Source organism: Macrotis lagotis, chromosome 8 (assembly GCF_037893015.1).
Source record: "Macrotis lagotis isolate mMagLag1 chromosome 8, bilby.v1.9.chrom.fasta, whole genome shotgun sequence".
In the NCBI taxonomy this organism is placed as follows: Eukaryota; Metazoa; Chordata; class Mammalia; order Peramelemorphia; family Peramelidae; genus Macrotis; species Macrotis lagotis.
Genome location: NC_133665.1, coordinates 177,176,809 through 177,403,209, shown reverse-complemented (window position 1 = coordinate 177,403,209; position 226,401 = coordinate 177,176,809). Strand labels below are relative to the sequence as shown.

Here is a 226,401-nt window from a genome sequence, read left to right as displayed (position 1 = left end):
TCTACTCCCATGTCCAAAGCCATCCTAAAATTGGCAATTTCAGTGATACAAGCAATAAAATCAGGTTTGACCCGAGTTATCAGTTAGTCACTCTGAAGGTCCAAGATTTATTGGGCAGCTGCTTTATTTGGACTCTAATGCTGACCTTTAGGTGAACTGGGGAACATGAAAGGATAAGTTTAAGATAAACAAAATATCTAAATATGCAATCAAAAATACTCATTGGTCAAAAAATATATTAGCAAGTCCAATATTATGAGTTTATATATCTGATAATATTAATGATTAAGCATATTGCTGTTTGGAAACAATGTAAAGACTGCCTTCTGTGGGGGTAGGGGGGAGGGAAGCGAGATTAGAGGGGAAGACTGTAAAATTCAAGAGAAATAAATTAAATAAAAAATATATTGCTGTTTCTAAACAGCCTCTTTCATGATTGTGAAAGAATGTGAAGACTCTGTAAGCCAGCTTGGAGTCATACTTGCAAATTTGCCTTATCACCATCTTGCCCTGGGTCCTTACCGTTTTACAGCACGTTCTTTGGTATCTAGCATCAGTCGTGAGAACAAACCACAGAAGTTTTACAGATCTAGAAAGCAAGCAAGATTCCCTCTGGAGTCTTTGTTTATCTGTGTATGTGTATTTGTATGGGTGCATCATTATATGTGTATATATAATTATTATTCATTATGATACAGAAAACATGATCCAGAGTCCATGCCGGGGACAAGGACATCTACCTCAATGACCTCTCCTAGACTGGGAGGTAGTCTCCAATAGGACAGTGTGAAATTTATATGGGCAGCTAAGTCCATCTAGGTTGGGTTACAAGCTTTGGGTGGGATCTCCTGTAGCTATTGTTCATCCTTGTTTTCAAAGGAAGCTAAAGACCTGACCAGGTGCTGTCTCCACCTACATGTAAATTGGATCTAAGTGGGGCAAAAGTTGCACAGTCATCACTGTCTCTCCCTGAGACATCAAAATCCAATGGCAAGACAAAAGTCAAGATAGAGATGGTCTGGGATACAGTGGATGCTTGATGTCACTGAAGTGCTCCAAGTTTGTTGGCTGTTGGAATAAATTGTTCTCATCCCATTTCACCAGGGGAAGTCTTCATGCCCTTGGAGTGGACATCCCTCTAACTAACCATTGGGTCTGAGAACCATCCATTACCCTCAGCCCAACTTAGCCCTTCTGCCAGGATGGTTGTACCAGGGTGTGGCCCCTGCACATGTGACAGCTTCCTGAAGGTGGACCCTAAAGTGGATGAGCAGCCCTGAAAAGGGCTCAGCAAACTTTCACCCCATAGTTGCTAGTCCCTCCTGGAGACCCCCACGTCCTCTTGTGGCCATCCTGGCCTCCTTGGAACATCTCTGTAGTCTATCTGACCTCTAAAGCAAACTTTTGAATTAGACAATTTTTTAGCCACATAAAGCTAGATTCAACAATATTAATAAAGGATAAATGATGCTCCTCCAGAATTTCTTCTTTTGAAGTTTAAAGCCCAGCATTCTTATAACTAAAGCATAATTCCAACAGCAGAAAGTTTATTAAATAACCTGATTCAATGAACTAGAGTTTGATAGAATTCCTTTAAGAAATAGGAGCCATAGGGTGGCTAGGTGTCACAGTGGATAGAGCACCAGCCCTGGAGTCAGGAGGACCTGAGTTCAAATCCAGTCTCAGACACTTAATAATTACCTAGCTGTGTGGCCTTAGGCAAGCCACTTTACCCCATTGCCTTACAAAAACCTAAAAAAAAAAAAATAGAAGCCAGATAGAAGACAAACTCTTCTCAATGTCTCCTAATCAGAGGGATCAACCTGAGTAGATTTCAGGGGCTATATGCTTTCACTAAGAGGCAGGGACAGGATGGCCACAGGATCACAGAAATCCTAATTCCATGCTTCCTTCAATCATAAAAGTTGAAAGAACTTAGGTAAGCAGAACCATAATTTCATTCATCCAATTGTGAGACAAATTGTGATAAACAGACACTACAGGTAAACCAAGTCAGGTTATAGATAAAACTATGGACTGACAGAGAGGAGATTTACCTATCACTAATGTAATCAAGAAAACTATGGTCAGGGAAATCTTAGCTAAATAATTTTGGGGAGCTCAGATTTCTCTTTGGCTTCTACCTGAGGGATGCTAACATTGTTATTGCCTAATTCCTTGCTAACATTATTATCTAAGTCAAGTTTTGCTTAGAAGACTTTTAGTTGACCAAAGAATTGGAGGAGGAATGATCCTGACACCATTAAAACATTAAACATTAAAACCAAAGGCAATACAATAATGATCATCAATATTAGATAATATCAAGACTCCTTGCCCCTGGTCACCTACTCTCCATGGCCATTTAATTAGCATATCTCATCTCTATATACATCTCTTCCCTTGGAATTTCCAAAACAGTCCTTTTTCTGAAGGCAGCTCTGGAAAGGGCTTACTCCTAGCAGTTTTGCTTCTTTGGTTGTTCTGCTAAAACCTGCTAATCATAAGACTCAATACAATTTAGCACAACTTCCCAAATTTGCTTTTCCAGTAACTGGTTAGTTTATGTAGTTAAAGCCAACTCAAGTCTTATGGAGCTAATTCTAAGAAAAAGTTATTAATGGGGCAGCCAAAAAGTTATTAATGGTACAGTGGATAGAGCACTGGCCCTGGAGTCAGGAGGACCTGAGTGCAAATCTGACCTCAGACACTGAATAATGACCTAGCTGTGTGGCCTTGGGGAAGCCACTGTAATAACCCCATTGCCTTGCAAAAAAAAAAAACTAAAAAATTTTTACATATCACTCTCTTTATTTGAACCTGTACTTGATATGGATAGTGCATCAACAGGCTGAAATAAGAAGTTTAAAAGAATAAATGAGGGGGGCAGCTAGGTGGCACAGTGGATAAAGCACCAGCCCTGGAGTCAGGAGGACCTGAGTTCAAATGTAACCTCAGACACTTAATAATTACCGAGCTGTGTGGCCTTGGGCAAGCCACTTAACCACATTTGCCTTGCAAAAAAAAAAAAGAATCAATGAAGGTTTGACATGGAAAATGAGCCCCTCTGACTCTTAATAGTATCAAAGATTCAAAATAGAAAGAGAAAATATAATTTAAAATTTTTTCTTTACAATTATTAACACAATTTTACATGTAAAATCTGACTACAATTTTGAAAACTTATTACTAAGATGTATTCAAAGTCTCTATATCCCATTAGAAATATTTGGAAGTTAGAGTTAGATAGCTACTTGTACTCAGAGAAAATACATATTTTTATCCTATCCCCCCCTTTTGAGTAGATATTTTATTCCCTTATAATTCTGAAAGACTGAAATACTTTAATTAACCTTTAACAAGGAAATGATAAGCCTAGGAATTCATTTTATTGTTGTTCAGTCGTTTTAGTCCTATCTGACTCTTTATGATCCCATTTGGGGTTTTCTTGCAAAAGATACTGGAGTGGTTGATCATTTCTTTCTCCAGTTCATTTTACAGATGAGGAAACTAAGGCAAATAGGGTTAAATGACTTCCCCAGAGTCATACCAGCTAGTAAGTATCTGAAGCCATATTTGAACTCACATCTTCCTAACTGCAGACCAGTGCTCAGTGCACTGTGCCACCTATCTAGTCGCTTAGCATATGGAGTTGATTACAAATTCTGATTAAAAGCAGTAAGCTCTTTCATACTTATATCCTATAAAAGTAACACAGAGGTGTTTTGGTATTAATCTCTTAATTGATTTAGTATTGCAGTGATAAAACTTTTATAATTCACCAACTGATCATGAAATTTTGCTTTGAAAGGCAAAAAGGAAGTACATAATTATAACAGTATCAAGACAAACTGGCCTGACATAAGCATAACAAGGGAAAAACTTCCTTAGCTCTGTTTGATTCCAAGGAAGAATCATAATTAACTTTTATTTTGAACAATCAGACCATAAAGTTCCACATTATTTACAGGGTATCATAACCAGGCTCAGAATTAAACAAGAAAATCTCTGGTTCACAATAGAAATAGCATGATGGGGAAACTGAGTCAAGAGGGGCCAACCTTCAACTACTCAACTTTTCTAGGCGCAAGCACCTGTAGCAGTTCTCAGATGGGCCTCTTCCTTGTATGGTGGACTATTTACTTAATGACAGTTCAGACAATCATTACCTAAAAGCAAAATGCACAACTCAAATCCCAAGAAATTTCACCTCAAATAGCAAAATTTCACTAATTACAGATTAAGGCTCCATTATCATTGCAAGCCGTAGCAATAACAGTTAACAGTAAGCCTTACCTTATTTATTCTTCCCAGTTTAAATCCATCCTGGCCCAGGAACCAATCCTCTAGAATTTAGGAATCACCCACACTCTGGAGTTTCACATAGCAAGTGAACACAAAAACTCAAGAGAAACTTTGGCAACTTTTAAGTCTCTGGACTAACCGCTATCTCTACTGGCCATTAACCCATAAGACAAAAATAAAATCTTTAAAACTAAAGGCTGTTGATACTAAGCTGGCTCAAGTTTATAAGTGTATGGTTATAAGTTTATGATTTTCATAAATGATTTTTATGGCATTGTTGATACCTCCCAACAATCAGTATTTATTTGGTTCATTGTGATTTGATGAGTGATTGTATTGGTTAATGAAGCAGAATAGTTTTAAGTTTCAATCACACATGTTAATACTGTTCTAAGAATCTACAGTATGATAATGATGATATTAATGCTATATTTATATCAGCTAGATTCATATTGTTGGTTAGAAATGCAAAAATGAATGTAATTGCTGCATTACTCTCCCACCCACTCGGTGATATTCATTTGTGTCCTCACACCTAGGAATCACAGATGATGAAGCCCTGATAACCACCAACTCCAACTCACTTCCTTGGAACCTAAGATACTGTTTGTCAAATACTAGGACCTTATGGATTGTGGAAGGCCGAGATGATGCTGAAAGGCTCTTCCAGCCTTTGCAAAGTCCCCGCTGGGTTGGCCTAGAGTAGATATCCTGAGGAAGCTCTCATTTCCATTAATGAACTGTTAAGACTTCCCTACTTCTGGAACTGACTAATGACTGAATTGTGACACTTACCATTTTTATTCTCCCCAAAGTATAGAAGTGGCCGGAGTCCCTGAAGCATGGACCCAATTAATCGCACCCCCCAGACTTGACTAATCATGCTTGGACTGGGATTTTCTGACCCACGTGATGCAAGCAGTCTACCACATTCAACTTACTCTTTACACAAACTTTTCAGTTGTCCACTTTGGCTGGAAGAGGTTCATTACTTCAGAACTTCCCAACACGATAAGATCTTGTGACCCTGGCAAAGCTAAAGATCCCAAGGAGCCTCACAGACAAGGCTGATTTCCAATCTGGGTTACATTCTTTCCAACAGTTAGCTATTCATTGTGAAACAAAATATATCCAATTAAATACTTCATAGTTTTCAAATTTTATGCCCACATTCTGTAACAGTTTGATTCATAATCTAACAGCATCTGGATTGAAAAGAGAAGTTAATTTTCTAATGATAACAAACCTGTCACCCTCTGGGTACCATTTTCCAAGTTAATAGCATTTCTAGTACAAAGGTTTCACAAAATTCACAATACAAGAAAAATTACAAGTCTAACAATAACATAAGCAACTTTGTATATTCTAAAAAGGTTTTTTTGCCGAATAATATTAATTCAGTAGAATGCACTTCCAAATCATCTTATATAGAAAATCACCTCATCTACCTATGTTTGGCATTCTACATTAATAATCCTAAACCAGTATAAAGTACGTTCAATCCAAATAATACTAGCTAACCTAGCACTAGCCATGTGCCAAACACTGTGTCAAGCATTTTACAATTTTTGTGTCATTTAATCTATATAACAATCCTGGGAGAAAGGTGTTATCTTATTTTATAATTGAGAAAACTGAGGCAAGCAGAAGTAACTTGTTCAGAGTTGCACAAAATAGTAAGTTTCTGAGAATGGATTTCTTGATCCATCTAGTTTTCAAGTAAACTGCCTTAATGACAAATAATAAACAAACGTATGTTGCATTAAGTTCTCATTGGCCGGGGGCGGCTAGGTGGCACAGTGGATAAAGCACTGGTCTTGGAGTCAGGAGTACCTGGGTTCAAATCAAGATTCAGACACTTAATAAGGCCGTGTGGCCTTGGGCAAGCCACTTAACCCCATTTGCCTTGCAAAATCCTAAAAAAAAAATAAGTTCTCATTGGCCACAATTAACTTTAATTACATAACTTAGTTTCAGGACAAATTTCAATCAAATCAGATCTCTAATTATAATCACAAATGGTAACAAAAAAAATCTCAATTTTCTTTTTGTTTTTTTAGGTTTTTTTGCAAGGCAAATGGTAGGTTAAGTGGCTTCCCCAAGGCCACACAGCTAGGTAATTATTAAGTGTCTGAGGCCGGATTTGAACTAAGGTTCTTCTGACTCCAGGGCTGGTGATTTAATCCACTGTGCCACCTAGTTGCCCCTGAAAATCTCAATTTTCCCAAGAACCACTAGCTGCCAGCATCTCAAATTTATAGACCCATTGCTTTCTATTAGTTCACTTTCAAAGATTCATCTCCCTCTATCAGAGTCCATGAGGTTCGTTGAAATACTTCCATCCTTGAAATTTATTTCTATGGTTTCCATTTGCAAATGTTAAAATTTGTTTGAATACCCTCTGTCTGAAATTGCTAAGTTACTTCTTCAAAAAGTTTCTCATATCTGTCTTATATCAGAGATTAAAGTCTTAAACCTTTCCCAAAAGCCAAACCCTTCATTCATATAGTCAGTGCAAAAGGTCTCCAACTTTCTTTAAGTTTCTATTGGCTTAAACCTTCTTTCTATCCCAATTATCTGCCCCACTTTTTTTTTTTTTGGCTTTTGTGAGGCAATGGGGTTAAGTGACTTTGTCTGAGGACTCAGGTCCATCTGACTCATGGGCCGGTACTCCGTTATGCCACCAAGCTGTCCCCTGCCCCACCCTTAACTTTGATCAGTCTACCAACTTCAAAATTACCCTTTTTATACTGATTCCACCTCATTTTATTTTAGCTAATTTTCTTAAAGAGGGTCATCTTATTTCCCAATCATAGGATCTACCCCCCCCACTGAATCTCTCCTGTACAGAACTCCTTATATAATACCAATTAATTATTAAACTTTTACTTCTTACTGATAGTCTATTTCAATTTAGGTGATTTATCCACTAAATTACCTAAACAATCTCATTCTGATGAATCATTTCAAACCAACTTCAGTTCTGTTGATTCTCTATTTGGTAAAAATCTCACAACATCTCCCCACAAAAAAGCAAATTATCACTCTCAGTAAGAGGAGAGATAGAAACATATGCTGTTTGCCTTAAAATCTTAATCCTAATCCTAACTGCAAATCTCCAAAAATCCACTAATATTTTTAACCGTTATAAAAACTTTTCAACCATCTTTTGGAAATTTACAGTAAAGCTAATGCATTTCAGTGGTAAATTTAGTGTCTAGTTTATAATGCCATAAATATATATAAACCAAGAGAAATATTCCATTTCTGCTTCTCTGAAATCTTCAATCTGACCAGGGTGGCAAAAGACGAGAAAAAGATTCATTTCAAATCTATGATCCTATCATTGTTTACAACAAAGTACTGTATGTGAAGTAAATTGAACTTTTAGATGCAGAGAAAGCCTGTGTCAGAAAGATGAGGGCTACATTTCTTTAAAGTTAATGAGAGTAGGAACAGAAGGGCATAGGAGACTCCTTGATGAGGAAACGTCCTTTTCTTAATCATCTTCTAGTCTTCAGACACTGACTTGTACAGGGTCACACAGACTGTATCTTGTGCCCCTTGGAAGTCAGCTATATCACAATATCCACACTGACTCTCATCAAATATAGGCTATGAATGCTTTGCTTTTTTACTAGGGAAAATAAGAAGAGTCATTGACTCTGATTGATCAGTTCATCCCAGAACTTTGATTTTAAGGGAGTATCCAGTCCAGTCATGCTCACTGCTTCCTCCCTCTCCAGGTCCCATTCTTGGTTCTCCCAATTTCTCTGCCATGCCCTCCTACCCCATGAATACCTTCTCAGTTCCCTCCCAATTCACTTTTCAGTTTTTTTAAAATAAGTTGTCTTCTTCCATTAGAATGTAAGCTCTTTGAAGACAGGAACTAGCTTTCTTTCTCATTCCTATTTATATTCCCAGAACTTAGCATGATGTCTGGCACATGGTTAGTACTTGAGGTCTGTTGACTTGACTTGAGCAGAATAAAACATGAGAAGCTCAACACATTCCAAATAAACATGAAGAACCAGGAGTGAAGAATGTTATCAAGGAAATGGAAAACAGAAAAAAAGATGGGCGAGATATATGGGGAGGAGAGCAACAGAGGACTAACAGCCCACGATAAGAAGGGAAAGTGAGGGAGTCTTCTGCATTTTGAGAGAACTTTGAATGAATAGGGGATAAGAGGTGTACCCATAGCAATCAGCCATTGCAGGAAAGACCCACGTGAGATCCCAGATCTGCTGTAAGATTGAATAATCAATTGAAAAGGCATCCCCAAGTCTAGAACAATGGTAAGGGAGGAATAATTCTTTGGGCATTTCATTCTCTTTCACCAGATTCCCCAGATTCTCTCATATACATTCACACACCATATACAAAGAAATCAGCTACGCAAAAGGATGAATATAATACTTTAAAAAAAACAATAACATTTCATCTCACAATCATAAAGGTGTGATAAGTTAGCAAGTTGATCTTGCTAATCATGAGTTAGTCCAGTTTTAACGCAGTGGTTTCTAGGAGGAAAAGTTCCTATAAATAGTTTTTTTAAGTGTCCACAAAGGGCACTGAGACATTGGTTCTTGGAAGCCGGCTGAGATTCTTCAGTAATCCTGAAGATGTGTTCTGTAGGATGATCTAGTCATCCAGCTGACAGAGCAAAGCTACCCCTCGTTTGATCCAGTGCTGAACAGGAAGGTCTGTTTCTAACATCATGGCAATGACAAAGTTGGTAGAGTGGCCAGTTGTGGACAGGGTTCCTTTCCGCTCACTTGTCTTGTAGAGAGGACACACGTAGGCATTGCTCTTTTGGATATTGGACTTCTCAACTAGAAAAATAAAAGAGGCCGGTAAATATTCAGCAGAAAACAATAGCCAGGGGACTATGTGTAAAAACTAGTTATTCTTTGATAATCAGAAGCGCTACCCTTCTAAAAAATGAACCTGCCTCGGCTCCAACAGCTGGGTAGTGTTTGATACCACTGACCTCCAGTCTACTCATTCACCTCTCTAAATATCTTTTTTTTTTTGGTTTTTGCAAGGCAGTGGGGTTAAATGGCTTGCCCAAGATCAACACAGCTAGGTAATTAAGTGTCTGAGGCCACATTTGAACTCAGGTCCTCCTGACTGTCACCAGGGCAGGTGCTCTATCCACTGTGCCACCTAGCTGCCCCTTCTCTCTAAATATCTTGATTGGACTTGGGACATCATTATTCTGGGTGAAAGGGAGAGAGGAAGGAAGGGCAAAACTTTGTCTCTTCTTTCCTCCATGAAAGCAGATCTTGCCACAGTCCTACAGCTTAGGAGTTTGAGGATGATACTTAGAGGTTAAATGATTTGTCCAGAGTCACTGTTAATTTGTGTCAGAAACATATGCCCACACGTCAAAATTAATCAATCAATAAACAACAATCATTATTAAATTCTATATGTGACCTTGGGCAAGTCATTTAACCCTGACTGACTCACATCCAGGGCTATCTCCAGTCATCCTAACATATATATATATATATATATATATATATATATATATATATATATATATATGCATATATAGAGAGACAATAGAGAATAAATATAGAAACCAAATAACAAAATACAAAGGAGTTTGAAAGCAAGCCTATGTGGCTATCAAGAATGGCTTCATGAAGAATATGGTGCTGGAGCTGAGTCATGAAGGATGAAAGGGACCTAGTGAGGGAGAGATGAGGAGAAAGTATATTCCAGGGATGAAGGGTGGACAGTGCAGGGGTATATAGATAGGTGGAGTGCTGTGTGTGAGGAGGAGAAAAAAGTAGTTTGACTGAATTGTAGAAATCAATAAAGAGAAACAATGACCAATGAGACTGAATCTAGGTTGAGAACATGGGTTGCTTGGTTAGTTGTTGACATTCATGCTATGTCAAAGTAGTGTGTCCTGTGATGAGCTGAATATGAACTCAGAAGGCTCTACTACAGGTCAGGCACAAACAGTCCATATGAATATATGGAAAACAGATTTGCCCATCTTGCATTTTTTGAGCCACTGCAATTGTTCTTTGTTCATAGAGAACAATACCTTCTTTGATATAGGCATGCCATTCTGGGCAGTTCTTTCCAGCATCTCCCATGTCTTATAAGTGATTCACAAGGGAGTATCCTCGTATCAATTCTTCTGCACTTCATGTGTTTCCCTTGTGTGAATTGTCTGTAAAATAGTCTTTTTGGCAAGTATACATTTGATGATCCAACAATGTGGCCAGCCTATCAGAGCTTCGCTCTCTACAGTACAGTTTGAATGCTTGATAGTTGAGTTCCAGAAAGGACCTCAGTGTCTGGTATCTTATCAGAAATTTCCCAAGACAATCCAAATCGAAACCATTCATTTCCTGGCATGGCGATGGTTTCACAGGCACCTAACCATGAGGTCAGCACATGGCTCTTCTCTCCCACAGAGCCTCCCAAATACTGAGCTAGCTCTGACAGTTGCATGTGTCAACCTCATTATCAATGTAGATATTCCTGGAAAGTATGTTGTTAAGCTAACTAAATTTATCCAAATGATTCAAAGCTTCCTCATTTGCTGTAACAAATGGCTCCACATATGGATGGTGTGAGTGCTGACTGATGTCTTTCTTGGTGTTGATTGTTAGGTGAAAATTGATACAATTAGCAGAGAATCCATCCATACTTTGTGGCTTCTCAATTTCAGAGGCTACATTGAGTACACTATCTTAGCTTGTAGCCTTTTCAAGTTGAATTTATCATTAGTGCACTACCTCATATTGATGCTGTGTTTGTCTTCATTGACAGCTTGACTGAAAACATTATCCATGGGAGCAAGCATTTAGCCTTATTTCATTCCATCGGTGACTGATAGAGCACAAGAGCATCATTCATTGCCCCTTACCCATAGATGGGTAGCAATTGGCCATGGCAGGAAAGACCCACATGAGATCCCAGATCCACTACAGGATTGAATAATCAATTGAAAAGGCATCCCCAAGTCTAGAACAATGGTAAGGGAGGAATAATTCTTTGGGCATTTCATTCTCTTTCATCAGATTCCCCAGATTCTCTCATATACATTCACACACTATATATAAAGAAATCAGCTACACAAAAGGACGAATATAATACTTTAAAAAATAACTATAAAATTTCTGGGCAAGCACATCAACATGAAATTTATGTACATACTGTTGAACTTCTCTGGGCAACCAAATTTTGACATAAGCCCTCATGACTGATGGTTATCTACAAATGTATACAGTCTTCTTTTCTGCTCCTGGCATTTTTCCTAGGGTTGTCAGGTAGCATACACCATATTGACTGTTCTTCAATCCCCTTCTGAAGCCTCACTGATTCTCAGGGAGATGACCAGTCTATTGAGGACTTTGGCAAGAATCATGCCAGCAATGTCACAGGACAATCTATTCCCTTTATCTTTATAGAGATGGACAATGAGGGCATTCTTAAACTCCTAGGAGATAATCTCCTGATGCCATGAAACCCAGAAAATTTCAGTCAGCTTTTTTCTTTTTTCTTTTTGCAAGGCAAATGGGGTTAAGTGGCTTGCCCAAGGCCACGTAGCTAGGTAATTATTAAGTGTCTGAGACTGGATTTGAACCCAGGTACTCCTGACTCCAGGGCCGGTGCTTTATCCACTACGCCACCTAGCCGCCCCTCAGTCAGCTTTTGGATGAACGTTGAACTCAACGCATGTAGATCTCAGTTGGAATCCAGCACCAGATGCTTTGCCACCAGAAAATAGTCTAATGGCATTCAAAACCACTTCTTCAGTTGGAGCATCAGATAGAAAGGAATTGACTTCAACCTAAGATAAACAGTCAGTGGCTTCTGCATTGATTGATGAGTGTCTAATGAGAGCAATATGGAAGTGTTGAGCCCATCTCTCTAAAATCATGTCTCTAACACTAATCAATGTGGTTCTATCAGCATTGAGTAGGTGAGATGCACCATATGTCTGGTCTATAAATAGCCTTCAGGACATCATAAAAGCACTTCAGATTGTTACTGTCCACATAAAACTGAATTTCATCTCTGCATCACTTACACTTTTCTTTCATGGAATTCTGAGAAGTGGATAAACAGGGAGAGCTAGGTGGCACAGCAACCAGCCCTGGTATCAGGACGACTTGAGTTCAAAACCAGCCTTAGACATGTATTACTTCCTTAGTTGTGTGACCTTGAGAAAGTTACTTAACCCCACTTCTTTTGCAAAAACCCAAAAAGAAGTGGATAAAGTATCCTATAATTAAAAAAAAACCCTGTGGAGTTCTGTATTTCCCCCCTCATTTTCATCAAACCAGTCTTAATGTTTGTAAGTATTCTGACCCAGATCAGCAAGTGCAATACTATATTCTGAAAGCTGCCCACTTTTTTTCCTACTCCACTGCTCTCAACTGTCTCTTGGCTCAACTTTCCCTCCAAGTTAGCAATAAACTGTTACTGCTCAGCGAAGCACTCTCTTGACATTAATTCTTCTGGTAGTCACTTTGCCTTGGGGCTGTCACTTCAGATAAATGTGAATATTTAGCTTGGAGAGGATGAGTCTGTGATCAGTTCAGCACTCTGTACCTTATATTGCCTTGGTCACTCTTCATTCACATTCTGTCTCTCTCTTCTCCTTATGACAGTCTATTGGATGCCAATGTGCATCTACAAAGTTTTGCTGTATTAGGTAATTGGGAAACAATATTATTGATAAGAAGGTCATGTGATGCCCACATCTTTAGGAATTAAATGATCATTGCTAGTTGTCTGGTTGTCGTGAATCTTCTCTAGCATTAAAGTCACTCAGAATTATAAGCTTGTCCTCTTTTGGTACATTAATGATAACAGTCTGAAGGCTTCAAAAAATTTTTCTTTGACTTCATCAGGGTTCATCATGGTAGGAGCATAGGCACTAATGGTGTTTTGGCATTTTCCTGCAAGTGGCAATTTCACTTTCATGAGTCTGTTGTTCATTCCTTTTAGCAGGCATTAAAGATTGTTTACTAGATTAGGTTTTTGTTTTGTTTTGTTTTGTTTTGTTTTAGGTTTTTGCAAGGCAAACAGGGTTAAGTGGCTTGCCCAAGGCCACATGGCTAGGTAACTATTAAGTGTCTGAGACTGGATTTGAACCCAGGTACTCCTGACTCCAGGGCTGGTGCTTTATCCACTATGCCACCTAGCCTCCCCTAGATTAGTTTTGGTTGCAAAACCTACCCCGCTTAACTGTGCACACCCCAGAAAAACCTATACCCAGTTCTGATTTCAGTAAGTTGACTTTCTTTGCATTGTACTCATGGCTGATATCTGTATATATCTGCTGAGTTTTCTCACAACAAGAGCTGCTTATCTTTCAGTGGGTCTGTCCACAAGTGTATGCATAGTCCATGTACCAATGATGATTAGAATAATCTTCATCAATGTTCTTGTACTTTTTTTTGTGCTTTGCCTGCAGGCTGGGCTCCCTGCTGAGATAAGCAAGCCAGGATAGTATGAAGCAGGCAATTTTTAGGGCACCCTTTCGAGCCCCTTTGTCATACCAGGAGGTGATCAGTAATGTCCTTTAAAAAGACTGCTCTGGACACTATTACACTGTTGGTGGAGCTGTGAACTCATCCAACCTTTCTGGAGAGCAATTTGGAACTATGCCCAAAGGGCAACAAAAATGAGCATACCTTTTGATCCAGCAATACCACTACTGGGTCTATACCCTGAAGAGATGATGAAAAAGGGTAAAAAACATCACTTATACAAAAATATTCTAGCAGCCCTGTTTGTGGTGGCAAAGAAGTGGAAATCAAGTAAATGTCCTTCAATTGGGAAATGGCTTAGCAAACTGTGGTATATGTGTCATGGAACACTATTGTTCTATTAGAAACAAGGAGGGATCGGAATTCAGGGAAGCTTGGAGGGATTTGCATGAACTGATGCTGCGTGAGATGAGGAGAACCAGAAAAACACTGTACACCCTAACAGCAACATGGGGTGATGATCAACCCTGATGGACTTGCTTGTTCCATCAGTGCAACAACCAGGGACAATTTCGGGCTGTTTGCAATGGAGAAAGCCATCTGTATCCAGGTAAAGAGCCATAGAGTTTGAACAAATTTCAAGGACTACTCCCTTTAATTTAGGAAAAAAACAGATGTCTTACTGTCTGATCTTGTTATCTCTTATACTTTTTGTTTCTTCCTTAAGGATGTAATTTCTCTCTTATCACACTCAATTTGGATCAATGTACAACATGGAAACAAAATAAATACTGATAGATTGCTTTCTGTGGGGGGGAGGGAAGTAAGATTGGGAGAAAAATTGTAAAACTCAAAACTCAAATAAAATCTTTAAAAATAAAAAAACAAAACATAAAAAGGCTGCCCTGGAACAGCTAGGTGGTGCAATGGTTAGAGCCCTGGACCTGGAGTCAAGAGCACCTAAGTTCAGATTCAGCCTCAGACATTTAATAATTACCTAGCTGTGTGACCTTAGGCAAATAACTTAACCCCATTGCCTTGCAAAAAAAAAAAAGACTTAACAGACATTATACATGTTAATAGCAACATTGTATGATGATCAACTATGATGGACTTAATTCCTCTCAGCAGTTCAGTGATCAAGATTAATTCTAAAAGACTTGTGATGGAAAATGCCATCCACATCCAGAGAAAAAACTATGGAATCTAATTGCAGACTAAAGCAGACTATTTTTTCTTTTTAAAACTTGTTTTATTTTTCTTCCCTTTAGTTCTGATTCTTTCACCACATGACTGATATAGAAATATGTTAAACATGATTGTATATGCATAATCTATATCAGATTACTCACTGTCATGGGGAAGGAAGTGAGAAGTGAGGGAGGGAGAAAAATATGAAACTCAAAAGATTACAAAAAGATGAATGTTGAAAACTATCTTTGAATGGTTTGGAAAATTTGGAAAAAATAAAATATTAAAAAAGGCTGTTTCAGATACCCAGGAGCTATCATCCCATCTGTTGCTTCAAGTTCAGTGAGAAGATGACCTTATGGCCCAGGCCACCCATGTACAGAGGTGTGACTCTAGCTCCCAGTGTATTTGCATCTGCTGCTTTATCATTTGCCCACTGCCACAGAACTTTGAGGTAGATAAAAATGGCAAAATGGCATGGGTAATGTCTGTTGACCTACACATAAATTGGATTTCAGTGAGACAGAGCTACAGGAAGTCATCAGTACCAGGTCTCTCTTCCAGAAATCACTTAAGTCCAATGGCAAGACAGAAGAATTGGCTGACAATGGTCCAGGATACAGTAGATGACCTTGGCATCTTCAATATCTAACAAAGATCCAAACATTCCACACTATTTGCTTTTGACACCTTCATGACTGTTGGAAAAAACTATTCACAGTCACCTATTCAGCCAAAAATTTTTCACATGCTTGGGGTACATATCCCCTTAACAACTCACCAAAAGGTTACATCACATGCAATGTGGTTTAGCTCTTCTGCCAAAATGGTTTACCAGGGTGTGGGCACTGTGCATTCTGCAGCTCCTTGGGAGCCATAGATGAGAGTTGGGTGGATCAGGTAGACACCAAAGGTGAAAAGCAGTCATCACAACAAAGGTGCCACACCTCCTTGCACATTCATATAACCCAGTTTTAAATGTGTTTAAAAACCAAACAGAAGCCTTTATGTCTTGTCCTAGAGACAATAAGGAAACCACTGGAATTGAGAAGGGGAACCACATTGCCAGCTCTGTTTTTATGGAGAATCATTTTGGTAATAATGCATAGGATGGGCTGGAGATTTGAGGCAGAAAGATAAATTGGAAAGTTATTGCAATATTCTAGGCAAGTGGTTATGCAGGCCTGAATTAGGGTGGGAGCTGTATGAGAAGAGAGAAGTGATCACATCTGAGAGAAGCTGTGGAAACAGGAAGGTTTGGCAACTGATTGATATGTGGGGTGGAGTGTGGGTGAGTGTAAAGCCCAGGAAAATGCCAACAGTACAAACTTGGAAGGATGATTGTATCTTTGAGAGGAGAAAGGAAATCTGGAAGAGTAGATAGTTTAAAGGGTAAAGATAACAAATTCAGTTTTAGACATGTTGAGTTTGAAAAGTCTCTGTTACATGCAACCTGAAATGTCTAATAAGCAATTGGTGATGCAGAACTGAAATTCAAAGGAGAAACTAGGGCTGAATATAGAAATCTATGAGTTCATCTCCATAGAAACCATGTTTACACCTACTATTTTTAGCTACTTTACCTATTTTGTCATTTTTCAGTCATTATCGAACTCTTCATGACAACATTGGGGTTTTCTTGGCAACAATACTGGAGTGGTTTGCCATTTCCTTCTCCAACTCACTTTACAGATGAGGAAACTAAGGCAAACAAGGTAAAGTGACTTAACCAAGATCACAAAGCTATTAAGTATCTGAGGTTGGATTTGGACTTAGGAAGGTAAGTCTTCCTGTCTCCAGACCCAGTGTTCTACCTACTGTGTCACCTAATGGCCCCTATGGTTCCCAAAAGAGAAAACAGGAAAAAAAAACAGTGCCTAGGATAGTACTCTAGGGAGTACAATTCTCCAGGTGAGGAGAGGTAGAATGAAAACAACAGAGAGGTAAATGAAAAACCAGGAGGGAACAGTTTCACAAACACCCAGAGAGAATCAAGTATCTGGAAGAAGGAGGGAGTAACCCATGGTGCCAAATCTTAGGGATGAAGTTTGTTTTGTTTTGTTTTTTAAATGATTGGTAATAAGATAAGGAGAAAGGAATTCAAGGGCAGAGGACAATGCACAGTTAAAATAGCTCACTTTAGCAAACTAAAAGTGTTAAGGTGACAGCTAGAGAAAGTCTCAGCAGCAGAAGCATTGTAGAGCTTGATGAGGACAAGAACAGGTTCAGGAGTGGCAAGACATAAGGTGAAATGGAATGTTAGTAGATTATAGAGAGGAGAATATCAGACTTTCTAATAAGGGAAATGGAACTTGTGGAAAATGGTGAAGTCCATTGTGTCACCATCCTCTGTGCTCCTGAGGTGGAGTGAAGAAATAAGTCAAAGACTGAGGATTTGGAAGTTCAGTAATTGGAGGTTAGATCCATATGCATCCTGAAGTCCCCTGGTAATATACTAGTTCTTCTATATAACATAGCAATATTCCATTGCATTCATTTATTGAATAATTTATTCAACTATTCCCCAATGGGTTGGTCACCTATTCTTTCTTTTAAAAAAATAATAAAAATACATTTTTAAAAGTAAAAATAGTATGACTTGATCTGCATTCAGTTTTTATAGTCCTTTCTCTGGATGTGGATGGCATTTTCCATCACAAATCCTTTAGAATTATCCTTCATCACTGAACTGCTGAGGGAACTAAGTGCATTATAGTTGATCATCACATAATGTTGCTGCTAATGTAACAATGGTCTCCTGGTTCTGCTCACTTCACTCAGCATCAGTTTATGTAAATCTTTCCAGGTTTTTCTGAAATTTGCCTGCTCATGATTTTTTTTTATTTAATTCACTTTCACATAGCTATAATTGCCTGCCAATAATAAACCAGAAGATAAAATTCTGGGGCCCAATTGCTAAAGCTCACATCCTTTGTTTCTATTTTTTTTTTTTTTGCAATAGAGTTAAGTGATTTGCCCAAGGTCACCCAGCTAAGTAAGTAGCAAGTGTCTGAGTTCAAATTTGAACTCAGGTCCTCCTGACTCCAGGGTTGGTGCTCTATCTGCTGCACCACCTAAGTGCCCCTACCCCTTGTTTCTTAAAAGGAAAAAAATGCAGAATGTCATAACAGTTCAGGTCCAAAATTGAATTCATTATCTTTTCCTTCTAAACTCTTCTTTTCAAACTTACCTATTAAAGCATCACCATTCTCACATAGTCTCTTAGAATCAAAATTAGCCCTCTTTCTCATCTCCTCTCTGTCTCTCACACCCTCTAAATCCAATCTGTTGCCAATGTCTATAGTAATTGCACCTCTGCCACATCTCTGGTCCAGATCACCACTTCAGCATTTCTCCAATTTGCCACCTTCTTTCTTCCAAAACTGCCCCGTTACCTCAAAGTTAAATTATTGCAATAGCCACTGGCAGCTCTGCCTACCTCAATTCTCTCCCCACACCAGTCCCCCTTCCATTTGATTACTAGCATGATTTTCCTAAAGCATACCGTTTAATTTTATCACTTTCCTTCCCAATAAACTCCAGCATCACTCAGATCAAATACAAAATCCTCTGTTTGGCATTCAAAGCCCTTTATGACCTAGTCCCCTTCCCAATTTTTCCAGTCTTCTTACACATGGGCACTAAAACCTGTTCACAGCACTTCACTTGGGGCTAACTGTCAAAAACCAGAAAATAGATCTATTGAAAAGCAAAGTAACTATGACTTTTGTTTACATCAAGACCCTCAAAATGATCCTCAGAGGAAGAATGAAGGCACAAATCATCAAATTATAGAAAGTTGAGCAAATCTTAACAAGCCCTAGAAGATATTTAATCCATCTGCCACCATTTTACAATCAGAAAGACAAGGTCAGGAGAGTTGTTTGACCAAATAAGTTCACCTAAATCATGAAGAGCAAATCAGAATATCGCAACCAGATCTTCTGTCTCCCATTTATATCACACACACACACACACACACACACACACACACACACACGTGGGAAAAAACTATTTAGACCCAAATTCCTCATAAATTAGAAGGAAAAAAGTCCAGATTAAAAATAGTGGCTTTAAGGGAGAACAGTTATTATAGAGACCTACATGTGACTATAGGGTCACATGAAAAAGAGACTACTAAGCAAACTGTTTTGAACAATAATTATTGACATTTATAAAATACTTAACATTATATCATTTGATCCTTACAGCAATCTTGTGAGTTATGATTTATCCTTTGATTTTTATTATTTTTCTATCTTCTTTTGTATCTATTGATTTTTATAGTAGAATTTAATTACTATATAGAATCACTTGCTTAAGTAGATTTTCATCTTTCAAACGCTGATTTGAGGATGGAAACAAAATCTGGGAGGGTAACTTAAATATTTATACAATAGAAAGTGGGTTGTCCAGGGTAATGCAGCTAGTAGGAGTCACAGATGGGATGTGAACCCGGGTCTTTGCTGGCTCATTATCTAGCACTTTACCTACTAGATCCTGCCCTTATGAGCAGAAAATTAATTAGAATAAAAAGGAATGATAACTTGGGGACCTAAATAAAGATGTCTTATTAGCCAGAAATAGAAAACAAGGCACTATGGGGAAATTCTTCCCAAACTGATTCTATATTTAAATTTGTGAATAAGCATGATTAGGAGGCCAGGAAAAAAATAATGGTGGGAAAAGGTCATTAGGAAGGAGAATATAACGATTTCAGGAACTAGAGGATGGGTTCTAACTCTCACTATCCCTCCTTTAGGCCACAAGGGTTGCATTTCAGGGTCCTGGTCATTCTTCTGGGTGGGCACAAATAATCTTTACTTGGTGGCTCTGAGATACCCACAGGTAACTGTCAAATACAGATCCTAGAGGTAAGCCCATAGCAAAGTCTTTATGATTACAACACACAGAAAACCATGGGGAAAGGAGAAAAAGGATTCCCCACCATCCCTGACTTTAGAACACATTCTTTAGGATGCAGAGGAGAAAGTAGAACAAAAGAATAATTTCAAACGATTTTCCTCCACAGGAAAAATTTGTGCTGAAGAACCTCAAAACTTTGTTCCCCTCCTCAAACCCATTCTTCTGAAAAAAAAGACAAACAAGTAAATATGTTCATATAGCCATCAACCAAGTTCTAATGTAAAGGAGCAGTCATTCTTCATAGCTAAAATAGTGAATGAGAAATTCTGGGGTAGGGGGAGGTTGATTGTTTGGAAGGCCAGTCACCATTTACCCTCCTCTATATTCTTAGAAACTTTGTTAGATATATTTACCTGGTTTTATCCATATGATGGGCATCAAATCAAAGAGAATTTTAGGATGCTGTTCAGCGAGTAGTCCCCTGTTGAAAGAAATAAAGAGAAAACCTATGAGAAAAAAATGGAGAATGCAACAAAAATTAGGATTTTTTATAAGGAAAAACAGAGAACTTAGAAGTATATTGGGTTTTGCTATGGATTTGTTTTTTGCTTTGTTCTGTTTTTTTAAAGAGAAAGGGATGGGGGAAAATCAATGTAACAACAAATGGTTATTGACTATAGCTAGAGGGAGGGAGGGAGGGAGGGAGGGAGAGGGAGAGAGGGAGAGAGGGAGAGTGAGAGAGAGAGAGAGAGAGAGAGAGAGAGAGAGAGAGAGAGAGAGAGAGAGAGAGAGAGAGAGAGAATTCCTACCAGGGAAGAAAATTTGTTCCTATTTAAGTACATCCATCATAAATCTATGCAATATACCATATATAAATGTACTTTCTACTTTCCTAGTTGCCTCCCCTTTCAGATAAACTTCCATCTAGTCTCTCTTATCTCATATGTACCTTGGTATTTACACACTGTCTCATCCATTAGATTGTAAGCATTTTTTTGCCTAACTTTGTATCTTGGATACTCGGCATAAGTAGGAACTTAATAAATATTTATTGACTTGGTCCAACCCATAACAGAAAGGAATCTCTAGACTCACAGGACCAACAAGAGGTCATTTCCAGCCTTCACAGGAATCCCTTTGGTAAGATAGGATCTCACTCTGAGTCTCCCTCAAGGACAGAGACCTCTTTCTGATATTACTCTCTTGCTGAGTTTAATGCTAAATATTAAATGAGTGGTTGGAATGATTTCACTATTTTATAATAAATCTAGAGTGGAAACTAACTTCTTTCTATGCCAACGTGCTCCATCTAGGAACAAGCCATGGATGTAAACACCATCATCAGGGGGTGCCTCAGCTGTGTCTTCAGGGATCACCTGAAAGGGCAAGAACAGTTAGTATGGTTGTCACACCTGTTACCTCTTTGTAAATCCAAAGATTTTCATGTCCAGGGTTTTAAAATCTTATGACAAAATGAAGCATGTGGTTTTCCTGTACTTTGGGTGCTTGTGCTCTGATCAATTATCCTTGATTTCAGTCTTTCCAAGATTTTTCTTCTATGGTTATCTTAGTGGTATTCCAACTTAAACTAGGCACATAATGAATGATGATAAGAGGAATGAAGTGAGGGAGGGATAGACGGACAAACGGACGGACGGACGGATGGATGGATGGATGAATGGATGATGGATGGATAGATGGTTAGTTGGATGGATGGATGGATCCTGGCCTCATTGAAGACTCACCATTGCACAAGAGATAATTCAATGATAAAGAGGTGATAGAGATGATAGGTAAGTCTTTATTTAAAGATCCAAACTAGGGGCAGCTAGGTGGCACAGTGGATAGAGCACCAGTCCTGGAGTCAGGAGTACCTGAGTTCAAATCCGGCCTCAGACACTTAATAATTACCTAGCTGTGTGGCCTTGGGCAAGTCACTTAACCCCATTGCCTTAAATAAAAAATAAAAATTTTAAAAAATAAAAGAAAGTTTGAGGGAGCACAAGGAAAAATCAAATGTTGAACGCTAGCTCCAAAGGCCACCCAAGACAAATTCCTAACGTCATAAATGTAATATACCAATGAGGTCAGAGAGTTACTATACCTTAAATTCATATCCCAGTAAGTCAATTGGAATCGTATATTTTCGAGCATAATTCTGCATGGCTCCAGTTAAAAAGGCCTGAGTGAAAAAGAAACCTGACAGCCAAAACACATTGGGTTTTCCATGTTCATACCAGACCTATGAAGAAAAAGGAACAAAATTACTTCCTTTTTACAATTTATATGAGCTTCCTCTGATACCATCTTCATTACTAATACACAGTTTTGTTGGGGGTTTTTTTTTTACCAAGACTGATGATTTCACTGATATTGGGAACACCCAGAGAGGCCCCTTCTACCAATGTAGATCTGCACCTTAATAGTCTTACCAAGTTCACCCCAAAGGCTAGATCTACTCCAGACCTGCCTGTGCTGCTAATACCTCACTGCCCACTCTTGTCTAATCATATTTCTTGTTTCTCTAACGGGATCTTTGGGGGGCACCATTCATTTAGGATGGCTTCCCAAGATAGGTGTCCAGGGTAGTTGAACTTGTAGTTGACTGAAAGGAAGTAGCATCAGGATTGTGCTTGGGGGGTGGGAGTGGGGAAAGATTGACAAACAGACATTTATAATTTACATCACAGAGAGCCTTAGTATAGAGGTCACCAATGGACAGACCTCCAGCAATTTTAAGGAAGTAAAGGAAGTTCCCCCAATACTGATGAACACCCTCAGTTAATACATTTCTAGGAAAACAAATGTCACTCTGTTTGGGAAGACATGGTTGAGTTGTAACCTTCATCCTGAAGGAAGTGACCATATCCTGCACTTAGTACACAGCAAGCATTTAATAAATGCCTATTGAATGACTGATGGTCATCAGTGAGATCTAACAAAACCTCAAAGAAGACTTAATTAGGAAAACAAATTAGCTGGAAAAAAGCATAATGCATAAAGCATAAAGCATAAAGACAGACATTAATAAATATTATGCTATTTATACCATGATCTCCTTCAATGGTGTAAATAAATGAGGACTAAGTATGGTAAAATGCATTTCAATCTGTCTCCACTCATTCTCAAGAGCCATGTTCTGACTCCCCCTAAAAAAGACCCCCCAGATTTTTAACAGTTTATGTAAGCACTGACGACATGTAATCATATCATATATTTATATGTGATGTTATTATAATTAAACATTATTATCTAATATAGAACTATACCATTACATATTGATATATTCTCTATAGTTGTGCAATATATAATTAATACAATTATTAATTATATTATAGAATTAATTATGTTAAAGAAAATATTTGTATATGCTGAGTCACTATTGATTATATATAATTGCTTGATGTTTCTTTCCTATATCTCTTCTTTCCAAATGGATAATTAACTACAGACAGTATAATTATAAGCTACTAACCAAAAACTGAGGAAGTGAAAGAGAGAAGGTTAAATCAAAGCGAAGGTTGTATCATTGACTAAATTGAAGAGAAAGTTTAAGACACCAAGAGCGCTAATAAGAAAAAAGTCAAGGTCCAAAAAAGTCAAGGACCAGGGAAAGAAAAGAAAATGGGTGAGGTAGGAAGTTGGAGAAGACGATAGCACAAAGGCCACCCCATTATACCCCAAAATAGCAAAAATAAAAACCCAAAGCAAAGGAAGACTTGCAGTATGTTGGGTCCCCTAAGAAGGTATTACAGGAAGACAAGAATCCACACCGGACAAGAAGTTAGGGAAGGATTCTGCCAGTAGCTGACAGATAGAATACCCATAGGATAACAGGGATCCACTGGAGTTTCTAAGTGTATCATGGAAATTCATGGGCTTAAAGATGATGACTTCCTCAATGAAATATGGAGGACAGAGACATCACATGGAAGGTCCTCCTTCAGGATTAACTCTGGGTTAAAGTTCTGGAACAAAAGAGGCAACATTTATCCAAGAGAGGGATGTAAAGATAAATAATACAGAAATACTGAGTCTCTGAATGTGCCATAGGAAAAATTTATCAAGGCAACCTTCATGTAACTGTTCTACAGTTACAGTGATATCCAAGGATCATTTAAAAAAAATTTATTCATTTAAGGCAATGGGGTTAAGTGACCTTGGGCAAGTTCACAGGCAATTATTAAGTGTCTAATGCCAGATATGAACTCAAGTCCTCCTGACTCCGGGGGAGGGGGTGTTCTATCTACTGTGCCACCAGCTGCCCCCAAGGATCATTTTAAAAGAAATGATGAAAGAGGAAGAACAAGTCTTTACCAAAGAGAATTTAATTTGTCTCCCATATTCACTGTTAACGTAGCACATACTGTATTGTATACAATCCACTCTATTAAGAGCTGGGATGAATCTCAAAGCTCTCGAGTTGGGCAGAATCTATGTCACATGATTGGAAGAACTAAGTACCAGAGAAAGGATGCCACAGACCATAGGGAATGTCCTCACAACAAACCGTTGCTTAGAGTCTTCAAGCAGATGAGACATCATACCCCCCAAGAGAATGATAAAAAAGAGTAAGAGGCAAATGAAGGAGAAAAGAGAATTAATAGGAGGGGGGAGTAGAAATTCAAGAATATTGAATGTTTGGTTGGATTTTTTTAGTCATAAAACTCCAAAAATTTCCAAAACTGTCCAAAAATGTGAACAAATGAAATTAAGTTGATCTGGAGCTCTAGAGAAACATCCTAGCCTTCAAATTTTGGGGTTAGGTATGGAATAGAATCCCAGACTGCACAAGCAGAGATGGGAGAGAGTCTGCAATCACAAGTTTAAATTCCAGAATCAAATATTCCCTCTAAAGTTTGAAACAAAAGACAAAATTTATAAAATCCTAGAATCTGTGCTTCTAGAAAGTTTCTCTTCTCTCTGTCTCTCTGTCTTTCCTTTTTCCATTTCCTTCTCCTCCAAGTCCTTGCCCAGGATGGAGCACACTGGGCCTGGGAGAAGAAAGAGAAGGGAGAAATCCACTGCTCACTGCAAGTATATCTCCAAGGCCATGGTAATCCATAATACAAGACTTGAACCCTGGTCACTCCTGGTGGGCAGCTAAATGTGGCCACAGAGGGGAGGCCAATGGTACACTCCAAATCTTTCTTAGCCTACTGCACATATTGAAAAATTCCATAAATTCTAGAAACTATATACTACTTATCCCAGGCAGTGCAGATTTTTAAATCAGTGTAGCTGATTTTTCAGTGTCCAAGGATTTAGATTCCACCTCCCTGAAGATATTCAGCACCTCTTGCCAGGTTCTGAATGGCAGATTTTTAGGATGTGGGTTGGTTTCTTGTTTCTACCTTGACTCTTCTCCCACCCAGAAGAATAGACCAATAGTTGGGGATCAGACTTTTTTACCTGTAAACAGAACAGCCTGTTGAGAAAGTCAGCAACATAGCTTCCCAGGGGCTTGAGGCTCGGATAGGACCGCTTGGCCCATGTTTCTGGCACCTTCCCCACCATCAGGCTGCTGGACAAAGCCTCAAGCTCAGAATCCATAACCACCAGTCCCCTGATGGCTTTCTCAAGGTTGTGCAATGTGTTCCGGATTGTTCTGTTTAGGCTGAAAGTTTAAAAGACCAGTTATCAATCTATGCCTATGAGATGGGAATGACAAGAAAATGGCTGACTCTCAGTTACATCAAGGGTCACTTGCCATTACTCTTCAAATAAAGGATATTCCATGGCATAATGGATTGAGCATCAGCCCTGGAGTCAGGAGAACCCAAGTTCAAATCTGCCCTCTCATGCTTACTAGCTGTGTGACCTTGGGCAAGTCACTTAACTCTGACTTTTTCCCGAATAAACAAACTCCTTATTTCTACTGGTGAGGAAACTGAGGCCACAAGAGGGTTATACACTCAAGTTATGGAGAGAGTAAGTGTTCAAGCAGGGACGCCGTCCATCATATAGATTATCAATCTTTCCATCTATCCCTCTGTCAACATCTTTATCGTCGTTTAGGAACAGAGCTGCTCATTAGATATAGTCCTTGTGCCTCCAACTCTAAAGCACCAGAAATCACCACTTAAATGATGTATGTGAGCCCTGAAGCATTACAGAGCAGTTATGAATGTTATTTTCATTACTATGATCTCACACTCATCTTTTCCTGTAGGTTCTGATAGAAATCATTTGAGGACAAGTCACTATATTGCTATTATCTTTTTATATTTCATGTTACACACAGATGAAATACTTTATCATGGAATAAAAATACTGAGATGTATGTTCACATTCTCTAGACTCACTGAAGGTATCCTTGATACAATTCCAATAGCAGAAAGGATAACAGGGATCACATACTTCCTCCTCTAGGCTGCATCATACGGTATTCTCCCATTATATTTTGAAAGTCTTACACTGATCAAAAATGTCATTCTTAATTCTTTGTGAATCAATAATATGACCAGGAAAATGCAGGCAGCTGTTCTGTGGCCATGATCCTCCAAGTTCAATACAAATTACTGGTTGAATTCTTAAGAGTGTTGGGGTAGGGCTTGAGGGTTTGGGGCATGGGGAGAACAGGCATTTATAATTATATTATATATATATTATATAATTATCATTATAGTTATAAAGGAGAGTGAGCTCAATTTTTGAATGAGGTGTCATAGTTTGAGAGATGTATTATATAATAAGCATTGGTAAGCCTCACCTCCTTAAGGTGCTTTTAAAGTTCACAACAATTTGTCTGAACTGGTATAGGCAGACTATAACCAACCCAGTGAAATAACAACTCAATTTGTGTGTGTGTGTGTGTGTGTGTGTGTGTGTGTGTGTGTGTGTGTGTGTGGTTTTTAGTCAAGTGTAATCAATAACAATACAACTGTTGCTTACTTGTTAAATCTTTCCATTTCTTGCACCAAGACTGTATTCATACTTTCTTCATATCTTACAGGATACTTCCATAAGGCTGCTTCAATGTCAAAGTCTAAGGGAATCTAGGATGATGAATTTCCAAATAATAAGTTACTTTCTGAGTAACTTAAAAGTTGCTTATAAGTTATAAGTGTTTCTTATGAAGCCGGAAGGGGCCTACATCAGCTGTCATCCTGTCCAACCCCTCCTTTCACAAAGGAGAAAACAAAGGTCCATAGGTTCAATGTTTGGGCTAGATTCAAAGGCAGCAGCAGAATTTTCATCTGGTGCCTCAACTTTAAGCATATGCACTTAAAAGGACCTGGAGAGTTCCAATTGGGAGCAAACCACACAAAGAAAAGGATCCTCCTTTTCCAGTGGATCCTTTTTTCAGTTTTGGAAATCTCTGTTTTTATAATAATGATAACACCAGCAAGCCAAATGCATAGTGTTATAATTTGTAGAGTTCTTTACAAATAACTCATTTTACCCTCCCCCACAACCTAGAAGGTAGGTATTTTTTATTATTCCCATTAATCAAATGAGGAAACTGAGGGCAAACAGAGGTTATTTACTTGGGGTCACACAGATAATTTGTATTAATAATTCAATTTGACAACATTTCTTAAATATCCCCTATGTGCAAGACCCTGGGGCTACAAAGACAAAAAGGAAAAAGAGAGAAATGGATAATACAAGTTTAGCTGGAAAGTCCAGAAAGGTCTATCATTCAGAAAGAAAAACTAGAGCACTAGAAAAAGGGAACTTCAGAAACACAACATCCATTTTTTGTAAATGAACATCATAGAAAAATTTAAAGAGAGTTTCAACTTGGATTTAAGAGGATGAGACCCACCACGCTCCAGATAGTGGGAGGGAGAATTTACAATTTTTGATAGCCAATTCAATCTATAGAAATCTATTTCCTTGAGAGAAATATATTAAAAGGAATGTGGCCTTTTTCCTGAATGATGAAAAGATCACAGCACCCAGCCAAAATATCTCAGTTCAGTTTCTCTTTCTGTCTGGGTAACCCCCAGAAAATAATTGAACTTCTCTGAATTAATTTCCCCATTTGAAAAAAATGGGTCTAATAATTCTTAGACATATTTGCCCACAGGGTGATTATGAAGATAATGTTTTGTAAATTTTAACATGTCTTAGAGAGAGACTATCTGTGCTAGCTTCCTTAGAGGGATCTTTTTAAATTGTGAAACAAACTAAAACAAACTACTTAAATTCCTTGGGTCATCTGTAATCAATTCAAACATAATGAAAATAATAATAATGTGATTGATGATGATAATGATGATGATGATGAAGGTCACAATCATGATAATATCTGGCAACTCTAGATTACTATACAAACAGTATCACATTTGAGTCCTCCATGAATCCTATTAGGTTGAGATTTCAGTGTTATTATTCCCATTTTATAAGTTAGGATATTAAGGCTCAGAAAGGTCCAATGGAATGCTGCAAAGTCAGAGGATCTGGACTCCAATCCAACCTCCGTCACCAACTGACTATGCAAGACATTTCTCTCTGGACCTCAGTCTCCTTGTAAATAAAATGAGGTCTTTGGATTGAATGACCTCTCGCTCAGGGATCTTGGTCCTTGCCCACCACTGGTCAGCAATAGAGATGAGGTTGGTCTCCTCACCTCCCAGGCCCATCCTGCCCTGCCTCTTAAGTCCAGGGGCAGACACCCAAGTCTTCTCCATCGATGGGTAAAACAAAACCCACCCAAGAAGAACAAAATCATATGTTCTAAAGGAAGCATTAGGCTACTCTCTTACCTTTCCAAGAATATCGTGGGTGATCTCAAGAAGAGTACTGTCGGCACTTCCTGATGACCCTGACTGGGTGGAACCCCCTTGGGTTAAGAGTAAAGAGTCAAAAAGGGTTTTGGTTTGTTGGAGATCTTTGGAGATATCAACATTTTCATGTAGCCCAAATACCTCAGGGTTTTGAGAGAATGGAAGTTTCTGCAGGAAAACAGGTTCAGAACACAAGATCATTCCCATGACAGGCAGACAGCAACAAAGGCCCTAAAGAGCAGCAATCTCAACCAATCCTTGAGGAAAGTTTTTTCTAACTGTTCCTAACTGGAACAAAAGGAAGGAATAATAATGCTAGCAATCAGACAGAACTTTACAACTCTGGAAGGTAGGAGCTGTTATTGCACCCATTTTACAGGTGAAGAAACTGAGGCAAACAGAGACAAAGTGACTTGCCCAGGGTCACACAGCTACTAAGTGTCTGAGACTGAATTTGATCTCAAGACTCCATTTATTCTATGTCTTAGGTATTGTGCAAAATGTTTGGGATCCATAGGATGACAGCTGGCACCTAAACCCCCCAATTAGCCTGAAGAGTTACCTTAATAAATTCAATATAATCGTCGTAGGTACCCCGAAAAGGGGCGAAGTAGTTTCCGCTGGGAGAAAACAAATAATGTGAGTTCTCAATGATTTCTGGGGTGTAATAATCGGCCAGCATGGTGAGCAAGAGCCGCCTGTCCCAATCATCAGTCACTCGTCCTCCATAATTACATTCACCAGTGAGGTAAGTGATGGCTTCAAATGGAACTGTCTCATACTCATTTATAAATAACTGAAAATAAGAAAAATGAATCAAGTGTTAAAACGTCTCTACCTCATCTGAACTTGAACACTCTTTTCAGTTTTGCCTGCCCAGACTCATTTATTCCAAGGGAGGGTTCCTATTTTGAAGGAAAGGGAGAATTGATGAGTAGTAAAGGAGATGAAAGAAGACATTAATAAAATTTTTAAAAATTCAAAAGGAGACAAAGCTAAGTCAAACAGTTTTGTTACTACTGTGTTATCTTTAAAATTTTCAGGTGCATCTGACCCATGACCATATTTGGGATCTTCTTGATAAAGATACCAGAGTGGGTTGGTCATTTCCTTCTCCAGCTCATTATACAGATGAGGAAACTGAGGCAAACAGGGTTAAGTGACTTCAGGGTCACACAGCTAGTATCCGAGGGAAGATTTGAACTTACAAAGAGACTTCTCCCTGACTCCAGGTAGCTGCCCCAGATTTAATATAGCTGTGTCTTTAAAGATGAAGAATAAAAAAAAAAAGTCCGTCCTGTGCGCCAACATGACAGCCCTATCTGCTCAGCCACTAGAGTGCTGAAGGACCCAGAAAAGAAAATTCTTACTATCCAGGTCCTTGACACTGTAGAATGACTCAGCATCAGAAACCGGACGTGATGTTATTCATCAGGCCACAACCAGTAACAATATTAGCTAACGCACTTCAGTCTTTAGTAAGCATTTCACTATTATCATCTCAATGCTGGGGAGGTGGGTGCTATTATTATTCTTATTTTATGGCTAAGTACACTGAGACCACAGAGGAGAAGTGATTTGTCCAGGGTCCTCATAGGTATAAAATGACTGAGGGTAGATGACATCTTTCTGGGTACTGAATTATCATTAAAAAAAGAAATATGGGCATCTGCTTTGCTGCCGCACTCTAGGGACCATGGAACCATTCATCGGAGCTGCCTCCTTCTGATTGGAGTTCCTGGAGAGCATCTTGGTGTTCCAAGAGCTCAGCCAAGTGGAAGCTTATTTCTTTCATTCATCCTGTTCTGTAATGTCCAGTCTACAAAGAGCTGCCCGGGGCCCCTTCCCCTGGAGCCCTCTTGTTCCTCTAACCCTCACTGAACAAGCTCTGGCCCCTCAGCTCAAGGCAGGCTCACATTCCAGAGATACAAACCTAATGTTGGAAACTTCCTGGGACCAGATGGCCAGGCCCCCCAAGAGTGTCTTGGTGGCCTCTTTGATTGACAAATGGGAACAACACGTCTCGGAGAGAGATGGGGTAAGGGGCTCAGATGACACAGTGAGCATGGCCAAGAGTCATCAATGGGGCATCACTTCTGTCATTTCTACCCCATTTCAGGGGTAGATTCTCAAATTCTCAGGGGTAAATTTCTCAAATTTAGGAAGGAGATCTTCCAGGCTTTTTCTATTTGATAAAGGGTCAATGCTGCTATCCCCCAGTCTTTACTTACTATGGGCATCTACTCTATCCTTGGCTTAGGAATTGGGAGATTCTGAGGTGTTTCAATGACCCTAAACTGCTCCCTGAAGCATAGGACAATCTTTTCAACCCCAAGAGTCTTCCCTGATCCTGTAGAGTTGGGAGTGACATTACTGCACCCCTGGAAGAAGTAAGGAGAGGGCTATGTCTAGGTCAGTGGAGAAGCCCAAAGTAAAGATGAACCTGCTTATACCTATCACTATTCAAGGATAAAGGATGATCAGATCTACCCCTGGTACCTGACACCTGGATGTTCCTGGACAAGTGACTTCCTTCTCTTGGTCCTCCTAATCTGTAAAGTGGGGGAAGGGGGACTCAATATATCTAAGGTCCCAAAGATCATGGTTCAATGATCTCATGAGGAAGAGTCCTCATGCCATCACCAGGGAAGAGCATAAGCAGGAAAGGAGAGGTGTCAGATGTGAGGAGAATGAGGGATAACAATCAGACTACCCTGTGCTCCCCAGGTCAAGGGACCTACAAGAAGGCCCAGGTATGGCAAGTGAGCATTCCTGTAGAGAAAGCCAACCTAGGTGAGAGTTGAAGATACCTCAGAAGTCATCTAGCCCAACTCTTTCATTTTTACAGAGAAGGAAATTGAGGCACACATGGAAGAAGTAGCTGTTCTCAGGCTTTGGGGTCTCTCTGCACCACTGGAGGGGGCATCCACATTACTGAGTTGACCCATCCATCAAGGTATCAGAGTGAGCCTGATCATTGAAAACCTTTCACTGCCAACCCTGTTGCAGGTCCCCTTGGGTTGGAAGAGAGTTTCTGAAAAATCTAAAGGAGTGGGGTGTTTCCATCCAGGCCCCAAGTCCAAGTCTTCCAGCTCAGGGTCCTGAACCCATGTGGTAGTCATGCCCACCTCCCTAATGGAGGAACAAGCCAGCCTGGGCTTGACTCAGTTTGTTTCTTGAGGGCTGCAAACCACCTTACCTGCAACTGCCGGATACTGATGCGCAAATCAGACTCATTAAAGCCATAAGGGATGTTCCACCCAAGAGGTCCAAATTTCTTCCTCTCTTGGACAAGAGCATGAAAGAAGCAAACCCCAAAAAGCAGTTTCTCCCACACCTGGAAGAATAAAACAAAGCAGACCTGAGACACTGGAGGTCACCACCTTGCCCTGATCCCTTCCAGCATCACCAGCTTCTAATTCTGTGACCAATCTGCCCCACAGGGTCTTCTCCTCTAATATGGAACTCTCCCAAACTGGAGCTCATCTTTTTTAGAATTCGGGACAAGCCCCTTGATCAACCTTAATGTAATGAAAAACATGATATTGTGGAGAGAGATGATGATGTGGAGTCAGGAAGCATATATAGTCATATATGTCTAGACACAAAAATACACACATAAACACAAAAAGAAAGCTCCTTGTAGGTATGACTCTCTGCTGCCTCTTTTTGTATTCCCAGTGATTAGTATAGAGCCTGGCTGTTAATAGGAACTTTATAAATGCATTCAACTCCAAGTCTAATGTCCCACAATTCTAATTAGATGACTGAGGAGTCAAGACCTGAGTTCAGATTTGACCCTTCCAAGCTATGTGACCCTGGGCAAGTCACAGCCTTTCTTGACCTCAGTTTCTTCATCTACAAAATAAGGGAAATAACAATATGTACCTTGTAGGTTTGTTGCTAGTATAAGATAATACTTGTAAAATATTTTACAAACCTTTGAAGGGCTACAGAAATGTCAATTATTATTTAGAAAGCAGAACATGCCTGGACTATGATGTACTCTTCAACCCAATGCCACCAGTCTCCTGACTTTTCCACAAAGAAGACCCTCTATCTCCAGACATTCTCTCTGGCTGTCCATCCCCTATGCCTGCAATGCTCTCCCTTCTTATCTCTGCCTCCTGGCTTCCCTGGCTGCTTTTAAGATTCCGTCTCCTATAGGAAGCCTTCCCCAACCCTTCTTCATTCCAGCCCCATTCCTCTGTTTGTGTCCTATTTATCCTGCAGGTAGCTTAACATGGAATTATATGTTTGCATGTTGAATCCTCCATTAGACTATAAGCTCCTGGGAGGCAGGGGCTCTCTGTTGCCTCTTCTGTATTGCTAGTGATTGGTATAGAGCTGGCACTAAGTAGGTACTTAATAAACACATCATGATTAATAACAGTAATAATAGCTACAAAATAATACCGAGTTGTGACCATAAACGGATAAAAGCAATATTACCCTCATCTGTCTCAATCATTTTCATTGGAGAACAGAAGAAAATGAGTTAAGAATAACTATCAACAAAAAAAATAACCCTAACTGACATTATCTCTCATCTCCCCCAGGCAATCCACATGACAGAACTGAGATCCAAAAAAATGATCTCAATGGGCTGGGCCAGAGGCCTGCTGCTTGAGTTCATAAAGTCAGTTTACAGTTACAGGTGGTGGCACAGCATCAGATCATGTATTGGAAAAACCCTATCTGTGCAAATGGGCTATATTCTCCACAGGAGTTAGAAGTGTGATGCAGTAAACAAGAAAGTCCTTGTGGGAGGCAGCATGGGGCAGGAGAAAGAGAGCAGGATTTGGGTCAAAAAAATCTGGGTCTGATTCCTGACCCTGTGAGCTGTGTAATCTCTGGGTCTGAATTTTCTCACAAAAAGAAGCTCTGAGTCAATTATCTTGTCCGAGCATGGTGGAAGTCCTGCCTGGTCAGAAACTGTTTCCCTCCTCCTTTCCTAGCACATATTTGAAATGGATCCCTGTGGTCATGTACTGACTTAGAGAACCACATTTTAGTATTATCTATGTTCTATTGTATAATATCTCACAATTACATTTTAATCTAGTCAAGAGTCTTGGGAGTTTTTTGGGACACATGACTGATAACTCTGCCCTGAAGCAAACACTCAAAAACTACACGCTGAAGTTTGAGAGTTAGTGGAAAACCTGTTTGGATAGGTAGGAGTAAGATTAGTAAAACTGGTTGGATTAGTTTTGATATGATAGAAAACAAGGAGTTCATTATATAGCTATGGGATTTTATGAAGATCAGTTTGGTGAAACAGATTAAAAAGACTCAAGAGGTAGCAGGTTCCCCCATGTTAGAGGACTTCAGGAAGCGGTTAGATGCTCACTTGCTATGTTATGATAGGGATTCCTTTCCTGAACAGACCACAAGATCATCTCCTAACCCTCAGTTCCTATGATTCTGTAAAAGCTGGCTCATAGAAGAGCCCTAATTCAGTCATGAGAGAATATGTATTCCACTGACAAAAAGGGAAAGTCATGAGGATGAAATGACTTGGAAGCCTGGAGAAGACAACATATATAGAAGGTTTCAGCTGCAATTCGGATGGAAAGGTGAGTTGAGACTAGATATTTGGGTGATGATCACCAAAGACCTGAAGAGATGAAGCCAGAAGAATGAGCTTTTCAAATAGACAATGAAGAGAAGGAAAGAGTAACACTTGAGTCTTGGAAAGTACCTAGAATGAAGATGGAGGAGGGGGAAGGAAAGCCCTTAAAGAAAACAGAAAAATGAGAAGAGGAGAAGAAAGAAGAGCAAGACACACACACACACACACACACACACACACACACAACTCATAATAAAACATGCCTTCAAGTTCACAAGATATGCTATTTTTCAAGTGAGAAAATGTTTAGAATTTAAAATATGTTTTCAGTAAAAATCAAAAGCTGAACTCAGGAAAATGTAGCCCATGGCTCCTGCAGCCCCAGTACAGTCCTACAGATTAAAGGATGGGGGAAAATATATTTCCATTATCCAGACATAGCAAAGAATGAACAAACTAAAAAAACAAAACTATAAACATTTCCCTCAAGAAATAAATATTTACCATTTCCTTCCCAGGACATCCTTTGAAAAACTGGATATCAGAAATAGGATCTGAGAGATAAGACTGAAGGAGATTCAGTCGGAGACCTGTTGGGGGTTCATTTGTCATTTTAACTCCATTCTGTAGAATCGTTACTGGAAACTAAAGGAAAAAAAAAAGATGGAGAATGACAGAAAACCAATTTCAAAGTCTCATAAACATGGACACCAATTGCTAGAAAATAGAAAACATGTATAATGACCACAGGACTTAAAGAAGAAAAGAGGAAAAGAAAAGATCAATCACTGCAAGTCCACTTTAAATGTTCAGTGTAAAAAGTCCTTACAGAAATGAGCCAATGTCTGACCAACATCAATGTACCTTTTCAGATGGATAGCTTGTAAGCCAAAGCCGAAAGGCTGGCTGGCAGGTCTCAATGCTGAATTCTTCACATATTTTTTCAAGCATTGGCATCCATGACACAGCCAGATGGCAGTTCTGTAAACAAACCCACGTTCCTGCCTCCATGCTTTCTGAGATCATTTTTGCTGCAATTGGTCCTTGTCCCTGTCCTAGTGAGATGGCTTGAAATTTATTTGCAGACATATTTTTATCATTTGCAAATTTCAGAAGGCCTAAGAGGAGCACAGAAAAAAATTTCCTAGCTTATTATAAAATACTTTTTTTTTTAGGTTTTTGCAGGGCAAATGGGGTTAAGTGACTTTCTCAGGGCCACGCATCTAGGTAATTATTAAATGCCTGAGGTCACATTTGAACTCAGGTACTCCTGACTCCAGGGCAGGTGCTCTATCCACTGCGCCACCTAGTCGCCCCCCAAATACTTTTAAAAATTAGATACACCTGGATCAAAGTCCATGTCTGACTCTTATTACCTGTAAGTTCTAAACAGCTAGGATCTACCAGGGAAAGAAGTCCCACATGGTCAATATTCCAGGTCTTTGATGAATTGGCATATTCTATAGTTTATAAAATTTCAAAAAAGACACTAAATTCAAAATTACTTTGGGGGATATTTGGACATTCAAAATCACAATCACCATTTTTCTATAAATATTCAAATGACTGGATAAAGTCCCATAATTACTAACATTTATATAGTACTCTTTTCTTGTATCAAAAGCCAGACTTGAACACAGATCTACTGGGTTTACCAGGATTAGTTCTTTCCCCACCAGACTATTTGCCTCTTCTTATAGAACTTTAATCAATCACTCAATCAATTCACAAATATTTATTACTATATATAGAGGGGACATCATGCAAAATACTAATGAAACAAAGACAACTGTTAGTCACTGTCCTTAGGGAGCTTACATTCTGATGGGGTAGATCAAATATGTGTGTGTGTGTGTGTGTGTGTGTGTGTGTGATGAAAAATAGTTCAGACAGAGATTGCTTTGTGAGCGAGACAGCTGTTAGATCTGGTTGGCCACACCAAAGGGTGAATGGAAGGTTCACTTTACATGACTTCATTTAATCTTCATAACAACTCTGTGAGCTCCAGGGAAATTGTTATCCCTGTCTTACAGATGGAGAAACTGAGACTTAGAAGGGAAATGGTAAGCTCATAGTCACTTAACTAAGGAGTTTCAGACGAGGAATCTAAATCCAGGTTTTTCCTGACATAAGAACCCTTTCTACCTTTCTTACACTGGGGGGGCAAAACCCTGTTAAAATATAAACTCTTTGAAGGCAGGAACCGTTTATATATACAGTTAATCTTTTTTCAGAGCAGCTAGGTGGCACAGTGGATAGAGCACCAGCCCTGGAGTCAGGAGTACCTGAGTTCAAATCCAGTCTCAGACACTTAATAATTACCTAGCTGTGTGGCCTTGGGCGAGCCCCTTAACCCATTGCCTTACCAAAAAAATTCTTTTTTTCCCATTCATTCTACCTGTTCCATTCCAATGCAAATTTACCAAAGGGGCAGCTGACCATTTTTAAGCTTCTTATGTGTCCCCACACTCCATACACTTACTGGCCATGGGATCTGCTCCTGGAGACAGCACAAAGATGAGGGGGATGGTACTATTTGAATCTAAATAACTTTTTGCCAAATCAAATGGTGGAGGCTCTACAAACTTCTTTCCCAGTTTATCAGTTACATAATTAGTTATAGCTGGGCTAATCTGTGTAAAAGAGAAAATAAAAAGTTAAGGGTTAGGCAGGTTTTGACTTGGCACAGGCTTCTGTATAGTTCTGAACAAAGCATTTTGTTTAACATTTAGAGTAAAAGTTTAATGTAAAGCAAAGTATCCCAGCTCATCTATGGAGATAGAAAGGGGGAGGCGGAAGTGTCAAACCATAGTAAAAGCTTAATAGCCTGCACCATGAAAAGAAAGGAAAAAGGCCTCACATGGAAAAGTCTGAATGCTTTAGTCTGATAAAGAATGTGGCTGTGGCTTCAGGAATAAACTGATTTCACACTTTGTGCCCAAGCTCCTATCTACTTCAGATTTCCAAAGGGATATAATTGGCAAAATAACAGACCCAAAGCCTACGAGAACATGGAATGACTTCAGGAAAGAAAGGATTTCTGAGCAAAGGAAGAATCCAACATATCTAAAAGAGAAGCAAACATTCTCTCATCTCCTGCCTGGAATGAAAAACAACCTCAAAAGTGAGAAAGAGAAGGTCTTTTTCTTTTTTGCAAGGCAATGGAGTTAAGTGACTTGGCCAAGTTACTGAGCTGGTAATTATTAAGTGTAGGAAGGAAAGGAGAAAGGAAAGGAAGAGAAAGGAAGGGAAAGGAGAAGGAGGAGAGAGGAATGGAGGAGAAGGAGGAGGAGGAGGAGGAGGAGGAGGAGGAGGAGGAGGAGGAGGAGAAGGAGGAGGAGAAGGAGGAGGAGAAGGAAGAGAAGAAGGAGAAGGAGAAGGAGAAGAAGGAGGAGGGAAGGGGAGAGGAGAGGAGAGGGGAGGAGAGAAAGGGAAAATATGCTTTGTGAGGGGCAGCTAGGTGGCATAGTGGATAAAGCACCAGCCCTGGAGTCAGGAGTACCTGGGTTCAAATCCAGTCTCAGACACTTAATAATTACCTAGCTGTGTGGCCTTGGGCAAGCCACTTAACCCTGTTTGCCTTGCAAAAAAAACCTAAAAAAAATGCTTTGTGAGCCTAACAGACTTGATGGAATAGGAAATGAAATGCCATTTCTGAGTAGTGCCAGTGATAATAGAGCTAATATTTCTGAAGGACTTTAAAACTTGCAAAGCACGTTACAAATATTATTTCATTTGCTCCTCACAACTCTTGAGGGGTAGGTGCTATAATAAACCCTCTTTTACAAATGAGGAAACAGCAGACATTAGCCATGGTCAAAAAGCTAATAAGGGTCCGAGGCCAGGTTTGAACACAGATCTTCCTGATCCCAGGTCTAGCAGTCTCTTCAGTGCATTATCTAACAGTCCCCAATCAATGACTTGGTGAAAGGAGTAATCTTTTTGAAAGCCAAGAAAGACTCCATTCATAGAAAGAGATTCCTTCATTCAACAAAGAACCCTAGTGTGTTACTGCTATGTGAAGTATTAACCCTACTGTGTGCTAGATGCTAGAAGAGATACTGAGCTTCAAGAAGAGGTTGGATGATGATCCAATAGGTGCATGAGGCATAAACGGATAATTATATAATAAAATATAAAAAGAGTAGAGTATTTTAAAACAAAATGATAGATGAGGATCATTGTGATTATCTGAACCATCTCTCCTATCTAGAAGGAAGAAACTGAGAACCAGAGACAGTTTTGATTGCAATGAAATCTCTTGCCTACCTATTGGGTTTACTTCTTAATAAAATCTGATTTCTCCATACCATGGCCAGCAGGCTTGCAAGTGTGGTAGTTGGTGCAAGCCTGCCAACTATTTGAACTGGGAGATTTCCCAGGTTTCATGGCAGCTCTCCAAAACATGACATCTTTCCTAGTTAATCCCAGAACCTCCTAACAATCATGTGAGGGTGGCACACTGAGGAAGTGTCTGTTACCTTATCAGGTCTTAAGCAACGAAGCACAATTAATTTTTGCAGCTCGTTCAGGCAAGTGTCAAATGGTTTGGGGAAAGGAACAGTATGTGGCTCTTTATTGTCATAGATTTCACGCCAGTCTCTAATATTTTTCTGGAAATGTTCCCTAAAAGAAAAACATTTCATAGTTATTATTTTCCTTTTATTTGACAAAAATAAATTCAATACAAACCAAATTTAAGAATTATCTACTCTGTGCATGGTACTGTGTTGGGTGCTGGCCATGCAAAGACAAAAAGGAAATTCCCTGCCTTCAGAGAGCTTACACTCTACTAAATAAAAGTGAAGCAAGATTTTGTCTTGGGGTGGGGGTGGGGGAAAGAAACATGGGCTCCTACAGGATTATTCCAGAACAGTCACTAACCACTAACTTCATTCATCACTTGCCCCTGTGCTCTGTGATATCTTAGGAATTCAGTTACCTGAGGCCTCTAAAGGCTGGGAATTCACTTGCTCGGCATAGTTCTTCCCAACTCTTTTCTTGTAACCAAGAAGGATCCGGGTTTGCCTCAGCGCTCCTTAAGCCAATTCCACCAGTCAAAAGAAACATAAATTCTCCATATTCGATCTCTTTCTTGGCCCTGTATGTCAAAAGCAAACACCAACAGAGGGAGGGGTTGGAAAAGTACTGAGAACAACATAAGAATATTTTAACGATTTGTGGGGTCAGTAAAATATTGATTGAAGAGGAGGGCATACTACAGGCTTCCCAAGGGAGAAAATGCAGAAGGCTTTGGTGAAGAAGTCCTTGAGATTCGATTCTATTTTTCATATTCAGCTTTTGTTAATTAAGCTAAGGTGGGAGGTGAGGGGCTTGGGGCCTGGGGAGAATGCCACTTACAAGAGTAGGTTAGCACACAGCAAAAAGGAAAAGAGCAACTTGTCCTTCTCAAACAGAGACCGACATACGTTACAATATAAGTTATACGTGAAGTGGTCATTTAAGTAACGAAGGCGCTTTTCCAAAATCTTCGATCGGTTACTAAAATGATGAAATTAGAGCAAAACAAGAAAAAATCTTGGTTAAAAAGACTTTAATAATTGAATTTTCAGTGTCACAACATACAATAGGATCATGCCATTGAAAAATGAACTATGATTTCCATTATCTCAACCACTTTGCAAAAATGCCTTATTTAATTCTTCTACCCAATACAAGACTGAAATAAATGAACAAATATGTATTGGTTAAAGGGACCAAGAGGAAATGCACAGACAGTCTGTGGGAGTGGGGAGATGTGGGAGTGATGGGGAGATGAGACAGGTGAAATGATAACCCACAGCAAGGCAACCTCCACACCAACAGAAGATAAGGGAGAAAACAGGAGAAGGAGAGAGGGAAGGCAAGGCAAGAGACAGAAAAAGACAGAGACAGATACCACTTTCAGCTGGAATAAAATTTAGGGAAACCTCTGAGGTGGGGAAATATGAGTTGTATCTCAAAGGATGGGAGGATTTGGATCCATGGAGAGAAAGGGGAAAATATTACAAAATAAGGACAGGGTGTAAGCAAAGGGATTGAGGTGGGAAAATAAGAGGATGAATTTTAGAAACATTTTGAAGAATAAAACAAACAAGGTTTATTGATTGATTCCAAGATAATGCCCTTATGGGGTGGCTAGGTGGTGCAGTGGATAGAGCACCGGCCCTGGAGTCAGGAGGACCTGAGTTCAAATACGGCCTCAGACACTTAATAATGACCTAGCTGTGTGGTCTTGGGCAAGCCACTTAATCCCATTTGTCTTGCAAAAACTAAAAAACTAAAAAAAAAAAGATCATGCCCTTTGCACCTCCTCTTCTCTCCTATCCAAATGCTCAGCCTTTGAGTCCAGTTCACAATCCAGCTTGCAATCCAGCTCCACTATATGGCTCATTCAAGTTAACCAGCTCTCTGAACTTTTCTAGCAAAAGTCATCTGTATAATTCAATAAACGTTTAATCCTCTACAGCTTTATGATTTTAGGAGGCAAAAGTTGGCAATAAAATTCCAAAGTTAACCAATGGGATGGAAGCAACAGGCAAGTGAATTTCAGGAAGGCCATATGATCCAACTGCTTGGCCTTCTCTTATTGGAGGCAGGTTTAGCTTTGAAGACCCTCTTCTGTGCTCAATAACAGACTTTCTTTAGGACAGATGAAAGAAATGTTTCTGAAGACACCTCCTGTTCTGGACAAAGGGACAGATGAGCCCATTAAGAGGTGAGGTGGAATACAAGTAGGATCTTCTCCATATGAAGGATGGTAGGTGCCTGTGGCTCTTGTTCCTCCATCGGGATAGGGTCTGGGGTCCTAGGCTCTAACAAGATACCAACTAGCAATAGTGCCTGGGGCTTAGGAAGCAGTTTCTAGTTTTTCAGCTGCTGGCCAAGGTGTTGATATACGTAGTTCCCATTTAAATAGGAGGGCGAAGAGGGGGAGCAACACAACCTGAGGTTTGTTGCTGAGGGTTGCTGAGGATAGAAAAGCAGCAGTCCATGGTTTTGTCCACAAGAACCAGTCAGCGAGTTCTATGCCTTGCTGGTCATCTACAGCTTCTAACCTCTCCATGGTCCCATCTACTGAGAATTCCTTCAGTATGAACCATTTTAAGAGAGCTCATTAAAAACACACCATTGCAAGACCCAGTCTACTATGGAATCCAGGATCATGGTATGGCTGCCCTTTCTCAATGGCAAGTATCCTTTCCTGGCCAGGGCAGATGCTGATTTAAAAAAAGATCTGAAGGTCTGACTGGATTGCAAGCTCACCATGAGTAATATAGGCAGTGAATGTGGTCTTTGATTTCATTAAGAGTCAAATATCCAAGAATAAAGAGGTTATAAGTCCTCCTGTACCCTGCCCTAGTCATGTCTCATTAGGAATATGATCTTCAATTCTGGGCATCGAATTTAATGAAAAGACAATACCAGCATGGAGAGTATTGAAAGGAGGATAGCCAGAATTTTGAGAAACCAAAGAATCACAGATTCAGAGGCCATCAAAAACCAGGGTCCTCATTTCATATATGAGGAAACTGAGGAAACTGAGGAAAACAGAGATTAAGTGACTTGCCCAGAATCATACAGTGAGTATGTGAAGCAGGACTAGAACTCAGGTTTTCCTGATTCTAGGACCAGTTGCTTCTAGGACTGGCATTCACATCATATGAAGGTCAATAGGAAATACCAATGGAAAAGGGATGCCTTCAAGGAATGGGGCAGCTATATTCAAATATTTGAAAAGCTATCCCATAGAAAATGGATGAAAAATGATTATTTCTGACCCCAAAGGCAGAATGGGAAGTGATGGGAGAAGATTCAGAGTCAAACTGAAGCACAATGTCATGAAATTTGTTTCTAAGAGCTGTCCCTGGATGGAAAGGGCCATCTTGGGATCCCCGTGTGATCCTGGACAGATCTCTAATCTCTCTGAGCTCAGTTTCCTCCTCTATAAAATGAGGTTAGGCTTATGATCTTTTCCAGTGCTAAATCAATAGTATGAGTTCCTGTGCTTCCTCTTACACTATGGCCTTGGAAGAATCACTTAATTCCCCCTGAGCTTCATCCCTGCCATTGGAAGTCTATGAGCAAAGGCTGGATGAGGCCTTGTAGACATGTTGTGAAGAGAATTCTCTTGTGGGTGTCAGTTGGATTTGATATATTCTCTATCTTTCTTATCATGAATCTCTAACAAATTTAGCATTTAGTCCATTATGAATGGAGGCAAGAGACTTTATTCTGAGAAGGGCTCCATGACCAACCTAAGAACTCCTGCATCAGGAGGCTCCCTCCAATTGTAATGCTAGGATTTGGTGGGTCTAGTAGAGCAGATTTACACAGTTAGGCCTCACTGGTCTACACAGATGGCGAAAGCCTGGTGGTAGCCTGGGTATAAGGATTAGGTCAAGAGGCTGACTCCCAAGGCAATCCGTCTGAATCAGCACCCCTAGCAGTAAAGAAGAAAACCAGCCACCATGTCAAGAACAGATGAGACCAATAAGAGATAAAGTATAGAAAGAAGGAAGATCAGGAAGGAGATGTGAAAGGAAAGGGATGCCTATAAAGGAATAGTCAGAGCAAAGGAGAAACTTAACAGTCTATACCATTACCATCAAAACAAAAAGTGGAAAATTTAACTATAAAGAATAAATGGCCTTTCTGCCAGCTCCGCCATATTCCAGTGAGTTGCCAAAATGATAAACACAAAAGGAAAAAGGAGAGGGACTCGATGCATGTTTTCTAGGCCCTTTCAAAAACATGGTGTCATCCCTCTGGCTACATATATGCGCATATACAAGAAAGGTGATATTGTATGGGCACAGGGTATGGGCACAGTTCAGCAAGGAATGCCCCACAAATGTTACCATGGCAAGACTAGACGAGTCTATAATGTTACACAGCATGCTGTAGGCATTGTTGTAAACAAACAGGTTGAGGGCAAGATTCTAGCCAAGAGAATTAATGTGCATATTGAGCATATTAAGCATTCTAAGAGCAGAGATAGCTTCCTGAAGCGAGTAAAGGAAAATGATCAGAAGAAGAAAGAAGCCAAAGAAAAAGGCACTTGGGTTCAACTAAAACGTCAGCCTGCTGCACCCAGAGAAGCACACTTTATGAGAACCAATGGCAAGGAACCTGAGCTGTTGGAACCAATCCCCTATGAATTCATGGCATAAATGACTTAAAAAATAACCAATAAAAGATTTCTTGAGTTTTGAAAAAAAAAAGAATGGAGGGGAAAATGAAGCTTACCTATCATGAATCAAGAGCCCCTTTGGGAGATCAGAAGAGAGAGAGGGATGACAGTCAAGGAATAGTCAGAGCAAAGGAGAAACTTAACAGTCCATATCAATACCTCCATATATGAAAAATGGGAAATTCTACCTTGAGAGGATAAATGTAGGGGGGAAATGAAGCTTACCTATCATGAATTGAGTTGATGTAAAGGTTAACAAACCAAGCGAGTGAATACTGGTACATGGGATCGATGTTAGCCAGGTCTGCAATGCTGAAGAATAACACTGAGGAATGCTTAGCAATGGGGCGATAGCCTTCTCTGGACTCTGCTATTTTAATTTCTGTTTTTTCTGCAATCTTCAAAAGTGAGGGAAATTGAGAATGGAAGAGGGTTTATATTCAGCTTCTGGAACGATCTTTTCACTTTTCAAGTAATGTAATTTATTTTTTTAAAAGCCATATCCCAACACAATAACAACAATACCAGAATCAATATAGATTTTATAAGTATATTTAAAAAATATATATGTATATTACATATTAATATATAATATAACAGGTTATGAATAGAGTGCTGAACTCAGAATCAAGAAGACCTGGGTTCAAATCCTGCTGTGGACACTCATTCCCCATGTGATCCTGGACAGATCTCTAATCTCTCTGAGCTCAGTTTCTTCCTCTATAAAATGAGGTGAGGCTTATGATCTTTTCCAGTGCTAAATCAATAGTATGAGTTCCTGTGCTTCCTCTCACACTATGGCCTTGGAAGAACCACTTAATTCCTCCTGGGCTTCAGCCTCTCCAAATGAAAGGGACAGACAAAATACCATAAGAATCGCAGGGTATCTGGAGATCATACATTTAGTTAGAGCTAGTGCGGACTTCAGAAGTCATCAATCCCAACCCCCTCATTTCCCAGATAAGGAAACAGTGGTATAATATGATCAACTGACTTCCCCAGGATCATATAACTGGTATGTGGGGCAGGATTTGAACTGAAGGGTCCCTGACTCTAAATTCAAGACTTTTTACACTGTCTAACTGATACATGGGAAAAAAATCCCTCCTAAAGCACAATTTTCAAAAACTTTTCTTTCCACTGAAATGAAATTTACAAAATAATAATAATGATGATGATGATGATGAAAATAGCTGATGTTTATATGGCGCTTACTATATGTAAAGTATTGTGCCAGAAACAAATATTATCCCATTTCATATAAAACAAATATTTACAAATATTTTCTTGTTTCATCCTCATGATGACCCTGGGAGGTACGGGTTATTATTAGTTTACATTTTATAGATAAGAAAACTGAGACAGACAAAGGTTAAGTGATTTGCTCAGGGTCACCCAGAAAATATGTGTCAAAGGCAGGATTTGAACCCCAACTTTCCTAATTCCAAGGCCTGCTCTCTGTTGGTGACACCGCACTGACTTCTAATGGAAGCTTCCATTTCACAGATCTTATTTAATTTCTTGCTTGTTTCTGGTTTTACCTGTTGTTTCTTTGAGATCTCATTGGACATAAGTTTTGCTGAATCTAAGACTTTGATTGCACTTTCATCCTCCAAAATGTTCCCTTCTGAGGATGACAGGGTTTCTAGAATCTTGCTCTCGATATCATGCAGCTGTTTCTTGTTGGCAGCAGACTGGAGAATGAGAGCATTTCTTTCTTCTTCTAATTCTGGTCTAACAAAAGAAAAGCATTTTCTTTATGAAGGTGGTTCAACAGCCATCAAATATGCAGTTTGTCACAACTTTCATAAATTTATAGGATTAAGGAAACTTAATAAAGGGATAAACCAATCTGGAGAAGATGGTGGACTGAAGAAAACCCAACTGAACTCTCTTGACATTCCCCTCCAAACAACTTTTAAAAAATTCCTCAAATCAAATTTTTGAGCAGGTGAGACAACAAGAGTGTCTTTTGAGCAGAGTGAGACATTTTCCAGTCTAAGAAAACTTGGAAGGTTGACTAGACTGGAGCCCACATGCAGCAGTAACAATGGGAGCTCTCAGAAATAGCTTTCAGGGAATTGTGCATACCCTTTAATCCAGCAGTAACACTACTAGGACTGTATCCCAAAGAGATCATAAAAAAGGGGTAAAGAACCACATGTACAAAAATATATATATAGCAGTTCTTTTTGTGGCAGCAAAGAATTAGAAACTGAGCAGATGCTCAACCCCATTGGGGAATATTTGAACAAATTATAGTATATGAATATGAAGGAGTACTATTTTCTCCTTTTTTCTGATTCTTCTTAATCAACAGGACTAATATGGAAATATATTAAACAAGAACATATATGTACAACCAAGCCAGATTGCTCGATGACATAGAAAGGGAGAAGAAAAGAGAAGATGGTAGAGAAATGTGGAACTCAAAAGCTTACAAAAAGATGAATGTTGAAAAACATCTTTGCATGTAAATGGAAAAAATAAAATAACATTTCAAAAATAGATTACAGGAGATCCTTGACTGGCACTGGGTATTGCTGGTACTGACTGGCAACTCTTTTGCTCATATACAATTATTGATTGCAGTTCCAGAGTGGAGAAGAATTCTGATAGTCACAAGGGAGTAGGGACCCTGGTTCCAAGGTAAAGAGAGCACTGGTGCTTGTGGCTTTTGGGGACCAGAAGCCATTCCTTGGTAAAGACCAGAGGACAGACCAGGAAATCAGTGCCCATGCCTTTACCAATATCACATCACCGTGAAAGTACCAAAAACTTGCAGACTCTCAGAACTAGCTAGTTCTGAAAAGAGAAGTACAAAAAAGACTGAAGTTTGAAAAAGACAGTTGCTTCAGATTGGAAAAATGAGCAAACAATAAAAAAAAAGAATTTGACCATAAATATTGACTTCAGTGGCAGGGAAGACCAAGTCATAAACTCAGAAAAAGACAGCTACAAAGCCTCAAAGAGATCCCAAAATGAAAATTCTCAGGAACATTGGGGTTTTTTTGTTTTTTTAATTTATTTTTATTAAAGATATTATTTGAGTTTTACAATTTTCCCCCCAATCTTGCTCCCCCCGCCATGGAAAGCACTCTGTCAGTCTTTACTTTGTTTCCATGTTGTACCTTGATCCAAATTGGGTGTGATGAGAGAGAAACCATATCCTTAAAGAAGAGAAGTCTAAGAGATAACAAGATCAGACAATAAGATATCTGTTTTTTTCTAAATTAAAGGGAATAGTCCTTGAACTTTGTTCAAACTCCACAGCTCCTTATCTGCATACAGATGGCACTCTCCTTTGCAGACAGCCCAAAATTGCTCCCGATTGTTGCACTGATGGAATGAGTGAGTCCTTCAAGCTTGAACATCACTCCCATGTTGCTGTTAGGGTGGACAGTGTTTTTCTGGTTCTGCTCATCTCACTCAGCATCAGTTCATGCAAATCCCTCCAGGCTTCCCTGAAATCCGTCCCTCCTGGTTTCTAATAGAACAATAGTGTTCCATGACATACATATACCACAGTTTGCTAAGCCATTCCCCAATTGAAGGACATTTACTTGATTTCCATTTCTTTGCCACCACAAACAGGGCTGCTATAAATATTTTTGTACATGTAATGTTTTTACCCTTTTTCATCCTCTCTTCAGGGTATAGACCCAGTAGTGGTATTGCTGGGTCAAAGGGTCTGCACATTTTTGTTGCCCTTTGGGCATAGTTCCAAATAGCTCTCCAGAAGGGTTGGATGAGTTCACAGCTCCACCATCTCAGGAACATTGTAACCAAATTCCAGAACTCCCAGGTCAAAGACAAAAGACTTCAGGAAGTCAGAAAGAAGTTTTGGATTAGGGGAGTGGAGCCAAGATGGCAGCCAGAGAACAGCCTTTCCTAGGAGCTCTCTCCAAAATATTTCAAAAATCAAATATTCCAAAATCCAAAAATATTTCAAAAAATTATGACTCTAACAAAATTTTTGATAGACAGAACCCACAGAAAGATCCAGTAAGGCAATTCTCCAGTCCAAGGCAACCTGGAAAATCACAAGGTTGGAGGGGATGGCAGCACAGTCAGGATTATTGGAGCAAAGGAGCTCTAGCCCCCCGGAAGCAGCCCACAGGGTGCCTGGGTCCCTGGGAGCCCTGGCTCCAGGCAGCAAAAAGCACAACTTGGAAGATCAGTGGGGAGACCTCTGCCAGGGCAAAGCCCAGGCCAGCATGGCCCATCTCCAGTGTGACCATGACCCTCAATACAGCCCAGATCCCAGGAAATGGAAGCCGGCCCACAGAGCCACCCAGCAGGAACCACCTGGCAGCTGCTTCCAGAGCATGCAGCCCGCGAAAGGTAAGGGGAGTGGGGGGGGGAGAGCTTGTGATCATTCACAGACCAGCAAGAGAGCAGCCAGAGCCTCCCCTAAGACCTTGAAGGAAGGGGGTGTCCCAACAATACTCAAAAGCTCAGCAAGTATCCCAAAACCAGGGCACAGGCTGGGGAAATGAGTAAACAAACAAACAAAAAAAAGAACTTGACTATAATTAATTTGGTCCCACAGAGAATCAAAATACACACTCAGAAGAAGTCAAAGCTTCTGCATCTAAAGACTCCAAGAAATATAGAAGTTGGGTTCCTGCTATGGCAGAGCTCAAAAAAGATTTTGGAAATCAAGTAAGGGAGATAGAAGAAAAATTGGGAAGAGAAATGCAGGAAAAACATGAAAACCAAATCAGAAGCTTGGTGAAGGAGATCCAAAAAAGTGCTGAAGAAAACATGTTAAAAACCAGTTTAGGTCAAATGGATAAAACAATCCAAAAAGTTAATTGAGAAGAATATCTTAAAAAGAATTGGTGGGGGCGCGGCTAGGTGGCGCAGTGGATAGAGCACCAGCCCTGGAGTCAGGAGTACCTGGGTTCAAATCCGGCCTCAGACACTTAATAATTACCTAGCTGTGTGGCCTTGGGCAAGCCACTTAACCCATTGCCTTGCAAACCCCACCCCCCAAAAAAAGCAGAACTGGCCAGATGGAAAAGGATCACACACTAGCTTCCATGTTAAAGAAGCAGAAGAGCCTGGAATGTAATATTCTAGAAGGCAAAGAAGCAAGAATTACAATCAAGAACAACCTAACCAACATACTGAGTATAATCCTTCAGGGGGGAAAATCAACGTTTAATGAAGTAGATAACTTTAAAAGTTTCCTATTAAAAGACCAAAACTGAACAGAAAATTTGACATTCAAACTATAAGACTCAAGAGAAGCATAAAAAGGTCAACATGAAAGAGTAATCATTGAAGTCTTGAGAAAGTTAAATTGCTTATATTTTTATTTGGGAAGAAGAATTTCATCATGAGGGCAGTTAAAAGGAGTTTACATAGAGGTCATGAATGTGAGTTGATTTTGTTGGAATGATCTCCAAAAATGAAAGGGTGAAAAGAGGGATGCACTGGGAGAAGGGGGTAAGGAGAGAAAGAATGGGAAATTTTCCTACATAAAAACAGTACACAAGGAAGAGCTTTTTCAATGGAGGGAGAAATGGAAGGAGGGTGTTGGGCAGTGTTTGAATTTCACTCTCACCAGAATCAACTCAAAAAGGGAAGAATATATATGCAAATTAGGATGGGAATAGAACTCTATCTTATCCAAAAGGGAATTAGGAGGGGAGGGTGATAAGAGAAAATGGGGGGAATGACAAAAGGGAGGACAGATTAAGGAAGGCATTGATTAGAAGTAAAATAGTTTTAAGGAGGGACAGGAATAAGAGAGAAGTAATAAAAGGAAATGGGATGGAAGGAAAGACGCAGATAATATATCATAACTGTGAATGTGAAAGGTTTGAGCTTACCCATAGAACAGAAGTAGATAGCCTAATTAATTAGAAAACAGAACTTACAAAAAAGAAAGATATACACAGTTAAAAACAAACGGCTAAATCAGAATCTATTTTCCTTCAGTAGAACTAAAAAAAAAGAAGGGGTAGCAATCACGATCTCAGATATAGAAAAATTAAAAAAGGATAATCAGGGAAACTACATTTGCTAAAAAAGATGCTATAAACAATGAAGTAATAAAAAAAATTGTACAGCAAGCTTCTCTGATAAAACTCTCATTTCTCAAATATACCCTAAATATTATAACTGAGTCAAATTTATAAAAATAAGAGCTCTTGACCAATGATAACTCAAAGGACATAAATATGTAATTTTCACGAGAAATCAAAGCTAGATTTATGAAAAAAATCGCTCTAAATATTGATTAGACAAAGGTAAAATTAAAACAACTCTGAGGTACCATCTCACACCTTTCAGAAATGACAATTGTTGGAAAAAATGAAAGAAAAATAGTTACACTAATAAACTGTTTGGTGGAATATTGAACTGATCCAACCATTCTGGAAAACAATTTGGACCTTTCATATTTGTAGCAGCTCTTTTTTTAATGTCAAAGAATTGGAAATCCAGGAGGGTGCCCATCAATTGAGGAATGGCTGAAAAGTTGTACTATATATGATTATGGTTGAGTACTATTTGGGGGGGGGTGTTGGAAAGCAGTGGGGTTAAATGACTTGCCCAAGATCACACAGCTAGGTAATTATTAAGTGTCTGAGGCCACATTTGAACTCAGGTCCTCCTGACTCCAGGGCTGGTGCTCTATCCACTGCGCTACCTAGTTATCCCCTCAATGGAGTACTATTGTACTGTGGTAAATTACAAGGGGGTAGGGATGGGGGGGTAGTTTCAGAAAAAACCATGAAAGACCAAAATAAACTGATGCAAAATGTTATAATAATGATCAACTACAAAAGACTTGTCTACCTGATCAAGGCAGTGATCCAGGACAGTTCCAAAGGACCCACAATGAAAAAATACTGATGAATTCTGAGTATAAATGGAAGCAGACTTTTTTCACTTCATTTTCCTTGCTTATTTTGCCAACATGGCACATGGGAAAATATGTTTTGAATAATTTCTCTGGTAAAATTAATTATGGGGTGGGGAAGGAACTGAAGAGACAGAGAGAACTAGGAACTCAAAACCTTTGTTTTTTAAAAATGAATGTTAAAAATAAGTAATGACTTTGTTTTTAAAAAGTAAAATAAATGTCACAGGTGATGACAAGTTCCAATCTATCCTATCCTAGGGTACTTACTCATACTTATACATTGCTTAACAAATTAATCACTCTTCCATTTTAATTTCCTTAGCTCTCCTTATATTATCAGAGGAAACAATTATAGTCAGACTTTTTAATGTATTTTGCTCAAGACTTAGATGACACACATTAAATCATGTCAAGGGCCAACTATGCTTCATAGAACCACAAGCTGAAAGTAAAACTTAATATTTTTAACATCTTTATTAGCTATTAACAAATAACTTAAAGGATAAGGAAACTGTGCAAATTATGTAGAAATACAAAATATGATATAAGTATGCAAAATGTACAAAGGTAGTTTAATGGCCTTCAATGACCTTTCTAGAATTTACAAATTCTCTGGCTACATCTAAGAAAGCACCTACCTTTCCTTTGCAACCACAATACCGAGCAATTGGTCTTCAAGTCCTTCTGGTGTTATCATGAAGTTAAGCAGAGAAACCTTAGTGGCCAACTCAGGCATATAGTGTGGATTTCTTAGTTTTGTGGTAATGTAGAATTTGAAATCAAAGGAATATTCAATGATGACTTCCCCAAGTCTGATGCAATCAATGCCTCCTGATATTTCAGAAAACAAGAAAAAAGCAGATCCAACTGGTTGGCATGACTCACCTTCCTTGAAAATCCTATTGGTGTTTCTCTAACAACACAAATTCTCAGCAGCTAACAAAGATGGAGACTGAGTTCAATAATCAGAGAAAATAAGATTGGATCAGTCAACCTGCCAGTATTTATTAAGGAACTAGTATCTACCAAGGACTGAGAGACAGAGCAAGGATCAAGTTGAGCAGTATGGTTCTTTCTGAAGGTGGACATCTTTTTCATATCCCCTTCACAACTGGTCTATTGCAATAGCCAACAGCTGTCAATTGGTCTCCCTACACCAAGTCTTTCCTTCACACTTATCAAAGTGATCTTCCTGAACATGTCACTCCCCTACTCAATAAATTATAGTGCATCCCCAGCACCTTCAAGATTAAAAATAAAATTATTTGCTTCCTCCTCTGTTCTGTCTATGGACTTCTGTCTATGGAACTTTTAGTCGCAACTAAAATTCCATTTTCTACAGGAAATCTTCCCCAAATCTCTTAACCCCAGTGCCTTCCCTCTTATATATTTCCTATTTATCCTGTTTCTAGCTCATTTGCAAATTGTGTCTACCATTAAATTATTAGCTCCTTGAGGGCAGGGAACATCTTTAACCTCTTTTTTGTATCACTAGCACTTAGCATAGTATCTGATTCACTATATAGTACTACGCATTTAATAAATATTTATTAAATTGAATTGTAGGCATTAGAGAAACAAAGACAAAATTAAACCTCCCCTGCTCTCAAGGAGATTACAGTCAATCAGGGCAGAAAACATGTCCATCTATAAGGACCTGGTGAAACTGGACAATCATAGCAGTCATGACTGACTTTATGCAACCCCATGGACCTCTGTTTATAGGGTTTTCTTGGCAAAGCAAAGTTTGCCATTTCCTTCGCCTGTTCACTTTACAGATAAGGAAACTTAATGGCAGTTTGTCATTTAGCTATTGCCATGGGGCTGCCTCTATATGTAAGTATATAGATAATATATGCAAGGTCTTAGAGAAGGGATTGGAGGATGAAGTTAAGAAAGGACTTTGTCCTGAGCAGAGTCATGAAGGAAAGGAGAAATTCCATGAAGTTGAGAACTATCCAGGAAGGGGAGTGGAAAGCATCTTGGAGTGTCCCAGGTAGGGAAGGGCAGTTTTTCTGGACACTTGAGTATCTGAAGGGGACACACCTACACTAGGATTCAGAGAATGATTTCCTTTCATTCTGCAGAGATAATTTGACATATTATTAGTTTTTTCTAAATCAAAAGCTTTCAAATGGCTGGATGAGAATATGTACATAACCTTAAGAATATAGAAATAAGTTTTTATTATTGTTGCTGTTGTTTTTATTCTCATTACTACCACTATGATTTTCCTTTTTTACCTTGTTTAAATGTTTGTTTAAGCAGTAAAGGCTCCATAGAGGGGTCCAACTCTTCCCCAACATTTTCTAAAAGGAGGGGGGTACCAAATTGAATGCAATTTTCCAACGTCCTCATGTAGTCTGAATCTGAGAGCTTAATCACACTTAGTTGGTTGTCCTTCTCAGAATTCTTAATCCATTTGTTGGCTTGGCCTTGTGGGTCAATCATTAGAGGCCTGAAACAGAGAAGAAAGTAACATATGAAGGCCTGAAATTTAAATCACTTGTAATTTGGGGGTTGCTGAGATAAAGTACTCTCAGACATAGACAAATTACTGTATCAACTAGAGAGCAAAAAGATAGAGGAAAAGGTTTAGAAAACATCATAACTAAGAATATGAATCGAAAGGTAGCATGAGAGGGGATGGAGGGGCAACAACAAAAAGAAGCTTCTCTTGTTTGTATCTTCCTCAGGTAAATCACAAATTCAATGAAAATTTACTTGGGTTTTAATTGAGAAGATCTTCAATTAAAATGTATTTAGGAATTTAAAACAAGTCTTTAAAATAAAAGGAAGACAGAATGAATAAACCACTGCTGAAGTCTCAGGCAAAAAGATTTTTTACTTGAGAGACACATGGGATGTTTTCATTTCTGCTACTAATTGGGGAATAGAGTTTTCAGAAAGAAAGACAGATCTGAGAAATAAACATCTAGTTGTAAAGTGAATATATCATTAGATTTATGTTCCATGACCCTGAAACATAGGCTCCTGGTTAGCAATGGGGTATACTTAACAAGGTCTGATAAGAATACACTTGCCCAAAGTCTTAATAATTTAATTAAAAGAATATTCAACTGAGGAAGAAATGAATTTACCAAACCAGATACCAAATATACCATAGTTGTAGTGTAGAATGAAGAAAAGTCAGTGGAGACACCCAAACATTTATTGGGGACAAAAAAGTGAGAAGGGGAGGAGGGAAACACCATGGCCTCACACACTTAGATACAGAACAAAATACTGATAAAAAAGATTAGCTAGAGATTATTAAAAGTTTTAAACATCCTGTATAATGATCATTTTTGCTGTAAACATCCCTCACTTATTCATACCATCTGAATGAAAGGACTACTTTTTTTAGAAAAACATTTTCCTAAATGTGTCCCAGGGTCACAAATCCCAAAGGGACACCACACATCATTTAAAGGTGGTCTTCAGGTTCTATCAGACTGATTCTATTAGGAGAGGAAGAATGGAAGAGCCAGAAAGAGACTCCAGAGGCCTCTGACCCATAATGGTGCTATGATCCTGGAGAAGTCACTAATCTAGTCCTCCAGGCAACTCTTTCAGACTACAATTGCAGATGGAGAGGTCCATGGGGTGAAATCACAAACCAACACCAAAAATCCAATCATATCTGACATTGACATTATTAGGAAAAGGGTCCAAAAAAATTCTAAAAATAAGAAAAAATAAAGAATTCTTTAGGGTTTGGGATTAAATTTATAAGAATAATCATTTCACTGGTCTTTACCAACGCCTGGAATTGCTAACAATCACTCCATTGTCGATAGAGAATGAATCTGTTGGTAATCCAGCAATATTCCAGGCTCTAATCTTGATGGGATCACCCAGAGTCTTACTCAGAGAGAACTCTTCAGAACAAGGAATTTCTTTTTCCTGTAATAAATACAAAACAATAACAAATAAAACAATGCAATCAAGATTAAAAGGAAGTCAATGAGGTGGGAAACAATTTTTACAGTTAATGTTCCTGACAAAGGACTCATTTCTGAAATACATAGAAAACTGAGTCAAATTTGTAAGAATACAAGTCATTCCCCGATTGATATATGATCAAAGGATATAAAAAGACAATTCTCAGATGAAGAAATAAAAGCTATCTTTAGTGAAATGAAAAAAAAATGCTCTAAATCATGACTTATTAGAGAAAGGCAAATAAAAACAACTCTGAGTACCACCTTTTACCCAAAAAAAATGGTCAATATGACTAAAAAGGAAAATGATCAGTGTTGGAGGGAATGTAGAAAAAGTGGGATAGTAGGTCTTCTTGGTGGATTTGTGAACTGATCCAACGTTCCTAGCGATCAATTTGGAATTATGCCCAAAGGGCAATAAAACTGGACATACCCTTTGATCCAGTATTACCATGATAAAGTCATGATTAAAAGAGTACAAATAAGAGAGAAAGATCTACATGTTCAAAAACATTTATAGCAGTATAATGGCAAGAAATGGAAATTGAGGGGATGCCCATCAATTGATGAATGGCTGAAACTGTGGTATATGTAGGTAATCGAACACTATTGTTCTGTCAGAAAACATGAGGGATGGGACTTCAGAGAAGCCTGGAAAGACTTGCATGAACTGATACTGAGTGAAGTAAATAGAACCAGAAGAACATTGCACAAACTAACAGCAACATCAGATGATGATGAACCATGATGTACAAGTTTATGTCAGTATTACAATAATCAAAGACAATTCTAAAAGATTTGTGATGGAGAAGGAACTGTGGAGTTTAAATGCAGACCAAAGCTTTCTATCTTCAATTTTTAAAATTTGTCTTATAAAGTCTTTTATGTGATTTGATTCTCCTTCCACAAAAAGATCAATTTGAATCTATGTTTAGTATGATTATACATATATAGCCTATCAGAGGGAAGGGAGGGAGGGAGAAAATTCAAAACCTTGCAAAAAATGATTATTGAGAACTACCTTTGCATGTAGGTGGAAAAATAAAATATTTATATCTATATATAAAAGGAAATAGAAAACAACAGACAATTCTGATCTCTTTCACATTGCATTTGGAAAGTTTAATTAAAGTATCAACTTGGTCTTCCATGTTTGCAGCCCTTATCTCAGCACAATGTGTCCTGGATATAATGCTGGTATCTAGAAATTTATAACCAGAAAAAAATCATCTCTGGCAGGTTCTACCAAGCTGGAAAGACATGGGGTATGGATCTTAGGACAACTGTCAATGGAGGACCAGCTTCAATGACTAGAGAGGTTTAACACTCAAAGGCTGGTAATGACAATGACTAATTTTCACCATCATCAAAACTCATGAATTTCTACCTTATAGGGTGTGGGGGAGTTGTGAGCTACAAAGAACCTCAGAGACTATCTCATTCAACCTTATTATATTAGAGAGGAAACTGAGGCCAGTGAAGGAAATGAAACTGGTTGAAGGTCATGCAGCTAGAAAATGGTGGAGCCCAGGATTTAAATCCAAATCCTCTGACTCCAAAAACCAGTGCTTTTCCCTCTACTCTAAGGTGCCTACACTGATGAAATTATGGTTCTCTTAAAATACTAATAGATTATTTTCATTTCCTTTAGCAAGTATTATCATTCAGTAATAATCAAAGATAATTACATGTGCAAACATTTCATTGGGTCCATGATCCCAATGATATGAGCATTCTCTTCAGTGATACAAATGGCAACCCATCTTTTCTTGCCCATCCCTACTGTAGCCCATGACTTTTTTTTTAATTTATTTTAGGCAATGGGGTTAAAGTGACTTGCCCAAGGTCACATAGCTAGGCAATTATTAAGTGTCTGAGGTTGGATTTGAACTCAGGTCCTCCTGACTCCAGGGCCAGTGCTCTATCCACTGTGCCACCTAGCTGCCCCCAGCCCATTACTTGTTAAGGGTTCAACAGCTAGTAACCTTCATCATGCTCAATATACATTCTTCATGATCTAATGGAAAGAACCATTGGCTTCGAGGTCCAACTCTAATCTTACTAGTTCTGTGACCTTGAACAAGTCCCAAAATATCCCTAGAACTCAGTAGCAGGTGAAGGTCAAATGAGACAAGATCCATTCCAGATTTAAATGGATGATTCTTGCTACCTAGCCAGCCTTCTTTTCTCCTTTCATATATCTTCCTGATAATATCTTGTAATCTTGTTCCATCACCAGTTCTAAATAAATAAATGAATGAATGGTTGGATGAATGGATGGATGGAAAGATGAATAGATGAACAAATGAATTAATTAGTGGATTAATGATCAAAAACAAGAAAAGAAAAACAGAAGATGGTTATTTTTAGTAACATCAGTATTTCTATCATCCAAATACCATTCTTCCCCTCCCCACAAAATGCCTAGGAAAAACTAGACAAAAATGCTCCAATTCTACCAAAATATTAGAAATATTCTCAGAATATTTTGTGAGAGCAAATACAAAACTAGAAACCAAGGAGGTGTCCATTCATTGGCACTTGTGGAGCAATGATTATTGTTCAGTAGTTTTGCAATCTCATCTAATTCTTTGTAACCTCATTGGGGATTTTCATTAAGTGGTTTGCCATTTCCTTCTCCAGAGAAATATGGGAAGATTTGTATTAATTAATACAGAGCAAAAATAAAATAAGACCCAGGAGACAAAGGTATGCCATAACCACAAAAACAAAAATGAAAATACCAAAAGACAGCTAAACTCCAAATAAACACACTGAGCAACCTTATTCCTGGAAAACACAGCAGGGAGTGGAGAAGTGAGGGAAGATCAAGGAGTTTATGGGGCATGAACTGTCTGTCATTTTGCTGAGCTTTTACAATTTGTTCCAAAGGAAGATTTAGCATACAGGGAAGCTTGCGGGTGGCGGGGGAGAGGGAATTGGGCTGAAAAGAATATCCTTAAAACTTTAAATAAAAAAAAAGCACAATGTGCTTGGTGACAATAAGAGCATCTGAATCTACTGAAATGAATTCTATGAAGGACTGTTCCATTACCTTACACAGCATGCTCCACTCCATCGAACACTCCTGGCGGAAGGCTGCAGTAAAAGCACCCAGGTAGGCTATGACTCCTGCTGATACCAACACATCTCCTGTCAAGTTGTCATAGGTGCCTTGAAGGTCGTCTGCAGCTTGAGCCCATCTGTGAGCAATCAAAGACAAAATAAAGACTGGAAACAGCAAACATGAGCCAGGCATAGGCTTGACAAAGGCCTAAGGGTACCCCTGGGAAGACCCCAGGACTGAGGGGTTGTAAGGAGATATGGTTCTAGTCTCATCTATGCCCCTGATGAGCTTTGTCATCCTGAGTTAATCACTTAGAATCTCTGGATCTCAGATTTATTTCCAAAAATCAATGGAGGAAGGATCCCTAAAATATCTTCTCACTCAAAACTTAGGACATGTAGAATACAGTTCCTTCCTTTTGATTATGTGAAAACTATGTACTTAATTCCTTCAAAACAACAACAATGTTTTGCATGGTAGCATTCCTCAGATTCTCCAGGCATATGAACCCCCTTCTCCTCCACACAATGTTAAAATAACTATAAAACCATCTAAGTTATATTATGCCTTACTGTCAAAGAGCTAGATAAATCAGGTGACATTATGTGAACTAGAAACCAGCTAAATGTTCTGCAAGATGAAACAAGTTACATAAATTTCAGGACATTAAAGAATCAACTGATCATTTAGCAAGCATGTACTTTAAACATACTACCAAGAAGCCTCTGGGAATTCAAAGGCAAAAGGGAGCAAATACAAAATCAATAGAAAGTGATATGGAGAAAGACATTGGCATCTACAGGAATAGGGATAGAGACTCTGAACAATGCAGTCAGGAAGGAATCTGCCAGGCCTGGGAGAACTGCCATTGCAAAGACAAGAGATGGAGTGGTCCAGAAAGGTCAGTGCAGATGGACATCAGCATTCTTGGAGAGGAATGAAATGGAATATGATGAGAAAGATAGGTGGTCAGGCCTAGACTGTGAAGGGTTTGAAATGCCAAACAGAGAATTGTGTTTGATCCTAAAGATACTTGAGAGCTACTGGAGTGAGTTAGTTGGAGAGAGATATGGTTGGATTTGTACCCTAGGAAAATCAGTTTGGCAAATATGTGAAGTACAGATGCAAGAGGGGAGGGAAGTAAACACATCACTTAGAATTCCATTTTTAAAATAGAAGCAAGAGATAAGGAAGGTATGAACATGGTGATGAATGTCTCAATCATAGGGTTAAAGACAAAGTCATCAATGGAACAAATGTGCCAACAGTAGAAATGACAGTGTGGTACATGAAGTTGGGGAATGCCCTCAATAGAAATGACTTGAAACCCAAAGAGGGGTGTGTTTGAAGTTTAGAGTAGAGGAAAAGGGGAGAGACAATTTTTGTCCAATTTTGAACATGTTGAGAACAGGATACCAACACCCAGTTCCAAATGTCAAGGAGGTTGTTGAAAATATGGGCCTGGAATTGAGTAGAGAGAGTGTATAAAGAGATGAGAAGAGGACCAAGGACAGTGCTTTGGGGGACATGCTCAAATGGAGACATATGGTAGATGATGGATGCTTCAGCAAAGGAGACGAAGAAAGAATAATCACATGGTAGGAGAACCAAGAGAGTGATTTTATGAAAACTCAGAGAGGAGGAGAATAGAGAAGAGGGGGTTCTACTAGATGCTGAAGAGAAATCAAATCAGATAAGGCCTGAGAAGAGGCCTTCGAATTAGGCAATTAGATATTCTCTGACCCTACTACCTCCCCTCCAGAGTATGTTTGTTGGCTTAATAACAGATTTGAGGGGATAGGGAGGTACAAGGAACACTTAAGATTTATGTTTAGTAACATTTTCTCCATCACTTTCCTAAAATCAATGACCAGTAAGTCAAGATTTGATTTGGAAAACAGCCAGGTGGCACAGTGGATAGAGCACCAGTCCTGGAGTCAGGAAGACTTGAGTTCAAATGTGACATCAAGACACTTAATAACTGCTTAGCTGTGTGACCTTGGACAAGTCACTTAATCCCATTGACTTAAATAAAAAAATTTTTTAAAAAGACTTGATTTGGGGCAGCTAGGTGGCAAAATAGATAGAGCACTGGCCCTGGAGTCAGGAGTACCTGAGTTCAAATCCAGCCTCAGACACTTAATAATTACCTAGCTGTGTGGTCTTGGGTAAGCCACTTAACCCCATTGCCTTGCAGAAACTAAAAAAAAAAAAAAAAAAAAAAAAAGACTTGATTTGGGGTATTTGCCAATTTTCAAGGTGAAATACACTGAAAAATTAAGAGACATTAGTTAACAAATTAACAATTAACACACCTTCCTGTAAACTGGCTTGAACTGGTTCCATTACACCCTGTTCCCATTACCCTTGTTTGTGTGTGCTTGTGTCCTCTAATAGTGAGTGGGCAGGACTATGGGTTCTGTTTTTTACCTTTGTATTCCCTCAAACAATTACATTCTTTATATTTAGCACAATGCCTAACATACAGCAAACACTTAATAAATGCGCTGCTGACTGATAAAGTTTAGAAAGTCAGTTCAGTCTGGAACTATGCTCAAAGAGCAATAAAACTGATCATATCCTTCAATCCAGCAATACCAATGCTAGGCCAATATCCAGAAGAAATCATAAAAATGGGGTAAGTTCCACATGTCAAATATATTAATGGCAGCTTTTTATGTTGTGGCAAAGAAATGTAAATTGAGGAATGGCTGAACAAGAGATGGTATATGAATGTTATAGAGTGCTATTGTTCTATAAGAAAATCAGTTCGGCTAAGTGATAAAGGCAGATTGTACAGGCTTTAGGAGAGAGAGAGAGAGAGAGAGAGAGAGAGAGAGAGAGAGAGAGAAAATAAAACAGAAGTAGATTTTTTCAAGGACTTTGGCTAAGAAAGAGGAGAGAGGGGCAGCTAGATGGTACAGTGGATAAAGCACAAGCCCTGGACTCAGGAGTACCTGGGTTCAAATCTGGTCTCAGACACTTAATAATTACCTAGCTGGGTGGCCTTGGGCAAGTCACTTAACCCCATTGCTTTGCAAAAACCTAAAAATAAATAAATAGATAGATAGATAGATAGATAGATAGATAGATAAAAACATAAATAAAAAAATGAATGAATGAATGAATGAATAAGTAAGTAAGTAAGTAAATAAATAAATAAATAAGAGGAGAAAGCAGACCGTAGCTTCAGGAGATAGAAGGATTCAGTGAAGTTGTTTAGAGGATGAAGGAGACTTGAGTGTGCCTGTAGACAACAACAAAAACAGCAGATAAGGAGAGACGAGGTTGATCACTGTGGCAAAGTCTTGGAGAAGACAAGGGAAAGAATTGATGATACATGTGAGAGGTAAGTCTTGAATAGGAAATGATCACTTCTTTTTGTTTTAATTTTTATTTATTTAAGGCAATGGGGTTAAGTGACTCGCCCAAGGTCACACTAGGCAATTATTAAGTGTCTGAGGTTGGATTTGAACTCAGGTCCTGCTGACTCCAGTCCCACTGTGCCCCCAGCTGCCCCAAGGGTCATCTCTTTATCAGAGAATGCAGAAAAGGAAAAGAGACTGTTGGATGAGCTCAAATGGGTTTTGAGAAAAAGCAACTGGTGAAAGAGGATGCTCCCAACAGCCTCTTATTTTTAGCATGTTTCTGATATTGGGACTTCAGTCTCCTATTCTAGAAAAATAAGACTTCCTTTGTGAGGAATACTTCTCCTTCAGGAAGATGATGGATCTGATCCACAATCAAGAGGACATATATTCTGAAAGAGAGTTATAATGGTAAGAATAAAACCAAGATCAGTCTCGGTGGGCAGTAGATAGCATGTTAGAATTTGACTCCTCTCTATTATAAGACTAGTAACTGAGATTCATATAGTGCTCACCATGAGCCAGAACTGTAGCAAATGCTTTACAAATATTATCTTTTCTGATCCTCACAACAACCCTGGAAGGTAGGTATTGTTATTATCCCCACTGAACAGATGAGGAAGCTGAGGCAGACAGAGAATAAGTAATTTGCCTAAGGTCTAGAAAGATCAGATTTGAACTGGAATCTTCCTGACTCCTGTCTTGGAGCTCTACCCAAACCCCCACCCAAGCACTCCTCAGACATCTATGAGCTGTGTGACCCTGAAGGAGGCAGTCTCAGTTTTATCTCCAGAAGAGCAAGAGCAGAACCCACCTCATAGGACTTTTGTTAGGGATCAACTTAAGCCTTTACCAAACATTAAAATTTTCCATAAATATTGGCTATTCTAAATACATGGAACAAAGGATCTCTATTTTGGACAGATGGGTTTTCTTTAAAAAACCAGTTTCTTTCATGTAGACAATTGTCAAGTTCACCTAATATGCAGAAAGCCCCTGTTCAAACCCGGAAAGAAACAAGCAGAAAAAACTGTGGGTCATCTGGGTGGTATAGTGGAGAGGTGTCAGGAAGACCTGGCGTGTGTGTGTGTGTGTGTGTGTGTGTGTGTGTGTGTGTGTGTGTGTGTGTAAACACCAATAGCATATGTTTGTAACATCCTAAAGGAAACAGAAGCCAAGTGTCCATTATGCAGATGGTAGCAATGGATAGAATTCACTTATGATCGACTTGAGGACCAAAGCCAGGCCTTGGTTAGCCTCATCAGCAGCAGGCCCTAACCCACAGGGACCAAGCCACTGCACCCCATCACCCCAATCCCAGAAGAGCTTTCAATCTGGCGGAAAAGTTGAAATTCTTAGCAATTCTGTCCCAGACCTTGTTTTTTCTCCACCCAGGCCACCAATCAGTTTGGATGCTCTCTCCAATTTCTTCGCACAAAGCTCCACCTGGTCTTCCAGTCGGGCTTTTTCCTCAGTTTTCTCCCGAAAGATCTGTTGTAAGTTGGCCAGGCTATCCTCCACAGCCTTTAGTTCTGCTCTTTTCTTATTCAGAAGATCCATTGTCTCGGCCAAGGACTTTTGAGCTTCAGCTAATCGGGCTTTCTTGGGAGCAACCACCTGGGTGGAAAGAATTCTGGTTAGTTGAGAGACATGTGCACAATGCCCAAGAGACTCACCTTTCCCAGATGGGTAACTTAACTCTCCGGGCAAATCAATGACATACAATTGTTTTATGCTACTAGAGAGGGGAGGCTTTTGTTAAGTGATATTTTAGGGCAACCAAAAGGATTTGAAGGAAAAGCTTTCGAAAATATGGCAAGAAGAATAAAAAACACAATTTGTTTTGATGCTGCACATTTGTTATAAAGTTTTGTTTTGCTTGTTTTAAATTGAAGTGATGGGGGCAAGGGCAGGGGGGCAGCTGGGTGGCATCGTGAATAGAGTACTGGCCTTGGAGTCAGGAGGACCTGAGTTCAAATCCGGCCTCAGACCCTTAATAATTGCCTAGCTATGTGACCTCGGCAAGTCACTAAACCCCATTGCCTTAAATAAATAAAACTAAAAAAAAAATAATAATAAATAAAAAAATAAACTAGAATGATGGGAAGGGATGAGAAAGAGAGAAAGAAAAGTAGGGAGGGAGGCAGGGAAGGAAGAAGGAAAAAATCCAACAAACAGAAAGAAACAAACAAAGAAAGAGAACGACAAAAAGAAACAGAATCGTTTTTTATATCAGTAAGAAGACCAGAAAGAATCAAAGGTATTTTTTAAAGTTTTTGTTCAGTCATTTCCAACAAGTCTAACTCTTCATGTCCCCATTTAGTGTTTTCCTGACAGAGATACTGGAATGGTTTTCCATTTCCTTCTCCAGCCCATTTTACAGATGAGAAAACAGAGACAAACACGGTGAAGTGACTTGCCCAGGACCTCATGGCTAGAATTCATCTGACACCAAATTTGAACCCAGGCCTTACTGACACCAGACCCACTCTATCCACTGTGCCACCCAGGTGACTCACAAATATTTTTGTCTGCTTGCTTCTGTCTGGTTTTGAACCAGGGTCTTTCTGCATGTTAGGCAAACTAGTTGATCATTATACTAAAGAAATTCTTTTTTTTTATTTTTTTAAGTTTTTACAAGGCAGGGGGGTTACATGACTTGCCCAAGGTCACACATTTAGGCAATTAATTACTGCATGTCTGAGACCAAACTTAAACTCAGGTCCCCTGACTCCAGAGCCAGCGTTCCATCCACTGTGCCACCTAGCTCCCCTGAAACTGTCTTTGAAAAGACAGTGCTCCATAATAGAGATTCCCTGTTCTACATACAATCTGCTTTTTCTAGTCTACTGCTTGTATAGAAATGCTCATTTTATTTGATATTGTATAATTTTGTAGTTAAAGTATTTTAAGGGAGTAAGGTTTTAAGGTTCCTTCTGTGCAATCTACTACCTTTAATGGGAAATCAATCAGGAGCAGGCCGAGGCTCTGGCTATCAAGTGGAAGACTCAGTTATAGATTTGCCAGTGATACATGATGCAATGGACCTGAAACAAATTATGGAAATATGGAACGGGGAGAGAAGAAGAGGCAGAAAGAGAAGTTCTAGAGATGGTTCAGACTGGAAAGAGATATAGAAATGCTTGAGGAGTTGGCATCCAAAGACTGAAGTGAATAACCCATGAAGAAAAAAATATCTAACATGCATTTTATTACTGAAATATCATACATATGCTAGCTATTGTTCTTAATTATTCATTTGGTTTCAAGGATGAAAAAGTGATTTAGGATGGGGAGAAATCCCTTGGAGAGGGTTGTAGCAAAAAAGCATTTTGGAAGCAACCAGGATATTTGGTGATTATGAAGAAATGACAAGTACAAGCATTTATAACACAATCAAAGGTTTTGAGATACACCCACAAAAAAAGAGGTTCTTTTGTTGCAAATGACTAGATATTTGAAAGGGAAATGGGTAGAGATGGAGACTTACTGCTACTGCTGAACGGAGTGATAGTTTTTTCCCTTTGGTCTACAACTGCTGGTTCAACAGTGTGTACCAGAACCTCAACTAGTCCAAGAGAAGTGCTAAACAATGGAGAGAAGTCACTGGTCTAAGGTCATAGGTCCCTCTGATTCCAAGGCCTGTTCTTCTCAACCATGCTGGTTGTTGTTCAATCATTTTTGTGTCATGTTCATTTCTCTATGATCTCTTTTGGAGATTATCTTGGCAAAGATACCAGCACTGTGGGGGCAACTAGGTGGTGCAGTGGATAAAGCACTGGCCCTGGGAGTCAGGAGTACCTGGGTTCAAATCCAGTCTCAGACATTTAATAATGACCTAGCTGTGTGGCCTTGGGCAAGCCACTTAATCCCGTTTGCATTGCAAAAATCTAAAAAAAAAAAAAAAAAAAGATACCAGCACTGTACTATGCAGTCCCTCACCAATTCTCCTAGCCAATTTTAAGTTGATGGATTCTATGATGTTTATGGTAAGGCAAACACACAGAGGTGAGGGCCAAATGTATTTGGGGTCTTGCCCACTATAATATAGGCTCTTTAAGAGTTGGAATTAGTTCATTCTATGTATTGGTACTCTGGGACACAAACTAAATTCAAGAATTCTGGGAATGCATTTGAGAATTTGCCCAGTAAGTTCAACGATCCCAAACTTTTTATTTTCTAAAACAAAATTCCAAGCACATAACCCTTTCCTGTCACAATCTACTAATACTTTTCTTTGGACATTGGATAATAGAAGAAAATTATAAACAAATGGTTGCTCTATATTGGTAAGAGGGTATATCCATGTTGGGAATTCAGCTTTGAAATCATGGGTCTGGTCAAACATGCATTTGAATACATATGTGTGTGTGTGTGTGTGTGTGTGTGTGTGTGTGTAAAATATAGATAAACATTTCTATATTTTACACACACAGAAGAATCTGCTGATTTTAACTTCTAGGAATATTTTAGCATGTTTTAGCATATTTCCAAGAGCACCTTCATGAGTCTGCATATTACCTTGGCAACTCTGTCATAGACCTCCATAGCCATAATCCATTTGCATAGACCCTCAGCTGCAGAAGATGCCTTGGCCACTTTGGGGGGGTCAAACTCAGGATTTGTTAGATATTCATTCCGAATCTTTTGCATAACAGACGCCTAGAGGACAAGCAGGAAGTTTTCAAAGTTATTGAAAAGAAAATTCAGAAATGGAAAAAAATGTGCAATCTTTTTGGAGAACAAAGCAGGCAGTAATATACAGTAAAAATTTCAAAAATAATCCTACATTTGGAGCCAAAAAATGACATTGTTCAGAAGACCCTACACTATTATTTGTACCTGAAAAAAAAAACTGGAAGGAATCTAAATATCCAATAACAGAGGAACAGCTAGGTAAATTCTGACACTGATGTCTGTTAATTGCTCTGTAATGAATAAATTGCAGTATATTTAGACTGACATGTATGAGAACTACAAGAGGAAACATGAATTAAGAATGGACAAAGAATCCAGACGGAGACTAGGAGGGAGGACTAAAAGATTACATCACAACATAGCAGAGTACCAATGGGGAAGCCATGAAAGTCTGGATTCAAGTCCCTCCACTAACACACACTAGATAAGGGACCTTTGGGCAAGTCTTGAGTTCTAGAGTCTTCTAAGATCACAGGCTGCAGAAAAGCTGCTGACCTGCATAGAGAGAAGGGATTTCTTCATCTAAGGGTTCCCGGTACCAACAAAATAAAAAGCCTAGTCCCAATACTGGGCCTGTTCAAATTCATTTATTGAAATATAAATAATTCAAATATAAAAAGCCCAAATTCATTTATTGAAATGTAAATAATTGCAGAACAAGTTCCCTTATATTAATATTTAATATTGTTATTCACTCATTTCAGTCAGACCAACTCTTCATAACTCCACTTGGGGTTTTCTTGGTAGAGATACTACTGGAGTGACTTGCCATTTCCTTCTCCAGCACATTTGGAAACTGAGGCAAACAGGATGAAGTTATTTGCCCAAAACCACCCAATTAGGAAGCATCCGAAGCTAGATTTGAGTTCAGGAAGATGGGTCTTCCTGCTTCTAGGCCTGGTGCCCTATCCCTATCAAGTTGCAATAAATTATTTTTTAAAATCTCTTCATATATAACAAAAAGGTTTTTGTACAAGTTATGTGACATTTGCTGCAAATGAGAACCATTAATTAATTACTACCTATTTCTTAAGCACCTATGAAGAGTGAAGGGTTAAGTTGAGGTCTTCCCTATTAGCCAAGGTCATGGTGTCCAAGGAGACAAACTTCCCAGGCAAGCTAAACTGAAACATGCTCTGGGGCAGGGAGTGCAGCAGAATATTCCTAGTAAATATATTTTGTCCCTGGGTGTTTACTTACAAAACACCTGGAGAAAGTGAGTTCAGTCTTGTAAACCCTTGGACCTGGGCCACTTTTGTGTGAATACTATAAAGGTCTTGCTTGGGAAAGTGGGCTTTGGAAGGATGCTCTGCCAAAAGGACTTTCCCAATCGATATCCTGAAGGTTGTGTCATGACAACCTTCAGATTTTAAAGTTTGTTGGAGCCTCAATGATTGGGTAATTCTTTTCTATTCTTTCTCTCTTTTCCTTTCCTTTATCTATCCCTTATCTGATGTTATTCCTCCATATATGCATATATGGAATTACATATCTTTTGTGTCATAAGTATAATTAAATTCCCATTTAAAGACTTAAGAGAGTACATGTCATTGTGGGACAGATTCAAACTGACCAAATCAAAAGTCTGTGCAGCACATAACCCTTTCTGTCACAAAATACTAAGTATGAGGTAGGCACTATGCAAAATACTAGGTTAGACAGGGTGCTGGCTCTGAGCTCAGAAGTCCTCAGATTATATATCCCACACCTCTGATGTTCACTGCTTATGTGACCAGGAATGAATCATGCCATCTCTCCAAGACTCAGTTTCCTCACATGTAATTTGGGAGGGGTTTGGCCTAGATAACCTTCAAGGTTAGTACCTTGTTAGTACCTCTGTAAGTCTATCTTAGTTCAGAAAGCCAGCAATCAACATTTTAAGAGATAATTTTCAATTTAATACCCACATAAACCAAGTCCAAATGCAATCTGTGATCCAAACAACAATTCTTACATTATTATAGTTCTATATATATACAGACAGAAAGCAAGTCTTTCCAAACGGAAACAAAAGAAATGTTAAGTTAGCAGAATCAAATGACTGAAAACAAACACAAATGCAAAGCTAACAGGGTGGAATCTGAGTTCAGTAGTCTGGTACTGATTCAAAGGTCCATCATCAACACCACTCACACTTCTGGAGCACTCCAAGGTCTGCAAAGCCCCAATACTGGAGCAGGCCCTTACCACCTCCCCCTGGACCATGGCATCAGCTGCTGGTGGCTCCTCCATCCTCAGGCCTTTGTCCACTCCAGCTCAAACCCACTCCCCCTCAAAGTCCAGAACTAACCATGAAGTCCTCCAAATCTATAAATCCCAGGGGCTCCCTCTAGGCTCTAGGATCAAATGCCAAAGCCTTCTTTTGTCCCTTCACAATCTGGTCTCTTCTTCCCTCTCCAGTCTTCCACTTAATTCCCCAGATGGACTCTCAGATCCAGAGATCTTGAGATCTGGGAACCTCAAACACAACTCCGTTATTTTCTGGTTCCTCTTTCCCTCTACTTTCTGGCTGCCTTCAAGACTCCGCTCATCCCCTCCCATTGTGGGTGCCTTCCCTCCCAGATGATTTCCCAGTTATCCTGCATCTGTCTTTGAGGGGCAGAATTGTCTGTTTTCTCCACCATTAGACTGAGAGTTCCTGTCTTTTATCCTTTTTTTTTAACTTTTTTTTTTAATCCCAGAGTCTTGTGTAGTGCCTGACCCATTCACAAATGCTTGCTGATTTGATTTGATTTGTATTATTATATCCATTTTACAAATAAAGAAACTGAAAAATCCATGAGATTAAGTGATTCACTCAAAGTCATACAAACAGTAAATATCTCAATCATAAACTATTTAACTGCAAATACCCTCCGTATGATTTGGGACTAATCACATAACCTCCTGGGCCTCAGTTTCCTCATCTGTCCCTTTCAGCTCTAGACATGCTCCTATGATATTTCAGTCCATGTGTTTTCTAGACCACCACACACTCAGACCAATGGCACACAATGACAATATCGGTAACGACTTCTAGCTGGTCTGAGAGGTGAGGTGTTTATATAGTATAAAAGCCCAGATTGGGTGTGGGGCTTGCTGTGACACTGAGATGGGAGGGTTGATGGCAGGGACTGCAGCGGGCGGCAGAGGCACAGGGGCCTGGGGCCCCCATGGTGGGACCGGGGGGCTCCGACAGGGTTGTTGCCCTTGTCGCTTCCCCCCAGACCGGGCTGCAGCCGCTTAGGGCCATCGTCCCCTTCCAGTTGCAGCCACCACCACTGCACCAGTGCCAGGAAGGGGGCGGCCACACAGCCAGTGCTCCCTGTTCAGTGGTCCCAGAAAAGTCGGTACGTAGGCACCGACCGCCCTGAGTTCGACGCACATTCTCCCTGGACACAATCCTTGGCTCCTACCTATTGGGTCAGCAGCCAAAAGATGCTGATGGCGCCTTTACCTGCTGCACCAATGACAAGGTCACTCAGACACCCCTGTCCTGGCATGAGCTAGAAGGTGAGCAAACCAGATCCTGCAACCACAAGTGCTCTGCCTCCTGGGGTAGCATAGACCACCAAAGAGAGATCACCAAGCTGAAGCAGCAGTCACAGAGGACAAAACTTAGCCGGAATGGGAAAGAGAAGGAGCGGGGCTCCCCAATCCAAGGAGACCATGCTGTTCAGAGAGCACTGAGGGCTTCCCCACCCAGTTTCCCCTCAGGTTCCCTGGTCCTGCGACTCAGTCCCTGCCCGCACTGAAGCCTGGAAGGACTCAACCAAGAACTGGAGAAAGTATTTGTGAAGGAACAGGGAGAAGAGGAACCGTTGAGAATCTTGGATGTCCCTGATGGTCACTGCGCCCCTGCCCCTGCTCAGGGTGCCAACAGAGATTCTTCCCTCCTTCCCCTGGTGCCAAGCAACTTTTCTCTCTCCCCTTCTTTGCCTCTGGCATCTCCCCAACTCATTGGCCAAGCCAGCTGTTTGGAACCCCGAGGTGCAACTGAGGAACTGACACCTAACCTCAAGGAAAAGGCACCCTCTTCACCCCATGCTATCTCGCTTGAGGGTGACAGTCCATCTCCAGTGCTGGCCTTTGCTTCATCCCCTTGGCCCAACCATAGCTATGTGTTTAAGCGGGAACCCCCTGAGGACTGTGAGAAAGTCCTGGCTTTTGAAGAAGCTCGTCCCTTAGTCCCAATCTGACCTTTTTGCCTTCATACCCTGACAAGAATAAAGTCCACTTCAACCCGACTGGCTCTGCCTTCTGTCCTGTCAGTTTGGTGAAGCCCCTCTTCCCCAGTATGGGCTTTCTCTTCAGAATTTGTCCCACCACTCCAGGGTCCCCCTGTCCATCAACAGTTCCAAGTCCTTTTCTTGACCTCTCCCTGAAAGGACCCTGATGCTCCCAAAGCACCCCCATTCCCCTTTGAACCCTGGCAGCACACTCCACCCTCTGAGGAGACTGTGCTTTTCCAGTTCCCTGGTAGTTTGAGGGTCTTTCCTCTACCCTTTCCCACCCTACCATGCAGACCAGTGCCTTTGTGACTGGCTCCCCCCTCCCCTGAATGGGAGGCCAAGGATCCCATCCTCTCTTGGCCTTTGAGCATCTTCTTTTTATCACACTGAAATGCCCTGGTTCCTGTTTTTGTTGGGTACAGCTCCTGGGGTGGGGAGGAAACCTGCCTTCTCCCTGGGGCTGGGCAGCTCAGTGTTCTCATTCTTGATTCCCCTTGAAAGAAATGACCTTCGAGGCCTTGGCCCCACCATCCCAAGCATGTGAGCGCAGACAACTCCTAGGAGACACCTGTCCCTATCAGTCATCAAGGAAGCTGATCCTGGTTCAGGGGAAGGGGGGGGGGGGGGGGAATTTGAAAGGATACCTTCCCTTTCCCCTGCAGAGAAGAAAAGCCCAGGAGAGAAAAGGCCACTGCCTCCCCTCATTGTACTCATCCCTCATATGTATTCCCTTATCCGTGCCCTTCTCCTTGGAGAAGTTGATCCAAGCAATCCCAAAGCCAGGACCAGTCCAGCTATGGGCAGAGAGGGGAATGCAGAGTGTTCCTGGTGACATCTTTCATCTCACCTTCATCTTGACTGAAGATTGTCAGGAGCTGTGGTCCAACCTGTCTATCCCCGGAGGCTGGTGGAGGGGTGGGGGGAGGGAGAGCTGGTGTCTCCCCTTTGGGACGAGACAATGACTGAATGTACACTGCTGCCTTACCCTCTTGCCTCTCCCAGGTTCAGGTTGGATTTGAAAAATGCCTATTTCTCTTGTATTGATGTAGAAACTCTATTTTCTCCCAAAGACACAATTTTTTCAGCTGTTTGAAGTTTGTATATTTTCTGTACCACAGAGCTTACACAGAGAAATTGAAGAGGAATGTTAATGTTAGGATTTCTTTGTCCTATGTTTAAAAGGTGTTTTTTTGTTTTTGTTTTTTCAGATTTTGGTGTTAATAGTCCAAATAAATGAATATTACCAACGACAAAAAAAAAACAACCTAGATCAATGCCATCATTGTGACTTTTTACTACTGCTAGACAAAGCTATCCAGGGGAAAATGCTCTCTTTTCACATTTTATATCTGATTGCATTAATCCCCAATATTTCAAACACTTCTCGGAAAATGAACACATGGAAAGAAAAACCTATCTTGGGATACTTACTGGAATGTTGTCCTTGTCATATTCTTTCAGGTCTCTTAGGAAATTCATATCTCCCAGTAATTTTTTGCTAGGACCCCAATAATCATAGATCTGTCATGAAAATTGAGAGACAGACATCATTTTAATGTTCAAATAGTCATTTACCCATCCAAGTCTCCTTAAACTCCCAACACAGCAAACCCACACTGACATGACTCCTGCCCTTCACATGTATTGACACTTTGCATTCCCTTTGGACACATCAATTTATCTTCAAAAGAATTTTCTTGGAACTTCAGCATAAGGACTTAATTCTTTAAGTTAAAACCTCAGAGTCTGTCATGTTGGAAAGCTTGCCCTTCTTGCACATCAACTAAGCTTATCTTGAACCCTTAGATCCAGTCCATCTCCCCTGGTTACCTTGCCTCCGGTGCCTGCAGGGTCGGTGATTCTCTCTGGCTTTATGTCTTTCATAACACAAATAGCTGCCATCACAAGTTTGACTCCCGATGGAGGATTTTTCATGGACTTCACAATAGTGACATCAGCGGGCTAAATTGAAAGAAGACCAGGACATTTTCAAACATTGCTTACTCCTACAAGAGTTATTTGGGGGGCAGCAAGGTGGCACAGTAGATAGAGCACCAATCCTGGAGTCAGGAGGACCCGAGTTCAAATCCAGCCTCAGACACTTAATGATTGCCTAGCTGTGTAACCTTGGGCAAGTCACTTAACCCCATTGCCTTCAATTTTTAAAAAAGAAGAGTCATGTGGGACTTTCAGACAAATAAATGAAAAGAATCATGTTTAATATAATTATAATTATAATTGCATAGTTTACTAACCTTCTTAGGGAAGAATTCTGGAATTACAGAAAGAATGACCCAATGTACCAAGCCCTGGACCTATAATCAAGAAGGCCTGGGACCTCTGATGAGTTGAGTGACCCAGGACAAGTCACTTAACCCTTGTGTATCAGGCTACTCTGGGACCTAATCAACTCAGTCACAAAGGGGCTGCAATCTGAACTGGTGTTCAATGCCTTACATCGACAAAATCACAATTCCTTCAGGGAAGGGAGACTTAACAAAGGAGAATTTTGCAGGGAAATTGCTTAGGCCGACATTGATTGAGCCTCTGGATTTCTGAGGCAAAGAGGTATTCTGGGTATTTCTTCCTGGTAAAGAAAATGAGAGTCAAGACTCTACCAGGATATCATTGTCCAAAAAAGATTACTGCATATCCCCACCCTGACCCCTACACACAAGTCACTGTAGGAAGGCAGGATGGTAAAGTCAGAAGGGGGCTTGCCTTTTGAGTCAGGGAATCACTGTTTGTGGAACCGTAGAAAAGTCACTTCCCTGCTCTGTAAATTAAAGGGATTGAACCAGATGGCTCTTGAGGCTCTCTAAGAAGCTAGGGTCCAAGGACATAACCCAAAGTATCTGTTACCGGTTTTTAACCAGTTTCTTCACCTGTAAATGGGGTTGACCCTCACTGGGCTATTGGGAGGATCAGAGTAGAAAGTCTAATGTTCTTCACAAACACCAGCTGCCATTAGGATGGTTGTCATTGAGGTTCCCATCAGCCTGCCATGGTGCCTCTTACCTTTAGTGTGTCCAATGCAGAGAGGGCAGCTTCCAAGGCAGGGATGGCCTCTGCAAGGTCACTTTCACACTCATTTTTGAGGGCCTGGGCTTCTTCAGCCTTAGCAGTAGCAAGCTCCTCATCTATTTTCACAATCCTGCTTTTTGCTTCCACTTGGGCAGACTCTACCTCAATCACCTGAAAGCAACCAGGAAAAATCAGCTATGGACAAACAATGAAAGAAACCTCAAAAATGTTCATTTTTAACTAGAAAACCTAGAAACTTAAGCTCCTAAAGGGGCAGCTGGTGGTGCAATGGATATAGTGTCAGCTCTGGAGTCAGGAGAACCTGAGTTCAAATCCAACTTCAGACACTTAATAATTGCCTAGCTGTGTGACCTCGGGCAAGTCACTTAACCCCATTGCCATAAATAAAAAATTTTTTTAAAGATCCTGTAAAATGAAAAAAGGCAAGACTGTGTTGAATAAACTCTTTTCTTAGTAGTTCTGTCATTTTGTTGTTGTTTTTTTTCAAACTTTTATATGAGGCTTTAAGGTTTGCAGCCCATTTCACAACTTTGAAATTCAGTTCCAAAATGCTGGGCAATATGGATACTGACTTTTCCTTTGACTGGACCTGGGATTGCTGCAGTGAACTTCTGGTGAGGAAATTCTCCTAAGGCAGGTTGGCCCCTTCCTAGAGACTTCAGGTCTTCAAAAGTTTCCTGGTCACTGCCAGGGGAAGTGACCTGACCAGGATCACACAGTCACTAAGTGTCAGAGGCAGGACATGGACCCAGGTCTTTGTAAGTCTGAGGCCAGGCTAGCTCTCTCTCCTCTGTACCATACTTCCTCCAATAATATGACCTTATAAAAACACAAACACAAAACCATACGAAGTTTCTGAATTATTAGTCACAGCCCTTCTTTTATAGTTTTTTACTTTAATTGATTGAGAAGGCTGTCATCAAGAATGATGAACCTGACTGTAGGCTAGAGGGATCATATGATTCACTGGCATGAAATTTATCTATTTCTAGAAAGAAAAAAATTCCAAAGGGAAGGTGTGAGAGGTTAGCTATAAAATAGGAAGAAAAGAGTGGGGAGGTACCTTGTCTCTGGGAAGATGAGAATGTCAACTCTACTTTGATACAAAGACCCATTCCCCCTTCTCAGTAGTGGTGTGCCAGTACCCTCAAGGCTCCCTGCATGATTGCTTAAACAAACTCTTACTTCGTACTACTAAGTACTGGGGCAGCCAGGTGGTAAAGTGGATAGAGTGCTGAGTCCAAAATAAAGAAGACTCATCTTCCTGAGTTCAAATCCAGTCTCATTTATTAGCTATGTGACCCTAAGCAAGTCATTTTACCCTGTTTGCCTCATCTGAAAAATGAATTGGAGAAGAAAATGATAAACCATTATCCAGTATCATAGCCAAGAAAACCCTAAATGTGGGGCAGCTAGTGGATAGAGCACCGGCCTTGAAGTCAGGAGTACCTGGGTTCAAATCTGGCCTCAGACACTTAATAATTACCTAGCTGTGTGGCCTTGGGCAAGCCACTTAACCCCATTTGCCTTGCAAAAATCTAAAAAAAAAAATAAAACAAAACAAAAAAACCCTAAATGTGGTTACCAAGAGTCAGACACAAGCAAAGGGTCTCCTGTTCTTGCCATGCTCCCATAGGACCTCTAGGCTTTTCCATCAATCCTGCCACTAAACCCTCCTATATGTGATGTCTCCCCCAATTAGAGTATGAGTTCCTAGAGTGCAGATGCTATCTTTTTCTATTTTTCTATCACCAACACTTAGCAGAGTGTTGGTATATGGTAAGCACTTTATGGTTTGACTTTATTTTTAATTCTTTCCTTCAGGGATGATAGCAAAAACTTGGAATTATGTTCAAATCCGATAGAGATGAAATTGTTAATTTGCAATTCAGGTCATACAAACTAGTGATATCAGTGAAGCCTGCAACACCTGAAAATTCAAGAGAACCATACCTTCATCATGTTGGCATTTTCCACTTTGGCCTCTTCCAGTTTGGGTTGTAACTCAACTAGTTCTAGCTTCATCTCACCAACCTAAACAAACATGATGTGGTAACATTATATCTTGACTGCGTTGGAAGCAGGCCTCAAATAGAGTACATAGCAACTGAAACTTTTTTCCCATTGATTTTCTTTATATATATATGTATATATATATATATATATATATATATATATATTATGCATATATATAATATATATAGTATATTTTATTTTTCCCCAATTAAAAATTAAAATCATTTTCTGGGAGTTTCAAATTCTGCCCCTCCCTACATTCCTCCCTGAGTAAGCAATTAGAGGTTAAACATCCATGTGCAGTCATGTTACATTTCCATGTTAGTCATTTTGTATGGAAGGAAGGAAGGAAGGAAGAAGGGAGGGAGGGAGGAAGATAGATGCTTCAGTCTGCTCAATGTCAGTTCTTTTTCTGGAGATGAATAGCATAGCAAGTGAAACATGAATAGATAAGGAGGAGGTTCCTTTGAGTCCCCTCCAGATCTCAGGTTGTACTATTCATCTATTCATTTAAGTTGACTGTAAGGTCTCTGAGTGCAGGGGTTATTTAGGGTACGTGCTTACCAAATATTAAATAGGACAGCTGTGTGGCAAGCCTGTGTTTATATAGGGTTTTAGGCTCTTATCTTTTTAAAAATCTTTCCAATATAAAGTATTCTATGTAGTCTTATGCATGTTTGCTGTCTCTGCTTATGGAATAGAAGCTCCCTGAGGTCAGGGACTGTCTCACTTTGGGACATTGTAAGAACTTAATAATGGGAAATTGACTAATTGCTTGAAAGTGTTTGTTGTCTTAAAAACATTCAAACAGAAAAAACGAAACAGAAGAGGTCAAATGAAAAGGAATGCATCAAGTTCAAAAGACTAAAATATTCAAAAAGCAAAGTCTCTTTTTTTCTTTTTGTCACATGGATAATATGAAAATATGTTTTGTCTGACTTTCCATGTATAATTATTAGCATACTGCTTGCCTTCTCATTGAGTGAGGTGAGGAGGGAAAAAATTTGGAAGTCAAAACAATATTTAATGAATGTGGAAAATAAATAAAATCACATGCTATATAAGAAATTTTTTAGGAAATCAATTTCTTAGATATTCGGAAGAAGAAAAGAAACCTATCACAAGGTCGTCCTTTATTAAGCAGATATAGATATAGCCTGAAACATATCATGTCCTCTGAAATGGAACCACAAAGCCAGATGAAATTTTATTAGACCTTTGACACTTATCAACAATGACCCCAAGACCCCAAATATTGCAGCTTTTGACCATCCCTACAATGCTTTACCTTCTCACCTACATCTCTCAAAATCCCTAGTTTTCTTCAGCTCAAGTACCATGTCCTAAACAATTCTCCGAAGCTATTAGTAATCCCTCCCTAAAAATTACCCCAAATTGATTTGCATCTATATGGGATTTAACTATTCATGTATTTATTATTCACCACCCTTCCCCAGTGTTTTTTTTTAATCTTTATATTCCCAGGGCCTGGGACATAATGGGAATTTAATAAATGAATTGATTGATTTTTAATGATTTCATAAATCCATCTGTGCAGCTACATATGGTAAGCTATAAAAAATACTACTAAACATCCAAACTCCAATGAAAAGATTTCTGACATAACTAAAGGAAGTTCCTCCTGCTACTATTTTTCATACATAAGTCATTCTACTTCTTCCCATGTCTGGGACAGTTTTCCTAAGGGATGGTCTTGTGGATACTGGAAGTACATGCAGTTTCTGACTGATTGAGAGACCTTGCAGCTGTGGCTCCTCAGACACCTACCAGTTAGATGGGGCATTGGGAGAATGGAGGACTTCAAGAGACCTCTCTAAAACTACAAATATGGGAGCAGCCAGCTACCCTTAAAACCCTGACAATAGCTAAGAGTAGACTCTGCTGGGGTAGATCTCTCTCTCTCTCTCTCTCTCTCTCTCTCTCTCTCTCTCTCTCTCTCTCTCTCTCTCTCTCTCTCTCTCTCTCTCATCCTGGTTGAGTGGTGGTCTTATCTGATTCCCAGCCAAAGAGCCTCTTTATTCTTGTGTGTTCTTTTGTTTATGCTACTCTGTAGAGTTTCCCCCAATTTCTGTTTACTTTTTACTTTGGTGATGAAGTATACTAGCTTTGGAGATGGCCTTCTGAGTATCTAGAGGTTGGTGAGACAGAACTATACTGGCAGTTTACACTAAGTATAGACCCATCCTTGAAAACAATTAGGCAGGGAATAATTTATTCTGGCCTCCAAAATATTATACTCCTAGACTATCATTATTTAAAGGACATTATTTTACCCTAATAGCCCTTTTGGAGATGGGAGCTAAGGAGAGATGGCCCAATCATACTCTTCCAGATCCTGCCTACTCCATCCCCAACGTCTTCTGACAGTGATACAAGCCCTCCCAGTCCTCTCCACAAAGGTAAAAATGACAGTCTTCCTTGGAGAAAAGATGATCCAGTATCTAGCTTAATTATTTATGCCATATGCAAACCAGATATATCTTTATGTTAGATGATCATCCACATGGTAATAAAATACTATCAGAAAGTAGTAATGATTGTCCTATCCTGAGGTTCCCTCCTTCCCACCCTTTGCTGCCATTCTTAAGAAGTCAATGATTTTACCTGAGATTCAGCAAAAGCTAATTTATCAAGCCCATTGGTGTATCTGAATTTGGCTTTCATGACAGCTTGGCGCTTCTGAGTCAAAAGAAGCCGGAATGCTGCAATCAATTCCAGGTACGATGTAGGAGTCACATAGTTATGTCGTCCCAAGTCTTGCAAGAACCTAAAATGGAAGTAGATAACATGCCCAACTGGTCTTGCTAGGTTTCACAAAGCAAGAGAGAGTCAATCAAGTATTTATCAAGAACCTTCTGTAGGGGTGGCTAGGTGGTACAGTGGATAAAGCACTGGCCCTGGAGTCAGGAGTACCTGGGTTCAAATCCGGTCTCAGACACTTAATAATTACCTAGCTGTGTGGCCTTGGGCAAGCCACTTAACCCTGTTTGCCTTGCAAAAACCTAAAAAAAAAAAAAGAACCTTCTGTAGGCCAACATTTGCTATGTGTTGGAGATTCAAAAACAAATATTAAACATGTGAACTTAAATGTGTTTTAAATTATGATGCCTATTCAGAAAATGTAAAAGGGTAGAATCAAAAAGGATGTAGGTCATGAGTTTACAATGGAACATACTCTATATGCCTTTGTGGTTTTCCTCTAGGTCTAGACAATTTTGCAAGTGCCTGTATCAACCAACTCGAGGGGCAATGTAAGGTGAGATATGAGAATGACAAGGGGACAGACAGACAGGGAAACAAACCCACCTCACTACTCTAGCTGAGTCTAGCTGGAAACCACCTAATCACAAACCTTAATGTGCTCTCCGCCATGATCAGAATCAACTTTAATAGTCAATAATCAGTAAATAAATATCTGTTTAGTACCTAGCATGTGCCAGAAACTTGCAAAGGATCTTTTTAAATAAGGAACCAACCCAACACCATCTATTCACTTCATCTACCATCACATCTTCACCATCATTAGTCACTTTAGATTTGCTCTACGTTCAGTATCTCATTGAGTCTCTAGTCCAATGAAGTAGAATCCTCAGGAATTATGACTCCCCCTTTATAGATGAGGAAACTGAGGCTCAAGGGAGATAAATAGGAAGTAGCCTTATATGGTGGAAAAAGCATTGGTTCTGAAATCAAAGAAATCCTTACTCTTCTACTTACTATGGGTGATCTTAGGCAAGACACTCAAGTTTCTCCATTTGGAGAACACAAGAGTTCGACTACTGACATGTAACCTCCCTCTCCTAGGTCTAGATTGTAGAGCCTATGAGGCTGATTCTGGAAGAAATAACAAGGGACATGACTCTAATGAAATGTGACATATAACATGACAGGGAAATGATTTCTCAAGGCAAAAATAGGGGCTAAAAATGCATGGTTCAACCTTCTAGTCTCTACCCCATATATTAGGCTGAGTATGGGACATCCACTTAGGAAAGTGGTTGAACTTCATGCATGGTGTTCTGTTTTGTTTTTTTCATCTCCCAAAGGAGATCAATACAAGAGGATCAAAATTTTAAAAATAACAAGCAAGATCCTAAAAAGATCTGAACAAAGTAAAACGCAGACATATACATAAAAAAGAATTTCTAAATCTTTCAAAGGGTTATGAACATTATAAATATATAAAGAATTACTATCATTTTTTGAAAAATGTTACTGAACCTTGCTGAGAGATCCATAATGGACGTGTGGAAGTGTTTGCAGATTGGAACCACTTCTCGCCTCTCAATATCTGTGAGATCCAAAGTTTCCAAGAATTTAATGGCCACACGTTCCAAGGCATCTTCAGGCCATGGCTGAGAAAGTCATCAGATGAAATGTAAGAATTTCTATTCTTTTACTATTAAAAAGCAGCAATCTCTAAGGCTGTTCATTTTAGCAAGCCATTCATTGAGCATCTACTTTGCAGCAGATACTGCTCAAGGTCCTGGACCACAAGTCAAAGAACAGAAATAAGACAGTCTTTGATCTCCTCAATCAAGTCACAGGAGGTATAGAGACAAAAATGACAGTCTCTCCTTTCAAGGAACCTGCATTCTTCTGGGGAGATATAAGTACAGAAATAAGTTCATAAGAGCTAATTTACTCCTCCAGGAGATACTTGGACAAAAAAGAATAAAAAATAATTGCTCTCAAAACATTTTTCTACATAAACATTCTATCCACATCTTTGAGAGTAGAGACTGTTTAGGTTTTGTCTTTGGATTAAAGCACTTCTCACAATCTCTGACACATAGTAGGTGCTCAATAAATGGTCACCAAATGAATGAATTGCTATTAACCAGCTCTTCTAGTACAAATCACAATGTAAACTAATGGAAGAAGACTTAGTTCAATTCAAAGTATTTGGGAGCTAAGTTCGAGAACATGGAAATGCTGGAAAGTCACTAACTTTTTCGTCAATGACAAAATTCTAAGTTTGTTGCCAAAATGAAATAAAATCAATCTATTGACAAACCTGGAACCAATCAATGGTACAGCAATTGATTAGGGATGGGAACTGCCTCAAGCGATTTCGAAAAGCATCACCAATAGGACTGAAGGCAACGACAACATGGAGATTGTTTCGGCACTGATTCACAAAGAAGGCAAACAGAGACAAGGGACTGAGTTCGCCATGTTTGATGCCAGCTTGGGCTGCTGGTCGAACACCCTATGGAGCAGAAGAAGAGGAAAAATTCACTAAAAATGAAAAGCATTATTAAAGGTTGAAAATTATCTTCAATAAATGTGTTCATCTGATGCTAAGCTAGACGAGTAGTACCAGAAGTGTACACCCTAACAGAAACATGGGGGTGGATGGTCAACCTTAATGAACTTGCTCATTCCATCAGTGCAACAATCAGGCACAATTTGGGTGTATCTGCAATGGAGAATACCACCTGTATCCACAGAAAGAACTGGGGAGTTTGAACAAAGACCAAATACTATTACCTTTAATTTTTAAAAAAATTGTTATCTTATTATATAATTTTGCTCTCTCTTATACTTTATTTTTCTTCCTTAAGGATATGATTTCTCTCTCATCACATTCAACTTAGATCAATGTATACTATGGAAACAATGTAAAGAGTAACAGACTGCCTTCTGTGGGGGGGGGGGAAGCAAGACAGGGGAAATTGTAAAACTCAAAATAAACAAAATCTTTCTAAAATAAAAAAAAGAAATGTGTTCATCATTCTTTTTCTTTCCAAACATCCTCTGAAACTGGACATTGTCTATGTTTACTTCAGACAAAAGGATGTTTATGGTCTTATCTCTCAATGTAATTTCCAGTCCCGTGATTCTATGCATCAGTCAGGCTATGCCAGGTATTTTGCTGAGCAATTGAATAGAGAAACAAAAGCAACTCTACCTTTGGTTTCCAATGATGACCAAAACACCAACAATGGTCAATAAAGAAAACTACAGAAGATAAAAACAAGAGGAAGAAGAGGAGGGAGGGGAGGAGGAGGAGAAAAGGAAGAGGAGAAGTAGAAGAAGGGTGAGAAGTTGATTTGTGCAACCAATTTCCAAACAGTCCCTGACCCTTCCTGAAGAGTAAGTATAATGGAAAAGAGCCCTGGATTTAAGTCAGAGGACGTGAGCCTAATTTAGCTCACTACCTGGGTATAATCATTAAACCTGTTGGGCCTCAGTTTTCTCACCTGTAAAATGGAGGGGTTGGACCAAATGGCATCTGAGGTGCCTCTCACTGGAGATCCATCATCCTAAATACCTGCTGTCTGAACCAGGACTTCCCCTTCCTACGGTCATAGAGCAGCCATTACAGAAAGGGGCCTTTGTCTCTATTGCCATCTTCATCATGGAGTGGGCTTCTCCAGGTATTCTGGGAGGATGGATACTGGGGTCTGGAGGTTAGTGGAGCACATTGGGTCCACCGGCCTTGAGTGACTAAAAAGTGACTCTGGATTCAAGGCACAGTGATAGTCCCACTAAAGTCTGCTCCTTCCTCAATCTCCCCTGATAGTTTTCAGAGGTAATCTCCAACATACACAAGTTGAATTATTCTTTTACTTTAATTCATCCACAATAAATTCACACAAGGACAATTTAAATCCATTTGCCTAAAGCTCCATTAAGAGGACAGGGAGGATCTTACTTAGCACAGAGTAGGCTAGGGAATTTCCTGAGATTTCAGTGCCATTAGGAGCTTGGGGATGAAAATCTCCCCCACCCACCAAGGTCAGTGCCTTCTCATGTTGAACAATCAGAGCACCACCAAGAAGGCAAGATGTGAATTCTGGTCTTGTCAATCCTGGGTTGCCTTCCATAGTAACTACTTAAAAGGTCTTGAATTTAAGTCAGTTACCAGTTCATCTATTAGATTTGCACTTATGCATCTTTTCATGCTAGAGATTGCTCCCCTTTCACTTTTGGCCTTGGTCTACATGCAGAATACCAAGATACTTTCAGGAAGCAAGCTTCACGTTCACTATATCTGAAGTGTACCTCAATTTATAACCAAATCAGGTTTCTCTACATGGGCACATCCTGCACAGATGGAACACCAGGGCATTAAAATTGTATCTTGTTCTGAACCCCCACTCCTAGTCAGTATGGTAAGTGGCCATGATAAAGGGACAAAAGCAGAAAGTAAGATTGCAAGGAGGAACCTAGAGAATCCATAAAACTATCACAAAGATCAAAGGAGCATAATTTACAAATTACATCCTATATTAATCAAAAACCACATCCTGCTAAATCAAGAGAATCATACAGGTGCTACTATGAGGAACTTCTGATATGTTAAATCTCAGACAGAAGACCAGCAGATTGCCAAAAAGTCTGATAATTTTGAGAGTGTGTATGGACATGTTCATTTTAAAGCTTAAATGATAACTTTAAAATGATTTAGCTATGTTATTAAGTTAACCCCAAGGTTTAACAAAAAATTCTATAAAAAGGAGACCCTGAACTCCTTCCCCCAAAACTGTTTCCATCTCCCCTAAGGGTTCATACTGCAGTGTTCCCAACTCTAATGTGTGGTTCTGTGAGTAACTCTTTGTGACTCTGCCCCTCCTCATTCTCCTCCCTATCACTGCCTTCCTTTTTGTAACATATGATTCACAGTCCCACACCATCTACCTTTGTAAACTTTCCAATGTTTGGCTCTATATCTTCTGTGACCCTACATTGTCTATGCCTATTTGAAGTGAGATTGCAGCATCACTTCCCTTTACTATTGGGGTCTCCCAGAAAGTATACAAAGAACTAGACACACCACCTCCATTTCATTATTTCATAAATTAATTATTCATCCAACCAGCAACCGTAAGTATTATAGGAACAGAAAGGAGACAAATTTCAGATGATATTTATGTGGTCCCCACAGGCACCATCTAGAACCCCCACACACACACAAACATACACACTCTTTCTTCATGACCGCAAGGGTAGACAGAATCTTACTGTGATATCTACTAGTCAGGCCTCCATGGGATTGCTGCTCCCCATGATCACTTGCTACTTCCTCAATCTCAACATCTGGGAAATAATCAAGGGGGCTACCAAAGAAGAAAATGCTGGGTCATTCACATAGGGCTGTAATACAGTCCCTGCCTACCAGAGATCTTTTCTAATCCAGCAGCAGCTAGAATCTCCTTGTTTTATCCTTCTCTATATTTGGTGTTTATTTACATATTTTTATACAGAATTTTCAAGAATAGAAAAGATGATCCTTCTGTATCCTGCCCTGAGACCTCATTGCATTGTGGGCACCATGGTTTAAGAAGGGCTTAGATCAGCTGGAGAATCTGCAGAGGAATGCAGATAGCATAGTGAAAGGACCGAAGACCACGTTCTATGAAGATTTCCTGAAGTAGCTGGGCCAATTTTTCTTGAAGAGAAAGCTCAGGGAGGACATAGCAGCTGATTCCAAGTAGTTGAAGGACTGCCATATTGAAAAAGAATTCAAGCTTGTTCTATATGACAGGCAGAACCAAGTGCAACTGGAATATTTGCATTTTAAACTAGAAAAAATTTCCTAACAATCCTAGTTGTCCAAATGTGGAATTGGCTGCCTTGAGATGTGGCAAGTCCACCCTTTTTGAAAGTCTTTAAGAAGAGGCTGGAAGACCACTTGTCAAATGTGGCATGTGGGTATTTCTTTCAGTAAGTGTTGGATGCAAGGATGGCTGCCAAGGTCTTTCTAACTCCCAAATTCTGTACTATGTGAGCTTCACTTTCTATAAAAGAACATCAGCTCCCTGAAGACAGGAGGCTTTCATTTTTTTCTTGCTATCCCCACAGCCTAACAGCATCTAGCACATAGTAGGTACCTAATCAATCCCTGTTCACAGATGACATCATCTCATTCAGAACAGATTAGGAGCTAAGTGGAAGACAGAATTCCACATGAGTGATTGTGGCCGCTTTGAATGATGGCATTCATTTCATCATTTCATTGGTACAGTACTTGCAGATCTCCAGGATTAGTTTATGGTGATATCATATGATCAAAGGGCGTTGGTACTGTCAAACTCTAATAAATGGGGCTAATCTGTACCAAAAAAAGGATTCCTGCAGGCTGCATATGATTTAGTTTTAAAATGTAGTATTATTCATGCTTTATTGTATTTTTCATTTATTTTGTTAAATATTCACTTATTATATCTATATCTGGTTTGGACCATAAGAGAAAACTGTGAGCCAGAAGTAGTCCACAGGTCCCGTTCTAACACCCCTGTCCTAAATTGATCTAGATTTCAGCACTTACATTTTCTCCTATCTATATAACAATAAACAAATAAAAACTATAAAATAATTAAAATAGATCTTTTTTTATTCATAAAACATAGTAAACAAGGTTAAACATGTGAGATGAGTTTTCTATTATCACAAACAAAATTTCACATTTAATATCATGTCTCAGAGAAGTGTTTCTTAATCTGGTTTCCATTAATTAGCTTTTTAAAAATTAATTTGATAGTTATTTCAATATAATTAGTCTGCTTAGCAGTTCTATATTTTTTAATTTACCAATTTCATCAAAGGAGTTCATGATTTTGAGGTTAAGAAATCCTGTCTTAGGACAACATCTAAATTAAGTTAAGACCTACAATGAATTCACTTCTTGGGGCAGTTAGGTGGTGCAGTGAATAGAGCACCAACCCTGGAGTCAGGAGTACCTGGGTTCAAATCCGGTCTCAGACACTTAATAATTACCTAGCCATGTGGCCTTAGGAAAGCCACTTAACCCCATTTGCCTTACAAAAAAAAATTTAAATTTTAAAAAATTTAAAAAAATAAATTCATTTCTCCATCTTTCAATTCAACAAACTCTCTAGAGACTGTATTGTCAGAATATGAAAACTTGCCATACCTCCATCACTTCCTGTTTTTCATCTGCTGCAAAGATGTTTGGGACTTCTCCAGTATTGAGAACACTGTCAATATCCTCTAAGAATGCTTCCTCCTTGATCTGTGTGTCTGTGATGAGAAACACTGTCTTCAAGCCCTTCATTCCAGCACTCCTCAAGAGGTTCTAAAAAAACAAAAAGTAGTTTAGAAGGCAATCCAGAAAGAATATGATGCGATCGATACATGAGTTTTTCACTCTACCATCACTTTCTAACATCAATCCAAGGAACATAGATTTAGAACTGGAAGGATCCTCAAAGGAAACTAAGACCCAGGGAGGTTAAATGACCAATATCATCATCATTATCATCATCATCATCACCACTTTTAGACCCCAATAGACATTTCTCAAGGTAAAACAGTCACTCAGAAATCACGATAGCTACATTCCCAGTTAGAGAATGGTGACAAGGAAATCAGCTATTATTACTTTGAATTCATTTTTTGATTTTTTTATAGGATTAAAGCCAAACTAATATAGTCTTTTAAATCTATAGGTTTAGTGAATAGATGGATTGAAATGACTTTGCCATTTAGTAGCAGATTATTTAGAAGAAAAAAATCATGAGATTATAAGATTTTTCAAAAGACTGAATTCCCCTTTCCAATAGAAAAGTGGGGACTGAGTAGAAAGCAACCTTTCTTGGGGCAGCTAGGTGGCACAGTGAATAGAGCATCAGCCCTGGAGTCAGGAGTACCTGGGTTCAAATCCGACCTCAGACACTTAATAATTACCTAGCTGTGTGGCCTTGGGCAAGCCACTTAACCCCATTGCCTTGCAAAAAATCCTTAAAAAAAAAAAAAAGTAACCTTTCTGACAGTTATAGAAAGGTTAGTCAAAGATTCCTCTTTCCAGTCTTAGTGGATAAGCAAACTTTTTTTTCCCTGAGCTGAAGTCTAAGTTGATTAATGGACTCTTCTAAGGCTGAAGCCTGGGGTGGGGCAGGGAGAGAACCACTCACTACAAGTTCCTCTTTCCCATACACTTTCTGGTTATAAAGGCAACACCTTCAGGAGAGGACTTCTGGGAAAGCATTAAGAAAGTCTGGGAGAAGATAATTCATCAGGTGACCTGCCTTCTTCAACTGAATTACGTTCAAAACAAGTTTCTATCAGTTTTTATTCCTCTTTTTTTTGCTAGAAAAATCAGCTCCATAAGTCACTTTATCACTTAATAAACAGATCACATAAATCACTTAGTAACTTTGATCTCAATTTTCTTTTTATTTCAGATAATTTGGGGGCAGCTGGGTCAAGCAGTGGATAGAGCACTGGCCCTGGAGTCAAGAGGATCTGAATTCAAATCTGGTCTTAAGACACTTAATAATTATCTAGCTATGTGACCTTGGGCAAGACATTTAATCCCACTGCCTTGAAAAAAAAAAAAAGGATTATTTCAGATTTTTTTTAATAGTTGACACCCCAGATGGAACTTGAGGAAATGACTTCCATAAATGGTCCTCTCCAGGGAATTTCCCTGAGAACTTTCTAGTCATTGAGAGACGTCTAAGAGGAACATCTTGAAGGCCAGGAATCTCCTCAGTACAGAACCTAAGGAAACCACCAGACCACCAAATTTTTAACTCTGCAGAAATTGTTTACAGCAAATTAAAAAAAAAAATTTCACATTTACTTTGCAGAACAAAAGGGTTAGATTTTTTTTTTTAAGAGGACAGTGTTGGGGTGGCTAGGTGGCGCAGTGGATAAAGCATCGGCCCTGGAGTCAGGAGTACCTGGGTTCAAATCCAGTCTCAGACACTTACTAATTACCTAGCTGTGTGGCCTTGGGCCCCGTTTGCCTTGCAAAAAAAAAAAAGAGGACAGTGTTTCTGTTTTACAAATGTAGAATTTACAAAAAAGATAAATGCTGAAAATTATCTTTGCATGTAATTGAAAAATAAAAGAAAATGACCAAAAAAAGGAAAGAAAAAAGTTCCTTACTAGAAGATTTTCCCCTGGGGAAGAAAAAGTTAGAATCTTACCTGGCTCCTGTTGATAAATATACAACTCCCCCAGCCACAGGACTGCCATAAGTTGTATATTAAATATTAAATAAGATCCTAATTTCAAACTCTCTTAGAGAAAACCTGGGAGAAATTTGAACTGATTTAGTAGACTATTATATGTTCTATGTGTGTCTGTTTTGTGAATGATAGAACTAAGTTTAGGAATGGTGGGTTTCTTGCTTCAGGGAGAAAGGGATCTTTTATAATTAGGATAATCTGTAAGAGAATAGGAAAACTCTGCTATCTTCTTTGTGTTTCGTGCTAATCCATGTAGTCTAATAAGCCTGAGGAAAAAGAGTGGAAAAAAAAAGTCTTCAAGAAAGTCTTGCTTTTCTCACTCTTTCCAATACTAATCAATTGGAAGTTGCAGATATGAAAGACAAATAATAATAATAATAATAAGAGAATAAATTTGCTATTCTCTACTGGAAAATTCTACACAAAAATTAACAGATCAGTTATTCCATATTAAAAGAACTTCAAAATGACTGGAAATTGATAATGAAGCTCTTTGAATTTTTTGAATGCATTTTGAATTTTAAGGATTGTTTTATTAATCATAGAATATATTCAGGAGAGATTTGGGGAAAAATAAATTCAGTTAAATTAAAGGGTTAAAATACAAAAAACTTAGAAATTAGCACAGGAGAAATTAGAATAAAACTCCATGATTTTAAATAATTTCCCAATTCAGAATTTTAAAAGGAACTAATTTTCTAAGCCCCAGGCAGTTTCAGTTAGTCACCTCTGAGTCAAGTTTTGAGACTCACTTATGAACTGGTTTAAACTTTAGTGCAAATTAAAGGTACACTTTAAAATGGTACTTAATTCTGAGTCTGGTTTTCAACTCAAGTCTTCCAACTCCAGACCCAATGCTCTATCTACAATGCCACTTGGCTATTTCTTTGATTTATTTTTTATTTTATAAAATAACCTTGTTTCATAGATGATTTTAGTTAGGTACCTCCCTTTTAGGCATAAGATTAAAATATGTCTATGTTTTAAAAAAAACTGTACTTAAAGTTGGGACAAATTTATTGCAGGAAGGAAAGGTGAATTTTTATTATCAGAAGGCAGAAAAGGAAAATTTTAGGCCAATTTTTATTCCAAAAGAATAAGAGAGCTGGAATTTATTTGCCCTTCTGTTGCTTACTGCTTTTAAGCAATCAAAGGAATTTGTTTTGAAATCATGGAGCAAGTAAAAGTGGTTGAAATAATAAGCTGTAATAAATTGTTTAGATAAATTGGAAACAGTTTTTCACTCGTGACTTATAACTCTTCCAGCTGGCTTTCCAATCCATATGTTTTCTTATTGATAGAAGACTTTAAAATTATTTTACCTTGAGGTCATCTCTCCATTCATTCATCCCATAGCTTTTAGAAATTTCTGGTTGAAATAACTGCATTTTTGCCATAGATGTGGCAAGACGGGTCATAGATTGGCGGCCACTTCCTCCCAGACCAACCAGCAAAGCATTTCCACCAGACTGCTTCAGGATACGGCAAATTCGAGACAGGTGTTCCAACACATACCTGCCACGGAAATATCAACAATGAAGTATGAGAATGTCAAGTAGAATGAAATAGTTTTATCACATAGCTATAGTTTACATATCTTAGAAGACTATTATCTATCCAATAAGAAGGTGACTGCTGATGATAAAAAAAAAAAAATACGAGTGTTAAAAAATGGTTTCAGTTGGATAATTTAGAGGCAAAGGAAAAAACAAATTAAAAGTTAGCTGTATGAGGGCAGCTAGGTAGTGCAGTAGAAGGAGCACCAGCCCTGGAGTCAGGAGTACCTGGGTTCAAATCTGGCCTCAGACACTTAATAATTACCTAGCCTGTGGCCTTGGGCAAGCCACTTAATCCCATTTGCCTTGAAAAAACCTTAAAAACAAAAGTTCACTGTAGAACAAGGATTCTAAACTCGGGTCTATGGACAGAATTCAGTAGGTTCATGAATTTGGATGTGGTAAAAAAAAAATTTACATCTCAATTCTGACTAATCTTTAACAGAAAAATCACTACAGAAAACTAGATCTTCCTTCAATTATTTAAAACTATATTCTGAGAAGGGGACCACATACTTTTTCAGACTGCCAAAGGACTTTATACTGTAACAACAAAGGTTAAAAAAAAAACTCTTGCTTTACAGAATACTTAGTAGGTGGCATTTATCCATTTTAAGAATTCTTTAGTCCATTAGTATTCTGTGATCTCATAGTTGTGAATGTTTCCTCCATAAGTACAAATTGCAACCTACCCATTTAGTATGCTTCTGGTCAGTTTTCTCATAGGATCAAAGCTATAGAATAACAATAATGATAATTTTTGTTCCATTGTTTTTAGTCATGTGTGACTCTCTGTGACCTCATTTGGGTTTTTCTTGGCAAAGATACTGGAATGGTTTGCAATTTTTTTCTCCAGTTCATTTTACAGATGAAGAAACTGTGGCAAATGAGGTTAAGTGATTTGCCCAAGGTCACACAGTTAAGGAAGTACCTGAGTCTAAATTTGAACTCAGGGTGAAGAGTCTTTCTGACTCCAAGTCTGGTGGTCTATCCTTTGTACCATTTTAGTTTCCCTGATACTATATTTATAGAATACTTTAAGGTTTATGAAATACTATCTAACTTGACTATCCCCAGGAGGGAGGCACAATTATAATCACCATTTTACAGATGAGGAAACAAAAGCAGGCAGAAGTCAAGTGACTTGCCCAGGGTCACACAACAGACGTCTAAGACTGATTGAAACTCGGGTCTTCCTGAGGTCCAGTGTTCTAACCTCTGGTCCATCTCACTGTTTCTAAGAACTGGAAGGAAAACTTTGAGGCTACTTGAGTCCAAGGCCTGAATTTTATAGACTAAAGAAACAAATTTAGATAAGCTAAGTTGGAGGGACAGAGAAAAAATGTGAAACTCAAAACCTTACAAAAAATGAATGTTGAAAACTATCTTCACGTTTAGTTGGAAAGATAAATAAATTTATTTTTAAAAAGAAAAGTAACTTGCCTTGTGTCCTATAGCTAGGAAGAGTGTAAAATGGCATTTGAATCCAAGTCTTACTGATTCCAAATTCAAAGCCCTATGCCCTAGTCCACTCCACCTTTCCTTCCACAGACAATACATTCAGTCTTTGGGAAGTCCTCCTCTATCTATTACTATGCATTTAATTGGCACCCATGCCAGGATCTAGGTCCTGGAGATGCAATGGACATCTAGGCCCTCAAGGAACTAAGGTGCTTATCCAGAGAAACTATAAGAAAAGAGATATGTAAATGCCAAAGAGATCCCCCAAAAAACTTTTCAGTTCATGGGCTGCCCTTCTGTTAGCTCTGGCTCTTGATGAGGACACATGTCACAAGAGCCCACTCTTTGCAATGATCACATTTGCATTTCCTTCAATTATGGCAAGACTAAACAAGAACAGGATTTACTGTTTGTTCATCAAACCCTCATTTATATTCTACTTTCTATTTAAAAATGGAGAATTCCTTTCCCCTACCAAAAGGATGATTGGAATAGCAATGGATAAATGAATCTAAAAAGGGTCTGGCAGCACCCAGGAGACCCTTAACCCTTGATAAGAGATTTAAGCCCTTGCCCCAATGACTGCACCTGAAAATGACAAGGTTCATTCTTGTCTTGTGAGTCTGGTTATACTCTTCCAAGCACACGTCCACTACGTCGCTGAATAGTTTGACATCAGGAATTTCTATGTAAATTCTTTCATCTCCTTCAAGATCTGGATTCATGTAATCACCAAATAGGAGACTTCTTAAATCTTCCTCTTTTACCTAGAATATCCAAGGGAGGAAATTTTAAAACTTTGAAATTTCAGAGAACAGCTAACATTTACCTATCCCTTGGTGGGTTGCAAGGCACCTGGACATACTTTAGCTCATTTTATCCTTGCCACAGCCCCAGAAGGTTGTTGTTGTTATCGTTATTATTATTATTATTTTTATTCCCATTTTAGAGAGGAGATTGAGACTAAAGGAAGTGAAGTGACTTGGCCATGGTCACAACAGCTAGTAGGTATCTGAGGCTGCATTTGAACTCAGGTCTTTCTAACTCCAAGGCCTGTACTCTGTGTGTTACAGCACCCTCTAGTAGCCTTTTACATACTTTTCATCCAACCAATGCATTCTTTTTTTTTTTTTTAAGGTTTTTGCAAGGCAAATAGGGTTAAGTGGCTTGCCCAAGGCCACATAGCTAGGTAATTATTAAGTGTCATAGACTGGATTTGAACCCAGGTACTCCTGACTCCAGGGCTAGTGCTTTATCTACTGCGCCACTTAGCTGCCCCTAACCAATGTATTCCTAAAGGAGTTCTCTTATCTTGACTAACTGTACTTTGGTATAATTGATTTTCTTTGAATCTGCTCTTATTTATTGTGTAAATTGTCCCTGGGCATCACTGGGCTGCTAGAGGGGACCAAGATGTAAAAAAGGATGTGAATTATATTTTTTTTCTTTCTCTTAATTTGGCACATAAATGAATCCTACTTGTGGAAGACCCAATCAGGCCAAATTGCTGCTTGGTGGTATCTCTGTAGCCAGACAACCCCTTACCCGGGCATTCCCCTGCCTCAGGTGCGTGAAGACAGTGTCGAAGTTCTCTTTGAACTGGTCCTTGATGACATTCCTGATCAATTGAAACAACCACTCTCTATCAGAGTCATCCACCAGTCGGTCATAGAACACCCGCAGGACCTCGTGGACAAAGAGCCGCACCATGGTGTGCTTGTTCTCCACCATGTCCCTCTCGATGAGCAGACAGCCCAGAATGACCCGGGAGAAATCCCGCAAGTTAAACGTGTAGTGAGACTTAGCTGGGGTGGGCAACAAATATTCCATGGACTGTTTATAGATCTTGAGATTCATAGAGGGGAAAAAAACATGAAGCAGAAATAGAATATTTGTTTATAACAAAGTGAGACTGACACTTAGCATATTGAGACACATTAACAAATTAATGATAATTAAAACAGCATATTGAGATTCATTAACAATTTGTATAATTGACATTTAGCGTATTGAGACATGAACAAAAATGCAATAAAAATAACTGATGTTTGTCAATATTTGTAATTCCTTTGATAAACATTTTCTGACTCTCACAACCATGTGAGGAAGAATCATCCTCATTTTATAGATGCAAAAACTGAGGTTGAGGGATATTTTAAGTGATTTATGAATGAATGAATGAATGAATGAATGAATGAATGAATGGAAATGTATTAAGTCTTACCATGAGACAGGCACCACACAAAAACAAACAAAAATAAAAATATGCTGGGCAAAGAGCTGCCATTCTAAGGTGGGAGAAGAGAACATGGTATGACACAGATAATGACTTGGTTTGGAAATAACTGAGAAGTTGAGGGAAGGTCTGATTCCAAACAAGTTAAGGTAAAAGGTCACACCTAGGAAGTATCTGAGACTGAACTGAATTCAGATCTTCCTGACCCCAGACCCAGAAATCTGAACTGAGAAACCTTGCTGGCTAATTTTACATATGAGGAAACTGAGACTCATTTGGATGTTGTTGTTTTACATTTAAGTGCTGGGCAGGCTAATCTTTCCCAGTGAGCTTATGGCCCTCCCCATGGCAATAAAGAAAGGGCCAAAATTCAAATTGTTTTTAAAAATTCAAGGCAGCAAATCAAAACAAGACCATATGGTGCAGTTTGACTTGTTTGGGGGCAGCTATTTACCACTAATGCAGGAATGGGAGGATTTCCTTAGCTCTTAATGACCACTGCTAACCCAATAAACCTAGAAGATTTTCTTTTCCTAGAATCGCGGTTCCAAAGTTCTCCTTCTCCTATGACCTAGCACTCAGTCCCTAAAGGATTTTTTTGGGCAGCCAATACTTATGCCATCATGGAATCATAGACTTGAAAGCTTGCAGAGACCCTTGGGCGTCACCATGTCCTACTGGTTAATTGACTTACCCAGGGTCACACAGCCAAAAAAGTATTTGAGGAAGGATTTGAACCTAAACCTTCTTGACTAGTACACATCCAGGCCCCTAACCACAATGGAGCACAGCCTCCTAAGAACTCTTCCTTGTACTTAAAAACAAAAAAGGGCAAGGTCTCTTCTAGAGTTAGAATTTTTTCAATACGGCCATAAGCATTAAGAGGATGGTTTAATGCCAGAGGCTAGAGTACTGTTTAATGAAGGGGAACAGTCAGATGAGAGATGAGGGCCAACAGGTCAAGGCATGCCAGGGGAGTAGGCAGTACCTGCCTTAGAGAGGAAGTGGAGGGGAAACTCTGACCCATGAAAGGGGCTCCACTGCCATGAGACTATGAGCATGGTGGTCCCAGTTTGGAAGAGAGGAAGACTGTATTATACCAAGGCATGGGCTGCCACGAGATATGGAAGGCAAGGAACAGGGATGGCTGCTACCATTTCCCAGGAGGAAATCAATGGCCAGAGACAAAGCCCAGTTAACTCCACACTAATTATGGTCCTTCTGACTAGTCTAATCAAGCCTACAGACAAGTCCCTGCTGCTAGTGGCAACCATCATCATCAATCATCTTTTATTAAGCACCTACTATGGGCCAGCTTTGTGCTAAGCACAAAGGACTTGCCTGCTGAAAAGGACAAAATGGCATCCCTCCTCCGGCCTGGCAGGGAGAAAGAACTATAGGAATCCAATCATCTATTCCAAGGGTTTTCTCATGTCCCACGAGTCACTCACCTCCATGGTTCCATGGACAATTTGGTTTCCAACAGCAAAGTACTCTGGTGTGAACTCACGAGTCCTTAGGTAGAAAGCTACGATGGTAGAGAAGATCCTAACCATGGTTTCATCACTGAAGGTGTTGATGGTGCAGACGTTAAAATGGCGGATGAATCGAGGAGTGACGGGATTCCTCCCCCCACCTGGTGGGCCCATGGCAGCAAGCAGCTGTATGTCGACCAGTACAATTTTAGTCGTGTCCTTCAAGTCATACCTTCAAAGCACACAAAAATGTCAAAATCCATCCTAAGTCTAACCAGACGTTGCCCCTTACCAAACAAAACACTGGATTCATTTCTCAACCACTCCCAAAATAAGGACATGTGAGCTGACTATTAAGTGGCTAGATTTATACGGCATTTAAAAGTTTACAAAGCACTCCACAGATCTTAACTCATTTGAACTTCCCAACAATCCCGAGAAAGAGGTGTTACTGTTGTTCTCATTTTACAGATGAAGTTAAGGGATTCAGCCAGGGTTACATAGCTAGTGTCTGAGGCAGAATCTGAATCTAGATCTTTCTGACTCAAATCTAGTCCCCTATGCTCCATGCTACACTGTCTCCTCAAAATGGAGCCAAGAATTACCCAATGATCAGAGTATGTAAACTGAGGTGGTGAAGATAGCAGAGGACCTGGATTTTCTCAGCTGTAAAATGAGTTACAGAAGAAAATGGCAAACCATTCCAACATTTTTACCAAGAAAACCTCAAAGGGGCTCATAGAGTTAGACATCACAGAAATATGATCGAAAGACCCACAACCTAGTAGCAAGGAAGGGAGACCTGCCCCAGACTGGAGCAGCCTATCCAGCCTTTGTCTAGAAGTTACCTAAATAATATATGACAATCATAGCCCTTGAACTGGAATGGTCCTCAGAAGCCATCTCGCATGGTCCTCAGAGACCATCTTGCCTACCCTACTAAAGAAATTAAGGACCAATAAAGTAACGACTTGCCCAAAATCACACAAAGATTGAGTGTCAGAGCTAAGTTGTGAATTTGGGTCTCATGATTCCACACTTCGGTGCTCTTTGCTCTCTCCAAAAAATAATCAGGAGGGATAAAAAATTGGGGGGGTGGGAACTGGTCCATCCTGTACTGGAGAGAAAAACTGCAGGAACAGGTAGTAAAGAGTAAACTGCTGAAGTAGGAAAAATGATATAGGAAAAATAACTCATTCCAGTGAATCACCAGGATGAGGCAAGACTATTGAGACAAGTTCTTCAGGCTGGGTTAGAGGTGGGGTCAGGTAAGTCAGGCTCTTGAAGTAAGAAGAGACTTTAGAAGTTAGCTAGTTTGACCAGTGCCTGGACAGATTGGAATGCAGGTCTTCCTGACTCTAAGTCCAGCACTCTTTATCTACTGCACCATCCAGCTCCCCCTGACCAATCATAGCCTCCCTTAAATAGTTACCAATTTCCATAGTCAAAAAACTGGCGTAATAATTCAATAGGTGGCTGAGCTCCATATTTTTCCAATGCTGGCATATTCATATCATCTATAAATATCACACATCTCTTTCCCATTGGAGGGCCAAACACTCCTTTGCGCCTTTTGTCCAACCTCGCCATGATAATATTCTAAAATGCAGAAGAAAAAGACTAACTGAATATGGATTCATTATTATTATTATGTTGTTATTATTATTATTATGTTCAAAAGCAGTCAGCGGTTAGGGGATTCATGTATTAGAATTACTGATAACCATGACAACAATGGACTTCCATTGTGTTTCTTGATTTTTACAACATAAAATGTTAGACAAGTCAGAATAACATAACAAGGATTGTCTCAGTTATTTTTAATAGTGTCAAACAACTTACTATTATGATTTTGTTTTTAATTGGGGAATTTTAAGTTTGAAAAGTCAGATTCACTTAGGAATGTGACATGTCACAGAATCACAAAATTTCAGAAATAACTCTGGGGATAAAAAAACAAACAAACAAAAAAAAAAACCTTCCCACCTACCACTGAGGAGCATCCACTCTATCAGAGAAGTCAAGAAATACATAGAAAATAGATAACAAGATAGGAGTTGAGAGACCTTCTGGTCTAACCTGTTTCTGATCAGAAATTTTGCCCTAGGCCTAGAGAGATTTGCATGAACTGATGCTGTGTGAGATAAGCAGAACCAGAAAAACATTATACACCCTAGCAGCAACATGGGAGTGATGATCAACCCTGATGGACTTGCTTATTCCATCAGTGCAACAACCCGGGACAATTTTGGGCCATCTGTGATGGAGAATACCATCTGTATCCAGAGAAGGAGTTGTGGAGTTTGAAGAAAGACCAAAGACTATTACCTTCAATTTAGAAAAAAACCGTTATTGTGTAGTTTTGCCATCTCTTATATTTTTCGTCACATTCAACTGAGATTAATGTACCATGGAAACAAAGTAAAGATTAACAGAATGCCTTCTGTGGGGGGCAGGGGGGAGGGAAGCAAGAATAGGGGAAAATTTGTAAAACTCAAAATAAATAAAATCTTTCTAAAAAAAAAAAGAAAGAAAACTTTCCCTGAATGTATGTGATAAACGGCCCTTGGGCTTCTCTCTTCTTTGGCTTGGGGCTCATCTGCCATGAGGAGCTGCCCTGCACTCTCTGCCAACCCACCTTGGAGCATCAGTTTCAGTTATGAGGTCCCATGACAATGACTCCTAATGACAAGTATCAAATACAATCTCCTCCCTTCGGCACATCAATCCTTGAAGAAACAACTACAAGAATCACCAGAATGACTTAGAAGATCAATCAAAGAATTAAAGGGAACAATCACAAAGGTCATCCAAAGAATTCAAAATGAGAATCACAATAAAAATTTAGTTCAAATTATATAAATTCTTTCTAAAGCAATGGACTCTCTGGAAAAAGAGATTTAAAGATTCAGAACCAAATATAGAGAGGGAAAAAAGGCCATTAGGCAATTATATTGGACTATCTGAGATCTCTAAGAACAAAAATGAAGACCAAAAGTGGTGAGACAATCTAAGAATTACTGGTCTCCTGAAAAGTCCAACGAAACAACGAGTCAAATACCATATTTTAGGAAACCATGCAAGAAAAGCTCAGGAGTATAGTTAACAGGGAAATATATAGATCAGTGAAATCCACCTGCTAACAACAGAGAGAAACACCAGATTCAAATCACAACAAAATACTGTGGCCATGCTTCAGCATTTCAACCTAAAATAATAAATCTCACAAGCAGTAAGGAAGAAGCCTTTCACACATCAAAGATAAATGGTCTAAATCACCTAAGCCTTTGTGTGATTCCATGACAAATTCTATGACAAATTAAGAAAAGGATTAGATGGATTCTTTTTTTTTAAAGACAAATGAAATTACTTTGTAACTTAAGGTAAGAGATAATTCAAATTTAGCTTAACTGCCAATAAAAAAGATAGATTTCAACAAAAAGGAGGAATTTTATTCATTCATAATAAGAAAGTAAAGGCATTTAATATGCAATTTCATTAAAAGACATTGAAGAAAGGTTCAACATGCATGAAAAGATTTAGTAATCAATGTTTAGAACCTTTTAGAAATCTCATCTAGTTTAAGGAGAGAACTAAAACAAATCTTTTATGGGTATAGCTCATGGGCTAGAAGACCCAACAACAGTATCCAACAGAGGAAGAATCAAATTTCTATTTCCTGAAATGTGGAGTCTCAGATGAAGGTCCATTAGATGGATGGGAAGATGAGGAAGAATAAGAGAGATATACACATATAGGCTGAAAAAAGGAGGAGACTAGGCAACTCTCTTTTAGATGCCTTATTTAGACTGATTATCATTAAGAGAAGATAAAGATGTTTATAGTCAAAGTCCATAAAAGAAGGGAAAGGGAATTATCCTATATGTTAGATGACATATGAGGGAAGAGTTGAAAGATCAAATGACTAAATATAAACTTTAAAGTGCCTTATAAATGCTAGTTATTATTAGCTATTGATGTTATAAATTATTAACTATAAACATTAATAATATGTATTATAGAATTAATTATATAATTGATGGTTATAATATACTAGACATAATATAGTAAATATATAATTAATAATTTTAATAATAATTAATATTGATAAGCAATAATTATCAAAAGGATCATGACCTGATGTTCTTCAACCATCAATCAAGCTCGTGTCATCGGACAGTCATGACACTAGATGTCATCATCCCCAAGAAATGGCTCAAAACAAGTAAACTCTTTGTGAACCCATACCTGAATAAGCAACTTCTCTAAAATATTCCCAAGCAAGAGACCTTACCTCCACTTAAATAGCTCCAATGAGTCAAATCCTACTCTGGACAAATCCACTAGGAAATTTTTACTTTAAGTGGAACCAAGACTGGTCACCCTGTAACTCTCTTCCATGGCCCCTCACTTTGCCTTCTGGGGGCCAAGCAGAATATAGTCAATCCTGCTCACATAGAATAGTCTTCAAATCCCTCCCCCAATCTCCAAGCCTTCTCTTTTCAAATCTAAAAATTTCTTATACCAAGAAATTCTTGAATGATTGATTTTCTAGTCCTTTTACCATCTAATATCTCTCATTAAGAATACACAAAATAGGGGCAGCTAGGTGGCACAGTGGATAGAGCACCGGCCCTGGAGTCAGGAGTCCATGAGTTCAAATCCGGCCTCAGATACTTAATAATTACCTAGCTGTGTGGCCTTGGGCAAGCCACTTAACCTCATTGCCTTGCAAAAACTTAAAAAAAAAAAAGAATACACAAAATACATGGATTAGAACCAGGAGGGATGGGAATTCAGGGAAGCCTGGAAGGATTAGCATGAACTGATGCTAAGCGAAATGAGCAGAACCAGAAGAACATTGTACACCCTAAAAGCAACATGACTGTGATGGTCAACCTTAACGGACTTGCTCATTCCATCAGTGCAACAATTAGGCACAATTTTGGGCTATCTGCGATGGAGAATGCCATCTGTATCCAAAGAAAGAATTGTGGAGTTTGAACAAAGAACAAAGACTATTACCTTTAATTTTTAAAGAAAAAGTTATCTTATGTAATTTTGCTATCTCATACATTATTTTTCTTCCTTAAGAATATGATTTCTCTCTCATCACATTCAATTTAGATCAATGTATATCATGGAAACAATGTAAAGACTAACAGACAGTCTTCTGCGGGGGGTGGGGGGGGAGGGAAGCAAGATTGGGGGGGAAAGTTGTAAAACTCAAAAATAAATAAAATCTTTCTTTTATTTAAAAAAAAGAAACCTAGGGGCGGCTAGGTGGCGCAGTGGATGAAGCACCAGCCCTGGAGTCAGGAGTACCTGAGTTCAAATCCGGCCTCGGACACTTAATAATTATCTAACTGTGTGGCCTTGGGCAAGCCACTTAACCCCATTGCCTTGCAAAAACCTAAAAAAAAAAAGAAACCTACTTAGTTCACAAAATCAAGCTACTTTCCAAAAAAAATACACAAAATATGTTCAGGGAATAATAAATTAGTTCAGATGAGGAACAATTTTAACATTAAAAAATAATAGAAATACCAAGATAAAGTTGAATAGACTGAGTATTAAAATAAGAGTTTTAGAAGGCTTTGAATCAAGCCAGGCTATGGAGCTGAGACATGAAGTACTAGATAATGGACAGTTAACCTTGCTTCTTGAGGTGATATTTAAATAAAGAGAGAACAGTAAAATATATTTAATTAGTTTTAATCTGACCTGAACCTGATTGGCACTGGTCCTTGCAGAGAAATTAACAAAGAATGGAAAATATTCATCCCTGTTCAAATGGTTCATGAGCTTATCCTTCACATAGACCGATTTCCCAGTACCTGTTGGACCCACAAAAAGCAGTGGCCTTTAAAAGGAAAAAAAAAATAAAACATGAATAGGTCATCCTAAAGGGAAAATACAGGAGAAAGAGACTTCTATGTTGTCAACTAACTGTATCTTTTCAGTGGATTATTATGTATAGACAATGAAAGGTCAATGGATTTAGAGATTGAAAAACTGGACTGAAATCCCTTATCTGCTACTAGCAATCTGTTTGACCTTGGGCCAGTCAATTCATAACTGGGTTTAATTTCCTCACTCCCAAAATAAGGTATTTGCAGAAAAAGATGATCTTTTAGGTCTCCTCTCTATATGAGCTATTATTTAGTAAAGAAAATGCTAACCCTTCAGAATAATGAAATCTTCATTAGGCCTAGGGAAAATCCTTTGCATCCTGTCTCTATAGTTTACCATCTCAATTAATTTTCTCACCTGAAAAGGAGGGACTTGGCCTAAAGCTGGGATTTCCTGAGGATTACAAAATTTTAATTCTAATTTTTAATTCTAATTCAATATGACTGATCTATTTTGTAATCCTATAGATTTTGCTTTACTTATTTAACAACATGCTTACAGGAAGGGAAGCCCAAGGCTCATGAAACCAAAAAAAGGTGAAGAATCCCTGGGCAAAAGGACTTCCAAGTTCCTTCTAGCAATAGAATTCTCAGTAAATTAAATGATTAGATTTAGAATGTCAGAGTTTAAGAGAATTACTTACTTCTCAAAGGAAAGGCATAAGTCCATTAAAAAAGTATATCTAATTGTGTCCATCGTAGGAACTATAATTTCTTGAATCTTGGTACTCTTTTCTCCTAAAGAGGAACTTTTAATTAATTCATTCCAGTGAACCCACCGGCCTCGGTTCTTCAACTACAAAAAAAAAAAAATATATATATATATATATATATATATGGTTAAATCTGTGGATTTAATATAATTGAAAGATTTTCTTCATTTATTTTTTAAATTATCATGTTTGCTTTGGAAGATTTGATATATATTTTCTTTATTTTTATGACTAAACAAATACCACATAACTTTTAAAAGAGTCCAATGATCAAATTTACCCATTTTTTCATTTCCTACTCTAGCTCCTCTTGACCCACCATTTCCCGTTTCTTCAAAATTCCCTTCTATAAGTACAAATATTGGGGAAAGTAGTTTAACAAGATCCCAAGCAAAGGAGAATAAGGGATTTTCCAATTTTTATTAAACTCAAAAATAAACTAATTAGACAATTATACATATTTATTAAGTATCTTCTTTGTACTAGACACAATGTAAAATGCTAGATATACACATTTAAAAAAGAAACAGTCCCTTCCCTCCTCAAGGAGCTTACAATGGAATGGAATCATTGAGCTAATAAAAATAAATTCATATAAATAGATCAAATGTAACACAGTTACTCTGAATCTTTGTGTAGATGTGCCACACATTATACAATCAGAAAACAGTGGTTTCAATCAAATTTGCAAATTTCAACCTATTTCCAATACACCTATTTAAAGAAATCCTGTTGAGTATCTTTCAATAAAGTAAAAGATGATGTATGGTTTATATCATATCTAAATTAGGATGTTCATGTCTAGACTGGGTTGCTTAAAATAAGATATATTTGGATAATCCTCTTTAAGAGTAGAGAAACTGGGGGCAGCTAGGTGGCGTATTGGATAAAGCACCAGTCTTGGAGTCAGGAGTACCTGGGTTCAAATCTGGTCTCAGACACTTAATAATTACCTAGCTGTGTGGCCTTGGGCAAGTCACTTAATCCCATTTGCCTTGCAAAAAAAAAACTAAAAAGAAAAAAGAGTAGAGAAACTGAAATTATGTGAATTGAGTGGTCAACCCATGCCCATTAAAAAGAAGTTCAACTGGGCGGCTAGGTGGCATAGTGGATAAAGCACCTGCCCTGGAGTCAGGAGTACCTGGGTTCAAATCCAGTCTCAGACACACTTAATAATTACCTAGCTGTGTGGCCTTGGGCAAGCCACTTAATCCCATTTGCCTTGCAAAAAAAACTAAAAAAAAAAAAAAAAAAAAGAAGTTCAAACTCTTTGCATTGCCTTTTCATACATAGGAAGACCTGCTGCAACAATACCAAGCAAAAAACCACTGAGGGCTCTGCCCAGGTGAGTGCGAAAACACTGACTGGCCTCCATTTCTCCAGTTGCTACCCACAGCATAAATCATCACCACAGCTTCCTCTTCCCAATGCCGACTTGGTCCAGATGAAAATTCAATGACCAGTTATACTGGAGTATCCTATATCTGGTTGTTCCTCCTAGCAAGAGTCTTTCCTCTCATTAAAGTTGGCTCAATTAACTGTCTCTCAGATATCTCCATGCCTCCTTGTAGTGTACTCTGGGACCTTAACCCCTATTCAATTTATATTACCATTGGACAAAATTCTAGACTCAGGGGCCAAAGGAGCTTTCCCCCTTGGGCCAATTTCAGCATCCACTCACCCATGCAGGTGATCTCATACCTCATATGTATAGTCATAGACCAGGCCTTTTTCTTCAAAGTTGCATTCCCATTTGCCCAACCCTGGTGGTAATGGGTGTTCTTCATTCCTTCCTGCTATAATTTCTCTGACAAAGCTATCAAAGACAAGACGTCCATCTGTGTCACAGCTTCCTCCAATGGACCAAATCAAAGAGAATATAAAGCAGGCCTGTTGGGACAAAAATAGGATTTACTGTTTTTAAAATAAGTTTTTACTGCTATTTTCTATTTATCACCATCAAGTATTCCTTCCCTCTCCCTCCCTGAGAGTCATCTCCTATGATGAATTAAAAAAAATCAGTACAACTGATTGACACACTGAAAAAGTCCAAAAACATGTGACATGTGTTACCATCTTCATGAAGGGTTAGTTTGTGAAAATCATGCTGGATCTTTCTGATTTTTGTTAATTTTCTTTTAATTTTTAGGGTGTTTAATTATTTTACCTACATAGTAATTTTAAATTTTTTTCTTGGTTCTGCTCATTTCATTCTCCATCAGTTCATAGAGATCTTTCCAGGCTTCTCTGTATTGATCATATGCACGCATCATTTCCTACAGCACAGTTATATTCCATTACTTTCATTTACCAGAATTTGTTTAGCCACTCCACAACTGATAAGCATCTACTCTGTTTCTAGCTGTTAGCAATCAAAAAAGTGCTGCTATAAATATTTTGGAGTATATGGGAACTTTTTTGGAATCCATGGTTTCCTTGAGATATATGTGTATGGTTCAAAGATTTGGTTCAAATATTTTAGTCACTTTATTTGCACAATTACAAATCTCTTTCCAAAATGATTACACCACTTCACAGCTCCACCAACAATGTATGTGTCTCTTATCATTTCATAACCCTTACGCAGGTTTGTCCAACCCATGGCCCTCAAAGCCCTTTCAGGTGGCCCACATTCTGCTTTTGGAAAATGCTGCAACATCACAGACAAGCTTAACCCTTAACACCACCCTTGACAAATTTTTGTTGGGCAATGCAGCCAGAAGAACTAAAAGCTTGGACACCCAAAGCCTACACCATTTACTGTTGCCATTTGATAAAATTAAGATTGATTCTGAAGAGAACACGAAATATTCTATCTGTCAGATCTAGGGAGAGCAGAGAAGTTTACAACCAAAAAACAGACAGAAAACATTATAAATTGCAAAATGGATGATCTCAACTATATTAAAAAAGGTTTTGCAATATCTGGAACTATGTCCAAAGAACAATAAAACTGATCATATCCTTAGCAATACCAATACTAGACCTATAGCCAAAAGAAACCATAAAAAATGGTTGAAGCCTCATGTTCAAAAATATTTACAGCAGCTCCTATTGTAGTGGCAAAGAATCACCCATCAATTGGGGAATGGCTGAACAAGTTATGATATATAAATGTTATTGAGTTCTATTGTTCTTTAAGAAACCAACGGATGGACTTTAGAGAAACATGGAATGATTATAGGAACTGATGTAGAGCAAAGGGAGCAGAACTAAGTGAACATTACTACACACATTAGCAACAACATTGTGAGTTGATCAGCTATGATGGATGCAGCTTCTCTCCACAGTTCAGAGATCAAGGACAATCCTGGGATCTTATTATAGACAACACCACCCACATCCCAAGAAGGAAAAAAAAAACCCATGGAATCTGAGTGTAGGACTATGGTCACTTTTTTAAAATTCCTCTTACATTTTTCCTTTCAATTTCATGGTTTTCTATTCCCGCCCCCCCAAGTTCTAATTCCTCTTTCACAAAATCACTAATATGAAAAAATGCTAAATATGAATGTACATATACAACTTTTATCAGACTATTCATCACCAAGGGAAGAGGGGAGGTAGGAAGGGAGGGGTAGAAAAATATGTAACTTATAAAGGTGCAAGTGAATGAATGTTGAAAAACTACCATAGCATGTAACTGAAAACATAAAGTATCAATAAAAAACAAATAAATAAAACCAATACAGTTTAGATTAGAAGGAATGTAGAAAACTGGTCAACAATTTTTACATAAGTCATTCTCCAACTGATAAATGGTCAAAGGATATGAACAGGTAGTTTTCAAATGAAGAAATTAAAGCTATTTATAGTTATATGAAAAAAAATGCTCCTAATCATTATTGATTAGAGAAATGCAATTTTTTTGGGGGGGGCTAGGCAGTGGAGTTAAGTAACTTGCTCAAAGTCACACAGCTAGGTAATTACGAAGTGATTGCAGTTGGATTTGAACTCAGGTCCTCCTGACTCCAGGGCCAGTGCTCTATCCACTGTACCACCTAACTGCCCTAGAGAAATGAAAATTAAAATGACTTTGAGAAGCCACCTCACACCTATCTGATGGGCTAAGATGACAAAAAAAGGGAAATGATCCATCTTGGAGAGGATGTGGGAAAACTGGGATACTAATGCATTGCTGGTAGAGTTGTAAATTGATCCAACCATTCTCAAGAGCAATGTCAACTATGCCCAAAGGATTATAAAACTGCATACCCTTTGATCCACCAATACTTCGACTAGGTTATCATTCCAAAGAGATTATAAAATATGGGAAAAGTTCCATATGTACAAAAATAATTACAGCAAAGAATTGAAAATTGAGAGGATGTCCATCAATTGGGGAATGGCTGAACAAATAGTGGTATAAGAATGCTATGGAATATTATTATTTATACTATTATAAGAAATCATGAATGGCCAGACTCTAAAAAAGCCTGGAAAGACTTGCATGAACTGATACTGAGGGAAGGGAACAGAACACAGTAAACATTATACACATTAACAAAAACATTGTGAGATGTTCAACTATGATGGCCACAACTCCTCTCAGCATTTCAGGGATCAAAGATGAAATATCATCCAAATAGAAAAAATTATAGAGTTTGAATGCAGAGCAAAACATACTATGATTGCTTTTTTAGTATTTCTTTTTTTTTTTTCCATTTTTTGCAAGGCAATGGAGTTAGGTGACTTGTCCAAGGTCACACAGTCCTGATTCCAGGGCCTCTATCAACTGCATCACCTAGGTGCCCCTATGATCACTTTTTAAAACTTCTTTTATGTTTTTTCTTTATTACTTATGGTATGTTTTCTCTTAGGTCTAATTCCTCTTTCACAACACATCTAATATGGAAATATGTTAAACACTTTACATGCACAACTTTTACCAAACTGTTTGCCACTGTGGGGAAGGGGGCAGGGAAGGGAGGGTGGTAGAAAAATGTGGAACTCATAAATGTGCAAATGGATGAATGCTGAAAACTATCTTTGCATGTAACTGGAAAATTTTTTAAATTAAAAAAAAGACTGATTCTTTATCATTTTCTTATTGGTCAAATTTACAATTAATTGAATTTTTCCTATTACTGCTTAAGTCACCATTTTTTTTATCTGAATTTAGTTCAAAATTCAGCAGGCCTGTAATGGATTAAGTTTAAAAATCTAGTTTTCAAGGCAGCTAGGTGGTGGTACAGTGGATAAAGACCCACCCTGGAGTCAAGAGGACCTGACTTCAAATTTGACCTGAGACACTTAATAATTGCCTAACTCTGTAACCTGTCACTTAACCCCATTGCCTTAAATAAATAAAATTTTAATCCAGTTTTCATGCCTCAAAGAATTTTTGCTAACTTTGAGTACTGTATGTGAATAGAAAGGAAGTTTGGGCCTGATATCTACTATCCTTCAAGATTGTCTGGATTGCTGTCCAAAACTGTGAGCTATTATTTCATACCTACATTCAGTGAATATGTTTTAATTTCAAGAGAGAAACTGGGGTTAGAGAGGTCCCTTACCAAGCTTCCAACTTATCATCTTGTTCCCTTGCCTCAGTTTGATAAATAATCATATTGCCTTTAATCCCATGATGTCATCTACTCTGTTCCTCAAAACCCATAAAGGAGGAGCAGTTCTTTTGCTTGGGGTACTTGACAGTCAAAACATTGACCATTTATTGACAGGTAGAATGTCCCTCCTTATAAATTTTATTTTTCATGATCTATCACAGTTTACCCTTTTAAAAATTCTAATTACAACACATTTTGGTCATTTTCACCAATTTGCAAGATATGAGGAGAAATCTTAAAAGTTGTTTTGGGGGCGGCTAGGTGGCACAGTAGATAGAGCACGGGCCCTGGAGTCAGGAGGACCTGAGTTCAAATCCAGCCTCAGACACTTAATAATTACCCAGCTGTGTGACCTTGGCAAGTCACTTAACCCCATTGCCTTGCAAAAAACTAAAAAACAAAACAAAACAAAAAGTTGTTTTCATTTCATTTCTCTTATTAATAATGATTTTGAACATTCTTTCATATAGTTGTAAATATTTTACAATTCTTTTGTAAACATTTTCATGTTTTCCCTTTGATCCTTTGCTCATTTATCTACTAAGGAATAACCACTAACCATATTTATTTATATGTTTGTTTAACTATTGTTTGTTTCTTGAATTGCCTTTTCAGATCCTAATCAGAGAAATCTGATACAAATATTTCCCCCTTGCAACCACTTCCTTTCTTCTTCTAGATGTATTGTTTCCTATTCAGAAGCTTTTCAATTTTAGTTAATCCAAATTATCTATTTTATCTTTTAAATTTCATTTATCTGTTTTGATTAGGAATTTATTTCTTACTCATACCTATGAGGGGAATGTGATGTTTCTCTTCTTAGTATGATTTTTACTATAAACTCATGCTTTCAATTAGAATGTATAGAGTTGGTGTAAGACTAATTTCTGCCAGACTTTTCCAGTTTTCCCAGCAGCTTTTAACCAAATAGGAGACTTTCCCCTAGGTAATTTACATTTTCCTCTTTGTCAAAACACTGGTTTATTGCTTCTTTTGTTTCAGAACCTTCCCTGTCTAGTATATGCCATAATCTAACTATCTCTCTCTCTTTCCCTCCCTCCCTCCCACCCTCCCTCTCTAGTCCTCCTTCCCTCTCTCTCCTTTAATACATACCGGTTGGTTTAGACGACTGCTCCTTTATAATATAGTTCAAGATCTAGAGGTACTGTCCCCCTTTATCCTTCTTTTCATCATTACCCTTTTGTTTTTCTAAATGAATTTTACTCTCATCCTATTAAGTTAAATATCCTTTTGAATTTTGATAGGTATAACAATAAAAGTCTAAATTCATTTTGATAGTATTGTCATTTGTATTTCATTGGCATGATCTAGCCATGAACACTGTTTAGATTATTCTTTATTTCTTTAAAGAAGGCTTGAGGGGCGGCTAGGTGGCGTTGGGGTGGCTAGGTGGCGTAGTGGATAAAGCACCTGCCTTGGAGTCAGGAGTACCTGGGTTCAAATCCGGTCTCACACACTTAATAATTACCTAGCTGTGTGGCCTTGGGCAAGCCACTTAACCCCATTTGCCTTGCAAAAATCTAAAAAAAAAAAAAAAAAAAAAAAAAAAAGGATTGAAAATTGAATCTTTATAGGGCTTTTGAGTGCTTTGGGAGGTTGATCTCCAGATATTTTATGAATTTTTCAGTTATTTAAAATGAGAGCTCCCTTTCTATTATTGCTTCCTATGTCTTGTCCTGCTATAGAAATGCAGTTGATTTTTGAGGATTTATTTTGTAACCTGCAACTTTGCTGAATCACTATCTTTGAAGGGGGGAAAAGACTTAAAGAAAAGTCTTTAAGTTGTTCAACTGGGGACTGAAAATCATATTTTCACAACCAAGTATAATGGAGAGGAGTTTTCTAGATTAAAAAATAAATCACTGCTGAATTCTACAAAAAGTGTGATTTCTTGGGCTGCCTCTGAAGGGTTGAGTTCCCCCTCATTGGAGATATTCAAGATGATGGACAACCACTTCATTCAATCAAAAAGCATCTTGTAGTCACTTATTATGTGCCAGTCCCTGTCCTACAGAACCAGGGTGTTTTGGGAGACACTTAATGAAAGTTTATTGATTGACTGAGAGTCTAATGGGGGGATATCACTTTTCAGGTATGCTGTGGCAGGGACCCTGGGTCGGATATGGGTTAGTCTCTTGTGGTCCCTTCCAGCTCCAAAGTGCTATAGTTCTCTGATCTTTATTAGGTACTTATATTGCATCAAAACATCTCTGACTTTTACAGGTTAGGTTAGGTGAGCAGGTTAATTTGGGTAGCTCCAGTGGTGCAGTGGATAGAGTACTGGCCTTGGAATTCAGACACTTGAGTCTCACTAGCTGTGTGACCTTGGACAAGTCACTTAATGTTGACAGGCTCTCATCCAGGGCCATCTCTAGTCATCCTGATTCACATCTGTCCATTGGACCCAGATTACTCAGGGAGAGAAAGTGATGCTGGGAACTTAGCATAGCATCCCCTCTCTAAAATACAGTTCTTATGCTTGTCATGGCATTGCCTCCCCTGATATCATGGTCTTCTTCGAAAATGGAGGACAATCATCATCACAGTATACAGCCCCCATAGGATTCACTCAAATACAACAACTGTCTTCATTTCAAAGAGATTCACTGCTCCACAGCCTGGCCAGAATCAGCACTTTCCATCAACACTCTAGCTTAGCTAATAAGAGCCAGCACAGATAGTCACTTTTAAGTCTTGCAAAGTGTTTTATCTGTATTATCTAATCTGGTCCTTCCATAATCCCATGAGATAGCTTCATAAAAACACACTTGCCTTCTCTTTTAAAAATCAGGGCCACTGCCCTCTTAAGTCAGTTTTTATCCTTTTCTTCCCTTTCTCTTTTAGGGGGCTAGATAAACTGAATACCCACAAAATTAAGTATTATAATGACCATTTTGTTATATAATCTAAAGGAATAACAAGTTGTGCACAGTAGATATGCAGTTTCATATTCAATCTTCTTTTTTATTGAACTATGTTGTGGAAATGCTTGTTTTAATTCATTAATTTCAAATAACATTAATTAAAAATAGCATCTAAAAAATTAATATGGGGGCGGCTAGGTGGCGTAGTGGATAAAGCACCGGCCTTGGAGTCAGGAGTACCTGGGTTCAAATCCAGTCTCAGACACTTAATAATTACCTAGCTGTGTGGCCTTGGGCAAGCCACTTAACCCCATTTGCCTTGCCAAAAACCTAAAAAAAATAAAATAAAATAAAAAATTAATATGCTCAATTTTCTGACTTGATGAAAATTTAACAATCAGTTCTACTGCAAGAGTTCAAGGTAACTCCATGGTACAAATTCCACCTCTGAGGCTACTACTGGGTAGCCTTGGCCAAGTCACCTCATGGACTTCTACAAAGTGAAGGGGCTACTAAGCAATCTCCGATATCTCTTTCCATTCCTGATCTAGCACACTATGATCCTACTTGCTAAGGTCACCTTGACCAGACCTTCTTACACTGCCACACTTGGCTTCTTACACTGCCAAAGCCTGGTGTCTGCCAAAGCCGGCCAGGCTAACTGAACTTCCAATCCTGACCCACTCAGGTTGGCTTCATCAAACTTCTCTCCATCCTCCTGCAGGCCAAGGGACCAATTCTCTGATCTCTTCAACCACTTCCTTCGTGGTTCATCGAAAAAGACTGCCTCTGAATCCAAAGGCCTCCTCTCTTACTCATCAGATTTCCAAACATCTGTGAGAAAGAAAAAACTCTAGGTTGCCAAAAAGAGACCAATAATTTAAAAAGTACCAAACAGCGTCTGATCACATTCCTCCACAAAAAAGATGAGAGAAGTTGGGGCTCAGTATAGATAACTTTGAAAACCATGGCCTGGGAACCTAAGACTATGTTTTACAGAAAACATTCTTTCTAGGCATTCTTTCTAAGTGGAAAGGATTTTTGTTTGTTTTTTAATCAAAAGACCTTAATCTAAGTTTGTAATCTTTGGCAAAAAGCCCATACCTAAAAACTCCTTAATCACTTTACTGTTATTTCTTTCCAGAAGTTCCATTTTAGGGGTCTCTATGCCTAATCCTAGAGCCTTTTTCCCATTGGCAGTTCTTCTGCAACCTCAATTTGGGAAAGGGATCTCAGAGCACTTATCCCTCAGTTGTACAGCTTTCATCACCATGGGGGACCCCTAATCACACTTGCTTCCCAAATCCCCTTTTATATTCTGTTTTGTCTATTAGAATGCAAGCTCCTTGAGGGAAGGGTATTTCTCTTTGTTTGCATTTGTGTCTCCAGTGTCTGATATACAGTAAAGAGCATAAAAGATGCTTGTTGGTTGATTAGAGAACTGCCCTCAGAGTCTAGAGGACCTCTGTTTATGACCCATTTCTGATACATCCTAGCTGTGAGTACATGGATAAATTTCTTAACCTTTGTCGACCCCAGACAACTTGTTAAGATTATAAGTGACCAAGAAGGTATTCATTGATATCAAAAAAGGGAATTCCATAGGTAAAATTAAAAAAAATTCTTTAAACTGAACTGAGGTAAATATAACAAAAAAATTATATAGCTTATATTTATGAAGCTTTCAATTTTAATGTAAAAGGAGCAAGCCTAGTCTGTTAAATGTGGCAGTTAGGGTTGAGGAAGAAAATGGAAATCATCAGAAAGAGCCAGGGCTCACAGTCTACAGTATATTTGAGCTTAACCTGAAAAAAGGTCAATGAAGAGCAGTCTGAACTTATATCACTAAGGAAGAGCTCAAAGAGCAGTGTCCAGTCCAACAAGTCCATCCAATACCCTCTAGGAAGTCAAGTTATTGGAGGATCTCACGGAATTCAGATTCCCAAACCCTGTAAGTTGCTTTCATCAATCAACCAGTAAATATGTATTAGCATTAGCATTAGCATTATTATTGTTGTTGTTGTTGTAAATGGAAGGCATAAGATGCGAGGGACCAGGAAAAAGGGAAAATGGGAAGAAAAACCAACCATGATCCAAACACGGATGTGTTTACTGTTCGGGTCGGCGGCAGCCACTTTAGCAAGCAAGACTTCAAAGAGGCGAGTGAGAGAGACGACAGCATTGCTGTTACTGGTAGGAATCAGCTCCTGTAGAAGCAAAAGGACAATTGAGGCTTGTCTATGAAGGGAGGTCACACAGAATTCATAATTCAATAGAAAACTTGTCTAAGGACCAATGAAAGTGAGTAGCTATTGACTTTCACTCATTCATTCGTTCAAAATGATTCAATGAGCCCTGGTTACCATCCAGCTATAATCTATGAACTTATGGAGTTTAAGAAGTAAGGATTGAAAGAGACAGAACTGAGGAAGGAAAGGATTCATTCCTGGCTGGCCTGAATATCTGGGTTCACATGATCTGAGATCCATCCAAGGGATACCTTTTGTCTTTCACCTTCCTTCTGGGACACTTTGTCAAAATAGGAAGCATTCAAAAAGCTAGACTGACCCTGTCATGGGGAAGACTCTGCCTGGTTGGGGAGAGGAGCCACTGGGAAGTGGTAGCAATATAAAAGAAAAAGAAACAAGGACACCAACTTGGTTTGTAACTCAACCCACCTTGCATTTTTTCTGACGAAGTCGAAGAGCCGGGGTTATCAACCAATCAAAGAGTAGGTGCAAAAGATCCTGATATTCCTTTCTGTCTAGAGGTTCCTCTAAGGAATCCAACCAAGAAGTGACCAGTGGTTCCCAGCCCAGCTGGAGGGGCTCCATGTAGATCATACCACAGCGACTGACAGTGGCTGGCTTAAGAAAACAAGGCAAAGATGTCTACTTTACAGTGAAGATGACAAAAATGAAAAGGACGATGGCTAAGGGGGCACACTAATGCACTGTTGGTGAAACTGTGAATTTGTCCAACCTTTCTGAAAGCAATACGGACCCATCTTCAGCAAGTTACCAACTTGTGTGCACCCTTTGACCAAGTGATGATGTTGTCCTTCATTTTCAAAGACCATGACATCAAGGAAGTGAATTGAATAACATATATGTGAACTGGATTTGAGTGAGGGGGTGCTGGGCTAAATCACCAGCCTCATATTCTCCTCTGGAGCCATCTGGGTTCAGTGGTCAGATATGAATCAGGATGACTGGAGATGGTCCTAGATGTGAGGCATTCAGGTCACACAGCTAATCAGTATCTAAGACAGAATTTGAACTCAGGTCCTCCTGACTTCAGGACCAACATACTATTCAGAGCACCATCTAGCTACAAGATCCAAATCCCCAACAGATCAAAGACAAAGGAAAAGGACCCAGAAGCACAAAATTATATATAGCGGCTCTCTCTGCTGTCACAAAAAACAGGATACTTAGGGAGCACACATCAGAATAACGGAAAGTTATTGAACTACAAAGAATTGACTAAATAATTTCAGAGAAGCCTGAAAAAACTTGCATGAACAGATGGAAAAAAAGTAAGCAGAATCAGGAGAACAATTTAGATAATTACAATAGTAAAAAGAGAATGACTTTGAAGGATATGAGAACTCTGAGCAAAGAAATGGATAACAATCGTTCTGAGGACCAGTGAAAATGTCCACCCTCTAACAGAGGGGACAGAATCAAATGTAGTCATGGTCTATGGGGGGGTGGGGCTTGTTTTACTTCTCTATGCACATTTGTTACAAGGAGGTTGTTTTTCTTTTTTCAAATGAGGGTTAATGAGAAAGGAAGGAGGGAACAAGGAAAAGGGCAATAAAGAAAAACCAAAAAGATTATTAAGGGTTTTTTAATTAAGAGGTCGGATTTATTTTATGCTTTTATAATATAACATTATATATTAATCATATCATATCCAGTGGAAAGCTACAGTTCTGTGATCGAACTTCCCTTTTTTTCATACTTCTGTGTATTTAGAAATGCCCACTTAGTATGTGGCTTGCTATTTTTTTTTAATCTACCTACCAATAAAATGTTCCTCAGCTGCCCCAGGTTCAGCTGCCAACTTACCGAGGCCTGGGAAAGGTCCATAGTTTCAAAGATGAGGCTCATCTGAGCAGACATCTGGATGATCTCCCCACTCATCAGGCAAAGCTGAAGGCAAGAATTTCAAGAGAGACAATTAGGAAAATCCAGTCCCCACCTTTCAAAGGCATTACCTAAGAATTCACTTGAGGTAGGAAAAAATGATTTGTTTTCATTTCCTAAAGGTATCCAGAATCAGAGACCAGCCAAGGCTCAGGGTGGCAGAAAGGGCTAGGATTTGGAGGCTGAGGACCAGTGTCTGAACCAAACATCAACATGACCTGTGGACCTCAGTTTCGTCTTCTGTCACATCAGGGGTTAAAGCAGATGACCTTTGAGATACCTTCTGAACTTGAAATCTATAATCTCTTCTTCTAATACCACAAATTAACTATTGAGCCCCTTCCCATACCAGTCTTAGCACAAGTCTCCTCTTTTTCAGGTGAAACAGTCACCAACCCACAAGGTCTAAGGAATAGGTCTCATCATCCCCAGTTTGTTAATGTTTCTCTTTAAAAATCCCCCATATTTGACTGTCATTTAGAATGAATGGACAGAAGTTACATAAAGGTATTTTTCAGCTCAATATGAGGAAAAATGAGATGATATAACTCATGGATGGAAGTTCCTGAGAGGAATTTTAGGTCAATGTAGGATAGTCTAAAAGTCCTGCTGAAATTTTGAACTATCAGATTTTATCATAAAATAGCAAATCACTAGCACTGTCCCACTGAGACTGATAGTGGAGCCAGAGGCTGCTACTGGCTCTGTGTGTGACCCAGAGCACCTCACTGGTGCTCCTCAAGTCTCCTCATCTGTAAAATAAGGGAAGCTGGAAAAGATTTCAGAGGTCCCTCCAGCTCTATCTCTAAGACTCTAATACCAGGGCAGGTTTCACATCAGTAGAAATATTTAAGGAGGAGATATGGTAGAGATGCAGGCATTACCTCCTCTGAGATCCCTTCCATATATTAATACATATTAATTAGTCTAAGCAATTTTGCAGTAAATTTGAATTCCAAATTCAACTTTCACAATACATCATTTACCTTTTTGTTGTCATCCAAAACTGTGTTCATGCTTTCAATCCACAATGTATCAATGGGTCCATCAAATACCACCCATTTGCGGTCTGGGGTCTCTGCCAGGGCAAATTCTCTAAAGGTATTGGCAACGATACCATCTGTCCACTAAGAAAGGTGAAGGAAGGAAAGAGTTGGAAAGTTATTTTATCATTATCATTCAGGATCCTACAGTGCTAAACTGATGTTCAATGTAGGGTTTGGGGAAATAACAGAAATGAAAAGGGCACAGTCAGTTTAACAAATGAAAAAAGAGGCAAAAAAAATAGGGTATTTGAACAGAACTGTGCTTTATTACAAAGGGAAGTTAGTATTAGCTAACATAGAAAGAAATATCTCTCCAAAAAAAAATCATAGAATGAGAAAGTTTACAATTCTCCCCTCCCACCCCCCAAAGTGATAGAACTGGAAATTTCTTGTTGTAGGGTTAAATGAAGGATTTGGTGGGGAGAAGTTTGTTTAAATGTGATTTACATTTAGTTGGGTTTTTTTTTAACCAAAAAGAGTTTTGAGGAAGGTTAAAGTTTTTACTCCCTAATCCCATAATTTCTTTGGGGGGTTGGAGGGGAGGGTAAAAAAAGAAGCCCTGGAGCCAGAGGAATATATATACATGAAGCCAAGATCTGAGGAAGTGGAAATCTGGCAAAAACCCTGCTGAAAAACGAATTCTAAAATCTGTCCAAGTTTCCTGACCTCATGAGACACTGGATCAAACTGGCCAAAAAGCTGTCCCATTGTGATGGACTTGGGGTTCACGGTCCTGTGAATGACCTTCTCTTCCTCTCCATATGAACGTTCATTCATAAGCGATAGTGTGTCAGCCAACACATGCAGAACCTTCGTCTTCCCCGCGTAAGGTTCCCCAACAAGCATGAACCTTTAGGACAATTATTAGACAAGAAGGTTGGAAGGGATACTAATGGGGAGTGACTGGAGACACTCACTGATTCATCCTGTAGTGTAGACAGAATTCTTTTAGATGTCCTAGAAAAGACATTGATACACAAAGAAAGAACAGTCCAATATATATGAAATATATGAAAGTGGACCAGCTAGTCTCTTCTTGAATTTTCAGTGTTTCTGAATCCTTGGTTTCTCTTTCTAGATAAAATCGGCCAGGACGAACTATCTTCAGTTATGACTTAAAAATCTCCAAGTTCACAAAGTGAAGAATCCTAAATCATAACAGGGATGAAGACGACAGACTCTTCTTGACTAATTTCAGTTGGAAGAAGAATGAAGTAACAAGAAGCAATCAAAATTCAGGAATGGTCCAGTTGGTCCATGGTCAGGAGATCTTAATCATTTTTGTGTTCTGGACCCCCTTTGCCCTTGGGACACCCTCTCATAATAATGTTTTTAAATGAATAAAACACTTAGGATTACCAAGGAAACCGATTATTTTGAAATAGAGCAATCACAGTGTTTTTATGGACCTAGGCTTAGAATCCCCATTATTGAGTGGGGGTTAGGTGATTCTTCTTTCCTTGTGTACTAATTTCGCCTATTCTAGTATATCAAAGACATTAGATTATGAAATCCCTGAAGCCAAAGACTGTCTTTTGCCTCTCTTTGTATACTAGTGCAAGCATAAGGTAGGCACTTAATAAATGCTGACTGAGTTACGGATTCTATTTACACTGAAAGGGAGAGAGCATTCTTTCTCCTTACACTAATTTTTTGCTTTAAACTGAGCTTATCCCTGCCTCAGAGGAAAAAGTATTCTGCTACTTACTGACAGCTGGCTAATGACTTTTGAAAAGTTGACCCAGTCCCATCCAATGCCATGCCTTGTCTAGAACTATGGAACTATATAGACTGAAAAACCCTTCAGAATCAAAGACAGGGAAGAGAGGATCCCCCATTTGAGTTTTAGCACAGCCCACTGTAGCTCCGCACATGACTGGCAGCCAGGTGGAAGAGAAAGATGTACTCTACCATCTTGTTTATTCCCATTGCTTTAATCTCTTCATTATTGAAAATAAACATAAAATGATGGAAAAACTTAAAAACTAAGAATTCATGTCTAGTAATCAACATTTCATAGGTCTGAATCATTTTAATGAGAAATTCTTTAACAGACTGAAGATGGTGGAAGGTGGACAATGTACACCACCATCTTGCTCATCCCAATACTTTAACCTCTTCATTATTGAAAGTAAATAAATAATGATGGAATAACTTAACAACTGAGGAGACAAAATCATCTTACCCATGTCTAACAATCATCATTTCATATGTCTGAATCATTTTATCGAGAAATACTTTAGCAGGTTGAAGATTGTGCATCTTGCAGCATTCATAAGCACATTCCAGAAAATCCTGAATTAAAAGAAAAATAAGAAAGACTGCTTTCCATTGAACAGGAGGAAGAAGTTCTCCTGATTAGTTTCAGCTGAGGTATCACAAACTGTTTCTTCTTCTTGGAAATAAATTTCTTTAAGTGGTGACATGTTTTTATATGGAAAAACTATGGAAACAAATTTCATACACACCAAAAATGGCAAAATTAGAATATTTCTAAAGCAATTTAATTGGGGCAGCTAGGTTGTACAATGGATACAGCACTGGCCCTGGAGTCAGAAGGACCTGAATTCAAATCTGGTCTCAGATATTTAATAATTACCTGTGTAACCTTGGGCACGTCACTTAACCATTGCCTTATAAAAAAGAAAAATTTAATTCAATATTTAAGTTCCTCCTGTGTGTACAAAACACATAGTGTTAGGCACCAGAGAAGGGACAAATATTAGGTAGTCCACCATCCCACGTGATGTAAATATGCAATCCATCATGCATCATAAATTACAATAGAGGCAGCTTTGGTATTTCATAACACTCTCCTGTGATATGTATTAGGTCAAATTACCATTATTAATTTACCTTATTTTTAGTTTGAACTGTAGTATTTATTCTATTTGTAGATCTATTACTAGAAATATAGTCACATGAGGTAAAAAAAAATCAAAATATACATACACAACAATTAGATGAAATAATATCAATCATAAGGAAGAAGGGGGTACCACACACACAATAAAGAGAGAACAGTTATGCAAAGAGAGAAAGAGCTGACCCATCACTAGACACATAAAGGTTGAGATGAAAGGAAGTTCTAGTGATAAGGTGCCTTCTCCTTGACTCTCACAGTCAAGACCACTCTCCTGGTACATTTACATCAAGAATCACTCTACTCTGATGATGACTTTGTCCACAAAGACCTAGGTTGGCAGAGAATAGCAGTTATGGTGGGGAAGAAATGTGCCTCCCTATGTGAGGGGCTTGGGACAAAGCTCCATTCACCCAACACAAGTTATGGTTCTGATGATTGAGTATTACAATTTATGTTGGGAAACAAAATTTCTTTTTGTCACATAAGACATTTTCTGTGACTTGAATCCCATTTCACTAAGTACCAAACTAGAAAGCATACAAAATAATTTCATCTGCCTTTATGAAAGTCTGTTAACTCAGTTCCTCACTCTACAGTCAGAGCAACTTACTCAAATTAACTTACTTAAATTCCTCAATGAGACAACTGTTAGGAAAAAAGCAGCCTAGCAAAGGTACTTACATTATAATCAGCTTCTGGAAGCTTGATACCAGGAAACAGGTCACTCGTTATTCCATTGAACAAGGGTATGTCATGGGACAGAAACTTGGGTTCATTCACATCCTTTATTGATCGAAGAAGCTGAAAGTATCAAGCATAGAAAGCTGATTATGCATGTGCACTAAAATTCCCACGAAGCCTATAAATACTAAGACAGAGAGAAAGCCAAAAACACTGGGGAGAGGGTGAATGTGATCTATCGATATGGTAGAACACTATAGAATCATAAGCAAGGACTGAGAGGAATTCCGAGGAATAAAGGAAGACCTGAGGTAAGTGAAGTGGAAAGAACTAAAACACCCAACTACTTTTTAGAAAACAAAACCAAAGAGCAGCTAAATTCAGATTAATTCCTGTGAATAATATTTGCCCCAAAGAAAAGAAGGTGAAACACATTTCCCTCTTCTCAAAAGAACAACTCTGGGTTCATTATACACCCTTTGTCAGAAACTGCTCTTTCTTACAAAGGAAGGTTTGATAGGGGGGAATAATGTTTTTTAAAAGTCAATGAAAGAGGGGCGGCTAGGTAGCGCAGTGAATAGAGCACCGGCCTTAGAGTCAGAAGTACCTGGGTTCAAATCTGACCTCAGACAATTGATAATTACCTAGCCATGTGGCCTTGAGCAAGCCATTGACCCCATTGCCTTGAAAAATCTAAAAAAAAAAGTCAATGAAAGGGGTGGCTAGGTTGGCGCAGTGGATAGAGCACCAGCCCTGGAGTTAGGAGTACCTGAGTTCAAATCTGGCCTCAGACACTTAATAACTAGCTGAGTGGCCTTGGGCAAGCCATTTAACCCCATTGCCTTGCAAAAATAAAAAAAAAGTCAATGAAAAACATTTAAAAATAAAACTCAAACAAAATTCTACCTTAAAAACTATCTTAAAAGTTCATATATAGCATAATGGACTTGCTCATTTCATCAGTACAATAATCAAAGACAATTCTAAGACTTGAGATGGAAGATACCATCCAAATTCAGAAAACAAACTATGGAGTTTAAATTCAGATTTAAGTTTACTATCTTTAATTTTTAAAAGCTGTCTTATTCATTGTGCTTTTTACCTTCTTTGATTTTATTCTTCTTTTACATCATGATTAATATATCAAGTATAACTATATTAGATTTTTTTTTCTCAGAAGGAAGGGGGAGGGAAGGGAAGGAGGGATAAAAATGTGAAACTCAAAACCTTACAAAAAATGATTGCTATAAACTATCTTTGCATGTAGTTGGAAAAAAAATATTTTAAAAAGTTCACATAGGGGGCAACTAGGTGGTGCAGTGGATAGAGCACCAGCCCTGGAGTCAGGAGTACCTGAGTTCAAATCCAGTCTCAAACACTTCATAATTACCTAGATGTGTGGCCTTGGGCAAGCCACTTAACCCAACTGCCTTGTAAAAACTGAAAAAAAAAAAGTTCATGTAGAAGATAATGATTATATTGGTGACCAAGGTGTCACCTTTAAATTGTCATTACCATAACAAAGCTATCATAATAAATTTATCAAAATAAAATGACTATAAATAAATTGCCAGTACAATTACCATAAATTTTATTACCATAATGAAAAGGAAATTATACAGATGAATACAGTATTTCAGACTCATAACAAGGAATTTCTGTATCCAGGGAATGTGCTACAAATTAGCAATGAAGCAAGGTGGGCTGAAAGAGCAGTTCACCCAGTCCATCACCCAGTTGCTGCTCAGTTGAATTAAATATTCTTGCCAACTAGGGGGTTGATGGGCAACATGCCATGGGGAAAAGTCTGGAAAACCTGGCTTCAGCTCCTACCTAGGACATATCTTGACTGTGTGACACTAGAAAAGTCACAAACCTTCAAATTATTGATAAGGAAAGTTTCTGTTGAAGGCAGGATTTCAATCAGGACTAAAAAAATCAATTCATATAAATGGAAGGATTTGAGGCAGCCAGATGGCACAGTGGATAGAGCACTAACCCTGGAGTCAGGAGGACCTGAGTTCAAATCTGACCTCAGACACTTAATAATTATCTAGCTCTGTGACCTTGGGCAAGTTACTTAACCCTAGTTAAGTTTTGGTTTGCAAAAAACAAATCAATAAATCAATAAATGGAAGGAGTTTCTACACTGGAATTTCCATATGAGTAAAACCATATATGGGGGGCTTATCTGTTGTCTTCACTCTCCCAAAGAACTATGAAGCCTATGAGAGGTCTCTAAATTTGACACTCTGGGAGAATATCCCAGTCACCTCACCCTAGTACAGCTCTACCTTTTTCTTCCTGTTCTTCTCCACCTCCCTAATCTGGATCCCCTGCATAAGTTAGGAATGGATCTGATATTTCCTTACAAGGATATCTTCATTTTCATCCGGAAATTTCAGCTTGAGATTCCCAGCTGCAATCAATACTGCTTTAACAGCCCGCATGCCATAGTCATAATGAAACTGGGATGAAAGCTGTTCAGAACATAGCCTGTAGGTCATCACAATCTTCACAGACAGGGGTTTGGCATTCAGAAACCCATAAGAGTAAAGAGAGATTTCTGCAATGAGGGCGTAGTTGGGCACCATCATAGCCACTGTCCGGAAGAGAACCTACCATACCATCAGAGAGAAAACAGTTTGATATGATTTAAAAGACAAAAATGACAACAACAAACTGTAGATTATTAACAACAGACAAGGTTCACCATCCCAAAGCAGTTGTGCCATAGTTGACTCTTCCTCTACAAAAGGGAAGAGAAAGATTAATCACTGTTCTCAGATCACCTGGTAAACAGTCTTACAATTTAAATAATTAGCTCTGTAATAAGTGCAACATCATCAAAATAAGAGTAAACACTGAAGAAAGGTTCATGACGATGGACTTCTCAAGTGTCACCAATACTGGTTTATCTCTGGATGGAGTCCATGAAATGACCAGGATTCAGAAGTAAAATCCAAAGGCGCCCCAACCAATTCATGATGGCAATGATATACTAAACAAATGAGCCATGCACATTTCCTTTACAGAAATAAGGGAGTTTATAGAAAGGACATTCTTCAGGATCCCAGTATTAATGACCAATCTATTTGTCATTAAGTGTTTATTAATATTAATAGAAATCAGAATTAGCAGGCATAGGTGAACTGTAATCAACACCCTAAGAAAACCCTATACATCAACAAGATGATTGTAGATTCATTGGAATATCCAATTCTACCTCACAGAGATTAAAACAGACAAAAGGGAAATCTCAAACAAATAAGAGAAAATTATAAAAATTCTAATAGAGCTAGTTATAACATAATAGTCATGGGGGGGTGATATAATAGAGGAAGTGCTGAATGCTGTGTCAAACAAGGTTTGAGTTCAAATCCAGCCTCCAGTCACTTATTTTCTCTGCTTGGTTCTCTCATCTATAAAAATAGAGATAATAATAAACGGGATGGTCCCCTCCCCACCCCAGGCTATGGTGAAGATCAATGGAGATAATCTGTGAAAACTTTCATTCACTGTATCAACAGTCAATCCTTATCAATATGATTTTCCTTTTCTGATGGAGTTCAGATAGAAATGGTCCACCTGGGAAAATCCTGCCATCAATCATTCTTTTCTACTCCATTTTCAATGAACTCCTCCCCCAGATGATGAATGATGAATATCATTATTATCTGTTGTTATTATTTTGTTCTCATCTTTGCCATCTTATTGTCTGTTGGTGTCGTTTATAGTAAAAGAATTCAGAATCTTTTTTAAAAACCTTACCTTGAGGTTGTCTGGTAATTCAGAACGCCCAGCATAACCAGGATTCATGGTAATGGCTACAAAACAGTTTGGGTTGAGGGTCAGTTCTGTCCCCTCAAAATTAAACACTTCCAACTTTGACTGGATGGCTCTCTGGATGCATAGGATCTGCTGGGCAACTACAGACAAAACTTCTAGCTCAATTCGATTAAATTCATCAAAACATGCCCATGCGCCAGAAGATGCCAAACCTTTAAAAAACTAAAGGCAAATGAGCAGAGAATAGGAAGTCAGAGAACATCATAGGTGTTAGTGGTCATCTAATCCAACCCTTACTTGATCTAGTCTCCCCTCAACATTTCATGCTGAGAAGTCAGTTACCCTGTGCTTTGAGAGAAAGACTCCACCAAAGGGAAACCCCCACCACCCTCTGAGCCAACCCACTTCATTTCTGGGCAGCTCCAGTTGTTAGGAAGAGCTCTGCCATTTAAACCTGTTTATTTAAATAAAAGGGCCAAAGGATTGGAGCTATATCTTTATAGTTACACAAAGATTAGCAAGATAGTATAATTCTCAAATAGGATTCTGCATCAGAAAATCCACTGAGTCATTCATATAAATGTACCACACAGTATGTTTTTACCATCCTCTGACATTGATTACCTTTCCCATGGCCAAGTAATCCAAGCCATCAGAGCAGTTGAAGACAACACACTGGACAGCCAAGGCCTTGGCCAAGTCCTTAGTAGTTTCAGTTTTCCCTGTGCCTGCTGGGCCCTCAGGAGCTCCACCAAGATTAAGATAAAAGGCTCCTATCTGGAAAAAGTAAAAAGACTATTAAAAATGAATGAACTATTATTAAAATATTCCTGTGCTTGAAGGAAAACATGGCCACTGGCAATCTGTTTATAAAAGAATCACAGAGGTCATGGCCACCCTCATCAAAACTGTTGGGATCGGGGCAGCTAGGTGGTGCAGTGGATAAAGCACTGGCCCTGGAGTCAGGAGTACCTGGGTTCAAATCCGGTCTCAGACTCACCTAGCTGTGTGGCCTTGGGCAAGCCACTTAACCCTGTTTGCCTTGCAAAAAGCTAGAAAAAAAAAAAAACCGTTGGGATGCTTATGACCATGGATGTTGTCGGCTCCAGGAGAGTATACACAGTACAGATAGGTCAATAGCTTGTACAAGATCACGAGTTGAAAACCCCAGAATGAACAAACAGCATATGCCAGTAATCAGGCAATAAACATGAATTAATTACCTAGTATGGTTCAGGTGCTATGTTAAGCATGGAAGATTCAAAGAAAAAGCAAAAACAGTCTCTACCCACAATGAACTAACTATCTAAAAGCAACCTTATAAGAAATTCAAAGATCTTTTCCTATAGAATATAAACTCAGAAAGTACAACTGCCATCAAAGAGAAAACCCAAGGGGTGCAGCAGATTGACCTATTTAGCAAAGTCTAAGCACCCTGTGAAATATGGCCAATGACCAAGTGACCTGCAAGGTGGATGACTGGTGCAGTGGACAGAGCACCAGGCCTGGAGTCAGAAAGACCTGACATCAAATCTGACAGACACTGACTAGCTGTGTGACCCCAGGCAAGTCACTCCACCGGTTTGCCTCAATTTCCTAATACATAAAACAAACTGGAGAAGAAAATGGCACTCTAGCATCTTTTCCAACAAAATGCCAAATGAAGTTACAAAGAGGTATGCACAACTGAAAAAGGAAACAAATGACCTGCCCAGATTGGTCCAGCAGCCAGGCAGCAGAGTGACCTGCTTGGTCCGACCCAGCAGCAGCTGCCCAGTAACCAAGCAGCCCCCTAAACCCACCTCTATTGTGGCCATCCCAGACATCTTGAAGTCTGAGAGTAGCAAATCCATCCAGTAGAGGCAACAGGCTTGACGAGGAACCAGCCCAACTTGGTGGCAAAGTACCTCATTTGTCTTGGTGCCTTGTCTTCTTGCTTCATGAGGACTCTCCAAAAGAAAGGACAGACCCTAAGGCTTTGAGGCACCCTGGTCACATGTGTGACCCTCCAGATATGTCTCACTACAATAGGTAGCACATTAAATTTGAGACCCCCCCTCCCCACCAAGGGTTCAATATTCATTTATAGGAAACTTTGCAACTGTGTTCATGTTGTACAATCACAATAAATGCCTTTACTGGGAGGGAGGGGGTAAGGGGAAGAAACTTGAGGAGGATGGAGATAACTTCCATTTTGTCTGTGTGTCCCAACAACCAACACAGGACCAGCATAGAATACCAGCTTAATGGTATTCAAAAGCCAGCAGTTTTGAATTGAATATTTTACTTCTCCTATGGATCCTTATGAGACTGATATAATACCAGGTCTATCTTATATGAATTGTTTCTACACACAGGCAGAACTATTGACCATCTACAAAGTGGGATATCAGAGACAATGAAAGCACATACCTGCCTGAAATGATACCCCTCCTCAGCCAATCTGCCATGACACTTCCCTCCCTTCCGCCTGGAATTAAAATTCCCCACATTTGAGTTGTTCATGGGGTAAGTCACACAGGCGGATACATCGCCATCAGAAGAACACTTTTAATCTTCCCCAAAAGAGAGGAGAGATCCATCTCTCATTAGCCACTGCTAGCCGTGACTTTACTATGTTAAATGGTTGACACAATGAAAAACACCAAGGACTTAGCCTTCCCTGATGGAGTATAAAGACAGACCAAGAGGCTCTCATTGGAGGTGATCAATGGGCAGAGATATCATCAGCAAGCCTTGAATAACAAGCTTAGGACCAAACCCTTGAGGTGAACAGTGACAACAGAGCTGGAAGTATCCTATGGGAGATTCACAAAAGTTCAATGATCCATTTACTAACATTGTCCTAATCTTTCATGTATTCATTCAGTCAATCAACCAACCAACAAGCATTTATTAATGCTTATTAAATATCTCTTCTATGTCAGGGACCACACAAGGTACTAGGAGAAACTACACTAACACAATCCCAATCTTTAAGGAACTTAAAGTCTGCTGAGGGGATGGCAGAAGTAGAGGAGATCCACCATGTAAACAGACTGATAAATAAAGAATATCAAATAATAACTTCTGAAGTGGGGCACTAGGAACTGGGGGGGGGGGGAGCATGACAGGTCTCAAGGAAGAGGGCGCATCAACATTTCTTTTCCTTAAGACATACATAAAGATTATTCCATAACCATGCAAAGACATGAGTTTCAGGACTAACACTTCAATAATGTTATTTCTTCATTTTCATTTCAAGTGAATGGAAAAGCCTACCAAGGTCCGGTAGCATCTGTCAGTTAGAGGAGTGATGACAAGACGAGGAGAGTTGCCAAGGTACTCATAAGCATATTTGACGTTGCAGTTAATGATTCGAACCCGGACATTCTCCCGTTCCCAATAATATCTTAGTTGAGCAAGCCACTGGAAATCTGTATCACTTGAGACACCTAAGAAGATCATAATTAAAAGGAGAGAGAGAAAAAAATCCTTGAGAGGGGAAAAAGTTCCCCAAAAAAGAAACATTCAGAGTTTTTGTTTTTTTGTTTTTTAATTTGTTCAAGGTACGTATTAAAGAAAACTATTTGAAAGAGAAGAAAAATAGCCTTCTTGGGCTCCTAGATTTAAGGAAAGGATCTTAGAGGCTCTCTAATAGAAGCCCTTTATTTTACAAACACTAAAACTGAGGTTCAAAAGGAAATCAATGGCTGACCCATGGTCACACAGGCAGAAGTAAGGAAACACAGCACTAATGGCTGAATATCGATATCCTCTTGTCATTTGATCATGAAGATTTAAGAAAATAAATCTCATACCTATTTCAATCATGTCCATGACAACATCCCGGGCATGCACATCAATAGTGACCAAAGCCCCAAGAGTAATCCTAGTCTGTTTAGATAGTTTCCCTCGGACCAGGTTCACAATGTCATTGAGCTGAAGTTGAAGGTTTTTGTAGTATGTCCTCAAGCCCTACAAAAGAGAAAATACACAATGTGAAGTTACATTCTTTCAAAACATTCAAAAGCCACCATTTTATTTATACCACTTTTTAAAAAAAAAATTCTAAAAAGGGATAGAAAGTAATCATTTTATCTGTAAACTGACAAGATATAAAAAATGTAAGGGTTTTCTTAATGTGATTTTTTGCATACTTTTGGAAAGCATTTTCTAGGTATCTTCCTGGCACCATGTTTTGAAATGTCAAGCAGAAACATTAAAATATGCAAATAGGCATTGATATTAATATTCAAATGGATCTAAATTAAAATATATTGGCAAAATTAAGTGGCTCTGTGACCTGACGTGGATGTGTTTTATAATGATGAAGAACATCACTCATCCATGCAACTCCTAGTCATGGTCTCTTAATAAGTTATATATATGGATGGGGAGGTTGTAGGGGGAGAATCAGCCAATATATATCCTAGGGACACTTGCAGATGTCTCTTGGCATAGCAGTTATACTACTGAAGACAAGAGCTGGCCAACAGACATCTCACTCTCAACTTTCAATCAGACCAGTTTTTTTTTTATTCCATATTTCTTTAATACCATCTTTTGTTTCACTAGCTTTGTGGTGATGAAATCTTAGTCCTGGGCAGCCTATGGCAAACAGAAATATGGAAACTTATAACCTATGCCTCCATCTACTACTTTAACACATCTATGACCTCATCAAGACCAACAACTAACCCCATTGCAAATCTAGTCCAAGTACTCTTGATAAATCTCCACAAAGGCTAGATTCATTGTAGTCACTGTAGACTTGTTCCTCAGCCTCTTAAGATTCTCCAGGTATCAGAGCAGCCCCACCTTGCTACCACCTGACTAGCCCTTCTGGAGGACAAGTTGCCACTGGTATTCCATTCTCTAGAGTCTTCTTTTGCCTGCCAGGTGTTATCTCGGTTTCCCTTTGAATCACAATTTTGATTCTTAGGCAAATGTAATATTCTGTGACTCATCACCATCAGATACCTCCAAAAGATTCCTAGCATTAAAAGATGTTTTGTATTAAGGAGAAGCTTGGCACTGTTAAAGATGCTGCTCACTTTCCAAATGAGATTCAACTTGTTCCCTGTCCTATTCAATCCAAGGTTTGATTTAGAACTGTTCAAAAACATTTTACAAAGTCTTCTATTTCAAACCAATATTATCCATGCCTGTCACGTCTTTCTGCTAGGCCAGGTGACCAACTGAATGTTTGTGGAAACAATTTCTGGGCTCTTGTGTCCTCATAAAAGAAAATGACTTTTCCTTTATCCATTTCCCATTTTTTAGTGTCAGTATCTCATTTGAATAGGTCAGACCGAAGATGCAAACATTATATGCAGACTTCTTTTTTGTCTTTGTCCTAATTTATTTTTATCTTCACCATTCTTCTTTTGAAGGCATGGTTAATCTTGATTAATTGTTAATAATAATAATAAAAATAATCATTAACCAATCATTTTCTGCCTATTGAGATAATCTCTTGCAGATCAAAAAATTCACCAGATCCTGGCTGACCTGTTTCTGAATAGAATCTTGGTACTGAGTCGAGGCTAGATCTCAGCCTTGCCAGCCTAATGGACCCTGCTAGATCTTGTCCTCCCCTGCCATGGCCTCTGAGGCAATGATGAGCAGAATTTTCAAAGAAGCAAATTTGTGTCATGAGGACATAAACTGGCATTCTCCGGGAAACACAGAAATTTTTAAAAATTGACATTTTCAATTTCTCTAAGGGCTTTACCTCTCGTCCACCACTTATATTCTCTTGGGTCTCACTCGTCCAGTACATTTGAGAGACACAAAGTACCACCTGACCAGGCCATTCTCGTACCCAGTCTTTTCTTTCTGATTGTGGATAAGCCTGAAAAATGAAAACACATTATTTATTTTCAATCTTAATTCTCAAATAAGCCATCTAAAATATTATACATATGCAGTTCGGATTTAATCTAACATAAAAGAGGAGGTTGATGGTGGAACGAAAGAATACTCAGCAGCCAGCATCACTGATCTTGCTAAATCACTGAGAAATAACAAGGTAGAATAGAGAGAGACCTGGTTCAAGTATCTATTCTGAAAAAAAAAAACTGGCTTTTTAGAGCAAGTCAAACTTTCCAGTGTTCTAGGCAACTCTCTTAAGAGTCTAAGCTTCAGGGAAGGTGTCAAGCTTCCTGATCCTAGTGAAGTCACAAGACTAGTTCATGTCTCTAACTAGTACCAAGCATTTGGTTGACAAGAAAATACTTTAATGCATATTCCCTTGGGGAAACCACTGCATAGAACTTACAAAAAAATGATGGGAATCTGAGGAAGAGGTGGCCCTTCTCCCTTCTACTGATATAGAAAAACTGGATCTTGCCCAATGCACCCCTAGATTCTCAGGGAGCAGCTTTAAAAGAAAACAAAGCATTTCCCAGGAACTAAAATTCTTTGAAGGAATAAAACCCCAATTCTAGTCATTTTCAATGGCCAATAACTGAAGGGTCCCATCAAAATTTAATGAGCCTCCTTTCTGAGAACAACAGATAGATTGTCTGGGGGAAATATATTTTAGAGAAGAAAGTTGGTCGAGCATCAAGTGTTTGTTGGTTATGTTCATATAAAAGGCATCCCTACCTCTTTGACTTAATTATGCTAAATGGGGCCTATTTGGTCGTGGGCAACACGGGAATTTGCCTTTTCACTATGTTTATTTCTACAGGAAGTTGATTTTCTTTTTTCCAGTGGGGGAATGGTGAGATAGGAGGGAAAGAAATAAAATGCTTAATAATTGAAAATACATAATTGAAATACATTGAAAATACAATTTTTCTTAATTTTGATGATACAAACACTAATATATTAAAATATATTAGAAGAATTAAACTAGGTTTCTCAGTGTTTTAAAATGCTCACACAAACACACAGAGAAATCATGCTGTGAGGTTCAGAAGAAGACACTGAAAATGAAAATCACTTTATACATCTTAGGCCACAATATAAAGGTCAGTTGTTACTTTTGGTATTATCTAGTGAGAGGGTGGAGGAGAGGTGGAGCAGATTGGCAATTTCATTGGAAAAGAGACTTGTCAGAGTTGGACCATATAGTAGGCACTCAATAAATGTTTATCATCTTGACTGGGAGGCACTTAATAAGTGCTTGGTGATCAACATCTCTAAGAAAAACATGGCAGCTCTGGAAAGCCCTAGGACACATACCACCCGGGACAAGGAGATGACTTGGTGGATACTCTTCAGCATCAGATCCTCCACCTGAATGAGCCACTTTTCAACTGCTCCTCTGGCCTCAGCTGTGGAGATGAGGGAGATGAGCTCCACCCGCTCACCCTCTGTACTGTACATAGCCTTGATGTCCAGGTTGGGCAGGAACTCCAGTTTAGCAATGCCCTCAAAGCATTTCTTCAAGTGCGGCTGCACCCGGAGCGGGTCTTTGGTCTCAGACAAGATCTCAAGCATCTCATCATTGGACAAGAAGAAGAAACTAGAATGGGATAGATGAACACAGAAGATTTAGTCAAGGGGGACAAGGGACCACTGTCAGGGTTCTGACCATCCCCCAAGCCCAGCCAGCATACCGGGGGAAGAAAAGACGCTTTTTCTCCAGGTAGGCATTGAGTCCTTTCATGATTTTATCCAGAAGGTCATTGCAGTTCTGCAGCTTCTCCAGCAAGCCTGTCAAAGATGTGGCAGCAAGGACCTGAAAGAAGACAGGTTTGGTGTAGGATACAGGGATCAACTCCTATCCTAAAGGCTTCCTCCACTGAAGCAGATAGCAGCCCTATTCTATGATCATCAAGTTAGGCTCGAAGGGACCTGGAAAGCCATTGGGGATTTTACAAATGAGGGATCAGAGACCATCAAACAACCCAGAAGTCATACTGGTCTCTCCATCTTTGACCCTGCCCCCATAATTATATCCAAGCTGTTACCAGGGTTTTTTGAGAATCTCTTGAATATGCCCCCTCCTATCCTCTAAAATTGCTGTTCTTTGGGACAGAGTCTCATCACCTCATACCCAACCTATTACGAGAGCTACTGAGGGTCTGCCTGTCTTTAGTCCCACTCTGTTTAATAATTACCTAGCTGTGTGACCTTGGGCAAGTCACTTAAACTTAACCCCATTACCTTGCCAAAAACCAAAAAAATAAAAAATAAAAAAAAGTCAGGAAGACTGGGGGAAAGGTCAGTGAATGAGGACAGTAGAGAAGTCACTGATGACAGTCTTAGCAAAATGGGGAGGAGTGAAGTCCAATTACTGGGAGGTTTAAAGAGAGAGTGGTGGGTGAGAAAGTAAAGGCAGCTCTTACCTAGAAAGGGGAAATGTCTAGGTCAACAGCAAGAACAAGGGAAGACCAATGGAGGCAGGACATATGATTAATGAAAACCTTGATAGAGTAGTTTTCTGTGCTACAGAATCTACTCATTAAAATTATTTAGCTATCCATTAGAATTCAGACTGAAATTACCTTTCTTGGTATCATTAGTGCTTAAATTCATGCTAGCACACAGTATGCACTTAATAGATATTTATTGACTGTCTTAAGAGTAGGATCAATCAACAATTATTTATTAAGCACCTGCTGTGTACCAGACCTGAATTAGGCTCTGGTAATTCAAAAATCAAAATAAAACAGCCCTTATCATCAAGGGGCTCAATTCTACATTTTCAACATCCCCAACAAAAATTGATTTTATTCTCATTAAAAATATAACTGGTCCCCTCCCAACCTTTCCTGTCCTCTGACATGTTGTTATTGTCAGTCCTATATGATTCTGTGAAACCATGAACCACTACCCACCAGTACTGTCCATGGAGTTGTTTTTGGCAAAGATAACTTTCTCTAGTGAAGTAAGGCAAATAGCAATTAAATGAGTTGCCCAGGGTCACATAGCTAAATAAGTATCTGAAGCTGAATTTCAACTCAGATCGACTGTTAATTTTGTTTAATAAATCAGGAGATGGATATTAGATTCCCTAGTGGAAAGAAGCAGTAACTAACGCACTTCACCCAGGGAGGGTTGAGACCCTCCTTTGTTCCTCAGGGCTGCCTTAGCACCCTTACCTTTGGGTCTTTCGCACAGTACTTCATGACATCCCTCCAGTGTCTGTCCACCGTCAGGAACTGTCGTCCTTCCTCGGGCATCTGCTGCATGATGTCCTCAGAGCAGAAGATGGGTTCCAGGTAGAGCCACTGAGCCTGCACCTTCAGCCACTCATCAATGGTCTCTTGAATTCGAATCAGCCTGTCCTCCCAGGCCTTCAAAGAATTAGAGGTTCCAACTATGCAGAGATGCTAAAAGACTGGCAGCTTCTCAGAACCCAATATGCCCCATAATCATTTCCACGGAATGTGTCCCATGGAGTTGGTCGGAGGACTCCAATCTGGCCTGAAACCTTGGCATGGTAAAATCCTATCTATGGGGCTCTGGACAACTTCCTTTACCCCTCATAGTTTCTTTACATCAAAGAAGTGAGAGGCGAGGTGTGATAAGAGGGGAATATAGCACCCCAAACCCGCCATCACAGAAAATAAGGGACAGATGATAGCAGGTTAACTCAGAGAAACATGGAAAGACTTGTATGAGTTGAGGCAAAGTAGAGTTAAAAGAAAAAAATAAGACAATATGCATTCATGTACATTTATAAATATAAATACATAAATATAAATGTATATTTTAATGCAATGGCTAAGGCCTATACCATACCCTACATAACCAAAGATAAATTCTTCCTTTCTTCCTTTCTGTTACTAATTCCTCAATTATAAAATGAAAAGTGACACACCATGAGATGATTTTGCTTCAGGTCCCACAGAGAGATTTATAAGAGGATTTGTTTGGGAAGTATGTGTTGTAAGTAAACAAAAAAATATCTAGACAAAATAAATTTGGGAGTTTGTAGTGTTCAATGTTTGTGCTCTATTCCTCATACAGCTGCTGTGATAATATCTACAGAAATGAAAAACAGGAGAAAAAGGAATGACCAGACCAGAAGCCACATTAACTCTACCTTGCTCTCTTTTTCAAATGGCTTGATAAAGGGTGAGCCTCTCATTGTTTGAGTCTTGATGATCTGATCCTCCAGGATGGCCTGAATCTCATCCACAGCAGAAAGAATACTGACTCCAGTCTCTCGATATGGACTAATGTGAAAACTGATGTCATCCCATACTTGTATCATTGTGTTCATAGCTTTCTCTAAGGAGAATTCCTAGGAAGACCAGACAAGTGGTAATCAAGACACTTGGTTTTCTTCTAGAGTAGAGGACCCAAGTTCTAATCTTGATTCAGTCAGTCATTTTTTACATGACCCTTGGAAGACCATTTAACCCTTTCTGGGTCCCCATTTCCCCATACAGACAATGAGGACAAAGGGTTACTTTCAAAAGGAGCTTGGAGACCTTCTGATCCAGTTTCCTCATTCTACAGATGAGGTCTCTGAAGAAGCTATGCTCCTATCTGCCATTTATACAACATCCTAAGGTTTTCAAAGTACTTTTCAAATATATCCCATGTAATCCTTATGGCAACCTGAACTCATGTCTTCTGATTCTATCCAATGTACCACCCAACTGTCCTCAAAAGTTAAAGTAATAATGTGATACATCTTTAAATGCCAAGAAATTCATTGATACCAATGATATGATAGCCCACTCTCTAGCCAACAATAACCTGACCAACAAAGTAAAAGATGGCTTCCCCCACAACCCAGGAACAGCAATGCCAACCCACACTGGGCATTTTTAATCCCTTTCCCACTTGCCTTGCTCGCCCCAGCACTGATGACTTCAAATTTGTCCAGGAATGGGTCAAGGTTGAGTTTTAATACTTTTCTGAGAGTGGTTCCTGAATCTGGAGTTAAATCAAAACCTGCAATTTCAGACATCTCTTGCCAATGGCGAGCTCTCAAACCTGGATTACACAGTATGGTGACAGTAGGAATATTTTCCTAATTATGAAAAAAGATATCATCATCATCATCATTATTATTATTAAAAAGCAATACAAGATTGTCTACTTCATTGAGACTTACGCTTTAAATATATAATCAAATAAACTCATTCCATCAACCTGTTCCACAAAGCTAAATAGAATTTCTCAACATTTTTTAAAATATTTGCTGACTTACGAAACCAATTATTTTTAGGAGCAATATTCCAATTTATCAACTAACTTAACAACACCCTTCCCCAGTTAGTACTTTCTCCTGGTTTCTCATTCATGTTCCGCTCATCCCATCTCTCCTTAACCTCTTCCTTTCAATAGGTCCTTTGGAACCCCCATTCAATCAGGAAGATGCTTCCCTTCATCTCTTCCCATCTCTTTGTGCCCATGAAAAACTGGTTACCTCCTTTCCCAACCCCAGAATATACTTCATCCCTGGTTCCACTCTCTCTAGAACTGCCCCTTTCACCCACTACTCTTCCAAATTTACAAAACTTAGCCCAGGGTGACCCAGGGTGGGCACCTAACAAATGTTTAGTAAGTCCTTCCCAATTTCTTTCAAGAATGCCCTTCACCTCAAGTATCCAGGTAGTGGTCAAACCCTATTGTTCTACCCCCCCCCACTTCTCTTCAGCCCCTACTATTCCATCTGACCTCTTCCATCAGTAGAAGGACTGAGAGGGGAAGCACAAATAGTACACTGCTGTGTAACCTCACAAATTCTATGGACACAAGCAATGGCCTGGCGACAAGCAAGGTCAGTGAGAGGATTGGTCAGATGGCACCTCCCAAGTTTGGTGCTGAAATCTCAAAGGAACCAGGCAAAAACCTCTAGTTTGTTGCATCAATCATTAGGAAGAATTTTCTGAAAGATGTACTAGATCCACATGGTGTAAGAGGCACGAATAGTCAGACTGTGATCTCAAGAGAGATTTACATTCATGGACAACTAAGATATCCTAAGGGACAGAACAATGAAGGCCATATGCTAAGTAGTGCAGAGCTATCTCTCCTATAGATCACCTGAGAACAAAATAACGTCAAAATGGGTACATGATTTATTCATGAAAGGTATGCCTTGCAAAAACAAATCACAAAGTCAATCAAAAGAGCAAGGAATAGTTTACCTGTCAGATCTATGGAGAGAAGAAGAATGTATGACCAAATAAGAAAGCAAATATTATGAAATACAAAATGTATAATTTTTTATTACATTAAATTGAAAAGTTTATGCACAAATAAAACCCAAGCAATCAAGATTAGAAGGAAAGGAGAAAGACAGGAAACAATTTTTTACAACCAGTGTTTCTGATCAATGCCTCATTTCTAAATTATAGAAAGAACTGAGTCAAACTTATAATACAAGTCATTTCCCATTAAATAGCAAATGGTCAAAGGATAGGAATTCTCAGATAAATTAAAGCCATCTATAATCATATGAAAAAAATGTCCTAAATCACTATTAGAGAAATGTAAATTAAAATAACTCTGAATAAAAAAAAAAACAACAACTCTGAGGTACCACCTCAAATCTAGTGGCTAATAGACAGAAAAGAGAAATGATCAATGTTGGAGGGGCTGTGGAAAAACTGGGACATTAATGCATTGTTGGTGGAGTTGTGAATTGATTCAACCACTCTGAAGAGCAATGGAACTATGCCCCAAATGACTATAAAATTGTGAATACTCTTTGATTCAGCAATACCATTACTAGGTCTGTATCCCAAAAAAGATCATTAAAAGGAGGGAAAAAACCCAACATTTTCAAAAATATTCATAGCAGCTCTTTTTTGCAGTAACAAAGAATTGGAAATTGAGGGAATGCCTATCAATTGGGGAATGGTCAAACAAGTTATGCCATACGAATGTGATGGAATACAACTGTTCTGTTAGAAATCATGGGCAGACAAAGGGCAACAAAAATTTGCATAGCCTTTGATCCAGCAATACTACTACTGGGTCTATACCCTGAAGAGATGATGAAAAAGGCTAAAAACATCACTTGTACAAAAATATTCATAGCAGCCCTGTTTGTGGTGAAAAAGAAGTGGAAATCAAGTAAATGTCCTTCAACTGGGGAATGGCTTAGCAAACTGTGGTATATGTATGTTAAGGAACACTATTGTTCTATTAGAAACCAGGAGGGATGGGAATTCAGGGAAGCCTAGAGGGATTTGCATGAACTGATGCTGAGTGAGATGAGCAGAACCAGAAAAACATTGTACACCCTAACAGCAACATGGGGGTGATGATCAACCTTGATGGACTTGCTCATTCCATCAGTGCAACAATCAGGGACAATTTTGGGTTATCTGTGATGGAGAATACCATCTGTATCCAGAGAAAGAATTATGCACTTTGAACAAAGACCAAAGACTATTACCTTCAAATTAGAAAAAAAAACCGTTATCTTTTTATGTAATTTTACTATCTTATACTTTATTTTTCTTCCTTAAGGATATGATTTCTCTGTCATCATATTCAACTGAGATCAGTGTATAACATGGAACCAATACAAAGACTAACAGAATGCCTTCTGTGGGAGTGGGGGGGAGGGAAGCATGAATGGGGGAAAATTATAAACAAATAAAATCTTTCTTTAAAAAGTTTTGAAATTAAAAAAATGAAAAATGAAAAAAAAAATCATGAGCAGAGCAGCTAGGTGGTGCACTAGATAGAGCACAGGACCCGGAATCAGGAGGACCTGAGTTCAAATGCACCCTCAGACACTTAATAATTACCTAGCTGTGTGGCCTTGGGCAAGCCACTTAACCCCATTGCCTTGCAAAAAAAAAAATCATGAGCAGGCAGAGTTCAGAAAAAGCTGTAAAGACTTGTATGAACTGATGCTGAGTAAAGTAAGTAGAACCAGGAGAACATTGTGCAGCAAAATTGTGAGATGATCAACAAAGTCAGCACAGTGATCAAAGACAATTCTGAAAGTCTTGTGTGGAAAATGCCAACCACATTTAGAAAAAGAACCCATAGAATTTGAATGAGGATCAAAGCATATGATTCTTGCTTTTTAAAATGTGCTTTTTGCTTTTTCTTTCTCGTGGTTTTTGCCTTTTATTCTGATTCTTTTTTTCACAGTATAACTAATATGGAAATATGTGGAACATGATTGTACATGTGATACATTACTTGCTATCTTATGGAGGGGGAGGGAAAGGCAGAAGGGAGAAACTTTTATAAAAATGAATGTGGAAAACTATCTTTGCTTATAATTAAAAATATTTTTTTTAAATCTCAGGAGTCTATGTTCTAAGGGTCATCAAGGAAAGAAAAAGGAAGAGAGAAGAGCACTGTAAAGTGACGGAGTAAAAAGGCACATGCTACATATTGGGGACAACTATAAACTTGTGGTGAATAAAGAACTAAAATATGAAGGATCTTTGAATGCCACACAAAAGAATTTCCCATGATTTTCCAGTCCAGTTACAGGAGATAAGTCTGTCCCATGCCTGGAATGGACTCTCTCTTTCCCGTTGCTTCTTAAAATCAATAGTTTCTGGGACAGCTAGGTGACACAGTGGATACAGTCAGGAGAACCTGAGTTCAAATTTAGCCTCAGACACTTAATAATTACCTAGCTGTATGACCTGGTAAGACACTAACCCCACTGCCTTAAATAAATAAATAAAAAGAATCAATAGTTTCTTTCACTGATGCTGATCGAGATGAGTAGAACCAGAAAAACACTGCACACCCTAAAAGCAACATGGAAATGATGATCAACTTTGATGGACTTGCTCATTCCATCAGTACAACAACCAGGGACAATTTTGGGATATCTGTGATGGAGAATACCATCTGTATCCTGGGAAAGAATTGTGGAGTTTGAACAAAGACCAAAGATTATTACCTTTAATTTAAAAAAAAAAATGTTATCTTATTATGTAATTCTGCTATATCTCATACTATGTGTCTTTTCCTTAAGGATATGATTTTTCTCTCATCACATTCAACTTAAATCAATGCATACTACAGGAATGACATAAAGACTAACAAACTGTCTTCTGTGGGGGGGAGGGAAGCAAGATTGGGGGAAAAATTATAAAACTCAAAATAAATAAAACCTTTCTAAAATTAAAAAAAATAGTTTCCTTCAAAGTTCATCTCAAAGACCTTCCATATTCATTCTTCATGAGGTCTTTCTGGCACTCTTGTTCACTGAACATCATCTTGCAATGACTGGTCATATGTTTTGCACTAACTTATATGTGCACATATTGGTGTGGGGGTGTGGGGTTCTCATAATAGACTGTAAGCTTCTTGAGGGCAGGGCTGATTTTTATCTTTGCATTCTTGGAGCCAGTACAGAAAGCACATACTAGAGGCTGATTGATAATTGGTTAATTGATAGAGGGGAATGCTCCAACAGTCCTGTTATTGGTATCTTACCTTAAAGGTTTTGATCTGCTCCATGACTGCATCACACATTACAACAGTTGGGTTATCTTTAATTTCTTCCTCTATTTTTTCATCAGTTAAGGAACGCCTTCCTGCTGCCTTTCTTTTTTCTTGTGCTTCTTTCTTTTGCTTCAACTGGAAGAACCTCATGCTCTTGTAAACTTCTCTTAAAAATTCATCCACATCAGTTTCCATACTTTCTCCATTAAGGTCCAGGAAGCCTCCGTCCATCCACCTGGAGAGAAGGGGAAATTATAGACAATTTCAAAGACCTTTAGAGTTGGAAGGGACCTTAACCATCACCTCATTAAACCTCTCCATGTTTGTAGATAAGGAAATAAGCCAGGAGATGCCAAAGGATTGTTTGAGATCACATAGTCCATCAGAGGTAGAACCAGAGGGAGGAACCAGGGTTCCTGACTCCAGCTCCCATGTCCATTCAGCTGCATCAAGTTTCATTTGGTGAATGTGGGATCTGGATTCACAAAGAAGAGATTTCAGATTTTACTGTCCAATTTCAATTTCACCCTCACAATTCTTAGAAAGAGGATCAAGAAAAACACAGTATTTATTGACTGCAAACCCCAACTATGGATCTGGGGGAAGGGAGGTCATGTGGACCCAGGATATACACTCCATGTTTCCCTAACAAATCTCCAAACAGACAGGAAAAAAAATACATTTAGAGAATCATAATTCTTCTCCTTAACTCTGTGTGATCTTGTACATTTCACGTCTCTACCCTTCCATTTTTATCATCCATAAAGTAAAGGAATTGGCAAATATAGCCTCTAAGATTCCTTCCAGAACTAAATCTATGAATGATCTTATGAACCTCAAAGTGTAAAATTCATAATTTTTTTAAAAACCATAAATAATCATATATTCAGTAGGTGCATCTCAAAAAAAGAGTCAAACACATGGGATTGAGTTCATCTGTAAGTTCCATTTTGAAGCACTTGTTCAAGAAAAATAAAATCAATTCATGTTTTGAGTTTTTCACGTTTCATTAAAATACCAGTGAGAATTACCGTTTTTCTGTTCGTTGCCATTTCAGAATGAAATTAAAGAACTTCTGATAGGGTTCAATGCTGACTTTTAACTTGTCCAGTTCAGGATATTTTGTCAATTCCCATTTAAAGAGTGTTTCTTCTTTATTAATAAAAGCTACCATATCATCCGCGTCCTGAATACGCTTTTGCAGTAATCGCACATCCATCACATACTGAAAGAAGAAAAATATTCAGTTCAGATTAGAGAAGTAGGAATGCATAATTCTAAGAGCTTAAATAAGTTTATATTTACTGGGTATTAAAAAAATGTAATTACGAGGCACATGCTACATGATGATGGGCCCTCCATAGTCTTATACTTGGATTGAAAAGAAAATTAAGCTCACAAGAAGTGTCAAGATGGGGAAAGAAGGAACAGAGAGCAATCTGAGAAAGAGCCACGTTCAATCTAAGCCAAGATTGTGATCTATGAAAATCAAAGCTATCTTTAGCTGCAGGAGGGAAGGGTGGTGTGCCCAACTGGAGAGGTGATCAACCATTCTGCCTGCCACACTTTAGGAAGAATATTAATAAGGCAGAGAGGGCCCCATAGAAGCCAACAAAACCATCCAAGGATCAGCTGGAAGAGCTAGGGAAGTTCAGTCTAGAGTAGAGAAACTGTCTTTCAGTGTATAAATTACAACCTCGCAGCAGATTTGAATTTATTCTATTCATCCCTCAAGGGCAGAAATGAAAAGAGGTAAACTGAGACTTCCTGACAAGTGGAACAAGGTACAGGAAGGGCTTGGGGCCAGACTTCATCACAGGCCTTCAAGTTGAGGCAAGAGGGCTCCTTGGTCAGGGTGCTGCAAAGATGGATGGACCTGGATGTCTCCAGATCCTCTAATCTGGGATGCTCCCTGAGGGCACGGACTGATATTCTGCTGTCATTGTGTCTCTCCAGAAAATGTCATTGTGCCAGAGAAGTAATGAGGACTTGCTGAACTGAATAAACTAGACAACTTTCCTAATTAAGAAATCTATTATTACTGGGAGGAGGGACTGGGTGGGAACATGGGGAGGGAGAATGGCTGTTCTGATCCTATCCAAGAGTTTTAAATGGCTTTTTTTAAGTTTTTAAAATGTTTTAAAAAGTTGCTAAAATGTATCCCATACTAAATAGTTGACTAAAATAATTAAATCAAAGATCGAAGAGAACCTCAGGGCCACCATTTGTCTTTGGCATCAATAAGAGCTTTCCAAAAACACACAGATTTTTCTACCTTTAAGTTTTGGAAATGAGATGCAGAATAAGACCTATGATTGCAATATTCTTGGGCACTCCCAGGGAGACAATTCCATTTCCCAGCATAGATGGATGCCTGGCCTATCACTCTGAGGTCATTGAGATGCTAAGTGATGTGCCCAGGATCAATGCTAGTGTGGGCAAGAGGCAGAATCTGAACCCATATCTTTTGACACAGAGACTACTACACTCTGACAGACTGTGAGCATCTGACCTGCTGCATCCGCTCCAATTCTGCATACTCTGTAAACTCTTCCATGCGCCGAGATTCTTTTTCAATCTCCAAAATAAGTTTCTCCCTCTTGGCCACCAAATCGGTCTCACCTTTCCGTTTGGCATCCTCAATTAGCTTTGTAAAACAGAATTGGGTTGTGTTAGTGACCTCCTTATATTTAGCAAGCATGCCCTAGAAATTCCTAACTTGGAATACAGTGATAAAAATGGAAAGAAAAGCATGATAAATATGAAAACAAAATATTACTGGCTACAAGTTATTATAATTCCAAGTTATAAAAATGCAGGACTGTCAACAGAACCCTGTATAAGCTGGTTTTGCCCAACTGTTCTTCCAATCAATCAATAAACATTTATTAAACCAGAGTATATGTTCTAGACACCATGCTAAACACTGAGGATACAAAAAGACAAAAGATAGTCTCTGTCCTCAAGGAACTCACAATCTAATGAGGGAGATATTGTTACAAGAGAGGGTAAGATAAATTGGGGAAAATAGTGAAAACAAACGGCTTCAATATTTTGAAAAAAATGTAATACATTCACAAGACCTAGCAGCTTCTACTCTAAAAGACTACAGGTCTTGGAACATTATGTTTCAAAAAACAAAAGAAGTGAGGTTATGTCCAAAAATAGCTTACCCAACAAAAAAAAAGACATTTGATGAACTGAAAGACTTTCAAGTATTTATAACAAAAAGACCAGAACTCAACAGAAAATGTACTTATATAAAAAAAAACTAGAAGAAATATCAGGAAAACATTCATGATTAATTATAAATCAGTTGTTAAGGACAAACTGTTTGCTTATTATATATAGGAAAACAGTAATAGTTAATCTTAAAGCTGTATCACTACTAAGGTAGTTAGGTGGTGCAGTGGATAAAGCACCAGCCCTGGAGTCAGGAGTACCTGGGTTCAAATCTGGTCTCAAACACTTAATAATTACCTAGCTGTGTGGCCTTGGGCAAGCCACTTAACCCCGTTTGCCTTGCAAAAACCTAAAAAAAATAAAAAAAATAAAAGAAAGATTGTGGCTGAGTTGTATGAGGAAGTGATTCTAAAAAATAAAATTGGGTAGGAAAAGGTAAAAGGGATATATAAAAACAAGATGGGGGTAGAGGGCTGGGTTGAAGAGGAAACAATGTGTATATATCTGGAAAGGTGTAGAAGTCCTCTGGACTTGTAGAGAGGTGAGAAAACTGGGGGTCAGGGTATAGAAGGGACTTTTAGAGAGGTTTGAAGATTGGAATTTGGGAGGGTAGAGGGAGAGGAGGGGAACAGGAATGGAGAGATGTGAGAATTAAGATTTGCTAGGGTAGGGCAAAGGGATTGGGGGGATTCGTGGAAGGGGAGAGAAGTGGGATTGGGAGGATGGGGGGAAGTATAAGGTAACAGGAATAGGATAAAAAGAGAAACTAAGAAAGAAAATAGAAAAAAATAAGATGGAGGGAAATTCAAAAACAGTATTTTAACTTTGAATGTTCTCATTGTGGTAGCAAAATACTGGAAATTATAGGCATCTCCATCAATTGTGGCATATATTTGTGATAGAATACTAGAAAGGCATGGAAACGAGGTCAATGAACTTCTGTGTAGTAGCTACCCTCCCAGCAAGGACTTGTAAATAAGATAAGCAATACCCAAAGACAACCCAGGAGTTGAAAGAACACAGGTCTAGTACTCCTAATCAAATCCCCTTCCTAATGAAGGAGACTCTACCCAAGACTGCTGGCTAGCATTGGAATCAGAAACCTGAGTCTTGCCTCAAGATAAGCCTCTATCAACAAAATAATAAATTCCTGCCGAGCCTGAAAGGATTAAGTCTTTGTGCTACAGAGGAGACAGAATAAAGGACCTGCTATTCCAAGTTGTACATGTAGATTTGCAATTTCATGTGCAATCCTTTTTATTGTACTAGGCTATGAAAATGCTTGTTTGGTTCCATAAACTAAAAATAGAATAAATTTATAATACCAAAAACATATGAAAAAGTAATACAAATAGGTGAAGATGAAAGACTATTCACTATGTTTTGAGTCAATTTTTTTTTTCGAATTGGAAGAGGAGTATATTTAGTTAATAAGATCCTTGGATTTTTATGAGATTCTCATTCACAGTTGAGTCAAACAAACTTGCTACACTAAGATTTTCATGGAGTTGGAAATCTATTCTATCCAATAAGAAGACAATCATTAATATTAAAGATGTATGGTCAGTTTTCAAAAAAAAGTTCCTCATTTTATAAAAAGAAAACCAAAGCCCAGGGAAGTGACTTGCTCGAGCTCACAAAGGGACTGAACAGTAACAGTTATCTTTAAAAGCAATTCCTCCATCTGCAAAAGTGAGCCCCTTCCCCAACTCCCACTCCATCTCCCTTACTACCCTTTTCCCTCTACCCCTCAAAAAAAAAAGGCACTGAAGCCTTCTGGGATCATCTAAAAACTTTTACAAGTAGTAATTAGAAGCCACAGGAAGATAAAAACAAACATGGAAAAGTCAAATATGAAGTTTCCAAAGAGCTATAGAGACTTTAAAGATTCCTTCTCTTTGCCTATTCTTCCCCAGCCCTCAGCCTGCCTTTTTTCCTGGGACTTCTTCCTAGCAGAAGAGGATCTCCAGATTTTCTCTGACCCTTGCACCTTTTTTAAAAAAAAAAAATTTTCCTCTTGTTTCTCCTGAAAATACTAAGTATGATTCATCTAAAAATATCTAACCAGCAGAGCTGTTGGTCACTGACCCATTCTTATTCAATAATTAAAACAAGGTTTGAATGGTCCCAAGTCACCCCAGCAGAATCAGAGGACACTTCCCAGACAGGCCAAGCTCTCTACAACTCTCAAAAAGCTGACTATTTCCACCCTTTTCTGTACAAGGCAGTGCTGGCTCCTTACTCTGTGGGAGCTATATATATTTATTTATTTATACATTTAGATTCACTGATTAGGCCAGTGGGGGGGGGGGGGGAGAAGTCATGTTTTTCCCTTCAGTTAAAGTATTACAAGTTTTCCAACTCTTCTAATCATTTGTCTGAGTTTGTAATTATCATAGGGGAAGATAACATTACATTTCTTACAACAGAAAGAAATCAGACTTTTTACCAGAAATATAATTTTGATTGCTTTTCTGTGTTTCATTTCAAAGTAGTTCCATACCCAAACCTGTGTACAGTATAACTGTATAGTTCTTTACTCATAACCATAGAGGCAAAGGGAGTGAAATCAACTAAATCAAAATAGCCAAGTATGGGTTGTTGCAAAAATTCTTCCTAGAACCATCAGCCCAATAACAATGATCTACCAGAAGTCAGCTAAAAAAGTTAAAAGGAGACTGAGTTTGGGTGCTTACAATTCAAGCCCCCTCACTGTCTATAGGCAATGCCCAAAAATGACCCAGGAGTTAAAAGAACACAGGTCTAGTACTTCTAACTAAATCCCCTTCTTAATAAAGAAGGCTCCAGCCAAGACTGCCGGATGGCATCGGAATTCGAAATCCAAAGTCAAGCCTTGCCTCTGACATATGGAGCCCAAAGACAGACCCTGGGCAAGTAACTTCACCTCTAAGATTCTAAGGTCCAGAGTAGATTACCATATGCATTGATAAGGAAATCTCCTCACTAAGAAATACCTGAAGTCAGCAAGAGTCATTTTCCTGAGTTCAAAACTGGCCTCAGACACTTACTAGCTGTGTGATGCTGAGCAAGTCACTTCACCCTATTTGCCTCAGTTTCCTCATCTATAAAATGGGAAAGGAAACAGCAAACCATCCCAGTATCTTTGCCAAAGAAAACCCAGATGGGGTCACAAAAAGTCAGACTTCATTGAAAATGACTCAACAACTCTTCTAGCTCTAAATCCTATGAGCCCTAAGTAAAATAAGAGAGGAAACAATTCAAAAATGCTTTAAAGGGAATAAAAGATCATCCAATCATAGATAAAATATGACCAACTTAGTACTTATTAAAAATGTAAAATTCAGACAAAAAATGTCTTTGGGTCATAAATTAACCTTAAAGATACAAACAATGTCAATTTCTATGTTTAAACACTTAGACTGAATATAGATATACCTATAGAAATATATGTATTTGCACATTTATATATAAAAATTTACAAAAGCATTGCAAAAGATGCAAAAAACATGTTCCCCACACTACTGTGAGGTGTTCTTGTTCCTGCTCTGCAGATGAGAAAAGTGGAGTCAAAGAGGTGAACTTGGGAGGAGATGCCTGCCCACCACAACCCAAGTGTTAGGTGCCAGCTGGCCACCGTATTTTAACTTTCCTTCAACACCATGACAAATTATTTTAAATGTTGACTGGCCAGCCAAGCCCCAAGAGGACCAGGAGGCTCCTGAAAGCAAAAATACCAGAAATATACTTACCTCATCATTTTCATTAAAGATTGGATTAATGTTCTTGGGCCATAGAAGAACATTAGCATTTAGCTCTAAATCCTCAGGGGGAAATATGAAAACATCCAAAAAGTAATTCATTCGACGCTGACATTCCTACAAAAGAAATGAGATTCTATTTTTGATCTGGTATAACACAGTAAACTTAAGACCTTGCTGGTTTTTTTAAATAGAAAAAGAATGCAGGATCCAACACTGACTAGTATTTTTTAAATGATTTTCAATCAAAGCATTTATTTTCTCTCCTACATGAGGGTGCCTTGTAATAAGTAGACAAATACTAATTAGTTTCTTTCCAAGTTTAGGCCTGAAGCAGTACGAGAGTTGAGAAACTGGAGTAGACTGATCTCAGGTGCTTCCCCTCTACCCACCCATCACAGAATATTAATGCCAGCTGGACCCTCTGTATCCTCTTTTTAAGATGAAGACCCTGAGGCCTAGAATGTCAAGAGAACCTGCCCATGGTCAAACCCATGGCCCTGACTCCAATCAACATGGCATCACAAGACCCAAGTTTCAATCTCAGCCCAGCTATGTGACCTTGGACAAGACACACCATATTTTGGGGCTTCAGTTTCCTCATATGTAAAAAGGTTGAGGTTGGGTAGAATTGGACAGCCCTAAATCTAGGATCTGGTGAGATGCCCTACAGATTCCTTGCTGCTCCCTGGGATCACCACCAGACTTCCCCTTTCCTATATATCAAACATAGGCCTCCCTACTGTCAGTCTTGTGGACCAATGTTCCTCTTCATCGCCTGGTTTAAGTGATGGGCAGGTGTGGCTTGGGGGCAATCTGTCTGAAACAGATTTGGTGGTTTCTACACACTAAAAGTTTAAGGCCAATGAGTGGTTGAAAGATCCTGTCATTGTGGCTGCACAGAGTGTGCCATGGCATTCCTCCCTTGCTCCTGGTCCCTACAGTCTAGGAAAAACCCTGATACGTTGGGAGGGGAAGGAAGTTAGAGGTTCTAAGACAATGAGAAAGCACATTTCTGACATGGGGGACAATCTGTGCAAGGCCTTGAGTCTAACAAATGGGCTCTTGGAGCCAGGGAGAGAAGATAGCAAGACCACCAACCCAAGGGGACCCTAGAAGAAGATGGAAGGACTTGGTAGACAGTCATCCCGAAGGGAAGGCAAGGGCTTTTTTTAATCCTATCTTTTGTCTTTTCTCCTAGAGAGTCAATGGAGATTGAGGAGGGAAGCCTGGTCAGGCTCCTGCCCAGCCACCTGAATTCTATGACCCATGTAAGTTCCCCGCTGGTCAGCCAGGGGTCTTTCCCTGACCCCTGCCAGTTTTTACATCTCTCCCTCTTGAAACTCTTTTGTTAATATAATTTGACTGGATCAAAACTTTCGAGAGACAGAACCCACAAAGGGACCCAGAGAGGCAGTTCTCCCACTCAAGGTAACCTGGAAAAGAGCAGAAAGGCTCTGTTCCCAGGGGTCAGAGGGGCGGCCTGCCAGAGGGGTGGCCCGCCAGAGCGAAAGAAACTCAGCCTCCCAGAGGCAGCCCCAGGGCACTGGGAGCCGCACCACAGGGGAGTCTCCTGAGCTGCACCCCAGGGAGCACTGGCACAAAGTGGGGGAGCAGCGAGGGACCTCTGCCAGAGCGAGCACATGGAGCCCAGCCCTCAGGACACACAGCCAACAGCTTGGTCTTTTGGCAGCCCATACCAGGAAACAGAAGCAGACAGAGCCAGTAAGCAGGAGCCCCCAGGGCATAAGCCCATTGAGCTGAGGGAGGGGAGTGAAGAGAGAGAGAGACTGTGGAGCTCTGTCCTCTGCCCCTGGAACAGGACTCTGGGGCTCTGACCACATTCAGATCCTGATCCCAGTCTAGGCCCCCCCACAGAACAGCAGGGTCCCCCCACTTCGGCCCCGTGGCAGAAGGGAGTGCTTATGGTCATTCACAGACCAGGAGAGAGGACAGAGCCTCACACACAGACCCTTGTGGGAGTGTCCCAAAAGCTCAAGAAGCACCCCCAAACCAGGCCCAGGCTGATAAAATGAGCAAGCAGAGAAATAAGAGGAAGACTATTGAGAAATATTTTGCAAATGAGCCCAAGAAGGATCAAAATATTCAGTCTGAAGATGAGGAAGCACAAGCTCCTGCATCTAAAGACTCCAAGAAAAACAGAAATGGGCTCAGGCTATGACAGAGCTCAAAAAAGACTTTGAAAATCAAATGAGGGAGTTGGAAGAAAAACTGGGAAAAGAAAGGAGAGAGATGCAGGAAAAACATGAAAATGAAGTCAGCAGCTTAGTCAAGGAAATCCAAAAAAAAAAATGCTGAAGAAAATAGCATGCTAAAAACCAGCTTAGATCAAATGGATAAAACAGTTCAAAAAGTTATTGAGGAGAAGAATGCTTTAAAAAGCAAAATTGGCCAGATGGAAAAAGACATAAGAAAACTCTCTGAGGAGAACAAATCCTTCAGACAAAGAATAGAATTCAGGGAGATTGATGAATTTACCAGAAATCAGGAATCAATACTTCAAAACAAAAAAACATGAAAAATTAGAAGAACATGTGAAATATCTCATTGAAAAAACAACTGATATGGAAAACAGACTTAGGAAAGATAATTTTAAAATTATTGGAATACCTGAAAGGCATGATCAGGAAAAGAGCCTTGACATCATTTTCAAAGAATTACTACAGGAAAATTGCCCTGATATTCTAGAAGCAGAGGGCAAAATAGAAATGGAGAGAATCCACCGATCCCCCAGAGAAAGAGATCCCAAAATACCAACCCCTAGGAATATTATAGCCAAGTTCCAGAGCTCCCAAGTCAAAGAGAAAATATTACAAGCAGCCAGAAGGACACAGTTCAAATATCGTGGAGCTGCAGTCAGGATCACACAGGACTTAGCAGCAACTACATTGGAAGCTCGTAGGGCTTGGAATACAATATACCAGAAGGCAAAAGAGCTTAGAGTGCAGCCAAGAATGAACTACCCAGCAAGTCTGAATGTCCTCTTCCAGGGAAAAAGATGGACTTTCAATGAACCAGGGGAATTTCAAAGGTTCCTTTTGGAATGGCCAGAGCTGAACAGAAAGTTTGATCTTCAGATACAGGACTCAGGTGAAGCATGGAGATTGGAGGAGGGGGGGAAATATGAGGGACTTAATGAGGATGAACTGCATGTATAGAAAAATGATACTGATAATATTCATATGAACCTTCTCAGTTAATAGAGCAGGTAGAGGGAGCTTTTATAGTTGAAGCACAGGAGAAAGCTGAATTCGAAGATAAAATATGGTGTAAAAATGGAGTCAATAGAAAAAAAGGGAAATGGAATGGGAGAAAGAAAAAGGAGAGGGGGAATAGTCCAAGATATTTCACATAATAAGATTTTTTTTATTACAATGAGCTATTGCAATGATATGGAAGGGGGGAGGCAAGGGGGAATGAAGGAACCTTTGCTCTCATCAGAGATGGCTAGGAGAGGAAACAGCAAATATACTCAATGGGGTATAGACAACTGGAGTAAGAAGGAGGGGGGAGCAGGGGGAAGGGGTGGGGATGTGAATAAAGGAGGAGAGGATGGACCATGGGGGTACAGCGGTCAGATATAACACATTTTCTTTTTTACTTCTTGCAAGGGGCTGGGATTGGATGGCCTGCCCAGGACCATAGGGCCAGGTGGATTCTGGGCCTAAGGGGTGGTATGGGGGCTCAGGGCTTCTTGGCCCCAGGACCAGGGATCTGTCTGCTGCGCCACTCAGCGACCCTACAGCAGAGTCAGAGTGAAAGGAGTGAGAAAATAGAGTACATGGTAGTGGAGAAATAAGAAAGGAGGGAGCTGCGATCAGCAATGGCAACGTTGGAAAAATATGGAAGTAACTTTTGTGATGGACTTACCATAAAGAATGCAATCCACCCACGACAGAGTTTTTGGTGTCGGAACAAAGACTGAAGCACATTTTTTGTTATTATTATTTAGGGGAGGGTGCAGGGCAAGTGGAGCTGGGTGGCCTGCCTGGGGCCACATAGCAGGGTGATCTTTGGGTGTCTGGGGCCAGATTTGAACCCAGGTGCTCCTGGCTCAAGGGCCAATGCTCTGTCTGCCACCCAGCCACCCCTACTATTATTACTATTTTATTTTATTTTGTTTTTTTTTTTCTTTTTGGTTTTTGCAGGGCAGTGGGGATCGGATGGCTTGCATGTCACATGGCTGGGTGATTGTTGGGTTTACGAGGCTGGATGTGGACTCGGGTGCTCGTGGCTCCAGGGCTGGTGCTTCGTCCATTGCGTCACCTGGCCATACCTACAATTATTGCTATTATTTTTTTTATTTTAATTTTTTCTCTCCCCTTTATTTTTTTCGCCCAAGCAAGTCTATCTATATTCATGGGGGAGGAGGGGTATTTTGTTTACTTGTAAACAAGAATATTTTATTAATGTAAAAAAAATTTGTACAAAATGACAATAAAAAATAAATTAAAAAATATATATATAATTTGACTGGATAATTGTTATTTACTTGTGAACAAACAGTCTCTTTCCACTAGGCTGTGAGGTCCTTAGTGGGCTAGAAATAGCTTCTCACTTTTATTTTTGTCCTGTGAATGTCCTGAATATAGCAGGCACTTAATAAATACCTACTAAATTGAATTGCTCCTTAAAAATTAGTTTCACTGGCCTGGCAGTGGACAGAGCATTGGGCCTGGACTCAAGAAGATCTGAGTTCAAATCTAGCTTCAGACACTGAAGAGCTCTGGAACTCCAGGCAAGTTATTTGACCTCTGCCTGCCTCAGTTTCCTCAACTGGAAAATGGGAATAATAGTATCTACTTCCCAGGAGTGCTATGAGGATCAAATAAGATCATATGCACAGCATCTGGGGTATACACTATTATTATTGGGTGATAGGTGAGCTTTTGCCTTAGCTTGCTAGTACCTCCTCACCCAGGTACTACTTTCCAACCATCTCCAGAAACTTGAACTCTCTACCCCTGCATCCTCAGTTCCAAAATGTGAGGTTTCATCTTCTTTTGCAGGGGACCCCATCTCCACAGCCTTCTTGGATATCTCCTCACCCTCAACTCTCTTCCCACCTTCCCCTCTCCCTACTTTCCAGCTCCCCTTTTAAGGGATTGGCTTTGCCAATTAAAATGTAAACTCCTTGAGGGCAAGAATTGTCTTATTTGCTTGTATTTGTTTCTCTAGCTCTTAGTACTATATCTAGAACATATTAAAAGCTTCATCAAGACTTTAGAACCTATTTTTCTAGGAGACACTTCAAATCTTATGGATCAATCAATTGAAATGAATTAGAGGAAGGTCTTTTAAACCAACTCATTTGATAGTCTAGAGATTTCCCTCTTGAGTTGGGCAATGGTTACTATTTTGGTTGGTGTTGTGAAGAACAACCAAAAGCATCCCAAGGAAAAGAAAAGTGATGGAGGGTTTCTTGGTGGTGGCTACAACCCTAGTATCACAAATAATCAAAATTGTACTGAATTTACTGCATGACCTCAATGATGTTTAACTCAACCAATCAATCAGCAAACTTTAGGAAGTGCCTTCTGTGGCCTAGGAATAATGTTAGGTGTTACAGATATAAAGCATTCTCTGACTGAAAAAGCTTATAGTCTATAGGAGTAAGCAAGTAAAAATATAAGTAGATATAAAACACATATAAATACAAGATAATATGGAAACTCATGGAAGCACTAACAACTTGTAGGTTGAGGGGTTGGAGGAACCAGGAAAGGTCTCATACAGGAGCTGAGTTTGCAAGTAGAGAAAAACTGAAGATTTGGGTCTTTTGCAACAAATGCAAAAATATTATGAAAGACAAAAAAAAAATTCTTACTGTATAAATAACACACCTGAAAAAAAATGACAACAACCATTGTACCTGGATTCTTGCCACCAGTTCCTGGACACCTTTAGTGCGGGCATTTTCCACATAGCTTATCAGTTCCATCATTTCTTCTGTTGTGTCAGGAATTTTCAGTGCATACTCTTTAATCGTTTCAAATTCAGTGCAAATGCTGTAAATGAAATTCAGTTTCAATATTTTCCTGCCAATCTATTTTGTACTAAATCCAACAACTGTGAATTATGAGAACCATGATAATTTAGAAGATAATCACTTGGTTTCTAACACAAGTTAAACTTTCTTCAAAGAGAATGGTCTATAACCTAGTATTTATTTGAAATAAGTAAAGGCCACGTCATGCCTTTTTTTTTTTTTTGGCAAGGCAATGGGGTTAAGTGACTAGCCCAAGGTCACACAACTAGGTAATTATTAAGTGTCTGAGGTCGGATTTGAACTCAGGTCTTCCTGGCCGGTGCTCCATCCACTGCACCACCTAGCTGCCCCTATGCCCTGCCTTTTATGAACCATTCAACATAGGACATGAGTTATTTTTTTACAGGAACATTGATGGGTTCACGCCAATCTATTAAGTCTTTTCTTGCAGAGTGCCCCTAATGATCAATGGCTTGCCATTTTCAAAATGGTTGGTCAGGGCTAAATGAGAGTCTACTCTCCATCTCAACTTTATCAACCAGAGAGGCAATAAGTCATAGCTCATTAATAACTACACTGAGGCCAAGAAGTACTCAGAAAAGGGAACTCTGAGAATCTTCAAAATGTAAAGCACCATTTTCTTAAATATAAATGGCAGTAATGTGCCATAAACTTAGAACACAGATAACTAAAGGTACATTTCCTACTTTCTATATACAATGAGACACACACACACACAACACATCTCTCTCTCTCTCTCTCTCTCTCTCTCTCTCTCTCTCTCTCTCTCTCTCTCTCTCTCTCCCCCTGATTGGAACTCTGTTCCAAGAACAAAAAGAATTCTAAAATTCTTGGGGCATTTTCCTACTTTCTCAAATCATATCTTTTTCTTCCCTTCTAAAACCAAATCTAAGAAACACAAATATTTTCAAAGAAAGGAAGTAGTATAGGATTAACGTGAAATGCACTAACTGGGTGCTTTTCTATCTTCTCAGTGAGGCTTTCTCATTTTGCATAAAAGACCCAGAATTTCCAATATATCTTAGGCTCCCCTCATCCAGTTAACACAGATACTCATTCCATCAAACAAGGATCTAGTTGGGGATTGGGAGGCGGGAGGCGGGAGGCCAGATCTGAGATTTCATTAGTATAGTGAACTTCCAACAAGGAAACTCCCTATAGAGACATGGATCAAAACCTTCTCTGCAATTTACATCCATAGAAAGTTGCCTGGAGAACAGAGAAGCGAAGCAAAGCGATGTCTCAGGAAAAAACAAGAAGCCAGGTTTTTGTGATTCTGCCAACTCTCTTGGCACATCATTAGTGTCCATCTGCATGCTACTATTATCATTGCAAGTTGCTCCAGAGCGAGGACTTCATGTGTTCTTGAAGGTCAAGGGAATTTATAGCAAGTTAACTATCATGGTTCCCAAAGAAATTAGGAGTGAAAGATGACCCAGATTTGCAAAGGACCTAACAAAAGAAATTACTAAAGACATAATAGAAAAAGATACAAGTAGGCCTAAAGAAAAATGAGTCTCAAATGACTGACGCAGTCCTGTCTGTTTAAGATGCTAATAAATTAACCCCAACTACAATAAGATACCATCTCAGCAAAGAGTGGCAAACAAAGATTTATTCAAATGGTGTTAATATATAGAATGATCTAAAAAAGCCTCCAAGATCTAAAATTAACCAGAGTATCATTTGGGCTCCTCTAGTGAGTCGAAACAAGGGTCTGACTGTAGACCAAAGCATACTATATTCACTTTTTAAAACTTGTTTTTTTCTCTCATGTTGTTTTTCTTCCCTTTAGCTCTGATTCTTCTTTCACAACATGACTAATATGGAAATATGTTAAATATGATTGCATATGGGATGAGTATATCAGATTATGGGGAGGGAGAAGGAAGGTGGAAAAATGTGGAACACAAAATCTTACAAAAAGATGAATGTTGAAAATTATCTTTGCATGTAATTGGGAAAAAAAGAAAGTAGTATCATTTGGTTCCCCCCCTTTCTTTGTTATGTGTCTGTGCAATGCCCAACATACTGAATAGATACTTAATGTATTGACACTAGCTAGAATCATCCAAGAATTAACAAGAACCAAAGAATTGCTTCATTCCTAAAAATTCAATATTGGGAAAACCATTCTACTCACCTTTCATTCTCACTTCTGTGTTTTGAAGCTAAGTCATTCAAAAGCAAATTTGAATAGCCTTTTACTTTATTCACCAGTCCCTCCTTCAAATCATCACAGTCCAAACGTACCATGGGGAAATGAGCTAACTGTGGCAGCATCATGATTTCTTTAGCAAGGTATGAAAATTCTTCTATACGCTTAAAGATTAAATAAAAGACAATGGATATGAACAAGCAGTTTCAGATGAAGTTAAAGCTCTCTATAGTCATGTGTTCTGTCATTCCTAATTAGAGAAATGCAAATTTAAAAAACTCTGCGGTACCACCTCACACCTATCAGATTGGATAAGATGACAAAAAAAAGGAAAATGATTGGTGTTGGAGAGAATGTGGGAAATCCGAGACACTAACACACTGTTGGTGGTGTTATGAACTGATCCAACCATTCTAGAGAGCAATTTGGAACTATACTCAACAGTCTATAAAATTGTGCTACTCTTTGATCCTGCAATACCACCACCACGTCTGTATCTCAAGGAGAATTTAAAAAGGAGAAAAGACCCACATGTACAAAAAAATATTTCAAGCAATACTTTTTATAGTGGCAAAGAATTGGAAATTGATAGGATGCCCATCAATTGGAAAATGTTTGAACCATTATGGTATATGATGTAATGGAGTACCATTGATCTGAAAGAAACCATGAGTGAATGAACTTCAGAAAAAAAGGAACTATGGCACAGGATGGATTGTAGCCATCACAAGCACAGGAGGAATGCCCATTCCCCATTGTAGCCATGGTACCATGTTGACCATCTGGTATGTTCTTCCCAAGTCATTTAGCATATTCTCTCCTTGTATCTTGTGAACAGGAGGAGACAAGAGCTTGATTAGGCTGGGCAACTTGAGCTCACTTTGCCAGATAACCTCACATACCCATCACCCATGAGGTTAACAGCAGCCTTTGTGATCGTCCAGCCTAGACACAGGTTTTCTGAAGGAATAAGTCATGTAGGGAGAAAGTCCCACTGTCAGAAATCATTATGCAAAACTGAAAGGAATATTTGGTAGCCACCCTAGAGGATGGATGGCCACCAATGCAATGAGGCTCCAGCTTCAAGGTTGTTCACTAATGTGTTAACTACATTGTGGAATGTGATCAGTATCCGATGGTGTTGGGTCAGGAGGAGCATACAAAAGAATCTTATCTAAGAGCTGGGAACCCACCAATGACTGCCCAGACAGACAGGTAGAGTTGGACTTGAACACTAGGCCCTCCAACTCCAAATCCAACAGCTTTCCATCACAAGTTGCCTCTCAGAAATCTCCATTTTCCCTTTCTGAGAGCCAGTATGAAGCCTCTACATTCTAGGTCTGCCATTTTGTGGTTTGCTTGGGTTTTTTTCTTTTAAAAGCTTGGCTCAAAGAAAGGAACTATGGGTAGTTTAGATATTACAGTCCCAAAAAACCTCTAGAAAAGCTCATTCCTCTAGATATAATTCTGAAAGGTTTATGTAACCTACTGGCACAACTTCAAATCATCTCTAATGTTTTACCTTTTACTCTGAATATTCAGGAGTTACCCACAGAGCTGCTAAAACACAGGATTCGGTTCTCAGTGTTTCCATTTATTTTGTGTATAATTGTTTTTATTCTATCTTTTAAAATTAATTTTTAAACTAACAATGTTTTTAAATGCATAAAAACCATAAAAGATTTCAAAAACTAGCTAAATTGAAATACAAATATTAAAAAAATGGTTTTTAGGCTCACAAACCCAAGATACATAACCTTGGATTTAGATGAAGATCTCTAGAATCCTTGAAGGTTTATAGGAGAAGATGAACCAGATTCATAGTTGACAGGAAGGTGTGGATGATCTGACCCATTTTTGCCTATGATTTAATCTTCATGTTTTCAGTACATATTATAATATACATTTTTGTACATGACCAAGGTGGGAATTTGTTATAGAGGGGCTTTTTAAAATCTTTTTATCTTTCTCAGAGTAAGTAGGAATGTGGGAACAAGATTTCAATAATACTCCATTACATTCTCAAACTACAGTTTATTCAGCCAATACCTAATTGATGGGCACCTTTAGAGTGTCCAATTCTAAATTTCCTTTTGTGTGCAATTGTATAGAGCCATTTATCTCCATTACCAATTATGACTTATGCTCCCAAGGTAAAAATGATATCACTCATGAAATGCATTATTAGAAAGGAAGCTAGGATGATTTGCTATCTGTACCATTGATAAGATTGGAGAATAAATAAAATATTAAAGCACCTATGAATTTTCTAAAAATGGACCAAAGAATCAGATTTGGAGCAGGAATGTTCCTTAGAAGTACAACTTTCATTTTATAGATGGAGAAACTAAGGCACAGAGAGGCAACTAAGTGTCCCAGCAGAAAGAATACTTGGCTCAGAGTGAAGAACTAAATTCTTCTTTAAGAACTTTAAGATACTTATTAGTTGTGTAAACACTGGACCAGTCACTTAACTCCTTTCAACCTCATCTGCAAAATGGGCAAAATAATAACAGCACCCAAGTCCCAGGGCTGTTGTGAGGATCAGAGAAGGTAATATTTGTAAAGTATTTTCTTCGCTTTAAATTGCCATAGAATGTCAGCTATTATGAAGTGATTTGCCAAATAAGTCAATCCATGTTGCCACATTTTTATTTATTTTATAATTTTTTTTAGTTTTTGCAAGGCAATGGGGTAAAGTGATTTGCCCAAGATCACACAGCTAGGTAATTATTAAGTCTTTGAGACTGGATTTGAACCCAGATACTCCTGACTCCAGGGCCAGTGCTTTATCCACTGCACCACCGAGCCGCCCCTATCCACTGCGCCACCCAGCCACCCCAGTTGCCACATTTTTTAGAGAAAAAAATACATCCCAAATTTTATAATTAAGAATCTCACACTTAATAATTGCCTAATTGTATCTCCTTGGACAAGTCACTTAACCCTATTGCCTTAAATCATTAAAAAAAAAAAGAATCTCAGATTTCACATATAAAGAAGAGAATTAAAACTTACCTCTGTGTACTCATCAAAAGTGTGATCCTCTGCCAGAAATTTTTTTATTTGTTCAGTTGCAGTTCCATCAATAAGCCAACTATATTTTTCAACTGAAAATTAATCATCAAATTACAATTACATCAAAATTTTTAAAATTTCCATGAATTTAGTGTTGTCAGCACTAATTGGAGAATGGATACTCTGCTGCTTTCAATAATCTGGGTAATTAAGGTTTTTATAATAGACCCTCCAGTTTATAATACAACAGTTTTCCATAAAAAGCCACGAGGTCCTTGGTCACCTTCCAGTGTCCAAAGGCCATCTTTTGGCTCTAGAAGCCTCAGGATTTATGGAAGAGTTGGGGTTTGGGAGATGAGGAAAGTTATCTCCACTTTAAAGTCTCACAGCTCCCTTAGGAAGGGGCTCCCTCCTAGAGAAGGGGGACCACCATGCAGGGTTCAGGACCCCAGGGCTCAGTCCAGGGTCTTTCTTGTGAGATCTCAGAGAAATCACTTTAGTTCTCTGGGTCTAAATGTCCTAGATCTGGACAATTCTGGTACCAGACAAGAATATCTCAAAGGCCATTCCCAATTCCATTCCATCACTTAATGACTCACATCTCCTGAGTAACAAGTAACCAGACAATGGTGTCAAAACTCCAGTCCAAAAACACTATTGTTTGGTTATTTTTGTTATTGATGTTTTAAGCTGAAGGGTTGGGGTCCAACCCAGAGCCACATACCGTATTCATTAAAGTGTTTCTTAGGTCCTTCTAAGTTCAGATTCACTTCTTCCCTCAGAGAATTCAAGGCCCATTCCACAACGTGGTCAGGAAGTTCTGTGCTCAGGTTTACCAAGGTGGGAGCACTGCCCAGCCAAGAGGGGACAGTCTGAACATTCTAAGAAATTCAAAGAAGCGGCCAGGTTAGCAATAAACAGCCATCAAAATGATAATACTCATCTGTTTAGGGAAAGAGTGCAGAATGGTGACTTCAGTTCCCAGTGGGGATCTCCCTCTACCAAAGCAGATGGCACCTCAGTTCAATTTATAACCTTAGATATATATGTATAGAGATAGAGATAGAGATAGAGATAGAGAGATAGAGATAGATAGAGAGATATGGATATGGATAGATATATAGAGATATATAGAGATAGATATAGAAATATAGATAGATATATAGATATGGATATAGCTACAGCTATCTATCCAGTGAGGTCTACATATCCACATACCTATATATCTGTGTCTATCTGCAGGCATGTAACTATGCATGTATACTGATGATATTTTTTGAGTATTGTCTCTTGTCAACCCCTAGGAAGATCTGGGGCCCCTCCCTGCTGGGCATCTGACTACTCCCAAGAAGACCCCCAGAAGTTTCTAACAACCAATTCCTCAATAGTACCCAACTCTCTTTTGGCAATTCATTATGTCCTCTGTCGATAGACTGTACTCCCACCTGCAGTTCCCCCCCCCCAACTCTGCTCTATACGAATCCCTTTTCTCCCCAGTACCCCGGGCATTCCTGTGTCTGAGTAAGGCAGCAACCTGTCCCAAACTGTCCCAAAATGCCTTACCTCATCTACTGAGTTGGTTTGAGGTTGTGCTTTGTTCCCAGGTTAATAACTTTTTTCCATAAGCCCTGTGGTTGGTTATTTTACAAATTTGCAATGCAGAGGTTTTTAAGAGGTGATCTGCCTCATAACTGTAGAACTGACTATGTATCTATATATATATATATATATATATATACATATTTACATATCTATATCTATAATAGAATCATATAGTCAATATGCATCAGAAGTGAAAGTCTCCTATGCATGCATATATGTAATAAATGAATTGAAAGGTTATCATTTATATGGTGCTTTAAAGTTTATATTTATTCACTTGACATCCTAGGAGGTAAAGGTTTCTGTTCTCCTTATTTTACAAATGAGGATACTAAGACATAAAAGTTAAATGACTTGCCCAGGGTCACACAGCTAGTAATTATCTGAGACCATATTCAAACTCCGATCTTCATAAATCTGTATTTCACACTCTAACCATACATGTATCTACATGTATTTACATACATACATTAAATATATGAAATTGAATGATATGTGCCATTTCATATATGTCTCTATGCTGATATATATGTATATATTTCCTATTTTGCCCATTCTTTTAAGATTTTAACTAAAAGAAGGAGGATTCAATTTTTTTTAATGGTTTCAGATTTTGCAGAATTACTAATAGAGAGGAGTAGATGGTATTCAGGAAGGTTGACTGGATCAGAATAATGAAATTGTTTTAAATAACAGTGATGTAAAAATAAGACATCAATAAAGTCTTCATTTTTATTGGATTGCAATATTTTTTCTCATATTTATACTAACTCCCTCCACAAAGTTTTATTCTAAAACCTCACTGCCATGAGGAGGAGACTCGGAGATTTAGAAGGCTACATTGGAAGGCTCTGGAACATTCCATTGCATTTCAAGTTCTTTGAGTTCCTTTTTGACTTTCTCTACAACACTAATGCTTAACACTATTTAACACTATTGTTGTTTTTTATATATAGTTATGTATGTGTGTTTACATTTTTATATATATATATATATATATAAGTATATACGTAAGTATATACATAAATATACATATAGAGAGATATAGATATATAGATATATAGGTATATTGGTCCTTTACTTAATCTATGTTGGCTTATTTTAACATTCACAGTATGGCTCTGCTAACAGATCAACCAACTTTCTAAAGTATAGGTTAGCTAAGTATGGAAAAGTTCATCTCCAATGGCTAGCCATTTTGTAATGAGTATAGAAACATGTATAGGAAGGAAAACCATTGTGAGACTACAACTCTAAGTGGCTCTAGATCCATATTAATAATGGCCCAAACTTCTGAAAGTTATTATTTCAACTCCAAGGATAAAGAAGTCGCCCCACCTGCAGAGTTTCTCCAATTCGATCCACCACACCTCCCACAACTTCTTGCAGATCTTGAAAAGTCGGGTAAAAGTCCATTCTTTCATCATCAAATGTCAATTCCATCTTGAATATTGGCAGATATCTTTTGTCATCAGGATTAAAGAGATATACAAATCCTTCCACCGTTCTCTGTAACAGATCTCTCAGCTGGATCATAACACAAGTGGATCTTATTACTTTAATAAATGCAAACTTTACCTTTGCTTTTTATACAATTTTTAAGAACAAAATTCAGTTTATCTTATTTGGTCCTTACTTTACGATGCCTTTGACCAGTTAGCTCATTCTGCTCATTATTCTCTATATTATTATTATTATTATTATTCAGCTCATTATACTTAATATTTCAACTGTTTTTCTTCTTCACTCACTGATTTCTGCCCTAACTGGCCATGGCAAAGGAATGGTATCTTTCTCTAGCAGCTTCTTGTTTTAAAGTCCAAAGGCAGATATGATTTTTCCACAATGAATATATTATATAGGCCACCTCCCTCTCCCCAAATACAAAGCAAAAGAACAGGATGCTACTTCCCATGCATCTTTGAGCAGCTCCCACCTGTGAACTTATTCTCTCCCTTATTGAACATCGTGACCTTTGAGAGTGAGAGTAAGTGAGGGTTGGGAGCCCAAAGAAAAGATGACCATATTTCAGGAGGAATAGAGACCACCATTGTCATTCATGGATGTTTCCAGGTCTACTTTGGGTTGACCCCAAGCACTAGAAAAATTCTACTGATATAATTCCTGAGCCCAAAAAGCTAGACTACCAAGACTCATGGGTAAACTGAAAATTGGCTAGAATGGCTTATCTTTAATAGGGGAAATCTATTAAAACAAACAAAAATTCAGATTTACTAAATTCAAATATTTGAGGTACTTCTGTGACTGCCCTCCATTTGCAATTTAATAAAATATTTTTAAATTTTTTTAAATTAAAAAAAATTAATAAAAAAAGAAAAATTTAAAAATATTAAGAAAAAACAGAAGCCTCTAACTTCAAACTTACTCAAGCAGCTTTTGTAACAGATTTAAGCCAATTCTCACCCCTCCAACTCTCCCAAATTTCAAAAATTGGGCTTCTTAACATAAGACCCATGGACTTATAGGGTTAGGAGAGTCTCAATTTTTTTTTATTTTAATAAAGCTATTGTTTAGTCATTTTCAGTCATGTCTAACTCTTCATGGCCTCAGTTGGGGTTTTCTTGGCAAAGATACTGGAGTAGTTTGTCATTTCCTTCTCCAACTTATTTTACAGAAGAGGAAACTGAGACAAACAAGGTTAAGTTACTTGCCCAGAATCACACAGCTAGGAAAGCTTCTGAGGCCAAATTTGAACTCAGTCTTTCTGACTCTAGGTCCATCACTCTATCTACTCACTGCCTCTTGTATTTCAACATAATTTGGTAGCTATTTCCTTTTACATATTTTAAAACGTAATTCTGAGAAAGGATCTTTAAACTTCTGCAGACTGACACAAGGGTCACTGAGGGAAGAAAGAAAAAAGTTAAGAATTTCTAATCTAGAAACCCTCAACACTCCAGTCAAACTGGACTAGTTAAGTCTTTGTCCTACAAATGCCCTGACCTTTGTTGGCTCCCACTATTCCCTACTCTACCTTTCAGCCTAATGAATTTCTACCCACCCTTTGAGGCCCAGCTTAAAATTACTTCTGCCAGGGAAGCTTCCCTTACTCTTCCCAGAGTAGAAACAACTTTCCACCCATGGTATTCCATTTTACAACTCCCTAACACACTTGCTTTTGATATTGGGTATCCTGGTGGGGGACCTCCTAGACAATAAATCCATGAAGGCTGAGGCTATGGGTAAACTGAACATGGTAGCTCTCTCCCACCCAATCTCTAGAACAATGATTCTGCATAAATTAGACCCTAAAGAAATGTATGCTCAGGAGCAGCTAGGTGGTGCAGTGGATAGAGCACAAGCCTTGGAGTCAGGAGTACCTGAGTTCAAATATGGTCTCAGACACGTAATAATTACCTAGCTGTGTGGCCTTGGGCAAGCCACTTAACCCCATTTGCCTTGCTAAAACCTAAATATATATATATATATATATATATATATATATATACATATATATACATGTATATATATACACACACATATATATATGTATATACATATATATGCTCAATGAACAAATAAAAAATGAATGGGGGGGGCGGCTAGGTGGCACAGTGGATAAAGTACCAGCCCTGGAGTCAGGAGTACCTGGGTTCAAATCCGGTCTCAGACACTTAATAATTACCTAGCTGTGTGACCTTGGGCAAGCCACTTAACCCCATTTGCCTTGCAAAATACCTTAAAAAAATAAATGGACCTCTCCCAAAGCCAATAATAATATATTACATTTTCTGTAGAGCTTGAAGGTTTAAAAAGCATTTTCACCACCAGTTAACCCAAGAATTGTGATTTTCCATTTCACAGATGAGGAATACAAGGACTCAAGAGTTTAAATGAGCTTTTATCCAGACTCCACATTGAGTAATATTTTAAACCCCCCAAAAGAGAGATATATTCACCTGATTTGACAATAGCGTGGACACACAGTTATAGAAAGAATCCAGTTTTTCTGGTTTAATGTCATCAAGTGCTTCTTTCTTAGTGAAGAGATTGATCACCTTGGGATACCAAGTATTCATTAATTTCTCCTCCGTTTTTCTGGCATGGATAGACACATCATTTCTCAAACTTTCACAATCCATGGGACCTTTAGCTCTAATTGCAAAGAAAAGGAAAGAAATCAAACACCACAGCAAAGTTAAGATCAAATATAACTGATAAAACAGTTTTGAAAAACAGATTTTAATTTTCCAATGAGTGAACCAAACTAATTCAGGAGAAAAATCCTATAACCTCAAGTTACAAAAATGATGGATAAAAGGCAATGTCAATAAAAATGAAAAGCTAAAGATGATGGGATCAAAAAATGAATGAATTGAAATTGAAATAGATAAAGGAGGTCTACCAAATTTCTTCTATGACACTAATATGATGCTGATACCTACACCAGGAAGAGTCAAAACAGAAAAAGAAAACTATAGACCAATTTCCCTAATGATATTTGCTCATGAGATATGAGCAAAATGATTATAGCACGTTGTCTCTAGGATAATACAGCATGATCAGGTAGGATTTATACCAGATTGGTTCAGTTAGTGGACTGGTAATTTGTTCAATTGGTAGATTGGTAGATTGGTTCAATATTTAAAAAATTATCAGCATCACTGACCATATCAATAACAAAACTACCAGAAATCATGTGATTATTTCAATAGATGCTGAAAAAGCTATTGACAAAATATAGCACCCATTCCTATTAAAAACAGTAGAGAGAGAGAGGGGGCAGCTAGGTGGTGTAGTGGATAAAGCACTGGCCCTGGAGTCAGGAGTACCTGGGTTCAAATCCGGTCTCAGACACTTACTAAGTACCTAGCTGTGTGGCCTTGGGCAAGCCACTTAACCCTGTTTGCCTTACAAAAACCTAAAAAAAAAAAAAAAAAGTAGCTATAGACAACATAAAATACTTAGGAATCTACCTGCTGAGACAAAGTCAGAAACTATATGAAAACAACTACAAAACACTTTTCACATAAATAAAATAAGATCTAAATAACTAGACAAATATTAATTGTTCACAGGTAGGTCAAGTTAATATAATAAAAATGATAATTCTACCTGAATTAAATTACTAATTCAGTGTCATACCAAGATACCAAAACATTTTATTGAGCTAGAAAAATAGTAAAACAATTCAAACGGAGGAACAAAAAGTCAAGAATATCAAGGAAATTAATCAAAAAAATTACAAAGGAAGGTGGCCTAACTGTATGATCAAAAATTATATTACAAAGCATCAATCATCAAAACTGCTTGGTACTGACTGAGAAATAGAGTGATGGATCAATGGAATCGATTAGGTGCAAAAGAAAGCAGGAAATGATTAAAGTAATCTAAAGTAATCTATTCTTTGATAAATTCAAAGACTTCAGGTTCTGAAATAAGAACTTACTATTTTACAAAAACTACTGGAAAAACTGGAAAATAGTATCACAGACTAATACCTCACACCCTATGCAAAGATAAGGTTGAAATAGGTACAGGATTGAGACATAAAAGGTGATACCGTAAGCTAGTTGGAAAGGGAAGGAGTTTATGCCCAAAGATAGGGAACATTTTTAAATGAAAAGTGGATAATTTTGATTACATGATATTAAAAAATTTTGTACAAGGGACGGCTAGGTGGCATAGTGGATAAAGCATCGGCCCTGGAGTCAGGAGTACCTGGGTTCAAATCCGGCCTCAGACACTTAATAATGACCTAGCTGTGTGGCCTTGGGCAAGCCACTTAACCCCATTTGCCTTACGAAAACCTAAAAAAAACAAAAACAAAAAATTTTGTACAAATAAAACCTGGGCAACAACCAAGATTACAAGGAAGGCAGTAAGTTGGGAAAACAATTTTCACAGCTAGTGTTTCTGATTTAAAAAAACTCATTTCCAAAATAATAGAGAACCAAGTCAAATTGATAAGAATACAAGTCATACTCAATTGATAAATGGTCACAGAATATGAACAAGTAAGCTCTCAGATGAAGAAATTAAAACTATCTAAGGTAATATGAAAAAATGCTCTAAATCATTACTGATTAGAGAAATGCAAATTAAAACAGCTCTGAAGCACTATCTCACACTTGGCCAATATTGACAAAAAAAAAAAAGAAAATAATCAATGTGGGAAGGGATAATGTTGGTGGAGTTATGAGTTGATCCAACCATTCTGGAGAGCAATTTGGAATTAAGCCCAAAGGGCAATAAAACAATGCATACCTTTTGATCTAGTTATACTGATACTAGGTCTATATCTCAAAGAGATCACAAAAAAGGGTAAAAAACCTACATGTACAAAAATATTTATAGCAGCTCTCTTCATAGTGGCAAAGAATTGGAAATTGAGAGGATGCTCATCAATTAGGGAATGGCTGAACAAACTATGTTATATGTATGTGATGGAACACAAGGGACGGGACTTCAGAAAAGCCTGGAAAAACTTGTATGAATTGTTGCTGGGTGGGATGAGTAGAACCAGGAGAACATTAAACACACTAGCAGCAATATAGGGTGATGATCAAGTAAGAAGGACTTATTCATCTCAGCAGTACAATAATCAAAGACAATTCTAAAAGACTTACGATAGAAAACACCACCCATATCCAGAGAAGCTACTGTGGAGTTTACTATCTTCAATTTTTAAAATTTGTTCTATGTATTATGGAGTTCTTCCCCCCCTCATGTTTTTTTTTCCCCTTTTTGATTTAATTCTTCTTTCATAATGTGATTAATTGGGGATCTTTTTTTATTTTTTTTAGGTTTTCGCAAGGCACTGGGGTTAAGTGGCTTGCCCAAGGCCACACAGCTAGGTAATTATTAAGTGTCTGAGACCGGATTTGAACCCAGGTACTCCTGACTCCAGGGCCAGTGCTTTATCCACTACACCAGCTAACCGCCCCCTAGGGATCTATATTTAACATAGTTTTATAGAGTACTGTCCCTGGAGTCAGGAGGACCTGAGTTTGACTTCAGACACTAGCTGTGTGACCTTGGGCAAGTCACTTAACTCCACTGTCTTGCAAAAAAGCAAAAAGAAAAAAGCAAAGAAACAACCCATTGTTTTATATATGTATAATCTATATTAGATCACTTTCTGTCAGGAGGAGGAGGGAGGGAAGTGAGGGAGAAAGAAAAATGTGAAAATCAAAACTTTACCACAATATTGATTGTTAAAAACTATCTTTGCATGTAATTGTAAAAATAAACATTTTTTAAAAGAATTAAAAAAAGAAAGAAATCATGAACATATGGACTTCACAAAGACCTGGAAAGACTTGCATGAACTGATGCTGAGTGAAGTGAGCAGAACCAGGAGAACATTTCATATACTAATAACAACATTGGATGGAGATCAACTATGATGGACATGTTCATTTCAGCAGTACAATAATCAGAAACAATTATTAAGGATTCGTGATGGAAAATACTATCCACATCCAGAAAAAGAACTATGGAACTGAATGCAGACCAAGGCTTCATTTTCTTTCCATTTTTAAAATTTGTTTTCTGTTCCCCCCCCTCAGTTTTTTTTTGTTTTTTGTTCTGATTCTTCTTTCACAACATGATCAATATGAAAATATGTTTAACATAGCTATACATGTATGATCTATGTTAGACTGCCCTCTGTCAAGGGTAGGAGAAAGGGAAGGGAGGGGAAGAGAAAAAAAATGTAGAACTCAAAACCTTATTAAAAAAATCAGTGCTAAAAAAAATAATGAATCTGCACCAAAAAAATAAAAAAAAATGAAAAATAATGAAAAATAAGTGCTGAAAACTATTTCTGCAGGTAGTTGGAAAAAAATAATTTTTTAAAGAAATGAATGAAAAAGCATTTATTAGGTGTGGGGTTTTATTTAGGTGCAAAGCACTGAAGAAAAATTAGAAGAATCCAATTGTTTTAGTTCACACTTGAGCTGGGCTCAAGAGCCTACCCTCTAGAAAGTAGTGGTCTGCCAGGCAAATAGCAAGGCCTGGAGAACAAAAGGATGCAGGGCCACCCCAGCTGCAGGAGGGAATGTGCCCAACAGGGTGGGGAGCCCGAGGGGGCAGCATATTGAAGGGAGAGGAAGCCTAAGGGTCAGTGATGGGGGCGCTTCCTGATCTGGAAGGGGCAGGTACAGAGACTAGACAAAGAAGCTGTCATTTTGTCCTCTGGCAGGTTCTCCCCAAAGGCTCCTGGGTATAGAGAGGCCAACTTTTCCACCCCCTTCATTTTGCAGATGAGGAAACCAAGTTCCAAGTGATTTGTCCAAATAAGCAGTAAGAATGGAAAGCAGAACTGGAACTCAGACCCCTGGACTCTCAGGCTGGCCCTTCTCATCTGTTCTGTAGTATTTAACATTGCTGAGCCCCCTCTTCTCCTCTGACTGCTCCTCTTGGTCCACTCCCTCCCAGCCTGACCACTCCTTCTCATTCTCCTCCTGGTCACCCTCTCTTGTGGATTCTCCCATCAGTATGTAAACTCCTTCAGGCCAAGACCTCTAATTTTTGCTTTGGATCCCCAGGGTTTAGCAAAGGCCTGGGAGTACTTTGGTTTCTATTTACTGGATCACCTTCAAAAGCAGGTTCTACCTGAATTTGGTCATGTCCAGTAAGAGCTTATCAGCGAACGTTGCATAACCCAGGTCCAGTAACATTCTCAGGATGGGATGAAGAACGTGTAAATTCTCAGAGATCTGTTTTCTGGCCTGGATGTAACTGCTGTGCCAAGGTTTGGAAAAGTCCAGGCCCCTGAAGGAAAAAAACCAAAAACCAGTCCTGGGTCAGAGAAGGGACCAGACCCATGTGGGAGTCAGAAGGAAGGAAGGTTTGGGTTTTGTTTGAGGGGGAATATGGAATGTAGGAAGAGGAGGAGAGAGGGAAGAAGAGGGAGGCCTGGTTTATGACATGATACCAAAAAAACCCCGCAAAAATGACCATTTGGAAGAGCTCAAGACTGAGGAAATCTTGGTCATCAGTACTGAAAATTTGTGTTTCCAACTGGAGTCATCACAGTCCCCAAGGAGCCCTGGGTCTTGCCATCTGAACTGCCACTATACCTTCCCCTGAGGGCAGGGTTTATCTCACCTTTCTCTTTGTATTCCCCCCCACACACACACACACACCAAGCACGGTGTCTGTAGCTCCACTAATACAGAGCCTCATACATGCTGTTCAATTATGTCTGACTCATCATGAACCCATGGTCCACCAATACTGCCCATAAGGTTTTCCTGGCAAAGACACTGGAGGGGTTGGACACTTCATTCTCCAGTGGATTAGGACAAACAGGATGAAGTGACTAGCCCAGGGTCACATACAGTTAGGCAAATTCTGAGGCAAATTCAAACTCAAGTCCTCTTGGGTGGAGGGCTCCATCCACTGAGCCACTCAGTCATAAATAAATGTTGATAAGACCTATTATGGTCATAAATAAATGGTGGTGAGACCTGTTATAGCCAAGTGGAAAGATTGGGGCCAGACTGTGGGGGCTCCAAAGAGAAGGGGAACCCTTGGGCTTGGGTTTATCTGGGATGGGCCAGAGAAGGCAATTCCAACATGAATCTGAGAGAAGAGGGAGCCAGGTGAGTGGCATCCTCAGGGAATCCTAAGCCAGGGTCCTGGGGGCAATGCAAGCATCAAGATCCACCTGGGCTTTCTTTTGACTTCTTTTTTTCTTAATTTTTATTAAAGATATTATTTGAGTTTTACAGTTTTCCCCAATCTTGCTTCCCTCCCCCCCACCCCCCCCCCACAGATAGCACTCCGTCAGTCTTTACTTTGTTTCCATGTTGTACCTTGATCCAAATTGGGTGTGAGGAGAGAGAAATCATATCCTTAAAGAGAACAGAATTCTCAGAGGTAACCAGATCAAACCATAAGACATCTGGTTTTTTTTTTCCAAATTAAAGGGAATAGTCCTTGTACTTTGTTCAAACTCCACAGCTCCTTATCTGGATACAGATGGCACTCTCCTTTGCAGACAGCCAAAAATTGTTCCCAATTGTTGCGCTGATTGAATGAGCAAGTCCTTCAAGGTTGAACATCACCCCCATGTTGCTGTTAGGGTGGACATTGTTTTTCTGGTTCTGCTCATCTCACTCAGCATCCGTTCATGCAAATCCCTCCAGGTTTCCCTGAATTCCCATCCCTCCTTGGTTTCTAATAGAATAATAGTGTTCCATGACATACATATACCACAGTTTGCTAAACCATTCCCCAATTGAAGGACATTTACTGGATTTCCAATTCTTTGCCACCACAAACAGGGCTGCTATAAATATTTTTAATGTTTTTATTTATTTATTTATTTATTTATTTATTTAATGTTTTTACCCTTTTTCCTCATCTCTTCAGGGTATAGACCCAGTAGTGGTATTGCTGGGTCAAAGGGTATGCACATTTTTGTTGCCCTTTGGGCATAGTTCCAAATAGCTCTCCAGAAGGGTTGGATGAGTTCACAGCTCCACCAATCAGTGCAATAGTGTCCCAGATTTCCCACATCCCTTCCAACAATGATCATTATCCTTCCTGGTCATACTGGCCAATCTGAGATGTGTGAGGTGGTACCTCAGCAAAGCTTTAATTTGCATTTCTCTAATAATTAATGATTTAGAGCATTTTTTCATATGGCTATGGATTGCTTTGATCTCATCTGTAAATTGCCTTTGCATACCCTTTGACCATTTGTCAATTGGGGAATGGCTTTTTGTTTTAAAAATATGACTCAGTTCTCTGCATATCTTAGAAATGAGTCCTTTGTCAGAATCATTAGTTGTAAAGATTGTTTCCCAATTTACTACTTTTCTTTTGATCTTGATTACATTGGTTTTATCTGTGCAAAAACTTTTTAATTTAATGTAATCGAAATCATCTAATTGGTTTTTAGTGATGTTCTCCAACTCTTCCTTAGTCATAAACTGCTCCCCTTTCCATAGATCTGACAGGTAGACTAGTCCTTGATCTTCTAATTTGCTTATAGTATTGTTTTTTATGTCTATGTCCTGTAACCATTTGGATCTTATCTTGGTAAAGGGTGTTCTTTTGACTTCTTGCAAGGATGAAGCAACGCGCTTGGAGCGCTGTCGACACCCTGAGTCCCTTGTGGTTTCTTCTTGCTCTTTTGGCGATGTTCCCTTTGTTTAGGAGGGCTTTGAGCCACTTCTCAATTCGCAGCTTTCAGCAAACTGTTGAGAGGCAGAACCACCAGGACAGGCTGCCTAATTTTCATGATAAGTATGGCACCCCAATATTGCTAAGTGGAGCCACTTTCTGTCTTGCCATTTGGGCATATTCGGCAACACAGACTGGAATCGAGTGGAACCTGTCCCCTGTTGGCAGAGTTGTCCCAAAAGATTGGAGAAGCCAGTAAAGGAGAAATTCCTTTTCCTCGGAGCTGTCAGAACTGGCACCACTCTGGATTATTACAAAATTAACATACGAAGTAAAGGTAGTCTGTTATCAATTGTAAGTCACATTAATGTAATAAAATGGATTTCAAATCTTTGTTGTGTAGATTTTGTTCATTTCCCATAAAAGCCTGTGCTCCACTTAGCTTAATGGTCTTGTGAATGTATTAGTATTAATATTAAGGAGCACTGTTGAATTTCTATATTAGCTTTTCCCCTTCACAACAAAATGAAGATTTGGATATCACAGAGAAACTAACTTTGCAGTAGTTTTAACTTATAAATCAGAAATGGTATTGAGGTCACAAAGCTATATCCCATGCTATTTGAATACCCTAGTTTGCTATTGAAGTGACCACCAAATTGCCATTATCTGTTGCACTTCTGCTTTTATCTTCTGTTTAGTAGATCGAGTTGTCATTGAGACCTAAAGGGAAAGATATCCCCTTCAAGAGGTCACAGAATCAATGAGAAATGGCCTCCATCCTGTCTAACCCATACCTGACCATACATTTGCTGTCAAATAAGTCATCCAGTCTCTGTTTAAAGACCTACAGTGAGAGAATCCACTATTTTTCAAGACAGCCCCTTCCTTGTCAAAGCTAAATTTGCTTCTTTTATGACTTCCATCCCTAATTCTGCCCTCTGGGGCTAATCACAATTTTTCTAATCCCTCTTCAGATAACTCTTCAAATACTAAAACATGCTTAGTTTGGTCTGTGTATGGAATGATCTGTTCACTAGTTTGAATCTAGATTTTATGACTGTTTTCATGTAAATGTCTTACATTCTCATTTTCAGATGTAAACATTTTGTAATCTTGCTAGTTAATGAAAACTGCCTTCTATCCCACCCCCTCATTTGAAAAAGAAGATCCTTATAACAAATAATTTATAATCAAGTCAAATTCTTGGATTGACCACATCCAAAAAATTTTTGTCTTGTTTTGCACTACTCTGATTCCATCAACTCTTTTGTCAAGGAGGTTGGTCTTATATGTCATTATGAATCTATTGAAATTGTGGTTGGTCATCACATTGATCAGAGTACTTAGGTCTTTCAAAGACATTTAAAATGTTACTGAATAACTTGTTTTTTTCTGCATCTACTCACCTCATTCTGCATGAACTCAATAAATCTTCCCATGTTTCTTAATAGTGTAGTAGTACTCCATAACATTCATATAACATATGTTCAGCCATTCCTCAAGTGATGAGTATGCCCTTTCCAGTTCTTTGTCACCACAAAAAAGACTTGTTATGGATATTTTTATTCATAAAGGTCTTTTTTCTTTGATCTCTTTGAAGGTATAATCTGAGTAATGGTATGATTGCTGGGTCAAAGGATATGTGCAATTGAATAATTTTTTTTTCACATTGTTCAGCATTGCTTTCTACAATGGCTGGGCCAGATCACAGTTATACCAACTGTTCATTACCAGATCCACTTTTCCACAGCCCCTCTGGCATTTGTCTTTCTCCTTTTTTGTCAACTTTTCTAGTATGCTTTGAGATATAATTTGCATTTCTCTAAAGATTTGGAGTATTTTTTCCTCTGTATTGAAAGCTTGGTTTTCTTTGAAAACTGCATTTTCAGATCATCTGGGGAATGACTTTTGCTTGCTCTTATTAATATGAATGAATATCCTCTGTCTTATTAGAGAAACTTACTGCAAAAATGTCTGGTTATTTGCTTCTCTTCTAATTTTATCTGCATTGGTTATGCCAAAACTAATTTTATGTAATCAAAATTGTCCATTTTAATCTTAAATTGGCTTTTGCTAGATAAGGCAACATGGGGGGGGGGGGAATATATGTTATGTGCTTTGCCAAGTGTTTAAAAATGTGTTTGATGTGCAAAATAAAATTTCATTGAAACCAAAAAAAAAAAAAAAGAACCACCTGGGCTTCCCTCAAGCCTCCAGCTACCCAGCTCTGGGTTCTGAGACACAGTGGAACAAACCCAATCTCCCACCCACACCAGCATCCCCATCCCCACCCTACCTGCACCTTCTCTTATACCCCTCCTTCTCCTTTCTTCAACTCAGGATAGCTGAGTATCCTGGTCACTCTCTGTTGGTCACTTTCTAACTTTTCCATGGTCTGACCATGTGCAAGGGACCGATGACCATCTCCTCATCTTTGGAAACCCAGACTCTCTTAATGAGACCCAAATTTGTAGTGGTTCCTGTGGCTGCCACATCACACACTCAACTCATATTGAGCTTGGAGGCCACTAAAACCCCCAGATCCTTTTCTGACAAATGACTCACTGCTTAAGAGACCTTATTAGGCTAAAGAATGGCAATGAATTGGGTCTGTAGACAGCCCAAAAGGCCCAAGATTGAAGTTCCTCTCATCTTTGGACCCAAGGTTCTTTATAGTAAAACCCATAAAGGTTAGGAGTGAGATCCTCATCTTGGGTTTCCTCATTGAGGTCTGAAGGTACCCTATAGATCTATCCCTTTTGATTCAGTGATGAAGGTACTGACAGACCGCCATGTTTGGCAGCATCTACTCACAGAGGTGATTCTGGTAACGGTCCTCCCTCATCTTCTAGCCATGACACTGGTGGTTTCACGAGAACACTTCGTACTAGAATGCACACATACAATTAATGCTAGCATTAGACTTCATAGGAATCACTTACCATATGGAACACATAGCCTTGCAGGTGTCCCGAAATTCTTAAGTCAGCTAGGATAGGACATACCTGCTTACCAGGTGAGCAAGGGCTGGTCTGTCATGGAGCATCCCCTTGGGAGGGGAGCGTCTTTTCCCTTTGGGTTCCCCATTACAAACTAATGTTAGTATAACCCCTTAGTCTAAAAGCCCTTGGTTATACCAGTCTTTAACTATCAATTCTGAAACACTATCCTCCTCTAAATCCTTTCTTCCCCAATCCCATTATCAATCCCAAACCATTTTTTTTTTTGCTACCCTGCACAAAAGTGTAGGAGGAAACTATTCTCCTTTTCTGACCAAAAGTAAGAGGGGAGGACCTCATTTAATGCCCTGAAGAGGAGGAACACCATCCTCCTTCCCCAGGCCTTTTAGAGTCTCAAGGGAAGAAAATGATTAATTCAAGGGTTCTTAACAAGTTTTATGTTATGAACCTTTTTGTCAGTCCAGTGAAACCTAAGGGTTGTTTTTCTGAATTAAGTTATAAGAAACCAATTTTATTTATATCCCTAGCTAAGTGACTGACCCAGGGCCATGCGGTTAACAAGGGTCATCGGTGAAATTTGAACCCCGTTCTTCCTGAAAACAAATAGAGGAAAATGGCATCAGGGTATTTAAAGTGGCTAAGGTAACAGGACATGGCCCAGGGCCAGGTTAGAAAGGCCAGAAGAATGGTAGGGCAGGAGGGTTGAAAATGAATGAGTTACAGAAGAATAATTAATAAAGGTCAGAGATGAGACTTGAACCCAGGTCTTTCTAGGTCCAAGACTCTATTATACTTCTTCTGAATATAAAGGAGAAAATACTTATAAAAGAGTGGCTGATCTGCACAGGTGAAGGGAGTTTCCATGCTAGTTCTCCCTATAACTATGAAATTATAGATTTCAAAACTCCTGCCACACCCCCTACCCTATCCCCCCCCCCAAAAAAAAACCCTTTAATTAAAACAGAAGCAAATGCTTGAGCTTCGGCTTTTGGACTTCTTTAATCTTCCTTTGGTGAAAATCAATCTGTTGCAGTAATGAACTAATTAATTCTTAACTTTTTTGTATTTTCCCCAGCTGTCCCAAAGGCATCCTCTCTTGGCATCCTCACCCAAGGATGGAGGACTGTGCCCAGAAAGAAGACATGCAGAACTAATGGCAGCCTCACTCCTTCTCAGATCCCCTCTTGGACAGACTCTGCATTCTGGCTTCCAAACACACAGACCCCCATAGCGCCATACCACACATGCCTGTCCGCCCATCCTGAAAACATAGTGACCAGGACAAGAGAAAGCATGTACAAGGAAGGCAGAAAGGGAAACCCCAACTGCTACAGCTGAGCTTTGGACGGGTGCTTCCAGACTTCCCTGGCTTCCTCATGCGCTGCACTCTGACTCACCCAAGGATCAGATCAGGTTGCCCACAGCACACCCACCCTGGAGGATCCTACCTTGAGCTTAGGAGCTTAGGAGCACACAGCCAGTTTATATCAGTGTGGGACTGAACCCACATCTTCCTGGCTTTACAGAGTTAACTTCCAAAAAGGTCTGCAGCCCTCTGGCTTGGAGGCCAGGCGGTGGCCCTTTGGGGTCCAGCATCAGCTGAGGTCCTCACTGCTAATTCATACTGAAAATTAGCTCATGTATTTAAAGAAATTCTTCCTTCTCTGCCCTATCCCATTCCAAATGATCAAGATTTACCAACCTGGGCTAGAGGGATAGAAGCCTGAACCAGAACGTGAATCCAGTCTCAGACATTTCCTGGTTTTGTGTCCCTGGGAAGATCACTTAACCTTTGTTTACCTCAATTTCTTCAACTGAAAAATGGGAATAATACGAATACCTCCCTCTTGGAGTCATGGTGAGGACAAAATGAGATGTTTGCAAAGGCACAGTGTCTGGCACTATATAAATGCTAGATATTATGTTTATTATTATTCACTTGGTCCAAGAATCATAAGGAAAAAAGTAATGATGTACCACTGGTCAAAGGCAACTTACCCATATATCTTCTCATGCTCTTGTCAAACTCATTTGTGACCTCATTTAAGAGGCTCTGAACAAGGAGTTCTCTCTCTTTTCCAATCTTCAATGACAGAGGCACCAGTTTCAACATGTTGTCCAGCCACTCCCTCTGAATGGGGACGATGGGGTTACTCTCGACACATTTTTTCATAAAAAGATAGTTCACCTGAAAAGACAACGTTGGAATAAAACTGCATGATGCAGAAGGCATAGGCCAATTCAACTGATGCTTGCTTGAATGAATGAATGAATGAAGCTATTACTTCTAAGCAAGTATCTGATACAACTAAGGAATTCTACTAAGGCTCAAGACATTATGGGTTATTTTGGTTCTCTACAAAGAATACCAGAACCATGGACAGAATCACGAAGGGCAAGAATACCCTAACATGATGATAAAGGCCTCTCATTTAAGAAATAGGGAGTTTTTAGAGCTAGTTCCCAATTAGTATAATGAAACTAGTGAATTGGTCTCATTATTTGAATTTACACTAATGTTTCCATTAGGCTGAAACCAATTACCATATTTTTATATAATTATAATTTTGAATACTGTGAATCCTAATAACATGCACATTCACATTAATCACCATTAATTGCACTAATTAGGACCATGGTAGGTATAATTATTTGCATGTTATCTCTACCATCAGAATTGAAAGCAGAAACTATCTTTGTATCCCTAGGATCCACAACCCCTAGTGGTAGTTACATACATTCATAAACAAGCTTGTTATCGATGATGACAGACTATAAGCTCATTGAGAACAGGGGCTGTTTCATTTTTGTTGTGTATTTTTGGGATATAACATAGAAGCTAGTAGACAGTAAGTGCTTAATAAATGACCAAAAAACAGCAATCAAGAAGACCTTGATGACTCTGACTTCTAGGCTGATTTTTTCATCTCTTTAAACTCATTCTGAGGATGAGGTCTACAAAGAAAAGGCCTTGGCCTTCACCAAGACAAGAAGTTAGTCCTTGAATGAAGGATTTAGAGGAGATAGGAGAAGCAATGAAGAAATAAATCAAGAAAAGAAGGGTGTTTGTAAGAAAAAATGGAAGTGAAGAGGTAAATAAAACAAATTGATTCCAAATAAGATTCAAATTTAATGGGGAAAGTGAAAATATTTGGATATTGCTGAAAAGGATTAAGAGCTTGTCAAACATTTGCTAAGGAGGGAACTAAGCTGGGGTGGGGGGGAGGGGATCACCCCCCCAAGACTCTATGGTGCCAGTAATAAATTGTAAATCCAAAGCCAGGAAGTTCTGCAGGACTACTACTTGCTAGGAGGACAAAAACCAATCTCTTCCTTCTAGTAAATACCTTAGTAGAGGAATGGTGAGACTTTGCATTGTCATTGAGTGTCATCCAAACCCTGCTACTGTTTCCATGTGGATTCTTAAATTTTGACCTGGGTTCAAATCCCATCACAAACTCTCACTACCTGAACAATATGAGCCAAATCACTCAACCCCTTGATTTCAATTTCCTCATCTGAAAAATGGGGTTGAGGGGTCACCCTCAGATCTGTTGTAGTTTATTTCTTTAATCTAAGTTATTGGTGAAATCTTATATGACCTAGAGTCAACCTGGGGCATTCCACTGGAGACCTCCTTCCAGGTCAACATCAGACTAACCACTCCTGGCCATTCCACCAGTTCTGAATCCAACAAATTGTACTATAGTTGAGTTGGAATCAGGTTCCAAGATTCCTTTCAACTTTAACTTCTAAAAGCCTCTAAACCTAGGCTTCAGGATAAAATTTATCTTTCTCATGATAAACAAAATTTAACCCAGTCCTGTCCTTGGTCAAGATATGTCCATAAAACAGGTGCCAAATAAATGTGAGTGATGATGGTGATAATGGAAGAGATGAGGATGAGGAGGATGGTGATGACAGTGATGGAAGAAGAGGACCTAGAACTGGGAAATAATCAGAACTTTTCTAGGTTAGTATTGATAATTAGTTATGTAAGTGCATTAAGATTTGAAATATGACTTCCTCACAATAATCCTATGAGAGGAAGATTATAGATCTAATCCCCATTCTACTGAGGAGAAAACTGAGGCTTAGAGATGTTTAGTGACTTATCTAAGGTTCAGACAACTTACAAAAGTGTCGGAAGACAGAATTTGAACCCATCACATCTGCAAGAGCCTCTTAAGGGATCTCCCTACTTCTAAGATGACCCTCTCCTCTGCCACCCATCATCCACAGAACTCTAAAACTGATCTTCCTAAAGCTCCTCATTCAAGAACCTTCCCGGGTTCCCTTTGTCCCTTTGATTAACTCCAAACTCTTCTGCTTAAAGCCCTTTACAATCTGACTTTGGACATCCCAGATGGCTCTACGTTACCCTCTCTCCTGAACAGGTCTATCTGCTGTTCCTCAATCATGACATCTCCCAAACTTCCAAAAGAATATTAAATTTATGTTAAAATAATGACTGATAGTAAGTATTAATCTAAAACAATTACAACAATAATAATTGATAATAAAATGGTAAACTCACGCCTTTTTTCCTTAGTTCACTGTACATCTAAAAAAAGGCAAGACAAAAAAATACATTAGAGAAATGAAAATCCTTCCAAATGCATTGAAATAATTCAGTGACTACTGTCAAATGTTAAGTTGGCATTCTCATTTTTAAGATGAGATGAGACCTTCCATTAAAAATCACTAAAGTACTGATACGATGTTAAACTCACAGTTGAAGGGTATTCAGGTTCTGGTGTGACTGGGTCTTTTTTCTTCTTCTCTTTTAATATTCTGTCTTGTTTTTTTCCTGCTCCAACAATTCTGAAATTCAGAGTGAGAAAGAAAAAGGCTGACCAACTTAGGATTAGCTTTAAGATAACAGATATTATAAAGTATCCACGTGTTTAAATTTAGAAGCCTAGTTTTGGATTTCACTTGAAGATCTCCTCAGAGCTGTTGCAATCTAACCAAGGCCACAGACTTGAGTTCTGATCCTGTCTCTTCAGGGACCATAGACACTAGTCCCTGCTAGGCCTCATTTTTCTCTTCAGCAGATAGACAGTTTTGGACCATTAGCTCCACAGCATCCTCCAGCTCCTGATCCTTTCATTCCTTTGGGGTTTTAGACAAGAAACTCAGTTTTTATCTTTTTTATCTCCTGCTCACATGTTTCTTACACCTACTTAATCCACCACTCCTGGATCTTTCAGAACACCATCATTGCTAGGGTCTCAGAAGGATCATACATCTAGAATCCATTAAATCCCATTTAACAGGTGGAGAAACTAAGGCTTAGAGACTCACCCAAGGTCACACAAAGGCAAGATTTCAATACAGGTCCTGAGATTCCAGTTTTTCCAACTACACCATGGTGCCTCCCTTCTTTTCTATCTCCATAGGCTTGACCTGAGGGTTGACCAGTTCAAAGGATCACTCATCCCAAGCTTCCTTGCTTTAGCACTGTTCCCACTGTGCCAAACATCACCCCCAAATTACCTCCCCCCATCAGCCCTTCCTGTTCCTCTAAACATTGCAGACAAAAGGTCCGGCCCACCTGCATGTTGCTGGGCTCTTCAAAGCTTCAACTGGCTCCTGACTCTTCTTTCAACATCCCCGGCTTGCCTGTCCACTACATCGGTCATAGTTGCTTCTCCAAACCTCTTCTCTCCTCCAGTCTCCCAAACCACACTTTCCTACCTGTCCCTAGCAGGTAGAGTCTGCTCCTCTACCGAAAACAACTGTACTCCTAAGGACATACTTAAGAGCTTGCAGCGCCAAAGTCCCCAGATCTCATCTTTCAGACCTTGTCTTGTGTGACCATATCTGGAACTTCTGAAGTCAACTTCTTGTCTTCATTTACCATTTAACTTTGTGAAATTTCATCTAACTCAATTCTGTCCAACATTCTAGCCACTGACAAAAATAATTTTGTGTCCCTAATTCTCCCATCCAGTAGGTTAGCATTCCCTACACACTTGATTTGGATCATCCTCAGTTCTGTTGTTTATTTCCTTACTCTAAGTCATTGGTACACTCTTAAATGACCTGGGGTCAAGGCTTCCTTGGGGCCTCCCACGGCAGACCTCCTTCCATGGCAACATCAGACTAACCACTCCTCTTTGAAACTAGTCATTCCACCAATTCTGAACCCAACAAACTGTACTATGGTTGAGTCCAGATCTCAGCACCTCTTCCATGAGAATAGCAGGAAACTAGATCAAGTGCTTTGTTGCTAGGTAAATTAGGAGTGGCTAGTTGATGCAGTGGATAAAGCACAGGCCCTGGAGTCAGGAGTACCTGGGTTCAAATCCGGCCTCAGACACTTAATAATTACCTAGCTGTGTGGCCTTGGGCAAGCCACTTAACCCCATTTGCCTTGAAAAACCTAAAAACAAACAAAAAAAAGCTAGGTAAATTGTATCTATGACATTCTCCTATTGTGACCTTTTAGTAATTCTGCCAAAAAAAAGGAAACTAAGTTAGATCACCACAACTTTTATCTCAAAATTACATTTGAAGATATTTATCAATAAAGATTTAGGGATGGGGGAGGACTAAGGAAGACGGGGACATGCAGAGAATAGTAGTCAGGAGTCCCCAGGAAAAGTATCCTGACTCAGCAATGTCAATCTGGGGAATTGGGGGAACAACAATGGTATGTTCATTTATTCTGGGCAGAAGCTTTTTGGAATTCAATCACTCAAATAAACAGAAAGACCTACAAAAATGATCATAACCTTTAAACTAATAATTTCAATGTTGCTGTCTGTAAATATTAACACAAAGGAGAGGGGATTCTATCTATTAGAGATATTAATCACAAGTGCCAGGAAAAAAGAGCCCTGAGGCAATGCTAATACCAACAGGAAACATATTGTCAATTGGAACTGAGGAGATACTATAATACTGTGATTGATATCAATAATTCAGAGGAATATAAATAAATATGGGATAACTTTTTTGCAAACATGCATGCAAAATTTAAAATAAAATAACAGAATATTCACTAATTCTGACCTGATAAAAAGAAAAAGGAACAAAAAAATGGAGACTTAAGAGGAAGGAACCAACAAGTTGTTTCAATTTTTCATTAAAACTGATTAACTGAAAGTTAAATAGTTGTACAATAAATCTAATTGAATTGATTTTAACTATAAAGCTTATATCATTAAAAACAAAACACATGTTACAAAGTTTCAAGATATCTGTATAGATTTTTATTTCATTTATTTGTTAGCCATGTCAGTTGTCACTATAAAGTATATTGATTGTACTTTTCTAATCCACAGGAACGTTTGCTGTTCAATTATTTTTCTAATTGTACTGAAAAGAATCTCTGTAGAATGTTAGTGGCTAAAACATGATCAACAGAGTCAGGTAGGTATAGGGTATAAAATAAGCAAAGGTAAAGTAAAGAAAACCTGAGTTCAAATGTGACCTCAGGTATTTCTAGGGAGGTGATACTAGATGTGTGAATGTCATTTAATTGCTCTATACCTCAGTTTCCTCATTTGTAAATGAGAGAATATCTAATATCTTTGCAAAGCTTCAAAAAGTTCTAAAAATGGGGCTGCTAGGTGGTGGGAGTGGATAGAACACTGGCCCTGGAGTCAGGAGGATCTGAGTTCAAAGCCAGCCTCAGACACTTAATAATTGCCTAACGGGGTGACCTTGAGCAAGTCACTTAACCCCATTGCCTTAAATAAATTTAAAAAAAATTAAAAATAAATTCTAAAACTGTGACTAGCACCATTTGAAGTTTCCAAAAGCTTTTCTCTCCACCTCCCTGGTGAGGAATTTGTACAAATAAGAATATTCTTATTTTACAGGAGAGGAAATAGGTGAGGGAAGGGAAGTGACTTACCTAAGGTGATAGAGAGTAATGGGGCAAAGCAGGGTACTGACTCCAGCCTTGCTGAGTTCCCTTCCCATATAAAGATTATCCCTTTAAAGAAGCCCCATTTTCAATCAGTAAACAACTCAATAGTTATTATTAGACACTTGTTACATTCCAGGAACTATGCCCGGGCTAATGCTGCAAAGAAAATAACAAAACCTTCCCCACAGTTAAGGAGGCAGCTAGTGGTGCAGTAGATGGAGTTTAGGCCTCGGAGCCAGGAGAGATCTGAGTACAAACACTTCAAACACTCACAATCTGTATGACCCTGGGAAAGACACTTAATTGATGTCTGCCTCTGTTTCCCCATCTGTTAAATGGAGCTAATAATGTCACCTACCTCCCATGGTTGTGGTGAAGATCAAATGAGGTTAATGACTGCTCAGACATAGAAGTGTTTGGCTGTTATCACTAGAATTTTTATTTTGAAGAATGAGAACATATGATACTTTATGCACTGATATTAATTAAAAAGTGAGTGGCAAGGGGCAGCTAGGTGGTGTAGGGGATAAAGCACCAGCCCTGGAGTCAGGAGTATCTGGGTTCAAATCCGGGCTCCAACACTTAATGATTACCTAGCTGTGTGGCCTTGGGCAAGCCACTTAACCCTGTTTGCCTTGCAAAAAAACCTTAAAAAAAAGTTATTTATATTAATGGTTCTTCTTGAGTGTTTTTTGTAATCATTTCTTAAGTGCTTCCTCTGTGTCAATTGATAAAAAAAAATGACTACAAGAGAACTCAAGTCCACTTCCACAAGGAATGTGGTACTCACACCAGCTGATTCAGTCTCTTTGCCTGGTCCTGGATTCTTCTGAATTTCAAGATCTTACTTTGGCTTGAGGTGCTAGAGCTTGCCTCTTCTGAAGGATACACAATTGGAGGCAGCTTCAAGTTAAGGGCTTCCTTTTCGGCAGCAATCATCGCTTCTTCATCTTCTTCCTCTGGGGTGGACATCGTGGACTCCTTGAGGATAGATTTCAAAGCTTCTTACTCTGTGAAGAAAACATTTCATACCATTTACTTAGATTAGGAGAGGAGAATTTTCCTTTATGGTCACAGGGGTTTCAACATAGATACTAACAAAGACCATTCTAATTGGCCTCAGTGTTTACTCCAATTGTTGGGTTGAGTCAGGGCTCCACCAGGATCCTCAGAATGTGAGGACAGACTAGCCAATATGACCAAAAAGGACAATGATCAATGTTGGAAGGGATGGGGGAAATCTGGAAGAGTAATACATTGTTGGTGGAGCTGTGAACTCATCCAACCCTTCTGGAGAGCAGTTTGGAATTACACCCAAAGGGCAACAAAAACGTGCATACCCTTTGATCCAGCAATACCACTCCTTGGGTCTATACCCTGAAGAGATCACAAAAAAGGGTAAAAACATCACTTGTACAAAAATATCCATAGCAGCCCTGTTTGTGGTGGCAAAGAATTGGAAATCAAGTAAATGTCCTTCAATTGGGGAATGGCTTAATAAACTGTACTATATGTTTTTTGTCATGGAACACTGTTGTTCTATTAGAAACCAGGAGGGACGGGATTTCAGGGAAACCTGGAGGGATTTGCATGAACGGATGCTGAGTGAGATGAGCAGAAGAACACTGTCCACCCTAACAGCAACGTGGGGGTGATGATCAATCTTGAAGGACTCGCTCATTCCATCAGGGCAGCAATTGGGAACAATTTTGGGCTGTCTGCAAAGGAGAATAGTATCTGTATCCAGAGAAAGAGCCGTGGAGTTTGAACAAAGACCAAGGGCTATTACCATCAAATTAGAAAAAAATTATATTATTTTACTCTAATTTTACTTTATTTTTCTTCCTTAAGGCTATGATTTCTCTGTCATCACATTCAACTGAGATCAATGTATAACAGAGAAATAATGTAAAGACTGACAGAATGCCTGCTGTGGGTGTTGGGGGGGAGGGAAGAAAGACTGGGGGAAAACTTGTAAAACTCAAAATAAATAAAATCTTTCTTAAAAAAAGAAAAGGTCAAGGACTATTATCTTATTGTCTGCTCTTGCTATCTCTTAGACTTTGTTTCTTCCTTAAGGGTGGTTTCTCTCCCAACACATTCAATTTGGATCAATGTATATACCACGGAAACAACGTAAAGACTGGCAAACTGCCTTCGGGGGGGGGAGTAAGATGAGAGGGAAAATTATAAAACTCAAAATAAATAAAATCTTTAAAAATAAAAACAAAAGAAAGACTGCGAGTCGAGACACACAAGTGTCTTTGCCGAGCGGATCCCAAGTGTCCAGGATGCTGCTTTTCGTCCGTTATTCTGCAGGAGGCCCAAGACGTCAGAGGCGATGCCACGACAAGGGGCTGGGGCTGAGGGCTGTGCCAGGGCACCGCGACCGCGCGGGGACCAGGCACGCGCCGGGATGCCCGGAGAGGGCTCCCCCTGGGCAAGTCAATCCGCCTGGTGCGGGCCCTCAACGGGCATCCACTTCAAAGGGTCTTTAACAATCAGTTTGGTTTTAAAAAGGCGTGGGATGGGGGTGACGCCGAGCACATTTCCGGGTGCCTTCGGAAGCGCGGGCGGCTCCCGGAGCGGGCCGTGCCCCGGGCCGCCGCCGACCCGCCTCGGCTTCAGGCGTTTTCGGGGTTCCTCGGGTCCCGCCCCGCCCCCACAGCGGGCGCCGCCGGGCCCTCCCGTGACGCTCCGCGGCGCCGCTCGGGGCCCCGCCCCGCCCGAGGCCCCCCCGGGGGAGCCGCCGCGGACACGCCTGCGCGCGTCTCTTCCCGCCCCCCCCCCCCCCCCGCAGCCTGCCGCGCAGCCGCAGTGGCGTCCCGGGCCGGCTCGGCGGGAGGCCGCTCCTCGGGGGCGGCCAGGCCCGGCCGCGCTTGGCCGTGACGACGCGCAGACGCCGCCGCCCGCCCCGGCCCGCCCCGGCCCGCCCCCGCCGGCGCCCCGGGCCCTCCCTCCCGGAGCGGGACGCCACGGCGCGGGGCTACCTGGGCGGCGCGGCCCGGGCTCCTCGGAGGACGGCGCGCCGGGGGGCGGGGCAAACACTGGTCGCCGTGGCGACGGATGGGGGCGGGGCTCGGCGGGGGGCGGGGCTCAGCGTGGGGGCGGGGCTCCCCGGGCCTCTGCGCATCACCGAATGGGACCGACCCCAAGTTCCTTTTTTCTTTAGGAAAAGAACTCGGGGGGGGGGGGGGGGGGGTGCAGCGCGGAGCTCCGGCCCTGGGTTCGAGTGCGGCCTCAGACCCGCCTAGCTGTGTGTCCTTGGCTCAGGCCCCTAGCCCCACTGCCTCGCAGAAATGAAATCTAAAAAACCTCTGATCTAAGAGTTCCGGGCAACTGGTGGCTCCGAAAGCCCCCGCCCGGGCAGGCGGGTGACCCGGGGCCCGGGGGGCTGCGGCTCCCAGTGGAGCCGCCTCGGGGCGGTCTCGGCTGAGACCCCATCCCCCGCGTTACGCTGCATGGCCGCGTCCTCCCCGGCCTCCCCGCGCCGGCCCACGGCCTCGGCACCCCGGGCCCGGGCCCGCCTCTTCTCTTCTTGCAGCGGCTCCCCGCACCCCCGAGTCTGCGCCCGGGTGGCCCCAGACCCCCAAACCCCCGCTTACCGGCCCCGCAGCCGCATCACCAGCGGCCCACGGAGCACGGCGAACGGAGTGGGTTTCGGGGTGCTAAGCTCAGGACAGGCTGTAAATGCAGAATGGAAGCGGATCCAGCTATAAAAGGGGGCTCGGAGGAAGGAGAGCCCCGCCACCCTTCAAGGGCTGACTGGGTTGGAACCATTTCAGTTTTGCACAAGGGGACAGAAGAGGCCAAGAAGGCTTTTTGGGAAAGCCCTCCCCCCAAAACTTGCTAGTCCTTCCCCTCTCCCCATTCAAAACAAAAATGCACACGAAAGGAAAACTGGTCTTTGGATGTGCTTGTGGACAGGCCCAGCCCCAGCCCCGAGGGCTGCAGGCCCGGGACTCCTCTGACCCGGCTTTGGCCCCGACACCGCTCTGGGCCATTGCCCCCCGCGGCGCATGTGGTAGCAGAGGACCTGGGGCGAGCTGGACCCCCGGGCCAGACGGGGACTCCGGGAGGCCGCCCAGGGCAGGTGTCCGGGCCTCCGGCTGCCCAGCTGTGTCCGTGTGAGCTCCGGGAGCACGTCCGGCGCCGCGCGCTCGGCTCTTCCTACGCCTTCTGAGCCCCTCGGCCCCGGCTCCGCCCGGCAGCCCCAGCGCCTGGGCCCGCCCTGTCCTGGCTGCCCTTGGAGGGGCGCGGGCCGGGGGTCCGGGAGGCCCCGGCTGAGAACGAGGAAAGGGGGGCCGGGTGAGGCGGCGCAGGGCGGAAACAACGGGGGGACGAGCTTTGTCTTTATTACACACGGGGCTCAACTTGCACGGAGGAGCCCAAGACGCGGGCACAAGTGGGTCTGCGAGGTTCCATCCCAGCCCGCGGCACTGAGGCGCCGGGGGGGGCTCTGGGGCTCACTGTACCCCAAGGCCCCCCCCCCCGGGACCAGGCCCCGGGAGTCTCCTCCGGACTGGCAGCCGCACCTTCCCCGGGAGGAAAGCCGCCTCCTCCTCCCAGCCCCGCCGACAGCGAGCCCGGGCCCTTCCTGGGGGCGCCCAAGAGGGCAACTCGGGCCCAGGAGGGGCTGAGCCGCGGAGCGGGCGGCACGGGGGGGGGGGGGGGGGGGGGTCGGGCAGGGAGGCGCCCCGCCCCGCGCCGGCCCCGCCGCAGCACGGAGGCCCCGCCCCGCGCCGGCCCCGCCGCAGCACGGAGGCCCCGCCCCGCGCGTCACCGCGCCGGCCCCGCCCCGACGCAGCACGGAGGCCCCGCCCCGACGCAGCACGGAGGCCCCGCCCCTCGCGTCACCGCGCCGGCCCCGCCCCCGACGCAGCACGGAGGCCCCGCCCCGCGCGTCACCGCGCCGGCCCCGCCCCGACGCAGCACGGAGGCCCCGCCCCGCGCGTCACCGCGCCGGCCCCGCCCCCGACGCAGCACGGAGGCCCCGCCCCGCGCGTCACCGCGCCGGCCCCGCCCCGACGCAGCACGGAGGCCCCGCCCCGCGCGTCACCGCGCCGGCTCCCCGCGCCCGCCCGCCCGCTCCGCACTTCCGACACTCAGCCGGCGCGGCGCCCCCGACCCCCCCCCCCCGCCCGGGCCGCCGGAAGTGCGGGCGCGGCTGCGGGCCCGGAGGCGGCTGCGGGCCCGGAGGCGGCTGCATGGGCCGCGGCGGCGCGCGCGGGTGCCTGTGGGGGCTGCGGGCCGGCGGCGCGCTGCTCGGCGGGGCCGGGGCCGGGGCCGGGGCCGGGGCCGGCGCCGCCGCCATGGAGCGCGCCGTGGTGCGCTGCGTGCCCTCCGAGCCCAAGCTCAGCCTGGCCTTCGCGCTGGCCGACGGCAGCCGCCGCCACATGCAGCGCGACCAGGGCGAGCCCCTGGGCCGCGCGCTCGGCCGCATCGCCACCAACGCGCTCAAGGGCCGCGCCAAGACGGCGGCGCGCCGGGGCCGCGGGGCCGCCGAGCCGGCCGGGCCGCCCGAGCCCGCCGCCGCCGCGCCCCCGGTCAGGCTCTACTACCGCGAGGAGCCCGTGGGCGACGACGTGCCCAACGCGGACGCGTGGCAGGACGGCGCCGTGCTGCACATCGGGGACGTCCGCTACCGCGTGGAGCGCAACCCGCCCGCCGTCACCGAGCTGCGGCTGCCGCGCTACGCCATGGCCGGCTTCCCCGTGTGCCCCAAGCTCGGCCTCGAGTTCGGCCAGCCCGAGCACTCGCTGTTCCGCTGGTTCCGCGAGGCGCGGCCCGGGGCGGCCGGGGCGGGCGCGGGAGCGGACGCGGGAGCGGGGACGGCCGGGGCCGGGGCGGGCGCGGGAGCGGGAGCGGGGACGGCCGGGGCCGGGGCGCCCCCTGCGCCTGCGCCCGAGGACGCGCCCGAGGCCGACGCCGGCGCGGGCCCCGCCTGGATGGAGGTGCCCGGCGCGCGCGGCCTCGTCTTCACGCCCGCCAACGCCGACGTCGGGCTGCGCCTCAAGCTGCGCTGCACGCCGGGCGACGGGCGCCGCCTGGGCCAGGCCCGCGAGCTGGAGAGCGCGGGCCCCGTGGAGGCCGGCCCCGGCGCCTGCACGTTCGACCAGCGCCACCTGTACACGCGGCGCGTGAGCGCCGACGGGCTCGTGCGCGCCGTGACGTACAACGTGCTGGCCGACGTGTACGCGCACACGGAGCACTCGCGCGCCGTGCTGTACCCGTACTGCGCGCCCTACGCGCTGGGCCTGGACTACCGCCTGAGCTTGCTGCACAAGGAGCTGAGCGGCTACCGCGCCGACGTGCTGTGCTTGCAGGAGGTGGACCGCGCCGTGTTCCACGACAGCCTGGCGCCCGCGCTCGACGCCTTCGGCCTGCACGGCCTGTTCCGCCTCAAGCAGCAGCAGCACGAGGGCCTGGCCACCTTCTTCCGCCGGGACAAGTTCCGCCTGCTGGCGCGGCACGACGTGGCCTACGGCCAGGCCCTGGCGGCCGACCCGCTGCACGCCGGCCTCTTGCAGCAGCTGCAGCGCTGCCCGCAGGCGCGCGACCGCGTGCTGCAGAGGTCCTCGGCGCTGCAGGTGAGGCCCCCCCCCGCCCCTGCAGAGCCCCCGGGGTGCCAGGCCTTCCCCCTAAAGAGCGCAAGGCCGCAGCCGGCCCGGGCGGCTGTTTTGGGGGGCGAGATGCAAGACAGTGGGGTTCAGTGGCTTGCCCGAGGCCGCACAGCTAGGTCATTATTAAGTGTTTGAGGCTGGATTGGAACCCAGGTCCTCCTGACTCCAGGGCCGGCGCCCTACCCACTGCGCCACCTAGCCCCCCACCGCCTGGGTGTCTCCTGATGTGAGCAGGGGGCCCCGTGCCCTCTCAGGGCCCCAGCTTCCTCCTCTGGGCTTGCCTCCTCTGCCCTGCCACTGAGCCATCTCGTTTTCCCGAGGGCTTCAGAACTACACCTCACTCTGCTCCCTCGGCCTCTCACGGGGTGTCTGAGTGCGGCTGTTTGGCATTTGGGTGCAGGTCAGCAGTCTGCGCCTCTGTCCCGGCCCTTGAAGCAAAGGCCGCTGCGGCTAGGGCTGTCTTAGAGGATAGACTTGAACCCAGGGCTGCCGGACTCTGAGCCTGAATGACATCATTGCCAACTGAGAGTTTGAGAAAGGAAGTAAAACCTGCATTCCTTGTTGCCTCCTCTGAGGCCGGCGAGAAGCTAACAGCAGTTGTGACATCTTTTATGAGGCTGTTTTGTTTTGCTTATGTTCTAGGTTTCGGTTCTTGAGTCTACAAAGGACTCTTCTAAAAAGATTTGTGTTGCAAACACTCACCTCTACTGGCATCCAAGAGGTGAGCATTCGGAAGGGGGTGCTGGGTGGGGGGGGCGGCAGCAGGCAGAAATGACAGATTGCCTCCCTTACCCATTGGGGCATTACTTAATAAGCATCTCCAGGGCCCTTGGTCACTCATATCCTCTTTTTCAGGTGGGCACATCCGTCTCATTCAAATGGCAATAGCCCTGACTCACCTTAAGCACGTGACTCAGGATCTGTACCCCGGCATCCCTGTCTTATTTTGTGGGGATTTCAATAGCACACCATCCACAGGAATGTATACTTTTGTCAGCACGGGCAGCATCTCCGAGGACCACGAAGACTGGGCCTCCAACGGTGAAGAGGAACGCTGCAATATGTCTCTCACCCACCCTTTCCGACTGAAAAGCGCCTGTGGGGAACCTGCCTACACTAATTACGTGGGAGGGTTCCATGGCTGTCTAGATTATATTTTCATTGACTTGACTGCTTTAGAGGTCGAACAGGTGATCCCGATGCCAAGTCACGAGGAAGTGACCACCCACCAGGCCTTACCCAGCGTTTCACACCCCTCAGATCACATAGCCCTCATTTGTGACTTAAAGTGGAAATAGACTGGACCTCAGCATGGCAGGTGGATGTTGAGTCCAAACAAGGAACCCCCTTCCTAAGGATCTAACTTGAATCAAGACCTCCATTGTGACCTTGACAAGAGGGAACAGATTGATTATAGGAAAATGTTCACGCTCTGGATCTGTTCTAATCGTGTTCTTTATTTTATGTGACTGCTGACAACATCTGCATGACTCCCCTTTCCTCTCTTTTCTCAACAGAAAGGAGAGAAAGCAAATATATTTAAAACTGGCAAAAACCAAATGGTTATATATGTGTGTGTGTGTGTGTATACATATATATATGTATACACACACACATATACACCTTTTTTTAAACAAGTGATTTTTAAACAGTGATTAAGAAATTATTTTGTCTTTGGAGTTTTCTAGAATAGTGTACCTTTTGAACATGAATCATGTTTTTATAATTAACTGAAATAAGTAGTAACCAGGTGCAAAGTGAGAGTGGCCAGAGGTGAGTCCTTGGAAAGGAAGGAATTCTATGAGGTCTTACCCTTTCTCCCACTGGATGAACCACTTTAGAAAAGAAGAGCTTTAAGAAGACCCTAAGTATACTGTGTCCATCCCTTCTTTCAGTCCAATTTCACAGCTAAGACAGAATCTAGTAGCACTTTTGGTTTTTGATAACTAGTCACCAGGGAGTGTAGTTCTGCAGCCGTTCTTAGTTACTTTTTAAAATTTTAGATTCCACACAAATTAGCACCAATAAAAAGTCATTCCCTCTTAAACCTGTAAGTTGGTAGACTTGATTTCATAGTCATTGGCATGTGACAGCTTCATTCTCAATCAGAAATTCTGTGCCACTGGAATGTTTGATTTTACTTCTATTTCTAATTTGATGCTACAGACCCAGTGTTAAGGTAGATCAGAAAGAACTCTGAAATCTTAACATTTGGTGTAAGAAATGTAGTGCTTAGGTTTTTCTTAAACTTGTGTTGGGAATAACACTACAAAGAACTCTCGGGAAGTATTACCAGGACTAGTTAATAAACTAAACAACCCAATGAGTTATAGGAAAATCCTAGAGACTTCACTCTTGCAAAAAAAAAAAAACTTAACCGTGAAGCTAAATGCTTTGCTTTTCTGTTTGAGACAGATTTAAGTTTAAAGCTGGTTGACCTGTGTTTGCTGTTGATTGTATTTATTATAAGGCATAGGCCATGCCTTTTGCCCATTGAGGTTCTCTGAGGCTTTGTAGCAGCTTCTCGATTAGGTTTCATAGTTAGCTTTTCAAAGGTACTGATGCTTTCTCTCTGACTGGAAGTCACGGTTTGACTTCTTGGTTGTATTTCTGATGTCAAACCTGGAACCTAACAAGCACTTTGCTCCTTTATTCGTGCTTTGTTCCATCATCTGGCAATTTTGAGTTATCCCAAGGGATCATATGAAAGCCCCCTACCCCCAACTTGTTTCCTAGGAACTTCTCAGGCCCTTGACATTGTAACTTGGTTCAAAATTACCACAGTCAAACCAAGAGCCAATATGACGTATTAGAAGGTTAAATCTAGAGTCAAGGGACATGAGTTCAAATTCCACCTGGATTCCCTTAGGCAAATCAAGGTAGCATCTCAGTTTTCCTTTTTCTATAAAATGACAGGGTTGGACTAGATTCCAACTTGTGGGTAAAAAGAGTGGTTTAGGATTCTGTATTTTTTTTGCCTTCTAAATAAAAATGAATGCAGGAGGTGGCTTAAGATGGCTGTTTCCTGCAGTCCTTGCAAAGGCCACTGTAAATAGAAATTCAGTGCACTTCTACAAGCATGGGGAATTAAAATCATGTGTAGACAGGTGACCCAAAATCTCCAGGGTACCTGGGTTACTCTTCCTAAATAGCCCAGTAAACCTACCTGTGGCTCCAACAGCTCCAACCTAGGCAGATTCAGGTAAAGCTCTTCAGTTTGTACTCTTTGGCTCTTCAGGAGAAGATTCTGTCTTCAACCTGTTCTCCTGATGGTTGTATATCATTTTCTTCAGAGTTTTCCTATTACAAAACCCCATTAATTCATTGTGCTACAGGCAAGAAACACGCAGGAAGAGAACACAAGATATCTTAACTACCACCCAGTTTGTAGCCATAAAAAGCCAAGTCAACTATCATTCAACTTCCTGTATACAAGAGTTTATTCTATATATATATATGTTGAAATTCTGGCTTAATTATTTTAAAGGATTCATTAACAATTTGTTTACATTTTAAATATATATAATGCCTTATTCTCACTTTAATTTGATTTTGTAATGTTTTTAAATTTGAGTAGAGGGCTTTCCCTGCAGTTCTTTCCAGGATAAACCAGGTTTTATAATATGAGAAATAATTGCTAACTAAACTGTAAAAGATTATTTTGGCACAAAAAGAATCCACATGGATTCTTTTCCCAGGCCCCACTACAAGAAAATCAGCAATGAGCTTAATGACTTTGAGGGAATTTTGATGATTTAATAGAAATACTCTTCATGTGATTTTTTTGAAAATGTGAGAACTCCTTTCTGGTATTGTGATTTATGAATGGGCTCTCAGGAAACAGAAATCAGGTCTCAGCTAAGCCAGGGAAACTTCATTGGCTTGCGCTTGGCCATTGAATCTACCAGTTCTAGATGTCTTGATTTCCCAACTAAATATACCTATGGTTTGTCATCTGTAAAGCATGTGTGGACCTAGGTAACCATAGTTGGGTTATTTTCTGATTTTAACTTCTCCAGTGATTGTAAAGATTACATAGTAAGGGATCATTTCCTACTCTATTCTCTATCTAGAAAATAGATGTGATCCAATGATTTGGTCAATCTTTTCAAACCAATTCTCAAAAAAGCCATTTATAAACTTTATCTCCATCCAAGTCTTCGCTTTTTTTTCCCAGAATAGCGCCTGGTCCTGTGGATACTCAATAATATGGACTTCATATCCATAGTCATTGAGAATCAGACACTGAAATGTCCTGCAGGGCTTCCCTCTGGGAGAATCTGCTTTATAATCCCACGTACTTGCTGTTCCAATTGCTATTATGATTCCAATCAGTGGAGAGGATGGGACTCCCTGTAGAGTGGTTCTGAGAGTTACTTTTTGGGTCTACATTACCCAGCCGGATGCCGCCTTCTTCCCAGAGGCCCCAGTTTTCAACTTCAGTTCATAATGATGTGGTTAACATGTTGAGAAAGACCACCTTACCTTGATACTAAATCATGACAGATGGAGAGGGAACACAGATTGAAATGAATTACTTAAAACATTTTTGTATTTCATGTTATTTGAAAGTTGTCTTAAGATATTAGCAGGTCCCACCCATCTCCAACAACAGAGTAGGAAATGAGTTGTCAGATAAGATGGCCTTGTAGCAACATGTTCAAAGGTTAGCATTGTTAAGAGATTTGAACATAGGAATGTAGTTGTGACCAAATTCCTAGAGCCTGGAATATATGTGATCGTTAAAAGAAACAAAACTATCTAAGCAAGTAAGGAATACATCCATCTTTGTGTGGGGATGGTCCAGCAGGCTTTGTTACTACAGCCAGATGAGACCTGTCTGACCTGTGACCCGGGGCAGGGCACTGGACCTCTCAGAAATGAGATTATCCTAGATGCCCTCTCGGGAGTCTTGCAGCTCTTGAGTCCACAACAGAGTAGAAGGCACAGTTTGAACCTTCCTGCTTCTAGGTCTGGAATTCTAGTCGTTGATTGCATCTGCTCTTATGTGCTGTGTCAAGGTAAAGTTGGCTTGGTTAGGAATCAGGTTACATTATAAGAGACTCCTTTAGGAAAATGTTACATGATCCTAATGGATCCAATGGATCCACCTAATGGAACAATCTAAAAGATACTAGGGAATGCTTCCTTGGAGAAGATAACACATTGGAAGGGCTATCGGTCAATTTTTCAGGCCCTGATTTTTCATACTCTTGGGTTGAAACAGATGGTAACCCAAATTGTGTCACAATAGTTTTAAGCTATAATAAAATTTTATTTCCTCCCCTTCACAATATTAAAATTCATATCTGTAGCTTTGGAAAAGCAAAACATTTTATGTGTGCTCATCTTAAGTATATTGATTTCACCTGAGAATGGTTTCCTGAGAATGTGATCTCCAGCACCAGCCACTGCTCCCTTTGTTCAGTTTTCTATCAGCCTTGGTGAAGGGAGAGAAAGAGAATAAAAAATTGACAAGGGAGCCTGCTGAATTGAGGGCTATTAAATTACAGAATAGTCTGATTAGAATTGCATTGCCCATCCTCGGGTAGAGGTGCTAATGAAGTGATCCTCAGCAAGCAACACTAAAGAGCTCCGCAGCTCCTGAACGTTGTCCCTCTTCCCTTCTTTGGACAGGCCCATCTACAGATGGTGGGACTATGGAAAAGACAGACCATCTAGTCTCCTACAGAACTATGTGCCACAAAGCATAAATAGGTAGTTAAGTGAAACCACAAGTCCACGTTTAAAATCAGAAAAGGTCTGCTTAAGAAAACATCACATTTGGGGCGGCTAGGTGGCACAGTGAGTGAATAAAGCACCGGCCCTGGAGTCAGGAGTACCTGGGTTCAAATCTGGTCTCAGACACTTAATAATTACCTAGCTGTGTGGCCTTGGGCAAGCCACTTAACCCCATTGCCTTGCAAAAACCTAAAAAAAAAAAAATCACATTTTCAGTATCATCGGTAGTGGCACCCCCTGCCCAGGAAATACCGTTTGGATTTCTTCCCATTTCCTACAGTTCACTTGTTCTTCCTCCCCGAGTTAGCCTATGGGTTAGTGGGACTGAGGAAATCCAGTCCCTCAAAGTCTCTGGATAAAAATCAGCATTCCTGAGGAAGAATGGGCCCAGAGGTAGTTGAGGCTAAAGGAAGAGAAGAGCAATTAATAGCAAGACTGGAGAATTTGCGAGCAATATTACTTCCAACATTTCATAATTTTAGGAGATTGATTTTTCTAAAGTTTCCTAAGGCTGATCTTACACCTGACTCATTGTAAGGAACTAAGATACTCGTGGAAACAGCCCAGTTGACTGCTACATGTATTCAAGTCAGTTCTTATCTCAAAATTTGTGACATGGAGTTGAACAGAGGCAGTGAGTACACTTAGCTAGGGCAGCGAATAGAAAGAACCCCAAGCCTGGAGTCAGACATTCAAATGGGGCCTCAGACGCTTCCTAGCTGTGTGACCCTGGACGAGTCACTTAACCCCACTTGCCTCAGTTTCTTCATCTGTGAGAGGAGCTGGAGAGGGAAATGGGAAATCGCCCCAGTATTTTTGCCAAGAAAACCCCAAATAAAGTCAAGAAGCCTTGGACACAACTGTAAAATGGCTGAACGTTTTCAAATTTAATAAATTTGGGACAGCTAGGTGGTGCAGTGGATAAGGGCACCGGCCCTGGAGTCAGGAGTACCTGAGTTCAAATCTGGCCTCAGACACTTAATAATGACCGAGCTGTGTGGCCTTGGGCAAGCCACTTAAGCCCATTGCAAAAAAAAATTTAATAAATTTACTATCTTGTTAAGATGTCTAATGCCACCACTGGATACTGTTGCTTTGGAAAGACCCATCTTCAATATTTAATTGAGGAAATGGATATCTTTTGTCAGTCATTGGAGCACTTAAGGTAACACATTTCCTTGGAAAGCTAGTAGCCTTTATAAAATAGCACTCTATCGAAATAGAAAATCCTGAAAAACTGAATCTGTTGATTTATTTCCGTCTTATAACCACTGTAGCATTTAAAAATAACCTGTCTTATTCTGTTTTTTCCCTCTCATGAAAAAAAGTTTCAAAATTATTAGTTGTCTTGCACAGTAGTCTCTGTGTTCATGGTGGGTGAATAAGTAAACTGGATAAAGGACTCCTGTCCGTGGCAAGGACCATGGTTTCATTCTGCTGCTGCTAGCTTATGTGAAGGTCTTAGGGTTAATCACTTGAATTATTTTTGGATAAAATGGGTGAATTTGTAAAGCTGGCCTTTCTCTGAGCAGTCAAGGTAAAGATAATGCTTCTATACCGTGGTACTTGGAAAGAAGCTGGAAAAGTTCTCCACTGTTTTAAGTTCAGTCGTCTGGAATTGGAACAAAACAAAAACATGTGACTCCTATAAAACCGATCCAGTGTCATGTCCAGTTTTGGCTCCTTTAACCAGACTTATGTTTGTTACAGAAATACACAATTCTGTTTCAAACTCCCCCACCCCCTGCCAACCCAATACTGAGGAAGCCTTGGCTTTGCTCTAGGGTGAAGGTTTACCTAACTGGCTAATTCAATTCCCCTTTCTTAAATGGCCTTCATTGAGTGTCAAGTCCATAACGATAACTATGGATAGAAGACTCGTTTATTTATTCTCTGTATTCCCCTTTGTATCATTGTCGTACCTGAGTCTGTGATGTCTCTAAAAGTCGATTGCACAAAACAATAAAAACCTTTTTGAGAAAAGTCATCCTAGAAGGAATATAAAGAATTATTTCTTTAGCCAACAGTGATCATGGGTCTAAATCACCTGTAGTCAGAGAACGTTAGTGCAAATCCCACGGTTCTGCCACTAACAATATAAGGTTGTTTCCCCTCTCCAGGCCCTGATTTCCTCTAAAATGAGGGGCTTGGACCAGCCCTGGTCTGTGTGATTATCCGGGGGGGGGCCACCCTTTTTTCTCCATATGAAGGACGACACTGCTAGTGTTTTCTTGCCCAGTTGATAAGCCAAGGCTTGAACCAACCCAACAACATTTGTGGGGAATCGTTTTGAAGCTTTCTTTGCTAAAACTGCCCGAGTCACTTTAGAGTAGTAACTTCTCTGCACCATCTCCAAAGGGGCACCCATCCATCCATTCACCCGTGGCAAGGGAGTTCATTGCCCCTAGAGAAGCCCATTCCAATTTTGCAGGCCAGATGATGAAGAACTTTGAGGAACTTCTGGCTTACAGAATCAGACACTCTGCACTGTCTTCCCATTAGTTCTAATTCTACCTTTTAAGGTCAAGCAACAAAAGAACTCCAATCCTTCCTCCAGACTATGATCGTAACCACCCCCCATCTCTCCTCTCTTCCTGTTCTAAACACCCCCAACAACTCCAATACTGAGATGATTCTTCACCTTCTCCACCAGAACATGTCAGAAGTTTAACGGCTGGGCCCAGCAGCACTGAGCCCAAGAAAGCCAACAGCTTCTGTCTTCAAGGAACTCACATTTATTAGAATGAGAAAACAGCTAAAATGTTAACAATAGGCACCCAGATAATGTATACAGTGACTGAAGATGATCTGAAAGGGAAAGGAGCTGATCCTTAAAGGAAGCCAGGGAAATGAAAAGGGATGAGGACAAAACGGTGCAAATACAGACATCAAGTGAAGAAGACTGGAAAAATAGGAGCATCCAAGGTATAAAGGGCTTTGATTAGGATCTGATATTGGATCCTGGAGTCGGTGGAACTCACTGCACATGAGGGTGACCCAGCAGGCCAATGCTTTGGGACAAAAATCACTTTGGCGGCTGAGGGGAAGGTGGACAAAGGAGCCACTCTTTGCTGCTCTACACTTTGAGTAGACTGAAATGATGGGACAGGACAAGCTTAGTCCCTTCTGCACAAGTTATCCTAGGGCTGTAAACTATTCATGCCCAAGCAGAGCTGCTTTTTTACCCTTGATCAATCAAAAAACTGCAGTTTCCCTCAGGTAGTCCAGTCTGCTCATCCAATAGGAAAAGGACATTATGAAATTACTAGTGAACATTCTCTGAGTCTTTAAACACACTCCACACCTAATAAAAAATGACTTTCTTGAAATTAAGAAAACAATTATACAAGCAAAACTAACTACGAGTCCTAGAATTGATTTAGAAATAAAATACTTCTGGGAGACTGTGCGTACCTGTAATAATTTGCTGGAGTCAAAACTCATCTTATGGGATATGTCATCATTAAGATGATGTGAAATTTCATCACTTTAATTTCAGACAGAATGTCACAGGAAGCTAAAAAAAGATACAAAGCAACAGAATAATCACTTCACCAAGGGATAACAGACAATTTATTCTGTTAGGAAATAATAACAGCTTATTAAACAGGATAGAGAAGGGAAGGGGGTAGATGCTGTAGCCAATGGTTCTGGGAACCTTTAAATAAATCATATCTGAAAACTAGCTGTAGCAATATGAAGAGTTGTGACTTTCCTATGTTTGGATAGCATTTTATACAAATTGTTTTCCACAAAAAGGGAACTCTCACATACACACACACACACACACACACACACACACACACACACACACACACACCACATACACGTTTTCCACAAAAAGTGAATTCATACACACACACACACACAAACTCTTCTTATCAACACTGACCAAAACAGTCATCTGTATTTTTCCCATGAAAAATGACCGCAAGTTAAATCTCCCTGCCTAAACATTTTAAAAAGAGGTGGTAATTTTAGAAGAAACAAGTTTAAATTTAAAACATCCTTTCCCCACACTCCCAGAAGGCAGCCTAGTTATATTGCTCAACATTTGCAATTTTTCCAAAGGAAGCTTAGAAATAATTTAGTTTAAAGTCCTTGCTTTAAGATAAGGAAACAGGGCCAGAGTGAAACGTCTTGGACAAGGTCACACAGGTATTAAGGAGAAGAGATGGATCTGAGTTCACATTCAGCAATCTCATGAAAAGGAGGCCTGGGGAAGGCCTCAGTGGTGGTTGGGGTACCCAAGTTCCCTTCAGGAAGAGGGAGGCAAAGACAGGTATTGAAGCATTACACACAACAGAGATTAGAACCAAACCAAGGGGCAGCTAGCTCGAAGTCATCCCATTGGAATGTGGATTTTCCAAACAAACCTCATTAAATTAGTAAAAATTAACCTTTCATGACAATAACTATACAAATATCACACGTCCAGTTAGCAGTGGATTTGAAACAGAAAAAAAACAATTTTGCTTTTCTTTTCAACACTCAATTTCTGATGCTTATCCAACAAAAACATAATTTACATAAAACACTTTGAAATTACCAACAGCCTTGATAAAACAAAAGAACATCCAAAGAGCCTATTTCAAAATGTACTGTGATTTAAGAGTATCAACAGTGTATGAAAAACAAACAATCTGCCTAAACACCATCTAATCTGGGCTAATCATGATGTCAAGAAGGGCATTTCTTTTGGCCAGACCACAAAATATTTAAAAAACAAAAACCTATGGCCAAAACCCCCAAATAACTTCTGCTTTGATGATTAGCGTTATTTTTTTTCCACTATCTGAAGCTCATCAATCCACCAACCCCAATTTTTCAATCATTAAAACCTGAAATAGGTTAAGGATCCATTATCAATCTCTCCCTGCTTCTGGCACTTTATTAGGTGGCTCCATAACTAACATACTCATCTCTCTTTCACTGACCAGAATGAATGAAGTTCTCTGACTTTGGGAGGCTGGCTCTTCTCCGAGGAGACACTGGGGCTCTTTCAGGAAGCCCATTTTCAAGGACTCTTGGTAGGAACTGGCTCAAACTACTACCCACTTGGCACAACTTCTGGGGCCACAGGCATGCTCCCTCACCTCTTAAGCCAGGTCAAGGCACCGCAGTAAACTCTCAGGGCCCAGGGCCACACAGCCTTTCTGCTTAAATCTCCCTTCATTCTCGAACCTCCCCGCCCCTAAGATTTTCTCCAACTTCTCCCATCTTGTCTAGTAGCTGCTGACATTCTCCTTCTCTTTGGCCTTTCTCTGAATTCCTAACAAGGTCCAGCACGCAGCAGGAGCCTAATAAATGCTTACTGAGTCGTTTTGATTATGATTAACAGAGCCTCACAAATTCAGGTTTGGGATGATTCATTATGACTTTTGTTTTTTACTCGAGAACATCATAAAAGCTTTCCTAACAAGGATAGATCTTTGAGATTAAAAAGGCACAAACCCAATTATATATTTTTATCATTTTATTAGGAATAATTTCAAGTGGGTTATGAAGAAACTAATTCATTATTGAGTTTGATGAATTTTCCAAAATCTCTTAATGAAGATATGTTCACCAATAAACAATAAAACATCAGCTGAACTATGATACACTGGGCAAAAGTCAGGCTGATACCAAAAGCAACATGCAACATAAAAAAAGATACAATATAAAGGAAGACAATCTGCTGAGTATTAAAAGCCACCTCAGGATCAACTCTTTGCCACCAGCACAGAATTAATTATCCATCAAGTCCAAATCACACAAAGATAAGCAGGGCTGGTTAATAAAAAAAAGTCCAATGTCTCTCAGTTGCAGGAAATCTGAATAGTGTTTTAGAGCATTTTCTTGGCTGGCAGCAGCAGTATTTAGAAAGTCTTTTTGGCAAGGGAGAGAAATAAATACAAATGGAATGCTACGTTTTGAAATCAGCAGACTGTCCAAGGAATGACATAAGGTATCAGTAAAGTAGCAAAGGGAAACTTTAAAACATTATTTATTGGGGCTCAAAAAAACATTCAAAACATATTCATTTAAAGGTTCTCACAATAGCTATGTCCAGGCATTTAGGCCAAGGGAAGTAAAATCATAAGAGTACACTTTTTTTCAAGTTAAGGAAATTTTTTTTAATCCAAGTATATCTGCTGTGATAGCAACATTAAACTTGGTAAACAATAATTGGCAACAAAATAAGTTTAAATGCTGTAAAATCCTGCCCAAACCAGTTCCAAGATACCATTTAATAACCAAGATGCAAACTAATTTTGTTGTAACAAGCCTAGACCCAATTCTATCAAACATGTCCTTGGTTAGTTATCCAGTTGGATTTAACGTTTTGAGAGCTCATTTGACAGCCAGTCAAGACCCTCGTACAGGCCGGTTCCTTGTGTAGCACAGGTAGCTTGAACATACCACTGTCAAGAAATAAGGAAAAAAAAAAAACTATTACAGTCTAGTCACTTTCAAAATATCTTCCCCATAGTGGACCCCCAAGTCACAAGAGAAATGACTTCTTTCCAGTAAGCCTAATGCAATCCTACAAGAGTCTTCTTCATCCCCAGTGACCACCCACTATCCTGCCACCCCTCCAGGGAGGCTAGCTCTAGCGCCACACTTACAGTTCTGTTGCGAAGGGACTGCAGGCCTAGTTTATCTGTCATCTCACTGATGGCCATGGCATTTGGCAGATCCTGCTTGTTTGCAAAGAGCAGCAACACAGCATCCCGCAATTCATCTTCCTGAAGCTGGGAATAAATTGGTGTTAACGAAATCCGTCACTGAGGCGAGCAAAGCTCTCCTCCCAGTCTGATCTGACAGAACCTCCAGCCTCCAACAAGCTTTAGGCTGATGGGCCGCTCACATTACTCCAGACAAATCTCCTAGACACTCAGCTGTGGTATAAAGAATCCACTAAATAAATGAAGGTCATGAGGGCAGGGATCATTAAGGTTTTTCTCTGCTCCCCTAGCACTGACCCAAAACACGAATGGTGCATGTCCAGCCCTGGCCCTGGCTGCCACAGAAGAAATGGAAGGCAGTCAGAGCAAGCTGCTTAATGGTTTAGCAAGTTTCAAATTCTTCACTGACAACCCAAGGCAAAATCATTCAAAGCAAAAGAGCCAGACAACCTTGTCTGATCGCCCAGCAAGATGCCTATTGAGCAGGCCCACCTGCAGCAAGGGAAGATGTCAGCCCAAGTAAGGGTGGACAAGAGAGTCTGATTCAGGTTAACAAATGTTGGTGAGTTACTATCTCCCCTCACTCCTGTCCTTTCCTGTCTCTTCAACCAAGCAAGAAGGGGAAATCTGCCCCGCTACACAACCAGGCTATCTGTGCCTCTATGCACGTGGGCTGCATAGTTCCTGTCATGAATTTCTCAAATGATAACAACTTATCAAGATGCAAACGGGCAGAGAAAAATGTGCCATCTTTGTCTTCAGATGTGACTGGAAGGACCAGCTACAACACAGAGAAAGGAGTCTCCAAGACATCAAGGTAATCTTCGCTAAATGGGGCTGTTCTGGTCAAACATTTATGACATAAATGAAGGAAGAGAAAGATGGGGCAAGTACCAAGTGAGCTGGGTCTGACAGTGGGTACTCCCATGACCTCTTAAAGAGCTCAGTCCCTTCATCTCTAAGAAACTAGATTTCCCAATACCCCTACCTGCACTAAAATTCATTATCTCTCTGGCTCCAAGATCAAAATGTTACATCTAGTTGAACAACATATCAGTTTTATTTTAATTTAATTATCTTTTTATTCATCTTTTCATTTAATTATCATCTTCTTACCATTTTCTGCAGTTCTTCAGCTCCTTCTTGAATTCTCTCACGATCATTGCTATCTACCACAAAAATAAGACCCTGGAAAGAAAAAAAAATTCTGATGAGCAAATCATTGACTAAATATACCGCCCAAAAGCCACACTATTTTTTTGTCAAGATTTTAGTTAAAGTGAATCATTCCAAATAGCACAATCAACTCATACCCAAAACTTTTACTAAATATGCTACATAGTCATAAAACTGACTAATTTTATCCAAATTCTTTTCCTTCCTTCTCTAACTTTTCATAGAAGTGAGTTCAAGACTTTGGTGGCCACCATTAACTACACTAGTCACGTAAGCCTGGATATCAAATGCCCAAAGAAATGACTTAGGAGTATCTGTGGTGCCATCATCCTTGTCAAGCTGCCCATCATTCCTGTGAGGCATGGCTACTGGAACCACAAGCCAGCAAACCCACCACAGTACTCTACAAGGTCAGCCTTCATGTCCGATACCTGATGTTTGGTCTCCACAGCACTTCAGTTCTTATGTCTGAGAAGCTAATGAGGAATGGACAGCTGCAAAATTTCTGCTAAACTTTAATTCAGTGTGACTTCTCTAAAGCTCCATCTGATGTCATCTACCAAAACTAGAGCAACCAAAATGAAATAGGACTATGGGGCATGAAATCTAACAGAAATTCACTGAATTCACTGACCATCTTGTAAAAACAATCAATGGGGACGGTTAGGTGGCGCAGTGGTTAAAGCACCGGCCCTGGAGTCAGGAGGACCCGAGTTCAAATCCAGCCTCAGACACTTAACAACTACCTACTAGCTGTGTGGCCTTGGGCAAGTCACTTTACCCCATTTGTCTTAATAGACCTGAGAATGTCCTCTTGCTTCCATCATCCTTCTCTGTACGCACCATGCTACTAGGTATGAGTGGACATGTCACCAATACCAAGTGTTTATCAATACCAAGTGTTTATCCACAACTCAAGCAGGGCAGTGGCTTCTTCATCACTGTTTATATATAAGTGAAAAAAGGCGAATTGTGCCTGAAATAAAAATTAAATAAAATTCTAACAACTGAGCAGAGTTTGAAATAAAGGTCTTCTAAGTCAGGTGTTCTTTGTCATTATGACATCTAAAACAAAATCTTAAAAAAAGAACTAACCACTTTGATTCCTGTGTATTTACTATGGGATCCCCAGTATTTAGAAATATCTGGGTTATATTTACTACAATTTGGATTCCCATAGAAACGTAAGCCCATGATCTATTCAGCTAGCACTGGGAAAAAGAAACATGAACCCCAAATAGTTACTTTTCAAATAGGATATGTTGGGGGGAAAAGAGGGGAGAAGGGACATGAACCATATTCTGCTTTTTTATTTTATAAAGAGCATAAGGGGGGGTGGCTAGGTGGTGCAGTGGATAGAGCACTGGCCTTGGAGTCAGGAGTACCTGAGTTCAAATCCGGCCTCAGACACTTAATAATTACCTAGCCGTGTGGCCTTGGGCAAGCCACTTAACCCCATTGCCTTGAAAACTAAAAAAAAAAAAAAAAAAAAAAAAGCACAAGGAATCTGGAAAAAAGTTTTAACGCACAATTGGCATCATCTTGAGTTCTAAAACTGCTATCTTTGGACACTGAACAATCACCAAATAATCAAGGGAATATTCAAGTACAAGCCAGATAACCCTAAAGAGTACTTATGCTAACAGAAGCAGTGTCTAACCAATTTCCAGAGAGCAACACAGTGGCAGTGCCACAGGAAAGAAACCTCACGGATCTCTGATACCTGAATCTTCCTCTCCAAGGCCCTGGCCTCCATCTAGGACTAGGTACAACTGCTTGCTCACTGGTCCTCAAAATACCAGGTCACATAATCCCCCTCAAACCCAACCTTTTTCCCCCCTAATTTTTAAAGAAAGCACTAGAGAATTCCAGAGCTACTATTATTTTGTATCCGCCCTAGTCCTGTTCCTCCCTCCTATCCTGCTCCATTCCATCTTCTAACACTCCCTGAAAGCCAAGAACCACCCATAATTTGGGAAACATTTTACATTTTCTTAACAAATCAGTCTCAGGGCAGCTAGGCAGCCCTGGAGTCAGGCGGACCTGAGGTCAAATCTGGCCTCAGACACTTAATAATTGCCTAGCTGTGTGAATTTGGGCAAATCACTTAATCCCACTGCCTAAAATACATAATTTTTTTTTTTAGGTTTTTGCAAGGCAAATGGAGTTAAGTGGTTTGCCCAAGGCCACACGGCTAGGTAATTATTAAGTGTCTGAGACCAGATTTGAACCCAGGTCCTCCTGACTCCAGAGCTGGTGCTTTATCCACTATGCCACCTAGCCACCCCTCTAAAATACATAAAATCAAAAAAAAAAACTCAACTTACACTGTCTAAGACGATGAGTTCCTAGAGGTCAGGGCAATTTCATTCTTGCTCTTGCTCTTGCGTGTCCTTCCCCCCCCCATAAGGCTCTTCACCTCATGACGGTGCTTAATAAGAAACAGTTTAGGAATCCAGGTCATGCTTGTTAGATAGTTGATGTTTTCCCTCCCTGTAGCTAGTTTTACAGCTGCTCAAGTTCATTAGTTGCATGGATCATTCCTGAAGCAACAGTAAATTATATTTTTTTCCAAGAGAACATTGAAATCCAGTCAAAGAAGCGTGGTGACATGTCCACTCATACCTAGTAGCATGGTGCATACAGAGAAGGATGATGGAAGCAAGAGGACATTCTCAGGTCTATTTCACAGAAACTTCTGGGGAACTCCTTTATTTTCTGGCCATACTGTAACTGGGACATCCTCCAGCATGGCACTTGCCATTCATTGCTGATTCTAGACGCTCCTCATGTGGAACTCACTCTGTAACTTTTCCTTTGAGGTTCACTCTCATCCACACATACAAGCCAAGAAGTTATTCCTTTTGGTTTCCACTCTCCCCCCAGGTTGGGGACTTTTACATACACACCAATGGCCTAAAGAGTCTGGCTTCCTAGTTCACCATCTTCTGTCAACTCCCACCATTACCGCCTTCAACCAACACATTAAGAGTCAAGCTCTGGATCTCACCATCAACCACAGCAGTTCTCTTCCCATGACCCAGACATCTGAGTTCCTCTAAATCTATGACCATTTGTCTGTCTCTCTGCCTTGTCCTTCCTCATCTCTAAGCTCCCCAGATTCATCATCTCCTGCTTCTACCCCATTTTTCTCCTCCTGCAGTCTAGACCCTACAGTTTGCAAGTCAACAGTTTCAAAACTATGTTAAGAGATGATGTTGTGGGGTTGGCTAGGTGGCGCAGTGAATAGATAGAGCACCGGCCCTGGAGTTAGGAGTACCTGAGTTCAAATCTGGCCTCAGACACTTAATAATGACCTAGCTGTGTGGCCTTGGGCAAGCCACTTAACCCCATTTGCCTTGAAAAACCTAAAAAAAAAAAAAAAGATGATGTTGTATCTCTCAACACATTCAATTTTGATCAATGTATAGCATAGAAACAACATAAAGGTTATCAGATTGCCTTCTGTGGGGGGGGGATTGTAAAATTCAAAACTTTATAAAATGATAGGTAGAAACTACCATTGTATATAGTTGGAAAAAAAATAAAATATTTAAAAGAAAGAGATGATGAGGCATCACCTTCTAAGCCTCCCTGCTCCATCTCATGGAAGAGCCGAGGAAGAATCACCTCTCCGGAGTGCTCACAGATAATACATACTTTGTAGCAAACAGGCAGGCTCTACCCAACATCCTTTCAGGTAATGAATGCCAGTACCTTCATTTTTCAAATGATGAAATATGTACACAGAATTTAAGGGGAGAGTTGGAGGCAGATTCAGAGTTAGGGGGACTGCCAGAGGCAGGTCTCAAACTCAGATCAATATTTCACAAAACCCTGAATAAATGCTACTGGGTTCCAAGCCTTACGATGCTATCTTTCTACCTACAACGTTAGTTTACTGCCCCTCTGCTACCTAGAAACCATGTTGTTCAAAATGTAATCCTGAGAGAAATCCAAGTTCTTCTAGAAAGCAGTAAGGATGGTTTTTAGAAAGCAGTCTACATCGAAGGCAGCCTCTCAACATTTCAGATTTAAGGACACCCTCGTGGCTAAGAGTAAAGGACTTCTATATCTGAAATATTAGGGGAGCCCTCTGTGGAAAAACAGACATAAAAGAAGAGGCCACAGAGTGATGTTATTGTGCACCCCAGAAGGAATATCACAGCTGAATGCCAAACACCAAAGCATCACTGAGGAGGGGGAAATTCTTTGGCTAAGATTAGAAATTAACTCCTTTCTGAATGGAGTGAATGAGAAGAGTCACAAAATTTTATGTTTTACAACAGACATGTGATTTGTTCTTTGGCTACAAATGAGGCAAGAGCACTGGATTCCTTGCAGGTCAAAAATCTATATTAATGGCCAAACATAAATTAAAGCCTTGTCTAACACAGACAGGTTATGATTAGGCTTTCCTAAAGACTCACACAGCCAGCTATGAAAAGTTACAAGGAGCTTTAGACAAGCCCCAGTCTGATTAGACAGTAGGGCTTTGAAGCGAATTAGAAACAAGTTTTCTAATTAGGTCTAAGCATGAGGAAGAGATGAAATTTGGCTATGATTGATAGGAATTGGTATGGAATTAAGAAAAATATGAAGCTGAATATACTTTAGAGATCTTCTTTAAAAGTCAAATCAATTTGTAACATTGATGACTACATTGGGAAATCAATTATCAAATTATTAAAATAAATAGGACTGAATATTAGTAATTACTTAAGTTATACTATCTCAATACCTCTTTCTTTAAAAAAAAAAAGCATCTTCCTTTCAGAAGACAGTGATAGTACAAACCACTTGACCAGGGGGTACCTAGTGACAGAATCTTACCCCAACTGAAAAATAAGACTTTGGAGTCAGAAATAAACAGAATTAAACTAGCAAAAGTAAGCAAACACCAGTCACCTGACCTTTACTCAGCTAAAAAGATTTACCTTCAACCTCGATTTCTTTGGTTCAGACCTGTGATTTCATCTCTAAATTTCAAGAGATGAGAAAGCTTCCCGAAGCACAAAGGCGGCCGAGAGCTCTGGGAGGGTCAGTCAGAGGTCAGTCAACCAGGAAGCACTGGAGGCCAGGTTTCCCTATGGCACCTCTCCTGCCTCAGCTCCACCTTAATACCATGAATTCAATGTGGTTTCATTCCCCCACCTTGTGTCCTCATCTGTCCTCAGCTAATTACAACTCTGCCATCCCCTAGGATTCACACAGGATCATAGCTTTTTTTTTTTTGCAAGGCAATGGGATTAAGTGGCTTGGCCAAGGCCACACGGCTAGGTCATTATTAAGTGTCTGAGACTGGGTTTGAACTCAGGTCCTCCTGACTCCAGGGCCGGTGCTCTATCCACTGTGCCACCTAGCCATCCCATAGGATCATAGCTTTAAAGACAGAAGGACTCTGAGGACACATGCAGTCCAAACTCTCATTTACAGATGAAGAAACCGACGACCACAAAGGTTTGATTCTCCAGGCATCGAAAAAGAAATGACATGTGGCATATAATTGCAGGACTTCATGGAAAGTACAAAGATCTGGACAAACTCCTTTGCACATACCAAGTTCCCAATAAACATTAGCTTGCTAACGTTTTGTAATACATATTCAAAAGATAAAAAGGCCTATATTAAGTTCCACTTAGATATTGGAAAGTATAATAACAATAAAAATATTATCTCCCTTTTACAGATAAGAAAACTGAAGCTGAGAGAGTAAGTGACTTACCCAGGGTCACACAGCTAGAAAGTGCCTGCGGCAATATTCCAACCCAGGACTGATTGACCCAAGTCCAGTTTTCCACCCACTCTGCCAGCTCAGTCACTCAAGAACACCAGCTCCGAGAGGCTACCCTGCATCACTTCCAGTCACATCCACCATTTCTAAGATGGTGAGCCTACCCCTTCCTGACCCCCTTCCCACCCCCACTCCCCCTTTTATGGGTCAGGTTTTTTCATCTTGGTTGCTTGTCTCTGCACCCTAGCCCACAGTGCAATGCTGGCACCCAACAGGCGATTAATAAAGGCTCTGTTGACAGTCAAAATGTCTTGGCCTCAGGCTTGCTTCAAGCTGATTAAGTGCACATGAAGATAAGGGAGAGTCATGCAGGGAGCAAGGAAATACTAACCCCTTGATCTGCACAAGTCATGGTAAAAACACATTAGCTACATTAGGTTTCTAAACCATAAAGAAATGAAATTCACAAAATAAACAAGTTAGTGTACTACAAATTTTCCTAATATTTTTATAAAAGAAAACTATATCTGATGAAATTAGAAGACTTCTAAAGTCGGTGTTTAGTATATGAAAGCAAAATTTATTTAACTTGAAGTAAACACCTCTCTACTGTTACTTCCTAATTTAAGATTGAGAGTCAAGGGGCAGCTAGGTGGCACAGTGGATAGAGCACTGGCCCTGGAGTCAGGAGGACCTGAGTTCAAATCTGGCCTCAGACACTTAATAATGACCTAGCTGTGTGGCCTTTGGGCAAGCCACTTAACCCCATTGCCCTGCAAAAAAAAAAAAAAAAAAAAAAAAAACCTAAAAAATAAATAAATAAAAAGACTGAGTCAGTAAAGTGAAGCAAGTGACAAAGTGGTAGATGACTAATTCACCATCGAGGACCCCAAAATCCTTCTTGTGATCACTCAATAAAGTCTATTTTCAAATTAATTAACTCCACACAAGTATTAGGTGGGGTCCACCCTGGGACATGAGAGTGATGATAAGAGGAATGCTAACTCATGTCTGAGAAACAGCTTCTAAATATGCATAAATGTATATACTTACCACATGTTAGTAATATGTAAGAAAATCAGCATCCTACCTGTGTGTTTTGGAAGTAATGCCTCCAAAGAGGTCGAATTTTATCTTGACCACCAACATCCCATACCGTGAAACAAATATTCTTATATTCTACTGTTTCCACATTAAAACCTAAGAAGAAAACAACAGTAATAGTTATGTAAATTGTTTCACAGAATCCATTACTACAATATTTTATTATTCTTTTAAGTTCTAATATTTAGTAAACTTCCAAAATAAAAAAAAAACTGGTTTGATTACAACAGCATTTACTTTGCAGTAAATTGTACTACTCTGGATTTTAAAAGCTCTATTACCTCTTTACAAATTGGAATGAATCATTATTTTCCTTACCAATAGTTGGAATGGTGGTGACTATCTCCCCTAACTTCAGCTTGTACAAAATAGTTGTCTTGCCAGCAGCATCCAAACCAACTAGGGAAATAAAAATAGATTTTTAGATCCAAATCCACAGTCTGAAATACAAAATTATTTCACAAACAATACCCAAAGATTAAGTTTTCTTTAAAAAATAAAACATAAACACTTCAGGGAATAAATGTAAAAATTAAAAAATGTCTTTTTAACATTCTTTTTGAGTCCTAGAAAAACATTTCAACTAAAGAAAATATTTCAACCAGAAAAGTCCAGTTATTTAACTTTTCTTGGTAGCCTCATCAATGATCAAAAAATTAATTACAAGGAGAATATAAACAAAGAAAAATCAATTCTACTTCTTTGACTCATATTATAGAAAAGGGGAAGGAGAAGAAATGACTTCAAGTTTCTAAAGGCAAAAATGATCTCAGTTTGTTTAAACATCATCTTCCCAGTACAAATCAAGGGAAACAGCAGTGTGGAGGGTAGACCTTGGTTGAGGTTCTGTACCACACAGGTAACTGAGCAAGACTAGTAACTTCTTTGTGCATCAAATTTCCTGATACATACATACGATAAGGCTGGACTCAATGATCTCTGGGCATTTAGCACAGTGAGTCTCATACATTATATACCAAACTTTCAAGAGTACCTGAGTTCAAATTTGGCCTCAGACACTTAATAATTACCTAGCTGTGTGGCCTTGGGCAAGCCACTTAACTCCACTGCCTTGCAAAAACTTAAAAAAAAAATGACTATTTAAAAAACTAAGAGACTAGAACAGGTCAGATATAGATAGTACAGGAGGCTCACAATTCTATTTCTATTACCTCACTAGACAAGGAGCATTTAAGCAAAGCTATTTCATTCACATGTAAAAATGACTATTCCTTCTTTCACAAATGAGAAACCACTTCTGAGAGGTGGCAAGACAGTCCCAAGTCACCTGGTCAAAAGCAAGCAAGACTTGGGTCCTGGGCCTCCAAGGAGCACATCAGAAGGTTTCCCAGGCCAAGGGCAATTGAAGCAGGGCAATATTGAGGAACAACTTTCTTGCAGGTGACAAAACCCATAATAAATGAATGAATGAATGAAAAGGCAGCTGAAGACCTCAATGGTCACAGCCTTGTAATTAGAGGAGGCATCAAACTCCACCTTGTCCACCCTTACCAAATACACTTATATTTTTAGAGCTTCTGGGGCCTTACCCTGAGCCACAGGATTGGTTAAAATTTGCAGCAGAAAAGAAAAACACCAACTAATTATTTAAAAAGAACAAAATAAAATCCAAATATAAATTCAAATTTCAGGAGACCTGAAAACTTTTAAATATCAATTCTGGAGCATTCATTTAATGAGTGTTCAACAGCATACAATGAGCATAACATTTCAAGATGAAAAAAATAGTAAATTTCTTTACTTGGTTTCTGTTGTGTTACTGAAGACTCAAACTAGAATGACTTAATCACCTCAAGTATTTAAAAGTTAATATTTAATTTTCTTTCAAAAAGGTACTCAGTAATACTCATGGGGGGAGGGGATATTGACAGGCAGAAAGTAGGGAGCAGATCTGTTTATTTCATCATCATCATCAGAAAATCCTAGCATTGAACTGTCTCCAAGACCAGCAATTTATAATCTTAAGAGTTAGTTGATGGGCAGCTAGGTAGCACAGTGGATAGAGCACCGGCCCTGGAGTCAGGAGGACCTGAGTTCAAATCCAGTCTCAGACACTTAATTACCTACTTGTGTGAGGGCAAGTCACTCAATGCCACTGCCTTTAGAAGGAAAAAAAAGTTAGATTAAGCACTGGCTCAGGCTTCAGAGTGACGCACTACCAGATATTAGACCAGGAGACTCTTGAACCTAATTCTTGCCACCAAAGTGGCAACTATTATTGTGCTGCCTCTTTCATGAACAGATGATTCAAATTCCTTCTACAAGGAAATGCTATTTTTTTTACTTTCTCTTTCCTTATTCATAATGCATCATAGCTTGTAACTTACCACTCTTAACACCATCATAACTGTAGATTTTTTAAGAAACTTACTATTTCTCCAAGCATGGCAAACACATTTAAACATTTTAAAGAGTATAATAGAATGTTTAAACTTGTAAAGCTCTACTACAATAGTCCAACTCCCGTGAGTCATTGTTACCAGGGCTACAGGGAGCTCCAATTTCCAACCCAACTAAACTCTATCCTTTAAATGTCTGGCATCCCCAGTGGCAGTGGGAGGGTACATTTGCCAAAATGACGGGGAGCCTGGTCAATGGTGAATAAAGTACAAAGTGACTTTAGTCAATATTTAAAACTGAAGCAAAACTCATTTTTGACTAAACAAAACACCAGGTCAAAATTATAGCCAAATTTTATATTAAAAACTTGCACTCAGGCAACTAGACTAGGCAATATATAACTGATGTTAATTTTTAAACAAAACTTTGTTAATTACTACTTAAAAATTTAAAAATAAGTTTTACTAAAAAAAATAAATTTTACTGATGTCTTTAACTTTTATACCATTTCCAGATATATTCTATTCTCAAAGAAGGCTCCCTTAGGAACAAAAAAAGTTTTTATACACAAAATAACCCTTCAGGGTGCCCAAGTATCTGACATTTGCAAATCTTCATCAAAAATAAGCAGTTCTACCTCCACCAAAAAGAGAGAGGTGTTTCTTTCCCTCTTTTAGGGCCAAGACTGGTTATTGCAATTACTTAGACACAGGAATCCTTTTAGCATTTTTTGGTTTACATTATTATTTTAGTCACTGTGTATGTATATGGCTACTTATTTGGCATCAGTTCTGTCTTCCTATTTTTCTGAACTTCTTGCATATTCTGAGAGAATTTCATATGAATTGGCTCACTTTGTTGCTTCCTGTTCCCCCCCCCCAAAATATGTTCTGACTAATTTGATATACACAGAGTATGGGCCTGCCTAGCTCCCATCCCATGTCTGTCTGTCTGTCTCTCTGTCTCTGTCTCTCTCTGTCAAAAGATATCCCTCCTACCAGGCTTAGGCTAAAAGACTTTTCTCTCATACAGCTACTTTTGAAACCAGATCTTAAATAACTGTAAAATAATTTCACCTAATCTTTCAAACACTCATAATAGAATACTAAGTATTTATAGAAGCAGTGCTATCATATAAAGCTATTGGCTTAAGAATGTTATTTTTTTATATACTAGAATATGTATTTTAAAAATAAACCTCAAAGATGACAATTAGATTTTAATCTCTCTTGTAAAATACACAAGACTATGGGGCGGCTAGGTGGCGTAGTGGATAAAGCACCGGCCCTGGAGTCAGGAGTACCTGCGTTCAAATCCAGTCTCAGACACTTAATAATTACCTAGCTGTGTGGCCTTGGGCAAGCCACTTAAACCCATTGCCTTGCAAAAACTAAAATATATATATAAACACACACACACAAAAAGACTAATAAATATCAATTAAAATGTACAATAAATTGCTTCAATGATCAATAGCTTCTCCTAAGATGTGCTTACTTAAAGCATAAACTGATATCTATCTATCTATCTATCTATCTATCTATCTATAAATGTATGAACTAGAACCCCAAGTAACCACTTGTGTTAATCTTTTAAATATGAATTTCCTTAATGTTGCCACAGGATTCAAGAAAAGGAAAGTACATTTCAGAATAGGGGAAAACTTTTAAGAGTTTTGAATATATAATTAAGAATAAGGTTGAAAAAAAAGATTTAAATTTACAAATTTCTATTTCAGCTGTAGTTGAATATATGAAAACTATACATAAGGAAGAATTTCTATTTAAACTGCAAACAACTCAGTGTTGTAATTCAGGAACTGGTTATTTGACATCTTGAGCTTGGCTAGACTTTTAGTGGAGGTGCTAATCAGCAGCAAAACAATTCAAAAAGCCTTTCTTCTCAGCTGAGATAATTACTCAAAGCATTTTATAATAACCACCCCCCCCCAGTACTTTGACCACTGGAGCAGTATAGCAAGTGCTCTGCTCTGAATGCAGCACACAACAAGATGAAGCCCGCTGAATCTGCTGGTGCACAAACAAGATCAGAAATAGCTGCTGGGAGACATAAGCACCCAGGCGGGAAGGTGGCGCCCTTACAGGGCCAGATGCTCCTTATCTACATGACGACACTTAGCTAAGGATAGTGTTTCAACTCTTAACAGCCTAAAACTATGAAACTTGGCAAGTTCTACCATCTCCTTTAAATTTTTGTATTCCAGAAAGGTCCCTAAGCCAGAGTAAATATTGATTTCTCTGACAAAGTGTTATGAGGACAAATATTTAGGTAAATGTTAAGTGATTTTATTTTATTGTCCAGACAGATGCAGGAGTAGGGGTGAGAGGAAGAGAACGCTTCTGCCAGTAGTGGAACTTTCACAGAAGTGAAGTAGGCTGGACAAGAATGGCGGCTTCTGCATCATCAGCAAAAATTTACCTTTTATTTTGAAGTTTTCACTAAAGTTTCCTTTACTTCTAAAACTCTGCTCTCTCAATTTGAGAACAAAAACCTTCCAATTTCTTGACTTACACTTGTTATGAACCTCCCCAAATAGCGGAGTAAAGACAAAGGTTTGGGTTGTGGCTGTCCCTGTCACTAACTTGCTGAGAGATTCTGGACAAATCATTTCCCTCCACAGGGCCTCAGTTGCCCCAAGCAGAACATCATAGAATTATATTAGATGTTCCTGAAGAAATCCCTAATTAAATTCTGCTACCAAAAGACAAGCAACTTCACATTCTTCTTTAACATTTCAAGAATGTGTAGCTCCCTTCCATTCACAAAACTCAGAGACTCTCTGAATCTCAGTAGGATGCACTCTTCCTAAGGGTAGGGACTGTTCTATGTTTTCCCAGCATATAACATATAAAGCATATGAGATTAATGTTTGTTGTCGTATGTGTGTGTGTGTGTGTGTGTGTGAGAGAGAGAGAGAGAGAGAGAGAGAAATATTTCATCTTAAAAAAAACTCTGAAAAGACTTTCATATCTGAAGACCATTCAATGTATTCAGTACTATATATGATCGAGGAAAAAACACAAGATCAGTAAGTAGAAGATACTAGATAAGGAAATTCATTTTTGCCTCAAAGATTGAATGATCATTAGTCTGGAAAATTATTAAATGGAGTCCTTCATTAGTTTAAGGGTTTTTAGAACAGACAGATGACTCCCAATCTATGAAGTGAAAGAATTGGATTATTAGATGACTTCTAAAGTATATTCCTATTCTAAAAGTATGATCAATCCTATGATCTGTGGCTCCATCCAGGAATTCCTGTGCTAAAATTCAGCATTAGACATTTACTAGTTGGGTAACCCTGGGCAAGTGCACCGTGACCCAAAGTTGTTCTAATAAATAAGATACCTGTAAAGCATTTTGCAAACCATAAGGAATTAGATAACTGCTAGCTATTATTAGCACTAGTGTTATCCTGATAACAAAATCATCAAATTGGACATCTTATGAATGTAGATACATTTTTGGCAATCAAATCTTAAGACATTATAACAAAATTAAGTGTCAAATTCCAATCCATCTCTTTTTCTTGGTTTTTGCAAGGCAGTGGGATTAAGTGACTTGCCCAAGGTCACTCTACCAGGTAATTAATAGTGTCTGAGGTCAGATTTGAACTTTGGTCCTCCTGACTGCAGGGCCTGTGCTCTATCCACTGCGTCACATAGCTGCCTTTCCAATTCATGTCTCATCAGAAATCTAAACTAAATCACCTTCCTGATAAATCCATGCATTATTCATATGAACAACTGCTCCTTTATAATAACTTCATTTTACTACAGCAGTTGAGCTGGTGTGAAATACTTTAAAGTACATGTGACCAATTTATAATTATCAAAAATTAAAGTCAAAGAACTCTTAAAAAAAATTCTTCTTGTTCTTGCTTGTCCTTCATTCTCAAAAAGATCGTGACATCATGGAGGTGATGCCACGATAAGCACATGAACTGGATTCCAGTGAGGGGGAGCTGGCCTAGGTCACCTGTCTCACTTTCTCCTTCAGAATCATCTGGTCCAAAGCCAGGAATGGATCAGGAGGATTGGAGATGGCCCTGGATGTAAGGCAATCAGGGTTAAGTGACTTGCCCAAGGTTACATAGCTTCTAAGTGGCAGGTGTCTGAGCCTGGATTCAAACTCCTATTCTCCTAACTCCAAAGCCAGTACTCTATCCACTGCGCCACCTAGCTGCCCACAAGTTATCCATATCCCTAACCACCTTTTAAGGACGGAAATCCTAGAAAAAGTCACTGACTCGGGAGGTGTGAGGGTAACCTACAAAGGAAGAGGTGGAACCATTGGCAAAGCACATTGTGGTTACAATGAACAAAAACCATGTCCTTCTGATTGTAAGGTTTCAGGAAGGCAAGAGGTTTGATCAGGTTCTCTCATCCTTGTTATATTCTGAATCCTAAACCAAGAGATTAAAAACCTAAATCTTTAAATCCAAACAAAATCCTTCTCAGCTTATATTTTACTTACACACACACACACACACACACACACACACAGGCACACAAACCCCTGCTTGCTGTTTAATGTTCATATGTGTATAGATAGATATCTTCTAACAATATAATACTATCTTTATATTGGGCAGTCTTTAATGGACTTCTATATCAAGGGAACCTGATAAACAACAGAAGTACAATAGAGGAGCAGAAAACTGAGATGAAGGAAGTTCAGTTTAAATTCAATTTAGAGCCAAAAGCTTGCTTTTGATCTAGGAAAGAGATAAGTAGCTAAGTAGGTAGTTGACATTCCTACAACCCTTTCAACACTTTCTATACTTTCTCACATGACAACAGATATAATTACAACTTTCCTCAATATCCTGCCCCTGTGCCTTCAAACCAGGGTTTTACACACTCTCTAGAACAGCACACTCCAGAACAGAGTCCCTTTACTTAGTCTAGACAAAAACTGATTTAAGATACAGAGGACCTAAAAGAAAAGCCCTCATTTCTTGTGAGTTCTGAAGTAAAAGGACCCGTTCATATTATTTTTGCCACAAGAATACAATCAAATGTAATTTACTATCTTTAATGTAAAGGTCAGAAATGAAATTACAGTTCAAAGTCCTTTCAGATTTCTAATCTCTCTGCAGGCTGCAATTTCAGTCATAAAGTTGTGCTGTTTCCTAATAGCAAAAGCTAAAAACCAAGTGCTCATTCATCCACTGGAGAAAGGATAAATGCAATGTGGTAGATGAATGTAGACTTTACCGCACCATGAGAAAAGCCAAAGTATGAAGAGAAACAGGAGAAAAAATCACATAAAGTTGAAAGCAAAAGCAGAAAGACATATGTAACTAATACAAAGAAAAGACAAAATATGAAGAGAAATAAGGGAAAAATGACAAAGTTGAAAGCAAAAGCAGAAAGATGTGCAATTAATACAAAGAAAAGACAAAATATGAAAAGAAACAGGAGAAAAATGACAGTTGAAAGCAAAAGCAGAAAGACATGTAATTAATACAAAGAAAAGACAAAATATGAAGAGGAAACGAGGGGAAAATGACAAAGTTGAAAGCAAAAGCAGAAAGACATAATTGATACAAAGAAAAGACAAAATATGAAGAGGAAACGAGGGGAAAATGACACACTTGAAAGCAAAAGCAGAAAGACATATGCAATTAATACAAAGAAAAGACAAAATACGAAGAGAAACAGGAGAAAAATGACAGTTGAAAGCAAAAGCAGAAAGACATGTAATTAATACAAAGAAAAGACAAAATAGGAAGAGAAACAAGGGGAAAATGACAAAGTTGAAAGCAAAAGCAGAAAGACATAATTAATACAAAGAAAAGACAAAATATGAAGAGAAACGAGGGGAAAATGACACACTTGAAAGCAAAAGCAGAAAGACATGTAATTAATGCCATCCTGGAGCCGGGCTGAGGGTGGCGAGCCCCGGGCGCGGGCCAGTGCCAAGGAGTGCGGGCCCTGTCGGGGCCGGGCAAGGCTCGCAGATGGGGGTGAGGGGTGGTCCTGGGCTCCCAGCACGCCCCCGGCCCGGGCACTGCAAGGAGGCGCGGCGGCGAGCTCCGGAAGCTCCCCCGAACGGCCCGATGCCAGGCGCCGGGGCCGGGGGGGGGGGGCCGAGCCGGGGCTCGGGACAAGCCCCCCGGCTGTGCGGGGCCCGCGCTCGGGGTGACCTTGGGGCAGCCCCCGGCGGGGCGCGAGGGGCGGCCGGGCCGCCGCGGGCCTCACCCATCAGGATGCGCATCTGCTTCTTGCCGAAGAGGCGGGAGAAGAGCGAGGAGATGGTGAGGCCCATGGCGGCGGCGGCGGCGGCGGGGCGCGAGGGGGGACGGCGGGCGCGGCGGGCCCCGCGGCCTGCGCGGCTCTGCTCGCGGCTGGCGTGCGCAGGGGCGGCGGCGGCGGCTCGGGCTCAGGCGGCTGGCGGCGGCGGCGGCCCGGCGGGCATTTATCGTCGGGACGGGGCGCTCGCGCTCGGCGGCTGGCGCTGGGCTCTGCCACGTCACGCGGCGGCGGGCACGGCGGCGGCGGCTCCAACGCGGACAGAATCGCGTCAGCGCCCGCGGCCCCCCCCCCCTTCTCCGCCCCCTTTTCCTGCCGGTCCGAGGCCACTGCGCCGGCGCCGAGGGGAAGAGGCGGGGCCTAGGAGGGAGGGGAGGAAGTGACGACCGAGGCCCGCCCCGCCCTCCGCCGGACCCAGGCCGATAGGACCGCCCCCTCCACGTCCGCTTTTTCATCAGCCGCGGGCCGATTGATTCCGTCACTTCCGGCCCGAGGCATCACGGGGATTGGAGTCTTTGCTCGCCGCCCCGCCCTTCAAGGGCGCGGCCACTCATTGTGGAGAGCGGAGCTCGCTCGGCGGGGCTCCGGGCCCGCCCCTCCCGTCACGTGACGAGCAGAGCCGGGGCCGGAAGCGGAGGAGAGTGTCCGAGTGCCGGGACCGAGGCGAGCTGCGCGTGGGCTTCCGGCGGGCGAGGCCCCGGCCACGCGGCCGCCCCGGACCCGCCCGGACCCGCGGGCCGGAGGCGGCCACGGGAAGGCGCGCCCGGCCCGGGGCCCGCGGACGGCAGCCCGCCCTTCCCGCCCCCATCCACGCCCCGGGACGGTGGGGCTTTTCCCATTTTTCTTGATTTCTTCCGGATACGGCCGGAGCAAAGGGCGCAGCTCGGACTGCCCTCCGCAAGGGCCGGCCGCCCAGCACCGCCGGCCCAGCCTGGCCGCCACCTCCGGGCACGGCGGCCTTGGCTGCCCCCTCCGGGGCGCAGCGACTGCCCGAGGCCACGCAGCTGGGCCTCGTGGAGTGGCAGGCCGGGTCTGAACTCGGGCCCTCCCTGCCCAGCGCGCCACCCAGCCGCCCCCTTTCTGCCCTCTTAACCAATGATAGTTGTTTGAATTGGCAATGAAGCAGGAATGATTTGGAGCATTTTATCCTTAGGATCATAACTGGAATGGCTTCCTTTGAAAACTGCCCGTTCCTGGCCTCTGACCATTGGTGGACTGGGCAATGAGTTGTAACATAAATCTGATGCAATTCTCTGTCTGTTTCAGAAACGAGGCCTCCGTCACAATCCCTAGACGTGAAGATTGTTTCCCGGCTTTGTTTTTTTCTTCTCATCTTGCCATCATCGGTTTTATTAGTGCAAAAGCTTTTCAATTTAATATAATCAAGGGTGGCTAGGTGGCACAGTAGATAGAGCACGGCCCTGGAGTCAGGAGGACCTGAGGTCAAATCCAGCCTCAGACACTTAATAATGACCTAGCTGTGTGGCCTTGAGCAAGCCACTTAACCCCACTGCCTTGCAAAAACCTCAAAAAATAAAAATTAAGATAATCAAAATCATCTATTTCTTGTTTGGTCATAAATTTCTCCCCTTTCCATAGATCTGACAGAGTATTTCTTGATCTATTCATTGGTCTATAGTATCAGCCTCTATGTCTAAATCCTGTTTCCATTTTGGTATAGGGTGTGAGATGTGGGTCTATGCCTAGTTTCTGCCATACTATTTTCCAGTTTTCCTAACAATTTTTGTCAAAATAGTGACTTCTTATCCCAGAAACTAAGCTCTTTGGGTTTGACAAGCAATAAATGGCTATAGTCACTACTGTGTCTTTTCAATGTATCCTAATCCACTGATCCACCACTATTTCTTAACTTGTACTAGGCAGTTTTAATGACTGCCACTTTGTAGTATAATTTTAGAACTGGCAAAGCTAGGCCACCTTCCTTTACTTTTTTTCATCAGTTTCCTTGATATTTTATTTTTTAGGTTTTGTTTTGTTTTTTGGGTTTTTTTTTTTTTGCAAGGCAATGGGGCTAAGTGGCTTGCCTGAGGTCGGATTTGAACTCAAGTACTCCTGACTCCAGGGCCAGTGCTCTCTCCACTGCACCACCTAGCCACCCCTCCTTGATATTCTTGACCTTTTTTTGCTACAGAAGAATTTTATTACTATTTTTTCTAGCTCAGTAAAATAGTGATTTGGTAATTTGGTATGGCACTGAATAAGTAATTTAATTTGGATAGAATTGTCTTTTTTATTATATTAGCTCTACCTAACCATGAACAATTGACATTTTTCCAGTTGTACATATTAACATTGTGAGTTGATCTTTTTTTTTTAAGGTTTTTGCAAGGCAATGGGGTGAAGTGGCTTGCCCAAGGTCACACAGCTAGGTAATTATTAAGTGTCTGAGATCAGACTTGAACCCAGGGACTCCTGACTCCAGGGCTGTCCTCTATCCACTGTGCCACCTAGCTGCCCCAAGTTGATCAACCTTGACGGATCCAGCTCCTCTCAGCAGTTTTAGAGATCTAGGACAAGCCTGGGAAACCTGTTATGGTCAATGCCATCCATATCCAGAGGAAGAAAAACAATACAAAGAAAAACCAACAGAATCTGAATGAACACTACGTTCACTTTTTAAAAATTTCTCCTAGGTTTTCCTTTCTTTTCCTTTAGTCCTAATTCCTCATGTAGAAAATGACTAATCTGTAAACATGTTAAAACATAAATGTGTATGTACAATATTCACCATTGAGGGGAAGAGGGTGGGAAGGAAATGTGGGAGGAAATTATGTAACTTATAAATATACATAAGCATGTGGATGAATGTTGCAAAACTTTCATAAGATGTAATTGGAAATATAAAATAAAAATTGGGGGAAAAAACTGAGACCCAGGGGAACATTGACAAAGAATCATTGAGAGATGATTCCTCTGCAAGGGTTCTCCAGAAAATTACCACCTCCTCTTACATTGAGAGGATGCAGAAATGGAGGTCCCCTTTGAGGACATGAAAACCAGTATCAATAAGCATCACCAAAAACAACAAAAATCTCACAACCCACCTTTCTGGGCTTACTATTCATTAGTCCCCTCTCCAGTTAAAGTGGCTCGCTGAACTGGGACATCACAGTGAAATGGGTCAGAAGAGATGGGTTTTGAGTAAATGACCGCCAAGGTCCCTTTTTTGAGATCTGTTGCTATGCATCTGTCTTGTTTATCACAGTGAGGTTATGCTTTCCCTTCCTTCTGTACCAGACTAGGAAAGAGAAGAGGCAACAGCACCCGGCCTCTTTGGGACAGAGCCCTTTTGCTGTGGTTGCTGCAGCAACAAAATATTCCTGAAGACTCCCAAGTTCCTCTTTCAGACAGCAAAGACGACACAGGTCTGAAAGTAGGGGTCTCACTGCCTTAGAGTGAGCACCAACCAAACCGGAGCTTTATTTTAAAGGGGGTGATTGTGTGTGTGTGTGTGTGCATGCGTGCACGCGTGTGCACACATACTCTAGTGGGTGCACAGAGAGATGGGGAAGAGGGAGATGATGATTTGTTTGGGGCTGTGGGTGTTGAAAGTATTTGCTTTTAGAGTATTTTCCTAATTTTATCCTGTTTCTATGTTCAGCATACTGTCCCTTTTTATTGCTATAAAATTAAATCACAGGATAAATATCAATCATCATAAGGGGGACAATTTCAAAGGAGAATCCTTAAGGCTTTATTGTAATCAATAAACAGTAAAGATAGTGGGATCCTAAATTCTCTCTACCTCTTTCAATCAAGTGTATGATGGTAAAAGTGTCATTTAGTATGGGAAAATTGAATGAATGATTGAAGTATTACCTTCTAATGCCATCGGGGAGCCTTCCAAGAAGGAATTGTAGATTATGCTGACATTTTTTTTTTGTATTTGGGAAAGTAGACCAGTTCTTTCAATTGTCCTTTTTATTTGTTTTTGTTTTAAAAGTTTAAAAAAAAAAAGGTAGGTTTTTGTGATGTTTTCTCTTACCTGTGGTATAGACATAGTGGATATAGGGCTGATCCCTTTAGGCAGGAAGATCTGAGATCAAGTGCAACCTTACTAGCCATGATTTAACGCTTGGTATCTTCCTTTCCTTTAGAAACCTTGAAAATTAATCTTTACTGACCTCAAAATTGGGTCATTTCCAATCTGAACGTCCTGGTATATATTTGGATTTGTTTCAGTTGCTTTTCCCATCCTCGCTTCCCTCGATTCCAATTTCACTTCCTCATGCAGCACATTCAAGATTGTGATATTAGAATCTCAAAGTAAGTATCACCACTATCCTTGAAGAAGAGTTTGACATGTTTTCCAAATTTTCTAATAGTTACCCTCATTCCAGTTTCAGTTTTATGTTCTCAGGATGACTTTGCTTCTTCAGACTATCATCTCCTTATTCCTAAGGTTAAGATGTTGCTTTTTTTGGTTTGTGGTTTTTTGTTTGTTTTTTGTAGGCCTATGGGGTTAAGTAACTTGCCCAGGGTCACATAGCTAGGTTCAATGTCTGAGGTCTGATTTGAACTCAGTTCCTCCTGACTCCAGGGCCAGTGGTCTATCCTCTGTGCCTTCTACCTGCCCCAGTAAGGTTAAGATGTAAAACTTTTGGAGTCAGATGAGGTTCAGACTCCCGATATTTCCTTCCTGTGTGACCCCAGAAGAACCTGTAACTTCTCTAGACTCAGTCTTCTCTTGACATAAGTCAGCAGGATCCGAGTTTGAATCCTGCTTCCTATAACAGCCATGTGACCTTGAATAAATCATTTTCTCCTCTCAGCCTTAGTTTCCTCGTTTGTCAAATGGGGATAATTAAAAGATTTTCTTCATGAAGTTGTGAGGAATAAGTGAGATCACACGTGTAAAGCAGTTTATAAGTTGTACAGCACTTTGTAAATGCTAACAGCAATGGTGGTAAGGATGGTGATGACATCAAAAGGTCCCTTCCTGATCTAAAAGCATGATCCCAAGACTTTGCCTTCCTTTAATAAAATACTTGTGAGTATGACCTGCACACAGGTGGAGGACATTCCTATTGAATATATAATGAAGGATCAGACAGGCTTTCATAGGTGATTTTATACTGAAGACATTCAGGTGCCTGACTGAATGAAAGGAGTAAAGCATTTAAGAGCCTGCTTTTGACTGGGAGTAATTCACAGCCATAAAGAACCTGTCAAAATGAAGTCTCTTGGGGACAGAGGGTCTGAGTTCAAATATGATCTCAGATGTTTGATACTTATTAGCTATGTGAACTTGGACAAGTCATTTAACCCATAGCCCCCCCCCCCAAAAAAAAGTCTTTTATACATATGCTAAGATCACACAAAATGTATTAATAAGTCTCTGAGAATGAAGATCAAGAGAAACAGAAAAAAATGTATTCTTACAGAGGTGTTTTTCACAGCCTCTGTAGACAACTGCATAAAGCAGAATCCTTTATAGATAGTGAGGGTTTTAATCAGTCAATAAACATGGAATCCCTATTGCTTTGTACCAGGCCTCTGCTAAGTAGCAGGGGTACTAAAAAGGCAAAAGGAGATTACAAGGTAATGGGGGAAGACCACAGGCAAAAAAATGAGTACATCCAAGACATGGAGGAAATGAGGGAAACTGGAATTAGGATAGCCAACCTCTAAAACATGGGATCGTGGCTGGAACTTGAAGGACAGGCAAGCCAAAGAAGGGTGATGGGGAAAGAGAGCATTTCAGGTTTGGGGGACAGCCAGGGAATCCTGGAGCCCAGAGATGAAGCATCCCATTCCTGGGTCAGCCCGGAGGCCAGTGTCACTGGATTAGAGAGCACATGGCAGGCAGCAAGCAGTGAAGGGACTGGAAAGGCTGGGTGGGACCCAGTGATGAAGGACTTTGAATACCCAGCCAAGGATTTTGTATGTGGATCCTGGAGGCCAGAAGGGACTACTGTTGTTTACTGGGGGAAGAGTGTGATGAGACTGGAGCTGCATTTAACTAATTCAGCAAGCCCCCAAATGTGAGAGGAGATCCATGGCTTCACGGTTCATCTAGGTAAGCCAAATGGATGAAAAGAATGCCTCCTGTTCATGTCATAACATGTAGAGTCTTGGGTTTCTGTTGAACCAAACCATCAGCCTGCATATGTCTAGCCAGGACAAGCATAGCATATGACACCATCCAGGCCCAGAAGTAAACAGGAAGAAGAGAGCCAGGATATTGTAAGATGCTTTCAGTGATCCCAATGTTTCCTGACACTAAAATCCACCCCCCCCCCCCGCTTTTAAACACTGATATTCGGGAAATCGGTGTGGTTATGGATGATGGAAGAATCCAAATAATCCAAGGGGCAATAGAGAATGGACAATGGACGCAAGGCAGCTACTTGATGCATATGCAACCATGACTTATATGCAAATAGTCCCAGGAAAGCTTGGGATCAGGCATGCTTCTAGAGCAAGGAACAACATGGGTACCCTACCGGGACCCACAAAATGGAAGAAGACTCTGGAGTCTTTTTCAAAGACCTTCATTTCACTGAAGATTGTTTGTGGTGGATTTATGGAAAGAGATGAACTAGAGGTGCATAGCATCACCTGGTGGAGAGCTACAATCTGCACTATCAAAGAATATGCCCATATCAATGAAATAATAAGTTCAATCTAAAAGAGAAAGCATTTCTAAAGCACTTGGATTCCAGGCATTATGCTAGGCTATCAGTCTGTTAACTTTTTTGTTTTTGTTTTTGCAAGGCAATGGGATTAAATGACTTGCCCAAGGTCACACAAGTAAAAAATTATTAAGTGTCTGAGGTCAAATTTGAGCTCAGTCCTGATTCTAGGGCCAGTGCTCTTTCCATTGGGCCATCTAGCTGCTCCCAGTCTGTTAACTTTTGATGTATGGTTAAAAACAAATTTATTTGATTTTATTAAATTTCATAAACGACTTATTAAATTATGTAGAGGCTTAAGAGGCCTGATATTTGGCAACATCAGGTCCTAAAACTCCTATGAACCAAAGAGGATGGCTAACACATAATCTGAAGTCATCCCTTGGAATGCAAGGGCCAGAAAATGAAAGCATGAGAAGTTAGAAAAAAAAGTAAAAATGTGACTCACAAAGGAGTTATAATTTTATGTGGACACTATGGACCAAAAAAGGAGATACAAGTTTCTTTTACATCTGGAAGATTAAATCTTATTTCATGAAGTCCAAAGTCCACACAGACTTTCCCTTCATGAACAAAGAACAAAAAGAATCTTTGGTTAGTGAAGCATGATATTAAGGAAGCATTGTAAAGCCATTTTTGGTAGGCTCTATGCTGACAGTATTTTTTTTCTAAATTTTTTTTTTAGGTTTTCGTAAGGCAAATGGGGTTAAGTGACTTGCCCAAGACCACACAGCTAGGTCATTCATTATTAAGTTTCTGAGACCGGATCTGAACCCAGGTACTGCAGGGCTGGTGCTTTATCCACTATGCCACCTAGCTGCCCCTACTGACAGTATTATAGACAGATTTGCCTCAGCCTTTTGATGCCAGAACTCTCTTAAAAAGCTGAAAACTGACTGCATTGAGTAGAGCCCTGGTTTAGAAGCTTTAGAATACTAAGCAAAATAGAAAGAGTGCATTAATCAGAATAAAGAAACTGGAATCATACTAGGGAATATCAGCAACCAGATTTTAAAAGGGAAAGATGTAGACGTGTCTGAATTTCATTTAATTTTGCTCTAAATGTTATGCCAATTTATTATAAATAGTATTTAATATTTAATTCATAAGATCTAAAATGTTAATGTAGCATTATTTATGATAACGAAATAAAATCTGAACCCACCAAGTAAAGCAAATGGCTAAACAAACTGTAGTATATGAACTTCACAGTGCTACAAGGAATTTCTTCTCTTTATGAAGAAATAAGAAAACTATGAGAAAGACTTCTATAAAGTGATTCAGTAAAGAATGAAGGGCCAAAAGAACAAGGGATCCAAGAACTGCAATAATGCAAACAAAAACACCACTGAGAAGCAATGTAATTGGGTCATATACACTGCCTAACACTGGTATCTTACAAAGTTAAAAAGCATTTTCCTAATGTTACCAGCTCACTTCAGTCATCACTCCCTCTTACCTACCTAGTCAACTAAAATCAATGTTATATAAATATAAATTATTTCTACTGTGACATTAATAACAATAATAATATATCCCCATGTCTTTCCACACTAGCAATTTGTTTAAGGGCAGGAACTCCAAGGGCAAGTTATGGCATGCCACAATAGTTTCCAGATTTCCACTTGAAAAAAGGGAATCTCTTTACTGGCTGATGGAGAAGGCAGAACTTGAGGGTGGTGTGAATGATTTATCGGATGTCTGTCTTCTGAGCATGCACGTGAGGAAACAGGATACACGTGTGGCACATACATACCTATCTAGAGCCTAACTCAAATACAGAACAGATCCAAAACAAAAAATGAGATAAGGGATGAAAATGGGATAGTTACTTATAAAGAGACCATGTGGAAGTTCAATTTATCATCCATTACCATAGGAATTTCCCCAGCCTCTCATCTTTTTATATCTTTTCCCCCAATTACATGCAGTTTTCAACATCCTTTTGCAAGCTTTTGAGTTTGACATTTTTCTACCACCCTCTTTTCTGTCCCTCCCTCCCCATGGCAGCAGGTTGTGCCCGTTACAGGCCTGTTTGACATATTTCCATGTTAGCCATGTTGTAAAAGACAAATCAGAACTGAGGGGAGAAAACTATGAGAAAGAAAAAAATTAGGATTTTACAAGTGAATTTAGACCACTTTGCTCTGCATCCAGAGGCCAGTGTTTTCCTCCAGTTGTGGATGGCATTTTCCATAGCAGGTCTCTCGAGATTATCCTAGCTCTCTGAACTGCTGGGAGCAGCTGCGTCCATCAGGGTTGATCATCTCACAGCGTTGCCGGTAGTGTGTAGAATGCTCTCCTGGTTCTGCTCCCTTCACTCAGCATCAATTCATACAGGTCTTTATAGGTAGATCTGGCTGCATATGATTTCTTACAAAATATTAACACCATACAACATTCATATACCATAACTTGCTCAGTCATTCCCCACTTGATGGGCATCCCCTCAATTTCCAATTATTTACTACTACAAAAAGAGTTGCTATAAATATTTTTGTGCTTATGGGTCTTTTCCCCTTTATAATCTCACTCATCTTCACATTTCAATATTACGGAATAACTATAATAGTTATAGGAATAAAAGTATGGGGCTTAGGACACTTCAGGTTTTAAGATCTGTTCTGATTCTGTCGGTAATTCCTTTAAGCTTCAGTTCCTTCTCTCTAAGGTTAAACAAAACAATTCCCAAGGACCTTTCTAGAATTTTAGAGTTATTCTGTATTTCTAGATGATTTAAAGCAAGATGACTTTATTTCAAAACTGTGAAAGTTGGGGCAAAGAACGAATACTCAAGATGATAGTGTCCATTTTTAAATACCTTTTGATATCTCAAAGTTACCAGAATTGCTCGTTCATGGTTTAAAGTCTTCATGGCTACCATGGTTCAGCAACTGGATAGACTGGTTAAGAATATTTCACAGGAGTGTCCCTAGCCTTTTCCCCCCTACATTCCTCCCCTATTCATCACTTCCCTCTTGAAAATCTCATATGCCTCGTGACTATGTAAAGTTCATTACAAAATATGAAAAAAAAACCATTGCTTTCTTTGGTGACTAACGGGCTCTTAGGATGAGTAATTCTTATTTTAAAACTTGCACTAATTAACTAAACCCCACCCCCAGTCCTCACTGTAACACAATACTTATCTACAAGGGGAAAAAAGGTCAAGAAATTATCATGTAGAGCCAAGACAGCCAAATTGATACAGCTCCACCAATTACGAAGGCACCCGACATTAACTTTCATCATGATAAGGAACTTCCCCCAACCAAGGGGGTTGTCACCTCCTCAGAACCTTTGGGTCCCAGGCTTTTCCTGAAGTCACAGCCAGGAGGTTTTGGAGGCAGGACTTGAATCCGGCTTTCCATTGATTCCCTGCTGCCCCTTAATTACTTTGTCTTAACATTTCCATTCCCGTCTCCCACAAAGTATTCCCTGGTTATTTCAGTCCTCGCCACACCACCGACACCAGAGACCATCCTATTCCGTTCTGAGTTAGAATCCCCAACCTGATCATTGACCACCAAATAGGTGGGATCTGAGTTCAGCTACTTTATCTCTGACTTTAGGAAGGGGCAACGTGGCCCAGTGGAAAAACCAGACTGGACGTCAGGGCCCCTAAGTACCCTCCCAGAGCTGCTACTGCCTGCCTACTAGAGAATTCTCACTCTCATTTGAGTCCCGTGACTCGAGAAGTCTGGTGAAGCCTAGACTCCTTTCACAAAATGTTTTTAAATGCAGTAAATAGGAAACTAATTAGATTACAATATGGTTTTCAAAATCTTAGAAAAGCCAACCTCACAGACCCCAGTTAAAAGAACCCCAGCACTAGTTGGCCTTCCAGCTATAATAGCTCTATGATCCTGCTCTAGGGGATGAGAGGAAAAAAAGGAACATGGATGGCCAACAGCTGGCACTGCCTCATGGGATAGAACACCAGCCCTGAAGTCAGAAGAACTTGAGTTCAAATTCAGACTCAGACATGTAATGATTACCTGTGTGACCTTGGGCAAGTCACCTAACTCCACTCCCTTGCCAAAAAAAAAAAGTCTTTCTAGCCCAGAAATGGTATTGTAGAAAATGTACAAACTTCAAAATTAGCAAAAGAAATGTCCCCCACATACTTCAAGTGCTGCCTCTGAAATCCAGGCAGCAGAGAAACATTGATGGCAAAGCTTTTGGTGCTCACAAAGGACTTACTTAAAGGCTGTTTATCAAACCACTCTGGAATTTGGAACAAATTTGAAGAGTGCAGATTCTCTGTTTCATATCAGCTTCTTTCACGTATCCTAAGGAATCAAATAATTAGACGTTGTGGGAAGAAATTCTAGAATCTGTACTGTATCAACAACAGATGCTTGATGCTATTTGCACAGAATGATCTGTATCTTTAATACATCAATGAATCTATTATCTCATTGATGCTCACTTCTCCAGGAACCATTTTACTTACTCCACCAATTTTTGTAGCCAAGCCCAATGAATCATTTATTCAACAAATCCTGAGCATCACATGAGGCAAACTTGGGCAGGTACTCTCCCAATTGTACACCGGGGTTCAAGAGATGCAGTGCCCTGGCTGTTATCCTGTAAGCAGTGAGTTTCAGAGACAGAATCTAAATCTCCTGACACCAAGTCTCATCCACTGCCCCACACTGCCTCTCATGCCATCACTGGCTTTGTGACTCTATGGGCTCTATCTGCTTCTAGGCAGGACTATTGAGCTGTTCAACAGTCCAATGCCTATAGTTGTTAATTGTCTATGAACCTGTCTTATCTACATTATTTGATCATAAATGCTCAGGGGAGGGGTTGCCATACTCAATAAATATTTTGTGATATGACAGACTTAGCTTTTCTCAGAAATACAATGATCGAAGATAATTATAAAAGATTTATGATGAATTAAGTCAGATCTAAACAACTGGAAATATGTCCATTACTCAAACGCAGGCTTAGCTAATATAATAAAATTGACAAATCTACCTAAATTAATTGTCATAAGACTCAAACTTCCAAAAACTTATTTTAAAGAGTTAGAAAAAATAACAAAAATTTATCTGGAAGACAAAACATCAAGAATATCAACAGAATAAAAAAAATATGCAACGGAAGGTGGCCTAGTCATACCAGATTTAAGACAAAGCAATAATAATTGAAAATCTTTTGTACTGGCTAAGAAATAGAGTGGTTGGGTAAGTAGTAGAATAGGTTAGGTTCATAAGGCGCAGCAGTAAATAACTAATAATCTATGACTGATAAGCCTCAAAGACTCCAACTTCATTCTTTAACAAAAAATTATTAGGAAAAGTGGAAAATAGTATTACAGAAATTAGGCCTAGGGGCAGCTAGGTGGCGCAGTGAATAGAGCACCAGGAGACCCTGAGTTCAAAAACAGCTTCAGACATTTAATAATTACCTAGCTGTGTGACCTTGGGCAAGTCACTTAATCTCACTGCCTTAAATAAAAAGAAAAAAAGAAAAGACACTAGGCCTATACCTACATCTCACATCCTATACCAAGACAAGGTTGAAATGGGTATAGGATTTAGACATGAAGGATGATACAATAAGCTGATTACAAGAGCAAGGAATAGTTTACATGTCAGATCTATGGAGAGAAGAGTTTTATGGCCAAACAAAAGAGAGAGAACATTATGAAATGCAAAATGGAAAATTTTGATTACATTAAAATGAAAAGTTTTTGCACAAACAAAACCAATACAACCAAGATCAGAAGGAAAGCAGAAAGCTGTGAAACACTTTTTACAGCTAATGTTTCTGATAAAGGATTAATTTCTAAAAATATACAGAATGAGACAAATTCATAAGAATAGAAGTCATTCCCCAATTATATTGGTCAAAGGATATAAACAGGCAGTTTTCAGATAAAGAAATTAAAGCTACCTTCAGTCATAAGAAAAAATGCTCCAAGTCACTATTTCTAGAGAAATGCTCAGTAAAACAACTGAGGTACCATTTCACACATTTATCAGATTGGTTAATATGACAGAAAAGGGAAATGATCAATGTTGGAGGGGATGTGGAAAACTTTGACACTAATGCATTGTTGGTGGAGTTGTGAAATGATTCAATTTTTCTAGAAAGCAATTTGAAACTAGGTCCAAAGGGCCATAGAACTGCATACCCTTTGATTTAACAATACCACAAATAGATC

At 40.1% G+C, this 226,401-nt stretch overlaps 5 protein-coding genes and 2 pseudogenes across 15 annotated transcripts in view; 4 read left to right on the top strand and 3 right to left on the bottom strand.

The window, feature by feature from the left end:
- Positions 1–6,233: 6,233 nt before the first annotated feature.
- Positions 6,234–181,039, bottom strand: DNAH12 (dynein axonemal heavy chain 12). Of its 11 annotated transcripts, none has more exons than XM_074198903.1 (74): positions 178,666–178,749; positions 175,301–175,402; positions 174,727–174,817; positions 174,531–174,557; positions 171,992–172,181; positions 169,848–169,920; positions 164,511–164,669; positions 159,851–160,046; positions 157,269–157,457; positions 155,053–155,209; positions 154,329–154,420; positions 151,296–151,474; positions 149,015–149,150; positions 143,113–143,238; positions 138,711–138,845; positions 137,230–137,423; positions 136,190–136,433; positions 131,604–131,789; positions 130,851–131,051; positions 129,904–130,098; positions 128,416–128,537; positions 128,039–128,321; positions 126,582–126,701; positions 124,666–124,822; positions 124,127–124,299; positions 121,490–121,642; positions 120,848–121,087; positions 119,449–119,694; positions 117,077–117,196; positions 115,715–115,824; positions 114,196–114,379; positions 113,470–113,610; positions 112,406–112,489; positions 111,011–111,199; positions 110,420–110,539; positions 101,582–101,770; positions 99,812–99,963; positions 98,980–99,118; positions 94,688–94,854; positions 93,232–93,487; positions 91,090–91,389; positions 90,133–90,311; positions 87,850–88,042; positions 84,466–84,627; positions 79,600–79,794; positions 78,804–78,937; positions 77,187–77,349; positions 74,499–74,579; positions 72,519–72,695; positions 71,331–71,462; positions 70,932–71,021; positions 65,113–65,253; positions 61,967–62,208; positions 57,212–57,359; positions 53,973–54,118; positions 52,456–52,670; positions 50,851–51,043; positions 44,877–45,069; positions 43,561–43,733; positions 39,504–39,644; positions 39,085–39,243; positions 38,624–38,768; positions 36,625–36,775; positions 35,007–35,260; positions 34,647–34,787; positions 31,767–31,904; positions 29,130–29,363; positions 28,547–28,735; positions 26,727–26,830; positions 25,245–25,449; positions 21,937–22,074; positions 21,117–21,208; positions 20,246–20,313; positions 6,234–9,140 (listed from the first exon to the last, which is right to left on the bottom strand). In XM_074198903.1, exons 4-74 carry the CDS (start codon positions 174,555–174,557, stop codon positions 8,950–8,952), a joined length of 11,631 nt encoding a protein of 3,876 aa, XP_074055004.1. In that variant the 5' UTR covers positions 174,727–174,817; positions 175,301–175,402; positions 178,666–178,749; the 3' UTR covers positions 6,234–8,949. The 11 variants fall into 11 exon arrangements, 10 of the variants coding, with proteins under 10 accessions (XP_074055004.1, XP_074055001.1, XP_074054998.1 ...); XM_074198897.1 differs by lacking the exon at positions 175,301–175,402 and adding an exon at positions 180,866–181,039 and having other exon boundaries at positions 6,235–9,140; positions 178,666–178,885; XM_074198898.1 differs by lacking the exon at positions 175,301–175,402 and adding an exon at positions 180,132–180,575 and having other exon boundaries at positions 6,235–9,140; positions 178,666–178,885.
- On the top strand, positions 42,833–43,340 carry LOC141496383 (large ribosomal subunit protein eL21-like). Its single transcript, XM_074198908.1, has one exon. It carries the CDS (start codon positions 42,833–42,835, stop codon positions 43,313–43,315), a length of 483 nt encoding a protein of 160 aa, XP_074055009.1. The 3' UTR covers positions 43,316–43,340.
- LOC141495094 (protein FAM117A pseudogene) lies at positions 68,393–70,044 on the top strand (annotated as a pseudogene).
- LOC141496384 (cytochrome c oxidase subunit 7B, mitochondrial pseudogene) lies at positions 166,977–167,344 on the top strand (annotated as a pseudogene).
- A 2,043-nt stretch (positions 181,040–183,082) lies between the features above and the next one.
- Positions 183,083–186,487, top strand: PDE12 (phosphodiesterase 12). The gene is made up of 3 exons (XM_074198894.1): positions 183,083–184,465; positions 185,141–185,219; positions 185,354–186,487. Exons 1-3 carry the CDS (start codon positions 183,083–183,085, stop codon positions 185,794–185,796), a joined length of 1,905 nt encoding a protein of 634 aa, XP_074054995.1. The 3' UTR covers positions 185,797–186,487.
- Positions 186,488–195,705: 9,218 nt separating this feature from the next.
- On the bottom strand, positions 195,706–213,621 carry ARF4 (ARF GTPase 4). Its single transcript, XM_074198895.1, has 6 exons — positions 213,514–213,621; positions 205,244–205,324; positions 204,912–205,021; positions 198,028–198,099; positions 196,852–196,977; positions 195,706–196,647 (listed from the first exon to the last, which is right to left on the bottom strand). Exons 1-6 carry the CDS (start codon positions 213,578–213,580, stop codon positions 196,561–196,563), a joined length of 543 nt encoding a protein of 180 aa, XP_074054996.1. The 5' UTR covers positions 213,581–213,621; the 3' UTR covers positions 195,706–196,560.
- An 11,690-nt stretch (positions 213,622–225,311) lies between these two features.
- The window catches only part of DENND6A (DENN domain containing 6A), a 102,195-nt gene continuing 101,105 nt past the window's right edge, over positions 225,312–226,401 (bottom strand). Inside the window, exon 20 of the mRNA XM_074198896.1 lies at positions 225,312–226,401. This exon is cut by the window's right edge and continues 3,869 nt beyond it. The gene's annotated coding sequence lies outside the window, so the exon portion shown is untranslated.

What these genes read in the sequence shown, in the direction of transcription:
- DNAH12 (XM_074198897.1), bottom strand. Translation starts at nt 178,847, where the DNA reads ATGTCCACCCCAGAGGAAGAAGATGAAGAAGCGATGATTGCTGCCGAA. An exon ending in GAGCATGAGAAGATATATGG is followed by an intron (nt 169,921 to 171,991) that starts GTAAGTTGCCTT and finishes TGTGCATTCTAG; the next exon opens with TACGAAGTGTTCTCGTGAAA. An exon ending in GCACGTTGGCATAGAAAGAA is followed by an intron (nt 20,314 to 21,116) that starts GTTAGTTTCCAC and finishes TTCTTTCAACAG; the next exon opens with GGGACTACTCGCTGAACAGC.
- PDE12 (XM_074198894.1), top strand. Translation starts at nt 183,083, where the DNA reads ATGGGCCGCGGCGGCGCGCGCGGGTGCCTGTGGGGGCTGCGGGCCGGC. An exon ending in AGAGGTCCTCGGCGCTGCAG is followed by an intron (nt 184,466 to 185,140) that starts GTGAGGCCCCCC and finishes CTTATGTTCTAG; the next exon opens with GTTTCGGTTCTTGAGTCTAC. An exon ending in CCTCTACTGGCATCCAAGAG is followed by an intron (nt 185,220 to 185,353) that starts GTGAGCATTCGG and finishes CCTCTTTTTCAG; the next exon opens with GTGGGCACATCCGTCTCATT.
- LOC141496383 (XM_074198908.1), top strand. Translation starts at nt 42,833, where the DNA reads ATGATAAACACAAAAGGAAAAAGGAGAGGGACTCGATGCATGTTTTCT.
- ARF4 (XM_074198895.1), bottom strand. Translation starts at nt 213,580, where the DNA reads ATGGGCCTCACCATCTCCTCGCTCTTCTCCCGCCTCTTCGGCAAGAAG. An exon ending in ATTACTTCCAAAACACACAG is followed by an intron (nt 198,100 to 204,911) that starts GTAGGATGCTGA and finishes TTTTCTTTCCAG; the next exon opens with GGTCTTATTTTTGTGGTAGA. An exon ending in AGTCCCTTCGCAACAGAACT is followed by an intron (nt 196,648 to 196,851) that starts GTAAGTGTGGCG and finishes ATTTCTTGACAG; the next exon opens with TGGTATGTTCAAGCTACCTG.